At 40.9% G+C, this 288,358-nt stretch overlaps 3 protein-coding genes and 1 non-coding gene across 6 annotated transcripts; 3 read left to right on the forward strand and 1 right to left on the reverse strand.

The window, feature by feature from the left end:
* Window positions 1–7,113: 7,113 nt before the first annotated feature.
* On the forward strand, window positions 7,114–11,521 carry LOC134332912 (unconventional myosin-XVIIIa-like). The gene is made up of 2 exons (XM_063014744.1): window positions 7,114–7,127; window positions 10,418–11,521. Exon 2 carries the CDS (start codon window positions 10,457–10,459, stop codon window positions 11,519–11,521), a length of 1,065 nt encoding a protein of 354 aa, XP_062870814.1. The 5' UTR covers window positions 7,114–7,127; window positions 10,418–10,456.
* A 36,312-nt stretch (window positions 11,522–47,833) lies between these two features.
* On the forward strand, window positions 47,834–72,151 carry LOC134332913 (unconventional myosin-XVIIIa-like). Its single transcript, XM_063014745.1, has 8 exons — window positions 47,834–47,901; window positions 50,304–50,436; window positions 54,549–54,587; window positions 58,064–58,885; window positions 60,489–60,560; window positions 60,720–60,788; window positions 70,081–70,168; window positions 72,003–72,151. The coding sequence occupies exons 1-8, from the start codon at window positions 47,834–47,836 to the stop codon at window positions 72,149–72,151; spliced, it is 1,440 nt and encodes a 479-aa protein (XP_062870815.1).
* Window positions 64,799–179,947, forward strand: LOC134332138 (unconventional myosin-XVIIIa-like). 3 transcript variants are annotated; one of them, XM_063013625.1, is made up of 42 exons: window positions 64,799–64,809; window positions 66,133–66,198; window positions 70,081–70,168; window positions 72,003–72,109; window positions 73,290–73,466; window positions 75,013–75,223; window positions 79,887–80,029; window positions 80,105–80,205; window positions 80,291–80,354; window positions 81,908–82,052; window positions 87,034–87,201; window positions 91,230–91,320; window positions 92,520–92,712; window positions 95,621–95,707; window positions 99,994–100,135; window positions 107,227–107,386; window positions 108,099–108,285; window positions 111,756–111,957; window positions 113,925–114,034; window positions 115,717–115,782; window positions 118,587–118,715; window positions 127,771–127,914; window positions 129,322–129,411; window positions 130,712–130,831; window positions 130,991–131,105; window positions 132,065–132,192; window positions 134,130–134,284; window positions 137,539–137,662; window positions 140,007–140,207; window positions 141,619–141,729; window positions 141,885–141,989; window positions 144,517–144,663; window positions 145,573–145,686; window positions 150,910–151,026; window positions 152,380–152,463; window positions 153,745–153,882; window positions 155,870–156,055; window positions 156,128–156,267; window positions 160,314–160,358; window positions 170,624–170,746; window positions 175,480–176,959; window positions 179,519–179,600. In XM_063013625.1, exons 5-41 carry the CDS (start codon window positions 73,359–73,361, stop codon window positions 176,945–176,947), a joined length of 6,162 nt encoding a protein of 2,053 aa, XP_062869695.1. In that variant the 5' UTR covers window positions 64,799–64,809; window positions 66,133–66,198; window positions 70,081–70,168; window positions 72,003–72,109; window positions 73,290–73,358; the 3' UTR covers window positions 176,948–176,959; window positions 179,519–179,600. The 3 variants fall into 3 exon arrangements, with proteins under 3 accessions (XP_062869695.1, XP_062869696.1, XP_062869694.1); XM_063013626.1 differs by lacking the exons at window positions 64,799–64,809; window positions 66,133–66,198; window positions 70,081–70,168; window positions 175,480–176,959 and having other exon boundaries at window positions 72,025–72,109; window positions 179,519–179,947; XM_063013624.1 differs by lacking the exons at window positions 64,799–64,809; window positions 66,133–66,198; window positions 70,081–70,168; window positions 160,314–160,358 and having other exon boundaries at window positions 72,025–72,109.
* A 39,136-nt stretch (window positions 179,948–219,083) lies between these two features.
* trnae-uuc (transfer RNA glutamic acid (anticodon UUC)) lies at window positions 219,084–219,155 on the reverse strand. The gene has a single exon. It is a non-coding gene; the product is annotated as a tRNA-Glu (tRNA).
* Window positions 219,156–288,358: the final 69,203 nt, after the last annotated feature.

The raw sequence follows: 288,358 nt of genomic DNA on the forward strand, positions 1-288,358 counted from the left end.
TGAGCAAGCTGTAAATAAGATTTGATCATGTAGTTTTTACTACAGTATAACTGTAGATTATTTCTGGTTTGTACCCAGTAGGGGGCGCTGTGCACCCACTATTTACTAAGTCATCAGTTTTCTCCATACTCCTGCCTGATCATGTTATTACACACTACTGGGTTTCAATTCTCAATTAGTGTGAAAGTAATTAAACAACTAAAACAAAGTGTTGTACATTTTATTTGTAGGGCGGGCTCAGTGGGTAGCACTGTCGCCTCACAGCAAGAAGGTCCTGGGTTCGATTCCCAGGTTGAGTGATCTGGGTCATTTCTGTGTGGAGTTTGCATATTCTCCCATTTCTTCCAACTTTTTTTTTGGGATGTGTTGCAGAACTGAAATGCAATTGATGTATATTAACTAATGAAATTAGATTGACCAAACAAAACTATCTTGGGTTAACTCTATCTATATTGGGGTTGTGTAATGGTGAAAAGAAAAATGCAAAGTCCTTAGTACACCTGTTTTTGCATCAAAAAATGGCTAAATGAGAATTTTCGTCTTCAATCCTAAATCAGAAAAAGTTGGGACAGCATGGAAAAGGCAAATAATAATAAAAACATTCTTACATTTACTTTGACTTTTATTTGATTGCAGACAGGATGAACTTGAGATGTTTCATGTTTTATCTGCTCAAATTCATTTCATTTATTATTAAACATCCATTCCTGCATTTCAGACCTGCAACACATTCCAAAAAAAGTTGGGACAGTAAAGCATTTACCACTTTGTAATGTTTCTATTCCTTTTCACCACACTTAAAAGACGTTTTGGCACCGAGGAGACCAAGTGATTTAGTGTTTCAGGTTTTATTTTGTCCCATTCTTCCTGCAAACATGTCTTAAGATGTGCAACAGTAGATAGATAGACAAACAGACAGACCGATAGATAGACAGACAGACAGACAGATAGACAGATAGACAGACAGATAGTTAGATAGATAGCTAGACAGATAGATGGATATACAGTGTATCACAAAAGTGAGTACACCCCTCACATTTCTGCAAATATTTCATTATATCTTTTCATGGGACAACACTATAGACATGAAACTTGGATATATCTTCGAGTAGTCAGTGTACAACTTGTATAGCAGTGTAGATTTACTGTCTTCTGAAAATAACTCAACACACAGCCATTAATGTCTAAATGGCTGGCAACATAAGTGAATACACCCCACAGTGAACATGTCCAAATTGTGCCCAAAGTGTCAATATTTTGTGTGACCACCATTATTATCCAGCACTGCCTTAACCCTCCTGGGCATGGAATTCACCAGAGCTGCACAGGTTGCTACTGGAATCCTCTTCCACTCCTCCATGATGACATCACGGAGCTGGTGGATGTTAGACACCTTGAACTCCTCCACCTTCCACTTGAGGATGCGCCACAGGTGCTCAATTGGGTTTAGTCCATCACCTTTACCTTCAGCTTCCTCAGCAAGGCAGTTGTCATCTTGGAGGTTGTGTTTGGGGTCGTTATCCTGTTGGAAAACTGCCATGAGGCCCAGTTTTCGAAGGGAGGGGATCATGCTCTGTTTCAGAATGTCACAGTACATGTTGGAATTCATGTTTCCCTCAATGAACTGCAGCTCCCCAGTGCCAGCAACACTCATGCAGCCCAAGACCATGATGCTACCACCACCATGCTTGACTGTAGGCAAGATACAGTTGTCTTGGTACTTCTCACCAGGGCGCCGCCACACATGCTGGACACCATCTGAGCCAAACAAGTTTATCTTGGTCTCGTCAGACCACAGGGCGTTCCAGTAATCCATGTTCTTGGACTGCTTGTCTTGTTTGCGGGCTTTCTTGTGCGTCAGCTTCCTTCTGGGATGACGACCATGCAGACCGAGTTGATGCAGTGTGCGGCGTATGGTCTGAGCACTGACAGGCTGACCTCCCACGTCTTCAACTTCTGCAGCAATGCTGGCAGCACTCATGTGTCTATTTTTTAAAGCCAACCTCTGGATATGACACCGAACACGTGGACTCAACTTCTTTGGTCGACCCTGGCGAAGCCTGTTCCGAGTGGAACCTGTCCTGGAAAACCGCTGTATGACCTTGGCCACCATGCTGTAGCTCAGTTTCAGGGTGTTAGCAATCTTCTTATAGCCCAGGCCATCTTTGTGGAGAGCAACAATTCTATTTCTCACATCCTCAGAGAGTTCTTTGCCATGAGGTGCCATGTTGAATATCCAGTGGCCAGTATGAGAGAATTGTACCCAAAACACCAAATTTAACAGCCCTGCTCCCCATTTACACCTGGGACCTTGACACATGACACCAGGGAGGGACAACGACACATTTGGGCACAATTTGGACATATTCACTGTGGGGTGTACTCACTTATGTTGCCAGCTATTTAGACATTAATGGCTGTGTGTTGAGTTATTTTCAGAAGACAGTAAATCTACACTGCTATACAAGCTGTACACTGACTACTCTAAGTTATATCCAAGTTTCATGTCTATAATGTTGTCCCATGAAAAGATATAATGAAATATTTGCAGAAATGTGAGGGGTGTACTCACTTTTGTGATACACTGTATATATATACATATACAGTGTATCACAAAAGTGAGTACACCCCTCACAATTCTGCAGATATTTAAGTATATCTTTTCATGGGACAACACTGACAAAATGACACTTTGACACAATGAAAAGTAGTCTGTGTGCAGCTTATATAACAGTGTAAATTTATTCTTCCCTCAAAATAACTCAATATACAGCCATTAATGTCTAAACCACCGGCAACAAAAGTGAGTACACCCCTAAGAGACTACACCCCTAAATGTCCAAATTGAGCACTGCTTGTCATTTTCCCTCCAAAATGTCATGTGATTTGTTAGTGTTACTAGGTCTCAGGTGTGCATAGGGAGCAGGTGTGTTCAATTTAGTAGTACAGCTCTCACACTCTCTCATACTGGTCACTGAAAGTTCCAACATGGCACCTCATGGCAAAGAACTCTCTGAGGATCTTAAAAGACGAATTGTTGCGCTACATGAAGATGGCCAAGGCTACAAGAAGATTGTCAACACCCTGAAACTGAGCTGCAGCACAGTGGCCAAGATCATCCAGCGTTTTAAAAGAGCAGGGTCCACTCAGAACAGACCTCGCGTTGGTCGTCCAAAGAAGCTGAGTGCACGTGCTCAGCGTCACATCCAACTGCTGTCTTTGAAAGATAGGCGCAGGAGTGCTGTCAGCATTGCTGCAGAGATTGAAAAGGTGGGGGGTCAGCCTGTCAGTGCTCAGACCATACGCCGCACACTACATCAAATTGGTCTGCATGGCTGTCACCCCAGAAGGAAGCCTCTTCTGAAGTCTCTACACAAGAAAGCCCACAAACAGTTTGCTGAAGACATGTCAACAAAGGACATGGATTACTGGAACCATGTCCTATGGTCTGATGAGACCAAGATTAATTTGTTTGGTTCAGATGGTCTCGAGCATGTGTGGCGGCAATCAGGTGAGGAGTACAAAGATAAGTGTGTCATGCCTACAGTCAAGCATGGTGGTGGGAATGCCATGGTCTGGGGCTGCATGAGTGCAGCAGGTGTTGGGGAGTTACATTTCATTGAGGGACACATGAACTCCAATATGTACTGTGAAATACTGAAGCAGAGCATGATCCCCTCCCTCCGGAAACTGGGTCGCAGGGCAGTGTTCCAGCATGATAATGACCCCAAACACACCTCTAAGACGACCACTGCTTTATTGAAGAGGCTGAGGGTAAAGGTGATGGACTGGCCAAGCATGTCTCCAGACCTAAACCCAATAGAACATCTTTGGGGCATCCTCAAGCGGAAGGTGGAGGAGCGCAAAGTCTCGAATATCCGCCAGCTCCGTGATGTCGTCATGGAGGAGTGGAAAAGCATTCCAGTGGCAACCTGTGAAGCTCTGGTAAACTCCATGCCCAGGAGAGTTAAGGCAGTTCTGGGAAATAATGGTGGCCACACAAAATATTGACACTTCAGGAACTTTCACTAAGGGGTGTACTCACTTTTGTTGCCGGTGGTTTAGACATTAATGGCTGTATATTGAGTTATTTTGAGGAAAGAATAAATTTACACTGTTATATAAGCTGCACACAGACTACTTTTCATTGTGTCAAAGTGTCATTTTGTCAGTGTTGTCCCATGAAAAGATATACTTAAATATCTGCAGAAATGTGAGGGGTGTACTCACTTTCGTGATACACTGTATATATATAGATAGATAGATAGATAGATAGATAGATAGATAGATAGATAGATAGATAGATAGATAGATAGATAGATAGACAGACGAACAGACAGTTAGACGGACAGACAGACAGACAGGTAGACAGACAAACAGACAGATAGATAGGTAGACAGACAGACAGAAAGACAGGTAGGTAGACAGACAGACAGACAGATAGATGGACGGACAAACAGATAGTTAGACAGACAGACAGATAGGTAGACAGACAGACAGGTAGGTAGACAGACAGACAGAAAGACAGGTAGGTAGACAGACAGACAGATAGGTAGACAGACAGATACAGTGTATCACAAAAGTGAGTACACCCCTCACATTTCTGCAAATATTTCATTATATCTTTTCATGGGACAACACTATAGACATGAAACTTGGATATAACTTAGAGTAGTCAGTGTACAGCTTGTATAGCAGTGTAGATTTACTGTCTTCTGAAAATAACTCAACACACAGCCATTAATGTCTAAATAGCTGGCAACATAAGTGAGTACACCCCACAGTGAACATGTCCAAATTGTGCCCAAATGTGTCGTTGTCCCTCTCTGGTGTCATGTGTCAAGGTCCCAGGTGTAAATGGGGAGCAGGGCTGTTAAATTTGGTGTTTTGGGTACAATTCTCTCATACTGGCCACTGGATATTCAACATGGCACCTCATGGCAAAGAACTCTCTGAGGATGTGAGAAATAGAATTGTTGCTCTCCACAAAGATGGCCTGGGCTATAAGAAGATTGCTAACACCCTGAAACTGAGCTACAGCATGGTGGCCAAGGTCATACAGCGGTTTTCCAGGACAGGTTCCACTCGGAACAGGCTTCGCCAGGGTCGACCAAAGAAGTTGAGTCCACGTGTTCGGCGTCATATCCAGAGGTTGGCTTTAAAAAATAGACACATGAGTGCTGCCAGCATTGCTGCAGAGGTTGAAGACGTGGGAGGTCAGCCTGTCAGTGCTCAGACCATACGCCGCACACTGCATCAACTCGGTCTGCATGGTCGTCATCCCAGAAGGAAGCTGACGCACAAGAAAGCCAGCAAACAGTTTGCTGAAGACAAGCAGTCCAAGAACATGGATTACTGGAATGTCCTGTGGTCTGACGAGACCAAGATAAACTTGTTTGGCTCAGATGGTGTCCAGCATGTGTGGCGGCGCCCTGGTGAGAAGTACCAAGACAACTGTATCTTGCCTACAGTCAAGCATGGTGGTGGTAGCATCATGGTCTTGGGCTGCATGAGTGTTGCTGGCACTGGGGAGCTGCAGTTCATTGAGGGAAACATGAATTCCAACATGTACTGTGACATTCTGAAACAGAGCATGATCCCCTCCCTTCGAAAACTGGGCCTCATGGCAGTTTTCCAACAGGATAACGACCCCAAACACAACCTCCAAGATGACAACTGCCTTGCTGAGGAAGCTGAAGGTAAAGGTGATGGACTAAACCCAATTGAGCACCTGTGGCGCATCCTCAAGTGGAAGGTGGAGGAGTTCAAGGTGTCTAACATCCACCAGCTCCGTGATGTCATCATGGAGGAGTGGAAGAGGATTCCAGTAGCAACCTGTGCAGCTCTGGTGAATTCCATGCCCAGGAGGGTTAAGGCAGTGCTGGATAATAATGGTGGTCACACAAAATATTGACACTTTGGGCACAATTTGGACATGTTCACTGTGGGGTGTACTCACTTATGTTGCAGCTATTTAGACATTAATGGCTGTGTGTTGAGTTATTTTCAGAAGACAGTAAATCTACACTGCTATACAAGCTGTACACTGACTACTCTAAGTTATATCCAAGTTTTATTTCTATAGTGTTGTCCCATGAAAAGATATAATAAAATATTTGCAGAAATGTGAGGGGTGTACTCACTTTTGTGATACACTGTAAATATATAGATAGATAGATGGACGGACGAACAGACAGTTAGACAGACAGGCAGATAGGTAGACAGACAGACAGACAAACAGACAGATAGATAGATAGGTAGACAGACAGACAGATAGGTAGACAGACAGACAAACAGATAGATAGATAGATAGATAGATAGATAGATAGATAGATAGATAGATAGATAGATAGATAGATAGACAGGTAGGCAGACAGACAGGCAGGTAGACAGACAGATAGACAGACAGACAGGTAGACAGACAGATAGACGGATAGACAAACAGATAGATAGATAGATAGATAGACAGATAGATAGATAGATAGATAGATAGACAGACAGGTAGGCAGACAGACAGACAGGTAGACAGACAGATAGACAGACAGACAGGTAGACAGACAGATAGACGGATAGACAAACAGATAGATAGATAGATAGACAGATAGATAGATAGATAGATAGATAGATAGATAGATAGATAGATAGATAGATAGATAGACAGACAGGTAGGCAGACAGACAGACAGGTAGACAGACAGATAGACAGACAGACAGGTAGACAGACAGATAGACGGATAGACAAACAGATAGATAGATAGATAGATAGATAGATAGATAGATAGATAGATAGATAGATAGGCAGACAGACAGACAGACAGGTAGACAGACAGACTGACAAACATATAGGTAGACAGACAGATAGATAGATAATTAACCACAAAGACATTTTATAACCTTTAACATTTTTTATCAACAATTCTAACTGGAATAACCAGTTAACTTACCACAAAAGTGACTGACAGGGGTCGCTGTGCTCCAGCATTCTTATTCTTACTCACCTGCTTTTAAACCTGATACCGTAGACACACACACACACACACACACACACACACACACACACACACACTCGCGCTCGCGCAAACACGCACGCGCGCACTGTCCCATTTACCGGCGCGCGCAGGACAAGCGGTGAGTGCATTTTCTGTCATGTTTTCATTCCTTTATATGCTGTTTATTCAAGTGACATAATTTAAACTCTCCTTATTTGTCTGAGACTTATTAAACATCTTTAAATTCATGTTAGCAATGTAGTGTCAACAGTAAGCAAGCAAAGTAATTACATTCTCATTCTTTTTAAACTACTGCAAGAACTAAGTGCTGCACATCTTGAAGCACTTAAAACATTAAATATAACTTATAATATATTTTTGCGTCAAATATTATGTTAGTTTAGATTCATTAAATGGTCCGAAAATTCGACGTTTTACTTTACTTAATTTGCAGTGAACTTTACCTCACCCGACTGGCTGTCAACATATACAGGAAGTAACCATGAGTGTAAAGAGCTGAGAGTTGTTTATAGTCAACAATATAGGACGCGGTTTTTATTTATTTTTAATTGCATTTTAAATATAACCGAGATAGTGGAATTTATTTTCCAAGCGTTAAAATAATAACAAAAATATAGTAAGTAAATATAAAAATATAAGCTCGTCTTCGGCCGGTGTGTGTACCTGTTATTAGGTAAGTGGCAGCCAATGGAAGCGCACTACGTCACATAGTGGGTGGTCCATTTTACCAGTAACAATTTACTTCATGACATCTAGGCATTGATTGTTTATTTATTTGTTTGTTTATTTATTTATTAGGATTTTAACATCATGTTTTACACACTTTTGTTACATTCATGACAGACGGTAGTTACTTATTACACAAGATTCATCAGTTCTCAAGTTTAATGTCATTTTGTATCTCCAGTTCACCTCACTTGCACGTCTTTGGACTGTAGGAGGAAACCGGAGCTCCCAGAGGAAACCCACACAGACACGGGAAGAACATGCAAACTCCACACAGGAAGGACCCAGACCGCCCAAACAGGACCTTCTTACTGTGACGTGACAGTGCTACTCACTGAGCCACCGTGCCGCCCGGCATTGATTGTAGATCAAGCATAATGCACATAAAATATTCATGTCTGAGGCATTACATTTGAGATAACAAAATTTATTATACTGTATATGGATCACCTCTTTCATCTCAATTTCAGAAGGTGGATTGGCAGCACTCAATTGTACCTTGGCGTGAGTTAATGTGCATGTCATGCCCTGTGATGAATTGCCTCAAAAAGCTAATTATGTCTTACTGCAGATGGGGTGGCACGGTGGCTCAGTGGGTAGCACTGTCGCCTTACAGCAAGAAGTCCGGGTCCTTTCTGTGTCGAGTTTGCATGTTGTCCTTGTGTCCACGTGGGTTTCCTCCAGGAGCTCCGGTTTCCTCCCACAGTCCAAAGACATGCAAGTGAGGTGAATTGAAGATACTAAATTGTCCATGACTGTGTTTGCCATTAAACTTGTGTAACGAGTAACTACCACTTCTGTCATGAATATAACCAAAGAGTGTAAAACATGACGTTAAAATCCCAATAAATAAATACTTAAATAAATTACTGCATTTAAATCAAAACTGTAATTGTTAAAACAGCTTTGCAACATGATGAAAACAGACTTTGCCATATGGGTAAAGTGGGTAGCCTCACAGCAAGAAGGTCCTGGGTTTGATTTCCAGGTAGAGCGGTCTGGGTCTTTTCTGTGTTTAGTTTACATGTTATCCCTGTGTCCACAGTCCAAAGACATGCAGTCAGGTTAATTAGAGGAGCAAAATTTGCCCTAATTGTGAATGTCTGTGTGTGTGTGTGTTTACTCTGTAATGTACTGTTTGTGGTGTTTCCTACCTGTTGCCCAGTGAATTGTACCCAATGCAACCCTGAATACGATAAAACAGTGGTAAAACAGACATGAATAAATAAATGAATCTCACTCACTCACTCACTCTTATTCATTTTCTTAAACGCTTATCCAATTAAGGTCGCAGGGGGGTTGGGTGCTTGAGCCGATCCCAGCTTTTCAATAAGCGCAAGGCACACAGTCACACCCTAGATGGGGCGCCAGTCCATCGCAGGGCACAGACACCCATACACACATTCATTCACCTATAGGACAATTCAGTGTCTCCAATTAACCTGACTGCATGTTTTTGGACTGTGGGAGGAAACTCACGCAGGCACGGGGAGAACATGCAAACTCCACACAGTAAGTACCCGAACTGCCCCGCCTGGGGATCGAACCCAGGACCTTCTTGCTGTGAGGCGACAGTGCTACCCACCGAGCCACCGTGCCGCCCATTTGTTAATTATCTTAAATCTTTATTTAACCTACAAGAGTAGAAAATAAAACTTTGTAATCTGTAAACATTAACACATTAAGAATTTTATGCCTTTAAATCACTAAAAAAAGTTTAGGCTGTGAAGAGGTTGTATAATATTAAAGTTACAGTGTTTTTAAACATTCCACAGTGAGCAGTTACATTGGTAACAGGTGAGGGAATGAAGATTGAATATAAAAGAAGGAATGTGTGACTCTCTGGAATGGATTGGCGCTGTGTCTAGATACACTTCCATTTTGGCCCTCAAATAATTTTTTTTACCATGAAATATTATCTGCAGTTAACAGATTATTTTAAGGTTTTTTGCTTGTGTATAAAAAATGGCCCAAACAGCAACATGTACATCGATCAGGCATAACATTATGACCACCTCCTTGTTTCTACACGCACTGTCCATGTTATCAGCTCCACTTACCATATAGGAGCACTTTGTAGTTCTACAATTACTGACTGTAGTCCATCTATTTCTCTACATACTTTTTTTTAGCCTTGTTCTTTAATGGTCAGGACCCCCACAGGGGGTTGCTGTAGTTTTTAAACACCTCACTGTCACTGCTGGACTAGAATAGTCCACCAACCAAAAATATCCAACCAACAGCACCCCGTGGGCAGAGTTCTTTGACCACTGATGAAGGTCTAGAAGATGACCAACTCAAACAGCACCAATAGATGAGCGATCGTCTCTGACTTTACATCTACAAGGTGGACCAACTAGGTAGGAGTGTCTAATAGAGTGGACAGTGAGTGGACACGGTATTTGAAAACTCCAGCAGCTCTGCTGTGTCTGACATTGAAGAACAGGGTGAAAGCAGGTTAAAAAAGTATGTAGAGAAACAGATGGACTACAGTCAGAACCACAAAGTGCTTCTATATGGTAAGTGGAGCTGATAAAATGAACAGTGTGTAAAAAACAGGAGGTGTTTTTAATGTTATGGCTGATCAGTGTATAATACTGTCCAGCTCTATTGGATACTTTTTTACAGGATGGACGTTGCATTAGATATGACTAAAATTCAGTTCTGATTTTCTTTAAACAGCACAGTTGGGTGGTTGGAGCTTGACGTGCACAGCGAACAATGTTCAACCTGATCAAAAAAGACAAGGACAAGGAAAAGAAAGATGGGACGAAGAAGGACAAAAAGGAAAAGAAGGACAAGAAGGAGAGGATGTCTGAGGCCGAGCTGAAAAGCTTAGACGAGATGAGCCTCAGACGGGGTTTCTTTAACATCCAACGTAGTAGCTCCAAGAGACAATCTAGGACAAAGCTGGAGATCTCACACCCCATGCCTGTCAAAGTGCTCAGCAACCCGGAGCTCAATCTGACGGATGTGGACGACGAGAGGGTCAATAAAAGAAGCAGCATGTATTTGGACGTGGGGCCTTTAAGCAGCAATAGCTCCACTGACAACATTAATGTTGCATTATTGCAAAACATTCGGAAGGCCTCTATAAAAGAGCAGTCTCCTAAGTTTGGATCCATAAACAAGCAGAACTCCCCTGTGAGCAAGCTCATCAAACGCTTGTCCTTCTCACAGAAGAACAAAGAAGAGAGTCCTTCAGAAGTACCAGCTCAGTTTGCGCCAAACCCTCCTACTCCTTCTCCCCAAGTGGAGACCCAAGTTTTCGCCCCTCCGGCCAGGTACATCACCCACAGACGTGCCCCCATGAAGAAGGTCAGGGTCGAGGTCCCATTACTGGTGGATAAGACATTCCCAGCGAATTTACAATTACCTGCCATGGTGCCTCCTCAGCTTCCAGACCCCAGAGAATTAGAGCTCCAGCGGCGTAAGACAGGTGACTTCGGCTTCTCCTTGAGAAGGGCTACCATGCTCGAACAACGACCCGATGGAAAGGTCTACCGGCGTGTGGTCCACTTCGCTGAGCCTGGTGCTGGCTGCAAGGATGTGACTCTGGGCTTGGTGCCAGGAGACCGTCTGGTGGAGACCAACGGGTTGAACGTGGAGAATAAGAACAGGGACGAGATTGTGGAGATGATCAAGCAATCAGGAGATACGGTGCAGTTAAAGGTGCAGCCGATCGTCGAGCTGAGCGAGTTAAGCCGCTGTTGGCTCAGGAACAGCACAGGATTGCGCAAGGAAGCCTACGAGGTAAGGATGGTTGTTCCTTCTGTGTTGCCCTAAAGGTGAAGTCTTTTGTGTCTTTGATGTTTGCAGTAGAATGGGAACTGGTTGAACTTGGCTCCGCAGCTTGGCTCCTCAACTGGTCAAATTTATACTTCCATAATGTTCATATTTGGCTACTGATACCCCTTTTCCACCGACGCGTTTCCACAAAAAAAGAGGTTCCAGACAGTGAACTAGCGGGCCAATCTGGCACCACAGAATACTTGGTTTTCAGAGCAAACCGTGACGACATCTGTGGGCGTGTCAGAGTGTAGAGGTTTGGGTGCTTTGCTAAACCACTGTGCTGGTGTCTCGTATGGAGCTTGTCGCTGCATTTTTTATATTTTAAAGTTCACCTGATTACATTTTGAGCCAGTTTGCCTCTGATATTTTCAAAGTGTCTTAAAAAAGATGAATTGTGTGATATGACGTGGTAAACATGACCCGGGTAGAACGAACACCGCTTAACGTGAAAAATAAAGCGTAACGTGGTTTGTTGTACTAAAACAACGACCGATGAATTTGGGCAATACAGAGCACTTATAACCTGTAATAACGGAGAGAAATGTAGTGTTTCTGAGTCTTATTTTTAGTACATTCAGCCACGTTATGTTTTATTATTTTATTATTTTTATTTTTATTTTTTTATATTTTTTCCCCTTTTTCTCCCCCTTCAGCGCATCCAATTATTCGTCCAAGCATCGTGCTTCCTCTCTGTCTATGCCGAACCCTGCCCTGACCGAGGAGATCGAAGCTAACCCATATCCCCTCCGAAACATGAGCAGCAGCCGGATGCATTTTTGCCACCCACACATTTATGAGTTTGGCGCCACCTAGCGTTGCATGCGGAGAGACACACCCTGAGGGCACTCTTCCTCATCTCTTGTGCAGGCGCCTCTAATCAGCCGGCAGAGGTCGTAATCGCATTCTGACAGCGAGAGACCCACATCCGGTTCTTTGTCCCGCCCCCCAACTGAGCAACCGGCCAATCGTTGCTCGTACAGCCACTCAGCCTCGAACCGGTAAGGCAGAGCTGGATTCGATACGATGTACGTGTCTTTTTACTGCTGCGCCACCTGAGCGGCTATGTTTTATTTTTTTTTTACGTTGCGCTTTTTCGACTCTCCTGAGAAGATTCAGAACCCCGAGCTGCATAAACACCACACGTGAAGTAAATCCAGCTAACACAGATATATGTATTGTATTTTAGAGTAGATTTGATGGTTATTTCACACAGATGGATGTTCGTGTCGTGGAACTTTAGTGATGTTTTATCGCTCGAGTCGAGCGCTGAGCGAATCGGCTATTGGTGCCGAGAGTCGCGGTGAGAGCGAAGAGCAAAACGCTTCTCACGTCAACGAACTAAAGAAAACACAACTGCGACAAACATGTCTACGTCTTCTTATCACCGACAGCTGATCGATGCTTTTACATAACAACGAACATCTGTAACAGCAGCACAAATGCTCGCACATAACCTACACGTAATGCCCACCGATGATGACGCAGACTTGGTTCTCAAAAACTGGTGGAAACGCGTGTCGGTTCTCTACAGAACACCAAGGTTCTAAGAAACCTGAACAGAACCGGTTCAAGAACCATGGTTCTTTTGGTGGAAAAGCCCTATGAGTGGTTTGTTTGTTTGAAACTTTGCTTGAACCTTACTTCTGAGGCCGGCAGCTAATTACGTGCCTGTCAGTTTGTTTCTTTCCAGTATATAGGTGGGCAGGGTTCCATGTCTTTTTGCTATTGTTGCCACATTGCAGAAAGACGTGCCAATTTGAGAGCAGTGATGAGTGTGGACTTACTGAGCTAACGTGGAATTTAGGTGACTGGTACATTGCATAACGTGTCCAGCGTTCTAAGGGGGCATATACACTGATCAGCCATAACATTAAAACCACCTCCTTGTTTCTACATTCACTGTACAATGACTGACTGTAGTCCATCTGTTTTTCTGCATGCTTTGTTAGCCCCCTTTCATGCTGTTCTTCAATGGTCAGGACTCTCCCAGGACCATTAAAAAGTAGGTCTTATTTAGGTGGTGGGTCATTCTCAGCACTGCAGTGACACTGACATGGTGGCGGTGTGTTAGTGTATGTTGTGCTGGTATGAGTGGATCAGACACAGCAGCGCTGCTGGAGTTTTTAAACACCTCACTGTCACTGCTGGACTGAGAATAGTCCACCAACCAAAAACATCCAACCAACAGCGCCCCGTGGGCAGCGTCCTGTGACCACTGATGAAGGTCTAGAACATGACACACTCAAACAGCAGCAACAGATGAGCGACTGTCTCTGACTTTACATCTACAAGGTGGACCAACTAGGTAGGAGTGTCTAATAGAGTGGACAGTGAGTGGACAGGGTTCTGCTGTGTCTTATCCACTAATACCAGCACAACACACACTAACACACCACCACCATGTCAGTGTCACTGCAGTGCTGAGAATGATCCACCACCTAAATAATACCTGCTCTGTGGTGGTTCTGTGGGGGTCCTGACCATTGAAGAACAGGGGTGAATGCAGGCTAAAAAGTATGCAGAGAAACAGATGGACTACAGTCAGTAATTGTATCTGTATCCGATCAGTGTATATAGCTAAATAGAAGGTGTTTTCACACACTTTTAAGTACGTGGTCTCAAGATCAGACAGGTGGGCTGGCTGTGCACTAAGGAGATAACTTTATTATATTGACTCAATACATACAATACATAATATGTGTCAGGACAACGTGTACACCAAGAGACTCGGTACCAATCAAGTTCCTCAGTACCCATGTTGTTGTGATACGTGCCACGAACACAACTATACATTATCAAAGGACATTGGTTCAATTCCTGAACTCCAGCTACTGTCTATGAGGAGTTACATATGTTTCCTTGTGCTGTGGGTGTACTCTGTGTTTCTCTTACCTATCCAAAACATGCAGAAGGTGGACTGGATAATCTAATTTGGCGTGTGTGTGTGAGTGGTTAAATGTGTAAACACGTGTTATCCTGCAGTGGATCGACACACTCAGACATCCCAAGTCTCCCGGAAGTTCCGGGAGTCTCCCACTTGTACATAGCGGCTCTCTGATGCCCGCAAGTCAGATAAAATCTCCCGGAATCTAGAACGAGCGGCCAAGAGCGACACAAACGCGCACGCGTATTAAATCCGTTATCTGATATACAATCTAGTGCACTATGTAGGGAACATAAATCCGTTATCTGATATACAATTTAGTGCACTATGTAGGGAACATAGTTAATTATATAATACACTTTCTAGTGCACTATGTAGGGAACATAAATCCGTTATCTGATATACAATCTAGTGCACTATGTAGGGAACACAAATCATCATCTAGTTATACTTTCTAGTGCACTATCAAGTGAACATGAATGCGTTATCTAATACACTATCTAGTGCACTATGTAGGGAACATAAATCTGTGATCTGATATACAATCTAGTGCACTGTGTAGGGAACAGAAACCAATTGTCTAATTCACTATCTAGTGCACTACATAGGGAACATAAATTCATATCTAAAATACTATCTAGTGCACTATGTAGGGAACATAAATCCGTTATCTGATATACAATCTAGTGCACTGTGTAGGGAACAGAAACCAATTGTCTAATTCACTATCTAGTGCACTACATAGGGAACATAAATTCATATCTAATACATGATCTAGTGCACTATGTAGGGAACATAAATCTGTGATCTGATATACAATCTAGTGCACTGTGTAGGGAACAGAAACCAATTGTCTAATTCACTATCTAGTGCACTACTTAGGGAACATAAATTCATATCTAAAATACTCTCTAGTGCACTATGTAGTGAACATATATCCGTTATCTGATATACAATTTAGTGCACTGTGTAGGGAACATAAATCAATTGTCTAATATACTGTCTAGAGCACTATGTAGGGAACATAAATCCGTTATCTGATATACAATTTAGTGCACTATGAAAGGAACACAAATCATCATCTAGTTATTATACTTTCTAGTGCACTATGTAGTGAACATGAATGCGTTATCTAATACACTATCTAGTGCACTATGTAGGGAACATAAATCCGTTATCTGATATACAATTTAGTGCACTGCGTAGGGAACATAAACCAATTGTCTAATTCACTATCTAGTGCACTGCATAGGGAACATAAATTCATATCTAAAATACTATCTAGTGCACTATGTAGGGAACGTAAATCCGTTATCTAATATACAATTTAGTGCACTATGTAGGGAACCTAAATCCGTTAACTAATACGCTACCTAAAGCATTATGTAAGAAACATCTAACGTCTATTATCTAGTATACTATCTAGTGCACTAAGTAAGGAACATAAATTCTTTTCTAATATACAATCTAGTGCACTATGTAGGGAACATAAATCTATTATCTTTCACACTATCTAGTGCACTATGTAGTACACGTTAATGTGTTTGTGACGCGAACAGTTAGCTTAGTAGCTCAGTTAGCAGCTCCTAAAAGTTCTGTTATCACCCATATCCTTTGATGTGTGCGAGAGTTTTTTTACCTTTTTTTTTTTTTTGTGGCCTTGGGGTCGAGGTCCGGTTTCGGGGGTACCTCCCTGAAATGAGTTTTTGCAACTTGGGATTTCTGCACACTGCTTAGAGTGTTTTCTGGGTTAGTAAAAATGAATGAATGAATGAATGAACGAGGGAATGAATGAATGAAATAATGCTGAATTAGCTCAACCCTAACATGCCATTCTTTTGCATTAAAATGCATTCCATAAAATAAGTAGGGTTTAAATACATTATATGGCATTTAAATATAAGACATTCCTCCTTTTGCTTCCCCCGTCACTATCACTAGGGAAATCCCCAGTATTGTTGCAGCATTAGCAGAAGCCAGGAGGCAGGGATCAGGTTACCTTATGGGTATCTCTTTCTCTATTGGGTCGTATAAGCCCAGACAAACATGCTTCTGAATAGACGTTGGCTCTCTTTGATGTCAGCAGACGGTGTGTAGATCGAGCAACTTTGCCGTGTTGTGAATCATGAATTGTGAATCATTTATAGACTTCTGGCAGCTCGAGTGATCCAGAAAGATGAGGATACCGTATGTTTTGGCATACAGTGGTACCTTGTAACTCAACGTCCCCTAAACTCAAAATCTTTGAAACTCAACGCCCTTAAACTCAACGTTTCCCTTAAACTCAATGTATTCAGTTTGTTTAAAAAAAATGTATTTATTTGATTTTAAATGAACAATGAACAGTCGCAGTCCGCTCAGGTGGCGCAGCGGTAAAAACACACGCTGCAACCGGAGCTGGATCTCGAGTACGTCGTATCGAATCTCAGCTCTGCCTTACCGACCGAGGCTGAGCGGCTGTATGAACAACAACTGGCATGTTGTTCAGATGGGCGGGACTAGGGTCGGAAATGGGTCTCTCTCTGTCAGAATGGTGCAGTTACGACCTCTGCTGGCTGATTAGAGGCGCCTACACGGAGATGAGGAAGGAGTGCTCTTAGGTTGTGTCTCTCCGCACGCAACGCTAGGTGGCGCAACACTCGTCAGTGTGTGGGTGGCAAGATGCATACGCCTTGCTGCTCATGTGTCGGAGGGGATGTGGGTTAGCTTCGATCTCCTCGGTCGGAGCAGGGATCGGCAATGGCAGAGAGGATGCGTGATGCAAATTGGGCAATTGTTTGCGCTAAAGGGGGAGAAAAAGGGGAGAAAATGCATTAAAAAAACCAACAAAAAAAACCAATGAACAGTCACTTTGTTCAGTGCTCGACTTGAGCGGTGCGGTAATACGTCATCAAAGTGTGCATATAAGACGAATTTGCATTTGTGTGGAATAACAGTCAGATTCACTCTGAAAGCTCCACATGTATCTGTGTTTAGCTGTATTTTCCTCCTGTTTCACTTTTAAACTTGTGTTACAGCTCGGGGTTCTGAGAAAATAAGAATCAGCTTTTTATTTCAGTGTTTTTATATTATATTTATGTTATTTTTAGTGTATAAGTGTCAAAAACAACCACATTAGGTTCCCCATACATCCTTATGGGAAAAAGTACCTTAAAACTCAACGCCTTTTAAACTCAACGAGTTTCAAGGTACCACTGTAGTTGTTATGTGTTAAGTTCAAGAAGCCATCATGTTTGGTTAGATTCTACACTGTATAACCTAAAGTATGTGAACACCTGGACCTAGACTTGTTAAACATGCTATAACAAAAGCATGACTATTAATAATAGAGCTTCCCCTTCCCCCCTTTCCAAGCTAAAACATTGTCACTCTTCTGAATAGGCTTTCCAAAAGATTTTGGAATGTTCCATAATCAAAGGAGCATTTGTGAGCTCAGGCACTGATCATTTAAGAGAAGACCTTGCCTGCAATTGATATTCCAGTTCATCCCAAATGTGTTTTGTGCGATTGAGGTCAGGGCACCAAGATGTTAGCAGCAGATCCTTTAACTCCTGTAAGTTGTGAGGTGGGGCCTCCATGGATCGGACTTGTTCGTCCAGCACATCCCACAGATGCTCGATTGGATTAAGATCTGGGGAATTTGGAGGCCAAGTCAACACCTCAAACTAGTTGTTGTGCTCCTCAAACCATTCCTGAAGCATTTTTGCTTTGTGGCAGGGCGCATCATCCTGCTGAAAGAGGCCACAGCCATCAGGGAATACCGTTTCCATGAAAGGGTGTACATGGTCTGCAACAATGCTTAGGTAGGTGGTACATGTTGAAGTAACATACACATGGATGGCAGGACCCAATGTTTCCCAGCAGAACATTGTCCAAAGCATCACACTGCCTCCGCCGGCCTGCCTTCTTCCCATAGTGCATCCTGGTGCCATGTGTTCCCCAGTTAAGCGACGCACACGCACCCGGCCATCCACGTGATGTAAAAGAAAACGTGATTCATCAGACCAGGCCACCTTCTTCCATTGCTCCGTGGTCCAGTTCTGATGCTCACGTGCCCATTGTTGGTGCTTTCAGGGGTTGACAGGGTTCAACATGGGCACCCTGACTGGTCTGCGGCTATGCAGCCCCATACGTAACAAACTGTGATGCACTGTGTATTCTGACATCTTTGTATCAGAACCAGCAGTAACGTCTTCAGCAATTTGAGCTACAGGAGCTCGTCTGTTGGATCGGGCCACACGGGCCAGTCTTTGTTTCCCACTTGCATCAATGAACCTTGGCCGCCCATGACCCTGTCGCCGGTTTACCACTGTTCCTTCCTTGAACAACTTTTGATAGATACTGACCACTGCAGACTGGCAACACCCCACAAGAGTGGTGGTAATGTTATGTCTGGTCGGTGTATGTCTTTATAGACATTGCTTAGTGGGCAGTCATGCTGGAACATGAATATGTCCTTCTCTTACAAAGTTAACGTACTAAACATACTTTGGCCTTATAGTGTGGTTGCACGTAGGTCCCATGAAACTGTGCTAAACATCATTGAACATCATTTTTCAGAAAGTGATGGTGGAGAACGCTGGCAAACACGTCCCCCTAAAATATATAATGGAGTTAAGATCTGGTAACAGTGAAGGACACAGCCAATGATTTTTTTTATATTGTCATGCCCATTAAAGCATTTAGTGACCAGTATTAGGATACCTCATTAGGATAATAGTGCCATGTCAGTTCCTCTCTGACAGTCATTTTTGTCTCGTTAAGTGTTAATTCGCTCCAGGTGGAAGTATTTCTATTTATCACGGTTTCTTCCTCACAGATTTGCCAGCTCTTCTGTTAGGAAACCTGCTTTTCCCTTTGAAACCATAATTCCAGGCTTGGTCCAGTCTGATTTGTGTCTTGTGGGAACTCTGGATGAGCAGGCTGACCCAGAGGGGGCGTGAAGGCCCTTTTCCACAGCCTGTTTCCTTTCTTTTATCAGGTACCATATTGATCAGGTAAACAGTAACCATTTTTGGGATTGATTTAAAGTGACTCTGCGCACAAGTAGATTTTAACCATCTCAGAAAAAAGTTCGCCAATAATAATGTAGAGTCTGTATAATGTCGAGGTCAAGTATTGGGCTTGGTGTATGTGATACAAGCCCATTGAGACATTTATAACAATCCGAACGACAAAAATTGGTAGTGCTTTTCTTTTTGCATCATAAACCAAAATCTAGGGTCCACTGGACCAGTTTAGCATTTTATACAAGGCACAGAGCATGCTAGGATGTTAAATGCTTAATTGTTTGAACAGCACACCAGTCACTTTGCACTTGTCTTCAGGGTCGTGGTGGGTCCAGCAAAATCCAAACTCCAAAAACCCAGAATAGGGCACTACAGCATCACTGTCTTATTGTGTTTCTCCTCTTATTTATTCATGATGTGAATGGTGGCATAGTAGGTACCAGCACATGTCCAGGGACCCAAGCTTAGTATTTGATTCCCAATGTGTTGGCATCCTGTCCAGGTTGTTTGGCCACCAGAATAGGCATCTCCAGGCTCACTGTAACCAGCCTAAAGATAAATAAATAAGTGGACAGTTACCATATAACTTTTAAAATGTATATAGCACTCAGAGCTGTGTTGACTGACTCAAGCCTTTGCATTACACTTGGTCTTTTGGTCCTTTTCTCACTTCACTTCTCCCCTGCTACTTTGTGACACAGTTTCTTGTTAACCCATTTTAAATTTAGGTGACCCTGTTGGCTTGCATGTGTGATACATTACATGTACACATAAGACTAGATGTTCTTAGCTCTTGCACCCATTTTCACAGAAGAGCACAGTCTTGGAGCGCTTGAACTCGCTTGAAGTATCCTAACAAGCCTGGCCTGCCGCTTAACAGACACACCTGTGTCTGTGTGCGGAATAGTCTGCTGTGGTTAACTCTAATTGCCATGCAAACGTGGGGAGTGTACATACTGGACATCGTTTGACTCCGTGTACATGGTACACCTCTTTGTGAGAATCCACTGCTGGCTGTTGTAAAGAAGTGGTGGGCCACTGCACACATGTCAGAAGGAATGGGTGCAAGTCTGTGTCCCTTCTTAGTTAGTGCTAAGCATAACAATGTGCTTAAAGGCATTTGTGCCTTTTTTTTGCACAGAAGCATTCCACCTGACCATTCAGTCACAAAGGTGACATTTTTTTCTGTGACCTCGCCAAGAGATTACAGTTTGTTTTACTATTTTATTTATGCATGTTCTCCCTTTTCTCCCAATTTAGCACAGCCAATTAGTCTTCCACTGCTGGGGACCCCAATTGCATCTAAAGGGGGTGTATTTGCCTGACACACTCTCCATCCAATGTGTGCAAAGAGTCACACACTGATCTCCACGTTCCTACGCTTTTGTACTGGCACATTGGTCTACTAACCCTACAAAGTCCCTACATAGACCCCACCCCACCAAGGGGTGCCCACCCAACCGGTAGCAGAGCTGAGAATTGAACTCTAAGAGTTCAGACTCCCAGCGCTGATGTGCTAGCGGAATATTCCGCAGCACCACCTGGGCACCCAAGGCTACTGTTGCATTTACTTGCTATCAGTCTGTCCCTATTTTGATGGACACCATTAAGAGGCCATGTTACAAGTTATAATGACCTTATAAAACTTTCAACACTACTAAGTAAATCATCTACGTTTCTGTATGAGCGTATAGACCCACAATGAGCGTACAAAGACCTCAATTTTTAATCATTTGGTCAGAACAAAAAATAGTTGCAGAAATTATTGACTTGACTGCCCAAAATGTATGTTCCTTACAAGTTTGTTTGTTTATTAGGATTTTAACGTCATGTTTTACACTTTGGTTACATTCATGACAGGATACGGTAGTTACTCATTACACAAGATTCATCAGTTCACAAGGTTATATCAGACACAATCATGGACATTTTTTATTATTATTTATATTTTCTTCCCCTCTTTTTTGCCCCAATTTTTATCCCCCAGTCTAGTCGTGTCCAGTTACCCTGAATGCGTCCTCTATACTGATTCGACCCTTCACCACTGACTGAGGTACCCTCCGGTACGCACAGTCAGTACAGACTGCATTTTTCACCCGCACGAGTCGAGTTCATATACTTGACAGGCACTGTGCATGGAGGGCCACACCCCCATCTGCATTATTCCTCAGCCCTGTGCAGGCGCCATCAGTCAGCCAGCAGGGGCGACAGTCGCACCAGTTATGAGGACCTATGAGCCGACTTTCTTACCCCTAACCCTGAACAACAGCCAATTGTTGTTCATACTGCTGCCCAGCCCAGTCGGAAAGGCAGAGCTGAGGTTTGATACGATGTATTGGAAACCCAACTCTGGTGAGCTGGCATACTTTTCCTGCTGTGCCACCTCATGGACAATTTAGTGTCTCCAATTCACCTCACTTCCATGTCTTTGGACTGTGGGAGGAAACTGGAGCACCCAGAGTAAACTCATGCAGACACGGGGAGAACACGCAAACTCCACACAGAAGTGACCCGGACTGCCCCACCTGGGGATCGAACCCAGGACCTTCTTGCTGTGAGGCGACAGTGCTACCCACTGAGCCACCGTGCCGCCCCTACAAGCGTATGTGAACTTTAAACATGACCTGTATGTCATATGAATCTGGTGCAAAGTGACAAACTTTCTATAGTTATATTATACATGATTATTTTGGGGAAACCAGACTCACTGCATTACTGACCAGGATAAAGTGGTGGTTAACATACAATTCTTGTATGAAGATGAAAGTTGAGCCCTTGGTGAAGAGCTGGATCGGAGAACACCTTTGGTTTATAGACGAGGTCTGTTATGTGATTTATGTCAGCTCTTTAGTCACCATTGTGTCTGAATACAAAACCTCAACAACATGATACTCTGTTTTTGATTAGTATTGGATATTCTATTGTGGAGAAGAATAACAGTGAGGCGTTGTCAATTATGTATTTTTCATTGCTTGAGTTCACTGTGAGGTTAAACCGAGCCATGCCCAGATGTTTATTCATGATTCATATCTTTAACGGGCACACCAATGGCCTATATGTAACTGTTCCAGACGTGTTGTCAAAATCTTCACAGATCTTCAGAGGGTTTCTCCTTACTATTATCTCTTGTAAGGTTAAATGGTTGGGTCCAAGTAGGATATGTGCACTGTAGATGGACACTTAGCAGGAATAAGGAACACTAGTTTAAAAAAAGAAAGTTCTCCAGAGAAAAACTTCCCATAAACACCTAATTATTACCCAAATTTGGGTAAAGGATCTGTGTATATGTCCAAAATATGTGGACACCTGACCATGAGCTTGTTATACATCCCGTTTTCCATCCCCTGTCCCATTTTTTAAATATACTGTATATTGTTCATGGATTTTCTCCCCTTTTTCTCCCTTTTAGCACTTCCAATTGCCCGATTGCGTCATGCTTCCTCTCCACCAATGCCGATCCCAACTTTGATTGAGGAGAAGCTAACCCACGCCCCCTCCGACACGTGGGCAGCATGCCGTATGCATTTTGTCACTTACACTTTGACGAGTGCAGTGCGGATCAGCACTGTGTACGGAGAGACACACCCTGACAGCACTCTTTACCTGTCTCTTTGCAGGTGCCATCGATCAGCCAGCAGAGGTCTCAATTGCATTAGTTATGAGAGAGTTCCCATCCAGCTTTATTGTCCCACCCCTATCTGAACAACAGGCCAAAGTATTCGAGATCCCAGCTGTGGTGTCAGCGTGTGTTGTTACCGCTGCGACACCTGTTCTGGGGACACTTACAAAATTTGTGCTTATTTATTTGTCAGAGCATTTGTGAGTTCCGGCAGTGAAGTTGGATGAGAATGCCTGGTTTGCAATCAGCGTTCCAGTTCTTTCGTTAGGGCGCATTCGCATGAGAAGTGGCAAAACCGTGTGCCTTGGTGCAAATCGCTGCTTTGCTCGGCGATGGGTTTAAACGTAAAAAAGTCATCAAAGTGCGCATATGAGACGAATATACATTCGTGTGACTCTAAAAGCATTCACATGTATCTATGTTTAGCTGTATTTTCCTCTTTGTTTACTTTTAAACTTGTGTTATAGCTCGAGGTGCTGAGAAATTGTACGAATCAGCTTTTCTAAGAGAGGCTAAAACACTTAAAGTTAAAAAAAGCTGTTTAATGTGGTTTAATGTACTAAAAGAATGAAACAGGAAGACTAAACCTCTATTTAATTAATTCTGGTCATAAGTTCTCTCCACTAATTGAATGCCTGCGCAATAGCGATTTTGCTGCTTCTCATGTGAATGCACCCTTATGTGTTGGGTGGTATTGATGTAAAGGCTCTCCACACCAAACCTGCCAAACTATTTCTTCATGGTTCATGGTCCATGCTTTGTGCACCAAGGCACGGTCATGATGGCTGCTTATTTGGAGAGTCCGGATGCTAAACCGGCCTGTCTGCAGTCTAGATCTGTTTTACATTTAAAACCTCTGGATCATACATGTGCGCAGCTGAGGATCTGCATTAAAACTTCTAAACTGGGATCAGTCTGTGTCCTCAATTCCTGTTGTTTATTATTTGTTGTAAAAAAGAAAAGACAGGGCTAAACATGTTCCTGTCCCAACTGTTTTGGAACGTGTTGCATGCATCAGTGTTGATAAGCGATAAAATGTACTGGTTTAAATATGTGTAGAGACTTTTGTGAAAAGGATAAATATTTGCCAAGAGCTTTAAACTGTAAATATTAGAGGTTAAATCAAAGCTCAAGCCTCATTGGAGTGAAGAAGACTGATCACTGTGCTGAATTGAGTTTAGCGGAATGGAATGCATTGAAGAATGAGAGCACTCCAGTGCAGCGAGTGGTTTGTGTGTTGGTATGTGTATTCAGAAGGTGTGATTGTGTAAAGAGTGGGCTTGGTTACATATGTTCTGTAAAAGATATAAGAAATCTTAGTCTCAAAGTCCATTGTCACTTTTTCGAAAAGGGGGTTATTCATATTACATAACAGACTAATGAACCAAAACTCCAAAATATAATCACCCCCCCCTCAATATGCGGTCATATACACAAAAGACATGGACTCTATGACACTTCTGAATAAGTCCTGTTGTATCTGGTACCGGAACCAGCATATCCTTCTGTACTTCTGTAGGTAAACGATGCACACATGTCCAGTTGTGTTAGATTTTGACCAGTTGGCCTTCTTCTATTGCTCTGTTGTACAAGTTCTAATGCCTGTGTGCTCATTATAGAGGCTTTGATGGTGGATAGCTGTTAGCATGGGCAGTCTGATGCACTGTGTGTTGTGACACATTCACCTTGTCACCAGTATTAAAAGGTTCTGCTATCTGAACCACAGAAGCTCTTCTGTTGGTCTACACCAGACACCATGGGTCTGTTCGAAAACCTAGTGAGCTGCCTTGCTGTCTTACTGCCTATATAGGCAGCTGCCTAAGTAGAGAGGATTCTAATAAGTCTCTAGCTGCGTCCGGAATCGCATACTTACAGAGTACGTACTAGATTGGAGGAAGTATGCACTACTCGGCCGGTAAAGAAGTACATACTTTCAGTACAGAAGTATGCAGTGTGCACACAACACCGCTACGTTCTACATCCGCCATCTTACCAACGTCAAGTGATGACGTGGGGACGTGATGACGTAATATCACCATAGTTACAGACTCATTACAAACCCCGCTCGCCAAAATTTTGGATATTTATCGTCTTTTTGTTATTTATTCGTCTTTAAAAAATTGTATTTTATTTATCTTACTTACACTTATGAACTGAGGACTCTCCGTTTTCCGCTATCTTTCTTGTTTCTTATTCCGCTTCGAACGCCTATGCAGCTCCAGTTGCATTATGGGATACATTAGCGGACCGCAAGTGTGCATCGCTTGCATACTCAAACATGGCTGCCCAATAAGTAGGTCATCCGGGTACTTCTCGCGTACCTCTTTGTGTATACTATGTATTCGGACATACTAACCGCTCTCGCGTACTATTGAGTATGGAAGTGTGCGATGATAATTTCGAAAAAAAAAAAACTAGTCCATTGCTCCGCATTGCAGCCATATTTTAATGTTTTTTTTTTTTTTTTGTGAGAGAAGTTGTGCCGCACTGAATGCTGGGATTGCCTTCACCATTAAGGCAGCATTGGATGCTCCCTCGTTATTCTGTCAAAATACCATTCAGATTTAAGTTGCCTTGGTAGGCAGCATTTTAAGGCATCTAAGAATTCGAACAGCCTCCTTCTCGGGAGTGCACGTAGGATGACGTAAAATGCTGTCTATGTAGAGAGCTCACTAGGTTTTCGAACACACCCCATAACCCTTATGTCCTCTGCCCTTAATAAGCCTTGGCTGCCTAATAACCTGTTGGTGGTTCATGGCTTGTTCCATCTCAGAGCACTGTCTGTGGGTACTCACCACAATAGCCTGTGAGTGTCCCATGTTGTGTTGGAGATATTTTTAAGATACTTTAACCTAGTCACCTGGCAATAATGATTTATCCCTTATCAAAATCAATCGGGTCTTTATAATGATCATATCTGCTGCCTTCAACATGTGTACTACGAGTTACTACCATCAGCCCAACATTTAACATGTCCCTGACTGTGATATGTACAATTCTTACAGGACACATTTTTTTTCTATGTATTTATGCATTTTCTCCCCGTAGTTGGTCTGTCTTACTGCTGCTGGGGATCCCTGATTGTATTCGAGGAGGGTATATATATATTTTTTTTGCTCACGCCTTCTCCGACTCTTAGCGGACCCCTTATTTTTCGCCCATGCTTTCTTCACAGGCGCCTCTATCTGCTAACCAGGGTCCTTACACAGCGTTTGAAGACCCCACCCACTTATAGTCCAGTCATCCCACCCAGCAGACACGATGGCCAATTATTGTCTGCTGCAGCCACTGCCAATTGTGCGTGCTAGATGGCAGAGCCAAGATTCCAACCGAGGTGTTCATAATCTCGGCGCTGATGTGCTAGTGGAATATCCCGCTGGTCTAATGCATAAGAGTTTTGTTTTCTTTTTCTACAAACCAGCTGTTGCACCCGTCACACATAAAACACAAGGAATTTGTATTCACAACATTGCTCCTCATGTAGGATGGAAAATATTTTCCATTTATACACAGGAGCATTGATGAGGTCAGGTATGGGTGTTTAGTGATAAAGCCTGTCTTACAGTTTCTGCAATGGAAACTTCCATTCCATTGTAGTGGTTCTTTGCTTTGTGCAAGGAACCACTGGTATTGTAAATCAGGAAAGAGTATTCCCCAAACTCTTGCTGCAAAATTGAAAGTGCACACTTGTTTTTAATTGTATAGTGTTATAGTTAGGGCCCGACTAAATTCACGGGAAAATGTGCTTAATTTCATGGACGTTGTGTTTCAAAAATCACAGATTCCACGGATGTGCCACATTTCATGGCAGTCATTAAATGACACTCATAAATTGAATGATATATGGAATAATAAATGGAAGCTACAATACACAGCACAGCCTACCTTAACGGTTGACTGTAAACTTGACACCCCCCACCCCCCTCTGCGTCCACAGAATTGGTTGGGAGTTTTCCAAACTCAGTAACCTGAGTAGTGTTTTTAGCTGCTTTACAGTTTGACGTCTTGGACATTTTGACTAAGCGATTACTAACTGAATTGCCGTAGGATTGCATATTACACGGGAACGGCTCATTTTACCGTTTGTGACGCGATTTTCACGGCCGTGAATTAGGCAGGGCCTTAGTTATAGTGTTACATTTTCTGCACTACAGCCAAGGAACTCAAACCAGAACAAAACTTCAGACTATTTTTGTTACCTAACCAACCCAGATTTGTCTGTCAGATTGCCAGATGGTTGGTGATCCATGGCTTCAGAGAGTGTACGTCCACTGCTTCAGAGTCAGCTGGTGTTGTGCGTGGTGATCTTAAGCTTGTTTCAGCCATCATTTACATTTACATTAACATTTAGCAGACGCTTTTATCTAAAGCGACTTACAGTTATAACTGAACAGGATTTTGTGCAATTGAGGGTTAAGGGCCTTGCTCAGGGGCCCAACAGTGGCAACTTGACAGTGGTGGGGCTTGAACCGGCAACCTTCTGATTACTAGTCCAGTACCTTAACCACTAAGCTACAACTGCCCCATCGCAATGGAAACCTGTTTAAGATGTGTTCTCTTGGCAAAACAAATATTAGTGGTGCACAAAAATATACTGCATTAATAATTCTTAACCTTCCCAACAACCTCTGTCAGACATTTGTTTATAGTAAGATTTAACAAAGAGGTTTATATTCTGATCAGTACATTAAAAAAATAGCATTTTTTAGCAGTAGATAAATAAGGTGTAGTAAAGGGTGTGGTAAGAATGCAGGGTAAATAGACAGGAAGTTTGAGATCTGATAGTGGGTGTCTTTCACTAGGTTTTACAATCTTATGGTTATGTGCGTCATCACTGCTGAAACCTGTAATGGCTTTTCTGTGAACAGCTGGAACTGGAACATACCTTCTTCAAAAATGCTCATGTTTCCTCCTAAAATAGTAGTCAGGTTGGTGAAATAGGTCATCAGGGCTCTTAGTGGTAATTAGTGCTATCAGATATGTAAAAGAGGTGAAACTGGGTTCATTTTTAAGATCCTCCATGAGATAAAATACTTGAGAGTGTGTGTCTATGGAGATCTGGTAATAACAATGTTATCAGTTATATTGCTGTTAGATGCAGACGTGGGTTTCTGGCTGTTCTGCACGTGACTGGATCTTATGTGTAACAGCTTTAGTCTCCAGCAGAGATGTTCACGAGTCACAAAATACGAGTCCGAGTCAAGTCACGAGTCTTTAGGCTAGAGTCTGAGTCAAGTCACGAGTCAATATAATAAACACAAAACATATATTGGAAATATAGCGTAGAAATAAACAAATAATATATAAGTTCAGATAAAAAAACAACAACAGATTAGCAACTGTATTTTACCGTTTTACTTAGTGCCTTTATTTTCCTAGTCATTGTGCAAATGAATGTAATTTCCGTAACAAGAAGGTACCAGTTAAAAGCTTAAACTGATATGTTCTGTTTTCATTGCAAAACAAAAGTGCGCGATAAATCACGGCACAGCGGCCAAAATCCAAAACACAGCAAAAAAAACATAACCACTGCTTACCTTAGCTTATGTTCTTCCAGATGCTATTAAATTTATAGCCGTGTGTCCCATTAGGAATATAATCCGTTATTTTGTAAATGTGCTTATAATTAAAAACCTCCAAACTTTTCCCGGTTGTGAAGTAAAACACGAACTCGTTAGAAAGCCAATCAAGCGTTTCATTGACACATCATCTGTGTGACACAAACTGAATAAATGCAAATAAAAATCAGAAGGTCTGATTGGTTCAGAAAGCGGTCTTTCAACCATTAGCACCAGTTCAGTAGGAGCGTTCTATTCACCCCAGTTGTTCCTGTGAAGTGCACTACGTAGGGTATTTCACCATGTTAAGTGAGATTCCAATCCAAAGGTAACGAAAATGTTCAAATCAAGTGAACTTCAAACTGTGTAGGGAGTAGGGAGCGACGCTTCATCACTACGCCGGAAGCTGGCTGTAACATTTACCCATTGTGTGCGTTGCGTGTTATGATGACCGGAGCGTTATTACAGAGCAGAATATTTATAATAATAAGAATAATTATATATATATATATATATATATATATATAATTGTCACGTAACTAATGTTAACACATGCAGACGCATGTCTTTTTTTGCGAGTCATGAGTCGAGTCCGAGTCATTTGAAACGAGTCCGAGTCTAATATAGTCTATATTTAAATAATTATATTATATTTTAATATATAATTTATATGTAATAATATGAATTATATATAATATATTATTATAGAATACAAATCATAATAAAGATTATTATTAGTAGTATAATAATATCAGATATACAGTATAAACCAGTAGCAAGATACAGTGTATCACAAAAGTGAGTACACCCCTCACATTTCTGCAGATATTTAAGTATATCTTTTCATGGGACAACACTGACAAAATGACACTTTGACACAATGAAAAGTAGTCTGTGTGCAGCTTATATAACAGTGTAAATTTATTCTTCCCTCAAAATAACTCAATATACAGCCATTAATGTCTAAACCACCGGCAACAAAAGTGAGTACACCCCTAAGAGACTACACCCCTAAATGTCCAAACTGAGCACTGCTTGTCATTTTCCCTCCAAAATGTCATGTGACTCGTTAGTGTTACTAGGTCTCAGGTGTGCATAGGGAGCAGGTGTGTTCAATTTAGTAGTACAGCTCTCACACTCTCTCATACTGGTCACTGAAAGTTCCAACATGGCACCTCATGGCAAAGAACTCTCTGAGGATCTTAAAAGACGAATTGTTGCGCTACATGAAGATGGCCAAGGCTAAAAGAAGATTGCCAACACCCTGAAACTGAGCTGCAGCACAGTGGCCAAGATCATCCAGCGTTTTAAAAGAGCAGGGTCCACTCAGAACAGACCTCGCGTTGGTCGTCCAAAGAAGCTGAGTGCACGTGCTCAGCGTCACATCCAACTGCTGTCTTTGAAAGATAGGCGCAGGAGTGCTGTCAGCATTGCTGCAGAGATTGAAAAGGTGGGTGGTCAGCCTGTCAGTGCTCAGACCATACGCCGCACACTACATCAAATTGGTCTGCATGGCTGTCACCCCAGAAGGAAGCCTCTTCTGAAGTCTCTACACAAGAAAGCCCGCAAACAGTTTGCTGAAGACATGTCAACAAAGGACATGTATTACTGGAACCATGTCCTATGGTCTGATGAGACCAAGATTAATTTGTTTGGTTCAGATGGTCTCAAGCATGTGTGGCGGCAATCAGGTGAGGAGTACAAAGATAAGTGTGTCATGCCTACAGTCAAGCATGGTGGTGGGAATGCCATGTTCTGGGGCTGCATGAGTGCAGCAGGTGTTGGGGAGTTACATTTCATTGAGGGACACATGAACTCCAATATGTACTGTGAAATACTGAAGCAGAGCATGATCCCCTCCCTCCGGAAACTGGGTCGCAGGGCAGTGTTCCAGCATGATAATGACCCCAAACACACCTCTAAGACGACCACTGCTTTATTGAAGAGGCTGAAGGTAAAGGTGATGGACTGGCCAAGCATGTCTCCAGACCTAAACCCAATAGAACATCTTTGGGGCATCCTCAAGCGGAAGGTGGAGGAGCGCAAAGTCTCGAATATCCGCCAGCTCCGTGATGTCGTCATGGAGGAGTGGAAAAGCATTCCAGTGGCAACCTGTGAAGCTCTGGTAAACTCCATGCCCAGGAGAGTTAAGGCAGTTCTGGGAAATAATGGTGGCCACACAAAATATTGACACTTCAGGAACTTTCACTAAGGGGTGTACTCACTTTTGTTGCCGGTGGTTTAGACATTAATGGCTGTATATTGAGTTATTTTGAGGGAAGAATAAATTTACACTGTTATATAAGCTGCACACAGACTACTTTTCATTGTGTCAAAGTGTCCTTTTGTCAGTGTTGTCCCATGAAAAGATATACTTAAATATCTGCAGAAATGTGAGGGGTGTACTCACTTTTGTGATACACTGTATGCTTTACTGTCCAAGAGCTACCAACCTGGAAAGGTGAGGGCTAGCACGAGCTTCTTTTAGATACCTATAAATGGTTAGTGAATCTCCAAGAGTTTCATACCTTAAATTGAGTCAGTTTAGCAAACTTGATCTAATCTACAACCCCAAATCAGAAAAAGTTGGGACAGTATGTACTCTGGCTTTTATTTGATTGCAGACAGGATGAACCTGAGATATTTCATGTTTTGTCTGCTCAACTTCATTTAATGTATTAATATACCTCCATTCCTGCATTTCAGGCATGCAAAACATTCCAAAACAGTTGGGACAGGGGCAATTTGGGGCTAGTAAAGAGGTGAAAAAACTAAATAATGATGTAATTCCAAACAGGAGATGTCAATGTGTGATTAAAGTCTTTGATGAGCAAAGATGATCAGAGGATCTCCAGTTTGTCAACAAATGCGTGAGAAAATGATTGAAATGTTTGAAAACAATGTACCTCAAAGAAAGATTGGAAGGGATTTGCATATTTCTCCCTCTACAGTGCATAATATCATTAAACCATTCAAGGAATCGGGAGGAATTTCAGTGCGTAAAGGCTAAGGGCACAAGCTCAGACAGCACTGCATCAAGAACCGCCACTCAACAACAGCTGATATAACCACATGGGTGAGGGATTACATTGGCAAACCTTTGTCAAGCACTACAATACAGAGTTACATGCACAAATGCCACTTAAAACTTTCCTGTGCAAAAAAGAAGCCTTATGTTAACCATGTCCCAACTTTTTTGGAATGTGTTGCAGGCCTGAAATGCAGGAATGGATGTTTATTAATAAATGAAATTAAGTTGAGCAGACAAAACATGAAATTAAATATCTCAGGTTCATCCTGTCTGCAATTAAATAAAAGTCAAAGTAAATGTAAGAAACTATGTGTGAGTTTTTATTAATTGCATTTTCTGTGCTGTCCCAACTTTTTCTGATTTGGGGTTGTAAAATGTGTTTAGGTATTATTAGCTATACTGACTTTACAATCCTTCTCAAAGCTCTCTGTAGGAAATCACCTCATTTGCCTTATAAGTGTCCCAGATTCTGGATTACCTTTGTTTCTCAGAGTTAGAGACGGAAAGCATTTGGGATTGACCTAGAAGCAGCAGGACTATAAAAAGATCTGGTGATTTATAAATCTAGATCATGCATCACAGAAGCTGTGCTCTATTTTATAAAATAAGAGAGGCTAATGAATGCATTGAGGTTTCCATATGTTGTTAGTTTTAAAGCAATGTCCCAGCACTGTTCACTGTATCTGTTGCATGAGTTATTATCATGAATATTAAAGACTTTTTCCCTTCAATGAGACAAAAATATACAATTAAAATGTACTAATAATTAGATCACTGGGTTATTCTAATAAATTGCTTTCTAAATCAGAAAACTGAGGACACTCTGTACCACTTCTGTACTGGTACTGGATTGTTCTGGTGATATCTGTGATAAAGAAGAGAACAGAATGCCTTTATTTGTAATATATACACCGATCAGCCATAACATTTAAACCACCTCCTTGTCTCTACACTCACTGTCCATTTTATCAGCTCCACTTACCATATAGAAGCACTTTGTAGTTCTACAAGTACTGCCTGTAGTCCATCTGTTTCTCTGCATGCTTTGTTAGCCCCCTTTCATGCTGTTCTTCAATGGTCAGGACCCCCACAGGACCACTACAGAGCAGGTATTATTTAGGTGGTGGATGTTTCTCAGCACTGCAGTGACACTGATATGGTGGTGGTGTGTTAGTGTGTGTTGTGCTGGTATGAGTGGATCAGACACAGCAGCACTGCTGGAGTTTTTAAGTACCGTGTCCACTCACTGTCCACTCTATTAGACACTCCTACCTAGTTGGTCCACCTCGTAGATGTAAAGTCAGAGACAGTCGCTCATCTATTGCTGCTGTTTGAGTGTGTCATGTTCTAGACCCTCATCAGTGGTCACAGGACGTTGCCCACGGGGTGCTGTTGGCTGGATATTTTTGGTTGGTGGACTATTCTCAGTCCAGCAGTTACAGTGAGGTGTTTAAAAACTTCATCAGCATTGCTGTGTCTTATCCACTCATACCAGCACAACACACACTAACACACCACCACCATGTCAGTGTCACTGCAGTGCTGAGAATGATCCACCACCTAAATAATACCTGCTCTGTAGTGGTCCTGGGAGAGTCCTGACCATTGAAGAACAGCATGAAAGGGGGCTAACAAAGCATGCAGAGTAGCAGGCATAATTGGCAGTGCCTGCAGCAGACTCTAATAGGCTACCGTGTCTGCTAGGGCGGGACGACCGGACTATGTGTGTGGGGTCTTCAAACACTGTGCAGAAGCAAGGGTGAAAAAGAAAGGGTCCGCTAAGGACTGTGCACGGGTCGGAGGAGGCGTGAGCAGGAAATATATCCTCCTCGAATGCATTCAGGGATCACCAGCAGCGGAAGACAAATTGACTACGCTAAATCGGGAGAAAAATGGGAGATAATGCATAAATAAATAGAAAAAATAAATAAAACAATAAAAGGAATCCAGCACTTTAAGGTCCACCTTCTGTTTTTGGAGATGGCAGTGACCAAAGACAAGGTTTGAACCAGGGTCCCCAGCTCTACCAGCTGCACCAACAATTTCGTACACATACGCTACAAATGCGAAGTATAAATATCATGGTAAAATGCTAAAGTATTCCAATAATGCCTCAACACCCACTTATCTTCATCTTCTCTGTTTTATTTCTGAGACACGCACAAGACTGCTGAACAGGAAACGGGCATGTTCACTAAGTGCGTATTATGTTGATGTCAAAAGTGTCTGAAATGTGTCAGCTTGTAATTTCTTTGTCTGTGTTAAGCATACCCTTCATCACTGCTAAACTGGACCTACAGGTTTTCAGGTCTGCACCTCTGTGTGTATGTGTGTGTAACCAGAACGATGGCACATTTCAGCTTCCATGCATGCTTTGTGTTTGGGTCAGATTCAACTCTGTCAGTGTCACACCCAGTTTAGACGTCTGTCATTTTTTTACGCTCATGTTGATCACAAAAGTGCTGCTGCGATGATAAACTGTTTCAGCTTAATATACTTTCGAATTTTTTATAACTCCAAATCAGAAGAAGTTGGGACAGTGTGGAAAATGCAAATAAAATAAAATGTGTATTGTTTGTTTGTTTGTTTATTAGGATTTTAACGTCATGTTTTACACTTTGGTTACATTCATGACAGGAACGGTAGTTACTCATTACACAAGGTTCATCAGTTCACAAGGTTACATCCAACTCAGTCATGGACAATCTCAAATTCACCTCACTTGCATGTCTTTGGACTGTGGGAGGAAACCGGAGCACCCGGAGGAAACCCGCACAGACACGGGGAGAACATGCTGTGAGGCGACAGTGCTACCCACTTAGCCACCGTGCCGCCCAAACGTGTATTGTAGTCAGATGAATCAGCGTTCCAGGTCTTTTTTGGAAAAAAATAAACACAGTGTGCTCTGGACCAAAGACGAAAAGGACCATCCAGACTGTTATCAGCAACAAGTCCATAATTCAGGGTCTGTCATGGTATGGTGCTGTGTCAGTGCCCTTGGTAAAGGTCATTTACACTTCTGTGATGGCAGCATTAATGCAGAAAAGTACATCGAGATCTTAGAGCAACATGTGCTGCCCTCAAGACGTCATCTTTTCCAGGGACGTCCATACATTTTTCAACAAGAATAAGAGGGTACGGGTGCTGGACTGGCCCGCCTGCAGTCCTGACCTGTCCCCAATACAGAATGTGTGGAGAATTTTGAAACCAAAAATGTGACAACGACGACCCCGTACTGTTGCACATCTTAAGACGTGTTTGCAGGAAGAATGGAACAAAGTAAAAGCTGAAACACTAAATCACTCGGTATCCTCGGTGCCAAAACGTCTTTTAAGTGTGGTGAAAAGGAATGGCAACATTACAAAGTGGTAAATGATTTACTGTCCCAACTTATTTTGGAATGTGTTGGAGGACTGAAATGAACTTTCTTTTATAGTAAGCATTGCTATTAACACACTTAGCACCCCACGTTAACATAGTTGAATATTGACACCAGATAGTAAGCCCTTAACACTAATAGAAGCTGATTTAGAATTGCAGTTAAACCCTTTTAAAAAATATGTTTGTTAATTCAGGAAACTTTCAAATTACGTTCATTACATTACAGCACCCAGTCGTCAGTGCAGAAACGTGATGTTTATCTTCCTCATCATTTTTTGTAGTGTGTGTATGCAGGGTGTGCACTTAGAAATGATGCTGAGCAACTACCCACGTCAAGATTGATTCAAAGGAAAGCTGGCATGTAGATGTGTTTTTTTCTCTGCATATACCTAAATGAATAAATAAGTGTAGAAACAAGTGTAGAGTACCGGTGCTGTTGCATTTTTCTTGCATGGTTTAGTTCTATTTTTACTCTATTTACTCAACATAAACTGATTCAGGTTATACAGATTACCTGATAAATTTGATTGGACATTTCTACCCTTATGGGAGTGGTATCCTCTAGTATGACAATGCCTCCATATGCAGCACACAAAGGGTAGACCTGTTTTTGAACTGTGTACCAGTTTTATCCTGTCAAATCTGAACAGACAGAACAGCATGTCCTGCTGCTGAAAAGCATCTTCCTAAAACTATGCAGCCACCACCATATTTCACAGTGGTGATAAGGTTAGACAATTTTCTGGTAAGCTTTACACTACTTATCCGGATGAGGATTCAAGCTGAAATATTTTACTTAAGAGAACGTGTCACTTCAGTACAAAGACCCTTTTTTAAAAATATATTTTCTTTATGCATTTTCTCCCCCTTTTCTCCCTTTTAGCTCGTCCAATTGCCCCATTGCGTCATGCTTCCTCTCCACCAATGCCGATCTCTGCTCTGATTGAGGAGAACTAAGCTAACCCACTCCCCCTCCGACACGTTGGCAGCATGCCGTATGCATCTTATCACCAACACTTTGACGAGTGCAGTGCAGCCTAGCTGCGTGTACGGAGGGACACACCCTAAGAGCACTCTTTTCTCATCTCTGTGCAGGCGCCATCAATCAGCCAGCAGAGGTCGTAATTGCACCGTCATGAGAGAGAGACCCTATCCGGCTTAGTCCCGCCCATATGAACAACAGGCCAGTCGTTGTTCATGTGGCCGCTCAGCCTCAGCCGGCAAGGCAGAGCTGAGATTCGATACGATGTATTCGAGATCCCAGCTCTGGTTCCAGCGTGTGTTTTTACCGCTGCGCCACCTGAGCGGCCTGTACAAAGACCCTTTTAGTGTAATGTTGTTTTCTAGTTTAGGTTTAGAGGGGTGGCCTGACCTAGCCATTGTGGCTGTAGTTTTACAGAGTGCCCATATTTTACATGATCTCTAATCTAACAATTTGCATGTTGTGCATTATACTGAATGTTTTCAGCTTTTTTAACCTACACTGACTGACTTTAATTGCCACCAGGGGGCGGCACGGTGGCTCGGTGGGTAGCACTGTCTCCTCACAGCAAGAAGGTCCTGGGTTCGATCCCCAGGTGGGGCGGTCCAGGTCCTTTCTGTGTGGATTTTGCATGTTCTCCCCGTGTCTGCATGGGTTTACTCCGGGAGCTCCGGTTTCCTCCCACAGTCCAAAAACATGCAAGTGAGGTGAATTGAAGATACTATTCAGTTCCTGTCATGAATGTAACCAAAGTGTAAAACATGACGTTAAAATTCAAATAACCAAACAAACAAATTGCCACCAGCAAGCTTCTGGCACAAATCTGCTGGGTTTTTGATCACTTCACTTGGCAACATTGGAACAGTTCAACCAAATTTGTTGGTTTTTGGCAGCAGAACAGCACCAAAGCATAATGCTACCACCACCATGCTTTACACTAGGTTCAATTTAGTTGGGTTTTTATACCTAATCTTTTTTCAACTAAATCTATGTTTCATCCAGCCACAGACCTTACCTTCAGTAGACATTTTTTCCAAAGGCTGTTTGTTTTAATTATTCAGTGACAGAAAACATGAAATCATTGAAATCCTATGACTGTCCTGTTATTGTAGGTTCACTTTCCCATATACACTACCGCTCAAAAGTTTGGGATCACTGTGAAATGTTCTTGTTTTCAATGGAAACACACATGAGATTAGGAAATATAGCAAATAAACAGGAAATGCAGACATTGTCAGAGTAAGAAATTTTTATTTTAATGGAAATGATGACTGTGTACTTCAGGTTTGTCTTCATCAAAAAAGCCACCTTTTGCAGCAATTACAGCCTGGCAGACCCTAGGCATTCTAGCTGTCAATATTTCGAGGTAGTTTTCACCCCATGCTTCCTGGAGCATCTCCCACAACATGGATTGGCTTGATGAAGTCTTCCTCCGTACCATACGGTCCAGCTGCTCCCACAACAGCTCAAAAGAGTTCAGATTCGGAGACTTTGCTGGCCACTCCATTACAGTCAGGATTCTGGCTGACTCCTTATTTCTTAAATCTTGCTGACACATTTTGGAGGTGTGTTTGGGGTCATTATCCTGTTGTAGGATGAAATTGGCCCCAATCAAGCGCTGTCCACAGGGTAGGGCATGGCATTGCAAAATCTTGTGGTAGCCTTCCTTCTTCAAGGTCCCTTCCACTCTATATAAATCTCCTATTTTACCACCTCCAAAGCATCCCCAGACCATCACGCTGCCTCCACCATGCTTGACAGATGGCATTAATCATTGGTTTTGTATGTTTTCATTGTTCCTGCGCCTCACAAATGTTCTTCTGTTTGATCCAAAGACCTCAAACTTGGACTCATCTGTCCACAACACCTTCTTCCAATCTTCAAGTGTCCAATGTCTTTTCTCTTTGGCCCATCACAGTCTTTTCTTTTTATTGGCCTGTGTGAGGTATGGCTTTTTCTTGGCAATTCTGCCATGAAGTCCAGCATCCTGAGATTGCCTCTTCACCGTTGATGCTGACACTGGTGTTTGACGGGTTCCATTTAGTGCAGCTGTCAGTTGACAACCTGTGAGGCGTCTTTGTCTCAAACTGCACAGTCTAAGATATTTATTTTCTTGCACAGTTGTGCATTGGGGCCTCCCATTCCTTTTTCTGTCCTTGTTAGAGCCAGTTTGTGCTACTCTCTGAAGGGAGTAGTTAACAGCATGGTAAGATATTTTCAGTTTCTTTGCAATATCTTGCATTGAGTAGCCTTCCTTTCTTAACACAACAATAGACTGACGAGTCTCTAAAGAAAGTTGTTTCTTTCTGGCCATTTTGAGCCTGTAAGCAAGCCAACAACTGCTGATGCTTCAGATACTAAACTAACCTAGAATGTCGTGCCCCCTTTTATGCTCCTTTATTAGTATCATGTTTTATTAGCTGTGCAACAAAATTGAAAAAGGGTTTCCTAACAATCAATTAGCCTAATAACATTCTTAACTTGGATTGGCAGCCATACCAGGAGATTGAGGCAGAGGACTGAGAATTGCTGATAATAGGACTATATGCAAAATAGGCCTCTATACAAAAATAGGCTTTAATGCAAACATTTTCATTCTTTAAAAATCATCTGATACATTTAAATTAATTGTGTAATGGACACAATTGTTTGTGAATTGCATGAAAATGTGTTTTTCTTTGGAAAAGAGAGAAATTTGCAAATGATCCCAAACTTTTGAGCGGTAGTGTATATATATATAAAACACCTGGATATGTTACTTCACACCATCTGGCAGCCCTGCTGGAATTAGTTTGTCAGTGCCTCTAATAATTACATGTCAGATCAGATTTGATTATATAACCGAAAATGCTGAATGAAATGTCCTGACTGGAACAGAACCATCTACTCTTCTCAAGTCTAAGTTTTCCTTTTCTTGTTTTATACTGTTATACTTATTCCTAATACCACATTAAAATGTCTATTACGGTGCCACTGATGGATGTCAGGGAAACTGGCTGATTTTCTACTCGTCACAGGATCAGGAAGGGACCAAAACCTTAGATGAACAATTTGATGGTGTAGAAAAGTCTATAATGTTATTTAACTTTGTGACACGTTCTCTATTGGGGACAGGTCAGGACTGCAGGCAGGCCAGTTTAGTTCCCGTACCCTTTTCTGCAGCCATGCCTTTGTAATGTGTGCAGCATGTGGTTTTGCATTATCTTGTGGAAAAATGCATGGACGTCCCTGGAAAATATGACGTCTTGAAGGCAGCACATGTTGCTCTAAGATCTCAATTTACTTTTCTGCATTAATGCTACCATCACAGAAGTGTAAATGACCTTTGCCAAGGGCACTGACACAGCACCATACCATGACAGACCCTGGCTTTTGGACTTGTTGCTGATAACAGTCTGGATGGTCCTTTTCGTCTTTGGTCTGGAGCACAGGGTGTCCATTTTTTCCAAAAAAGACCTGGAACGCTGATTCATCTGACCACAATACACGTTTCTGCTGTGTGATGGTCCATCCTAGAAGCCTCAGAGCCCAGAGAAGTCAACGCCACTTCTGGATATGGTTAACATAAGGCTTCTTTTTTGCACAGTAAAGTTTTAAGTGGCATTTGTGCATGTAACTCTGTATTGTAGTGCTTGAAAAAGGTTTGCCAAAGTAATCCCTCACCCATGTGGTTATATCAGCTATTGTTGAGTGGCGGTTCTTGATGCAGTGCCGTCTGAGGGATTGAAGATTACGGGCGTTTAACCTAAGCATGTGTCCTTGGCCTTTATGCTCTAAAATTCCTCCTGATTCCTTGAATGGTTTAATAATATTATGCACTGTAGAGGGAGAAATATGCAAATCCCTTCCAATCTTTCTTTGAGGTACATTGTTTTTAAACATTTCAATCATTTATTTTCTCACGCATTTGTTGACAAACTGGAGATCCTCTGATCATCTTTGCTCATCAAATACTCAGCCTTTCCTGGATGCTGCTTTTGTACCAAACCATGATTACAATCACCTGTTAACATCACCTGTTTGGAATCACATCATTATTTAGTTTTTTCACCTCATTACTAGCCCTAAATTGCCCCCGTTTCAACTATTTTTGGACTGTGTTGCAGGCTTGAAATGCAGGAATGGATGTTCATTAATAAATGAAATAAAGTTGAGCAGATCAAACATGAAATATCTCAGGTTCATCCTGTCTGCAATCAAATAAAGGTCAAAGTAAATGTAAGGAACACTGTGTTTATTTTATTTTATTTGCGAATCGAGGTTTTCTTTCGCTTTTCTGTTGCAAAAAAGTCTTAAACTGACATAAACTGAAGTAAAAGCAAGTGAGCAGCTCGGGCATGATCCACTAACGTTGTCAGAAAAGGCAATGTGGATTTCCAGCCTGTTTTGCTTGTACACCTTAAAGTTTTGCATCATTCAGTTTTATTTGTGTTTGCCCCCCTACACTGTATTCTGAAAGTAAATAAGTTACTTTTCATGTTATTGTGCTGATTCCAGCTGTTTATGGTATCCATGGTGCTCATGTCATATAGGTTTTACGTAATTTGTCAATCAAACCGGATTACAATGATCCAGACAGTCAATGCTTTCAAGCCTGTTTTTATAGGATTACAAAAACTCTGGAAGTGCAAGAATGCAGCCTGCCAGCAGGCCTGGACTTGTGTGAATTATCTGGCGGAGGCATGTACAGTGGCATCCAGAGGCTGTTTGTGAATCAGCATGCTTCAGAGGAACAGAACCTGTTCAGTATTATGTGCAAGCATGCATGCTTGTAGAGGACGTATGGACTATGTCTATACACCGATCAGCCATAACATTAAAACCACCTCCTTGTTTCTACACTCACTGTCCATTTTATCAGCTCCACTTACCATATAAATGCACTTTGTAGTTCTACAATTACTGACTGTTGTCCATCTGTTTCTCTGCATGTTTTGTTAGCCCCCTTTCATGCTGTTCTTCAATGGTCAGGACCCCCACAGGACCACTACAGAGCAGGTATTATTTAGGTGGTGGATCATTCTCAGCACTGCAGTGACAATGACATGGTGGTGGTGTGTTAGTGTCTGTTGTGCTGGTATGAATTTATCAGACACAGCAGCGCTGCTGGAGTTTTTAAATACCGTGTCCACTTACTGTCCACTCTCCTACCTAGATGGCCTACCTTGTAGATTTGGTACTCCATTGCCGTTTGAGTTGGTCATCTTCTAGACCTTCATCAGTGGTCACAGGATGCTTCCCACGGGGGGCGCTGTTGGCTGGATAGCAGCAGTGACAGTGAGGTATTTAAAAACTCCATCAGCAGTGCTCTGTCTTATCCACTCATACCAGCACAACACACACTAACACACCACCACCATGTCAGTGTCACTGCAGTGCTAAGAATGATCCACCACCCAAATAATACCTGCTCTGTGGGGGTCCTTTGCGGGTCCTGATCATTGAAGAACAGCATGAAAGGGGGCTAACAAAGCATGCAGAGAAACAGATGGACTACAGTCAGTAATTGTAAAACTACACAGTGCTCCTATATGGTAAGTGGAGCTGATCAAATGGACAGTGTGTGTAGAAACAAGGAGGTGGTTTTAATGTTACGGCTGATAGGTGTGTAGACGGCATCCTGTGTGCTCCAGAGAAGAAGGCTGTCCGAATTCTTAGATGCCTTAAAATGCTGCCTTATGAGGTGCCTTATTTCGAAGTGATAGTCTGACTGAATAACGAGGGAGCATCGGATGCTTCCTTAGCGGTGAAGGCAATCCCAGCATTCAGTGAGGCACAACTTTTCTCAGCAAAAATTACAAATATAGATGTAATATGTAAATAAATTTGCATTGATTGAGCGCCATAATTGCTGTCTAAGTAGTGTGTCTAAACAATCTGCCTTATAAGTTTGATGTCTTATTAGAATCCTCTCTACTTAGGCAGCTGCCAAGGTAGGCAGTAGACAGCAAGGCAGCTCACTAGGTTTACAAACAGACCCTATATGACCAAAAATGTGAGGACACTAGGCCTTGAGCTTGTTGGACGTTATTTCCAAAACCATCAGTATTATTATGAATTTGCTCCTATTTGCAGTTGTCTTGGTGTACACTCTTCCAGGAAAGCTTGGCTCAAGATTTTGAAGGGTGTCTTTCAGTTAAAAGATGATTTATAAGTGGCGGTTGATGCCTTGGGGCCCTGCAGATGTAGGGCTTTAACCGACCTTCTTTTATCACTGCCCCAAATGTTGCGCCCCACCTAATGCATTTGGAAAACAATTATAGTTAGCCTACAGTTAACATATTGGAACACATCATGTGATGTGAGTTTGGACATGAAAATGGGTAAACATGGTGAACAATATATTTGCCTACCACCTTTTTCTTATTTACAACATTTTATCCACAGAGAATTACAATCGTGACTGAATACAGTTCAAGTAGGTAAGGCTTAAGAGCCTTGCTCAGTGGCCCAAGTGGTCTAACCATTCACCCAGTGGCCTAGCCGAGTAATTTTTTTATTTCTCCTCCATCCTTTACGTAGAAATATTTTCATCACCTATTAATAACCCATAAATCCAAGCCTACATATTCCTCTTTAATATTCGTCATTCTTATATTTATACCCATCTGTATATATCAGTTACAATCTATATTATTATTATTATCTGTATATTACCATTATACTCATTAATAAAAATACAACTGATTTTATATTGTTTATATAAATACTATCCCTATATATACCTACTGTATATACAGTATACCAATGTATACCTATATATATAAAACAATGTATTTTATATTCTTATACTATTCTTATTCTGTCTCTCCGTCCGTCCGTCCGTATGTCTGTCTATCTATCTATCTATCTATCTATCTATCTATCTATCTATCTATCTATCTATCTATCTATCTATCTATCTATCTATCTATCTATCTATCTATCTATCTATCTATCTATCTATCTATCTGTGTGTATGCCTGACTGTCTGCCTGCCTGTCTGTCTGTCTGTCTGCCTGCCTGCCTGCCTGCCTGCCTGCCTGCCTGCCTATCTGTCTGTCTGTCTGTCTGTCTGTCTGTCTTTCTGTCTATTTTAGTTTTACAACTTAGGTTTCATACTCATACCTAACATACTTAACTTTCACATTTAATAAAGTTATATATTGGATTTTTCTCCAGCTGGTGCACCAACAACTTAGACACTATCTGCACTCACTGACTGTCACTATCACCAGCCTTAGTAAGCACTGGATTACCTGAACTGCTATAAAAAGAACCTGGCTTTACAAAGAATGATGGCTCATGCTGGATTACAGATAGGTGGGTCTAAATGCATGAATGAGGGCTTTGGACTTTGTGCCACTGACCATACAGTCCTGGAATGGACAGACCAGATCAGAGTTCAGACCTCTGACTAACAGAGTGGTAGAGTCCCTACCACTATAGTCACTGTTTACATGAGAAGAGAGTATAAATGAGCATTTGAAGCACAATGGTGTGATGACAGATTTTTTGTGCCATGGTCATTATCATTGCATTACGATGTAAATCTCCTCGCTCGGATGATTGTACTCAATTGCAAATGCAAATAGTGCAAGTAACACCTTTTGGTCCTAAACTGAGTTGCCGGTGGCTCTGTAGAGAGCATTTTACTATGGTTTGAATCAATTTGTCCCCATAGAGGCCTGGTTCTTTGTAAATCAATGCAAAGTTATTCTGTTGATTAGATAAGCCATAACATTAAAACCACCTCCTTGTTTCTACACTCACTGTCCATTTTATCAGCTCTACTTACCATATAGAAGCACTTTGTAATTCTACAATTACTGACTGTAGTCCATCTGTTTCTCTAAATACCTTTTTAGCCTGGTGTCACCCTGTTCTTCAATGGTCAGGACCCCCACGGGACCACTGCAGCGCAGGTATTATTTAAGTGGTGGATCATTCTCAGCACTGCAGTGACACTGACACGGTGGTGTTGTGTTAGTGTGTGTTGTGCTGGTATGATGGAGTTTTTAAATATCGTGTCCACTCACTGTCCACTCTATTAGACACTCCTACCTAGTTGGTCCACCTTGTAGATGTAAAGTCAGAGACGATCGCTCATCTATTGCTGCTGTTTGAGTTGGTCATCTTCTAGTCTTTCATCAGTGGTCACAGGACGCTGCCCATGGGGCGCTGTTGGCTGGATATTTTTGATTGGTGGACTATTCTCAGTCCAGCAGTGACAGTGAGGTGTTTAAAAACTCCATCAGCGCTGCTGTGTCTGATCCACTCATACCAGCACAACACACACTAACACACCACCACCATGTCAGTGTTACTGCAGTGCTGAGAATGATCCACCACCCAAATAATACCTGTGGTCCTGGGAGAGTCCTGACCATTGAAGAACAGCATGAAAGGGGGCTAACAAAGCATGCAGAGAAACAGATGGACTACAGTCAGTAATTGTAGAATTACAAAGTGCTTCTATATGGTAAGTGGAGCTGATAACATGGACAGTGAGTGTAGAAACAAGGAGGCTTTGGATAAAATGCCATTTAAATATGACAGAACATTTCTATTCTGATAGAACTGGTCTCTTTCAGGATGAATTGTAATTTCTGACACTTTCCTTTAGACTCTCTATTATATAATGTGCTTGACTGAGGAATCAATGATCTACAACAGCATTTAGAAACTATATTGGCATTCAGTCTAAGTCACAGTAGGCTATATCCTGTCATGTTTGCATGATGGCCAGGCAGCTCTTTAGTCACAGTTTTGAGTGGCTCCATATTGTCCGTACTGTTGCCTCATCATGTGCGTGTCATTCAGCAGGCCTTGGCACAAGCAGCGTGCCATCTGCCAGTGTGGCACTCACTCTCGCAGAGCATGTGCTGTGTTAACAGTGCCAGTCTGCTTCCGGGGCTGGATCAATGCCGAGGGAGTGGAAGGGAACGGATGTCTCAGGTCCAAAAAAAACGTGATGAATTAAAATAAACTGAAGTTAATGTGGGTTACTCTTCTGTGGCTGGATTGGTGATTAGAGGGGATTATTATACCTGCCCCACCTTTAAATGACTCAGATGGAAGTGAACAAGCAGATTTTGATCTTTGCCGCTAATATTATATCGTGTAAAGTAAAGAAAAAGCATAAACACATTGACAGTGCTGTAAAAAAGTAGTTACCTATTATTAAAATATTACACTAACGATGAAATCAGAACATTTACATTTTCGGCATTTAGCAGATGCTTTTATTCAAAGTGACTTACAGTACTGTAGCAATTGAGTGTTAAGGGCCTTGCTCAAGGGCCCAACAGTGACAACCTGTCAGTGGTAAAGCTTGAACCAGCGACCTTTAAATTACTAGCCCAGTACCGTAACCACTAGGCTACAACTGCCTAGTTTTACACCTTTTTTAAAAATGTTATTAGTATGCATGTATATAGCATATATACAGGGGCAGCACCGTGGGTAGCACTGTCGCCTCACAGCAAGAAGGTCCTGGGTTTGATTCCCAGGTGGAGCTGGTCTGGATCCTCTCTGTGTGGGTTTCCTCCCGGAGCTCCGGTTTTCTCCCACAGTCAGGTATGGAGATACTAAACTGCCCTAAGATGTGTATGTGTCAAGGTGTGAATCTGGACTGGCGCCCTGTCCAGGGTGTTTCTGTGTGCCTTGCGCCCACTGAGAGCTGGGATAGGCTCCAGCACTCCTCACGGCCCTGATTAGGATAAGTGGCTTAGAAAGTGAGTGAGTGAACATGTATATAGACCGATCAGCCATAACATTAAAACCACCTCCTTGTTTCTACACTCACTGTCCATTTTATCAGCTCCACTTACCATATAGAAGCACTTTGTAGTTCTACAATTACTGCCTGTAGTCCATCTGTTTCTCTACATACTTTGTTTAGCCTGCATTCACCCTGTTCTTCAGTGGTCAGGACCCCCGCAGGACCACTGCACACAGAGCAGGTATTATTTGGGTGGTGGATCATTCTCAGCACTGCAGTGACACTGACATGGTGGTGTTGTGTTAGTGTGTGTTGTGCCGGTACGACGATAAGACAGCAGCGCTGATGGATTTTTTTAAACACCTCACTGTCACTGCTGGACTGAGAATAGTCCACCAACCAAAAATATCCAGCAAACAGCACCCTGTGGGCAGCGTCCTGTGACCGCTGATGAAGGTCTAGAAGATGACCAACTCAAACAGCAGCAATAGATGAGCGATCGTCTCTGACTTTACATCTACAAGGTGGACCAACTAGGTGGGAGTGTCTAATAGAGTGAACAGTGGGTGGACACGGTATTTAAAAACTACCATGTCATTGTCACTGCAGTGCTGAGAATGATCCACCACCCAAATAAGACCTGCTCTGTGGTGGTCCTGTGGGGGTCCTGACCATTGAAGAACAGGGTGAAAGCAGGCTAAAAAAGTATGTAGAGAAACAGATGGACTACAGTCAGTAATTGTAGAACTACAAAGTGCTCCTATATGGTAAGTGGAGCTGATAAAATGGACAGTAAGTGTAGAAACAAGGAGGTGGTTTTAATGTTATGGCTGATCAGTGTATGTTGCCAAACACTTTCACATTGCTGTGAAACATAAACTGCATGTTTCAGTTCTCACCACAGCATTCTGTTTGGGTTTAGGCTACTCCAAAACCTTAATCCTGTTATTTTCAGCCATTTATATGACTCATGTACTCATGTGAACTGGCTTTTGTATTTCACAACTCAATTACACGTCATATGAACTCAAATATGGCAAGACATCGAGTTCCTGACACAGCAAAACACCTTAGGGGCATTACCACCACTAATTAGCTAAATCAGCTTTATAATTACATGTGGTTAACCGGTCTACTGAGTAGCCTTTCTCAACACACACACACACACACACACACACACACACACTCAAACTCAAACTCAAAAGAAGCTTTATTGGCATGACAAATAAAGACATTTGTATTGCCAAAGCTCAGTTACACAGATAATATCTGAACACAAGGGCTGAACACATGCATGTATAGCGTGGTCAAAGCTCCTAGACTGATTGTGTGTGTTTGTGTGTGTGTGTGTGTGTGTGTGTGTCACAGCCACTCCCATAATGCACTGATCATTAGGTTGAACGTTTTATGCGTTGTGATTTCTTTTATTATTCCACTGAATTATATAATTAGTAAGCTAATCTTTTGACTGTGAGAGTTACTGAAGTACTGTTTTTGGACATGGTCCTCTGTGTATAAATGTCTCCATCTATTGGTGATTAGAGAAAACAACACTAAGCTGCAGCCCTCTTGTGGTGTGCATTAGTACTAAGACTGATTGCCCTGTGGTCTCAATAAATACTGTTTTTCCTTCATAGGAGGATTTTTAAATCTAGGTATCTGACCACATAAATAAAGATCTGGTGTTTATCAGGTAACTAGCTAGACAATTAGTCACAACTGGGATAATCTGAGAATTATGTTATTTTGGTAGGGTGACCATCAGTGGCGGCTCCTGCCAAATCTCTCAGGGAAGGGGGGGGGGGGGTAATTGTTGCGATGATGGCCAAGGTGACCCGTTCAATGGGTAAATTAAAGCTTAAATAATTAACATCTTAAGTCATCTGTCAGTTTGCCCTCACAAATAACTTTGAACATGGAGACAGACCAGCTTTACCATTAATCATAAAATTAAGTAAAGCCTTCACACTAACAATTTAATTCAGTCTTCATCAGATAGCATCCAGAATAAAGATTGGCATCGGGGCTGATGTGCAATGAATAAAGAAGTAAGATTTTCCCCCCTTTGTAGATACTTGATGTTTAAATTTAGTCCGGGTGGCCCTAATTCTTAAGTTGCTAATTTATCCTGATTACACGATGGACTTGCTCCCAACTGAGGTCATGGTGAAGAGATCGCGACACCAGGTCACGTGTGACACAAGCACGTAAGTGCGTGCCCTCCCGGAAGCCATTCAGAATGTATTGCAGCGCCTACAGTTCGAAAAAAAGTGCCTTAACATGAGAGTCTATGAGAGCGATCCGGGGCGATTTTCAGTCAGACTGAAGTCGGTACTGTACGGAACACAACTCGACGCTGATTGGACTACGATATTCAGAGTCGAGACAGACTCCAGAACAGTCACAGCTGTGATAGAAAAATTTCTTCCCTTTCGCCCTTTGGTGGTGCGTCGCCCGATCGCCCTAAGGAACGAGCCGCCCCTGGTGACCATACGTCCTCTTTTTCCTGGACATCTGCTCTTTTTTTGTGCCTAAAAAACGGTCAGAATTTCTAAATCACCAAAAATTTCCGGGATTCAGCTTCTGTAGTCTGCGTGCGCCATTCTTTGAAGTTCCATAACATAGTTGCATGTGTATTGATGCATTTGTCAAATATTTAAACCCCAACTTTATCCATATTGCCAAGGTACCACCAATTACATCAATTACTTTGCCAATCCAACACCCACCACCCCATCCCTGGCCAACTGTCCTTTTTTTTTTTTTAAACAAAATATGGTCACCCTAATTTTGGGCCTATTTACATTAAAAAGAGCAGCAAGAATTTAACTGATGTAGCTTCTGTTACATAATTCCAGTTAACATAACCCTATAAAATTTACACTCACTGTCCCCTGACTTGCATGCACTTATAACCTCTAGATCTGACCAATATGCTGACCAAGTTGCTGGCTGGCTGTCCTTCAGCTTCCTAATAAACGCAGCTCACATTCCTGCCATCAAAAGAACATCCGATTGTATTTTACTTAGTATTTTTGGTTCAGTAATAACACTAGGAATAGTTAATAACATTAATACTTTGCTGAGACGTCTACAGTAAGAATTGGCAGCACGGTGGCTCAGTGGGTAGCACTGTAGCCTCACAGATCCCCAGGTGGGGTGGTCTGAGTCCTGTGTGGAGTTTGCATGTTCTCCCCATGTCTGTGTGGGTTTCCTTCGGGATCTCCGGTTTCCTCCTACAGTCCAAAGACATGCAAGTGAGGTGAATTGGAGCTGCAAAATTGTCCATGACTGTGTTTAACATTAAAACGTGTGAACTGATGAATCTTGTGTAACCGGATCAGTGTAACTACCTGTCCTGTCATGAATGTAACCAAAATGTAAAACATGACGTTAAAATCTTAATAAATAAACAGTAAGACCACTGCCAGGTTGCCAGTACTGGGCTCTCAGACCTCCATTGTTTGAAGTCAGAACTCCATAGCATCTTCTAAATGCCAAAAATATAGAAAGTAAAATTTTGCATTTTGCACTATTTTCATTTGCAGATTATACAGTAGAACTAGTTGTAGTGACATTAAAGACTAAAGTTTTTTTTTTTTTTTGCTCAAATTGCACCTGATTTCATTGTAACGTGTAATTGAATCCTCATTCCTCCACTTCAGTACAGGCGCCTCTGGCTACTACCCAGGGTCTATACACAACGTCGAAGACCCCACTCCTATTTAGTCCGGTCTTTTCTCACCCAGCAGACTAGTGGCCAGTTTTGTCTGCTGCAGGCACTGCCAATTGTGTCTGCAAGGGGGTGCCCAGCCGACCGGAGAGTTCAGAATCCCAGCGCTGGTGTGCTAGCAGAATATCCCACTGCACTACCTGGGTGCCTAAGAACACTAGGTAATAATGGCGCTTAGGGTGTATCATGCTAACCCCTTACTAATGAAATCCAGGCTCAAGTCTTAGCAATGCTATCGGCCAGCCAGGCATTACACAGACACAGTTAGACATTCTGACCTATACAGGACTGAGATCTCCATATACAATGATATGGAAAACTATCTTAATGAGCTTCACTGTCCTGGATACTTGAGTTTGATCCAAGATTTCTAATTAGATTAAATGTAATATAAAACTAAATGTTATATAGAATAGAACGCCTTTATTTGTCATATATACAAATACAGTACAACTAAATTCTTTCTTCATGTATCCCAGCTTGTTTGGAAGCTGGGGTCAGAGTGCAGGGTCTGCCATTGTACTGCACCCCTGGAGCAGAGTGGGTTAAGAGCTTTGCTCAAGGGCCCAGCAGTGGCAACATGACGAAGCTGGGATTCGAATTCTCAACCTTTCGATCGATAGCCCAAAGCTCTACCCACTAGGCTACCAGTCTTGTTCAAAACAAACAAGTGTAACAAATCAACCAGATTTTGTTTCTGCACCCCAACACAATACAAATAGAGATAAGAACGTGGGTGGGTGGTTTCATTTGAATTCGACAGAGGTGGGGGAAACCCTGCGTGTTGCTGTTTGGGTGTTATTTTTAGCCCCCTCAATATGTAGTGGCAGCTGTTCCCCCTTCCCACCCTTTTCCCCTCCCTCTCTTTGGCATCAGGCATTACTTTACTTTACCCCACTGCTCACTTTACTCCACACCTCACTTCACGGACTCGGACACCGATTTTCAGCGACACACCGGGACCCAGGTCTTATCCATGAGAAGGCAGAGACATAACAAGCTTCGAACTGTAAGTGATGTAGAGTATCCGGTTGGATTTTGAGTGTGTTTGTGTATGTGTGAGTGTGTATGTGTATGTGGAGATAAGATTGTCATGGCTCTGGTTGTTTCATGAGGCCTTTTTAGCGCCGTCTCTATTTATAGTGAGGTGCAGGCGGCTCATGAAGATTTCAGGCCTGTTCTGTGTAGGCTTAATGGGATTTGGGGGACTTGGCGGAAGGGACTTGTTTTAGAGAGTTGTTTAGGTTTATAGGGAATTGGAAGAGTTTTTGATTCTATACTGCAGTTATTAGTGCTGGTGTCAGGACTAGTGTTGTGATTATTGTTGGGTAATGTATTTTTTCTTTTGATTTTTCCTTAAAAATGTATATATTTTGCATATTTGCTTTACTAATTGTATTTTAATAGACCAGACAGTAGTCTTGCATTTACGTTGATAATTCTTTCTATTATTCCTGTAGTCTTATTGCATTGTAAGTAAAATAAAACAAAGCTTGATGGGGGAATTTAATTTGGAGTAAAAAAACAGTTAATCCAAATAGAAACAGTTTTATTTTTACTCCTATTAAATTGCACGTTACAGCAACATAATATTTTAAGACTTACGTTATAATTGTATATAAATACTGTACAGTCATTTCAAGTTTTATGTCTGCAAGAGCATGTTTTTCCACTGTGTTTTAACAACACTGAATAATTGTTTGGGGACGAAAGATGTTAATCGATACAGTTTTAAAAGCTTTTTTATGTAACCATTCTGAGCTTTCATTACATATAGGGCTTTGTAATGCATCACATATTTTTAATAAGAGCCGTGTCTGGATGACAGGCGGGCCAAACTAGCACCTGTGTTGTTTAGTTATGCAGCCATGCTGTTGTAGCCGGACCACACATGCATCAGTGAACCTTGGCCGCCCATAAGTTACAAGTAAATTACAAGTAAGTAATGTCATTTTTAAATTGTGAATTGTGATTGCACTTATTGTATCTCCCCAATTGTTTAATTGTGCTTCTTTACTCATTGCATATCAGCCCCGATGCCGATCTTTATTCTGGATCTGCTGCACCTAAAATAAAATGCTATCTAATGAGGACTGAATTAAACTGTTAGTGTGAAGGCTTTACTTAATTTTATGATTAATGGTAAAGCTGGTCTGTCTCCATGTTCAAAGTTATTTGTGAGGGCAAACTGACAGATGACTTAAGATGTTAATTACCTTGGCCATCATCGCAATAATTGCCCCCCCCCCCCCCCCCCCCTGAGAAATTTGGCAGGAGCCGCCACTGAGTCATGCTGCAAATCTCATAACTCAAAACAAGTCAAGATTACAAGTGTTGTGACTTTCACTAAATGACCCAAAGAAAACCTTCAAGATGTAACACAAAACTTTGCCATTCTTTGACATCAGACTATGTTGTCAAATAACGAAACATCAAACTCCAAACATGTTAAACTTTTAAAATCACCCTTCCCTACTCTATACCTAGATTACAGCTCCTTTATTTTAGCACCAGTTTATTTTTCATCGCAGAATTCACTGCAGCAGTTTCCCAGACACGATTTTTTTACTCCGTAACGGATGTTATTTAAAATGTAGCGAATTACAATTCTTAATACGAAACATACATAAAATTACTGGTTGTAAAATCTACTTTAAAAAGTACACGCCGCTCAGGTGGCGCAGCGGTAAAAATACACGCTGCGACCAGAGCTGGATTCTGAGTACATCGTATCGAATCCAGCTCTGCCTTACCGGTTCGAGGCTGAGTGGCTGTATGAGCAACGATTGGCCGGTTGCTCAGTTGGGGGGCGGGACAAAGAACCGGATGTGGGTCTCTCTCTGTCAGAATGCGATTACGACCTCTGCCGGCTGATTAGAGGCGCCTGCACAGAGATGAGGAAGAGTGCCCTTAGGGTGTGTCTCTCCGCATGCAACGCTAGGTGGCACCACACTCGTCAATGTGTGGGTGGCAAAAATGCATCCGGCTGCTGCCCATGTTTCGGAGGGGATATGGGTTAGCTTCGATCTCCTCGGTCAGGGCAGGGTTCGGCATAGACAGAGAGGAAGCACGATGCAAATTGAACAATTGGATGCGCTAAAGGGGGAGAAATTAAAAAAAGTACAAGTACACAAAAAAACTACTCAATTACAGTAACGCGAGTAAATGTAATTCGTTACTGTCCACCTCTGTATATCACTTTGTTTTAACAACATTGATTTGTGTCCTGAGTCCCCAAACTATTATTCAATCACGTTTTGAAAGCAAAATGTTTTGCCGTTCTTCTATTATACAGGTTCTTAATTGCGTAACCAAGCTGAGCATATTTATGACATATGGTGCTTCATGATGCATCGTACATTTTCAATATACAACTCTTAAACACACTTAGCTTTGAGCAAAACAACGCTTCATAAATGCTGACCTTTTACTGACAGATGGAAGAAGGGCAGCCAAAGAACATTAGACTTTCCATAGCAATCTTTTGTCTAGCTTCAAATTATATGTGAATAATTTACCAATGGCAGTGATTCATTTAACTTTCCCCTATTTCCCTTCTTTTTTTGCCTTCCTAGCTGATCATTTCATCCCATCCTTCTTAGTCCATCTGCCCAGCCAAGATTCACCAGCTGAGATCTCCCTCCATCTCTCATCCTCCCAGCTTTCTTCTTTCTACTCTGTCTTCTCTTATCATTTCTTTTGTTTCTTGCCATCCTCACCTGTCCTGTCCCATTCCTGCTTTTTTGTCCCGCTTGGCCCAGGACAGTGTCTCCTCCATGGCTTTCTCGTCACGCTTTTCATTCTGGGAAAAAAAGGGAAGTGGTGTTTCATTTCCATGCTCCTGTTTTTCTGCATGCTTTTATACACCGATCAGGCATAACATCGTGACCACCTCCGTAACTGACTGGTCTGCGGCTATGCAGCCCCATACGCCACAAACTGCAATGCACCGTGTATTCTGACGTCTTTCTATCAGAACCAGCATTAACTGGCGCAGCGGTAAAAACACGCGCTGCAACCGGAGCTGGATCTCGAGTACGTCGTATCGAATCCAGCTCTGCCTTACCGACCGAGGCTGAGCGGCTGTATGAACAACGATTGGCCTGTTCTTCAGATGCGCGGGACTAAGGTCGGAAGTGGGTCTCTCTCTGTCAGAATGGTGCAGTTACGACCTCTGCTGGCTGATTAGAGGCGCCTACACGGAGATGAGGAAGGCGTGCTCTTAGGGTGTGTCTCTCCGCACGCAACGCTAGGTGGCGCCACACTCGTCAATGTGCGGGTGGCAAGATGCATACGGCTTGCTGCTCACGTGTCGGAGGGGATGTGGGTTAGCTTCGATCTCCTCGGTCGGAGCAGGGATCGGCAGAGGCAGAGAGGATGCGTGATGCAAATTGGGCAATTGTTTGCGCTAAAGGGGGAGAAAAAGGGGAGAAAATGCATTAAAAAAAAGAACCAGCATTCACTTCTTCAGCAATTTGAGCTACAGTAGCTCGTCTGTTTGATCGGACCACACGTGCATCAATAAGCCTTGGCCGCCCATGACCCTGTCGCCGGTTTACCACTGTTCCTTCCTTGGAACACTTTTGATTGATACTGACCACTGCACACCGGGAACACCCCACAAGAGCTGCAGTTCTGGAGATGCTCTGACCCAGTTGTCTAGCCATCACAATTTAGCCCTTGTCAAACTCGCTCAAATCCTTACGCTCACTAATAGGTGCCACTAACAGGTGCCGTGATGAAGAGATAATCAGTGTTATTCACTTCACCTGTCAGTGGTCATAATGTTATGCCTGATTGGTTTTACTGGTGCAATATTAATGTTACGTTTTAATTATGACTTTTACTTTTAACTTGTGTTGTCTTGACAATAGAACTAGGTTCAGTTTGAATTTTAGTTTACAGAAAGAGAAGAAAAAAAAAGGTACAAGATCAGGTCACTGTTTTCATTTTAGACTTAGATCTAGCTTCTAATGTGTGCATGTTACTAATACAAAGGAAGGATTTTAGTCAGCTCTACTCATATTGGCTCTGGATATGCACATGTGTGACATCAGGAACATGCTGTCATGCTCCACTTATATATATTTGTGATCAGTTTCTTTACTCACCTTCTTATAGGTGAAAGATGAAAACCCACCAGGCTCCAAAAGCCCAAATGTAAGTGATGAACCAGGATTCCTGTTGACCCCGTTATTATTGGTTTATAGGTTGTGTTAGTATGCATATGTGATGTTATAATGAGAATGCACATCTGGAAAAGTCTGTACTGGACACTTTTAATATCCAAAGGAGTACAGTTTATAATGCAAGGAAATCTCAAAACCGAGCATTTAATTAAGTCTGTACTGTTGTGTGATTGACCACTCTTAGCATCCTTTCTTGTGGGTGACCGCTTGCCACACAAGTCTTTGAATTGATGTATGAATTTAAAACTAAGTTTCATTCTTTAATTATTTCTACATTGTACATTATGAGATCACTGCTGGCCATGAGAAAATTCTTAAATTCTTTAATCCTGTCTGTGTATGTAGGTGCCAGTAACTTTGAATGTTTAACTGACCATTTGTGAATGACCATTTTCATCACGTCAAGCAATTTCTTCTAAGGTTACAATGTGGTCTGATTTAAACAAACACTCACTCACTCACTTTCTTAACTGCTTATCCAATCAGGGTCGCTTTTCAATGGGCGCAAGGCACACAGTAACACCCTGGACGGGGCGCCAGTCCATCGCAGGGCATACACACACCCATTCACCTATAGGGCAATTCAGTGTCTCCAATTAGCCTGTCTGCATGTTTTTGGACTGTGGGAGAAAAACCGGAGCTCCCGGAGGAAACCCACACAGACACAGGGAGAACATGCAAACTGCACACAGAAAGGACCCGGGCCGCCCCGCCTGGGGATCGGATCCAGGACCCTCTTGCTGTGAGGCGACAGTGCTACCCACCGAGCCACCGTGCCGCCCATTTAAACAAACAGTTCTTGCCTTTTAAAAATCATGTATTATTCAATACCTGTTCATCCTGGTCAGGATTGTGGCTCTAGTGTCACACAGAAACACAAGGAGTGAGGAAGACAAACACCCTTGCCATTTGATAATTTTACTTACACCTGGGGACCATTTAGAAAAGCCAACGTACCAAAAAGAAAACCTTGAGGACAGATAAAACATGCAAAACTCCTCACAGACCTGGACCAACGGCAAAGATCAAACCAATGGAACCTTATTAATATTTGGCACCATTTCATATTTAGCTGCTACATGCTTTACCAACTTTTGCTATTACCTAAACAGCAAATTCTTAGCCACTCTTGCCTTTATTTAAGCATATTTGGGCTGTGTCCCAAACCTCATACTACATACTAAATACTATAGCTGCGTCCGAAATCGCACACTTCCATACTCAATAGTACGCGAAATGAGGACGCGAGAGCGGTTAGTATGTCCGAATACATAGTATACACAAAGAGGTACGCGAGAAGTACCCGGATGACCTACTTAATGGGCAACCATGTTTGAGTATGCAATCGATGCACACTTGTGGTCCGCTAATGTATCCCATAATGCAACTGGAGCTGCGTAGGCGTTCGAAGCGGAATAAGAAACAAGAAAGATAGCGGAAAACGGAGTCCTCAGTTCACAAGTGTAAGTAAGATAAATAAAATACAAATTTAAAAGATGAATAAATAACAAAAAGACGATAAATATCCAAAATTTTGGTGAGCGGGGTTTGTAATGAGTCTGTAACTATGGTGATATTACGTCATCACGTCCCCACGTCATCACTTGACGTTGGTAAGATGGTGGATGTAGAACGTAGCGGTGTTGTGTGCATACTGCATACTTCTGTACTGAAAGTATGTACTTCTTTACCGGCAGAGTAGTGCATACTCCCTCCAATCTAGTACGTACTCTGTAAGTATGCGATTCCGGACGCAGCTCAGGTGAAAATATAATTGGTAGTTTTCTAATTTGACTGTTTTGTAAATTAGTATGTGATTTGGAATGCAATCTACATTTATTCTCAACCTAATAAGTCTTTTTCTCATTCCTACCTATAGGACACATTCCCTCACCTGCTTTTTTCAGATGTGTATTTTCATTACAAAATCACATCTGGGTCACAAGATTAGTTAATTAGTTAGAGGTGGAAAGTAACGAATTACATTTACTCGCGTTACTGTAATTGAGTAGTTTTTTTGGTGTACTTGTTCTTTTTAAAGTAGATTTTACAACCAGTAATTTTACTTTTACTTAAGTTTTGTATTAAGAATTGTAATTCGCTACATTTTAAACAACATCCGTTACTGAGTAAAATAAACGCTAAAAAAAATCGCGTCTGGGAAACTGCTGCAGTAAATTCTGCGATGGGGAGTCGGATCTTTTGGCTCGGTTTCTTTTAAAGAGCCGTTCAAAAAAATGGCTCTTCATTCTTTTGTTCATGCAGCGAGGCAACGACTCCCAAAGGCACGACTCGGTTCCTTTCGTTCATTTTAAAGAGCCGTTTCATAGAATCGGATCGTTCACAAACAACCCATCACTAGTGGTTACACAGTTTGAAAAAGTTTTATGGGATGGTCTGTACTAAAATGACACATTACACATCCCTAAATGTTTTAAATGTTCTATCAACATGTTTTTTCTATTATATTTTAATAAAAAACAACTACTGATTTATATCCACTTGTCACCCTCTCCTGTTAAAAAAAGTAACTAAGTAACGTTTACTCTGAGTACATTTTAAATTAGTTACTTTTTACTTGAGTCGATTTTTAGACTAGTAACTTTACTCGTACTTAAGTGAAAATTCATTAAAGTAATAGTACTTTTACTTGAGTACAATATTTTAGTACTCTTTCCACCTCTGATAATGGCTTAGCATATGACATGACTATGAGATCACAGATATCAGGTCGTCATTGGTTTCGTCTTGGTGAATTATTCTGATTTAGTAACCTATATGTTAGACATTGGGCCTATGAATGTCTTATAGAAAAAGTCAAGATTGCGAGTAAATAATTTGTAAAATATTTGAGTTATGCCGCTCAGGTGGCGCAGCGGTAAAACACACTAGCACACCAGAGCTGACATTTCGAACTCGTCGGTTCGAAACTCAGCTCTGCCATCCAGCTGGGCTGGGCGGCTAAATGAACAACGATTGGCTTGTTGTTCATACAGGGAGGGAAAAGCCGGATAGGGACCTCATAACTGATGCAATTACGATCCCTGCTGGCTGATTGATGCCGTCTGCACAGAGTCGAGGGGTAATGCGTTGATCAGGGTGTGGCTCTCTGTACACAAAGCTGATCCACATCTCGCCTTGTACAGGTGAAAAGATGCAATCAGCTACTGCTCACGTGTCGGAGGGGGCGTGTGTCAGTTCGTTCTCCTCAATCGGGGCGGGGGTCAGCACCAGTAGAGAGGACGCATAGCAGCACCTACACAACCTATCAATGGCCACCTAAAATCTGTGATCTTTAATCTAACTCAAGATAAAACCTATTGTAAATACCTTGGTCGACTAGGAATTACCTTACTAGTTAACTTACTCGACTTTAAGATAGAATTACTTTCTTCTTAAGTTCTTATATTTTCCTACTTGTGTACGTATGTCTGGGTGTGTGTACAGTCGGATGGTGAGAGCATCATGAGTGCACAACCTCAGTCGGTGGACAAAGGGGGTGGTGGAGCTGGTCGTGCCCCCCTCGCTTCTTCCAAGGTTTCGGATCCTCCCTCAGAGCCGAGAAGCAATGCCTCCATTTGTGGCCCAAGCCAAGTACGAAGGGTTGTAAGGAAGGTCAAAGAAGAGCCCCCACCTGCCCCTGTACCTGCCCCTGCACATGCTCCTGCCCCCGCCCCCGCACCAACCAAACTTGCCTCCACTGCTACCTCAGTGCCCAAAACCAGTAAACAATCTACTTCAACCTTGCATGATGACGATATCTCCGTGGGTCTTACCAGCCTTATGGGCCGTGGTAGGACCAAAGATCACCGTTCCCGCTCTCGAGCTGGCAGGGAGGCCAGAGAGGACATTGAGGAGCCCTTAAAACCAGTAGAGGAGACAAAACAGGAGACCCAACCACCTGAAACCAAATCACCTTCTCTTCCTACCCTGGATGCACCTAAATCTGAACCCCTTGATTCTCCTGCACCTAAACCAAACAACCCTACTATATCAACAGGCTCTGTTTTAGTCACCAAACCAGACCCTTTATCCCCACCTCCTGGCTTCATCCCAGCTCCTAAACCCATCCCAGTCAGCCCGCCTGCTGTTTCTGTTCCGGCTCCGAAGCCAGATCCTCTTGCACCACCCGCTGGGTTTGTGCCCACACCAAAGCGAGACCCTTTTGCCCCAGTGACAGGGTTCATCCCTAGGCCTAAAGCGGATCCTCTAGCACCCCCGGTAGGATTTGTTCCTGCTCCACGGTCTACAGCGGTCCGAAAACCTGAGGTATATGTAGCATGAGGCTTTATGGAGCACCTAACAACTTACCTGACTGATGTGGAATTAACCCTGTGGCATGGATTCTAACCTTTACATTGTTGGCATTTCTTGGGTGAACTAAAGTTAGAGTAATAGCTCAGTGGTTACGGTACTGGACTAGTGAACTCCACTATTAGCATGTTTCCACTGTTGGGCGCCTGAGCAAGGCTCTTATTCCTTGCATGGTTTTAAGTCTCAGTTGTAAGTCGCTTGGAATAAAAGTGTCTGTTGGATGGCAAAAATGTAAAAAAGCACTTTTATTTTATAGACATTGACAATAACCCAGCAAGTAATTATTATATTACTGTTACTGTCCTTTAACTATTGATGCATGGTTATTTTTTTAAACCTTTGAACTTGAAATTGTAATGTACATGGATTTTTGTTCCATTCTGCTTTAGGCCAGTCTCTATGTATTCTTGCTACCCTCAAAATTTGATTATCCTGAGACCACTGTTGGTTATTTTACAGTAGATACGCTTAGTTGCCAAGTAATTAAGAAGAGCTTACTTGTACCAAGATTTATTATTATTGTAGGTGCTTTTGGTAGGCATCCAACAACTGGCCTTTGTCATTCACCATGTATCCTCCTCCTTTCCCACTAAACTGTCCTAATTTATCAGTGGCCACCAAAGGACGACACTGGCCAGATTACTGGATTGTGGATCATTCTCACAATACCAGAGACAGATAGCAGAGTGTTACTGGGGGGTTTTAAAGAATCTCAGTGTTGGAGAGCAACCCATGAACGAAACAAATGCTGATGAAAAACTAATGGAGGAATTTGAAATAAAACGATGACATTTAGTCTCACTGTACTATGGTATGTTGTAAGACATCCCAACAACATTAATGTGCCTGTACTGGAAATGGTCAGCATTTTGAAAAGCATCTGTTGATTTTTACTGAATTATAAGCTGGTGGCTAAAAAATTGTCAATAGCAACACATAGGCTACAACCAGTAATTGTACATTTATATTTACATTTTCAACATTTAGCAGACGCTTTTATCCAAAGCGACTTACAGTACTGTGACAGTATACAGTCTAAGCAATTAAGGGTTAAGGGCCTTGCTCAAGGGCTCAACAGCTTGAACCAGCGACCTTCTGATTACTAGTCCAGCACCTTAACCGCTAGGCTACAACTTTTACATTTCATTTACAGACACTTTTATCCAAAGCGACGATATACAATGCAAACAATTAAGGGTTAAGGGCCTTGCACCAGGGCCTAACAGTGGTAGTCTCGCAATGGTGGGGCTTAAACCAGCAACTTTCCAATGACTAGTCTAGTACCTCAATGCTGAGTTATCACTGCGCCTCAGAAAGTGCACTTATGTGGTACAGAAGATTACGCCAGTAAAATGGACAAGTTAGTTGCATCTAATCCTTTGTTGTTGCGGTATAATTAGTGTTTGACTATTAAAAATCAGCTGTGATCTGTACTGTATCCGCATGCTGTGGTTGGATTATTTACACTTATTTAAACTTCTTGTTGTGTGTGCTGGTGCATTTGGTCGATCGTTCACCCTTCCTTACATATTTGGGTGTGTTGATTGTCACTCTCAAGGTAAAGGGAGTGTCTCGGTCAGCTGCTCCTGCTGGGAAGACAAACTCTGGGGGGCCTGCTGTTATCCAACAGGTGTGTTCTCAGATGTGCCTGTTGTGTGTATGAGAGAGAGAGTAAAAGAAGTTTATTGAGAAAAACATGGTCTAAACAAAAGATGTCTTATTTATAATGAAATAAGACATTTCTTGTACGGCACAATGCATCAACATGTCCTGACTGCTTTATCTGCAGAGAACTCTGCTTGTTCCAACTGAGGAGAATCACAAGCGTCTACATGAGATCCTCACTGTGGAAAAACTTGTAACATTATTTTTCCTCCTTAGCTTTGCTCTCCGTTTGCCAGGCTCTTGTTTTTTATGCTTTTATACCAAAGTAAATGTAAAGCGTGCTTGTCTGTTAACAGTGAGCATTCAGTAACATTGACTCTCATCATAAGGTGACATATATAGCATTAAATTAGTTTGCCGTATGTAGTTTTCTGACCCAGACCCATTACAGGTTCAGCAATTGGAGCTACTGGTCATCTTTTATATGTCTTTACAAGCTTTGCACATCTGGATTTGGGCAGTTTATCCCAATCTTTAATACAGATGTTTAATGGGGTTTAGGTCTGGGCTTTGGCTGGGCCACTCAGCCACTCCAGGCTTGTTTTGTCTGTATGCATTGGGTCATTGTCATGTTGAATGGTGAAATTTTGCATGTGCTTTGGATTAGATTTTCTTTAATTATGTCCCTGTATTTGGCTGCATTTATCTGTCTGTCAATTCTGATCAGTCTCAGTGTTTCTGGTACTTGAAAACACAGCATAGAACGATGCTACCTCCACCATATTCCACTGTAGGAATGGTAGGCAGTGATTTGGTGATTTGACAGCCTGCTTTTCGCCAGACATAGAGCTTGTAATGTAAGGTAATATTAGTGTAAAGTAAGCAGTCAACACATGTCAATAGTAACTAATACAGCAGCTTAAAATATTTAGATTGGGCTTACACCCTGACCCTGATCATAACTAAACTAAGAATAACTAAACCCAGACTCTTTAGCTTAACCAAAACCTTTATAATGGCCTCGTAGTTCACCATGCTGGCTGTAGAACCCACCGAATCTCAGCTCTGCCTGCCGTCTGGGCTGAGCAGCCACATGAACAACGATTGACTTGTTGTTCAGATAGGGGTGGGATATTAAAAGCTGGATAGGGTCTTTCTCATAACTAATGCAATTATGACCTATGCTGGCTGATCGATGGTGACTGCACAGAGACGGGAAAAAGAGTGCTGTCAGGGTGTGTCTCTCCATACACAGTGCTGATCCGCATTGCACTCGTCAAAGTGTAGGTGACAAAATGCATACGGATGCTGCCCACGTGTCGGAGGGGGCGTGGGTTAGCTTCGTTCTCCTCTATCAGAGCGGGGATCGGCATTGGTGGAGAGGAAGCATGACACAATCGGGCAATTGGATGCGCTAAAAGGGAGAAAAAGGAGAGAAAATGCATAAACTCTATATACAGTGTATCACAAAAGTGAGTACACCTCTCACATTTCTGCAGATATTTAAGTATATCTTTTCATGGGACAACACTGACAAAATGACACTTTGACACAATGAAAAGTAGTCTGTGTGCAGCTTATATAACAGTGTACATTTATTCTTCCCTCAAAATAACTCAATATACAGCCATTAATGTCTAAACCACCGGCAACAAAAGTGAGTACACCCCTAAGAGACTACACCCCTAAATGTCCAAATTGAGCACTGCCTGTCATTTTCCCTCCAAAATGTCATGTGACTCGTTAGTGTTACTAGGTCTCAGGTGTGCATAGGGAGCAGGTGTGTTCAATTTAGTAGTACAGCTCTCACACTCTCTCATACTGGTCACTGAAAGTTCCAACATGGCACCTCATGGCAAAGAACTCTCTGAGGATCTTAAAAGACGAATTGTTGCGCTACATGAAGATGGCCAAGGCTACAAGAAGATTGCCAACACCCTGAAACTGATCTGCAGCACAGTGGCCAAGATCATCCAGTGTTTTAAAAGAGCAGGGTCCACTCAGAACAGACCTCGCGTCGGTCGTCCAAAGAAGCTGAGTGCACGTGCTCAGCGTCACATCCAACTGCTGTCTTTGAAAGATAGGCGCAGGAGTGCTGTCAGCATTGCTGCAGAGATTGAAAAGGTGGGGGGTCAGCCTGTCAGTGCTCAGACCATACGCCGCACACTACATCAAATTGGTCTGCATGGCTGTCACCCCAGAAGGAAGCCTCTTCTGAAGTCTCTACACAAGAAAGCCCGCAAACAGTTTGCTGAAGACATGTCAACAAAGGACATGGATTACTGGAACCATGTCCTATGGTCTGATGAGACCAAGATTAATTTGTTTGGTTCAGATGGTCTCAAGCATGTGTGGCGGCAATCAGGTGAGGAGTACAAAGATAAGTGTGTCATGCCTACAGTCAAGCATGGTGGTGGGAATGCCATGGTCTGGGGCTGCATGAGTGCAGCAGGTGTTGGGGAGTTACATTTCATTGAGGGACACATGAACTCCAATATGTACTGTGAAATACTGAAGCAGAGCATGATCCCCTCCCTCCGGAAACTGGGTCGCAGGGCAGTGTTCCAGCATGATAATGACCCCAAACACACCTCTAAGACGACCACTGCTTTATTGAAGAGGCTGAGGGTAAAAGTGATGGACTGGCCAAGCATGTCTCCAGACCTAAACCCAATAGAACATCTTTGGGGCATCCTCAAGCGGAAGGTGGAGGAGCGCAAAGTCTCGAAAATCCGCCAGCTCCGTGATGTCGTCATGGAGGAGTGGAAAAGCATTCCAGTGGCAACCTGTGAAGCTCTGGTAAACTCCATGCCCAGGAGAGTTAAGGCAGTTCTGGGAAATAATGATGGCCACACAAAATATTGACACTTCAGGAACTTTCACTAAGGGGTGTACTCACTTTTGTTGCCGGTGGTTTAGACATTAATGGCTGTATATTGAGTTATTTTGAGGGAAGAATAAATTTACACTGTTATATAAGCTGCACACAGACTACTTTTCATTGTGTCAAAGTGTCATTTTGTCAGTGTTGTCCCATGAAAAGATATACTTAAATATCTGCAGAAATGTGAGGGGTGTACTCACTTTTGTGATACACTGTATATATATACACTATATTGCCAAAAGTATTCGCTCGTCTGCCTTCACACGCATATGAACTTGAGTGACATCCCATTCTTAATTCCATATGTGTTGGATTTAATATGATGTCGGCCCACCCTTTGCAGCTATAACAGCTTCAACTTTTCTGGGAAGGTTTTACACAAGGTTTAGGAGTGTGTTTATGGGAATTTTTGACCTATCGGGTTGAGGTCAGGACTCTGTGCAGGCCAGTCAAGTTCTAGAACTCGCTCATCCACCTCTTTATGGAGCTTGCTTTGTGCACTGGTGCGCAGTCATGTTGAAACAGGAAGGGGCCATCCCCAAACTGTTCCCACAAAGTTGGGAGCATGAAATTGTCCAAAATCTCTTGGTATGCTGAAGCATTAAGAGTTCCTTTCACTGGAACTAAGGGGCCGAGCCCAACTCCTGAAAAACGACCCCACACCATAATCCCCCCCTCTACCAAACTTTACACTCGGCACAATTCAGTCAGACAAGTACCGTTCTCCTGGCAACCGCCAAACCCAGACTCATCCATCGGATTGCCAGACGGAGAACACGTCTCCACTGCTCTAGAGTCCAGTGGCGGCGTGCCTTACACCACTGCATCCGACGCTTTGCATTGCGCTTGGTGATGTAAGGCTTGGATGCAGCTGCTCGGCCATGGAAACCCATTACATGAAGCTCTCTACACACTGTTCTTGAGCTAATCTGAAAGCCACATGAAGTTTGGAGGTCTGTAGCGATTGACTCTGCAGAAAGTTGCATATGTATGGCTGGGCACTGATGGTGTTGGTGGTGGCTGTTTAGTCTTTTGAACATGTTTGTGCAGGGCTGTTTTGGGTAGTTTTTACTAGCATTTGCTGCAAACAGCAATAAAAAGCTTGCATAAGTTCAGTAATTGGCAGCAGATACCAGCCTAAAGCTAAAAGCTGATGCACTGTGCTGTTTTCCAGCTGAGCCTTGTGTGTTATTTTTAAGTCACTAGTAATAAAAAAGGAACATTTTTTTAAATGAGACATTTATGTTGTATTTCTATGCTTATTGCTTATCACCTCCATTTCTGTGTGTGTGTGTGTGTGTGTGTATTTATGTACTGTTGTGACCTGCTTGTCCTGCTGTTTTTGTGTATGTAGCTGTTTCCTCAGCCTGGCAGTCGAGCCTTCGTTCAGGTACATTTTGTTCCTGGTGGACGTGTGGTGTGAATACAGTGTGAACTGTTGCATGTTGGAGTGTAAAATGTCTCACTTTGGTCTTTCTTTAGGCATGTTTCCATTAAAGTCTCACTAACAATAAATTAACCATTAAAATACAGAATCAGTCATACCAGAATATCACATGACTGTCTTTAATCATGTGACACTGGCCTATTCTGTATTGTGGATCTTATACATTAAAACCACCCATTTGTTTCCACACTCACTGTCCATTTTATCAGCTCCACTTACCATATAGAAGCACTTTGTAGTTCTACAATTACTGACTGTAGTCCATCTGTTTCTCTGCATGCTTTGTTAGTCTCCTTTCATGCTGTTCTTCAATGGTCAGAACCCCACAGGACCGCAGGTATTACTTAGGTAGTGGATCATTATCAGCACTGCAGTGACACTGACATGGTGGTGGTGTGTTAGTGTGTGTTGTGCTGGTATGAGTGGATCAGACACAGCAGTGCTGCTGGAGTTTTTAAATACCGTGTCCACTCACTGTCCACTCTATAAGACACTCCTACCTAGTCGGTCCACCTCGTAGGTGTAAAGTCAGAGACGATCGCTCATCTATTGCTGCTGTTTGAGTTGGTCATCTTCTAGACCTTCATCAGTGGTCACAGGATGCTGCCCATGAAGCGCTGTTGGCTGGATCTTTTTGGTTGGTGGACTATTCTCAGTCCAGCAGTGACAGTGAGGTGTTTAAAAAGCCCAGCAGCACTGCTGTGTCTGATCCGCTCATACCAGCACAACACACACTAACACACCACCACCATGTCAGTGTCACTGCAGTGCTGAAATAATACCTGCTCTGTGGTGGTCCTGTAGGGGTCCTGACCATTAAAGAACAGGGTAAAAGGGGGCTAACAAAGCATGCAGAGAAACAGATGGACTACAGTCAGTAATTGTACAACTACAGAGTGCTTCTATATAGTAAGTGGAGCTGATAAAATGAACAGTGAGTGTAGAAACAAGGAGGCTGATATATATGTGGAAAAAGAGGCCTGATCTGACGTACAGCAGATCCCTCCCACTCATTGAACAAGTGAAAACGAACACAAAGGTCTCTACGTACAATACACGTTTTTCATACCGTCCCAACTTTTTCTGATTTGTGCTTGTATGTCAGTTTATGTACTATACTCCGTATACAAATAAAAATAATCATTTCCAAACCCATTACCAAAAACTGCTTATTGTTTGTATTTCTCTAGCATGCATGTGTTTGCATGTTTTCTACTTTGCTGGACATGACCAGTGACTTTACTCATGAACCTCATCTCATCCCAGGTTAAAGCAGAGGAAGACCCTGTTGCTCTCCTGCAGGCGGCCCATGCTGCTGCCCTGCCTCCCAAGGTTTGGTTCTAGCTGTGCATGAGTTAAATGCAGTCTACTTTCCTGTAGTGAATTTGCACAGTAATTTAGTATTGTTTTCCCACCTGTTGTAGTTCATTAATAATGTAGATAAATGAACATGATCTTCTTGGTGCTCTGCTCTATGTAGTGTGTACTCGGCCTGCTGCCATTTGTTTGGTCTTGAGTTGGTAGAGTTACAGTACGTAGATTGCTGTTAAATGCTAATGCCGGTCATAAAACAACTTACCAAAATGTACTCTGTAGCTTATAGAGAGTGTTTGGTGTGGTGGTGTGCTCTTAAATTACAGTGAGGTCTAGACAGTCCAGTCCACACCAAGGACTGGTTCATTTCATTGTAAAATAGTATACCTGGGCCGCTCAGGTGGCGCAGCGGTAAAAACACGTTGGAACACCAGAGCTGGGATCTCGAATACATCGGGCTGAGTGGCCACATGAACAATGATTGGCCTGTTGTTCAGACAGGGGTGGGATATTTAAGTCGGATAGGGACTCTCTCATGACTAATGCAGTTGCGACCTCATTTGGCTGACTGATGGCGCCTGCACAGAGTCGGGAAAAGAGTGCTGTCAGGGTGTGTGTCTCCGTACACAGTGCTGATCCGCATTGCAGTCATCAAAGTGTAGGTGACAAAATGCATACGGCTGCTGCCCACGTGTTGCAGGGGGCTTTGTTCTCCTCAATCAGAGCGGGGATTGGCATTGGTGGAGAGGAAGCATGACGCAATCGCGCTAAAAGGGAGAAAATGCATAAACAATGTATGTATATATATATATATATATATATATATATATACAGTGTATCACAAAAGTGAGTACACCCCTCACATTTCTGCAAATATTTTATTATATCTTTTCATGGGACAACACTATAGACATGAAACTTGGATATAACTTAGAGTAGTCAGTGTACAACTTGTATAGCAGTGTAGATTTACTGTCTTCTGAAAATAACTCAACACACAGCCATTAATGTCTAAATGGCTGGCAACATAAGTGAGTACACCCCACAGTGAACATGTCCAAATTGTGCCCAAAGTGTCAATATTTTGTGTGACCACCATTATTATCCAGCACTGCCTTAACCCTCCTGGGCATGGAATTCACCAGAGCTGCACAGGTTGCTACTGGAATCCTCTTCCACTCCTCTATGATGACATCACGGAGCTGGTGGATGTTAGACACCTTGAACTCCTCCACCTTCCACTTGGGAATGCGCCACAGGTGCTCAATTGGGTTTAGTCCATCACCTTTACCTTCAGCTTCCTCAGCAAGGCAGTTGTCATCTTGGAGGTTGTGTTTGGGGTCGTTATCCTGTTGGAAAACTGCCATGAGGCCCAGTTTTCGAAGGGAGGGGATCATGCTCTGTTTCAGAATGTCACAGTACATGTTGGAATTCATGTTTCCCTCAATGAACTGCAGCTCCCCAGTGCCAGCAACACTCATGCAGCCCAAGACCATGATGCTACCACCACCATGCTTGACTGTAGGCAAGATACAGTTGTCTTGGTACTTCTCACCAGGGCGCCGCCACACATGCTGGACACCATCTGAGCCAAACAAGTTTATCTTGGTCTCGTCAGACCACAGGGCATTCCAGTAATCCATGTTCTTGGACTGCTTGTCTTCAGCAAACTGTTTGCTGGCTTTCTTGTGCGTCAGCTTCCTTCTGGGATGACGACCATGCAGACCGAGTTGATGCAGTGTGCGGCGTATGGTCTGAGCACTGACAGGCTGTCCTCCCACGTCTTCAACCTCTGCAGCAATGCTGGCAGCACTCATGTGTCTATTTTTTAAAGCCAACCTCTGGATATGACGCCGAACACGTGGACTCAACTTCTTTGGTCGACCCTGGCGAAGCCTGTTCCGAGTGGAACCTGTCCTGGAAAACCGCTGTATGACCTTGGCCACCATGCTGTAGCTCAGTTTCAGGGTGTTAGCAATCTTCTTATAGCCCAGGCCATCTTTGTGGAGAGCAACAATTCTATTTCTCACATCCTCAGGAGAGTTCTTTGCCATGAGGTGCCATGTTGAATATCCAGTGGCCAGTATGAGAGAATTGTACCCAAAACACCAAATTTAACAGCCCTGCTTCCCATTTACACCTGGGACCTTGACACATGACACCAGGGAGGGACAACGACACATTTGGGCACAATTTGGACATGTTCACTGTGGGGTGTACTCACTTATGTTGCCAGCTATTTAGATATTAATGGCTGTGTGTTGAGTTATTTTCAGAAGACAGTAAATCTACACTGCTATACAAGCTGTACACTGACTACTCTAAGTTATATCCAAGTTTCATGTCTATAGTGTTGTCCCATGAAAAGATATAATGAAATATTTGCAGAAATGTGAGGGGTGTACTCACTTTTGTGATACACTGTATATAGTATACCTGCATCAAAATGGGATTAAACCCTTTCTTTAGAAGAAAACATTTGCAATAATTGTGTCTGTTAGCTTGAGCACCTTGTGCTACCATTCGGAACCTTTTGATTGAAAATGCTATAAGCTATGGGTGTACAAAAGTGGCTCTAATTCTTACCATTTCTAGGATGCTGGACCTAAAGAAGAACCCTCTTTAATATACAGTATAATATATAATAGATAATGTTTATCTTCAGACAAACCTGGTGCAGATATGCAGCAATGTCAAGGCTGTGAATGAGTTCTCATTGTGGTTTACACATTGTTCTGTAATGTGGTGGAAGCTGTCCTTGACGTGCTCCATATTAGGAGTCGTCTCCTTCTGCACAGCCTAGTTTGGCCAGCAGCTGGGGACCGGAGGTGCAGAAGCATAATGATCTGTTAACCTCTCTCAGTGGACAATTAGACTTGTGTGTCTTGTATCCATCTGCGCTGCCTAGTTTGGCTTCCAGGGGGTGTACGGAGGCTCAGATGCATGTGATCTGTCAATCTCTCTTGAGCTGTGGTCCTGGACTGCTCAGTACAGTCTGTTTTTATGCTGATGAGGGTTGTCAGTAGTCTTTTGAATTCTGGGAATTTATCCCAGTGTTGTGGCAGGTTCAAGATAAATCAGCATTCCAGGTCTTTTTTTGGGATCTTTGATCCCTCAGACGGCACTGCATCAAGAACCGCCACTCAACAATAGCTTATATAACCACATGGGTGAGGGATTACTTTGGCAAACCTTTGTCAAGCACTACAATACAGAGTTACATGCGCCAATGATACTTAAAACTTTACTGGGCAATAAAGAAGCCTTATGTTAACCATGTCCAGAAGTGGTGTCGACTTCTCTGGGCTCTGAGGCATCTAGGATGGACCATCACACAGTGGAAACGTGTATTGTGGTCAGATGAATCAGCATTCCAGGTCTTTTTTGGAAAAAAAATGGATGCTGTGTGGGACCATCCAGACTGTTATCAGTAACAAGTCCAACTTTTCATTTTCCCAACTTTTTATAATTTGGGGGTTGTAATAAATAAGTGATTTACCTTGCAGTAGCACTACTCATGAAGTAATCTACATCATCATAACATCTTGGTTGGTGGTTAAGGCTTTGTGGTCTTGAAATAAGAGCACCATTTTTCAGTCTAATTTGTTAAAAGCTTAAAAATAGCAAAAGAGGAACAAAGACTGTGTGTGAAACTGCAACAGTTGACTGTAGGTTTCACTTCGCTTGCTCAATCAGACATCCGGCAAGTTTTTGCATACAGAATGAAAGTGCTAACCGTTGTCCAAAAGGCTCTGATGGTGGTTGGTACACCAAACTGATGATACGGTGCTGTGTTGAGGTACAGCTGAATGTTGCAATGATCATGGTAAGTCTGTGTTTTCGCTTATCAGCGCAGCAGTTGTTGTTTTATCTGAACCGTATTCTTTCTCTTTATGGCAGGTGAAGACTGAGGAACAGATAGCTGCAGAACAAGCTTGGTATGGTACAGAAAAAGTGTGGCTGGTTCACAAAGACGGCTTTTCTTTAGGTATGTTTTATAAATCTTTAATACATGAGGGTTTTTCAAAAAAGTTTCCGCACTTTTTTAAACTCTATTTATTAAGAATTTTAAAAACAAATGACATCACTTTTCTACATAGTCACCTTCCGATGCATTTTTCCCACAATCGTACCAACTTTTAATGCTATCAGCAAAAAATGTTTTTGGTTAGGTGCGTAGCCACTGATGCACCACTGCTTTCATATCATCATCACATGAAAATCTTCTTCCCCCTAAAGCTTCTTTGAGCGGTCCAAAATGGTGGAAATCAGATGGTGCTAAATCCGGACTATAAGCTCTTTCTCAGTCTCTCAGACACGACCAATTGCTACTCGTCCTGCCCTCAACATTTTCAACGAAAAGATAAAAGTGTGGAAACTTTTTGAAGATCCCTCGTACATCTCTCATCCTTAATACATATTCATATAAACTTTTATGGATTGCTAGACTTACAGATGTTGCCAAAATCTGTGGACAGACTATATCTTGCAATCCTAAGATTACCATGTTCAATACCAAGTGTCTCTTAGCACTTTTCCACCAAAAGAACTCTGGTTCTTGAACCGGTTCTGTTTGGGTCTCTTCGAACCTTGGTGTTTTTTTAGAGAACCGACGCGCGTTTCCACCAGTTTTTGAGAACCAAGCATGCGTCATTAACGATGGGCGTTAAACAATGAAAGTAAAGAGTAGTAACATGATGGCGGAGCGTGTAGATTACCTGCGAGCATTTGTGCTGTTGTTACAGATGTTCGATTTAATGTAAAAAGCATCGCTCAACTATTGGTGATAAGAAGACGTAGACGTGTTTATCGCCATTGTTGCTTTCTTTAGTGCATTCACGTGAGAAGCGTGTTGCACTTCCAATAAAATATGCCATATTAACAAATTGTTAGCTTAGTTTGACATGGAAAATTTTGATTGGCTCACACAAAGCCTTTACCTCATGTGGGATAAATAAAACATAGACTGCTAGCTTTTACCCAACATTGGCCAATTTTACAAACGTTCTTATGGCTAAATGTTCCATAATCGAGGAGAAAGACTTTCCAAAACACTGAAGGCTGTTATAGTAACAAAGAGAGGCTAAGAGTTTATTACTGCCCCTGGTTATTGTAATTAAATGTTTATTAAGCACATATAGATGTGATGTCCAGGTGTCCACAACTTTTTGTCGCCCATATAGCCTACTTTTATAGAAAATCTTAGTTGCAATGCCCATCCACCCAAACTGACCTACACTGTGTTTCAGCTTGTAGATATAATATTTAAAAATATATTGTCTTCATTAAGTGATATGTTAGTCTATACCATGCAGCTGTGAATAACCAGGGGTACCCAAGACGTCGATCACAATCGACCGGTCGATTGCACAGTGCACACTGGTAGATCGCGCCCTAATTCAAACAGTCCAACGTGATTGAAATGTTTCTTAAATTTCTTTAATTTGCTGTTTGCTACGCCTCAGCCCTCCTAAAGCACTGCTAATCTAGAAAGTTTTCATTCATCAGTAGCCAGTTTGCACCATTTTTGCATTTTTCCTTTTGGAACCTGCACTGTTTGTGAAAATGAGTGCACAACCAAGCACAAAGAAACCAAAAAAGGTTCGATTCGGGCAAGAACACTGCAAAGACGCTGTTTTGTTTATATGAGGGATAAGCTGACGAAGAAATTTTAACCTTAAGATCTGACATTCATATGAAGTCAAGGACCTCTGCTGGACAAAGTAGATTTCGATAACTTGTCGACTGAAAATAGTAGATCTCAAGCCACGAAAGTATGGGCACCCCTGGAACAGACCATTGTTTCTCTTCTCTTCCTGTAGCAACTCAGCTGAAGACAGAGGAGGGAACAGTTCCAGAGGGAAAAGTGAAGATCCGTCTGGAGCATGATGGGGAGTTACTGGAAGTGGATGAGGATGATGTGGAGAAGGTGAGTTCTAGACTTGGTGATTTCCATAACTTGGCCTTGTAACACTTGTATGTGAATTACCACACAAAAACAGAAGTTCAAGATGTTCAACATTGGTGTTCACATTCTTTTGGCCACATATTGCACTAAATTATGATCTGGTTAGTTGTTGGTAGTTTATATTTGTTAAGGCATCTAGACAAAAGTAGGTGGACACCTGACGTTGAACTTGTCGGACATCTGGGACTTGTTTTGGAGTGTGTTTGTGAAAATGTGTGTCCATTCCACCAAAATAAAGGTGTTTAATTGGGTTGAGGTCAGGTCTGACCGAGTGCTAACATTTATAGATTATTATTTATTTATAGACTATTTACATCCATTAAATGGATAGCACATTTTTTTAAGCATTTTTTCCCTTTTTCTCCCGATTTTTAGCGCGTCCAATTTTTACCCAATTGCGTTATGCTTCCTCTCTACTGGTGCTGACCCCTGCTCCTGATTGAGGAGAGCGAACTGACACACGTCCCCTCCGATACATGTGCAGTAGCCGACTGCATTTTTTCACCTGCACCAGCCGAGTTCATATGCGAATCAGCCCCTTGCACGGAGAGCCACACCCTGATCAGCATTATTCCTCGACTCTGTGCAGACGCCATCAACCAGCCAGCAGAGGTCATAATTGCAACAGTTATGAGGTCCCTATCCGGCTTCCTAACCCTGTACGAACAACAGCCAAACGGATGGCAGAGCTGAGATTCAATGCGATGTATTCGAAATCCTAGCTCTGGTGTGCTAGCGTATGTTACCGCTGCGCCACCTGAGCGGCTGGATAGCACATTTAAGCTTCATTCAGAGGGACTGTTTTACTTCAGCAAAACAATATCTGAAAGGTTATTACTTGAAAACAGGACAGTAGCTTTCAGGAATCAATAATGAGACTGAGGATTAAGGTTTGATATGTTTATATTTTATTAACAATCAAGCAATAGCAAGCAAAATACTGTAAATGACCATTCAGCAGACAAATGACCATAACAAAACTTCAAAGGAACAAGAACAACCTCAGTGATCGGCTCTTTAAAATCATCATCTAGATGGGAAGCCCGTGAGGTCTCAGTGGGTCAGGATGAGGTGACAGGCAATACAATCATATACCACTAATATTAGGGACTAATATTGGTTATCATCCTTTGTCTTTTAGGCAAACCCTCCTTCATATGACAGCGTGGAGGACCTATCAGCCCTTCTTTATCTTAATGAATCCAGCGTCATGCACTCTCTGCGTCAGCGTTATGGTGGTAATCTCTTTCACACGTATGCTGGGTCCAACCTGGTGGTCATCAACCCTCTTAGCACTCCGTCCATGTACTCCGAGAAGGTAAGAGGACTTGTACCTGTCACTGAACCTATAAAGTGCTAAGAGTGAACACTGCTTAATAAGCGCTGTATAAGATCATGTAAACCTTGTATGGATATATTTTGAAATACTTTTTATTATTAAGGTTTTACATCCAGCTGAAAACCATTTCATTTCTGATAAGGCCGATCCAGAGGCTGCGTCCTAAACCACATGCTACCATTTTGCAATATACACTGATCACCCATAACATTAATACCACTTCCTTGTTTCTACACGCACTGTCCATTTTATCAGCTCCACTTACCATATAGAAGCACTTTGTAGTTCTACAATTACTGACTGTAGTCCATCTGTTTCTCTGCATGCTTTGTTAGCCCCCTTTTCATGCTGTTCTTCAATGGTCAGGACCCCCACAGGACCACTACAGAGCAGGTATTATTTGGGTGGTGGATCATTCTCATGACTGCAGTGACACTGACATGGTGGTGGTGTGTTAGTGTGTGTTGTGCTGGTACGAGTTTTAAAACACCTCACTGTCACTGCTGGACTAAGAATAGTCCACCAACCAAAAATATATCCAGCCAACAGCGCCCCATGGGCAGCGTCCTGTGACCATTGATGAAGGTCTAGAAGATGACCAACTCAAACAGCAGCAATAGATGAGCGATCGTCTCTGACTTTACATCTACAAGGTGGACCAACTAGGTAGGAGTGTCTAATAGAGTGGACAGTGAGTGGACACAGTATTTAAAAACTCCAGCAGCGCTGTTGTGTCTGATCCACTCATACCAGCACAACACACACTAACACACCACCACCATGTCAGCGTCACTGTAGTGATGAGAATCATCCACCACCCAAATAATACCTGCTCTGTGGTGGTCCTGTGGGGGTCCTGACCATTGAAGAACAGGGTGAAAGCAGGTTAAAAAGTATGTAGAGAAACAGATGGACTACAGTCAGTAATTGTAGAACTACAAAGTGCTTCTATATGGTAAGTGGAGCTGATAAAATGGACAGTGAGTGTAGAAACAAGGAGGTGGTTTTAATGTTATGGCTGATTGGTGTATGTCAAAGTAGTAATGACCCCATTGGTGTACTAACTGACATACTGTTTAATAGTACATGATTTTGGACAGAGCCAGATTTCTATTTTTTGGATGGATTACGAGGTGGAAGGTTTTGGTTTTATGAAACAGCACCATCCACTAGGTTTGTGTGTTAAATGTTTTGGAGCTGGTTAAAAAAAGAAGCTATAGCTATTTAGTGTGTATAGTTATAAACTGTTTATAAACCAGTAGTCTAGCCAAAGTAAATTACTATGTAACATTGTCTACTGTTTTAATAATGCTAGTATTCCCATGCTTAGGGCTAAATGTTACTCAGTTGTGCATAAGACATCTTGTAATTTTGCACTATAACAGGAAAGATAGTATTAAACTAGTATTAAATTACAGTATATATGGGTCTGAATTTATATTGAAAATAAAATAAACATTCATTATACTGTATATGTTTAATTTATACATTCAGTTCATTTGTTGTGTGTGCGATCTGTCTTGAGGTGATGCACATGTTTAAAGGCTGCCGGAAAGAAGACACAGCACCTCACATCTACGGTGTGGCCCAGGCTGCATACCGTAAGCTCCTGACCACCCGTCAGGATCAGTCTGTTGTACTGCTGGGTAAGAGCGGAAGTGGAAAGACCACCAACTGCCAGCAACTTGTGCAGTACCTAGTGACCATTGCAGGCAGCAACAGCAAAGTGTACTCAGGTGAGACAAACACTGGCAACACTGGCAACATACACCGATCAGCCATAACATTAAAACCACCTCCTTGTTTCTACACTCACTGTCCATTTTATCAGCTCCACTTACCATATAGGAGCACATTGTAGTTCTACAATTACTGACTGTAGTCCATCTGTTTCTCTGCATGCTTTGTTACCCCCCTTTCACCCTGTTCTTCAATAGTCAGGACCCCCACAGGACCACTACAGAGCAGGTATTATTTGGGTGGTTGATCATTCTCAGCATTTCACTGACATGGTGGTGGTGTGGTGGTGTGTTAGTGTGTGTTGTGCTGGTATGAATGGATAAGACACAGCAATGCTGATGGACTTTTTAAACACCTCACTGTCACTGCTGGACTGAGAATAGTCAGTCGCCAAAAACATCCAGCCAACAGCGCCCCGTGGGCAGCGTTCTGTGACCACTGATGAAGGTCTAGAAGATGACCAACTCAAACAGCAGCAATAGATGAGTGATCGTCTCTGACTTTACATCTACAAGGTGGACCAACTAGGTAGGAGTGTCTAATAGAGTGGACAGTGAGTGGACACTGTGTTTAAAAACTCCAGCAGCACTGCTGTGTCTGATCCACTCATACCAGCACAACACACACTAACACACCACCACCATGTCAGTGTCACTGCAGTGCTGAGAATCATCCACCACCTAAATAATACCTGCTCCGTGGTGGTCCTGGGAGGGTTCTGACCATTAAAGAACAGGGTGAAAGCAGGCTAAAGTATGTAGAGATACAGATGGACTACAGTCAGTAATTGTAGAACTTTAAGGTGCTCCTATATGGTAAGTGGAGCTGATAAAATGGACAGTTAGTGTAAAAACAAGGATGTCAATTAAAATGATTTTTTAGACGAATTGGTTCTTCAGAATAAATGGGGTGGTGGCTAATGAAGCTACACCACTAATTAATATCCTGTCATGCTCTGTGGGATGTTTCAAAGTGCCAAGCATTGGCCTTCATTTTGAATAAAGATGGCAAAGATCTGGGACGTGGATGGCAGAAACTTCATTCATCAGGACTGCTCAATGGGGCGCTTAGGTGGCGAAGCGGTAAAACACACTAGCACACCAGAGCTGACATCTCGAACTCGTCGGTTTGAATCTCAGCTCTGCTCCCGGCAGACTGAGCGCCTACACGAACAACGGGCATGTTGTACAACGGTGGGTGCCAGAGGGGATTCCTCATAACTGATGCAGTTATGACCTCTGCTGGCTGATTGATGACGTCTGCACAGAGATGGGGGATAATTAGGAGGAGTGTAGCTCTCCATACACAAAGATGATCCACATATGAACTCGCCTCGTGCAGGTGAAAAGATGCAGTTGGCTACTGCACACGTGTCGGAGGGGGCGTGTGTTAGTCACGGCTCTCCTCAATCAGGGTGGAAGTCAACATCAGTAGAGAGGAAGTGTAATGCAATCGGCTAATTGGATACAACTAGATTGGGGAGAATACTGCTTGGATAGAACACTATCCAGTACTTAACATGTGCAGCATACACCAAGAGAACGTTACAGGTTTGAATGCTTTAACCATAAAGTGTTGACTCTGTTTTGCTCTGTGGGACAATTTACAGACATGATTTTGATCTGCTTATTCCTTTACAGGCAAATGTCATCATAATTAAATAGTTGTAACTGATCTACTGATCTATATGGTGATCTATATGCTGGATCTACAGTATATGCTGATCTATATGCTTGATCTATATGCTGGATCTATATGCTTGATCTATATGCTGGATCTATATGCTGATCTATATGCTGATCTATATGCTGATCTATATGCTGGATCTATATGCTGGATCTATATGCTGGATCTATATGCTGATCTATATGCTGATCTATATGCTTGATTTATATGCTGAATCTACAGTATATGCTGATCTATATTCTGATCTATATGCTGAATCTATATGGTGATCTATATGCTGGATCTACTGTACAGTATATTCTGATCTATATGCTGAATCTATTTGGTGATCTATATGCTGGATCTACAGTATATGCTGATCTATATGCTGGATCTATATGCTGATCTATATGCTGGATCTACAGTATATGCTGATCTAATATGCTGGATCTATATGCTGATCTACAGTATATGCTTGATCTATATGCTGATCTATATGCTGGATCTATATGCTGATCTATATGCTTGATCTATATGCTGGATCTATATGCTGATCTATATGCTTGATCTATATGCTGGATCTATATGCTGATCTATATGCTTGATCTATATGCTGGATCTATATGCTGATCTATATGCTGATCTATATGCTTGATCTATATGCTGATCTATATGCTTGATCTATATGCTGGATCTATATGCTGATCTATATGCTGATCTATATGCTTGATCTATATGCTGGATCTATATGCTGATCTATATGCTTGATCTATATGCTGGATCTATATGCTGATCTATATGCTGATCTATATGCTTGATCTATATGCTGGATCTATATGCTTGATCTATATGCTGGATCTATATGCTGATCTATATGCTTGATCTATATGCTGGATCTATATGCTGATCTATATGCTGGATCTATATGCTGATCTATATGCTGGATCTATATGCTGGATCTACGTATATGCTGGATCTATATGCTGGATCTATATGCTGGATCTATATGCTGATCTATATGCTGATCTATATTCTGATCTATATTCTGATCTATATGCTGATCTATATTCTGATCTATATGCTGGATCTATATGCTGATCTATATGCTGGATCTACAGTGCCTTGCAAAAGTATTCAGCCCCCTTGAACTTTTCAACCTTTTGCCACATTTCAGGCTTCAAACATAACGATATGAAATTGTAATTTTTTGTGAAGAATCAACAACAAGTGGGACACAATCGTGAAGTGGAACGAAATTTATTGGATATTTTAAACTTTTTTTAGAAATAAAAAACTAAAAAGTGGGGCGTGCAATATTATTCAGCCCCTTTACTTTCAGTGCAGCAAACTCACTCCAGAAGTTCAGTGAGGATCTCTGAATGATCCAATGTTGACCTAAATGACTGATGGTGATAAATAGAATCCACCTGTGTGTAATCAAGTCTCCGTATAAATGCACCTGCTCTGTGACAGTCTCAGAGTTCTGTTTAAAGCGCAGAGAGCATCATGAAGACCAAGGAACACACCAGGCAGGTCCGAGATACTGTTGTGGAGAAGTTTAAAGCCGGATTTGGATACAAAAAGATTTCCCAAGCTTTAAACATCTCAAGGAGCACTGTGCAAGCGATCATATTGAAATGGAAGGAGTATCAGACCACTGCAAATCTACCAAGACCCGGCCGTCCCTCTAAACTTTCAGCTCAAACAAGGAGAAGACTGATCAGAGATGCAGCCAAGAGGCCCATGATCACTCTGAATGAACTGCAGAGATCTACAGCTGAGGTGGGAGACTCTGTCCATAGGACACAATCAGTCGTACACTGCACAAATTTGGCCTTTATGGAAGAGTGGCAAGAAGAAAGCCATTTCTCAAAGATATCCATAAAAAGTCACCTGGGAGACACACCAAACATGTGGAAGAAGGTGCTCTGGTCAGATGAAACCAAATTCGAACTTTTTGGCCACAATGCAAAACGTTATGTTTGGCGTAAAAGCAACACAGCTCATCACCCTGAACACACCATCCCCACTGTCAAACATGGTGGTGGCAGCATCATGGTTTGGGCCTGCTTTTCTTCAGCAGGGACAGGGAAGATGGTTAAAATTGATGGGAAGATGGATGGAGCCAAATACAGGACCATTCTGGAAGAAAACCTGTTGCAGTCTGCAAAAGACCTGAGACTGGGACGGAGATTTATCTTCCAACAAGACAATGATCCAAAACATAAAGCAAAATCTACAATGGAATGGTTCACAAATAAACGTATCCAGGTGTTAGAATGGCCAAGTCAAAGTCCAGACCTGAATCCCATCGAGAATCTGTGGAAAGAGCTGAAAACTGCTGTTCACAAACGCTCTCCATCCAACCTCACTGAGCTCGAGCTGTTTTGCAAGGAAGAATGGGTAAAAATTTCTGTCTCTCGATGTGCAAAACTGATAGAGACATACCCCAAGCGACTTGCAGCTGTAATCGCAGCAAAAGGTGGCGCTACAAAGTATTAACGCAAGGGGGCTGAATAATATTGCACGCCCCACTTTTCAGTTTTTTTATTTCTAAAAAAAGTTTAAAATATCCAATAAATTTCGTTCCACTTCACGATTGTGTCCCACTTGTTGTTGATTCTTCACAAAAAATTACAATTTCATATCGTTATGTTTGAAGCCTGAAATGTGGCAAAAGGTTGAAAAGTTTAAGGGGGCTGAATACTTTTGCAAGGCACTGTATATGCTGAATCTATATGCTGATCTATATGCTGATCTACAGTATATTCTGATCTATATGCTGATCTATATGCTGGATCTATGTGCTGATCTATATGCTGGATCTATATGCTGAATCTATATGCTGATCTATTTGCTGATCTATATTTTGATCTATATGCTGGATCTATATGCTGATCTATATACAGGGCATGCCAGGCTTCATGGCTATGCTATATGCTATATCCTATATTATATAACTAATCTGTTCTTCATTTTGTGTTCTGACCCCAGCTGAGAAGTGGCAGGCTGTTTACACCATCCTGGAAGCCTTCGGGAACTGCAGTACGCCCATGAACGCCAACGCCAGTCGCTTCTCCCATATCGTCTCTCTGGACTTTGACCAAGCCGGTCAGGTGGCATCAGCTTCAATCCAGGTAGGAACCGGAGGAGAACAACATACAATACAGTTGCTTCTGAAACATGTTATTTCATAGATGCTGTTCCTGTAGACCATGCTGCTGGAGAAGATGAGAGTGGCACGGCGCCCAGAGGCTGAATCTACGTTCAATGTTTTTTATTACCTAATGGCAGGAGCTGAGGGGTCTCTCAAGTAAGATGTTCCAGACTTAAAGATTATTTAAATTGAAATGATAGTGCTTTTTCTGTTTTTAATGCTGATTTGATATACCTTACAGGACCGAGCTGCACTTCAACCACTTTGCAGAGAACAGTGCATTCGGGATCCTGCCTCAGTTGAAGGTAAATATTCCTACATTATTAAACCAAGAAACGCGCTGCAACCAGGGCTGGATTCTGAGAAGCGTCGTATCGAATCCAGCCTTGCTTTACCGGTTCGAAGCTGAGTGGCTGTATGAGCAACGATTGGCCGGTTGCTCATGTGGGGGGTGGGACAAAGAACCGGATGTGGGTCTCTCTCTGTCAGAATGCGATTGCGTTCTCTGCCGGCTGATTGGAGGCGCTTGCACAGAGATAGGAGGAGGTGCCCTTAGGGTGTGTCTCTCCGCATGCAACGCTAGGTGGCGCCAAACTCGTCAATGTGTGGGTGGCAAAGATGCATCTGGCTGCTGCTCGTGTTTCGGAGGGGATACGGGTTGGCTTCAATCACCTCCGTCAGGGCGGGGTTCGGCATAGACAGAGAAGAAGCACGATGCTAATTGAACAATTGGATGCGCTAAAAAGGGGAGAAAAAGGGGTTAAAAAAAACAAAAACAAAAAAAAAACATGGGTGTGTCTGAAAACCTAGTGAGCTGCCTTGCTGCCTACTGCCTACCTAGGCAGCTGCCTTGCTGCCTACTGCCTACCTAGGCAGCTGCCTAAGTAGAGAGGATTCTAATAAGACATCGAACTTATAAGGAACTTATTTAGACACACTACTTTGAAAGCGTCTTCCTAACGTCTCCCTCCACGTACTAAAACGGTTAAATTGTTAATTTGTCAGTTTGTTGCTCCGCATTCGTCCATATTTGTATTTTTGCATTTTTCCTAATTTTCCTCCCAGTCTATTCGTATCCAATCGCCTGATTGCATTACGCTTCCTCTCTACTAATGTCGATCCTGATTAAGGAGAGCGAGACTGACACGCACCCTACGACACGTGTACAGTACGCGACTGCATCTTTTCACCTGCACGAGGCGAGTTCATATGCAGATCAGCTTTGTGTACGGAGATCCACACCCTGATTAACGCATTATTCCCCGACCCCGAGCAGGCCCCATCAATCAGCCAGCAGAGGTCGTAATTGCATTAGTTATGAGGTCCTTATCTGGCTCCCCACCCTGTATGAACAACAAGCCAATCGTTGTTCATGTAGCCAGCTGGGATTGCCTTCACCGCTAGGGAAGCATTGGATGCTCCTTCTTCATTCAGTCAGATTACAGCTTCGAAATAAGGCACCATAGTAGGCAACATTTTAGGGCATCTAAGAATAGGATAACGCCAAATGCTGCCTATGTATACAGTCTAAGCAATTGAGGGTTAAGGGCCTTGCTCAAGGGCCCAACAGTGGCAACCTGGCAGTGGTAAGAGCTTGAACCAGCAACCTACTATTGATTACTAGTCCAGTATCTTAACCACTAGGCTACAACTTAAAAATAAGGCACCTTACTAGGCAGCATTTTAAAGCATCTAAAAATGTAGACAGGCTTCGTCTCTGGAGTGTGCATAGGATGACATAAAATGCTGCCTATCTAGCAAGCTCACTAGGTTTTCAGACAGACCCCATGAATCAATTCAACTTTCAAATCAACCCTCTTTTTTTCTTTAAATCAACTCTGGCTTTATTGCTGTGCAGCCTGAGGAGAAGCAGAAGGTCTCTCAGCAGTTCACTAAACTCCAGGCTGCTATGAAAGTGCTAAGCATTTCTACAGAGGAGCAAAGGGCATTCTGGCTGGTGTTGGGCGCCATCTACCATCTGGGAGCTGCAGGAGCAACTAAAGGTATGAGAACCTCCAGACACAACAACCTCATAGAATAACATTCACATTCAAAAACGGGTTGGTTTAGCCACCAATCTTACATTTTCTGTTCATTAGGTAACATCTATTAATATAATGTTCACTAATTTCTCAGCATCATTTCATTATGCAGTAATGATTATTGACTGTGCGCTAATGGTCATAGATGTGTGTATTCTCATTAGCTCATTTCATGTTCATTTTGTCTAATGTCGCCCCCCATGCAGTGTCAGTTATTGATGAAAGTGGTAATGAACGTCTGTGTGACTGACTGAGTGCTGTTAATTCTGAGCTTCATCACTTTTCTGTCTGTCAGACCTTTCAGTTCCATATCTTTCTGTTATTGTGCACATTATATCATTCTATTGATTCCTTCTTTGTAGTCTGGATTGCTGATTTGACTGTGTTTAGTATAATTATTAGTAAAATGCTCTTCGTATGTCCTGGAACAACCCATCACGACAATCTGATACAGATTAAGTTTACATACATTCGATTTTAATAATTTTGCAACATTCATTATGTTATTGTAAGTTCTGGGCAATGGAAGCTTAGCGCTTCAGGTAATTAGTAGGTTGCTGGTTTAAGCCCCATCACCACCAAATTGCCAATGTTGGGCCCCTGAACAAGGCTCTTAAAAGCATGCTCTGTAATTGACTAAAATTGTAAGTCACTTTAAATAAAGGTGTCTGCTAAATGCCATAAATGTAAATGTAAATTTGGCAATGTATAAGGGCCGTTCTGCCGAATCTGTGCCACTTCTGTCCTCAGAACATTAAATGAATAAATGTATGTGAAAATTAACTTTAAAATGCATTTTTTTTAATAAGCAAAGTGTCCTGCACATTGATCTAATTGCAAATTTAAGATATATAATTTAAAACACTGAAAAAATAATATTTGTATATTTATTATATTATATTATTTATAAATATTTTTTATTTTAATTGTTTAATTTTTTTGTTTTAATAATAATAATAATAATTACTTAATGGACCTTGAGCTGCTGTAATACTATCTATCTATCTATCTATCTATCTATCTATCTATCTATCTATCTATCTATCTATCTATCTATCTATCTATCTTTCTATCTATCTATCCATCCTACCATCTATCTATCTATCTATCTATCTATCTATCTATCTATCTATCTATCTATCTATCTATCTATCTATCTATCTATCTATCTATCTATCTATCTATCTATCTATCTATCTATCTATCTATCTATCTATCTATCTATCTATCTATCTATCTATCTATCTACCCACCCACCCACCCACCCACCCACCCACCCATCCATCCATCCATCCATCCATCCATCCATCTATTTTTTCCCGTAAGGATGTATGGGAAACCTGTTAATGCGTTCCATGGTCCTGTGGAACTGCATATATTTTAGGCTAATGTAAAATAATGGGGTTGTTTTTGACACTTATACACTGAAAATAACACAAATATAACATAAAAACACTGAAATACAATTAAAAACAAACAAAAAAAATCAATACAAAATACAATAAGACCTGCACTTTACCTTTACTTCTTTATTGTTTTCTTATGCTTCTTAATTAGTGGAGAGAACTTATAAGCAGTAATCATTAAGAAAGGTTTAGTGTTTCTATGTTGTTCTTTTAATACATTAAGTTACATTCTTTTTTTTATCGATAAGCGTTTTAGACTCTTTCGGAAAAGCTGATTTTTACAATTTCTCAGAACCTCGAGCTATAACACAAGTTTAAATGTGAAACAGTGAAGAAAATCCAGATAAACACAGATACATGTGGAGCTTGCAGAGTGGATTTGATGGTTATGCCACACAAATGCAGATTCGTCTCATGTTCGCATGACGTTTTCCCACACCGCTCCAGCCAAGCGCTGAACAAAGCAGCAGTCACACACACGTTAAGTTTAAGGAAAACGTTGAGTTTAAGGGTGCAAATTTCTCAACGAAGGAGGTTGAGTTTGAACGATTTTGAGTTTAGGGGATGTTGAGTTACAAGGTACCACTGTACTTTAAACAGTGCTGTCTTGTCTTGACCAATTTTAACCTTAAGCAGAGAGGGAATGGTCCGGATGGTCAAACGTATTGCAAGAACCACTAAATACAGGTCTGCTATGAATTAGAAGCTGCGGGTTTATGGGTGACACTGTCCAGAACCGTGCAATACTGTACATTAATTATAATAACACAATTGCGTTCATAATCATAATCCAATTAAAGAATTAATCGTGAAGTACACTTCATTGTTATTAGATTATTAAGAATGATATGCATTGATAAACACACACATGCACACATTACTTACACTGTTATTTCTATATCAGCTCTTAATAAAAATTATTTTCCCGCATCTTGACATTCCTCTACACATCCACTCAGTGGCAGCAGAGTAATCCGAAAGGATTTTTGGCTCAGTCTCAATCCCAGTTTTGCTCACGTCTGGTCTAATCTGCATTTCTTTCATGAAGTGAGCCATGAGGTTAATGTGTGTGGGCACTAATGCTAATAATGACATTAAGCGGGCATGCCCATCACTCAGCTCTTTACTGAGATTTGTATAATGAGACCACTAATGGCTCTCCTGCTTTTATAATGAATCCCATGCTGTTCCATATGCATGCATGCATGTGTGTGTGTGTGTCTGTGTTAATTTTGTGTGTGCATGCTAATATGAATAAACATTAACTTCTCCAGTACAACTAATTCATGTTTTATTAGTGTTTGTCTAACCTGTGTGTTTTATTCACATGCTGATGTTGCATGCCATCCTGCTTTATAACCCAGAGTCAGATGAAGGTAAATGCACTCTTTTGCATATTTACACTTATGTGTATGTGTGGATTTTTTTTTTTATCACTGATAGCAGGCAGTTTATTAGCATTTAAATGGCGTTTTGTGTCTGCATCTTCCTCTCTTTTATCCTTCCTCCGTGAGATTGTCTTGGGCAGAGCAGTGGGTTTGTTCAGCTGATAAAGTGCCTATCTGCTCTGTTTGATGTTCCTCTATTCTTCTGTTAAAATCAGGCCAGAGGAATGTAAGAAAAACAGAATACAGCAAATGGGACTTTGCAACGTACAAACTTTGATCGTCAGTCTGAAAGATTAAAATTGTACTCCACAGTTAACAGAGTGCTCTGTGGAAAAATTACATTGAAATTTTTTCCCTTTGGCTGTTGGGGCTTTTTGTATATCAGGGATACACAATTACTATTCAGCCACTTTTGTTTTTGTTATTTAATATAGTTTACATACGTATAGTTACCTTAAATAACATACATAATGTATTTTTTAAATGTTTTAAAAATTGAAATCTCACACACACACACACACACACACACATATATATATACCGACTACGCATAACATTATGACCACTGACAGCTGAAGTGAATAACACTGATCATCTCTTCATCACGGCACCTGTTAGTGGGTGGGATATATTAGGCAGCAAGTGAACATTTTATTCTCAAAGTTGATGTATTAGAAGCAGGAAAAATGGGTAAGCGTAAGGATTTGAGCGAGTTTGAAAAGGGCCAAATTGTGATGGCTAGACGACTGGGTCAGAGCATCTCCAAAACTGCAGCTCTTGTGGCGTGTTCCCAGTCTGCAGTGGTCAGTATCTATCAAAAGTGGTCCAAGGAAGGAACAGTGGTAAACCGGCGACAGGGTCATAGGCGGCCACAGGGAGCAAAGGCTGGCCCGTGTGGTCCGATTCAACAGATGAACTATTGTAGCTCATGTTGCTGAAGAGGTTAATGCTGGTTCTGATAGAAAGGTGTCAGAATACACAGTGCATCACCGTTACAGGACTGTTTTGGCAGCAAAAGGGGGACCAACACAAAATTAGGAAGGTGGTCATATTGTTATGCCTGATTAGTGTATATTTACAATATGTATATATGTTTTTCTAAATATTTCTATCAATTTAATAACTAGATTAATATTAATAATTAAAAAATAATAATTGATAATAATTATATTAAGATTTAATTATTTCAAAGTTACCTTATCAAGATTTAATTTCTTAAACCTAAGATCAAATGAAATGAAATGCAATAAAAATATAACACTGTTATAGTACCTACAGATTATGTTAATAATGTATTTACACTTGTAAGTATGTCATAACAGCCTCATGTCAAAACATGTTACACATATCAGTTCTTTATCCTTTTTTTATTTTGGGCTTTTTGATTATATATTTTGTCTTTTCATTCAGCTTGTAGCATGGCATCCCTTCCATTCCTTGTTATTTGATTAGAATTACAGCTGCTGACTTTTCTGTTCCAATATAAACAGTCTGACTGCATCCAGCCACAAGCATTACAGTGGTTAAGTCTAGGAATCTTTGTAGTTTCAGGAAATCAGATTAAAGATTTTTACTGGTCTGGAAAGTCACTTGAAGCCTATTTTCTATCAGCCTAATATGTTCTAAACTAACAATTATCTATAGGTACAGACAACCATTAATTTTGCCATTAATTTAAAGCTTCTGGAACAGAGGTCAGGTAAGCTTTACATTGTCATGGACTTAGGAACACCAGCAAAATGATGATTTAATTAATTGCAGACCTGTTTTAGTGTTTTGGGTACATATGTAAGACCCTTCAGTTCATCTAAGCATTAGGTAAACGTTCTGGTTTATTTTTTCCTTGACCTTGACCTGTTTTCCATGTAAATTTAATTAGCAGTAGTCAAATTAGCGCCTGTTATATGAACACAAAGAAATTGGCAGCTGTAGTCAAGCATATTCAATAACAAGGAATGATGAGGCCATGACACAAGGTGACATTACAGTGTAACAATGTAAGTTTCTTGTTAAACCAGTATATTGTCATAACACTTAAAAGAAACTAGAATGGAAATACATTTTTGGACAAAGAAGCATGTCTTCCAATTATTTAGTCACAAAAATCGTTCACAGCACACAATAACTCAGTGTTTTGGTGTATTTTAGCAGGCCGTAAGCAGTTTGCCAGGCATGAATGGGCCCAGAAGGCAGCTTATCTTCTGGGTTGCACCCTAGAAGAGCTCTCATCCTCAATCTTCAAACCCCATGCCAAGGGAACCCTGCCACGAACCTCCAGTGCCCGCCAAGGGGTAGAAGACTCCCTAGACACTGCAGGTGTGTATCCAGAATTTTGATGAATTCCGATGATGCAATGAATTCCTGCTAAGTAAAACTAGACATTATATCTGAGCTCATATATTTGGGCAATAGGGAAACTTTGGCTGATTGGGAATACCACAGTATAAAATCTTTCACTGTATTGCCAGAAAGATGGTTACCCATATACTTTAATTTTACCCTCTTAAGACCCAAGCTTTGTCTTTTTATGCATTTGTTAACTTGTATTTACCTTATTTATTGTGCTACCACTAGATGACAGACAAAAGTGTCTACAAATGGGGACAACAGGTCTAAGTTAAGCAGAATGAGGTATAAAGCGTAACAAAGCCAAAATGTAATGTCCTCAGGTGTGACCGCAGGGTCTCAAGAGGTTAAATTACTCACTGTCCATATTATCAGCCCCACTTACCATAAAGAAGCACTTTGTAGTTCTACAATTACAGACTGTAGTCCATCTGTTTTTCTACATGCTTTGTTAGCCTCCTTTCATGCTGTTCTTTAATGGTCAGGACTCTCCCCGGACCACCACAGAGCAGGTATTATTTAGATGATGGATCATTCTCAGCACTGCAGTGACACTGACATGGTGGTGGTGTGTTAGTGTGTGTTGTGCTGGTATGAGTGGATCAGACACAGCAATGCTGGACTGAGAATAGTCCACCAACCAAACATATACAGCCAACAGCGCCCCGTGGGCAGCGTCCTGTGACCACTGATGAAGGTCTAGAAGATGACCAACTCAAACAGCAGCAACAGACAAGCGATCGTTTCTGACTTTACATCTCCAAGGTGGACCAACTAGGTGGGAGTGTCTAATAGAGTGGACAGTGAGTGGACACGGTATTTAAAAACTCCAGCAGCGCTGCTGTGTCTGATCCACTCATACCAGCACAACACACACTAACACACCACCACCATATCAGTGTCACTGCAGTGCTGCTCTGTAGTGGTCCTGTGGGGGTCCTGACCACTGAAGAACAGGGTGAAAGCAGTCTAAAAGTAACAGATGGACTACATTTAGTAATTGTAGAACTACAAAGTGCTTCTATATGGTAAGTGGAGCTGATATAATGGACAGTGAGTGGTTTTAATGTTATGGCTGATCAGTGTATATTTACTCTATAGCTCGATATCATCGGTCAGTCAATATGTCGACTGACTGGTTTAAATTATGTTTCCAAAATGTAAAGAATATGTTAACAAAATATAATCAGAAGCTAAGACCTGTACTTTTTGGTCTACTTGCGCCATCAAGCAGACCTCATTGAAGCCAATATGGGCCAGTGTTAACAACCATCTACCGTTCTTATCATCATAATCTGAATAGTCTTTCCAGTTGGCTGGATTACTAATGTCTTTGTACTCCCTACAGTCAGCTATAGATTTATATCTGAAGCCGACTGTAGGGAGTACAAAGACATTAGTAATCCAGCCAACTGGAAAGACTTTTTAGATTATGATGATGGTGTCCTTGGTATATTTGATATACAAAGATTATTAAAAATCCTGAAAATGTAAAAAGAATTGAATCTATTTGAGTAAATGTGTTTCAAGAGTATTTAAGTACGTAAAATAATCAGGAATATATTCTTTAAACACAGCTACATGGGTCATTAATTGACAACCCTTTATTTAACTCAGTGTGTAACATTTTGCCAGCATAATATACAGCATATATATATATATACCTGTATATACACTGCCTGGCCAAAAAAAGAGGTCATCACCTGGATTTAACTAAGCAAATAGGTAAGCCTCCCATTGGATAATTACTGCATGGTTGATTATGTTTCAGCTGGCAACAAGTTATTTAACCCTAACTGATGCAGTGAGTAGCTTCTCATTTGTTAAACAACCATGTGGAAAGACACATCCTGTGGTCGTGGAAAAGATGTTCATCTGTTTCAGAAGGGTCAAATTATTGGCATGCATCAAGCAGAGAAAACATCTAAGGAGAAGCTGAAACTACTAAAATCAGGTTAAGAACTGTCCAACGCATTATTAAAAAGTGGAAGGACAGTGAAGAAATATCATCTTCGAGGAAGGAATGTGGTTGGAAAAAAATCTTGAATGATCGTGATCGGCGATCACTTAAACGTTTGGTGAAATCAAATAGTAGAAAAACTCCAGTAGAACTCAGGGATATGTTTAATAGTGAAAGTAAGAGCATTTCCACACACAATGCGAAGGGAACTCAAGGGATTGGGACTAAACAGCTGTGTAGCCTTAAGAAAACCACTTGTCAGTGAGGCTAACCGACAAAAACGGCTTCGATTTGCTAGGGAGCATAAAGATTGGACTCTGGAGCAATGGAAGAAGGTCATGTGGTCTGATGAGTCCAGATTTACCCTGTTCCAGAGTGATGGGCGCATCAGGGTAAGAAGAGAGGCGGCTGAAGTGATGCACCCATCATGCCTAGTGCCTACCGTACAAGCCTGTGCGGGCAGTGCTATGATCTGGGGTTGCTGCAGTTGGTCAGGTCTAGGTTCAGCAACGTTATGTGCCCAAAGAATGAGGTCAGCTGACTACCTGAATATACTGAACGACCTGGTTATTCCATCAATGGATTTTTTCTTCCCTGATGGCACCGACATATTCCAAGATGACAATGCCAGGATTCATCTGGCTCAAATTGTGAAAGAGTGGTTCAGGGAGCATGAGACATCATTTTCACACATGGATTGGCCACCACAGAGTCCAGACCTGAACCCCATTGAGAATCTTTGGGATGTGCTGGAGAAGACTTTGCGCAGTGGTCCAAATCTCCCATCATCAATACAAGATCTTGGGGGAAAATTAATGCAACTCTGGACAGAAATAAATGTTGTGACATTGCAGAAGCTTGTGGAAACGATGCCACAGCGAATGTGTGGTGTAATCAAGGCTAAAGGCGGTCCAACCAAATATTAGAGTGTGTGACCTTTTTTTTGGCCAGGCAGTGTATATAGCAATGCTAATACAGCATTTAATACAATTGGGGAATCTGAGATCCCAACCCAGTCCAGATTTTCTCCAGATATTCCTCTGCTCTTCAGCTACCACTACATACCACTACAGCTTTTCAGTTGGGTTTAAGTTTAGACTGGGAAATCCATTGCAAATGTTAACTTCTTTGCATCTTCAAACCATGTTTGTGCATTTTTGGACTTATTTTGTATCTTTGCCCCACTGATAACGAATCAAGCATTTCACATCCTGGCAGTGAGGTTTTCCCAGCATTCAGTACATTCTTTCTTGCCTTTCCTTAGCCTGTCATTCACATTCTGTAGCACATACGCAACCTGCTATGTTTAGTTTGCTGTGTTTATAAGGATTATCAGATAGGTTTCTGAGGTTTCTAAGGTTTTGTGTTTTTCACACTAAGCACTGATGTGTTTATTTATCACGGCTTTTTTTCTAATTCTGTCTGATGTGGTTGTCGCCTCACCTAAGCATCCTGAGACGGCGTCCCGAGGGTGTGTCTGAAAAAGGCACCGCGTCTTCGGTGCAGGTGTGAGATTTATTTGGTGTCAGAAGTGTTTAGCGGGTGCACGGTGCCAAGAGGCGAGAGTGTTGGTGCTCTCAGTCCAATTTCATTTTTCTCAACAAGCCTGAGTCATTCTATTCCCATCTCCGTGATTCAGATTTAATGTGAGTGCTGAATGCATAGTAATGATGGAGGTTTCTTTAGTGCATCTTCATTACACTGAGCATGCTCAGTACTTCATGCTCATCAGTTGAAGTTTTTTGTAGAGTTGCTCATTCATGTTTGTAAAGGTAAGGGATGTCATTGCATTCAAGAAATGTCAATGATATGGTGCTCAGTTGGCACAGAGCTAGCCTACTATAGACCGATCTAGCACCTACACAGACACGGTTGGCTGTATATCTGTAAGGCAGGGGACAAGGTAGAAAATGAATTGTCGCAGCATGACTCTGCTCTGTTCAAGACGCCCGCACTAGCAGTGGATGATCCAGAGAGCTTAACGTTAGTTGTATTAGTTATGTATAAAATACTGTTTGGGTGTGTGTGCTGATTGCAGGATTGAAGGCCACAGCGATGGAGTGTTTGGAAGCCATGGCTACTAGTTTATACTCTGAGCTTTTCACACTCCTCATCTCCCTCATCAACAGGTCAGTAGTTTTCCTTCAAGTCACCTCCTGAGGTCTGTTTTTATACTTTTTGAATAAAAAAAGCCTGGGGTGACACTGGGGTGTTTCATTTGTTGTGGAATATTTATTTTAATTATGTCATTAAAAATATTACCAAGGCTGCTCAGGTGGCGCAGCGGTAAAATACGCTAGCACACCAGAGCTGGGATTTCGAATACATTGTATTGAATCTCAACTCTGCCATCTGGCTGGGCTGGGCGGCCACATGAAGAACGATTGGCTGTTGTTCACAGGGTGGAATGAGCCGGACCAGGGTTGATTGAAGGGTTGGGGAATAATGCTGATCAGGGTGTGGCTCTCCGTGCACAAGGCTGATCCGCATATGAACTCGCCTCGTGCAGGTGAAAAGATGCAGTCGGTACTGTACACGTGTCGGAGGGGGCGTGTGTCAGTTGTGAAGCTCCTCAGTCAGCAGTGGAGGGTTGTATCGGTAGAGGTGAATTAGGGTAATTGGATACGACTAAATTAGGGGGAAAATTGGAGAAAAAGAAGAAAAAAGATACCAAAAATGTATAAAAATGTTGGTTTTTGGATGTTCAGGTATCATCTCCTATTCTTTTTATTGGGTGTGGTAAAACTATGCGTTTTAATATGGACACAGAGAAGTCAACAGCTATAGTCAATCTAAAGTCAGCTAATTGACATTACAGAACCCCACATTTATCCAAATATATGCCAACCATATTTCTTTCAACCAATAACCAATCTTTACCTTCTTGATGGTTAAATGATTAATCACATCTGGACTGCACATATGGATTTAGTTCATCACATTCTTCATGGCAGATTATCTTCCATGAGTTCCATCATATTGCAAGCCTCTATGAACTGCCATTGTCAAGTCTCTCTGCAGATGTTCAATTGGTTCAGGTCTGGGCTTTGTTTGGGCCACTCAGAAACATCCAGAGACTTGCCTTAAAGTCCTTCCAGTGTTGTTTTGGATGTATGCTTTGGGTCAAAGTTCAATTTAATTAATTAAAGATGAACTCCGTTTTGGGAAAGCCGACTCGGCTGGGTCAGTTATTGGGTAAATGAGGTAATTATTTTCATTTAAAATCAAATTCACAACACAAAGTGTACAAACATCAAGAGGTCTAAAACCTTCTGATTCCTTATATTAATATGCAGTCTTATGTTTTTTCTTTTACCTCGTCTTCTAGAGCCCTTAAGTCCAGCCAGCACTCTCTGTGTTCGTTTCTTATCGTGGACACTCCAGGCTTTCAAAATCCTCGACAGATGAAGAGTGAGAGAGGTGCCACCTTTGAGGAGCTCTGTCACAATTATGCTCAAGAGCGTCTACAGGCTCTTTTCCACGAGCGCACTTTTGTACAAGAACTGGAACGCTACAAGGAGGTATGACAATCAATTTTTTCTATGACACTATAACCTTATACAGAAGCTAGATGCAGCCCAACAATGACTATAAACATCTGCTTAAAGAAATATCTGCAAGGTTCTAACATGTTGTCTCTTACTGTTAATGTAGACTTTGACTGACTGCCATTAACAACAACATAAACATGAATATTTAACATAAAGACTAAACATATTGACTGCTACAGTGTTCCTGCTACATGGCCAGACATCAATAAAAGTTTTAGCAATAGAATAAGTAGAATAGAATAGCCTTTATTTTTCATATATACTGTATATACACAGATCAGCCATAACATTAAAACCACCTCCTTGTTTCTACACTCACTGTACATTTTATCAGCTCCACTTACCATATAGAAGCACTTTGTAGTTCTACAATTACTGATTGTAGTCCATCTGTTTCTCTGCATACCTTTTTAACCTGCTTTCACCCCACAGGACCACCACAGAGCAGGTATTATTTGGGTGGTGGATCATTCTCAGCACTGCAGTGACACTGACATGGTGGTGGTGTGTTAGTGTGTGTTGTGCTGGTATGAGTAGATCAGACACAGCAGCGCTGATGGAGTTCATTCACTGTTCACTCTATTAGACACTCCTACCTAGTTGGTCCACCTTGTAGATGTAAAGTCGGAGACGATCGCTCATCTATTGCTGATTTTTGATTTGGTCATCTTCTAGACCTTCATCAGTGGTCACAGGACGCTGCCCACGGGGTGCTGTTGGCTTGATATTTGAGGTGTTTAAAAACTCCATCAGCGCTGCTGTGTTTTATCCACTCATACCAGCACAACACACACTAACACACCACCACCATGTCATTGTCACTGCAGTGCTGAGAATGACCCACCACCTAAATAATACCTGCTCTGTAGTGGTCATGTGGGGGTCCTGACCATTGAAGAACAGCATGAAAGGGGGCTAACAAAGCATGCAGAGAAACTACAGATGGACTACAGTCAGTAATTGTAGAACTACAAAGTGCTTCTATATGGTAAGTGGAGCTGATAAAATGGACAGTGAGTGTAGAAACAAGGAGGTGGTTTATGGCTGATCAGTGTATAATGTCTACAGCACGTGTCAAACTCAAGGCCCGCGAGAGCTTAAAAGACACATGATTTTCTTAAAATACACTGTAAAACTGTACATAAACTGCATCTCCCACAATGCATTTCGATTTTTTGACCCACAAAGTCCCGCCACATCAGCGTTTTACTGAGGCGGTTTTCTAACAAGTGATGTTCAGAAATATTTACAAATAATCCCAAAATGTACAAGAAGAGAAAATTTAAGCAGAAGGAAGAGAATGTAATGAAAGATGGAAAAGTGAAAACAAGTTTGTGCTTCAAGAAGGAAAACCGGTACGTCTCTTGTGTTATGAGGCCGTGCCTGTGGTAAAGGAGAACAATATAAATGTAGATATACATTATAAATATACAGTATAAATTTGGAGTTTTGACACCAAACAAAATTTAGCCTCCAAGAAAAACAACAAATTGTTCAAGAATTAAAAGACACTGCAATCACAGCAGGATACGTTACAATCGGCCCTTTGAGGGCCACCATAATGCATGTTTGACACCCCTGGTCTACAGTAGCTGTATTGTATGGTCTGGGGAAATCCACAATTTTCCTCTAAGCCAGAATGACTGTTGAATAAGCCAATTAACACATATGACACTAGACAATACACACATTTCTGATTATTCTTGAACACAAAGTCATCTGTTGTTTCTAAATAGCAAGAATAGCAGACAGAGAAATATCTGAACTTGCCAAATAATACGAATGTGGATTCCAATAGGCATAACTGTGCACTGAAAGACAGATTCATTTCTGTTAATAATGCAGCTTATTTATTTTAATATGAAAACATTGTAGCCCCCATGTTCTGTTCTTTGTTATTATACGTAGAATAAAAAGGTTTACTAATGAAGTAAATCCACAAACTGTACCTGTATAGTTTAGACTAGTGCGATAACGACCTCTGCTGGCTGGTTGGTGGCGCCTGCACAGAGACGGGAAAGGAGTGTGGTAGAGGGTGAGGCTCTTCGTACACAGCACTGTACTGCACTGCACTGCACTCGTCAAGTGTAGGTGATAAGATGTTCGATTGCTGTGCACGTGTCGCCTCATCCTCCCCAATCAGGAGCAGGGACCAGCATTAGTGAGAGGATGATTGAGGGGTAGAAATTGGATGCGCTAAAGTGGGAGAAAAAGGGGGGGGGGGACGACAAGCTGCTCAGGTGGCGCAGCGGTAAAATACGCTAGCACACCACAGCTGGGATTTTGAATACATTGTATTGGCTGTTGTTCACAGGGTGGGTTAAGCCGGACCAGTTGATTGATTGAATTGGGGAATAATGTTGATCAGGGTGTGGCTGTCCATGCACAAGGCTGATCCGCACATGAATGCGCTTTGTGCAGGTGAAAAGATGCAGTCGGTACTGCACACGTGTCGGAGGGGTGAAGCGTAACGCAATCAGGGTGATTGGATATGACTAGATTAGGGGAGAAAATTGGGAAAAATTGGAGAAGAAGAGAGAGAAAAAAGAAACAATTTAAGCCCTGAAAAGCATCAGGAACAAAATTGTAATAATGAATATTTGTCTAACGTCCTTAACATTTAAATAATTCTTTTCAGAAAATTATTCTATGGTAAGTATCTGGTTTCAAAAAGTAAGAGGATCACTGGTCTAGACGGCCTAAATATTCTTCTATAGGTGTCTAGCCATTCAATTATATCTCTGCATATCTTTTTTCCTGTGTTTTGTCTCATACGGGGTTTATTTTTATCTTTTTCTTCGGTCGCACACAGAAAATCAGTCTTTAACCTTGAGGTAAATATTAAGAATTATGTTTTTTGTTTTTTTCTTTTATTTAGGAAAACATTGAGCTTGCACTGGATGATGTGGAACCGAGTCCTTCACTGTCTATTTCTGCTGTAGATCAGGCATCCAGCCAAGCACTGGTAAGTTCATGCTTCACATTTAGCAGACGCTATTATCCAAAGCGACTTACAGTACTGTGACAGTATACAGTCTAAGCAATTGAGGTTTAGAGGCCTTGCTCAGAAGCCCAACAGTGGCAGCGGTGAGACTTGAACCAGCGACCTTCTGATTACTAGTCCAGTACCTTAACCACTAGGCTACACCTGCAGCTAGTGATGTCGAAACTCGTATTCGAAACTGAATCGATTCATTTGAAGCTCAGTGTTTCGAAACGTTGCTTCGAAGTCCGTATCAAAAGAAAAAAGTCACGTGACTGTCCCGGAAAAGGTTTCATTACATCACGCTGTTTCGAGACGTTTCAATTGTTGTTGATCAATTGTATGTGTCAGTGTGTAATAAATATTGCATAGCCTGGTTGCACAAGCACTTCCCATTTTGATTTTATAATAAATAATGGTCAATGTCAAGAACACTAATGATTTCGAATCTGCTCTTGGACAGAATCATTTGTTTCATTTGCTTGGGTGGCACGGTGGCTTAGTGGGTAGCACTGTCGCCTCACAGCAAGAAGGTCCTGGGTTCGATCCCCAGGTGGGGCTGTTTGGGTCCTTTCTGTGCGGAGTTTGCATGTTCCCCCCGTGTCCGCGTGGGTTTCCTCCGGGTGCTCCGGTTTCCTCCCACAGTCCAAAAACATGCCACCAGGCTAATTGGAAACACTGAATTGTCCTATAGATACCTAGCCGCTAGATGCACAAACCAGCGCATTGTAGTGCCGGGAGCCGACCCCGTAACCGAACGGGACAAAGGCCGAGGAAGAAGAGAAAAATCTCGCAAAAGCCCCACTTATGCCATTACTACCTACAGCTATTCTAATATTGGTTTATACCAGGGGTGTCCAAACTTTTTTTGATGGAGGCCAGATGGAGTTAAAAAATTTGCGTCACGAATAAAAATATTATAGACCAATTTAGCGGGCCATTTTCAATTTTATTGCTTGCCAGCAGAGCCAAACATTGTTCATACAATCGCCCAGCCCAGCCAGATGGCAGAGCTGAGATTCGATACGATGTATTCGAAATCCCAGCTCTGGTGTGCTAGAGTATTTTACTGCTGCGCCACCTGAGCGGCTGGACACCCCTGTTTTATACCATCAAACTGCAATTTACCTGTGGTGTTTCGTCAATCATCCTCTCACTAATGCTGGTCCCTGCTCCTGATTGGGGAGGACGATGCTGCTCCACGCCCCCTCCGAAACGTGCACAGCAATCGAACATCTCATCACCTACACTTGACGAGCGCAGTGCGGTACAGCGCCGTGCACGGAGGGCCACACCCCCTACCGCACTCCTTCCCCATCTCCGTGCAGGCGCCACCGACCAGCCAGCAGAGGTCGTAATCGCACTAGTCTGAGAGACAGTCCCCATCCGGCTTTAGTCCCGCCCCTTATCTGAACAACAGGCCAATCGTCGTTCATGTAGCCACTCGGCCTCGGCCGGCAAGGCAGAGCCGAGATTCGATACGATGTATTCGAGATCTCAGCTCTGGTGAACAGCGCGTGTTTTACCGCTGCGCCACCTGAGCGGCACCATACGCATTTCTAATCAATTCTTTAAAATAGTTTTCATGCTTTTTCTGTGCTCAAGTCACATTTGAGTAAATGAGTAAACACAGCTTTTGAAATCAGTAGGCATGGGGGGGGGGTAATTATTCCCATGCTATTTTTTCTGTTTCATGGTTTCCAGATATGTCTACGTTATAAAACGTTTGCATGTGCTCTTTTAAAAACACATTAAAGCATGAGTTATATCTAAAACAGATTATTTGAATGGATTGGGATTGAAATTACACTTTTTGGAGAACATTAATGCTCAAATTGGGAATTTGAGTTATTACATCCTCTCAGGTATTAGCTCCTGTTTTTGTAGCTGTAGTTAAGCAAGACAAAAGAACAATGCTGGAAAAATTATGGCGGCTATTCGGAGATAATTGCTAGAGTGCCCTGTCTGTATATATCCCGCTTGCTGGTGTCGTTTTTAAGTTACAATGAGAACATCGCAGCTAATAGCTCGCCTCATTTATGTCTTTTAAAAGGCTTGACAGCAGGATAATTGCCTGGACAGAAGTGTTGTTGTTTAACGGTGGGTATAGTACAATAAAGCATGAAATTAAAAGCTCAGCTGGGTTAAACAGAATTTGGCTTGCTGTTGTTTTCTATAGCTGCAGTAGTAAAATGGACTTTGTGTTTGAAAGACCTTTGTTTTTGTATAAAACAACTCTTGCTGGAGGGTGGTTGAGCGGGCACTGATGTGGGAGAGGGTACAACTGGGAAAAGTTTTTCTATTCGTGTGCGTTGGTGTGTAATATCAGCCTGTGGGCTTTCTAAGGCTTTACCAGCGATTATGTCACGCTGGCTGTAGGCTGGTAACAAGCTAGGTAAATTCTTTGTTGGAGGGTCATTCATTATTCCTTTTTTTTTTTTACTTGCCTCTTTATTCTGGTCAGGTTTGGGATGTGTAGCAGTACCCAGACTGGAATACACAGAATATTTACTCTGCCAGTTCATCACACACTTGCTTATTCAGTTATTACACCAAGGGGCAATTTAAAGCGTAAAATCCACCTTATGCATGTTTTTGAGAGGTGGGAGGAAACCAGAGTTCCTCGAGGTGAACCATGTGGGCACAGAAACGAGGCTAAATTCCTTATATGTGTTGGTCAAAGGCAAGAATTAACCCCGGTCACCAGATGTCATGTTGCTGTGCAGCTAATGCTACCCCTGTTAACATCATCTGATTACTGTTTGGTGTGTATGTGGGTTCAATCAATCCTCTCATTACATTACCTTTTATCTGAGTTTTATTAGTATTACTATGATTTGGTAAATAACACACCAGTCACCAGTATTGAACACTTATGCCAAGTTCACACTACACGACTTTCCATGTCGTCAGGTCGCTGTACAGTTCACACTACACGACTGGATCTCTTGTAATCGGGAGTCTTTCAAGTAGGTGTGGCTTTCACACTACACGACTGATCGGCGGTAGGGGGTTTCACACTACACCATCTATCACCAACTGGAATCGCTGGTCTCCCAAACTATGTTTTGTCACGAAAACAAACGCGAGAAATGACGAGGAATTTAATGACACCACGTCCAAAAATGCACGTCAACAATAAGCGAGCGATCAAAGTTTATGTGCTGATGTGCAGCGTAAAATCAAGGAGAAAAAATAAATGAATCTGAGTGGATTTGGCTACGTGAACAGCAGGGATTGTTCTATAGTGAGTTGGAGGTTAATAAATATTTTTGCAATGCAGCGTTGGTGTTATGTTTTGTAGAGAACGATAAGTTCAGAAATACTGTAAAACTTGTGTGTGTGTTGATGTATTCTGATATAAACTATATTATTCCCCGGTCCCACCTTTTTACAACTCCTCCCCTGCGTTTCCCCTCACACCGTATCTTGCGTTCTCATTGGCTGTTCGACATAGCACTCATTGCCAGTCGGGCGACTCAGATCCAGATATTGGACAAGCTAGATACTGTATCTCTCTTTGTTTGCCGAGCGCTCGGATCGAGTTGTTGAGTAGTTTACACATAGCGATTGAGAGACAAGTTTCGATCGCCGAAGAGGAGTTGCTCCTGAGTCTGCAAATCTAGCGCCGACCAGTCAGGGCAAAAATCGTGTAGTGTGAACTAGGCATTAGTTTGTTTAGGCCACATAGGAAGCAGGCCATACTAGAATAGATCATTGGGCCAGTTTTGGTGATATAGCCTGGATTGTTATTGAGCCTACTAGGGTTGTTTTTTCTTATTTAAAGTAATTCATAAAAAAACATTTTTTTTCTGTCCATTTTCTTTTCTCTTTAAATATTTTAAATTATTTGCACCTTTCAAAAAGAAAACAATCAAATAAATGCTGCTGCTTGAAAATTTGTCTGAGTTAACTTTCTGGTATTGCCATGGTCAACCTGCTAACAAGCCGTTTCTGTTTGATTGTTAATTCAGTTGTTTAATTCTAATATCAGTTGATATCAGTTACCCGATATATTGTTTTGGTGTGAGTGGATTTTGGGGTAGGGGTATACATGAATAGAATTTAAAGATTTTAAATTTAAAGGCTAAGTCTACTGTTAAAATGTCTTCATATATTGGATGGTAATATTTGTGTCAGGATCCACAACTACAAAAAAACAACAGATGCATACCCCCACTATGTGGACAAAATGAAATGTATAGTAAAATGCAGTCTTTTTAAATCTGAAATGGTCCTGGAGTGTGTCTAATTTGTTTGGGTATTAGGTACGGACGCTGGCTAGGACTGATGAGGCGAGAGGTTTGCTCTGGTTGATGGAAGAGGAGGCGCTGCAGCCGGCAGGATCAGATGAAACTCTGCTGGAGAGACTTTTTGGCTACTATGGTCCTGCAGAGGGAGAGAGCAAAGGTCACAGACTCACACACACACACACACACACACTTATACACAAATACTACCATTTACATTCATATATACACACACTGTACACATGCACAAATACTTACACATTTACATACATATATACACATTTACAAACATATACATATACACACATACATTCACATACATATCTACACATGCACACACTTAAATATATACACACTACACATGCACACACTTAAATATATACACACTACACATGCACACATACATATACAGTACATACACACTTACCTACATTTACATACATATATACACAATACACAGTCACACATACATATACAGTGTATCACAAAAGTGAGTACACCCCTCACATTTCTGCAGATATTTAAGTATATCTTTTCAAGGGACAACACTGACAAAATGACACTTTGACACAATGAAAAGTAGTCTGTGTGCAGCTTATATAACAGTGTAAATTTATTCTTCCCTCAAAATAACTCAATATACAGCCATTAATGTCTAAACCACCGGCAACAAAAGTGAGTACACCCCTAAGAGACTACACCCCTAAATGTCCAAATTGAGCACTGCTTGTCATTTTCCCTCCAAAATGTCATGTGATTTGTTAGTGTTACTAGGTCTCAGGTGTGCATAGGGAGCAGGTGTGTTCAATTTAGTAGTACAGCTCTCACACTCTCTCATACTGGTCACTGAAAGTTCCAACATGGCACCTCATGGCAAAGAACTCTCTGAGGATCTTAAAAGACGAATTGTTGCGCTACATGAAGATGGCCAAGGCTACAAGAAGATTGCCAACACCCTGAAACTGAGCTGCAGCACAGTGGCCAAGATCATCCAGCGTTTTAAAAGAGCAGGGTCCACTCAGAACAGACCTCGCGTTGGTCGTCCAAAGAAGCTGAGTGCACGTGCTCAGCGTCACATCCAACTGCTGTCTTTGAAAGATAGGCGCAGGAGTGCTGTCAGCATTGCTGCAGAGATTGAAAAGGTGGGGGGTCAGCCTGTCAGTGCTCAGACCATACGCCGCACACTACATCAAATTGGTCTGCATGGCTGTCACCCCAGAAGGAAGCTTCTTCTGAAGTCTCTACACAAGAAAGCCCGCAAACAGTTTGCTGAAGACATGTCAACAAAGGACATGGATTACTGGAACCATGTCCTATGGTCTGATGAGACCAAGATTAATTTGTTTGGTTCAGATGGTCTCAAGCATGTGTGGCGGCAATCAGGTGAGGAGTACAAAGATAAGTGTGTCATGCCTACAGTCAAGCATGGTGGTGGGAATGCCATGGTCTGGGGCTGCATGAGTGCAGCAGGTGTTGGGGAGTTACATTTCATTGAGGGACACATGAACTCCAATATGTACTGTGAAATACTGAAGCAGAGCATGATCCCCTCCCTCCGGAAACTGGGTCGCAGGGCAGTGTTCCAGCATGATAATGACCCCAAACACACCTCTAAGACGACCACTGCTTTATTGAAGAGGCTGAGGGTAAAGGTGATGGACTGGCCAAGCATGTCTCCAGACCTAAACCCAATGGAACATCTTTGGGGCATCCTCAAGCGGAAGGTGGAGGAGCGCAAAGTCTCGAATATCCGCCAGCTCCGTGATGTCGTCATAGAGTAGTGGAAAAGCATTCCAGTGGCAACCTGTGAAGCTCTGGTAAACTCCATGCCCAGGAGAGTTAAGGCAGTTCTGGGAAATAATGGTGGCCACACAAAATATTGACACTTCAGGAACTTTCACTAAGGGGTGTACTCACTTTTGTTGCCGGTGGTTTAGACATTAATGGCTGTATATTGAGTTATTTTGAGGGAAGAATAAATTTACACTGTTATATAAGCTGCACACAGACTACTTTTCATTGTGTCAAAGTGTCATTTTGTCAGTGTTGTCCCATGAAAAGATATACTTAAATATCTGCAGAAATGTGAGGGGTGTACTCACTTTTGTGATACACTGTATACACACTACACATACATACATACATACACACACGTTTACATATATACACAATACACATGCATGCATACATATATACACACTTACCTACATTTACATACATATATACACAATACACAGTCACACATACATATATACACACTACACATACATACATACATACACACACGTTTACATATATACACAATACACATGCATGCATACATATATACACACTTACCTACATTTACATACATATATACACAATACACAGTCACACATACATATATACACACTACACATACATACATACATACATACACACACGTTTACATATATACACAATACACATGCATGCATACATATATACACACTACAAATACTTACACATTTACATACATATATACACATTTACAAACATATACATATACACATACATTTACATACGTATCTACACATGCACACACTTAAATATGTACACACTACACATGCACACAAACATATACAGTACATACACACTTACCTACATTTACATACATACAGTGTATCACAAAAGTGAGTACACCCCTCACATTTCTGCAGATATTTAAGTATATCTTTTCATGGGACAACACTGACAAAATGACACTTTGACACAATGAAAAGTACTCTGTGTGCAGCTTATATAACAGTGTAAATTTATTCTTCCCTCAAAATAACTCAATATACAGCCATTAATGTCTAAACCACCGGCAACAAAAGTGAGTACACCCCTAAGAGACTACACCCCTAAATGTCCAAATTGAGCACTGCTTGTCATTTTCCCTCCAAAATGTCATGTGATTTGTTAGTGTTACTAGGTCTCAGGTGTGCATAGGGAGCAGGTGTGTTCAATTTAGTAGTACAGCTCTCACACTCTCTCCTACTGGTCACTGAAAGTTCCAACATGGCACCTCATGGCAAAGAACTCTCTGAGGATCTTAAAAGACGAATTGTTGCGCTACATGAAGATGGCCAAGGCTACAAGAAGATTGCCAACACCCTGAAACTGAGCTGCAGCACAGTGGCCAAGATCATCCAGCGTTTTAAAAGAGCAGGGTCCACTCAGAACAGACCTCGCGTTGGTCGTCCAAAGAAGCTGAGTGCACGTGCTCAGCGTCACATCCAACTGCTGTCTTTGAAAGATAGGCGCAGGAGTGCTGTCAGCATTGCTGCAGAGATTGAAAAGGTGGGGGGTCAGCCTGTCAGTGCTCAGACCATACGCCGCACATTACATCAAATTGGTCTGCATGCACCCCAGAAGGAAGCCTCTTCTGAAGTCTCTACACAAGAAAGCCCGCAAACAGTTTGCTGAAGACATGTCAACAAAGGACATGGATTACTGGAACCATGTCTTATGGTCTGATGAGACCAAGATTAATTTGTTTGGTTCAGATGGTCTCAAGCATGTGTGGCAGCAATCAGGTGAGGAGTACAAAGATAAGTGTGTCATGCCTACAGTCAAGCATGGTGGTGGGAATGCCATGGTCTGGGGCTGCATGAGTGCAGCAGGTGTTGGGGAGTTACATTTCATTGAGGGACACATGAACTCCAATATGTACTGTGAAATACTGAAGCAGAGCATGATCCCCTCCCTCCGGAAACTGGGTCGCAGGGCAGTGTTCCAGCATGATAATGACCCCAAACACACCTCTAAGACGACCACTGCTTTATTGAAGAGGCTGAGGGTAAAGGTGATGGACTGACCAAGCATGTCTCCAGACCTAAACCCAATAGAACATCTTTGGGGCATCCTCAAGCGGAAGGTGGAGGAGCGCAAAGTCTCGAATATCCGCCAGCTCCGTGATGTCGTCATGGAGGAGTGGAAAAGCATTCCAGTGGCAACCTGTGAAGCTCTGGTAAACTCCATGCCCAGGAGAGTTAAGGCAGTTCTGGGAAATAATGGTGGCCACACAAAATATTGACACTTCAGGAACTTTCACTAAGGGGTGTACTCACTTTTGTTGCCGGTGGTTTAGACATTAATGGCTGTATATTGAGTTATTTTGAGGGAAGAATAAATTTACACTGTTATATAAGCTGCACACAGACTACTTTTCATTGTGTCAAAGTGTCATTTTGTCAGTGTTGTCCCATGAAAAGATATACTTAAATATCTGCAGAAATGTGAGGGGTGTACTCACTTTTGTGATACACTGTATATACACAATACACATGCACGCATACATACACATGCACACACTTAAATATATACACACTACACATACATATACTGTACATACATATGTACATACGTATGCATACACACTTACCTGCATTTACATACATATATACACACTACACATGCACGCACACATACAGTGTATCACAAAAGTGAGTACACCCCTCACATTTCTGCAAATATTTCATTATATCTTTTCATGGGACAACACTATAGACATGAAACTTGGATATAACTTAGAGTAGTCAGTATACAGCTTGTATAGCAGTGTAGATTTACTGTCTTCTGAAAATAACTCAACACACAGCCATTAATGTCTAAATAGCTGGCAACATAAGTGAGTACACCCCACAGTGAACATGTCCAAATTGTGCCCAAATGTGTCGTTGTCCCTCCCTGGTGTCATGTGTCAAGGTCCCAGGTGTAAATGGGGAGCAGGGCTGTTAAATTTGGTGTTTTGGGTACAATTCTCTCATACTGGCCACTGGATATTCAACATGGCACCTCATGGCAAAGAACTCTCTGAGGATGTGAGAAATAGAATTGTTGCTCTCCACAAAGATGGCCTGGGCTATAAGAAGATTGCTAACACCCTGAAACTGAGCTACAGCATGGTGGCCAAGGTCATACAGCGGTTTTCCAGGACAGGTTCCACTCGGAACAGGCTTCGCCAGGGTTGACCAAAGAAGTTGAGTCCACGTGTTCGGCGTCATATCCAGAGGTTGGCTTTAAAAAATAGACACATGAGTGCTGCCAGCATTGCTGCAGAGGTTGAAGACGTGGGAGGTCAGCCTGTCAGTGCTCAGACCATACGCCGCACACTGCATCAACTCGGCCTGCATTGTCGTCATCCCAGAAGGAAGCTGACGCACAAGAAAGCCCGCAAACAGTTTGCTGAAGACAAGCAGTCCAAGAACATGGATTACTGGAATGCCCTGTGGTCTGACGAGACCAAGATAAACTTGTTTGGCTCAGATGGTGTCCAGCATGTGTGGCGGCGCCCTGGTGAGAAGTACCAAGACAACTGTATCTTGCCTACAGTCAAGCATGGTGGTGGTAGCATCATGGTCTTGGGCTGCATGAGTGTTGCTGGCACTGGGGAGCTGCAGTTAATTGAGGGAAACATGAATTCCAACATGTACTGTGACATTCTGAAACAGAGCATGATCCCCTCCCTTCGAAAACTGGGCCTCATGGCAGTTTTCCAACAGGATAACGACCCCAAACACAACCTCCAAGATGACAACTGCCTTGCTGAGGAAGCTGAAGGTAAAGGTGATGGACTAAACCCAATTGAGCACCTGTGGCGCATCCTCAAGTGGAAGGTGAAGGAGTTCAAGGTGTCTAACATCCACCAGCTCCGTGATGTCATCATGGAGGAGTGGAAGAGGATTCCAGTAGCAACCTGTGCAGCTCTGGTGAATTCCATGCCCAGGACGGTTAAGGCAGTGCTGGATAATAATGGTGGTCACACAAAATATTGACACTTTGGGCACAATTTGGACATGTTCACTGTGGGGTGTACTCACTTATGTTGCCAGCCATTTACACATTAATGGCTGTGTGTTGAGTTATTTTCAGAAGACAGTAAATCTACACTGCTATACAAGTTGTACACTGACTACTCTAAGTTATATCCAAGTTTCATGTCTATAGTGTTTTCCCATGAAAAGATATAATAAAATATTTGCAGAAATGTGAGGGGTGTACTCACTTTTGTGATACACTGTATATATATATACACACACTACACATGCACACATACATACACATTTATGTACATACATATACATACACACTTACCTACTTTTACATACATATATACACACTACACATGCACACATACATATACATTTACGTACATATATACATATACACACATACATTTACATACATATATACACATGCACAGACCTAAATATATACACACTACACATGCACACATACATATACATACACACTTACCTACTTTTACATACATATATACACACTACACATGCACGCACACATATACTGTATATATACACATTACACATGCACACATACATACACATTTACGTACATATATACATATACACACATACATTTACATACATATATACACATGCATACTTAAATATATACACACTACACATGCACACATACATATACATACACATGTACATACATATACATACACACTTACCTACTTTTACATACATATATACACACTACACATGCACGCACACATATATATATACACACTACACATGCACACATACATACACATTTACGTACATATATACATATACACACATACATTTACATACATATATACACATGCACAGACTTAAATATATACACACTACACATGCACACATACATATACATACACATGTACATACATATACATACACACTTACCTACTTTTACATACATATATACACACTACACATGCACACATACATGTACATTTACGTACATATATACATATACACACATACATACAGTATATACACATGCACAGACCTAAATATATACACACTACACATGCACACATACAGTATATATACACACTACACATGCACACATACATATACACACTACACATACACACATACATACACGTTTACATACATATATACACATTTACAAACATATACATGCACACACTACACATGCACACACACATATACATACACACTTACCTACATTTACATACATATCTACACAATACACATGCACGCATACATACACACACTCACATTTGCACAAACACTAGAAACACTCAGATGCATACATATACTGTACATACACACCCACATCCAAAAACATACATACATCCTTACTGTTTATACACACATACATACACACACATACACTCACACCAACACATACACACATTCACAGATTCACATATATTTAGACACCCTGACAAACCCAGATTGGTACTCACGAATACCTGTCTCATTACAGGCCACACGTTGCTGCTGAAGAGTGAGAGGCCGCAACATTTCTTACTCGCCCACAGCCATGGCACAGACTGGGTGGAGTACGATGCACGTGGTTGGTTAAACCATGCCAGGCAAAACCCCGCCTCACAAAATGCAGCCAGTTTGCTGCAAAATTCACAGAAGTAAGAGAAATAACAATAATAACTAAACCTTTACACATGCTAATCAAATGTGTATTATGGTTGTAAAACGAGGTCTGCACTTTTAATTCTGATCTGCTGTATGTTCTTAAACTAACCAATCTTACGTTTAGTCATAGCATCTGCAGTGTAAGTCTGGTAACCACTGTAGTATAAAGTACCCAGTACTCATACTTTAGCTAAAGTACTTTAATCATCTCCCCTGTCTCCGGGCACTCCAACTCTGTACACACCCCATTATTAAGGCATTTTATTCTATTTTATACAACTGCCAGCAATGGGTGCAGTTAAATGACCTGAACTCAATAATTAGAAGAGTGTCCACATGCCATATAGTTAATTTCCACAAACCCATTTAGAACATGCATGCATAATAGACTGAGGCTAAGCAATGGAGACAAACAGTGCAATAATCACAGTGCTAAAATATAACACGAGAAGATGAAACAAGCAACAGTGGAAACAAACAAACAGAATAATGAATTCAATCATCTGTCTGGCCTCTTCTATTTATGTTGTTACATTGGGATCATTTTCAATTTTGTCCAAATCACTGTGATCACCATGAAAATCCACATGATTACCAGCATCCCCATTTCTCCACAGCTTATAAAAAGTTGATTATAAAATAATCTGAATTTAGTGAGCCTCTATAAGTGCTCAGTGTTCCTTATTTCTGATTCTGCTTTCACAGAAAGAACATCAGCTTGTTGTTCCTGAATCGTTCCAGCAGTGCCACAGTGCTGTCAGGCTCCATCGCTGGGTTGGAGGGCAGCTCTCAGCTTGCCCTGCGCCGCGCTACCAGCATGAGGAAGACCTTCACCACTGGTGTAGCTGCTGTGAAAAAGAAATCCCTTTGCATACAGATCAAGCTCCAAGTGGTGAGTGTTTAGCTGCTGGGTTATGCAATAAAATATAGTAAATGTTGTTATTAATTATATAACTTTGTTTATTTTATCAGCTCCACTTACCATATAGAAGCACTTTGTAGTTCTACAATTACTGACTGTTGTCCATCTGTTTCTCTGCATGCTTTTTTAGCCTGCTTTCACCCTTTCAATGGCCAGGACTCTCCCAGGACCACTACAGAGCAGGTATTATTTAGGCGGTGGAGCGTTCTCAGCACTGCAGTAACACTGACATGGTGGTGGTGTGTTAGTGTGCTTGTGTAAGTGGATAAGACACAGCAATGCTGATGGAGTTTTTAAACACCTCACTGTCCCTGCTGGACTGAGAATAGTCCACCAACCAAAAATATCCAGCGAACAGTGCCCCGTGGGCAGCGTCCTGTGACCACTGTTGAAGGTCCAGAAGATGACCAACTCAAACAGCACCAATAGATGAGCGATCGTCTCTGACTTTACATCTACAAGGTGGACCAACTAGGTAGGAGTGTCTAATAGAATGGACAGTGAGTGGACACGGTATTTAAAAACTCCAGTAGCGCTGCTGTGTCTGATCCACTCATACCAGCACAACACACACTAACACACCACCACCATGTCAGTGTCACTGCAGTGCTGAGAATGATCCACCACCTAAATAATACCTGCTCTGTGGTGGTCCTGTGGGGTCCTGACCATTAAATAACAGGATAAATGTAGGTTAAAAAGGTATGTAGAGAAATAGATGAACTACAGTCAGTAATTGTAGAACTACAAAGTGCTTCTATATGATAAGTGGAGCTGATAAAATGGACATTGTGTGTAGAAACAAGGAGGTGGTTTTAATGTTATGGCTGATCAGTGTACCATGTTTAAACAGGGTAATTCAGTGAACTGTGAGGACCATTCCAAAAGCTTCAGCTTGTTATTTTCAAGCATTTCATTATGCATTCCAAACCATTATTAATTTTATGCTAGGTTTAGTTTCTTAACTGACTGTGTCATGTTTGTTTTGAACACAGCTCGTAAACCATGTTTTCTGGGCCACTGCCTGCCAAGAACCCAAAGCACCAGACATTTTTTTTCTTTGAACGTACCGTTGGTAATTGTGACTTAATAACTCCATCTTTATCAGTTCACAGCAGTTTCCAAAATGCCTCTGGCTTTTCCAGATACTGTTTTTAATGATCTAATCTTGACTTATTGTGATAAGGTTGCAAGTTAGATTTCCTTTTGATGACTTTTCCATGCAGATCATGTTTCTGCATGCTACACTGCATAGTAGAACATCTTACCATTACTTCTAAGTCTTTGTTCTTATGTGAAGATTTTGCTTTGTCTTTATGTTCAGCATACAAGCATCCTTTATTGCTTTGTAGATAAATTAGTTAGATTTTTTTATTTTCAGTCAGCTGCTATCTCAGGACACTGTGGCCTTGAAGGAAATGAACAAGCAGACTTGACAGCAAAGCAAGCCGTAACATCTCCGATCCAACAATGCCCCTACCCGCTTATTAAAGCATACACCAGAGCAGTTTGGCAAAAAGAATGGGAAACTCATACCACTAACAAACTTTACAAGATCCACTCTACCATAAAATCGGATGGAGCTCAATACCCCACAAAACGATAGGAATGATGTATATGCACAAGATGCACAAGTTTGTAGTAGAGATCCGTTTCATCACTCATCCAAGTGACTTCTTCAGTCTGCGCAGGTGGTGAATACACCAACCTTATAAGCAGGCCCATCGCATAACAATGGAACCTGTGATCAGGTCCATATGCAAATCACAATGACCATCAATTACAATGGCCATGTGTGCTTTTCACAAATTATTGGGGTATAGCTCCTATCACGGCTTTGTAAGAGAGAACGACCATCCCTGAACCGAGGGGGGCATGGGAGTACATCTCTCACCATCTTACAATGCCGTGATAGGAGCAATGGGCCGGCTTCGGTTGTTATGCAAATCGCCTGCATGTAAGGTTGGGGTATTCACCACCAGCGCAGACTGAAGAGGTCACTTGGATGAGTGACGAAACGTATCTCTACAACAAACTTGTGTCCAGATGAACTGATTCAACTTCAACTTCATGCATCAAGAGATATACACAAGATGCGGCATAGGACACACCAAATTGACCCATACCTACTTGCTAAAAGGAGACCAGGAACCCCCTTACCCCCTCTGTGGATCAAATACTTCTATTAAACACATCCTCTATTCATGGCAACAGATGAACACAATCAGAACAAAATTCTACAATACAAACAGCTACAAGGAAATCCTCACCTCAGTACCTCCTCAAAAACTACTTACATACTTGGAAGCACTTAAAAATGCGATGTAAGTTAGGATTTAAAAGCAATTAAAACTCTACATCCTTATAGCTACACAAACACTCTAATCACCATAAGCATAAGTAAAGAAAGTGAATCTATCCACCACTTTGACATTTAAAGACAATCTATTAGCTAGACGTGGCCTTAAGAATTAAACAAACGAACAAACAAACAGTCGGCTGCTTAGTAAAGCTTATGGATGTTGAGTGTTACCATATGATTTAAAAATGTACAACATTCTGGCATTGTCATCACCTGACAATCCTTAATGAGAGTTCTTTTTATATATATATTTTCTTTATGCATTTTCTCCCCTTTTTCTCCCTTTTAGCTCGTCCAATTGTCCCATTGCATCATGCTTCCTCTCCACCAATGCCGATCTCTGCTCTGATTGAGGAGAACGAAGCTAATCCACGCCCCCTCCGACACGTGGGCAGCATGTCGTATGCATCTTATCACCTACCATTTGACGAGTGCAGTGCAGCTTAGCTGCGCGTACGGACGGACACACCCTAAGAGCACTCTTTTCTCATCTCTGTGCAGGCGCCATCAATCATCCAGCAGAGGTCGTAAATGCATTAGTCATGAGAGAGAGAGACCCTATCCGGCTTAGTCCCGCCCATATGAACAACAGGCCAATCGTTGTTCATGTAGCTCAGCCGGCAAGGCAGAGCTGAGATTCGATACGATGTATTCGAGATCCCAGCTCTGGTTAAAGCGTGTGTTTTTACCGCTGCGCCACCTGAGCGGCCTTAATGAGAGTTCTTGAGAACATTTTGCAAATGCTACAGCTGATATTTTCTCTGTTTCTTAAGTGTATTAAATGTAACACCTGTGAACTGACATTCCCAAAAATGTATTTGTTAAATTCATATTTTTGTGACATAAATATTAAGGAAAATAGGAAAATTATGTAGACAATAAGCCATGTAAAAATGCTAACAAATAAACAGTGAAGCATTAACTAAAGGCATAATTTAATTGTTAATTCTAAATTAGCAAAACAACATCAACCACAGAAAATGTCCATAATTGGTGTCATGTCAACACGCAATTAGGTGCTATTACGTTATATCCTCTAATGTACGCATGTCTCACCCACACTATGATCTTTTTACAGGATGCTCTGCTTGACACAGTTCGGCGGTCACGGGTTCACTTTGTGCACTGCCTGGTACCCAGGGTAGATGCTTTACAAAGTTCCAGCTCTGAACTGCAGAACGAGAGCTGTGATCCGGGACTCATGCAGCTGGACGTGCCATTACTGAGAGCTCAGATCCGTGGATTAAAACTGCTCGATGCTCTACGCATCTACAGACAAGGTAAACATAGGCTGTGTGGTGGTCTCTAATCGAGTGGTGTCTTGCCAAGGTCAGAAAGAAAACTTAAAGCTGTAAGGTAGTAGATTTGTTGCTGATCACATGGTAAAAACATGGTGTATTGATTCACTGGAGGTACAATAAACTATACACTGATCAGGTATAACATTATGACCACCTTCCTAAAATTGTATTGGCCCCCCTTTGCTGCCAAAACAGCCCTGACCTGTCGAGGTATGGACTCCACTAGTTACATGGAGGTGGGGCCTCCATGGATCAGACTTGTTTGTCCAGCACATCCCACAGATGCTCGATTGGATTGAGACCAGCATTAACTTCTTCAGCAATTTGAGCTACAGTAGCTCGTTTGTTGGATCGGACCACACGGGCCAACCTTCGCTCCCCACGTGCATCAATGAGCGTTGGCCGCCCATGACCATGTCGCCGGTTTACCACTGTTCCTTCCTTGGACCACTTACATTTTTAGCGCGACCAATTTTTACCCAATTGCGTTATGCTTCCTCTCTACTGGTGCCGCCCCTGATTGAGGTAAGCGAACTGACACACGTCGCCTCCATTTTTTCACCTGCACCAGCCGAGTTCATATGCGAATCAGCCCTGTGCACGGAGAGCCACACCCTGATCAGCATCATTCCTCTACTCTGTGCAGACTCCATCAGCCAGCCAGCAGAGGTCGTAATTGCATCAGTTATGAGGTCCCTATTTGGCCCCCTAACCCTGAATAAACAACGGCCAAATGTTGTTCATATAGCCGACCAGCCCAGCCGCATGGCAGAGCTGAGATTCGATACTATGTATTCGAAGTCCCAGCTCTGGTGTGCCAGCGTATTTTACCTCTGCGCCACCTGAGCGGCCTTGGACAACTTTTGATGGATACTGACCACTGCAGACTGGGAACACCCCACAAGAGCTGCAGTTTTGGAGATGCTCTCACCCAGTCGTCTAGCCATCACAATTTGGCCCTAGTCAAACACGTTTAAATCCTTACGCTCGCCCATTTTTCCTTCTAGCTTCTAACACATCAACTTTGAGGATAAAATTTTCACTTGCTGCCTAATATATCCCACCTACTAACAGGTGCCGTGATGAAGAGATAATCAGCGTTATTCACTTCACCTGTCAGTGGTCATAATGTTATGCCTGGTCAGTGTGTAAATAACATAAATAAATAACAAGTACACCTTATGCCTATATGTATTTTAGAATGAACGGTTTGTTAGTGTAAGTTTCTGCTTATGATTTAGGACCCATATAATGCAAAAATGTGTGTGGGCGTGTGTTTGGTTGGAAATGAGGGTTGTTGCTTGCCTAGTTGAACCTTTCTGAACAAGTCCAGGGCAAAATGTCGGTTTAAGAAATTTTACCCCAATGAACCCCAAGAATTCATTGTGGTAAAAGATTCTTTTTTTTTAAATTTTGTATTTTCCCCCAATTTTTCTGCCCTAATCTAGTCGTGTCCAATTACCCTGACTGCGTCCTCTATACTGATTCGACCCTTCACCACTGACTGAGGACACCTCTCAACTGACATACGCCCCCCTCCGGCACATACAGTCAGTACAGACTGCATTTTTCACCTGTACGAGTCGAGTTCATACACTGACGGGCACTGTGTACGGAGGGCCACACCCCCATCAGCATGATTCCTCAGCCCTTTGCAGGCGCCATCAGTCAGCCAGCAGGGGCCGCAGTTGCACCAGTTATGAGGACCTATGATCCGACTCTTTTTACCCTCTAACCCTGAACAACAGTCAATCGTTGTTCATGCTGCCGCCTAGCCCAGTCAGAAAGGCAGAGCTGAGATTCGATACGATGTATTCGAAACCCCAACTCTGGTGCACTAGCGTACTTTACCGCTGTGCCACCTGAGCGGCGTGGTAAAAGATTCTTAAAGGTTATTTAGTTGTACTTCCTTTACTAAGAATGTGTGTATGTTTTTTTTCTCTCAGGTTACCCAGACCACATGGTGTTCTCTGAATTCCGGCGACGTTTCGACGTCCTTGCTCCACACCTGTCTAAAAAACTTGGACGTAACTACATTGTGAAGGATGAGAAGAGGGTAAGCTGCAAAGTCGAGGTCTTATGAAATAGCTGTGATCAGGAGATGCCAGGAAAAGACCTCTATTGTGGTGCAGTTAAAAATTTAGCCTTGACAAAGCATTTTAGCTCTGATTAGTCTTTGGTTTTGCCTGCATTTCAAATGCACTTTTACTAGCCTGATTAATTAATATGGTACTTAATCAAGTACTGGGGCGGCACAGTGGGTAGCACTGTCGCCTCACAGCAAGAAAGTCCTGGGTTCAATTCTCAGGTGGAGCGGTCAAGGTTTTTTGAATTGGAGTTAATTGCAGATAATTAGCATAAGACACTAATAGGAGGCGTGAGCAGCAATACATACCCTCCTCAAATGCAATCATACAATCAGGGATATTTTCCTGCAGTGTTTAAATCTCACTCACTCACTTTCTTAACCGCTTGTCCAATCAGGGTCGCGCGGGGGGGGGGGGGGGGGGGGGGCGTGCTGGAGCCTATCCCAGCTTTTCAATGGGCACAAGGCACACAGTAACACCCTGGACGGGGCGCCAGTCCATCGCAGGGCAGACACACATACACACAACCATTCATCCATAGGGCAATTCAGTGTCTCCAATTACACTGACTGCATGTTTTTGGACTGTGGGAGGAAACCGGAGCCCAGGAGGAAACCCACACGGACACGGAGAACATGCAAACTCCACAGAAAGGACCCGAACCGCCCCACCTGGGGATTGCTGTGAGGCGACAGTGCTACCCACTTAGTTTAAATACATTGAAAAAGAGTTTCCTCATATTTTTAACCATATATTTATTGTGTTGATAAATACATACAGATTTTATTGAAAAACTCACTGTGACCACAGATATAGAAAGTTATAAATTGCTCTGTGGTTTGGGGTAATGAGACAAGGCCTCCAGCTCATCTTTACCTTCGTGGCTGCATAAAAGAAATAAAGCCCTCTTAATCTGGACCATTGTGATGGCTTAATCTAGCTTTCCCAGCTGTGTTTTCCTTCTTGAATCAATAACGGGCACAGACAGGAGAAATATATTAATTGCTCAGGGGCTTAGCGCTTGGGAAAAGGCCCCAAAACTTATTGCAATTATCAACTGAAAAATGTGCCTGCCATCACAGTCCTAATGAATCTGAGAGGAAAGTGGGACCGTGGTGCTGAACTCTAGGTCTATTGGAAATCTCCTCAGGACCGTGACTGTGGGTTTGTGTGGCAGGGTGGAAAGTTTCTTGTTTCGTGGAGAATTGTGGGAGAAAGGAAGGTCAATTGTGTTTGAATTCCCCGCGGAAGAAGCGTCGCCGAGCTCAGGCGCTGGGAAAAAAAGAAAGTGAACAAAGCTGGTTTTAGGAGAGAAAAAGTGCAAGAAGCAGATTTCCCCTGTGCCAGAAATCCACTGATGGGTTTCTGTGGAAACGGACTGGAACAATGAAGTTTTAGAGCTGTGGGCTGCCACCACCTTTTATACTGTAATCTAAACGGGCCATTCAGTGAGATCTCAGTCCGGTTCCTACTGAAGGAGGGGAAAAATTGTTGATAGACGTTAGTAGATCAAGCGTCAGGTCCTGATGTAGCTTCGGATTTGCCTCCTGGTTAGTTTTGATCTACTGTATTTATCACCTTATTTATAGTACTGTACTAATCGCTTGTGTTTTTTTTATAGCCATATATAATTGTCTGTGTTTGACTGCAGGCGGTTGAAGAACTGCTGGAGTCTCTGGATTTGGAGAAGAGCAGTTATCACATGGGTCTGAGCAGGGTAAGTACATCTCATTTCATTATCATCAATGAACTGCTCCAGAATTCTAGCACAGCAAGAAGGTCCTGGGTTCGATTCCCAGGTGGAGCCGTTCTGTGTGGAGTTTGCATGTTCTCCCCATGTCTGTGGGTTTCTGTGTGAGCTCCGGTTTCCTCCCACAGTCCAAAGACGTGCAAGTGAGATGAATTGAAGATACAAAATTGTTCATCTTGTGTAACCAGTAACTACCTGTCCTGTCATGAATGTAACCAAAGTGGGTAAAACATGATGTTAAAATCCTAATAAATATCCTGCTCAGGGTTGTGGCAGGAGTGGTTCCATTAGGAATCCACTGGACAGAGTGCCAATTCATCTGCGAAGTTCAGCCACCCTCCTGCCAAGATTCATGCATCATTACCTGGGTTGGAGGGTTCATTGGTGGCCCACACCATCCTCATCCCACACATTTGGAACATAATTATCTTGCTTTTGTGTTCCTATTGTTGTTGCCATTGTTGGCAGGTGTCAAGTGTCATTGTCACATCGTTCCCTGTCATTCAGCGTTTATTCAAAGATTTAACCAATGCCACCCTGCACTGATCTAATCCCCTGCACTGGTACAGAGTCAGGAAGCATTGTGACAAAATGCTCAGCCCAGTGCATGTCTATTTCCAGACAATCGCAGACTTATTGTACTGCATTACATTTTTTGTATGGATGATAATTGTTTGGCAGGCAGAGAGAAAAACTGAACTGCTTGCAGGTGTAGATAAACCATGCTGCATATTACTAATGTCACTTTTGGGTGCCACCAGATGGGGAGGTCCAGGTCCTTTCTGTGTGGAGTTTGCATGTTCTCCCCGTGTCTGTGGGTTTCCTCCCACAGTCCAAAGACATGCAAGTGAGGTGAATTGGATATACAAAATTGTCCATGACTGTGTTTGACATTAAACTTGTGAGCTGATGAATCTTGTGTGGTGAGTGGCTACCTGTCCTGTCATGAATGGAACCAACCCATGTACGTTAAAATCCTAATAAATAACAATACTAACTAGGGATGTAACGAAACACTCAACCCACAATGGGGTTGGCACGGTGGCTAAGTGGGTAGCACTGTCGCCTCACAGCAAGAAGGTCCTGGGTTCGATCCCCAGGTGGGGCGGTCTGGGTCCTTTCTGTGTGGAGTTAGCATGTTCTCTAACCTAGTGAACTAATGAATCTTGTGTAATGAATAACTACCGTTCCTGTCATGAATGTAACCAAAGTGTAAAACATGACGTTAAAATCCTGATAAACAAACAAACAAACAACCCTCGATGCGATGCGATTCACAATACTGGGTTCACAAAACGATTTCTAAACAAAATTAAATTGAAGACAAGTTATGACAAACTTTCCTTTTATTATTTCTATTAAAATACTGTATTTGTGCTTATCTTTTATTTATCTAAATAATGAATGCCCTTTTATTTCTGAGGTAGGTACAAACTATGCAAAACAATGCTGCACATTTCCCTTTTTGTGTAAAACTTCCCACAATAAGTAAATAAATGAATAATACAAATAAAGAAAGTATCCTCACATAAATAAATTTGGCTGGAAAATTCCGCACCTGGCAACCCTGTAGTGACGTAAACTAGGCGAGGTGAATAGCGCCAGTGCCCTCTGCTGTTTAAAGTGAATATCGATTCATTATACATGTAAACCGATTTGAATCGTTACACATGTGCATAAATTTTTTACTGTCTTGTAGTGCATCGTTACAGCCCTATAAATAAAAACTAACGTCACTTTTAGTACATCTTAGTGTGTTTGCACTTTTGTTTTGTACCTTAATCTGTTTGGACCATGGGTGTAAAAGAGCTAGACTGAATTTACCCCGATTAAACCCAGCAAATAAACCTAAAATAGAGGATAAAAGACATTATATAATTACTCACTCACTCACTGTCTTAACTGCTTATTTAATTATGGTTGCGGGGTGGGGGTGGGGGTGGGGGTTGCGTGCTGGAGCCTATCCCAGCTTTTCAATGGACGCAAGGCACACAGTAACACCCTGGACGGGGCACCAGTCCATTGCAGGGCATTGCACACACACACATACACATACACACAGCCATTCTCCTATAGGGCAATTCAGTGTCTCCACCTAACCTGACTGCATGTTTTTGGACTGTGGGAGGAAACCGGAGCACCCGGAGGAAACCCACGCAGACACGGGGAGAACATGCAAAGAGAAAGGACCCGGACCGCCCCACCTGGGGATCAAAGCCAGGACCTTCTTGCTGTGAGGCGACAGTGCTACCCACTTAGCCATCGTGCTGCCATTATATAATTACAATACTTTAAGTTTTATTTTAAGTTGTTTAAAATTGTAATGAAATTTAGTAAAATATATTTTATTTTGTTATAAAAAGTTAAACTACATTTACTGTAATTTGTTTAAATGCAGTTTTACCTGGAAATTCTGTAAATATTAAATCATTTGATACACTACGACTACTATTACTACTACTACTACTACTACTAATAATAATAATCATTTATTACTAAAAGTTAGTTTTACATAGTTAATAAAGTAATTTTTCCCCCTATTCCTACTAAATGACTCTTGCTGATATTATGATATTACAAAATGCTCAGGCTCAGAGGAAGATCTATTTTAAACACATGGCATATCTCAAGCACCACCTTAATAATCACAAAGAAATATAACAGTGATATAATGTATAGCTACAGTACTTCATATTATCCTTTCAATGCTGATTATGTGGAGTAGAATTCTCATGTAGTAATGCATGTGTGTGTGTATGTGTGTGTGTTAGGTGTTCTTTAGAGCAGGCACCTTGGCTAAATTAGAGGAACAGAGAGATGAACAGACCAAGCGCAACATCACGCTGTTCCAGGCTGCCTGCAGAGGGTACCTGTCCCGCCAGGCCTTCAAGAAGAGGAAGGTACGGACTTCAATTCCAGCTCACTGAAATCTGTCAGAGAGCCAGACTGAGCTAACATTTATTTAAAGAGCTAAGTGTGTACACCGACGAGGCATAACATTATGACTACTGACAGGTGAAGTGAATAACACTGATTATCTCTTCATCACGGCACCTGTTAGTAGGTGGGATATATTAGGCAGCAAGTGAACATTTTATCCTCAAAGTTGATATATTAGAAGCAGGAAAAATGGGCGAGCGTAAGGAAATTGTGATGGCTAGACGACTGGGTCAGAGCATCTCCAAAACTGCAGCTCTTGTGGGGTGTTCCCAGTCTGCAGTGGTCAGTATCTATCAAAGGTGGTCCAAGGAAGGAACAGTGGTAAACCGACGACAGGGTCATGGGCGGCCAAGGCTCATTGATGCACGGCAAGAATGTCCGATCCAACAGACGAGCTACTGTAGCTCAAACTGCTGAAGAAGTTAATGCTGGTTCTGACAGAAAGGTGTCAGAATACACAGTGCATCACAGTTGCAGGGCTGTTTTGGCAGCAAAAGGGGGGGGGACCAACACAATATTAGGAAGGTGGTCATAATGTTATGCCTAATCAGTGTATATTAGCTTTAAGGTGGGTGGGACCATACTAAATATGCTAGTTTTAACATGCCAATTAGGTGCAAAGTCCTGTCCTGTGAGTGTTGAGAGTATTTGCAAGGCATAAACTGTTTAGTTGAGGTAGCATTAATGATAACAGTGATTGACTCTGTGTCAGAATAAATATGATGGTAAAGAAATGACAGCGAAGGTAAAGAAAGAAAGAAAGAAAAACAAAACACTAGTACAGTGGTACCTTGTAACTCAACATCCCCTAAACTCAAAATCTTTGAAACTCGACTCCCTTTGTCGAGAAAATTGTACTCTTAAACTCAACGTTTCCCTTAAACTCAATGTGACTCAAAATTTTATTTATTTAATTTCAAATTAACAATGAACAGTTGCTTTGTTCAGCGCTTGTCTTGAGCGGTGCAGTAATACGTCATCAAAGTGCGCATATGAGGCGATACATGTATCTGTGTTTATCTAGATTTTCCTCTCTGTTTCACTTTTAAACTTGTGTTACAGCTCAAGGTTCTGAGAAATTGTAAGAATCAGCTTTTTATTTCAGTGTTTTATATTATATTTGTGTTGTTTTCAGTGTATAAGTGTCAAAAACAACCCCATTATTTTACATATGCCTAAAATATATGCAAGTCCAGGGGACCATGGAATGCATTAACAGGTTTCCTGTACGTCCTTATGGAAAAAATACCTTGAAACTCAACGCCTTTTAAACTCAACGCCACTCCCAGAACTAGTTGAGGTCGTGTTTGTTTCAAGGTACCACTAGTATTTGTATTAGATCTAAGCGCTCTGCTGTTACTCATGAAATCGAAGGAAAAAACAACACCAGTGCATTGAAGTCTCAAAAAGAATGTAGTCTAAAGTTGTATTTAGGTTATGCAGCAAGATGATCCAAAATATACACACACATACACAAATCAAATCTGAATAATTTGAAAGTTTTTGAGTGGCCAGGTCAGAGTCCTGAGTTTAACCTAATATAGATGCTGTGGCAAGACCTGAAATGAGCATCAAATCAACCACTGCTTCTACACCGATCAGCCATAACATTAAAACCACCTCCTTGTTTCTACACTCACTGTCTATTTTATCAGCTCCACTTACCATATAGCAGCACTTTGTGGTTTTACAATTACTGAATGTAGTATCTGTTTCTCTGCATACTTTCACCCTGTTCTTCAATGGTCAGGACCCCTACTGGACCACCACAGAGCAGCTATTATTCAAGTGGTGGATCATTCTCAGCACTGCAGTGACAATGACATGGTGGTGGTGTGCTAGTGTGTGTTGTGCTGGTATGAGTGGATCAGACACAGCAGCGCTGCTGGAGTTTTTAAATACCGTGTCCACTCACTGTCCACTCTATTAGACACTCCTACCTAGTTCGTCCACCTTGTAGATTTAAAGTCAGAGACGATCGCTCATTTATTTCTGCTGTTTGAGTTGGTCATCATCTAGACCTTCATCAGTGGTCACAGGACGCTGCCCACGGTGCGCTGTTGGCTGGATATTTTTGGTTGGTGGACTATTCTCAGTCCAGCAGGGACAGTGAGGTGTTTAAAATCTCCATCAGCATTGCTGTGTCTTATCCACTCATACCAGCACAACACACACTAACACACCACCACCATGTCAGTGTCACTGCAGTGCTGAGAATCATCCACCACCCAAATAATACCTGCTCTGTAGTGGTCCTGGGAGAGTCCTGACCATTGAAGAACAGCATGAAAGGGGGCTAACAAAGCATGCAGAGAAACAGATGGACTACAGTCAGTAATTGTAGAACTACAAAGTGCTTCTATATGGTAAGTGGAGCTGATAAAATGAACAGTGAGTGTAGAAACAAGGAGGTAGTTTTAATGTTATGGCTGATCGGTGTATATGTAATATTAATAATACATGTATAAGACATTTGTACTTGCAAATATGTACTAATGGATAAAAGCACAAATGAACCCAGTTGTCTATAGTCTATAGGTAAAACGTTTGCTGTACCTACCTAAGTGCCAGTCTATACAATTAATATAAAATGTCTTATTTCTATTTCTTATTTCTCATAAAGACTTTAATCCAGCCCACTCAATAAAAAAGTGTTTCTTAATAGTTTGGACTCATAAAGGTCGGGTGCAGGTTGGAATCCTATCTATTTTAAATCCTGGGTCAGAGGTGGATTTTAATTTTCGAATTTCATGTTTTGTCCCTCCATATAACTTTATTCCAAGCCAAACATCCTTCACATTATTTACGTTACTGTGGAAAATACATGATTTATCCTGACATGATTTGAGTTTCACAGGTTCCTTGAGGTTTAGAGTAACACAGGTTTTCTTCAGACCTGTGGAAAGTGGTTATTTTGAAAATCCAGATGGAATCCATTAGAGACAGGAGATGCTGGTAATTTTCCAAATCAAGCAGCATCACATCAGTCTCACACCTCTGTCTACTCATTTTGGCCAGAATTCTTTTAAATTGTATCCTCTACTCTAAAGGAAAATAACTTTTTTTTTACTATAGAATTCTTAATAAATAAACTGAATGTCATTTATACTGTATGTAATAATTATAAGCCAAATAATATGTAAAATGATTAACATAAAAGCAAATCTAATAGGAGAGTACAAGTTTTTCTGTCACAAACGAGCCCACTTGCCCTGTGACATCAAGATTATTGTGTCTATAGTCTATGGGTAAAGCATTTGCTCCTCCTACAAGCCCAAATCAGAAAAAGTTGGGACAGTATGGAAAATAATAATTAAGAATAATAATAAAAAAACACTTTCTTATATTTACTTTGACTTTTATTTGATTGCAGACAGGATGAACCTGAGATATTTCATGTTTTGTCTGCTCAACTTTATTTCATTTATTAATAAACATCCATTCCTGCATTTCAGGCCTCCAACACATTTCAAAAAAGTCGGGACAGTAAAGCATTTACCACTTTGTAATGTTGCTGTTCCTTTTCACCACACTTAAAAGATGTTTTGGCACCGAGGATACCAAGTGATTTAGTGTTTTAGGTTTTATTATGTCCCATTCTTCCTGCAAACACGTTTTAAGATGTGCAACAGTACGGGGTCGTCGTTGTCACATTTTCCGTTTCAAGATTTTCCACACGTTCTCTATTGGGGACAGGTCAGGACTGCAGGCAGGCAAGTCCAGTACCCGTACCCTCTTCTTCCGCAGCCATGCCTTTGTAATGTGTGCAGCATGTGGTTTTGCATCGTCTTGTTAAAAAATTTATGGACGTCCCTGGAAAAGATGACGTCTTGAAGGCAGCACATGTTGCTCTAAGATCTCAATGTACTTTTCTGCATTAATGCTGCCATCACAGAAGTGTAAATGATTTTTGCCGAGGGCACTGACACAGTCCCATACCATGACAGACCCTGGCTTTTGGACTTGTTGCTGATAACAGTCTGGATGGTCCTTTTTGTCTTTGGTCCGGAGCACACGGCTTCTAAAGACCCGGAATGCTGATTCATCTGACCACAATACATAGATGCCTAGATGGCCCCTGTTCCAACTTTTTTTTGGAATGTGTTGCAGGCCTGAAATGCAGGAATGGAGGTATATTAACAAATGAAATGAAGTTGAGCAGATAAAACATGACATATCTTGGGTTCAAACTGTCTGCAATCAAATAAAGTCAAAGTAAATGTAAGGAACACTGTGTTTTTGTTTTATTAGTATTTTCCATACTGTCCCAACTTCTAATTTGGGGTTGTATAAGATTACTATAAAATGTCTTTTTTTTTTAGAATGTCCATAAGGACTTTAATCAAGTAGTGAATGACTGAGTTACTGGAAGGTCTGTATTTACACGCCATGGTGTATTCAACTCTCCACGTAGTGTTATCAGTTTGATAGGATTAAGTGCAGCCTGGGAGAATGTCTAAACATATCTAATGTACTTTGTATGTCAGGATAATTTTCTCACTGTAAGTCATTTTCCTGCTATTGATATTTCTATTATGCATTTGTACACTTTCACCCTCATGTCTGTGTGTAAGTAGATAGTAAATAATAGTAAAAAAGCTGGAATAGTGCAGCAGGTAGAAGCAAGGCTATTCTTTATGGTTATAAGTTATTCTGTGCCTGAAGCTGGCAGTGTAGGAGTAAAGAAGTAAAGAAGTCACTTCCATTATGGTGATGGATGCCACATTTAAGCAAATTGTTTATTGTTCTAGATATATAGCACAGGCATGACCTTTACTTAAGGCTACTGCTTTTTTGGCTAGAGATGGGAAGGTCTAAGTAAAAAAGCCATGAATCTAATCTAATATTATTATAATGTGGTATTAGGAGTGAAACACGGGTTAAAGCTGATTTATGCTTCTGCTGAAGTGAAGTGCAGAAAGGGCTGGAGAGGTGCACCTCTCTAAAATTTTAATTAAGTGTTGCGAGGGTCTGCGAAGACTGTGCCAAGTTAACCCTAACTGGTTGAGCTGGGAATCATATTCCAGTATGTTTTAAACGTTTGATAATTGGATGGATTACAATGCAATAAGCAACCAGTATACTTCAAAAGTCAAAAGGCAAAATAAGTTATAAATTGTACTGGGCAATAAAAGGGCTTTGCCCCTGTTTTTTCCCCTTTTCCTACAACTTTTCCCCCCAATTTCCCCTAATCTAGTCATATCCAATTACCCCGATTGCATTACGCTTCACCTCTATCGATACAACCCTTGACTGCTGACTGAGCAACTTCGCAACTGACACACGCCCCCTCCGACACGTGTGCAGTACCGACTGCATCTTTTTACCTGCATGAGACGAGATCATATGCGGATCAGCCTTGTGCACAAGGAGCCACACCCTGATCAGCATTATCCCTCGACTCTGTGCAGGCGCCATCAATCAGCCAGCCAGGTCGTAAGGGCAGTTGTAGCCTAGCGGTTAAGGTGCTGGACTAGTAATTGAAAGGTCGCTGGTTCAAGCCCCACTACTGCCAGGTTGCCACTGTTGGGCCCTTGAGCAAAGCCCTTAACCCTCAATTGCTTAGATAGTGTGCTGTCACAGTACTGTAAGTCGCTTTGGATAAAAGCGTTTGCTAAATGCCGATAATGTAAATGTAAAATGTAATTGCACCAGTTATGAGGAACCCTGGTCCAGCTCATCCCAACCAACCTGAACAACAACCAATCGTTGTTCATGTAGCCGCCCATCCCAGCCAGATGGCAGAGCTTAGATTCGATACGATGTATTCGAAATCCCAGCTCTGGTGCGCTAGTGTATTTTACCACTGTTTAACACCAGCTCATCCCACCCTGAACAACAGCCGATCGTTGTTCATGTAGCCGCCTAGCCCACCCGGATGGCAGATTTGATACGATTTATTTGAAATCTCAGCTCTGGTGCGCTAGTGTATTTTACCGCTGTTTAACACCAGCAAAGGTTTATTCATAACACAAGCAGAACAACATTCCTAACTTTAGTAAATGATTTAAATATTCTAAAGGAAAGTTTAGAAATAGGCTTATCTTTTAATTTAGTTCTCAGTAGTGTTTAGTGTCTACTTGTTGCATCATTTCTCATGAGTATTGCACACCATCAAGCTCCATTACAAGTTCCTGGGGTCTGGAGTTCTACACCATTATCCACTTTAACTATGTACAGATATTTCTGTGTATGCTAGGACAACTAGTGCTTAAGATACCAGCCTTAAACAATTTCCTATGTGCTACACATTGAATAATTATACTGCTGGTATTGTACTAATCAGACGTACTATTGAGTATACACCGATGAGGCATAACATTATGACCACCTTCCTAATACTGTGTTGGTCCCCCTTTTGCTGCCCCATACACAACAAACTGTGATGCACTGTGTATTCTGACACCTTTCTATCAGAACCAGCATTAACGTCTTCAGCAATCTGAGCTACAGTAGCTCGTCTGTTCCAGCTTCTCTCCCCATGACCCTGTTGCCGGTTTACCACTGTTCCTTCCCTGGACCACTTTTGATATATAATGACCTCTGCAGACTGGGAACACCCCACAAGAGCTGCAGTTTTGGAGATGCTCTGACCCAGTCGTCTAGCCATCACGATATGGCCCTTGTGAAACTCGCTCAAATCCTTACGCTCGCCCATTTTTCCTGCTTCTAACACATCAACTTTGAGGATAAAATGTTCACTTGCTGCTTAATATATCCCACTCACTAACAGGTGCCGTGATGAAGAGATAATCAGTGTTATTCACTTCACCTGTCAGTGGTCATAATGTTATGCCTTGTCGGTGTATTAGGGTGCAGGTTGGAATGCTACCTATTTTTACCTATATAACTTTATTCCCAGCCAAAACTCCTTCACATTATAGATGTGGATTGATGATTTATCCTGGCATGATTTTAGATTCACCGGTTCCTTGAGGTTTAGAGTAACACAGGTTTTCTTCAGACCTGTGGAAAGTGGTTATTTTGAAAATCCAGATGGAATCCATTAGAGACAAGTTCATGTTGCTGCTTGATTTGGGAAATTACCAGCATCTCCTATCAGTCTCACACCTCCGTCTACCACTTTTAGCCACAATTCCCTCAAATTGTATCCTCTACTCTAAAGGAAGGATGTTTTGGTCTGATTAGAGCCGTAGTCTGTTCCGGATTGCTTTTGATTATGGTGACGACTCGGACTGTCCGGCAATCTGTTTAGGCTGCTGTCAGCTTTGTTTATTATTTACCAGACATCACCAACATGGCCTGCTATTGACGCTTTTGAGCCATTAAGCTACACTGTTCAAATACGTCTGTGTGTGCGCGGGCGCGTGTGTGTTCAAGTGTGATTTTAGCATTGCGTGCTGTGACAGATTGAAATTGGCCGAACAGGTTGCCCGCAGGGTGAAAAGCACTTGATGCTTAGCAGTGTGCTGCTTTAATTGGGTTTTCACCAATTTAGCTGCTACCGGAGATGCATGTAAATCCTATAAAATCCTTAGCTGTCTGCCAAGATTTTTGATTTAATTAATCAAAACAGCGCAGCCTTCATTCTTTGTGTGTTTGTCTTTCCTGCTTAAAAGCTGATGGATTCTGCTTGCCAGTTGTTGTAATGCAAATTAAAAATACACAATTACACACAAACAGATGAGAACGTAGACACAACACTTACTTTATTATGTCTATTATGTGGATAATATTTTGGTTATAATGTGCTTTCATGGTTATTAAATACACCTTATAAACTGACATGTCATTGAATTTATGCTCTTAATTTACACACATACACCGATCAACCATAACATTAAAACCACCTCCTTGTTTCTACACACATTGTCCATTTCATCAGCTCCACTTACCATATAGAAGCACTTTGTAGTTCTACAATTACTGACTGTAGTCCATCTGTTTCTCTGCATGCTTTGTCAGCCCCCTGTCATGCTGTTCTTCAATGGTCAGGACCCCAACAGGACCACTACAGATAAGAGCAGGTTTTATTTGGGTTGTAGATCATTCAGAGCACCGCAGTAGCACTGACATGGTGGTGGTGTGTTAGTGTGTCTTGTGCTGGTATGAGTGGATGAGACACAGCAATGCTGATGGAGTTTTTAAACACCTCACTGTCACTGCTGGACTGAGAATAGTCCACCAACCAAAAGTATCCAGCCAGCAGCGCCCGTGGGCAGCATCCTGTGACCACTGATGAAGGTCTAGAAGATGACCAACTCAAACAGCAGCAATAGATGAGCGATCGTCTCTGACTTTACATCTACAAGGTGGACCAACTAGGTAGGAGTGTCTAATAGAGTGGACAGTGAGTGGACAGCGCTGCTGTGTCTGATCCACTCATACCAGCACAACACACACAGCACAACACACACTAACACACCACCTGTCAGTGTCACTGCAGTGCTGAGAATGATCCACCACTCAAATAATACCTGTGGGTCCTGACCATTAAAGAACAGCATGATAGGGGGCTAAAAAAAGCATGCAGAGAAACAGATGGACTACAGTCAGTAATTGTAGAACTACAAAGTGCTTCTATATAGTAAGTGGAGCTGATAAAATGGACAGTGAGTGTAGAAACAAGGAAGTAGTTTTAATGTTATGGCTGATTATTGGATTTTTCCCAGCGTCGTACCAACTGTTTAATAACATCAGCAAAAAATGTAGCCACTGATGCATCGCTGCTTTCACATCATCACATGAAAATTTTCTTCCCCTGAAAGCTTCTGTGAGCGTCCAAATAGGTGGAAATCAGATGGTAAATCCGGACTATAAGCTCTCTCTCTGTCTTTCAGACACGACCAATTACCACTCCTCCCACCCTCACTGCTTCCAACCAAAATATGAAAGTGCGGAAACTTTTTGACGATCACTTGTACTTTGATTCAAACCATAGTCTTACTCCAAACAGGATCAGCTACCATTCTAATTTCATCTGAGCAAAGTAAATTGTTTTAAAACTGTTCTAATCTGTCCATGTGTTCTTGTCCAAATTTGAAATCCGTTCAGGTTCAGGATCTGGCCATCCGCTGCATCCAGAAGAACATCAAGAAAAACCGCGGTGTGAAGGACTGGCCCTGGTGGAAGGTCTTTACCAACGTGCAGCCCCTCATTGAAGTGCAGCTCACCGAGGAGCAGATCCGAGGCAAAGATGTGAGTCCTCCTGTCTACCTGCCTGTCTGCCTTTTTATTTTTAGTGTTTTTCTGTTAGCATTATTTCTACACTATAGCAGCTATAAAAACCCTGGGCTGTCCGTCAGAAAAATAGAAGGTTTTAACTGTCCATCACATCCCGTGTAGTAGTAAACAAGCAACGGTAACAGGAAGCACATCTGCACACTTCCAGTCAGGCTGGTTCAGTTTTATGTGTGAAATAAAAGCTCACCATCACTTCAGTGTAGCACAATAATTCCTTACTTCCTTACTGCATATAACAACTACACTGCATTAAGCTGTTAATAAAATATTTCTACTGATTAAAAGCATGCAGGCGCCATCAGTCACACCAGTTATGAGGACCTATGATCCGAATTTTTAACCCTCTAACCCTGAACAACAGCCAATCGTTGTTCATGCTGCCATCCAGCATAGTCGGAAAGGCAGAGCTGAGATTCGATACGATGTATTCGAAACCCCAACTCTGGTGCGCTAGCGTACTTTACCGCTGCGCCACCTGAGCGGGTCACACCCTAGGTGTTAATTTATTTAATGAATCCATTTAATGTTTAAATGAAGTTTCAGTTACATCAGATTTGTTTTGGTCATTTTTGGTAAGGACCGTGTATGTCATGGTAGGCTTGATATTTGAGACTTAACCACTTAATCCTAACAGATAGCAGCCAAAATGTGGAACTTAACTAATTCTGCCAAGTAGAGTGATCAAAGCTATAACCCGTGTCGTGCCAAAAGCTTGTCAATTGCTATGAAAAGCAGCCAATTCAGAGAAAAAGACCTAGGGGACTATAACCAACTGTTAAATGTGCTCTTTAACCTCAATATTTGAAAAGTTAAAAGATAAAAAAGTGTGTTTCAGTTTAGACAGAAAAAAAAGTCTCAGAGCTGCCATGACAAGCTCGTCCTTAAAAGATGTATGTAAACTTTTAACATCCACTGTATATTATTCATGTCCAATATGAAATTAGAACACCCATCTGACACTTAATATTGAAAGTACAAAGTAATAATAATAATAACAATAATTAATAAGAATGAAAATAGGTAGTGTTAAAAATATACATGAATCGGACTTAAATATTAAAATTTTATATAAAATATTATATAAAAAAATATTAAATATTAAAAGAACACGGCATTATTAACTTTAATAGAAAGTTGCTAAATGGTGTCAAAAATATACCTGAATTATTCTGTATATGTTACACTATAATTATAACATAGGTTAAACATGGCAGTAATTTTAGATGTCACTAACATCATCTGTTAAAGTGCTTTTGATTAAGTCAGGCTTATCTACCAGTGTTTATTAAGACTCAGGTCCTCTGTCTCTTCTGTACAGATTATATGCTTGAGCGTGTTAATTATGTGTTCCTAAAAATGCAGGAGGAACTCCAGCTACTGAAAGCGAAGCTGGAGAAGGTGGAGAAGGAGAGGAACGAGCTCAGACTAAACACAGATCGGCTGGAAAGTAGGGTAAGAAAAAACTCCAGTGATGAGATTCATTTTGGTATTATTTATAACAGCATTAATGATAAAATTGAAATATAAACAAACTAAAATCAAAATTGACCTGATGTTCATGTCCATGGTCAAATTGTGGATTATATTCAAGAATCACTTAGAGTCTTAGACTTTGGCCATGAAAATACTAATTTTCTATATCTTGGAACCTCCATATTAATCCAATCCCTGTGACAGTAATTAAAAATAACAGCCTTTGTAAACCAATAATTATAAAAATGATATAAAAAAACATAACTAAACATTTATATATATATATAGCACACCAGCACTGAGATTCTGAACTCCTCGGTTTGAAACTCAACGTTGCCACCGGTTGGCCTGCAGCAGATACCAATTGGCCATCATATCTGCAGGGTAGGGACCGGACTATGTGTGGGTGGGATCTTCATACGCTGTGTAAGGACCCTGATTGGCAGAAGAGACGCCTGGGCAGAATGCAGGGGCGAGAAGAGGAGGGCTGTACACGTGTCGGAAGAGGCGTGTACAGCGACGTGCTCTCCTTGGATGCAATCGGGTATCCCTCAGCAGCGGAAGACAAATCATGTTGATTGGTTGACGGTTGCTCACTACATATACAGTATTTATAATTTGTGTCCAATGGGTATTTGATCATATAAAGTATAGAATATCAGAAACATGAAATAATACAAATTAGACTCAAGTGGGCGCTCAGGTGGAGCAGCGGTAAAACACGCTAGCACACCAGAGCTGACATTTCGAACTTGTCGGTTCAATTACGACCTCTGCACAGAGTCGACGGATAATACGTTGATCAGGGTGTGTCTCTCCGCACACAAAGCTGATCCGCATATGAACTTGCCTTATGCAGGTGAAAGATGCAGTCGGCTACTGCACATGTGTCGTAGGGGCGTGTGTCAGTCTCGGCTCTCCTCAATCAGGGCGGGGATCAGCTTCAGTAGAGAGGAAGCATAATGTAATTGGGTAACTGCATATGCTAAAGTGTGAGGAAAAGGGGAGAAAATATACAACTCAAATAACTACTTTATAGTCTGCACTCCAGAACTTTCTAAAAGATGTGTTGATGTTTAAATCCTTCAAATCACTCTTTAAAATTGTAATGTATATAGTAATAGATATGGACATTCCATTACGATTCTATTATTTTGTCTACCTCCTCTATTTTTAATGTTTGAGTTGATCCTTATGTAGCATTTCACTGCTGTGGTCCAAGTGTCAGAAATGACAGAAGAGTAAATAAGAGTGATGGGTAATGTGTTATTGATCTCAGATCACAGAGATATCGACAGAGCTGGCAGATGAGAGGAATACCAGTGAGTCAGCATCTCAGCTGCTGGAGACTGAGACAGCCGAGAGACTTCGCGTGGAGAAGGACATGAAGGACCTGCAGGTAATGATCAAGATGTAGTTCTGCGTGGTGGCTGTGAGTTTATTAGGCTTATTATTAAAACAAAAAAATGATAAAGGGTTACAGGCTGGTGTGACTAAATAAAAGGATGCAGCACAATCATTATGCACTAATGACTTGTTTTTTTGTTTTTAAATCCAGACAAAATATGATGAATCGAAAAAGCAAATGGCTTCAATGGAAATGGAGGTGATGGAAGCACGGCTTTTTAGAACATCAGAATTAAACGGCGAGATTGACGACGATGACGACACTGGTAAAAATAACATTAAAACCACCTAAACCACCTCCTTGTTTCTACACTCACTGTCCATTTTATCAGCTCCACTTACCATATAGAAGCACTTTGTAGTTCTACAATTACTGACTGTAGTCCATCTGTTACTCCGCATGCTTTGTTAGCCCCCTTTCATGCTGTTCTTCAATGGTCAGGACCCCCACTGGGCCACCACAGAGCAGGTATTATTTAGGTGGTGGATCATTCTCAGCACTGCAGTGACGCTGACATGGTGGTGGTGTGTTAGTGTGTGTTGTGCTGGTATGAGCGGATCAGACACAGCAGCGTGCCCGCTCCCTGTCCACTCCTACCTAGTTGGTCCACCTTGTAGATGTAAAGTCAGAGACGATCGCTCATCTATTGCTGCTGTTTGAGTTGGTCATCTTCTAGACCTTCATCAGTGTTCACAGGACGCTGCCCACAGGGCGCTGTTGGCTGGATGTTTTTGGTTGGTGGACTATTCTCAGTCCAGCAGGGACAGTGAGGTGTTTAAAAACTCCATCAGCGCTGCTGTGTCTGATCCACTCATACCAGCACAACACACACTAACACACCACCACCATGTCATTGTCAGTGCAGAGCTGAGAATCATCCACCACCTAAATAATACCTGTTCTGTAGTGGTCCTGGGAGAGTCCTGACCATTGAAGAACAGCATGCAAGGGGGCTAACAAAGCATGCAGAGAAACAGATGGACTACAGTCAGTAATTGTAGAACTATATGGTAAGTGGAGCTGATAACATGGACAGTGAGTGTAGAAACAAGGAGGTGGTTTTAATGTTATGGCTGATCAGTGTACAGTATATATTGCCATTATTGCATGTGCCAGCCTTAAATCTCTGTATAGTATCTCCCTACAGCATTCGTTTTTAACCTGTGTGGTTAATTCCCTAATTCCCACCAGTTAATTCCCACTGAATTGTGCTTTGTGTTTTAGGTGGTGAATGGAAGCTGAGGCATGACCGAGCTGTTAGAGAAATAGCGTTCACTAAGAAGAGATTACAACAGGAGTTTGATGACAAGTTGGAGACGGAGCAGCAGAACAAGAGAACTCTAGAAAGAAAAGTACATTCTTTTTTTGCAAGCCTCTTCATACTGAATATCATGTTCAACACAACACAATATAGACACATTAACAAATCACAGACTTCCCCGTCCATCATAACAACCATATTCCCATAATGTTTCACTGAAATCTCACTAACATAGCAGAATTACATGTTATTGATTGATTGATTGATTGATTACTTTATTCATCCCCAAAGATAAATTGCAGTGTTACAGCAGCAATTCTCAATTATCACAAGCATCACACAACGACACGTCAATGTAGTGCAAGGAAATTAAATAGAATTTAGAAATGTAATGCAAAAATGGGATATAAAAATAAGAATATAAGAACATTTAACAAAGGAAAAGAAACCAAAGGGGTAAGCCTAAAAGGTGCAGTTTATAAACATTATGTTTACGCTGTGCAAATACAACCCCAAATCAGAAAAAGTTGGGACAGTATGGAAAATGCAAATAAAATAAAAATGCAGTGTTCCTTACATTTACTTTGACTTTTATTTGATTGCAGACAGTCTGAACCTGAGATATTTCATGTTTTATCTGCTCAACTTCATTTCATTTGTTAATATACAGTGGTACCTCGGTTTTCGTCGATTATCCGTTCGAGAAGGCCGTTCGAAAGTCGAAACATACGATTTTAATGCGTTCCTGAAAGGCAAAAATATTAACAAAAAATACATTTTATAGAGATAAATGTAGTTTTAAATACAGAAAACAATGAGAAATGATTATAAATAAGTAATGAAATGGATAAACGAACATTTAACATCACATTTACCTTTATTGAGGAGTCCTGCTGTCGTATTGAAGGCGGCGAGGAAGGCAGAGGGATACCCCGATTGGCTGCGCGAGTCTTTGTTCACGTTGGCCTGTACCGAGTCATGTGGGAAATAGCTGAACGTGATCGGTACGGTTCAACGACAACCGAGTCAACGTTCGAAACTCGAGGTAGAAAAAAAACGACGAAAGTCGACGAAAACCGAATCATACGAAAATAGGGGCATACGAAAACCGAGGTTTGACTGTACCTCCATTCCTGCATTTCAGGCCTGCAACACACACAAAAAAAATTTTTGGGACGGGGCAGTTTAGGGCTAGGAATGAGGTGGAAAAACTAAATAATGATGTGATTCCAAACAGGTGATTGTAATCATGGTTTGGTACAAAAGCAGCATCCAGGAAAGGCTGAGTCTTTGATGAGCAAAGATGATCCGAGGATCTCCAGTTTGTCAACAAATGCGTGAGAAAATGATTGAAATGTTTAAAAACAATAAACCTCAAAGAAAGACTGGGTGGGATTTGCATATTTCTCCCTCTACAGTGCATAATATCATTAAACGATGCAAGCAATTAGAAAGAATTTCAGTTCGTAAAGGCCAAGGATGCAAGCTTAAGCTGAACGCCCGTTATATTCGATCTGTCAGACGGCACTGCATCAAGAACCGCCACTCAACAATAGCTGATATAACCACATGGGTGAGGGATTACTTCAGCAAACCTTTGTCAAGCACTACAATACAGAGTTACATGCACAAACAGCACTAACACATACAGAGGAGAAGCTGTGCTCTCTGTATTCCTCTGCCACTAGTATGCCAGAGGAGAAGCTTTGCAATACATTGGTCCGAAACAAAGTTGGCTGAAGAGCATTAACTGTTTAGAATGAACTATATTAATACTGATACTGATAATACTGGTATTAATACTATAATGAGTTTGATAAGTACAAGCTACCAGTAGATTACTAAAGCTGATAGGGCAGTAACTGTTACTTAGCAACCAGTGGTTGGCGTAATACAGAAATAGTGAAATACATGATATTTCTTGAAGATAATTTGTTCCCAGTTAGATTGCACTGTTAAAACTATCAGTTATATAATTTTATCTCAGCTCCTCTCGCTCATGCATGTATCCACTTTCTCTTTATGCAGCTCGCTGACCTGCAGGCAGATCATGATGAGACCCAGCGCTCTGTGCAGCAGGCAAAGAAGAAATGCCAGAGACTTATGGCTGAACTGCAGGACACCAAACTGCACATGGAGAACCAGCAGAGCCGCAACCACGAGCTGGAAAAAAAGCAGAGAAAGTAAGAATACAGCATTTATTTTTTGATTAAATGCATTGAACAGGCACAGTCAGAAACTAGTGGGGAATACCCCCCAACTATGGACCTATGGAATATGGAATGTGCACTAATCCCATCGTCATGTCTGTAAAACCTGATTAATTTGACTTGTAGTTTGTAACATGCTGCATTATCATGCTGGAAGTAGCCGTTGTAAGTTAGGACCATAAATGGACCATAAATTAATGCACATGATCAAACAATGCTTTGTAAAGGCGCCCAGGTGGCGCAGCGGGATGTTCTGCTAGCACACCAGCACCGAGATTCTGAACACCCCGGTTCGGATCTCGGCTCTGCTACCAGAATTGGCCACCGTGTCTGCTGGGTGGGGAAATGACTGGACCTAAGTGGGTGGGGTCTTCAAATGCTGTGCAAGGACCCTGGTTAGCAGATCAAGGCACCTGTGCAGAAGCACAGGCCCAAAGAAGGGGTCCACTAGGACTGCGCACGCGACGGACGGCATGTGAGCAGCAATATATCATTCTCAAACACAATCAGGGATCCACAGCAGCGGAAGACAAATTGACTATGCTAAATCAGGAGACAAAGGGAGAACATGCCTCAAATCCATACCTGTGGGTGGCTTGTTAATATCTGCAGGCCTCCTGTGGCTCCCGGGCAAGACATTGGTCCTGAATGTATCATTTGATGGCCAGTTGCAAAGGCCTTGGCACACACACAAACACACACTGTCATACTTTTCCTGTAATACATCTAGGGAACTTTATAAGAGCGCACTTCCTGTAGACCCACTCAAGACCTCTCATGTAGCAAATCGACCGTAGTGAGATCAGACATGAGCCCCTCTTCACTGTTCATATTCAGCAGCGCCAACGATACTCAACCGGACAGTTGATTAGACCATGATTGTCATGCAATTTTTTAAATTAAGAGCCCACCATTAATAGCAGAACTAGGCTCAGAAAATGAGGTGGACATGGCAAGAAATGCTGAGTGATTTTTCAGGAGAAGAGACATTTTAACCATTGCAGTAATACTGAAGAGTGTAAAATTATTATACAAGGGATCTTCAAAAAGTTTCCACACTTTTTTATTTTGGTTGGAAACGGTGAGGGAGGGAGGAGGAGTAATTGGTCGTGTCTGAGAGACTGAGAGAGAGCTTATAGGTGGATTTAGTGCCATCTGATTTCCACCTTTTTGGACGCTCAAAGAAGCTTTAAGGGGAAGAAGGTTTTCATGTGATGATGTGAAAGCAGCGGTGCATCAGTGGCTACACGCTCAAACAAAAACATTTATTGCTGATGGCATAACGCTGGGAAAAAATGCTACAGTCATTTGTTTTTGAAATGATTAATAAATAGAGTTAAAACAAGTGCGGAAACTTTTTGAAGAACCCTCATAATACAGGTTAATACAAAATACATACAGTATAAGACCACTTTGGATGGCTGATATTAATACGATTCAGCTACAAAACAGTTTGCACTGACACAGTGCATACAGGTACCATGTTATAACCAGAGGAACTGGTATTAATATTCATGATTCTGCTAGATCAGTCATTAGATGCCATGGTGTACTGTGACCAAACTGATTATCGGGCAGTTGTAGCCTAGTGGTTAAAGTACTGGATTAGTAATTGAAAGGTCACTGGTTCAAGCTTAACCACTGCCAGGTTGTCACTGCTGGGCCTGTTATTTACTCTGACCAGCCATTACATTAAAACCACCTCCTTGTTTCTACACTCACTGTGCATTTTATCAGCTCCACTTACCATATAGAAGCACTTTGTAGTTCTACAATTACTGACTGTAGTCCATCTGTTAGTCTGCATGCTTTGTTAGCCCCTTTCGTGCTGTTCTTCAATGGTCAGGACTCTCTCAGGACCACTACAGAGTAGGTATTATTTAGGTGGTGGATCATTCTCAGCACTGCAGTGACACTGACATGGTGGTGGTGTGTTAGTGTGTGTTGTGCTGGTATGAGTGGATAAGACACAGCAGCGCTGATGGAGTTTTTAAACACCTCACTGTCACTGCTGGACTGAGAATAGTCCACCAACCAAAAATATATCCAGCCAACAGCGCCCCGTGGGCAGCGTCCTGTGACCACTGATGAAGGTCTAGAAGATGACCAACTCAAACAGCAGCAATAGATGTGCGATCGTCTCTGACTTTACCAGGACCAACTAGGTAGGAGTGTGTAATAGAGTGGACAGTGAGTGGACACGGTATTTAAAAACTCCAGCAGCGCTGCTGTGTCTGATCCACTCATACCAGCACGACACAAACTAACACACCACCACCATGTCAGTGTAACTGCAGTGCCGAGAATGACCACCTAAATAATACCTGCTCTTTAGTGGTCCTGAGAGAGTTCTGACCATTGAAGAACATCATGAAAGGGGGCTAACAAAGCATGCAGAGAAACAGATGGACTACAGTCAGTAATTGTAGAACTACAAAGTGCTTCTATATGGTAAGTGGAGCTGATAAACTGGACAGTGTGTGTAGAAACAAGGAGGTTTTAATGTTATGGCTGATCAGTGTATATCCTTGAATAAGTCATTGTAAAGTAGTTTTTTACTAATTAATTTAAGAATTGATTCAGTCTTTACAAACTACTTTATTCTGGTTTCTGCGCCAACTAAAAATACTGGACAAAGGGCGTGTGTCTGTGTGGGTTTCTTTTATGTGTACCTTTGCATTGGATTAACACCCTATCCAGGGGGCATTCATGCATTGCGCCCAGTGTGATCCTGACAAATATACCTGCTATTTTTAACAAATGATTGAATTATAATAGTTATAAAGAGGCATAATACTGTATGAAGACCATTGAAATGCTGTGAATCATTAGTGACATGTAGTGGGCAGTTGTACCCTAGTGGTTAAGGTACTGGACTAGTAATCAGTAGTTGCTGGTTCAAGCCCCAACACTGCCAGGTTGTCACTGTTGGACCCTTTAGCAAGGCCTTAACCCTCGATTGCTTAGACAATATACTGTCATAGTACTGTGAGTCGCTTTGAATAAAAGCGTCTGCTACAGGGGCACCATGACCCTAAATTGTTTAGGAACCATGGGGTTTTAAATAGACTTTAAATAATTAAAGTATTGTGCTGAAGGTTTGGCACTGCTGTATGTGTCTGTGGGAGTGCATGAATTCTAAATAGCATTTAGCCCAGGTTTGTAGCCGTGGAGTGTGTATAAACGGCAGGCTGTGAAGACTTTGGTGTGTGTTTGATGTGTGCTAGGTTTGATTTGGAGCAGAACCAGGCTCAGGATGAAGTACAGAGAGAGAGGACTCAGCGGGAGAAACTGGCCAGAGAAAAAGATGTGCTGACTGGAGAGGTGTTTACACTCAGGCAACAACTACAGGTGAGTGTGTTTGTGCGTGTCCTGATACGCTGTGTTCACACAGGCAGCTTCAATCAGCTTTTACTGTCTGAACAGATAGAAAATTAAATAAAAAAATATATAGCTTTTGTATTTTAATTATTTGGGTCTTCAGTCCCTGAATAATTAGTCTTGTTAAAAGGCTTTTTAGGCAATTAATGGAAAACAGCATGTGAACAAAATAAAATGCATTATTTTAATGAATGCACCAAATTCATTTGGAATAAAGCCAACTTAAAGAGCAACACAGTGCTAAAACACGCTAGCTCACCTGTGCTTTAAGATCTAGGGCTAAAGACTCGATTGGTTATCGTTTGCTGCAGACACGACTGGCTAACGTCTGCGGCAGACACGACTGACTAATGTCTGGTGTAGGCACTATTGGCTAACGTCTGCGGCAGACACGACTGACTAATGTCTGGTGGAGGCACTATTGGCTAAAGTCTGTGGCAGACTTGATGGCTAACGTCTGTTTACGACATGATTGGCTAACGTCTGCGGTGGACATGACTGGCTAATGTCTGGGGCAGACACGACTGGCTAAGGTCTGGGGCAGACACGACTGGCTAACATCCGCTGCAGATTCGATTGGCTAAAGTCTGCAGCAGACTAACGTCTGCAGACACGACTGGATAACGTCTGCTGCAGACACAATTGGCTACAGACTCAATTGGCTAGCGTCTGTGGCAGACACGATTGGCTAACGTCTGCTGCAGACTTGACTGCTCACATCTGCTGCAGACACGACTGGCCAACGTCTGCTGCAGACATGGTTGGCTAATGTCTGTGGCAAACTCGATTGGCTAATGTCTGCGGCAGACATGACTGGCTAATTTCTGCTGCAGACTTGATTGGCTGCAGACTCAATTGGCTCACGTCTGCGGCGGACACAACTGGATAATGTCTGCTGCAGACACGATTGGCTAACGTCTGCTGCAGACACGACTGGCAAACGTCTGCTGCAGGCTATACTGGATAACGTCTGCTGCAGACACGACTGGCTAACGTTTGCTGCAGACTCAACTGGCTAACATCTGCTGCAGACACGACTGGCTAACATCTATGGCAGACACGACTGGCTAACGTCCGCTGCAGACACGATTGGCTAACGTCTGGGGCAGACATAACTGGCTAATTTCTTCTGCAGACTCGATTGGCTAACGTTTGTTGCAGACACGATAACGTCTGCAGCAGACATGACGGATAACGTCTGCCGCAGACACGACTGGATAACGTCTGCCGCAGACACGTCTGCTGGGGACATGATTGGCTAATGTCTGCTGCAGATTCGATTGGCTAATTTGATTATGTCTGCCACAGACACAATTTGATAACGCCTGCCACAGACACAACTGAATAACGTCTGCCACAGACACAATTGAATAACGTCTGCCACAGACACAACTGGATAACGTCTGCCACAGACACAACTGGATAACGTCTGCCACAGACACAACTGGATAACGTCTGCCACAGACACAATTGGATAACGTCTGCCACAGACACAATTGAATAACGTCTGCCACAGACACAATTGAATAACGTCTGCCACAGACACAACTGGATAACGTCTGCCACAGACACAACTGTATAACGTCTGCCACAGACACAATTGGGTAACGTCTGCCACAGACACAATTGGATAACGTCTGCCACAGACACAATTGAATAACGTCTGCCACAGACACAACTGGATAACGTCTGCCACAGACACAACTGGATAACGTCTGCCACAGACACAATTGAATAACGTCTGCCACAGACACAATTGAATAACGTCTGCTACAGACACAATTGAATAACGTCTGCCACAGACACAACTGGATAACGTCTGCTACAGACACAATTGAATAACGTCTGCCACAGACACAACTGGATAACGTCTGCTACAGACACAATTGAATAACGTCTGCCACAGACACAACTGGATAACGTCTGTCACAGACACGATTGGATAACGTCTGCTGCAGAGACAGGGAACAATGGAGAGCAGTGTGTGACTCTCCATATGTGATACTGATCCCTGTGTGCAGGTGAAAAGAAACGGTTGGAAACTGCACACATGATGGAAATGTGTTAGGTACCGCCCTTCTTTGCCAGATTAGGGGTCTGCAGCAGGAGAGATATAACAATGGGAATTGGATATGACTAGATAGGGAGAAAATATAAATAGCATAAATAGAATAAAGCAATAAAAAGAATCTACAGATTGCAGTGATTTAGGAATGAAAGAAACATACATAAATAAAAGCCCAGCTTTGAATTGGGTTAGAATGTGTGTTTTTATTGTAAGCGTTTTTTAACAGTAAGATTCTTGTATGTGCAGGATAAGGAGCTGGATCTGTGTGGGCTAAATGTGAAGCTGGAGCAGCTGGAGGCTGAGCTGCAGGATCTCTCCTCTCAGGAGTCAAAGGACGAAGCATCACTGGCCAAGCTGAAAAAGCAGCTTCGAGACCTGGAGGCAAAGGTCAAAGATCAAGAGGAGGAACTGGATGAACAGGCTGGAACCATTCAGATGCTCGAACAGGTGAAAACCATAAAGATGAACCTCTGCCAAGAAATTGCAGAGAGCTGACTTTAAAAAAAAAAAATTGAAATGGACAAGAGTCAAAGAGATTCAGGTCTTAGGGGCAAGATTTAAAGAGGATTTACAAATGTGAGGAGAGGATTTAATACTAATGCTGCACGTATTGGAATTCAGACTACCCACTCTGTCTGTATAAAATTAACACTCAGACTAATATTTATTAATCTAGGTGTATCTTTATTATTCACTGTGTTTCTATACTTTACTGCTTGTATTTCCATTGTAGACAAATAGAGTAGATAAAAATATTAATAAATAAAAATAATAATAATAAGCATAAGAATGGGCATAGCTAGCTATGAATAATGATAATGACAATAATAATAGTAACAATAAGCATGACAATTGGAATAGTTGGGTATGTATAATAATAATAATAATAATAATAATAATAATAATATAATAATACGCATGAAAATAGGAATACTGGGTATGTATAATAATAATAATATAAATAATAATAATAGTAACAATAAGCATGAAAATGGAAAGAGCTGAGTATGTATAATAATAATAATAATAATAATAATAATAGTAATAATAGTAAAAATAAAAATAATAAGCATGAAAATAGGAATAGCTGGGTATGTATAACAATAAAAATAATAATAATAATAGTAACAATAAGCATTAAAATAGGAATAGCTGGGTATGTATAACAATAAAAAAAATAATAATAATAGTAATAATAATAATAATAGTAACAATAAGCATTAAAATGGGAAGAGCTGGGTATGTATAATAATAATAATAATAATAGTAATTATAAAAATAATAAGCATGAAAATAGGAATAGCTGGGTATGTATAACAATAATAACAACAATAATAATAATAGTAATAATAATAATAATAATAGTAACGATAAGCATGGAAATAGGAATGGCGGGGTATGTATAATAATAATAATAATAATAATAATAATAATAAAATTACCAATAAGCACGAAAATGGGAAAATATGGGTATGTATATAATATACATATGGGTTGCAATGCGCTAAACTCAAACTCATCACAAAGATGTCTAGTAGGTTTAGGTCAGGGCTCTAGAGCTAAAAGCAGGCGAGTAGATGTTCCTCCATGTCCATGTGAAATTATGTCTTTAGGGATACACTGTGCACAGGGGCACAGTCGTTCTGGAGGAGAAAGGGTCTTCTTAAAACTGTTGCCCCGACGTTAGAAGAATATGTTATTTTATAGAGCTGATTTAATATACCTATTAGCAGTAAGTGTGGCTGATAAATAGAAGGGGTGACCACATACTTTTGGTGGTATAGTGTAACACTCTAAGCGTATCCTGTCCATGTCAGTGTGTGACTGATGGCTTGAACGCGCTGTGTGTGCGGGACAGGCTAAGCTACGTCTGGAGATGGAGATGGAGAGGCTGAGACAGACACATTCTAAAGAGATTGAGAGTAAAGATGAAGAGGTGGAGGAGATCAGACAGTCCTGTAGTAAGAAGGTAAGACAGCTTAAATCACTGTCTCTAACCTTTCACTTTGATGCCTCCTCAACCGTGTGGGTTTTTTAGTGGATTCTGGAAGACTCCAGCTGAGAGCTCTGTGTGTGTGTGTGTGTGTGTGTGTGTTTGTGTGTGTGTGTGTGTGTGTCCTACAGCTGAAGCAGATGGAGGTGCAGCTGGAAGAGGAATACACTGATAAGCAAAAGGTTCTTAGGGAGCGAAGGGAGTTGGAGAGCAAACTGCTGAGCGCTAACGACCAGGTATAGCCCAAAACTATAACATTATAAAAACTAACCATGCCATTATATACACTAATTACATACAAGAAACACAACTTCATAGATACTAATCACAGACACACACTACTCATATCATACAACTTACATTACTTAGCTTTACAAACTAACCACAACATTATATACACTAATCACTTCACATAAAGCAACCACAACTTTAAGTGTACTAAGCAAAACTTTACAGATACTAATCACAGTCACACACACACACACACACACACACTTACCATATCATACAACTTACATCACTTAGCATTACAAACCACAGCATCATATACTTATCACATAAAAGAACTACAACTTTATAGATACTAATCACAGTCACACAGATGCACACTAACCGTATCAGACAACTTGCATCACACTCATGCCAACCACAACATTGTACTAACTAACCTAGGCATAATATACACTAATCACATCACATAAAGTAACCACAACTTAACTTCATACAAACTAATCACATTCAAACACACACACACCAATCATATCAGACAATTTACATCATACTCCAACCATGTTTTACAAACTAAACATGACATTATATATACTAATCACATCACATAAAGGACCCATTTCAAGTGTACTAACCACAACTTCAAGTTTACTAGCCACTACTTTATAGATACTAATCACATTCACACACACACACACACACACACGTACCATATAATACAATTAACCACAACGTCATATACACTAATCACATCACATAATTAATCACGTCATATACACTAATCACATCACATAATTAATCACGTCATATACACTAATCACAGCACATAATTAACCACGTCATATACACTAATCACAGCACATAATCAATCACAATGTCATATACACTAATCACAGCACATAATTTATCACAGTCATATACACTAATCACAGCACATAATCAATCACGTCATATACACTAATCACATCACATAACAATCACATTGTCATATACACTAATCACATCACATAATTAATCATGTCATATACACTAATCACGTCATATACTCTAATCACATCACATAATCAATCACAATATCATATACACTAATCACATCACATAATTAATCACATCATATACACTAATCACATCACATCAATCACAACGTCATATACACTAATCACTGCACATAATCAATTACAATGTCATATACACTAATCACATCACATAATCAATCAGTGTCCTATACACTAATCACAGCACATAATCAATCACAGTGTCATATACACTAACCAGAGCACATAATCAATCACAGTGTCATATACACTAATCACATCACATAATCAATTAGTGTCATATACACTAATCACATCACATAATTAATCTCAACATCATATACACTAATCACATCATGTAAAGAAACCACAACTTCAAGTGTACTAACCACAACTTTACAGATACTAATCACATTCACACACACAGACACACACACTAACCACATCACACACACCCCACACACACCATTTGCAACGTTATACAAATTTACCACATTATATACACTAATCACAACCACAACCTTGCACACACTAATCTCGTGAGCCCACAGACATGCTACCCCTAATCTTGTACACACTTATATCATCACACAAGCCAACCAGCATGACACACACTGATCATAAAACATGCATACTAATCCCAGCATCACACACTTACACTTTACAAACACACTAATCACAGCATTAAACACACTGATCACAACACACATGTACTAATCCCAGCATCACACTCACACTTCACATTACAAACGCACTCATCGTGGCATTACACACATGTATCATGTCTCTCTCTCGCACACACACACACACACACACACACTAACCTCAGCATCTCACACTGACCACACCACACACATACATGACGCACAGCATCTTATCACACACTTATAATGTTGGACACGTATAGAAACCCCAGCATCACACACCCTCTAATTACACCACAAACACACTAATCACAGCATAACACACAATGCACACCTCACTCACACCACATCACATTCTATTTTGATACTGAATGGGTAAAAATATACATCCTTTAAAAGGGTATATAAATGAGTATAAAATATATATCAGCTAAAATATGTCCTATAGTTCTCACAGTCAGATCTTAAACACCTATGGGAGATATTAAACAGCAACTCCTACCACATCATTAAAGCACAGAGTGGGATTTTTTGGATGAATTGTGCTTCATCTCTCTAATCCAGTTCCAAATATTTGCAAATATTTATAGAATAGCAAGCTCTACATAAGATGTTTCAGTGGGTCCAGATGGCCAAACATTACCAGTTAGATAATAAATGTTGTATTTCACTAATGTACTCTAGGAAAACAGCATAATGTTATGAAGCACTTTTTTAAGACTTTGACCCAGAAAAGCACAAATCATAGCATGACTATAAACATCAATAACATAAACTTAGCAACCACAACACGATGCCTACTAATAAAATATAAATATAATTAAATTGCCCTGATGAAGTACTGTTTGTTTTCTCAGGTCGGTCAAAGAGACGTGGAGGCGGAGAGGCGTCTGAAGAAAGATCTGAAGCGAACCAAGGCTTTGCTGGCTGATGCTCAGATGATGCTTGATCATATGAAAAGCAATGCGCCAAGCAAGAGGGAAATCTCACAGCTTAAGAACCAGGTACAATAAAACAATAATGAGGGATTGCAAATGATGGTCATGTCCCACAATGCTTCATTTCTAAATATTATCAAACCCAGGTTACAAATCACTTTTATCATGGCTTAATCATTGTTGTGAATACAGACCTTTAAATGATGTCTGGTTTGCAAATATAACAGCATTTTTACAAGATTTTGGAGTGTAATTGTGGGAATTTGTATCTATTTTAGGAAACATTTATGAGGTCAGTCTACTTTTGGATGTGACCTTCTAATTCAACACAAACGTGTTTAATGGGCGTTCAGTGCTCTGTGTAGGCCACTGGTGTTCCTTTACTCCAGACGTGTAAAACCAAGTCTGTATGGACCTCCCGTTGTGTACATGGGCAAGGTCATGCTGGAACAGGAAAATGGACAGTTGTAGCCTAGCGGTTAAGGTACTGGACTAGTAATCAAAGGGTGACTGGTTCAAGCCCCATTACTGTCAGGTTGCCACTGTTGGGCCCTTGAGAAAAACCCTTACCTTTGATTTTTTAGATTGTTTACTGTCACAGTACTCTAATGTTGCCACAGAGTTAAAAGTAGGCAGTGGTAAATTATGCTAGCAAGCTACCACTGGGATCCAAGGTTCGAAATCGGCTGGTTGGGCGATGGATTGGACTGGCGACCTGTCGGGGGTATTTTGGCCAATACATCGGACCCACTGTGACATTGACTATGATAAAGCTGTGGTAAAACAGACAATGAATACATTAATAATTACATGAATCAATGAATGAAAGTAGTATTGCAAAAATTAGAATAGAATATAACACAATCAGAGTTATTTGTATTACAGGTGATTATCTTCTGAGGTTTTATTAATGTAGCCTGCATTTCTTAGGCCTAAAATTCTGTGTGTGTGTGTGTGTGTGTGTGTGTCTGACAGCTGGAAGAGTCACAGTTTACCTGTGCAGCTGCTGTAAAAGCTCGCAAGTCCATGGAGCTGGAGATTGAGGACCTGCACATACAGATGGATGACATTTCCAAGGCCAAAATGTCTGTAAGTAAAACTAATGTGTACTATTTAAAAAATGATGGAAAACTTTAATGATACATTTATAACACTATTAATATCAAAATCTAGAATAAGTTGTACTGTAGCTGTACCTAGGTAGGATGCAAACAATTTGCTAGGTGGGCCTTGTGGTATATCAATTAAAAAAGGTATTTTAAAAATGTCTTGAGAGGTCAGAATAATTGTCGCTTTGCTAATCGTTATTTTATTTATTTATTTTAATTTATTTTATATATATATTTATTTATGTAGTTATTTTATTCATTTTTTTAATTAAAAAATATTATTTTAAATATTATTAAAAATATTATATTATATTATATTATTAAATACATATTATTTATTTATTATTGTTTTTTATTTATTAATCGTTATTTAGTTCATTGCATTTAAAGAGGGACCTCAGTACATTTGCCCATAACTTTGGCGGCACGGTGGCTCGGTGGGTAGCACTGCTGCCTCACAGCAAGAAGGTCCTGGGTTTGATTCCCAGGTGGAGTGGTTCAGGTCCTTTCTGTGTGGAGTTTGCATGTTCTCCCTGTGTCTGTGTGGTTTTCCTCCGGGAGCTCCGGTTTTCTCACACAGTCCAAAGACATGCAAGTGAGGTGAGGCAAATTGTCCATGACTGTGTTTGACATTAAAGACTTGAGCTGATGAATCTTCTACAGTGGCGTTGAGTTTCAAGGTATTTTTTCCCAAAAGGATGTTCGGGAAACCTGTTAATGCGTTCCATCGTCCCAAGGAATTGCATATATTTTAGTCTAATGTAAAATATTGGGGTTGTTTTTGTTGACACTTCTACTCTAAGAATACCACAAATATAATATATAAACACTGAAATACAATTGAAAATTTGTCTCATATTCGCACTTTAATGATGTTTTACCGCACCGCTCAAGCCGAGCGCTGAACAAATCGACTGTTTATTGTTAATTTGAAATTAAATAAATAAATTACAAAACAAAACAAAAATGAACACGTTGACTTTAAGGTAAACGTTGAGTTTAAAGGTAGAAATTGAGTGTTGAGTGTCAAAGACACGGAGTTTGGGGGATGTTGAGTTACAAGGTACAGTAGACCCTTGACTTACGAATTTAGTTGGTTCCAAAGGGCTGTTCTTAAGTCAAAGTGTTCGTTAGTTAAACCTATTATTCCCGTAAGAAATAATGTAACCGTTCTAATGTCTTAAATGGTTTTTTTTGTTATAAATACAAGTATATTTTCCCTTAAATCTTAAATTATAGAATAGACATTCCTGTAATAAACAATAATAAACAACAATACACAGTAGTACTGTACATAAAACACACACATTTCAGTACAGTACGTGTACTGTACCATACATAATACATTTCCGTCTTTTATTATAAAATGTATCTACCAGAAACAACAATAACTCTCATATTTCTCTATTATTTCCTTCTTTATTTCAACAGTATTGTATTTTGTAGCGATTTCCTTCTTCTCTCTCACTCACTGTCCCCTCCGTCTGATACACAGTGACAGCTACTGGCAGGAGTAATTATACAACACAACAAATGTAATAGATTTTTATATTTTTTCACCACTACGCTTCCTTTGCACATTCTTTGGGGACATTTTAATATTGAATTTTACAAAATATAAAGAAAACACCAGAAAAACACCGTTCGCTGTCCGAATGTTCGCTCACTGTATATATATATATATATAGAGAGAAATGGTTGTAGTGAACTTGTTCGTGACGTCACGTGTTTCGTGAATTTCTGTTCGTAATCCAAAATTTGTTCGTACGTTAAGGTAAAAAAGATCGTTCGTAACCCGAAATGTTTGTATGGTAAACCGTTTGTAACTCAAGGGTCCACTGTACCACTACAACAAGTAATTACCTGTCCTGTCATGAATGTAACCAAAGTGTGTAAAACATGACGTTAAAATCCTAATAAATAAATAAATGATGTATTTAATGTTCTACCCGGTTCAGACTGAGGTTGTATAGACGGTTTGAATTTGTTTGGTTCTGGCTCTGCTATTGTGTGCTAGTGTTATTTTTTTTCTTTTCTCATTTTTTTTAGTTTAGCTGGTTACTATAGCTCCAGGCTTTTTTCCTCTTGTATTATAATGAGCTGTGTGCTGGTTATTGTGTGTTATTGTGTGTTATCGTGTGCAGTAATGGTGGGGAGGAATGAGGTTAAAGCATGTAATCTCTTCGTCTTTTTCACAGCCAACAACATACAATTATGGCGTGTAATCACTGTGTTCAGTCCTGCTCTGTTTCTTACTACAAAATGCCAGAAACACGGTCATTAAAACAGTGCTGGGGATTTTAAATGTAAAGCAGGACAATTTTAACTTTCTCTGGTGTACGTCACGGATTACTGGCATCTGCTGCTATCACTGGTCATTACAAGGGAACCCAGCGTTGTTCTAGTCAGGATTTTTTTCCCTTAACCTAAAGAACCATGGTTAACCTTCTTAAATTAATGTGCATCATGCTGTAGCTATGCTGTAATTTATTGTTTTTATTTGAGCAGGTTTACAGTAACACGTTTCCAGACATTTTGGAGATATTTAAATTGCTCTAAGAGGGCCATGGTGGCTCAGTGGGTAGTGCTGTCGCCTCACAGCAAGAAGGTCCTGGGTTCAGTTCCCAGGTGGAGTGGTCCGGGTCCTTTCTGTGTGGAGTTTACATGTTCTCCCTGTGTCTGCGTGGGTTTCCTCCAGGAGCTCTGGTTTCCTCCCAAAGTCAAAAGACATGCAGTCAGGTTAATTGGAGAGAATAAAATTGCCCTAAGAGGGGCAGCATGGTGTCTCAATGGGTAGCACTATCACATTACAGCAAGAAGGTCCTGGGTTCAATTCCCAGGTAAAGCAATCCGGGTCGTTTCTTTGTGGAGTTTGCATGTTCTCCCCGTGTCTGTGCGGGTTTCCCCCCACAGACCAAAGACATGCAGTCAGGTTAATTGGAGATATTAAGAGGGGCGCCTCGGTGGCTCAGTGGGTACTAGTGCTGTTTCCTCACAGCAGAAAGGTCCTGGGTTCGATTCCCAGGTTCTGTGTGGAGTTTGCATGTTCTTATTGTGTCCGTGTGGGTTTCCTTCAGGAGCTCCGGTCTCCTCCCACAGTCCAAAGACATGCAGTGAGGTTAATTGGAGATATTTAAATTGCCGTAAGAGGGGCGGCATGGTGGCTCAGTGGGTAGCACTGTCGCCTCACATCAAGAAGGTCCTGGGTTCGATTTCCAGGTTCTGTGTGGAGTTTGCATGTTCTCCCCATGTCTGTGTGGGTTTCCTCCAGGATCTCCGGTTTCCTCCCACAGTCCAAAGACATGCAGTCAGGTTAATTGGATATATTTAAATTGCCATAAGAGGGGCGACATGGTGGCTCAGTGGGTAGCAAGAAGGTCCTGGGTTCGATTCCCAGGTTCTGTGTGGAGTTTGCATGTTCTCCCTGTGTCCGTGTGGGTTTCCTCCGGGAGCTCCTGTTTTCTCCCACAGTCCAAAGACATGCAGTTGGGTTAACTGGAGATTTAAATTGCTGTAAGAGGGGTAGCAGGGTGGCTCAGTGGGTAGTGCTTTCACCTCACAGCAAGAGGGTCCTGGGTTCGATTCCCAGGTTCTGTGTGGAGTTTGCATGTTCTTCCCATGTCTGTTTGGGTTTCCTCCGGGAGCTCCGGTTTACCACAGTTCAAAAAATTGAAGAGACTAAAATTGCCCTTATATGTGTGTGGGTGTTGGGTGTGAATGTTTTGTATGTCCAGTGATGGACTGGCGCCCTGTCCAGGGTGTTTCTGTGTGCCTTACACCCATTGGGAGCTGGGATAGCCTCCCCCCCCCACTTTTCCTGCAACCCTGATTAGGATAAGCAGCTTAGAAAGTGAGTGTGTGAATACTTTTGCATAAGACTGTACTTCTATCTGTGTTCTATTTGGTAAAATATGCACAGTATGATTTTAATACTGGGATTGCAATATTAGAAGTGCTCTCATATTCTTCAATTTTGCCGTGTAGCAGCTCTGCAGCAGAGATTGTAATAATGGCACTTAAATGACAGTTGTGTTCCTGTGGGAGGCCGGGACGGTCTGCTTAGAGCTGCTAATTGGTCTACTTAATTACACCTCCTTTCTTTTGGTCTTTAGGGAAGGTCTATTTAATAATTTAATATGAAAGATGTGCAGGTGTGTGTGTGTGTGTGTGTGTGTGTGTTTTCCATCTTGCATACCACGGATATAACTGTCAATAATGTATCTTAAACATGTCAGCTTGCTTTTTTAGCTCTGGTACAGTGGTCGCAGTGGGAGGTCTAATTTCCTAGTTTGAATATGAACAAAACCCCTTAAGACTGTGGTTTATTGAGTTAAAAGCATCTTTTTGAGAATACAGTTCTTTAGATTTAAGACCCTTGTGTTCTATCTGGATCTATCTAAATACTTTTTTAGCCCCCTTTTACCCTGTTCTTTAATGGTCAGGACCACCACAGAGCAGGTATTATTTGGGTGGTGGATCATTCACAGCACTGCAGTGACTCTGACATGGTGGTGGTGTGTTAGTGTGTGTTGTGCTGGTATGAGTGGATAAGACACAGCAATGCTGCTGGAGTTTTTAAACACCTCACTGTCACTGCTGGACTGAGAATAGTCCACCAACCAAAAACATCCAGCCAACAGCGCCCTGTAGGCAGCGTCCTGTGACCACTGATGAAGGTCTAGAAGATGACCAACTCAAACAGCAGCAATAGATGAGCGATCATCTCTGACTTTACATCTACAAGGTGGACCAACTAGGTAGGAGTGTCTAATAGAGTGGACAGTGAGTGGACACGGTATTTAAATACTCCAGCAGCGCTGCTGTGTCTGATCCACTCATACCAGCACAACACCCACTAACACACCACCACCATGTCATTGTCACTGTAGTGATGAGAATCATCCACCACCCAAATAGTACCTGCTTTGTGGTGGTCCTGTGGGGGTCCTGGCCATTAAAGAACAGGGTGAAAGCAGGCTAAAAAAGTATATAGAGAAACAGATGGACTACAGTCAGTAATTGTAGAACTTTTTTTATCCAAAGCAACTTACAGTACTGTGACAGTATACTGAGGGTTAAGGGCCTTGCTCAAAGGGCCCAACAGTGACAATCTTGCAGTGGTGGGGCTTGAACCAGCAACCTTTCAGTTACTAGTCCAGTAACCACTAGACTACAACTGACTCGTTGACTTTGTGTTTCTCAGTTGGAGGAGCAGATCAGCCGTCTGCAGAGGGAAAAGAACGATCTGCAGTCTCGTCTGGAGGAGGATCAGGAGGACATGAACGAGCTGATGAAAAAACACAAAGCAGCTGTGGCTCAGGTTCATCATTATCTTCTCATTCACCAATTCATGTTGGGTGGGATTCAGAATTGAGTTACAGATGTGCAGTGAGGATGTAGTACTGCTGTGTACATCAGTATTCAGAGTACAGGCTGAATATTTTCTTCTTGAACAGGCCAGAGGTTTTAGGTATTTTCAATTCACAGGTTAAACTTTTTTAAGTGTGCCATGCCACGAATCCTAGATAGATAGATAGATAGATAGATAGATAGATAGATAGATAGATAGATAGATAGATAGATAGATAGATAGATAGATAGATAGATAGATAGATAGATAGATAGATAGATAGATAGATAGATAGATAGACAGACAGACAGATGATTGGATGGATGGATGGATGGATGGATGGATAGACATACAGATAGATGGATGGATGGATGGACAGATAGATAGATGATAGATAGATAGATAGATAGATAGATAGATAGATAGATAGATAGATAGATAGATAGATAGATAGATAGATAGACAGACAGACAGATGATTGGATGGATGGATGGATGGATGGATGGATAGACATACAGATAGATGGATGGATGGATGGACAGATAGATAGATGATAGATAGATAGATAGATAGATAGATAGATAGATAGATAGATAGATAGATAGATAGATGATAGATAGATAGATAGATAGATAGATAGATAGATAGATAGATAGATAGATAGATAGATAGATAGATAGATGATTGGATGGATGGATGGATGGATGGATAGACATACAGATAGATGGATGGATGGATGGATAGGTAGACATACAGATAGACGGACGGACGGACGGACAGACAGACAGACAGACGGATGATTGGATGATTGGATGGATGGATGGATGGATGGATGGATGGATGGATGGATGGATGGATGGATGGATAGATAGATAGATGATTGGATGGATGGATGGATGGATGGACATACAGATGGATGGATAGATAGATAGATAGATGGATGGATGGATGGATGGATGAATGGATGGATGGATAGTACATGTGTTATAGTACATTGCTATGTAGTTAGATAAATAAAAATATTTAATGTAATATAATGTAATATGATAAACTATTACAAAGTGTCATTTGAATTAAATATTAACAGTAAGTAAGATATGTAATATGATCAACTGTTAATAAGTGTCTTTTGCATAAGGATTACCAGGCGTGCCATATAAACTCCATTAACAGATATTGGCTCAGTGTACTATGCCGTCCCAACACAGTGAGGTCTTATAGGTCTTACAGTGTGATCGCTGCTGGTACAAACCATCTCCTGTTCCATTTCCCATTTCATAGACTTTCTCTTAATATTGATTATCTGTGTGTGTTTGATTTTAGTCTACGAGGGATCTGGCTCAGATCAGTGACCTGCAGGCTCAGATAGAGGAAGTCGGAAAGGAGAAGCAAGAGATTCAAGACAAGGTACTGCAACACATTCAGTAAAATCACAGCGAATACGATACAGGGATCACTCCTCCGTAAACCAGGTTGTTCTTGTCTGGATCAAACTGCAGGCTCACGCACAAAGCCACTGGCTCTCAGTGCACAAAGGCATTGAGATAACTCTAAAGAGCTCATATCTCTTCAGATCTTTATCTAAATCTACTAGGCATGCAGTGATTATCTGCTTCATGGAAGAACGAGTTCTGCCTCCACATCCTCTTTTCTCCATGCTTTTTTCAAGCCCCTTATAAGAACATACATGCACTGGATGCACTGCACCAGCATTCACATTATAATGTCCAAATGAGAATCTGAAAGCACCAAGGTCACATGATGGAAGATTTTTCTTAAGGCTGCTTTCATATTCAGAGGTCGCAATTCTTATAGTTATCTGGGCTTGGGACTGGCATTGAGAGCGCATTGACAAGTGCATTTTCCAAAGGCTTGACCAATCATGTCTGTGTAGGTGCCACAGCATTGCTGAGATTTAAAACCCAGGATCTCAGCAGTACTGGGCCCCCTCATTTTACCACTTTGCCACCCGAGTGCCCACATGAGAGAGAAGATATGCTTAAGTCATTTGAAAGTCTGGCCTTAATTAAAAAATAATGTGGGAAATTAGGTAGTATTTTATCATGTCATTTCTGATTGGGTGGTAGGTGTACATACGTGCTTATATCATGACCTGTAACGATCTAGTTGAAGAAGACAACAGTCCGTGGCGCAGTGGTACTCGTCGTTTCGAATCTCAGCTCTGCTATCTGGCAGGCTGGGCGCCTACACGAACAACGATTGGCTTGTTGTTCATACAGGGTGGGAGCCAGACGGGGATTCCTCATAACTGATGCAATTACGACCTCTGCTGGCTGACTGATGGCACCTGCACAGAGATGAGGGATAATGCATTGATCAGGGTGTGATTTTTGTTCTTGGCTGACAGAAGTGGAACCAGGTATGGTACCAGTGCAGCCATTCTTTTATCAACAGCCGCTCACTAGATGCTTTAGCTTTTTGGCTCTGATATACTTAAATCAGCTTGTCTGGCCCTAAAATAATGCCATATTTCCCCCCTTTGTATATCATTAAGAAATTAATTAAAGCTCATGACCCTTAGTATTACCCTCAGTATTTTCATACATGACTTGCTAATTGGATAACTGCATAAATGAGCATAAATAAAATGTGTAAGTAAACAAAGATACTATATGTAAGGTTAATAAAACTTAATCCTATTAAACATCATTGTGGCGTTCCTTGCAGCTGCAGTCTCTGCAGAGCCAGCTAGAGTTTCAGGAACAGTCTATGGTTGAAAAGTCACTGGTCAGCAGACAGGAGGCCAAGATCCGTGAGCTGGAGACCAAGCTGGAGTTCGAGCGGACCCAGATTAAACGCCTGGAGGTGAGTCAGATGGAGTGAACATGTGTGGGTGGCCGGGTTGGAAAGCAGTCCAGGCATCATACAGCAAGCATTTTGGAGAGGTTTTACAGAATAAAACACTTGAACCAAACACTTTATTTAGTATCAAGGTGGTGTTTTTTTATGGTGAATCTTATTTAGATTATTGGTACGCAATTTTTACAGTGGTGGATCTGCTTAAACAAATATCTGGTTAGAGCTAATAAAATATAAACATACTCATTCAACAAGCTGAGAAATGCACGGGAGGTTTTTAAAATTTATTTCAGTAAATTAAAAATACATTATTTTTAATTATTAATAATAATTGAGGTTATAATGGATCTGGAATCCATTCCACTGATTCTGGGTGCTGGACAGAACACTACTTAGGCATTAAGCATTCACCCTAGACAGTGTTCCAGTTAATCACTGTAACATGAGTGTATTATAGATTTCACTATATTATGATTTTAATTTATTTGTATGTGTTTTACTAGTTAAAATTATATTAAAAAGTAGCATCAATAACAAGTCAGTGTATCTTTTTGGCAGCCTTATCAAATAATCAATAAATGTACTACCACAGCAGTACCACCATGTTCCCCAGGTTGAAAACTACAGCCCTAAAATAATACTCATAACATTAATAAAGCAGCACTGAGTTTACGTTTCTCAATTCAAAACACAAAACACTAATGGGTTGCTAAATTGCTGAATGGATTGTTACTAATACCATACTATTTTAAAAATTTGCAAATCAGTCATTCTCTTACTATCATTCCTTACTATAAAAACATGGATTGTTGAGTAAACCGAGCTTTTTGGAATTTGTTAGCAATGTTAATACTGTACAGCTGATTTATTTAATCCAAAATACACTGCCTGGCCAAAAAAAAGGTCACCACCCGGTGCTGTTGGTTAGGTCTAGGTTCAGCAACGTTATGTGCCCAAAGAATGAGGTCAGCTGACTACCTGAATATACTGAACGACCAGGTTATTCCATCAATGGATTTTTTCTTCCCTGATGACACGGGCATATTCCAAGATGACAATGCCAGGATTCATCGGGCTTAAATTGTGAAAGAGTGGTTCAGGGAGCATGAGACATCATTTTCACACATGGATTGGCCACCACAGAGTCCAGACCTGAACCCCATTGAGAATCTTTGGGATGTGCTGGAGAAGACTTTGCGCCGTGGTCCAAATCTCCCATCATCAATACAAGATCTTGGGGAAAAAATTCATGCAACTCTGGACAGAAATTAATGTTGTGACATTGCAGAAGCTTGTGGAAACGATGCCACAGCGAACGCGTGCTGTAATCAACGCTAAAGGCGGTCCAACTAAATATTAGAGTGTGTGACCTTTTTTTTGGCCAGGCAGTGTATATATTAGATTGTCAATGTGGTGGCACCTTATTAATACAAGTAATTCATTATAGTTAATAACCTGTTTTCTACAATAAGAAATACTTTTAGCAATGGTTTGCAGATCTTAGTTTTTCTAATCACAGCTGACTTTGGTAGTCACAGGCTAAGCACTGGCTAACATCTCTGTTGGTTGCATTATAGTCACTGAACAGTAGGATGAGATTTTGAGATGATGCGTAGCATAGGTAGCATAACTCTAGAATGATTTCTGCGCCCCTTTTCTGCCTTTCTTCCCCTTTTCTTCCTGCGTCCCTTTTCTTCTGTGTGGCTCTGGGTCCCCATTTATTGATATTTACTGAGAGTCTGTGTGGCTCTGGGTCTGTGTGGCCCTCATTTTACTATATTTTCTTTTAGTTTTTTTCATGTTCTTAATTTTTTATCTCTCTGTTTTAATTTCATGTTCTCTTAATTGTAACTAAATGTTTGCAAGAAGTCTCTCTGAGGTTCTAGATCTCAGGAATGTTTTAATGCTTTTAATTTTTCCTGTGTATGAAAGGTGCTATACAAATAAACTTGCCTTGCCTTGCCTCACTGTCTTTCTCCATCTCAATCTCCAGACTCTAGTAGCGAGGCTGAAAGAGAACCTGGAAAAAATTACCGAGGAAAAGGACCAGCGAGTAACCGGTGAGAACCGCGAGAAAGAGCAGAACAAGCGCATGCAGAGGCAGATTCTCAACATCAAGGAGGAGATGACGGAGCTGGCCAAGAAAGAGGCGGAGGCCAGCCGCAAGAAACACGAACTGGTAAGCTGAGTCAAAGAAGTTCAGGTCCACTACATCAGAAAATAGGACTAACTGATGTTCTTGTTTAAATAGGAAATGGACATTGAAAGCCTAGAAGCAGCCAATCAGAGTCTTCAGGCAGACCTCAAGCTAGCCTTTAAGAGGATTGGTGATCTGCAGGCGGCCATCGAGGATGAGATGGAGAGTGACGATAACGATGATCTCATTAACAGGTGAGATGGATTTTATGGATTTTAGTCCAGCAACTGTAGCCTTTAAAAAAACACTGCTAGTTTTCAAAACCTGGATCAGACAGTAGACATTACTGTTGCAGCTTGCTTTTCTTATTGAGCCTGCCCTCCCTCAGACACATCAGGCTGGTTCCACTGCAAAGACTCGAACTGGGGTCTACATGGTGGTGGGCTGGCAGATAAAACCTGATTGCTTCATTGTGAGACTTTCAATACTCTTACAACGCTTACAATACTTTTAACAGGAGAATTCTAATACTGATATATAAAAACATGTTTTATACGATTCTATTTAGAATTTATTCTATCTAGAATTCTATTTATTAGGAATTTTAAAAACAAATTTTTACATAGTCACTTTCCGATGCGTTTTCCTCAGCGTCTTACCATTTTAATGCCATCAGCAAAAAATGCTTTTGGTTGAGCATGTAGCCACTGATGCACCGCTGCTTTCACATCATCATCACATGAAAATCTTCTTCCCTTTAAAGCTTCTTTGCGCGGTCTGAAAAGGTGGAAATCAGATGGCGCTAAATCCAGACTATAAGCTCTGTCATGACCAATTACTACTCCTCCCGTCCTCATCGTTTCCAACCAAAATATAAAAGTGTGGAAACTTTTTGTAGATCCATGTGCATATATATACTGTATATATATATATATATATATATATATATATATATATATATACAATGACCAGGCATAACATTATGACCACTGACAGGTGAAGTGAATAACACTGATTATCTCTTCATAACGGTACCTGTTAGTGGGTGGGATATATTAGGCAGCAAGTGAACATTTTATCCTCAAAGTTGATGTGTTAGAAGCAGGAAAAATGGGCGAACGTAAGGATTTCAGCGAGTTTGACAAGGGCCAAATTGTGTTGGCTAGACGACTGGGTCAGAGCATCTCCAAAACTGCAGCTCTTGTGGGGTGTTCCCGGTCTGCAGTTGTCAGTATTTATCAAAAGCGGTCCAAGGAAGGAACAGTGGTAAACCGGCGTCAGGGTCATGGGCGGCCAAGGCTCATTGATGCACGTGGGAAGCGAAAGGCTGGCCTGTGTGGTCCAATCCAACAGACTAGCTACTGTGGATCAAAGCTGGTCCTGCAATCCATGTGGATGTTACTTTGACACGTACCACCTACCTAAGCATTGCTGCAGACCATGTACACCCTTTCATGGAAACAGTATTCCCTGATGGCTGTGGCCTCTTTCAGCAGGATAATGCGCCCTGCCACAAAGCAGAAATGGTTCAGGAATGGTTTGAGGAGCACAACAACGAGTTTAAGGTGTTGACTTGGCCTCCGATTTCCCCAGATCTCAATCCAATCGAGCATCTGTGGGATGTGCTGGACAAACAAGTCCGATCCATGGAGGCCCCACCTCGCAACTTAGAGGAGTTAAAGGATCTGCTGCTAACATCTTGGTGCCAGATACCACAGCATGCCTTCAGGGGTCCAGTGAAGTCCATGCCTTGACGGATCAGGGTTGTTTTGGCAGCAAAAGGGGGACCAACACAATATTAGGAAGGTCATGATGTTATGCCTGATCGGTGTATACGTATATAATAAACATGTATAGCCTACTAAAAACTACCCAAAAGTAGCTTTTATTTGTGCGACTACTATGTAATGCTAACTAAGTCAGGATGGCTATGTACTTTCCACTTTTTGTTAAATGCATATCACTGCTCAAGAAGCTATTGAGTTTTCAGAATTACGTTGGCATCAAGTAATGTATTTTTATTAATATCTTCCTGTTATTACTGGAGCGGCATGTCTACCATTAATCAGTATCATATTTGGTTTGTGAGGCTAATGCAAATGTGTAACCTTTGATTGATGTAGTGCCTGTTATAGAGGAAAATGCACTGTACAGTCCAGATAATATAGTATTCATGTATAAAATCTAAATCTATACACGATTAGATAAGATTGTGTTTGTGTTTGTGCTTTCTGTTGAGTTTATGGAAATTTAAAGCCTCTGCATGAGACAACATGAATTTACAAATATACACTCCGCAAAACATTGGGTTGCCTTTTCCTTCAGTTCCTGTTCTCTTAAGCTATGATCTATGTTTTTTTCTGTTTGTGTTAGCAGCTGGTGTAATGGTGTCCCTAGAGCTGTTTTTTCTGTGTGTGTGTGTGTGTGTGTGTTTTCCTAGCTCTTGATTAGCGTTGTTCTAAGGAGCCGTGTTTCATTGATCTAGAGGTGCTTTACTCTAAGGTTGTGTGTTTCAAATGTAAACAGTGTACGGAATAAAAGCCTAGCTCTTTCAGTGAGATTATTTTTCCCCAAACAGTAGGTCATAAAGAATCAGTGCACAAAGAGACATGACGCACGCTTACACATTTCTGTATTCGTCCTTCCTCTACAGTCATTTTTTCACTGATACATTTCCTGTATTAGTATTTCCTACAGGACTGTTGCCTTATCTCCAATGAGGCAATTAAATACAAGGCTAGTCTTTATAGTTTAATGACCTTTATATAATTGCCATAGAGAATCCTTGTATCTAATTGGTTGGCAGGTGTGTTTTTGTTATGATTAGCCGGATTTGAAGTAGATGCAGTGAAAAATTCGATTATTGCACTTGAAAAAATCTAACCATGTTGGAGTGTAATTATTATAATTAGCATTAATAACAGTGATATTAGACTCACACAGCTCGCTATCACATCACTGGGAACTGGTCTCGTGGATATATAATGGGGTTGTATATATAAAATTTTTTAAAACAATTAAAAAGCAGTTAAAAATCAATAAAAAAGCAATACCGTATTCCTTAGCGAGTTCAGTAAAGGTGCATTCACATGAGAAGCGGCAAAACTGCTTTTGAGCTGACTGTATCATTGTTTCAAAAAGTGTAAAACATGACGTTAAAATCCTAATAAACAAGCAAGCAAGCAAACAAACAGCACCACGGTTGGGGACACTGGGATTCGAAACTCACCTCTAGTCATGGCCTGTAAGGGTGTCTTTCCAAAAACAAAATCTAACTTGAGCGTATTCGTTGTTTTCGAATCTCAGCTCTGCTAACTGGCAGGCTGGGCGCCTGCATGGGTGGTAGCCAGATGGGGATTCCTCATAACTGATGCGGTTACGACCTCTGCTGGCTGATTGATGGCACCTGCACAGAGACGAGGGATAATGCGTTGATCAGGGTGTGGCTCTCCGTACACAACGCTGATCCGCATATGAACTCGCCTCGTGCAGGTGAAAAGATGCAGTCGGCTACTGCACACGTGTCGAGGGGGCGTGTGTCAGTCTCGGCTCTCCTCAGTCAGGGTGGAGGTCAGCATCAGTATCCAATTGGGTAATTGGATATGCTAAAGTCGGGAGAAAAAAGAGGAGAAAAATGCATAAACAAAGAATAAATAAATAAATAAAATAACTGGAGCGTATGGAGGTTTGGCTACACAGCATTAAGAGGAAGCCACCCTGAACTTCCATTCCTCTCCCTTATAGTCTTATATAGGTTATTACTTTTTATATCCTTTGGGGCTGTATCCTATATGACTGCTTATTAACAGGCTGTTTCAATGGGTTTTATTTCCCATAGTGTTAATTATTACATGGCTTATACAAATAGGCCTTTTACTTACAGTGCCATATATTTTCTGAGGTATTTGTTATAGTGCAATTTCTTTAGGCTATTTGTTATAGTACTATTTCTTATAAGGGTATTTTATGTATCTGTTTTTCACAAGGTTATTTATGTATGGCTTTTTCTATTGGGTATTTTCTGTAGCACTATTGAACTAGTTCTTATAGTTATTTCTTGTCTTCTATGAGGCTATTTGCTGTATCTATATTTGCTATAGAAGCAAATAGCTATATGTTATTTTCTATATCACTTTTATGGGATCTAATATTGGTTGAAATTTATTCTGTTGTACTGTTTCACCACATAACTTTTATTATTGCACTATTTCACCCCTGACTTTCCTTTTTTTATATTTGCAGCTCATATCCTTACTTCCTATCTCTCTTTTTTCCCTTTCCTCGTGTATGTGTGTGACAGTTTGCAGGACATGGTGACTAAGTATCAGAAAAGGAAGAACAAAAAGTGAGGACCTGAATTTCCTTCTTTTTTCGTTTGTTGTGGAGATGATGTGGAGCTGACCGGATGATGAGCATGCACTACTAATTCATATATCAGATGCATGTTGAGTGGTACTAATGAAACCGTTGAAACGTACATACAGCGCCGGTTTCTGGCTCCATTTCTCATACGTTTCATGTCTGAACAGCGTCATCCATTATCCATTCTAACTCATGCGCACGGGCTTGACAACTCATCACGTCCGCCTTGTGTGTCTTTTCATGGTGTTCAAGCCTCATTGCATTTGATTTCTGAATGCTGAGTTTTTTTAGTGTAAATAACTGAAAGATGGCTGTGAAGGCTTGGTTTGTGTTGTTTCTAGTGACTGCGCCTGAATTGGGAATATCTTTATCTATACGCTATAACCATAAAAATCCATGACAATGGGGTAATTGATTTCCAGATAAATCATGAGTCAGAATGTAAAGGCCACATCAGATGCTATTTGTGCTCAAAACACCAGAAACATTAAGCATTTTCAATAGTTGTGTTTATTGACTGTAGCTCATGACATCTTTGCATCCAAATACAGTGGGCTAGTTTGACTTCACCCATTAGACAAACCACAAAAAGGAAAAAGGGAAGCCTAACCACCTCCTTGTTTCTACACTCACTGTACATTTTATCAGCTCCACTTACCATATAGAAGCACTTTGTAGTTCTACAATTACTGACTGTAGTCCATATGTTTCTCTGTATGCTTTGTTAGCCTCCTTTCATGCTGTTCTGTAATGGTCAGGACTCTCCCAGGACCACCACGGAGCAGGTATTACTTAGGTGGTGGATCATTCTCAGCACTGATGTGACAATGACATAGTGCTGGTGTGTTAGTGTGTGTTGTGCTGGTATGAGTGGATCAGACACAGCAGCGCTCCTGGAGTTTTTAAATACCGTGTCCACTCACTGTCCACTCTGTTAGACACTCCTACCTAGTTGGTCCACCTTGTAGATGTAAAGTCAGAGACGATCGCTCATCTGTTGCTGCTGTTTGAGTTGGTCCGTGGTCACAGGACCCTACCCACGGGGCGCTGTTGGCTGAATATATTTTTGGTTGGTGGACTATTCTCAGTCTAGCAGTGACACTGCGGTGTTTAAAAACAACATCAGCATTGCTGTTTCTAATCCACTCAAACCAGCACAACACGCACTAACACACCACCACTCTGTCAGTGTCACTGCAGTGCTGAGAATGATCCACCACCCAAATAATATCTACTCTATAGTGGTCCTGGGAGAGTCCTGACCATTGAAGAACAGCATGAAAGGGGGCTAACAAAAGGATGTAGAGAAACATATGGACTACAGTCAGTAATTGTAGAACTACAAAGTGCTTCTATATGGTAAGTGGAGCTGATAAAATGGACAGTGAGTGTAGAAACAAGGAGGTGGTTTTAATGTTATGGCTGATCGGTGTAAGTATAAAGTACACGTAACACTGTTTTATGATCAAAGTCAGTAATAAAACTCAAACTTTACCGGTTCATGGTCAGATGTAATGCAGTAATCAACAAAAACAGATCTGCCAAGAATTTAAAGCTGAGTGTAAGGTATGGTGGTGGGAGCATCATGACCAGGGCATTACACAGTATTAAAAGAAACATGAATAAATTGATTGTACTGGGATTTATAAAGGGAGAATTTAATCTTACCAAGAAAGTAAATCAGGGCATTTTTAAAAGGCAACAACTTCAAATATAATGCATAAATAGCTCAAGACTGTTCTTGGAATAAAAAAGGAAATGTAAATGTATATATGAGATTTCAATCATCTCCTGACTTATATGTATGAAGAATTTTACCCATCAGATGAACCCTCATAACCTTATAAACATCAGTTATATGAAATAGTTTCTCACAGTTTGCCCAGATTGAGTAAGGCCCTTTCTTGTTTTCAGCATAACTGAGCCTGTGTGCACAAAGTAAGGTCCAAGATTTGGGCATAGGAACTTCAGTGGCGTGTACAGAGCCCTGACTTCAACCCCTGACTTCAAATGTTGATTAATAAATGAGGCTGTTATAGCTGCAAGGGGGTTTCAACTCCAAATGAATGATCATAGTTTGAGATTTTATGTGTTATATTTATAGGTGAAAAGTCCAGTTTGAGGAATTACGTGTGCACATTTGAAGTGGAAGTATATTAAGTAACAGGAGGCAAAGTGTGCAGAGCACAATTTATTTTCAGTCATTAAATGGTGATGTTATTATGAGGCTGTAATGCATATTAGAGCTGCGTGGTTTGATTAATGTTGTGCATGCTAGAGGATAATGTAGCGTGGGACTTGGGTGTGGATGACTGAGCAGCACAAATAAAGGGGTGTGGGGGGGAGTGAGGGTTACATACAGAAGCTTTAATGATAAATGTAATTGAGTGAAACAGAAATTTGTAACCAGTAGAACTACAGTGTCAAAGCTGATTAATGTCCAGATCTGAGCTGGTCATGTGTGTTTGATGTAGCCAAGGAGCTCTAAACCAGTATAATGTTTTTATGTGGTCTATTTAGTAATAGAACAAATGCTTTTTTGTGATGTAACTAGCAACACAGTGCACATTTAACAAGCCAAATTCTTTAAATAACACTAATGACCCAGAATATAATGAAACCTGATCGTCAGCTTCTTAGACGGGCGGCACGGTGGCTCGGTGGGTAGCACTGTCGCCTTACAGCAAGAAGGTCCTGGGTTTGATCCCCAGACGGGGCGGTCCGGGTCCTTTCTGTGCGGAGTTTGCATGTTCTTCCCGTATCTGCGTGGGTTTCCTCCGGGAGCTCCGGTTTCCTCCCACAGTCCAAAAACATGCAGTCAGGTTAATTGGAGACACTGAATTGCCCTATAGGTGAATAGGTGAATGGGTGTGTGAGTGTGTGTGTGTTTGTGCCCTGCATTGGACTGGCGCCCCGTCTAGGGTGTTACTGTGTGCCTTGCGCCCATTGAAAAGCTGGGATAGGCTCCAGCAATATCAGGATCAGCCATAACATTAAAACCGCCTCCTTGTTTCTACACACACTGTCCATTTTATCGGCTCCACTTACCATATAGAAGCACTTTGTAGTTCTACAATTACTGACTGTAGTCCATCTGTTTCTCTGCATGCTTTGTTAGCCCCCTTTCACCCTGTTCTTCAATGGTCAGGACCCCCGCAGGACCACCACAGAGCAGGTATTATTTAGGTGGTGGATCATTCTCAGCACTGCAGTAACACTGACATGGTGGTGGTGTGTTAGTGTGTGTTGTGCTGGTATGAGTGGATAAGACACAGCAGCGCTGATGGAGTTTTTAAAGACCTCACTGTCACTGCTGGACTAAGAATAGTCCACCAACCAAAAATATCCAGGCAACAGCGCCCCGTGGGCAGCGTCCTGTGAACACTGATGAAGGTCTAGAAGATGACCAACTCAAACAGCAGCAATAGATGAGCGATCGTCTCTGACTTTACATCTACAAGGTGGACCAACTAGGTAGGAGTGTCTAATAGAGTGGACAGTGGTAGGACACGGTATTTAAAAACTCCAGGAGCACTGCTGTATCTGATCCACTCATACCAGCACAACACACACTAACACACCACCACCATGTCAGTGTCACTGCAGTGCTGAGAATCATCCACTACCTAAATAATACCTGCTCTGTGGTGGTCCTGTGGGGGTCCTGACCATTGAAGAACAGGGTGAAAGCAGGCTAAAAAAGTATGTAGAGAAACAGATGGACTACAGTCAGTAATTGTAGAACTACAAAGTGCTAATAAGTGGAGCTGATAAAATAGACAGTGAGTGTAGAAACAAGAAGGTGGCTGATCGGTGTACATGTCCTTTATGAATAGATAAAGTATTGTTATAAATTATAGTGCCACCTTTAAATTCTTGTTATATAGACAGTATTATGGGAATGCTTACGCTTCATTCATTCAAATCAATCATACTGCAGCACAGAGAGGAAGCATCAGTATGGTGATATTATTTGTATCAGCTTTCTGAATGTTATAATAGGAGATTACAATTTTTTCTGATATCCTCAGTCAAAGTTATTCAATTCTGCTTCTTTGATCCCGGCAGGAAAGTAATATCTTCTGTCGCACTGGAGCTTTATTAGATCATTTTACTATTTGTCTTGCAAATATTTAAGCTCTGTGTTCTACGCTGTTAAACTGAGATGTCAACCCTGTACAGACCTGTATTCTAACTGTTCTGTAGTCATGTTAAATACCCACTGCTTAAGTTACCTAGTAAAGTGGATTTAAACAGACACAGCTGAAATACGCATAGGTCCTCGCAGTCATCCCTAAATCAGACATGATAACTGATTTTAGAATGTCTAAAATCTGGGCTTTTGTTGTAATGAGATTCTATGAGATTCTAGACAGGAGAGATGGTTGGCAGGTGGGAGAAAACATGATGATTCCCCCTGCAGAATCTGAATGTGTTTGGCCAGAGGGTGGGTAATGGTGTATAGAGACACAATGGCTCGGTGTCAGATCTCGCTCCAGGCACCAACATATCAGAAATCTCAACAAACATGGCAGTATTTCACCCTCTTCTCTGTTGGAGGAACAGGAGAAAAGTGATTCCTGCCCTTATTCCGATAATGCCTTATAAAACAGCTGGATGACACCAATATCGCATGACTTTTTTTAACATTGTGGAATTGTCTCATCTTTACAGTTTATAGGATTTAACCAGAGAGGTTCAGGCTCCTAAACATCATCCTTTAAACTAAAGCATCCAAACCACCAGTGATTCTCACACATAAATAAATAAGAGTGTAAATAAATTAATTAAGTAGAGTCATTTATAATTAAAGCAGTTTTTGATGCTTAGGCTCTGTGATGAAACAGTTAACAGCTTTGAAGTTCACACTCATATAGCTTCAGTGAAGCTTCTCTGTACAGAAATTAAAAAATAAACGTTTATTACATTTTCTACAGGTAAACAGGTGCATAGGAAACAGCTGGTGCTATAATGATAACATTTAAAAGATGGATTACCAATAGGATCAGTTGTTTATGAGCAAGAGGCATCAAGGTTTGCTACTTTGAGGGGAAAAAAGCAAACAGACTCTTAGTTTTTGGGAAATTTAGGGATTTTTACCATCTACCATCTACAGTCCTATAAGTTATTGAAAGATTCAGAGAGTATGGAGAAACCTCAGTGTGTAGAACACAAGTCTGAAATTTTTTTATTAAATGTTGCTTCTTCAGACGGCAGATGTTAAAATCCAGAATGTTGGTGTTAAATATATCACATGGGCTTGGGAATACTTTACTTCTCAATAAACGTAGTTCATGACTGCATCAACAAAAGGTGATCAAATTTTACTATGCAAAGCAGAAGCCATACACTAACAACCTAAGAAACAAATAAAGAAATGCCACCAACTTCTCCAAGCTCCAGCTCATCTATGATTGATTGATGCGTGGAGTTATGCACTGTGTTCAAAATACAGCTTTTTATAGGTAACAGGCACATCTGTGAAGGCATCATAATGCTGCAGGATACATTTAAGGTGGAGCAACATATGCTGCCATCTAGATTATGTTTTTTCATATACTTGCAGGTGAACTGGTAACAGGAGTGTGGGAATCATGTTTGCGTATAAAGGGTCTTTACAAGCAGTGGTGACCATGGACTGAGCTGAGGTCTAGTATCAAGCACAATGGTGACCATGGACTGAGCTGAGGTCTAGTATCAAGCACAATGGTGACTATGGACTGACTATGGACTGAGGTCCAGTATCGAGCACAGGTCTAGAGCTGAGGTCTAGTATCAAGACTGAGCTGAGATCCAGTATCAAGCACAGTTGTGACCATGGACTGAGCTGAGGTCTAGTATCAAGCACAATGGTGACCATGGACTGAGCTGAGGTCTAGTATCAAGCACAATGGTGACTATAGACTGACTATGGACTGAGGTCCAGTATCGAGCACAGGTCTAGAGCTGAGGTCTAGTATCAAGACTGAGCTGAGATCTAGTATCAAGCACAATGGTGACTGTGGAATGAGGTCTAGTATCGAGCACAGGTCTAGAGCTGAGGTCTAGTATCAAGACTGAGCTGAGATCTAGTATCAAGCACAGTTGTGACCATGGACTGAGCTGAGGTCTAGTATCAAGCACAATGGTGACCATGGACTGACTATGGACTGAGGTCCAGTATCGAGCACAGGTCTAGAGCTGAGGTCTAGTATCAAGACTGAGCTGAGATCTAGTATCAAGCACAATGGTGACTATGGACTGAGGTCCAGTATCGAGCACAGGTCTAGAGCTGAGGTCTAGTATCAAGACTGAGCTGAGATCTAGTATCAAGCACAATGGTGACCATGGACTGAGCTGAGGTCTAGTATCAAGCACAATGGTGACCATGGACTGAGCTGAGGTCTAGTATCAAGCACAATGGTGACTATAGACTGACTATGGACTGAGGTCCAGTATCGAGCACAGGTCTAGAGCTGAGGTCTAGTATCAAGACTGAGCTGAGATCTAGTATCAAGCACAATGGTGACTATGGACTGAGGTCTAGTATCGAGCACAGGTCTAGAGCTGAGGTCTAGTATCAAGACTGAGCTGAGATCTAGTATCAAGCACAGTTGTGACCATGGACTGAGCTGAGGTCTAGTATCAAGCACAATGGTGACTATGGACTGAGGTCTAGTATCGAGCACAATGGTGACTATAGACTGACTATGGACTGAGGTCCAGTATCGAGCACAGGTCTAGAGCTGAGGTCTAGTATCAGGACTGAGCTGAGATCTAGTATCAAGCACAATGGTGACCATGGACTGAGCTGAGGTCTAGTATCAAGCACAATGGTGACCATGGACTGAGCTGAGATCTAGTATCAAGCACAATGGTGACCATGGAATGAGCTGAGGTCTAGTATCAAGCACAATGGTGACTATGGACTAAGCTTAGATTTAGTATTATCAGATTCTCAAACCGTGTGCATATTTTAGTTTGCTGGAGCAGTGGTGGCTCAGTGCTTGAGGTACTGGACTAGTAATCAGTGGGGAGATCTAGTATCAAGCACAATGGTGACTATGGACTGAGGTCTAGTATCGAGCACAGGTCTAGAGCTGAGGTCTAGTATCAAGACTGAGCTGAGATCTAGTATCAAGCACAGTTGTGACCATGGACTGAGCTGAGGTCTAGTATCAAGCACAATGGTGACCATGGACTGAGCTGAGGTCTAGTATCAAGCACAATGGTGACTATAGACTGACTATGGACTGAGGTCCAGTATCGAGCACAGGTCTAGAGCTGAGGTCTAGTATCAAGACTGAGCTGAGATCTAGTATCAAGCACAATGGTGACCATGGACTGAGCTGAGGTCTAGTATCAAGCACAATGGTGACTATGGACTGAGCTGAGGTCTAGTATCATGCACAATGGTGACCATGGACTGAGCTGAGATCTAGTATCAAGCACAATGGTGACCATGGACTGAGCTGAGATCTAGTATCAAGCACAATGGTGACCATGGAATGAGCTGAGGTCTAGTATCAAGCACAATGGTGACTATGGACTAAGCTTAGATTTAGTATTATCAGATTCTCAAACCGTGTACATATTTTAGTTTTCTGGAGCAGTGGTGGCTCAGTGCTTGAGGTACTGGACTAGTAATCAGTGGGGAGATCTAGTATCAAGCACAATGGTGACTATGGACTGAGGTCTAGTATCGAGCACAGGTCTAGAGCTGAGGTCTAGTATCAAGACTGAGCTGAGATCTAGTATCAAGCACAGTTGTGACCATGGACTGAGCTGAGGTCTAGTATCAAGCACAATGGTGACCATGGACTGAGCTGAGGTCTAGTATCAAGCACAATGGTGACTATAGACTGACTATGGACTGAGGTCCAGTATCGAGCACAGGTCTAGAGCTGAGGTCTAGTATCAAGACTGAGCTGAGATCTAGTATCAAGCACAATGGTGACCATGGACTGAGCTGAGGTCTAGTATCAAGCACAATGGTGACTATGGACTGAGCTGAGGTCTAGTATCAAGCACAATGGTGACCATGGACTGAGCTGAGATCTAGTATCAAGCACAATGGTGACCATGGACTGAGCTGAGATCTAGTATCAAGCACAATGGTGACCATGGAATGAGCTGAGGTCTAGTATCAAGCACAATGGTGACTATGGACTAAGCTTAGATTTAGTATTATCAGATTCTCAAACCGTGTACATATTTTAGTTTTCTGGAGCAGTGGTGGCTCAGTGCTTGAGGTACTGGACTAGTAATCAGTGGGGAGATCTAGTATCAAGCACAATGGTGACTATGGACTGAGGTCTAGTATCGAGCACAGGTCTAGAGCTGAGGTCTAGTATCAAGACTGAGCTGAGATCTAGTATCAAGCACAGTTGTGACCATGGACTGAGCTGAGGTCTAGTATCAAGCACAATGGTGACCATGGACTGAGCTGAGGTCTAGTATCAAGCACAATGGTGACTATAGACTGACTATGGACTGAGGTCCAGTATCGAGCACAGGTCTAGAGCTGAGGTCTAGTATCAAGACTGAGCTGAGATCTAGTATCAAGCACAATGGTGACCATGGACTGAGCTGAGGTCTAGTATCAAGCACAATGGTGACTATGGACTGAGCTGAGGTCTAGTATCAAGCACAATGGTGACCATGGACTGAGCTGAGATCTAGTATCAAGCACAATGGTGACCATGGACTGAGCTGAGATCTAGTATCAAGCACAATGGTGACCATGGAATGAGCTGAGGTCTAGTATCAAGCACAATGGTGACTATGGACTAAGCTTAGATTTAGTATTATCAGATTCTCAAACCGTGTACAGATTTTAGTTTACTGGAGCAGTGGTGGCTCAGTGCTTGAGGTACTGGACTAGTAATCAGTGGGTTGTCAGTTCATGTCGCAGCACCGCCAAGTTGCCACTGTTGGACCCCTGACCCCTGATTCCATCATAATTCCAAGTCACTTTAGATAAAAGCGTCTGCTAAATGCTGCAAATGTATTTTTACTTTTCCTTTAATGCTTGTCAATAAGTCAGTGGTGCATAAAATCTAAAGAATTGCCAGTACGTGTTTTTCCTTTAGTCATCATCCTGCAGTGTCTTTTATGCGAGTTATTGCCTTGTCTGAGGTGCATGACATTACACAAGCCTCAGTGACTATTATTAGAAAGACACGGCGACAGACAACCATTAGCACTGGTAATTGGTGCCTTCAAGGGTCAATTTTCTTTCTGTTCTGTTTCACTCTACATCTCAACTTATTATATATTTAAAACATGAAAAGGAAATATGCAGGTACATTCATATTTATAGACAGGACTATTTAGTGAATCTTATTCATCTATGAGCTGCTTTAGATATTTAAAATATGCAAAGCCCTGTAGCACTGGTGTCTGTCGTTTTATGCATTGCAATTATGAGGAGACTTTTTTCATGCAAATGCTTTCAGTTAGGCAGCTGATTTAAAAAAAAAAAGCAGTTTTAATACAGTTAAAGTCCTTAACTGTATTAAGTAGGTAAATAAATTAAGCTTAAATTTTCAAGGTGTTCTTCATATTCTACAACAATTGTAATCTTTCTTTCATTTTCATTTCACTTTCATCAGCTACTTCATCCTGGTCAGGGTCGTAGAGTGTCCAGTTTCCCCCCATGTGGACACCTGGCCGGCCAATAGCACCTCTGAGAACCGGGTTTAAACCTTGATCTCAGCTGTGGTGGGCTAGTTGCTAGTGTAACAGACCGCCATGCCAACCAAGTGTCTGTGATCTTTATGTATCTCCTTATATTTTGTGATTCTCAGGTACTACTTCACAAATAACACAAATTATTAGCACACAATGAAATGTATTTCTCAAATAACAACATGCACATTGTTGAAACAGTATTTTGAATAATCCAGACCAGGTAAAGGCAGGGCTAAATTGGTACAATGAATTATTTTTTGTTTTTAATAAAAGGTTGCATTATATAATCACATTTATTGTAAGTGTAAAACCTATTAATTGCAAATATTTGCTGTAAGGCATGATCTGGAGTTGTTTACATCTGTAAAAAATAAACACAAAACACTAAATGTATATAAAATTAGATGTTTTTTCCTAAGAAAACCAATAAAATAATTAACTAACAGAATTGCATGCATGAGTTTAACAATGTTACAAGGAATGAATCCAATCGTTTGTTTAACCAAACACTATAATGATTCATCTCGTCGATACTGTCTCTCATACTGCATCTCACATCCTGCTTTTTCTCCACAGTGATGATGACTCGGACATGGACTCAGAGGTTGAGGACCGAGTGGACGGGGTGAAGTCATGGCTCTCAAAGAATAAGGGCTCCACCAAGAACCTATCAGATGAGGGCAGCATGAAGGCCCCCAGGTCTGTATGAAGCACCTCTCACTGGTTATTACAGCACCTGAGCTGGAAATGATAGAGTCAGTGTCCTTATCTTCCCCTTCATAAAGTACAGTGGAGGAGATGAGGAAAAGTTGGGCCTTGTGCTACCTGAAGCTGTATGAAATAGCAGGGGGCTATTTCACATGATTATTGTCTCCCTGAAGCATATTACAGCTAAGGTGGATAGAGAGCAAAGGCATCTGCTACAGTAAATAGATGTCTCTATGTCTATGCTATTACTTATGACTCTTAAACTATCTTTTCCCATTTTTTGTTTATTTAAACACCTATTATAAGTGTGCACTGTTTGGGTATAGCATCATTATATCATTATAGGAACACCAGTGACTAGATATTATTCATGTGATTAATCATTCTCAGCACAGCAGCAGCACTGATAATATAATAGTTTCTTAATTAAGTGTGGAATTGGAAGGTTTGTATTAGGCAGGTGTTGATTTTGAAGATGCTAATTGCTAATTGAGAGCTAAAGGTTTAACACATGTATTGTGAATAAATAAAATCAAAAAGCAAACAAACAAAACAAAACTAGTACAGTGGTACCTTGAAACTCAACGTCAATTGGTTCTGGGAGTGGTTGAGTTTCAAGGTATTCTTCCCATAAAGATGTGTGTATATGCGTATATGTATAAGTATATGCGTTCCATGGTCCCGTGGACTTGCATGTATTTTAGGCTTATGTAAAATGTTGGGGTTGTTTTTGACACTTACACACTGAAAACAACACAAATATAATATAAAAAAGCATACAATTTCTCAGAACCCCGAGCTGTAACACAAGTTTAAAAGTGAAACAGGAGGAAAATCCAGCTAAACACAGATACACGTGGACGCTTTCAGAGTGAATCTGACGGTTATTCCACACTTTGATGATGTATTACCGCACCGCTCAAGCAAAGCGCTGAACAAAGCAACTGTTCATTGTTAACTTGAAATTAAATAAATACATTTTTAAAAAACAAACTGAACATGTCGAAGAGTGTTGAGTTTTAAAGATTTAGAGTTTAGGGGATGTTGAGTTACAAGGTATTACTATATTTAATTGCACATTTTTAAGCTAGATTAGTAATATAGGTAATTTATGAGTGCCATCTGAGAACCTATGATCTGCTTAATAAGTGTTAGATTATTCACTTAAAGCTAATTTACTGTTAAATCTAGTTTAATATTTTATGTAATAATTAGGGCTGTCGAAGTTAACGCGATAATAACGCATTAACGCGATTTCAATTTAACGCGATTAAAAATAATAGTGCCGTTAACGCAAATTCTAGTTAATGTTGAGACTTGACTGGTAGAACTACAACGCTCGGTTACATTATGTTAACATTATGTTAAAACAAACATTTTAATGTCGGACTTGCCACCGTTTTTCATTTGCGGTTTGTTAGCATAATGTAACCGAGCGTTGTAGTGATGCACTTATAAAGAAATAAATACACGCTATATTCACAAGTTGTCGGGAGCAGAACACTTTTATTAACTTATTCTGTTAAGGTACCAAATACCGGAAAGCTGAGTCAAGCACGTTAGTCCATGAACTATGGAAGCCCCAAAGGGTCAAAACACACTCACTTCATGTAGAAACGGCCATCAAACCATTGTCACAATACAACCACAGAAAAGTCTGTTACAATAACTACGCCTTATCCCACCTAAAGCACCGCTGATCTACAATGTTTGCTGATGGAGAAATTCTAAACTACAATCTGACATTTACTGCCTAGTACAGTGTATCACAAAAGTGAGTACACCCCTCACATTTCTGCAGATATTTAAGTATATCTTTTCATGGGACAACACTGACAAAATGACACTTTGACACAATGAAAAGTAGTCTGTGTGCAGCTTATATAACAGTGTAAATTTATTCTTCCCTCAAAATAACTCAATATACAGCCAATAATGTCCAAACCACCGGCAACAAAAGTGAGTACACCCCTAAGAGACTACACCCCTAAATGTCCAAATTGAACACTGCTTGTCATTTTCCCTCCAAAATGTCATGTGATTTGTTAGTGTTACTAGGTCTCAGGTGTGCATAGGGAGCAGGTGTGTTCAATTTAGTAGTACAGCTCTCACACTCTCTCATACTGGCCACTGAAAGTTCCAACATGGCACCTCATGGCAAAGAACTCTCTGAGGATCTTAAAAGACGAATTGTTGCACTACATGAAGATGGCCAAGGCTACAAGAAGATTGCCAACACCCTGAAACTGAGCTGCAGCACAGTGGCCAAGATCATCCAGCGTTTTAAAAGAGCAGGGTCCACTCAGAACAGACCTCGCGTTGGTCGTCCAAAGAAGCTGAGTGCACGAGCTCAGCGTCACATCCAACTGCTGTCTTTGAAAGATAGGCGCAGGAGTGCTGTCAGCATTGCTGCAGATATTGAAAAGGTGGGGGGTCAGCCTGTCAGTGCTCAGACCATACGCCGCACACTACATCAAATTGGTCTGCATGGCTGTCACCCCAGAAGGAAGCCTCTTCTGAAGTCTCTACACAAGAAAGCCCGCAAACAGTTTGCTGAAGACATGTCAACAAAGGACATGGATTACTGGAACCATGTCCTATGGTCTGATGAGACCAAGATTAATTTGTTTGGTTCAGATGGTCTCAAGCATGTGTGGTGGCAATCAGGTGAGGAGTACAAAGAAAAGTGTGTCATGCCTACAGTCAAGCATGGTGGTGGGAATGCCATGGTCTGGGGCTGCATGAGTGCAGCAGGTGTTGGGGAGTTACATTTCATTGAGGGACACATGAACTCCAATATGTACTGTGAAATACTGAAGCAGAGCATGATCCCCTCCCTCCGGAAACTGGGTCGCAGGGCAGTGTTCCAGCATGATAATGACCCCAAACACACCTCTAAGACGACCACTGCTTTATTGAAGAGGCTGAGGGTAAAGGTGATGGACTGGCCAAGCATGTCTCCAGACCTAAACCCAATAGAACATCTTTGGGGCATCCTCAAGCGGAAGGTGGGGGAGCGCAAAGTCTCGAATATCCGCCAGCTCCGTGATGTCGTCATGGAGGAGTGGAAAAGCATTCCAGTGGCAACCTGTGAAGCTCTGGTAAACTCCATGCCCAGGAGAGTTAAGGCAGTTCTGGGAAATAATGGTGGCCACACAAAATATTGACACTTCGGGAACTTTCACTAAGGGGTGTACTCACTTTTGTTGCCGGTGGTTTAGAGATTAATGGCTGTATATTGAGTTATTTTGAGGGAAGAATAAATTTACACTGTTATATAAGCTGCACACAGACTACTTTTCATTGTGTCAAAGTGTCATTTTGTCAGTGTTGTCCCATGAAAAGATATACTTAAATATCTGCAGAAATGTGAGGGGTGTACTCACTTTTGTGATACACTGTATGTGAGTGAATAAAACTCCCTTACAGTTTTCTCTTGTCCCAGCAGTTTTTAACATCAGTACATTTAGCATAAAATGTGTTCACCATTTTAATTGTAACATTTCACATAAAAATCCTTGTTTTCTATAACATTTACACAGATTTTTTTTAATGCGATTAATCGCGATTAACTATATGAAATTCTGAGATTAATCGCGATTAAAAATTTTAATCGTTTGACAGCCCTAGTAATAATATTTCTGTAAATTTTTAACTTGTCCGTGTAGATAATCATGGAACTTTTTTCTAAATGTTTCTAAATAAAAATAGTTAACATTTACATTTACAATTAATCATTTACAGCCCTTAGATATTTCTCTGTTCACAATATACAAAGCCAATTTAATCTAAAAGGTTAAAATTTTAAGATTTTTTCATGTTTACGAATATTTGCTTTTCACTTAATAACGCTCATTTATTTGCTGCATAAAATTAATGCATTTTAACATTTAATAGTTGTTTTTGATAATTATTGGTGAAGTATTATCCAGCTAGTTCAGGCGAAAGTGGTGCATAGAAGGCACATAAAAGCAAAAAATGTCCTTGTCTGGGCACAGGCAGAACTAAACTGGCATGTGTGGTATATATATATATATATATATATATATATATATATATATATTGTAAGTGGAGAAACAAAACTATTACTTGTATTATCTACACTGCTTGATTTAGGTTTGATTTAGGTATTGGACTAGTAATCACAAGGTTGCCAGTTCAAGCCACTCCACTGCTAGGTTGCCAACGTTGGGCCCTTAAGCAAGACCCTTACCACACATGCCAGTTTAGTCCTGCCTGTGGCCTGACAAGGTTTTACAGAAACATAAATTCTGTACAGTATTTAAAATGTTGTTTGATAATAAAAGTAGTAACAGGTTTATCTTGATCAGGATCAGGATTACAGGGTTAATATATATATATTGCATTTTATTGTTGTGAAAATATCAGATTTGGCATAGTGGCCATAAAAAAAGCATCTTATTGAAGAAATGGCTCAGTTGGCACTGCTATGCTGGGAATGATGCACTAGCTAAATAACACCGTTTCAGTGACGGTCCTGAGCTGGGCTATTTCTGTTGCTGAGTGAAGTAAAGGGGGGCTGACATCAATGTAAGGGATATTAAGGTAAGGTTTACCTAAACAAATTGCATTCATATAGTGGGTCTTGCTGAAATAGCTGTGCAAGGTAGGTGTACCTTATAAAATGGCAACTCATTGTGATCAGTGCATACTTTTATTTGTAGTTTCTCATTATGTTTATTTCCATTTTCTCATTTCTAAAGCTTGAAATACCCTAATGCAGCAAATGCTGATGTCAAAGACATAAAAGAAGGGAAAGAGGGTAAAGAAGGGCAGGAAGCAAAAGATGGCTATAGAGATGGCAAAGACACAGTACAAAGTAGGTCAGTCTCTGTGATGAGTTCACTTAGCTACAGAAAACGTTCCAACCTAAAGGACTCCATTGGAGGAACCGGGGATGAGAGTTCCCTCTTTAGTGCGCTAAAGGAGCAACCAGACTCCCTGGATCGCTCATCGCTCCGCAAAGCCAAGAACAAGTCCAATGATAAAGCTGGAGAAGATTTTGATGACCGGAGTTCTGTTATATCACAAGCTTACTCTGAGGCTACCAGCAGAGCCAGGAAAGGTCTGGAAAGGCGTTGGACCAAGAGTAGCCCAGAATTCGACAAGGAGTCTGTTATTTCCAGCAGAAGTTCTGTTTGTCGTGGACTGGACCAGGACGATGTTAAGTCCACAATGAGTGGCTACAGCCTTCGCCGGAGCACTTCATGGATGGATGATGGTCGAAGCGACTGTGGGTCAGTGGTCAGTCCCAGCTTAAGTCGCCGGTCTAGAGGACAGAGTCCTGGAAGCGCAAGCCTCAGCTCTCGGACCTCACTGGCTCGCAGCAGCCGGCTTAGCGAGTTTGATCTCAACTTGGGAGATGATGATGATGCTAAAAGTGTGGCCTTTAGCGAGGGTGGTATCTCGACCTACAGTCCTCGCTCTCTGGCACGTAGCCTTTCTAGTCCCACTCGGAGTCACTCTGCTGAAGGAGAAGCTCTGGACAGTCCTGATGTGAAACCAGTCGGCCATCGCAACTATCTGGACCCTGATCTGGAAAAAGCAATCAATGAAGTTCTCAGCTTTAAACCGATCAAGTTCAAGCGGCGCAGTCTGGAAGACTCGGATGAAGATCAGGAAAAGGATGGACCAGGTGAGGATGACAGGAAAAGCGTATGCAGCGTGAGAAGTTCCCTGCGAGACGACGACGATGATACCGGTAAAAGCTGGAGATCATCCAGTCTTCAGCGCTCTGCATCTGGATCTGCAATAGACTACGGACGATCCTCAAGCAGTTTAAGTTCTCGCAGCAGGAGTAGCAGTCAGAAATCCAGGAAAAAGAAAAGCCGAGATTCAGAATCAGAGAGCTCTTCGGGTAAGGAACACAGGAGGAGCTCAAAGAAGAAAAGCAAGAAGAGATCTAAGAAAGGAAGGAAGAAGGAGAGTGAATCAGAATCGTCCGAATCAGAATCTTCCGACTCATCCTCCAGTTCCAGCTCGACTGTCTCCTACCGAAGTTCAAGCAGTGTCAAGAAAAGCCCAGGACGAGGAGCACTGGGATCAGACGAGGAAAGAGATCCAGATGGTCTGGCAGAGGAGAGACCTCTGAACAAGAAGGAGGAGAAGAAGAAGAAAAAGAAAACGGACAGTGTTATGATGAAGTATCTCTACAGGCCTGATAGTGATTAAAACAGGCAGCAGGTGACTGGACGAGCAGCATGGTGTCTTACTAACACACTACCCAGCAACTGTGTGCCTACTGACAGACCACAGGATAGTTTTCACCAAGGCATTATGACTAATCATAACACGGCATGCCTGTAGACCGTTTTCTCTTCCACCTAGCAAAACTCTTTAACATTATAGTCTGATCTTGAGTGAAAAAGCATCGTATGCTTGGCAAGCTTGTTTTTTCTCCCCTCAAGAAGGCGGGGCCCATTGCCTAATTTGCTTCTTTTTTAGAGCACATTTTGTTGTGGGAGCTCCGTGGGTGCAAACACACATGCTAATTCACACTGAAAGGCCAGTGTGATAAATGACTCAGCTATAGCAAAACACTGGTGCTGTAGAAGTTAATTTACCAAGACCTTCTTGGCAGTTGCTGTGCTTCCTGAAGATATTCCGCTAGTCCTATTTATAACTTTCATATCTAGTTTCTACTTAGATTAATACCGGGTATTAAGGATGACTGTGAGGATGTGAAACCCATAAGGGAAAAATCATATTTGTTTCCCTTTTTACTATATATTGGGACACAATATATGGTGGCATTGTGACAAAGCAGGCACTGTTAATGATGCAGAGGGCCTGGGTTTGATTTTCACCTCTGACCTCTGACTACTGGCATACCATGTTGATGTATCTAGGTGTGATTTTAAACAGTACTACATTTTCCTTCCACCTTTCCAACAACAGGCTGTGAATTGGCTACTCTTAACCGACACTAGCTGTAAATGAATAAGTGACTGATGCTGAACTGGCTTTCTGTGCATGGTGTGGTCCGAAATTGCATACTTAAACAGTACATACTAGATTGGAGGCAGTACACACTGCTCGGCTGGTAAAGCAGTAAGCTCCTTTAGTATGCAAGTGTGCAGTATGCAGTATGCCTCGTACGTACTACGTCAGCCATCTTACCAACGTCACGTGATGCATGTCACATCGCCACAGTTATAACAATTTTACAATCAGACCAAATTAATTCGTTCTCCACAGAGCTACTCATAACGTTATTCAGGGTTGTACTTAATCATAACATTTTTATTGTTTGTCTTACTTTGCTTTCCGCCATCTTTCTTCTTCGCTATGAACGCCGTTGCAGCTCCAGTTAAATTATGGGATAGATTATCAGACCACAAGTGTGTTTGCACCACTGTGTTTTCATACTCAAAAATGACTGCCCAGGCAGTAGGTCATCCGGGTACTTTTTGCATACTGTTTAATGAATACTACGTATTCGGACACACTACCCGCTCTCGCGTACTGCTTTCGCGTACTGTTCAGTACGAAAGTATGCGATTTCGGACATGGCCAATGTTTTGGACATACTGTGAATTACAGAATTACTATTCTAGTAGAGTTTGGAATTACTATAGCCACTTTATTGAATTAAACTTGCGTACTAGTATACCTCTAGCTTATACTCTATAGCTCTTAGCTTTAATGTGGTGATATACCCAGTCAGCTATTATTACTTGATATGAAAGTAGATAATTGATAGTTGATTTGCTAGTAATCAACTTGTTAAATAGCATGTTATGGGATTGTACCATTATTCCATCCACGTAAATGGCAAATGTCTGAACATCACTCTTGTTATCACGCTACGGTTATTGCATTGACCTACTTTGACACATAAGCCTTCTGGATAGTGTAGTACTGTAGTACATTTACATTTTCAGCATTTAAATCCAAACGACTTACAATCAAGACTGTATACATTGCAAGCTATTGAGGGTTAAGGGCCTTGCTCAATGGCCCAACTGTGGCAACCTGGCAGTTGTGGGTCTAGAACCAGGGACCTTCGAGCTACTAGTCCTATACCTTAACCGATGAGCTATCACTGCAGTAGTGGATGTTTATGGCCTGTGAACATTTCTAGTCCATTCTCACTTTCTATTTTTTCTTGAATACCACCTAGTCAGGGTTGCCAGATGGTGGACCAGAGGTGTCTTGGATACTTTAGCATCTATATAGCCCTAACCCTACAGCAATTGGACTTACTTATTAAATAACTCTGCTTATTAGCGTAACAATCAGGCTTAAACCAGACAACAAACACCTGACAAACCCCAAAAAACTATTATATTTTTTCTTCACTCAGTATGAATGTTACTCACCAGTTCCATTTTTACTATATGTAACCGAATTTGAATTTGTTTAATTCAAAGAGTCTCTCCTAGCACATGACGGTCACCATTCTGGGAGCCAGTCACCCCCTTTTCATGAGCTGGGGCAAATGTCATATTATCAGTGTACCTTGAGAAGGCACTTGTCAGTACACATGAGCTTCAGAGTGACCCAGCATGATCGATGGGGAGACAGAAATTGCATATTAATTAACCTGAGACCAAGTCCACTCAGCACCCAGCACGCAGGCATGGTCCTGTCAGGGCTCATACTAACAAGTGAAAGTGTTCTTTGGAAGTCAGCTCCCAGCTACGTTACGTGTTCTCAACATTTAACTAACAGGTTTAACCTTTGTGACCCATTTTGCATTAAGCTAATCTAATAATACCTATTTTCTGTTTCCTTTTTCAGCCCCCCTGTCTACAGGAGACACCTGATTAATAAGGTTGAGGAAGAGAAAGATCTTCAGCAGACCATTGTTGCTGATGGTCAAACCAGACTTTCAGAGACCACAGCGTAGATCTGAACTGCTGCTCGTATCAACACAGGCACTGGATCTGTTGAGCTTGAACAAGCCCAGTTTTCCCCACATTGTGACCTAAACCTTAATATGTCTGTTGTGCTCTTGGATTTTAGTCAAATCATAGTGTATATGATTTCTGTTATTTCATTTGCAGTCTAAATTATAATGCAAGGACAACAAAGAAAGTTTGAAGTGTGCAGTAAAACCACTGCCTCTAAGTGTCCTCATTTCTACTCTGAAGTCCTAAATCACCTTCATCAGCCTGATCTTTTTATATCAGGGTTATTATCTAGCTATGCTAATGCTCAGGCTAAACATCTGGGAGTATAAAATTATCCTAATAATACATTATATCATGCTTTTTAGCAGCCATTTCTTAACTTTTTTTTTAATAGTTAAGGCTTTGATTCCCATGTGTCATCCTCATAACACCTGCAACATCTACAATTGCATCTATTGCATCATTTAATTGTGTGATTTGCCATTAAAGATTTTGTTTGAATGATTGTGTAACCTATGGTAGTTCTAATAAGACTAATATACACGCTGCTCAGGTGGTGCAGCGGTAAAACACCTGCTAGATCACCAGAGCTGGGATCTTGAATACATCGTATCGAGTCTCAGCTCTGCCTGCCGGCTGGGCTGAGCAGTTACATGAACAACGATCGGCCCGTTGTTCATATAGGGGTGGGATATTAAGCCGGACAGGGTCTCTCTCATGACTGATGCAACTACGACCTCTGCTGGCTGATTGATGGTGCCTGCACAGAGACGAGGAAAGAGTGCGCTGATCAGGGTGTGTGTCTCCGTACACAGTGCTGATCCGCTTATGCACTTGTGAAGTGTAGGTGACGAGATACATACTGCTGCTGCCCACGTGTCGGAGGGGGCGTGGGTTAGCTTTGTTCTCCTCAATCAGAGCCGGGGTCGGCATCAGTGGAGAGGAAGCATGACGCAAGACTAATATACACATTGCCCTGGTAATGCTAAAGATTCATTTAGCAATCTTAAAATCAATTGATGCTGGTGAGCATTTTGCACTATAGTTGCATTAACTGGGGCAAGAAAGGAAAACTCATAGACCTCAACAATAGATTATTCTAAACCATCAAGGTCAAGTTTTATATTTGCCTGTTGTTGATGCCTTGCCATAACATATTTTACCATAAAAACAAACTAGTGCAATTGATTGTATGCAGTGCTATAAAGACACATTACACAAACACATGAAGCAAGCCGGGTTAGTCCCTCCTGCACACTGACTGTTTAATTGTGGGAGAAATCTACAATTTAACATTATCTATCATTAAAACAACTTGTAAGACTAAGGCTAAGAGTAATCCGGTTTTTGGAACTGTATTTAGGTTAGGTATTCGTGCATGATTAGTCAGCAGTAATGATGTGCCATTAGTACCGAGGCTAACTGCGTAAAGGCCTTAAATATTGTGTATTTTCATTTGCTTATTATTGCCCTTAAGTCAAAAGGTTCCTCAGACTTGTAGAGCAGTGGTCCACAACCTTTATTGCACCACGGACCGGTTTCATGTAAGATATAATTTCACGGACCGGCGGGGGCGGGAGGATTTAAAATAGAATAACTATAGAATGGAAAATCAGTGTTAATCCTGAGCTTTTTTCGATGCAATGAGACGCTGCTCCCACCTAGTGGTGATTGGAGACAATAACACCCCGAAGAGTTTTGGAAATTGAATTGCTCTTGTAGCGTTCGCTAATTATTTATTCTTTCTGCATAAAAGCCTTAACAGAAACCTAATTTAAATATTGTGTGTTTTCATTTGCTTATTATTGCCCTTAAGTCAAAAGGTTCCTCAGACTTGTAGAGCAGTGGTCCACAACCTTTTTTGCACCACGGACCGGTTTCATACAAGATATAATTTCACGGACCGGCGGAGGCGGGAGGATTTAATATAGAATAACTATAGAATGGAAAATCAGTGTTAATCCTGAGCTTTTTTTGATTCAATGAGATGCTGCTCCAACCTAGTGGTGATTGGAGGCAATAACACCCGCTCTTGTATCTCTAATTATTTATTCTTTCTGCGTGGCCCGGCAGTAAATGACCCACGGACCGGTACTGGTCCGCGGCCTGGTGGTTGGGGACCACTGTTGTATAGGACATAGAGGTCATGGTTTGAAACGATACACCTGCAACTGTTCTTTTCTGTAAATGAATGATTGGAATATTTGCCACATAAAAAAGTGCATCAAAACTCTTCACGACTGTAATATACTAATTATTTTTTTAAAGATCTTGTACAAAGTGCGTCCGAGCCTCTGGGTTTTTAAACATGGGTTACTGGGTTTTATTGATCTTACTGCAGATATACTGGATGTTGCAAAAGCTAACTTTACCCACTACTTACACTTCACCATCTTTCGCCACTAGAATCTAATTTTTTACCATGGCTTTGTCTGTAGGAAGGGATTGCCAGCATATTTCTTCAAGGGAAATTGTTGTGAGAAAAATCTATGCTTTTTTTTTTTTTTTTTTACATTAGCTCTTCCTCAGCCTGCAGCTACTGTGTGGAGGTGGGTGTGAATTTTGCCTTGAATTTTGGATTTCTTACATATCAGCCTTGTTGCTTTTACACAGTTTAATATGTTGTATATTGTTGAGTTGTGTTGTATCTCTTCTGGATGAACGTTGTTTTTTATTTTCTTTATTTCTAACTTTTGCAAAAGAGATTTTCTGCCATTAGTTGAAGATTTATGACCCTTAATATTTTTTTTTTTCTGATGCCAGTGGAGTATACCTTGATGAATAACTTAGTGTGAAGCTACTGTATGTAATGCCTAGAAATGTACACTGATCAGCTATAACATTAAAACCACCTCCTTGTTTCTACACTCACTGTCCATTTTATCAGCTCCACTTACCATATAGGAGCACTTTGTAGTTCTACAATTACTGACTGTAGTCCATCTGTTTTTCTGCATGCTTTTTTAACTTGCTTTCATGATGTTCTTCAATGGTCAGAACCCGCCCAGGACCACTACAGAGCAGGTATTATTTGGGTGGTGGGTCATTCTCTGCACTGCAGTGACACTGACATGGTGGTGGTGTGTTAGTGTGTGTTGTGCTGGTATGAGTGGATCAGACACAGCAGCACTGCTGGAGTTTTAAATATTGTGTCCACTCACTGTACACTCTATTAGACACTCCTACCTAGTTGGTCCACCTTGTACAGTAGATGTGAGTCAGAGACGATCGCCCATCTATTGCTGCTGTTTGAGTTGGTCATCTTCTAGACCTTCATCAGTGGTCACAGGACGCTGCCCACAGGGTGCTGTTGGCTGGATATTTTTGGTTGGTGGACTATTCTCAGTCTAGCAGTGACAGTAAGGTGTTTAAAAACTCATACCAGCACAACACACACTAACACACCACCACCATGTCAGTGTGAAAGGGGGCTAACAAAGTATGCAGAGAAACAGATGGACCACAGTCAGTAATTGTAGAACTACAAAGTGCTTCTATATGATAAGTGGAGCTGATTAAATGGACAGTGAGTGTATAAACACGGACGTGGTTTTAATGTTATGGCTGATACCTTAAAATGTAAAATGCTCCAAGATTTATGAAAATTCACTTTGACGTGTGATTCATCTTTATTTTTGGCTTAATAGTAACAACTTAAATTTATTAGAGAAGCGGCATGCAAATCAAATGTACAAACAGGCCTGGTGTTGGAAATGTACAAAAAGAAAAGGGTGCATAGACGCGTACGCACACTATGCGGATGCACACAAATTACCTGCTGATTTTGTGTGATCAAGCGTGAAATGGGGAAAGATGTAATGTGTTTACTGGACAAGCTGTTAGCATAACTTTTCACTCTTGCTTAGCTTCCCCTTACTTCATTTCCTATGCATCAATAGTTTTTTTATTAAGAAAATGTGTAAAAGTTGCACTCTGTAAGTGCTACAAAAGTGCTGTATATGTAGCAATAAATAAGAATGGATACAGAATCTATTTATTATGAGTCTTTAAGAAAAGTATATGCAGTACATTTTAATATTTGGGTTACATTTATTGTAAATAAATGATTAATATGTGATTTAATAGCCTGGTTTCATTTCATTTATGTAAGATGAAGAATTGAGGGTAAAAGAGGAAGAGGGCGACCAGCATGACAAGATGTTAGGACAAGATGTTCTGGAGTAACACTATCCATACGTTTGCCAGAAGTTGGAATTGACTCTATGGCTCTTGTTGATATACTACTACTACTACTACTACTACTACTTCTACTACTACTACTACTACTACTACTACTAATAATAATAATAATAATAATAATAATAATAATAATAATAATAATAAATGTTGCAGTAAACACAATTCAGAAATTATTAAAACCAAGACTTAAAGAGTTATGACTTTCAGCATGTAGATTTTGAACTCTTTCATTTGTTTATGCATTTCCTCCCCTTTCTCTTCCGAATTTAGCGTATCCAATTACCCAATTGCATTATGGCGCCTGCACAGAATCGAGGAATAACGCGTTGATCAGGGTGTAGCTCTCCGTACACAAAGCTGACCAGCATATGAACTCGCCTCGTGCAGGTGAAAAGATGCAGTCAGCTACTGCACACGTCTCTCTACTGATGCCGATCCTCACCCTGATTGAGGAGATAGAGACTGACACGCCCCCTCCGACACGTGTGCAGTAGCCGACTGCATCTTTTCACCTGCGCGAGGCGAGTTCATATGCAGATCAGCTTTGTGTATGGAGAGCTACACCCTGATCAACGTGTTATTCCTCGATTCTGTGCAGGCGCCATCAATCAGCCAGCAGAGGTTGTTTGTTTTATTGGGATTTTAACGTCATGTTTTACACTTTGGTTACATTCATGACAGGAACGGTAGTCACTCATTACACAAGGTTCTTCACTTCACACAGTCCTGGACAATTTTGTATCTCCAATTCACGTCACTTGCATGTCTTTGGACTGTGGGAGGAAACCAGAGCTCCTGGAGGAAACCCACGCAGACACGGGGAGAACATGCAAACTCCACACAGAAAGGACCCTGACCGCGACAGTGCTACCCACCGAACCACCGTGAGCAGAGGTTGTAATTGCGTCGGTTATGAGGTCCCTATCCGGCTCCCATCCTGTATGAACAACTGCCAACCGTTGTTCATGTTGGTGCCCAACCCAGCCGGATGGCAGAGCTGAGTTTTGAACCGATGAGTGTGCTAGCGTGTTTTACCGCTGCGCCACCTGAGCGCCTAGATTTGGAACTCTAACTGTATTTGAATAGGTGACCTTGGTCAGATAAAGCAGCACCATGGTAATGAATAAGCAGGTGTGTTCCCATGCAGGCTTATTTCAGTATTACCTTGAGAATTGTGGACGCACATAAAGGTTAATGCTATATATCTATGTTTAGGTAAACTGACCTTTTCAACTTTCCTCTATGAACTACGCACATCCCTCCAGAGGATTCCACCTCCTATTTAAAACTGGGTTATCTAAAAAAGGAAAGAAAGGATAGCAAGTAGGAAATAATCTATTAACTAATGTCACTTCCTTCTTCTTCCCGCTGCCACCACCAGTGCAGTAATGAGCCCATGGTGGGTGGCGGTGCCCTTTTAGTTCAAATACATGACTATTAATAAAACAAATGCAGCGTTTAAAATAGCTGCTCACAAGTAGGGATGTTTATGTACTCCATACTGTAATGAAATATTTAAAGAAGTCTGTATTCAGCTTCCATTCCCCCTAATGACATTCAGCAGACACTTTTATTCAAAGCAATTTAAAACTGACCAACACAATGCAAGGAATTACGGATAAGAGCCCAACAGAGGCAGTTTAGCAATGGTGGGGATTAAACCAGCAAGCCATTGATTACTAGTCCAGTACCTTAGCCACTGAGCTACCACTGCTTTAAATGACTTATATTATTATTACTTCAATTCTTGCTTTATATGGCTTTCATATGATAAACACATAGCTGACAAAGTTAAGAACCTGTTGGGCTTAAATGTACCTTTGCATTAAGGGGCGGATTAATCCACAGACTAACTAGGCTGCAGCCTTGGGGCCCATGCAGGGATTAGGGCCGATTTACAGATTTTGTATTTCATTTTTTAGGGTGTCTCATGGCTTGGTGGGTACCACTGTAGCCTCACAGTGAGAAGGTCCTGGGTTTGATTCTCAGGTGGAGTGGTCCGGGTCCTTTCTGTGTGGAGTTTGCATGTTCTCCACTTGTCTGCATGGGTTTCCAATGGAAGCTCCGGTTTCCTCCCACAGTCAGAAAACATGCAGTACGGTTAATTGGAGACATTGAGTTGCCCCATAGGTGAATGGGTGAGTGTATGTGTGTATTAGCAGGTATTATTTAGGTGTTGGATCATTCTCAGCACTACAGTGACAATGACATGGTGGTGGTGTGTTAGTGTGTGTTGTGCTGGTATGAGTGGATCAGACACAGCAGCGCTGCTGAAGTTTTTAAATACTGTGTCCACTTACTGTCCACTCTATTAGACACTGCTACCTAGTTGGTCCACCTTGTAGATGTAAAGTCAGAGACGATCGCTCATCTATTGCTGCTGTTTGAGTTGGTCATCTTCAAGCCCCACGGGGCGCTGCTGGCTGGATATTTTTGGTTGGTGGACTATTCTCAGTCCAGCAGTGACAGTGAGGTATTTAAAAACTCCATCAGTGCTGCTGTGTCTTATCCACTCATACCAGCACAACACACACTAACACACCACCACGATGTCAGTGTCACTGCAGTGCTGAGAATGATCCACCTCCTAAACAATACCTACTCTGTGGTGGTCCTGGGAGAGTCCTGACCATTGAAGAACAGCATGAAAGGGGGGTAACAAAGCATGCAGAGAAACAGATGGACTACAGTCAGTAACTGTAGAATGACAAAGTGCTTCTATATGGTAAGTGGAGCTGATAAAATAGACTGTGTGTAGAAACAAGGAGGTGGTTTTAATGTTATGGCTGATCAGAGTATTTCATTACATTAGTGAATAAATTATCCAACGGTTTTTGTTAGTTAGGTGAACAAACTTAGCTGGATATGGATTTATAAATTCTGGATATATTCTAGAAATAATCAGGAAACTTACAAGATGGCCACCAAGAAAAAAAACAAGTGGATTATATCCCTAATGGGACAACACACAGATATAGTTTTGGTCTTAATTTGAAGAAGAAAAGCTCAGGTAAGCAGCGGTTATGATTTTCTGCTGCTGTGTGGTTTACTGTGCGCTTTCATTTTGCAAATATCAATTTTTGGAGTTATGCTCCCTTATAAAAAATGGGTGAAACAGAGAGCATAAATGTGATTGTGAGATTTTGCTGGTTTGTTTGATATATTATCATTATTAATACTTTGACACATGTCGAGTTTAAGGGACACGTCAAGTTTAAGGGTACAAATTTATCAATGATGTGCGTCGAGTTTAGAGGATGTTTAGAGGGCGCTTAAAACCACTTCAAATTGTGTTCATTCCTGTCACAGACCGACTCATGCAGAAACAGACTGGAGGAATCACTGTAGCAGCCATTTGGGATTTTGAACAAAATTCCCACCTTATCGAGACAATTTGCGGCTCTAAGAGGCCAATGCCCAAAAGAAATATGCAGGGGACTTGGTGGATGACTTTTTGGATGAAATTGGACAAATGTGTTTAAACAAAAGTGCATACATCAGCAAGAGCACTTCTCCTCAAGAGAAGAAAGCTACGGTCAATATTTCCCAATGTCGATATGTGCTGATTTGGCCTGTGACCAGAGTAAGTGGTGAACGCTCTTTTAAAACTGGCTCTGGTGAGAAATAAACCGAAGTCAACAACGATCAGAACCGGCTGAATCACTAAGCCCTGATGTCAATAAAGAACTGAAGTCAATTCTCCAGGAACTGGACTTCACCAGCCTAGAAAATTACTGCTAGAAAGATAAAAAGAAATTCCAAAGGTAGGACATTTGTTCCATTTTGTGTATTAAGAGTTTTTTTTTGTGTGTTTCTGTCATTACTGACATAGGTGGACTGTTTAAGTTAAACACAGGTACAGTATGTATTGAGCATGTTCTCTGCTAAGTAGGTGAACCTCAACAGGTTTAATAACTGTACAGATCTGCACCTTGTTACACTGCAGGCCTTAGTATACACTGATCAGCCCTAACATTAAAACTTGTTTCTACACTCACTGTCCATTTTATCAGCTCCACTTACCATATAGAAGCACTTTGTAGTTCTGCAATTACTGACTGTAGTCCATCTGCTTCTTTGCATGCTTTTTAAGCCTGCTTTCAACCTGTTCTTCAATGGTCAGAACCCCCACAGGACCATCACAGAGCAGGTATTATTTAGGTGGTGGATCATTCTCAGCACTGGAGTTAAATACCGTGTCCACTCACTGTCCACTCTATTAGACACTCCTACCTAGTTGGTCCACCTTGAAGATGTAAAGTCAGAGACGATCGCTCATCTATTGCTGCTGTTTGAGTTCAGTGGTCACAGGAGGCTGCCCACGGTGCGCTGTTGGCTGAATATATTTTTGGTCGGTGGACTATTCTCAGTCCGGCAGTGACAGTGAGGTGTTTAAAAACTCCAGCAGCACTGCTGTGTCTTATCCATTCATACCAGCAAAACACACATTAACACACCACCACCATGTCAGTGTCACTGCAGTGCTGAGAATGATCCACCACCTAAATAATACCTGCTCTGTAGTGGTCCTGTGGGGGTCCTGACCATTGAAGAACAGCATGAAAGGGGGCTAACAAAGCATGCAGAGAAACAGATGGACTACAGTCAGTAATTGTAGAACTGCTAAGTGCTTCTATATGGTAAATTGAGCTGATAAAATGGACAGTGAGTGTAGAAACAAGGAGGTATACTAATAAAAAAATGTAGAGGCATGAGAATGTATAAATGTGTTTAAGCTGGACACAGGTGGCAATCACAGAACAATTGACATTTCTGAAAATCTATAGCATTCACAGGTACAACTGGAAATGTATGAACACAAATACATTCACCAGCAGCAGTGCTTTTGTAAGTACACATCCCACAAACCCATTCTACATAAGCCATGGTTATTTAAGAGCTTATTTATATTTGGTTGTCCTGGAACTGACTGGAGTCCAAATTGCTTGTTGATTGAACATGCATAGTGGTCCATGTGTGTTGATCAGGGAAGGGGGTCTCAGTGGGTTTGATTGGAACCTCTGATGGCGGGCTGCAGCTGCCTGTCAATGCATCGTGATTGGACGTGCTGCTAGACCCCCCGCAGGGACCAGGTGAGTCAGCAGTGCTTATTTGCAATTCTGAGAGCACTCTCTTTTGCTTTGAGCCCCGCTTTGTTTGCACATATTGTTTCCACCCTAATGAGCAATGAGCTCTGGTGGAAGAAACAGAGTAACTTCTGAATTCTAATGCTGTGAATGAAGAATTGATTTCAGATGAGAAAGTACGTAGTCTTTAGAGGTGAGTGGTAAAATCACATTTACTCCATCACATTTACTTATAGTATATTTCTTGTTATACATTCCATAGGTGGTTTAATCAGGGCTGTTTAATTAAGAAAGTATTCAGACCCCTTGAATTTTTTGCACATTTTGTGTGCTGAACTTATGTGCACCTGCCACGCCCACCTCTCCGGGAGCTCACAGTCTGAAGCTGCAGAAGCACTTTGTAGTTCTACAATTACTGACTGTAGTCCATCTGTTTCTCTGCATGCTTTGTTAGCCCCCTTTCATGCTGTTCTTCAATGGTCAGGACCCCCACAGGACCACCACAGAGCAGGTATTATTTGGGTGGTGGATCATTCTCAGCACTGCAATGACAATGACATGGTGGTGTGTGTTAGTGTGTGTTGTGCTGGTATGAGTGGATAAGACACAGCAGCACTGATGGAGTGTTTAAAAACCTCACTGTCACTGCCGGACTGAGAATAGTCCACCAACCAAAAATATTCAGCCAACAGCACCCAAGGGCAGCATATTGTGACCACTGATGGAGGTCTAGAAGATGACCAACTCAAACAGCAGCAATAGATGAGCGATCGTCTCTGACTTTACATCTACAAGGTGGACCTGCTAGGTAGGAGTGTCTAATAGAGTGGACAGTGAGTGGACACAGTATTTAAAAACTCCAGCAGCGCTGCTGTGTCTGATCCACTCATACCAGCACAACACACACTAACACCAGGCTAAAAAAAGCATGCAGAGAAACAGATGGACTACAGTCAGTAAGTGTAGAACTACAAATTGCTTCTATATGGTAAGTGGAGCTGATAAAATGGACACTGAGTGAAGAAACAAGGAGGTGGTTTTAATGTTATGGCTAATCAGTGTATAAACGCATTTAGAATTGGATACCTGCAACACACTACAAAAAAGTTGGGACAGGGCAAAATAGGAGTAAAAAGTCTAGAGATTATTCAAGTTACATGGTTTCACATTAAGCAAGTGAATTTGTAACAGGTGAGGGAGTCATGATTGGGTATAAAAGGAGGATCCACCAAGCAATGATGGGTCATGGCACCATTTAGTGCCTTCAGGAGAGAATTGCCAGTCAGGTTAAAAAAGAACATGCCTCAATGCAAGTCTTTTACCATCTACTACTCATAATACTGTGAATAGATTCAGGGAATCTGTAGAGATTTCAGACTCTTGAATGTATGTTACCTGTGAACAATCTACATGTAAAGCTTTTAAGTTCTAGTCTTAGTACTGCTATCGACCTGGTAGAGCCTTGAACAAACACAATAAGCCACATCTGAGGTAGGGAAGAATACATAGCGTTTTTTCTCATTGCCACTGCAACACCAATTTCTGCTGTCTGGTAGAAGTGCTGGCATGAAGAGATATGCATAATGTGATTCTTCATAAATGGTTCAGCTCTCTGTAAGAAGGGGCCAGCGACTTTACATTTAACACAGGGGGGTGGGTTTTTTATGTTCATGCAGGGTTTATGACTTTGGCTCCTTAAAATCATTTAATACATTTTAAAATAATTAACCTTATCATATGACAAATAAAATAGTTGTTCCCTCAAGTCTGCATGTGTTAAAATGAGGACAAACTGTGTTATTAAAATAGCTTTTTTGAATGACATTTAATAGAGTTAAAGCCAGGGATTTAAAATTAAAATAGTTTTATTAATAACATTTGGTCACGCGCTCAGGTGGCGCAGCGGTAAAAACACACGCTGGAACCAGACCTTGGATCTCGAATACATCGTATCGAGTCTAAGCTCTGCCTGCCGTCTGGGCTGAGCAACCACATGAACAATGATTGGTCTGTTGTTCAGATAGGGGTGGGATATTAAAGCTAAATAGGGTCTCTCTCATAACTAATGCAATTACGACCTCTGCTGGATGATTGATGGCGCCTACACAGTGACGGGAAAAGAGTGCCGTCAGGGTGTGTCTCTCCATACACAGTGCTGATCCGCATTGCACTTGTCAAAGTGTAGGTGACAAAATGCATACGGCTGCTGCCCACGTGTCGGAGGGGGCGTGGGTTAGCTTCGTTCTCCTCAATCAGAGCAGGGATCGGCATTGGTGGAGAGGAAGCATGACGCAATCGGGCAATTGGACGCGCTTAAAGGGAGAAAAAGGGGAGAAAATGCATAAACAAAATAAAAAAAAACAGGTTATATCCTTGTTAAGCGACCGTATTCCAGCGGTGCTTCTGAACTGTGCTTGATGTAACTCTACACTAAATATTTAAAGTAAAATAAGTCTGCTTAACATAAAATAATAAATAAAAGACGAACAGTAACTGTTACAGTGACAGATTATGGTGATGTATTCCGTTTTCATATTGTATTTCTTTCGTATTTTAAGATTTATATTCAGACAGGTGATCCGTTGTATGCAACGGGCTGTTGGTGACAGTTTTTTGGAGCATTAGCAGCCAAATAACAACCTTCTCTCTCTCTCTCTCTCTCTCTCTCTCTCTCTCTCTCTCTCTCTCTCTCTCTCTCTCTCTCTCTCTCTCTCTCTCTCTCACACACACTCTCTCTCTTTCTCTTAAGAGAGAGTGTTTATGTGCAGTTGCCATGTCATTTCTGAAGATAAAGCCTTCTTGGTGCAGGTATGTGGGGGTGGGTGTTTAGATTTTAGTGGCTAGTGGCTATATTCATAGCAGAATTAAAATAAATGAATAAATTACATAAGTAGATAAATTAATACATAGAGCAGCAAGACATGCATATCAAAAATAAATGAACCGAGGAGCTAATTAATAAATACAAAAAAACCCATAATACATTTTAATATAATAAAACGATTTGCTGATGTAAAATATTCTACAACCCCAAATCAAAAAAAGTTGGGACAGAATGGAAAATGCAAATAATAAAAGAACACAGAGTTTCTTACATTTACTTTGACCTTTATTTCATTGCAGACATTATTCATTTCATTTATTAATAAACATCCATTCCTGCATTTCAGGCCTGCAACACATTCCAAACAAATTGGGACAGTAAAGCATTTACCACTTTGTAATGTTGCCATTCCTTTTCACCACACTTAAAAGATGTTTTATTTTGTCCCATTCTTCCTGCAAACACATCTTAAGATGTGCAACAGTACGGGGTCGTTGTTGTCGCATTTTTCATTTTAAAATTCTCCACACAGTCTCTATAGTGGACGGGTCAGGACTGCAGGCAAGCCAGTCCAGTACCCGTACCCTCTTCTTCCACAGCCATGTCTTTGTAATGTGTGCAGCATGTGGTTTTGCATTGTCTTGTTGAAAAATGCATGGACGTCCCTGGAAAAGATGACGTCTTGAAGGCAGCATATGTTGCTCTAAGATCACAATGTACTTTTCTGCATTAATGCTGCCATCACAGAAGTGTAAATTACCTTTACCAAGGGCACTGACACAGTCCCATACCATGACAGACCCTGGCTTTTGGACTTGTTGCTGATAACAGTCTGGATGGTCCTTTTCGTCTTTGGTCCGGTGCACACGGCGTCCATTTTTTCTAAAACAGACCTGGAATGCTGATTCAACTGACCACAATACACGTTTCCACAGTGTGATGGTCCATCCTAGATGCCTCCGAGCCCAGAGAAGTCGATGCTGCTTCCGGACATGGTTAACATAAGGCTTCTTTTTTGCACAGTAAAGTTTTAAGTGGCATTTGTGCATGTAACTGTATTGTAGAGCTTGACAAAGGATTGCCAAAGTAATCCCTCACCCATGTGGTTATATCAGCTATTGAAATGCAATATCTTGGGTTCAAACTGTCTGCAATCAAATGAAAGTCAAAGTAAATGTAAGGAACACTGCATTTTTATTTTATTTGCATTTTCCATACTGTCCCAACTTTTTCTTATTTGGGGTTGTACGATAGGCTCACAATTTAATCTCAGGGAACTTGTACCCTCTGTAGATCTGTTCTTGGCTGAACATCATGTGGTCTTTAGTTTATTGTAGCCCATACACAAGGTTTACAAAATAAAACCCGTCTGATTGTCCGCAATTTCATTGTGCATTAATATAACATATATAAATATATTTATGTATATAACATATATAAATATATTTATATTTATATGGATGTTATGTCTTTCACATCCATATTAATAAAATATATGTATAAGTCCTGAGTGACCTACACGACTTTGTATGTATATAGTCTGATCACAGTGCTTTTAACAGAAAAGCAATTTCTTCTGCCAACGGTGGGATGGATTTGATAAAGTTTGCACATTCAGCTCATTTCTCTTGCCATTTATTTAGCATATAGGTATTCAGAAATGGTCTGATGGTGGCATAATGCACTTTTTGGGTCTCAGTCCAAGGGCTTTTTAGCTGTTATCTCTGCCTGTTCATTTCCAAAGAGCCCGTGATGGCCTGGTACCCAACAAAAAGGGTACTGTTGTTCTCTCTCTCTCTCTCTCTCTCTCTCTCTCTCTCTCTCTCTCTCTCTCTCTCTCTCTCTCTCTCTCTCTCTTCTCTAAAAATACACTTTGGATAAAATGCAGGCCATTATGGGGTGTTCTGCTTTCAAGATTTCCAGGGCTTGTAGGCAAAGTGTGCCCTGAGAACACTCAAAGCCTTAGATGTTGTTTTATGTCCTTGCCCTGATCTACGCCTTGCCAGAGTTTGATTGCAGTGATCCACTGACAGTTCCCTTGTCTTTATGGCTTAGTATTTGTCCTGTCAATGCAGTTTAAATCGTAAGGCCTTATAGACCCAGGTGTGCTTTTCCAATCTGTGGCCAATTATTTTAAATTGACACTAGTTGTCTTATAATTATTCAATTATTTAATAATCTCAGGGATAATTAAAGCAAGCAGGATGCGTCTGATCACAACTTGGAGTGCCACAGTTAAGGGTCCTTGTCATTATAGTAGTTTTAGTTCATATGAGATTAGATTAAGTGTGGATTGATGTGTAAAAAGGTCAGTTATAGCCATACAAAATTAAATTCACAACACAATAAAGTGTAAGAGTACGGTGGCATCTGGTACCAGTTGGTACCCTCAACTTCTGATCACTGCAAGATCTTTTCTGCAGGTAAACAATGCACATGTGGCTACATAATCTCAGAGAAAGCAGGATTTGTTGGACTAGTTAACCTTCTTCCTTTGCTCCGATGTCTAGTACCAATACCTGAGTAGGTGCTTTCGAGCAGGGGCACTTCAGTTAGTCTGTGACAATGCAACACCAACAACAAAAGCTTTCAATGCACTGGTAGTACTTCTGTTGGTCAGTACCAAATGTCATAGCCTTCATGTTCTTTGGCATCAATGAGTCTTGGCTGCCCAACAACCTGTCAGCAGTCCATGGCTTGTCCCTCGTCCCATCTGTGAGCATCCTTCGCCGTTTCTTGGGAACTTCAACCCATTTGTCCGGGCCATAACGATTTAGTCTTTATCAAAGTCATTCCGGTTTGGATATCTGATAGCCCATAATGCTCATATCTATGATCTATGAGTAACTACCATCAGCCCCACATTTTTTTAAATTTTATTTATGCATTTTCTCCCATTTTCTCCTGATTAATGTAGTCAATTTGTCTTCCGCTGCTGGGGGATCCCCGATTGCAGTCAAAGCGGGTATATTGCTGCTCATGCCTCCTCCGACCTGCACGCAACCCTCAGTGGAACCCTTTTTCACCTATGCACTCTGCACAGGTGCCTCTCGGCCAATCAGGGTCCTTACGCAGCGTTTGAAGACCCCACCCACATAGTCCGGTCATCCCGCCCTGGCAGAACCGTGTCTGCTGCAGGCTGCCTGTTAGATAGCGCCCAGCCGACCTGTGGCAACTCAGAGTTTCGAACCAAGGAGTTTAAAATCTCGGTGCCGGTGTGCTAGCGGAATATCCCCCCAACCCCACATTTAAATATATCCTGATCATTACATGCTCAATTGTTACTGAATTTCAGCTTAATGTTTTGCCACACACACACACACACACACACACACACACACACACACACACACACAGTGTGGCCCAAAGTCTAAGACTACTACTGAAAATGATTATATATTGAATTTTCTTTTCTAAAATTGCATCCAATATTTTCAATATACCAGTTTTTAATTAAAATGCTGAATCTTTTAAAATTACTGTACCTTTATACAACTTCTTAGTATTTGTCATGCTCCCCCTTCTGTTGTATTGACAGCATGCACTCAAGCTGTCATCGATTCTCCAAGTTTGTGCAAAATCTGCTAATTAATATTATCCCAGCATTATTTAGGTGGTGGATCATTCTCAGCATTGCAGACAAAGACATGGTGGTGGTGTGTTAGTGTGTGTTGTGCTGGTATGAGTGGATCAGACACAGCAGCGCTGCTGGAGTTTTTAAATACTGTGTCCAATCACTGTCCACTCTATTAGACACTCCTACCTAGTTGGTCCACCTTATAGATGTAAAGTCAGAGACGATCGCTCATCTATTGCTGCTGTTTGAGTTGGTCATCTTCTAGACCTTCATCAGTGGTCACAGGACGCTGCCTACAGGGTGCTATTGGCTGGATATATTTTTATATATATGGCTGGTTGGTGGACTATTCTCAGTCCAGCAGTGACAGTGAGGTGTTTAAAAACTCCTTAGGTGGTCTTATCCACTCATACCAGCACAACACGCACTAACACACCACCACCATGTCAGTGTCACTGCAGTGCTGAGAATGACCCACCACCTAAATAATACCTGCTCTGTAGTGGTCCAGGGAGAGACCATTAAAGAACAGCATGAAAGGGGGCCAACAAAGCATGCAGAGAAACAGATGGACTACAGTCAGTAATTGTAGAACTACAAAGTGCTTCTATATGGTAAGTGGAGCTGATAAAATGTTATGGCTGATTAGTGTATAACTCTATATATAGAGGGAGTTTAAGGGTAATATACATTTAACAGTGGTTTTCCGCTTTTGCCCCACACAGGTGACCATCACGAAGTCCATGACCATCAGAACTACTTGATCTGCAGGTAGCTGTTGCACTGTGCTGGAGCATTTATGTTCTTTTAAAATAAAGAATATGGGCAAAATAAACAGCAGAAAGAAAGAACAAGACGTCCGTTCGGCTGTTTTTGTTACCCTTAAAATGAATGCTGATAGAGAATCGTCACATATGCATTGTGGTGATAAATAAATGGGTCTTGACACATAAACAGTTGAGAATGTCTGGTCTATACAGACTGTAGACTCAGTAAATCATATTTGAAACAATTCTGTATATGCATAAGTTAAGCAAAAATGAAAATCTATTTCCCCGGATTTTGAAGCCATTTCCCTGCAGACACTTTGATGTCTGGCTGGGTTGGGACTCTGAGCCTATTTTGACTTCACTTTTGTCACTTTGTTTCTTCTTTGTTTGACTGCCAGGCCTGAATTTATGAAATTACTCATTAATTCTCTTCTCTGTATGAGAGATGAAAGAAGGAAGCTGATGAATTTTTCAGGTCCCTGAAGCACAAGTCTCAGTGACTCTTCAGTCTGGATGTTTCCTCCCCCAGATTCCTGCTACTTCACTTTTATTCTTTCTAAATGAAAATACAAGAGATAATTCACTGTTAAACAGTAATTATGTGCATTTGTTTAATCCCAAACATGACCAAAACAGAAAACAGGTTGTTGTGAGGAAACACGATCCATATGGCGTCCAGGAGTTAGAATCGACTTGATAACTTTCAATAATAATAATAATTACAACTGCTTTATCATATTGGCAGGTGGCACGGTGACTAAGTAGCACTGTCACCTCACAGCAAGAAGGTCCTGGGTTCGATCCCCAGGTGGGGAGGTCTGAGTCCTTTCTGTGTGGAGTTTGCATGTTCTTCCCGTGTCTGCGTGGGTTTACTCCAAGTGCTCCGGTTTCCTCCCACAGTCCAAAGACATGCCAGTGAGGTAACTTGGAGATAACTAAATTGTGCTGTGTTCGATATAGCCATGTGTGAACTGATGAACCTTGTGTAATGAATAACCACCGTTCCTGTCATGAATGTAACCAAAGTGTAAAACATGACATTAAAATCCCAATAAACAAACAAACTTTATCATAATGTGAAGCATTACAGGCCTGGGTCAAATTTAATGCTGCACATCAATGCAAGTCATTATTGATTATGACTGACTACAACTTGTGACTGCTTTGTGACTATAAATAAATTGGACAGTTGTCCGGATGTTCATATGTAATCCTAGAACCACGGAATAGTCTGTCATCAATAAGAAAGGTGCTGAAACATGGGGGTCACTGTCCAAAGTCAAGAGTGCTTTACATTAGAATAGACTTGAAGGCTGGTGTGCATTAAAGAAAGCTCTTGCTGTGCTCTGGCTTTTTCTTGGAATATAAACTGCAACAAACTTTAGTCAAGTTAAAGGCAAAGTGAAGTCCACCTGACAGTGGACACTAATACTTGTGTTCCAGTGATCAGATGAAATGAAATGGAGTTTATTTAAAAACATTAGGCATTAACATTCCTTTACATTTTGCTATTGATAAGAACTAGTGAACATTATATTTACTTATAGAATTATATACTTAGAGAATCTTTTGCTCTACACATATTGAATGGGGGTCTTTAGTTTGGGATACCTTGGTGTAGAAACATTGTAGTACCCAGTAAATTCTATGTCTATATCTATATCAAGGTTGTAGCCGAGAAATTAACATGAGGGGGAGGTGGTGCTTCTAACATATAGAAGCACTTGTAGTTCTGCAATTACTGAATGTAGTCCATCTGTTTCTCTGCATGCTTTGTTATCCCACTTTCATGCTGTTCTTTAATGGTCAGGACCCCCACAGGACCACCAGGTATTATTTGGATAGTGGGTCATTCTCAGCACTGCAGTGACACTGACATGGTGGTGGTGTGTTAGTGTGTGTTGTGCTCGTATGAGTGGATAAGACACAGCAATGCTAATGGAGTTTTTAAACATCTCACTGTCACCGCTGGACTGAGAATAGTCCACCAACCAAAAGCATCCAGCCAACAGCTCCCCGTGGGCAGCGCCCTGTGACCATTGATAAAGGTCTAGAAGATGACCAACTCAAAAAGCAGCAATAGATGAGCGATCGTCTCTGACTTTACATCTACAAGGTGGCCTCTCACTGTCCACTCTATTAGACACTCCTACCTAGTTGGTCCACCTTGTAGATGTAAAGTCAGAGACGATCGCTCATCTATTGCTGCTGTTTGAGTTGGTCATCTTCTAGACAGGGCGCTGTTGTTTGGATATTTTTGGTTGGTGGATTTTCAGTCCAGCAGTGACAGTGAGGTGTTTAAAAAATTCCAGCAGTGCTGCTGTAACCCTCAAGTATAAATGCCAGTATAATGATATAAAAATTAAAATAAATTAAACATATTACACGTACTAGGTTTGTTTATGTTTGATAATGTTTTAGATTGGCAGGGCACACCTGGCTGAAAGGAACCCCTCCCCCCCCCATTCATTTCTTGGCTAGAGCCTTGACATATAAACAAAAATACTGCATTAGACATATCCAATGCTGTATTGCTGCCTGAGCTTTGCTGTACTGAATGTGCTTTCATATTGTACAGCATCTAAGTCATAAACAAACCCGGCTGTTAAAAAGCCATCAGCTTTTCCGTCCAGTGATTTACAAATGCACAAGTTCGCCAGGATGTTGCGTATCTCTTCTTCAGCGCTAAGTATTTAATCACTTATCAGGTGGACCATAACGACAGGCATTGAGCATACTCCAATGAGCCTCACAAGGAAATAATACAAGCAGAATATGAGCGAGATATTTATTAGTGAGCTGGTAAGTGAATTTGTATTGACTAAGCCAGACAATGAGTGCATTAAAAAGCCATTAGATACGCAGGGTAAAATCCATCTTGAAAATAGAGAGGCGAGTCTGGAGAGTAGGGGGAGATGAGCTAATTAGCCGCAGGGAATAGAGCCCCATCCAGGAGATAAGCAGGCCGACAGGTATTACATTAGAGGATTCGGAAAAAAGGTTGATGAAGGCTCCTCGGAATTCATATTCTACCTGTATAAATACAATTCATTAAACATTGGAGGTGTTCTGGAGTGTTGCACAGGAAAAAATATCGCCTCAAGCTTGAATTCATTTCAGCTTCTCATGCTTGCAGCTGAACTGTGTCAAAGCAGTTCACTCATTACAAACAGTTCTCTCATTTTAACCAAATCCCATTTGCAGTTTTAACTGCTGAACTGAATACTGACTTACAGGTAAATTCAAAAGTTCAAAATTCAAAATGTACTTTTTTGATTATTTATTTATTTAATTAGGATTTTAACGTCATGTTTTACACTCTTTGGTTACATTCATGACAGAACAGGTAGCCACTGGTTATACAAGATTTTCATATAATCGTCTGGATAAATAAACTCTCAGCATAAGATCTTAAATTAAACAGGCTTTAGTATATGTTGTACAGTGTATGTATTAAATCAGAAAGAGTAAATGATAGTAGTATTTAAAGGCAGACCTGATTTCCAGGGGTTGGCTGTTCCATAGTCTTGATGCCCCAACTGCAAAGCCTTGGTCACCTATGAGCTTAAGCCGAGCCAGGGTTAACTGATCAGATGACCTGAAAGACCTGGAAGAAGGATAGGGTTGAAGGAAAGTCCCTTAAGTAAGACAGTGCAGATATATTTAAGGACTGAGGTCATGTGGTCTCTCTTTTTTTGGGCCTGTAAGCAGGCTTAAGCAGACTAACTGTAAATGAACCAATGAGGACTTACTGTATATCCATGTACAGCAGTCAAAGTAGTCTAAGTAAGATTAAATTAGAGGGTATGTAACCTTTTCCAAGTCTTGAGGTGACAATTTATTTAATTTTGCCAATTGACCTAAGTTAGTTAAGGCTACTTCTGACAATTGAGTTAATCTGATTATAAAATCTTAGGTCAGAATCGAAAATCACTCTGAGATTCTGTGATACATGAGGTTCCACCTCGCCAAGTCCAAAGATGTACAACCTGTACAACGTTTACAAGGTTTATGTAAGCAACATGCAGCCATAACATAATCACACCATAGGTTTAGTGTTACTGACACTCCACTATATTTCAGGTGCATTTTTTTTTTACAAATGATTTTAAAAGTAGCACAGCAGAGGATTTGTAGGCCACATTGCAGCCATATATTATATACAGCTCTTCTAAAGTGAGTGTAGATCAGGTCAGCAGCAACCTGAGGGGATTTAGTTCTATTTGTGAAGACCGTTCACTGTCAGTGCAGGCAGGCAGGCAGGCAGACAGGGAGAAATGTGAAAGAATAACATTCTTCATTTTAATTTTGCCCCCGAAATATCCACTGAGGGAGCATCTTGTAATGCCGCACAGTCAGAGTGCTATTTCATTGCATTGCTTTCCACTTTATTATAAGATTAAATATTAATCATATATAAAGAATAATGCAATAACACTGCGTTTGTATTTCTCAGAAGACTGTGAATGCGATGCATTATAAGAGAAAAAATAAAAAAGGCACATCTCTGTTAAAGAAAGAGGTTGGTTACACTACAGTTGTACAAATCGGCACATATATTTTTTTAGGGCAGAAATTAATTGTTCGGTAAATTGCTAAATGCATTAGCACAACCACAGAGCATATGGAAGTCATTAGGGATGCAATACATTGAATGGACTGGAGCAGTGTTTGTACGGGTTGACTGCACCGGTGCATAAGCTCGGCGCTGAGCCTAAATTCTGTTCAACAAACTTTTTATACTGGCTATGAATGGCAAACAAGTCTAAAGTGGCATTAGTGGTGATCAGTAACACTGTAATCTATGATGTCAGGGTCTGTTGTGTTACAGACTCTTAAAACTTGTTTCAGTCTGGATAATATCATGCTAAACCCGGGTACAGCCAAGGCTGCTAGTCACAACTAGGTCTGCAATCCCTGTATGAAAGCGAGTAATATAAAAGTGGCTCACTTGGTAATCTACGTCAGAATGTTAAAACTCTAGTGTTATATCTGACAAACTGGCAGGTGGCACGGTGACTCAGTGGGTAGCATCGTCGCCTCACAGCAAGAAGGTCCTGGGTTTGATCCCCAGGTGGGGCGGTCCAGGTCCTTTCTTTGTGGTGTTTGCATGTTCTCCCTGTGTCTGTGTGGGTTTCCTCCCACAGTCCAAAAACATGCAAGTGAGGTGAATTGGAGATACAAAATTGTCCATGACTGTGTTTGACAACTACTGATCCTGTCATGGATGTGGCCAAGGTGTGAAACATGATGTTAAAATCCTAATAAATTTAAAAGAAATAAATAAATATGTCATCCAAACTGGTCAACAAAATCTTTGCAAGGGTGTTAAGTGTTCTATTAAATTTCAGACACCCTAAAAACCATGAGACTGGTATCCGTCTGAGGACCAATGTAATAAAGTAAAATAAAATTGACATGCTTCCTCTTTTATTTAATTATTTAATAATATTTTCTCCCAAACTTGTGGTTTCCAATTTTCAATTGCAGCTCCTCTGCAGCCTTGACCATCCCTCCCTGACATCGGAGAGCAAGAGACTCCAGCAAGCATGCAATCACCTGCACCCACCACTCATTGAAACAGTGGTACCCTAGTGGGTAGAGCTTTGGGCTATCAACTGAAAGGTTGAGAGTTCGAATCCCAGCTCTGCCATGCAGCCACTGTTGGGCCCTTGAGCAAGGCCCTTAACCCTCTCTGCTTCAAGGGTGGCATACCCCAGCTCTGACCTTAGACAAGCTGGGTAACATGAAGAAAGAATTTTGTTGTACTGTATATGTATATATGACAAATAAATGCATTCTATTTGATTCTAAGTCTCTTGACCAACATATAGAGGTTGGCTATGCAGCAGCAATGAAAAAACCCATTCAACCCCCACCCTCATGCACAGCCAGTTGTGCCTGTTAGACGCCTGGCCAGGTACGTCTAGCAAAGCTGAGATTCAAAGCGAGGGTGGTAGAGTGCATTAGATAGCTGCACCACCTGATGAACAGTAAAACAGCTGCATATTAATATCAGGCATTTGAAAAAACATTCCATACAGTAGTCTGTCCTTGCAGACAGCTAAGGTTATTTAGAGTTTTCTGGAATCTTTCGTGACTTCTTGGATGTCAGGTTGGCCACTACTGGGTAGACTTTTTTTTCTTGCAATTGAAGATAATGGCTCATGCTCTCCTTCTGAAGAACCCCTTGACAGCTTGAAATGTCTTTGAAACCTTTTATGTCCTCTGGAATCTCAACAAGACCTTGGTATGGTGTTCCTGTAGAACCTTTAATGTGACTTCTGCTTATTAATGGCTCATTTATTGTTTCTCTAATTGTATCCATCAATCTTGTTGCTGGCTGTCTTCTTCCTGTTTTACTTTCAACTCTTCCAGCTTGCTAAGAGAAGGATTGACACCATCCCCAAGGTGTATTTTTTTCACTATTCATTTATGCATTTTCTCCCTTTTTCTCCCGACATTAACATAGTCAATTTGTCCTCCACTGCTGGGGATTACGATTGCGTTTGAGGAGGGTATATTGGTGCCCCTACTTTTTTTTTGCACATGATTTGCACATGAGACTCATCCACTTTCTGACAGGCGCCTTGTTCTGCTAACCAGGGTTCTTGCACAGGGTTTGAAGACCCCACCCAATTAGTCTGGTCATTTTCCCACCCAGTAGACACGGTGGCTAATTTTTGTCTGCTGCAGGCACTGCCAATTGTGTCCGCTAGATTTCTGGGTAATCCTGGGCTCACTTATTGTAGAGATGTTAGATTACTCTGTTGAGCTGAGAGATAGAAAAACATCAATAAACGGTGCAATGATCATTTAGTTTTAGAAATGCAATACAATGCAGTTTAGTGCTGTAAAAATCTACAGCGATGAACTGTTATTATAATGATATTATACAATTACTTTGGGAAAAAGACTTTTGAGTAAAATCCAGTAATTATTTAAGCTTCAGACTTTCTCCAGTCTAATATTAAAATAACATTAGCATTTTAATGAATAAATTTGACAATTAAACGGTTTATCCAGCTTGTTTTTGGTGAAACTCAGCATTAGTAACAACGCCCTTAAAGATTTACTCCTTTATTAGTATGTTAAATAAATCTAACACTGTTAAAAGAATAAAAGAATCAAAGTTAAACAAGAATGGTTTTACTCTGACCTGTCTGTATATCAGTTCCTCTCATCATTATCTTTCCTAACCCCGACTGGCCACGTGTCAGCAGATCTGATGAGTACAAGACAAGTTTAATGAACAAAGCTTTGCACTCGCTGCACCTGCCTGCATAATGTGCCGCTGATCAGTATTACTGAATCAGGGAAAAATGTCTGAAGCTATTGTTCAGGTTATTACAGAAGGGCTGAGCGGAATGTTCAGACATGGTTCATGATTAGAATATTACATAAACCCTGTCTGAACGAATGATGAATGGCGACTGCATGGGTAAAAATACAAGAACAGACTCCCTTTTCTGGAGCAACCTACAAAAGTGCTTTATTCTCTGTTTGGAGAACTGGTAAGTGCACACCAGACAGTTACATAAATAGCTTGTCTCAAACCATGAAAGCTCTTACATTGGAAAAAAGTGTATATATGCCGCTGAGTTCTCTGGGCCCCAGCTTATCTCAGATATACCTACAAACGTTTCAGCTTGTTTTATGGAAAATGGAAATCAAGCTCTCTGTGCCAAAGACTCCAGGCTTTTGTAGGCAAAAGGTACAAAAGCCGACATCTTTAATGGTATGGGCTGCATCAACGCCCACAGCTCCATTAACATGGAGGTATATATTAGGATTTTAGAGAGACGCATGCTGCCATCAGGGTGACGTCTTTTCTCAGTAAGTTCATGGTTATTTCATCAAGATAATGTCAGGTCTTATTCTGCATGTGTTACAGCAGTGTGGATTTGTAGACACAGGGTGTGTTCAAAAACCTAGTGAGATGTCTACATAGACAGCATTTTACGTCATCCTATGCACGCTCCAGAGAAGAAGGCTGTTCAAAATATGCCACTGAGTTCACTGGGCCCCAGATTATCTCAGATATACCTACAAACAGTGGTGTGTGATGTGGTTAGATGAGTTCATGTTTCAGCTTGTTTTGAGGAAAATGAAAATCAACTTCTCTGAGCCAAAGATTCCAGGCTTTTATAGGCAAAAGGTACAAAAGCTGACATCCTTAATGGTATGGGTGTGCATCAACGCTCACTGCGGATCTGTGAGCTCTCTACATAGACAGCATTTTACGCACGCTCCCTAGAAGAAGGCTGTTCGAATTTTTAGATACCTTAAATCTGAACTGTATTTTAACAGAAAAACGAGGGAGCATTCGATGCTGCCTTAGTGGTGAAGGCAATCCCAGCATTCAGTGCTGCACGACTTTTCTCACAAATTTTTTTAGTTATTTTCAGGAGTTATTTTCAAATGTAAATAAATTATCATTGATATTTAATTTGTGTAAATGTGCCATTTGTATAAAAATGTAATTTATTTGCAAAGTTGGGCTTGTCAGCGAATTTAACTGTTTTACACGGAGGGAGGTGTTAGTTGACATGCTAGCACGTTGTGCCACCTCATCCCATTGGTTTGAATGGCATGAGGATAAGTGTGTTAGCTTAGTAAGCAAAAAAACTGATGGAATCACTGTCTAAGTAGTGCGTTCGAATAACGATGACTTATTAGAATCCCTCTCTACTTAGGCAAGACCGCAAGGCAGCTTACTAGGTTATTGAACACATCCACAGAGTGCGTGTGCTTGACTGGCCTGCCTGCAGTCCGGATGTGTATTCTATTAAAAATGTATGATGCAGCATGAATAGTAGAAACAGACATACATAGTAAATATGAGGGTTCTTCAAAAAGTTTCCACACTTTTTAAAACTATTTATTAAGAAATTCAAAAACAAATGACATCACTTTTCTATGGTCACCTTCCTTTGCAATGCATTTTCCCATCGTCATACTATTTTAATGCCATCAGCAAAATGTTTTTGGTTGAGTGCGTAGTAGGGATGCAACGATGCACCACAAGACAGTTAAAAATCGATTCACATGTGTAACGATTCAAATCGGTTTACATGCATAATAAATTGATATTCACTTTATACAGCAGAGGGCACTGGCGTTATTCACCTCGCAATTTACAATACAAGCAATTCACCTTGCCTGGTTGATGTCACTACAGGGTTGCCAGGTTTGGAATTTTCCAGCCAAATTTATTTATATGAGGATATTTTTTTTATTTGTATTATTCATTTATATATAAAATGTGGGATTTGTTTAAAAATTTCATTTCAGTTTTTTTTTACACAAAAGGGAAATGTGCAGCATTGTTTTGCATAGTTTGTACCTACTACGACATTCATTATTTAGATAAATAAAAGATAAGTACAAATACAGTATTTTATTTTGTTTTTTAAAGATAAATATTAAAAGGAAACTTAGTCATAATTTGTCTTTAATTTCATTTTGTTTAAAAAATCGGTTATATAATTTATCGTGAACCCAGTATCGTCAATGACATCGCATTGTGGGTAGAGTGTATCGTTACATCCCTAGTGCATAGCCACTGATGCACTGCTACTTTCACATCATCATCATCACATGAAAATCTTCTTCCCCTTAATGCCTCCTTAAGCGGTCCAAAAATGTGGAAATTAGATGGTGCTAAATCCGGACTATAAGCTCTCTGTCTCTCAGACATGACCAATTACCACTCCTCCCGCCTTCACCGTTTCCAACCAAAATATAAAAGTGCGGAAACTTTTTAAAGATCTCTCGTATATAGTCAATACATAAATACTGTACATGAATTTCAGTTTAGTGGGAAGTTTTCTTGTTTTTAACTAGCACTTAAGCACTTAAATGGAATCAAACCCTGCATCCTTGCATCTTTCAAAAGTAGAAACCTTTTGTTCTAACAGAGGTGCAGCTTTTTATTCATTGTTCTTGGACTGACTGAAAGAAAATGCTCACTTAAGAAGCACTTCTGTATGTTGCTCTGGATAAGAGCGTCTGCTATATGCTGTAAATGTGAATGCAAATATCAAATCAGTAAGGCTTTACACAGCAATTTAATGTGGGCAGGAATTATGGAAGGTATCAGGCATTAAGAACTAAAAAAGTAGACCTGGATTATACTGGTGTCTGTTTTATTCGTCCAGATGCCAACTAGCTTAGTATCAAGTTTAGTGTCTGCACAGTGAGGGTGCTGAAATATACACTGATCAGCAATAACATTTAAACCACCTCCTTGTTTCTACACTCATATAGAAGCACTTTGTAGTTCTACAATTACTGACTGTAGTCCATCTATTTCTATTACATACTTTTTTTTTGCCTGCTTTCATGCTGTTCTTCAATGGTCAGGACCCCCACAGGACCATCACAGAGCAGATATTATTTAGGTGGTGGATCATTCTCAGCACTGCAGTGACACTGACATGGTGGTGGTGTGTTAGTGTGTGTTGTGCTGGTATGAGTGGATCAGACACAGCAGCGCTGCTGGAGTTTTTAAATACCGTGTCCACTCACTGTCCACTCTATCAGACACACCTACTTAGTTGATCCACCTTGTAGATGTAAAGTCAGAGATGATCGCTCATCTATTGCTGCTGTTTGAGTTGGTCATCTTCTAGACCTTCATCAGTGGTGCTTTTGGCTGGATATATTTTGAGTTGGTGGACTATTCTCAGTCCAGCAGTGACAGTGAGGTGTTTTAAAACTCCATCAGCGCTGCTGTGTCTTATCCACTCGTACCAGCACAACACACACTAACACACCACCACCATGTCAGTGTCACTGCAGTGCTGAGAATGACCCACCACCCACATAATACCTGCTCTGTAGTGGTCCTGGGAGAGTCCTGACCATTGAAGAACAGCATGAAAGGGGAGTAACAAAGCATCCAGAGAAACAGATGGACTACAGTTCATAATTGTAGAACTACAAAGTGCTTCTATATGGTAAGTGGAGCTGATAAAATGGACAGTGAGTGTAGAAACAAGGGGCTGGTTTTAATGTTGATCAGTGTATATTTTAATAATAATTCTAACTTGCAATGTTTCTGGTTGCTGCCAGACCCACTACTGGTGTTAACCCAGTATAGAAATCAAATAATAATACCATGCATTTGTCTTTCTCAACACAAAGTAATGAGTAATCAATCATTGTAATAGATTACCTTTCAAGTAACTTCCCCAAAGCTTTCTGGGTAATGGCCTGACTGGAGGCTCTGGATGGTGGTACTTGTCTGAACTGGTCTGCAAACTTAAATCCATGATGCAAGCTATCGGAACAATTTCCTTCCAGATACACATTCATCTTAATCACATGCATGCAGTCCTAGAAGCAACCAGTCAGATCCAGCAAAGCTCTATCAAGGTTACTATATCCCCACCCCCACCCACATACACCCCCACCCCAAACAATCTGCCTTCACCACCTCACCTCCCTCCACTAACCCGCTTCAGGTGATCCGATGATGAATACTGTAAGTGTTTCAGCCATCGTACCTTTCGTTCACTCAAGGGTGAACGATTTTTCCATTTCTTAGCAAAGCCCCGCATTTCCCCTCCTCATCATTTCTCTAGCCCGAGGTATTGATGGATTGTGTTTGTTTACCGCAGCGTTGCCATTTTCCTTTTTTAAAACCTGACATTTAGCAGCTGCGCTCGCTCGACAAACAGAACATGTTTGATTTGCGCAATATGCCTCCATTATGTGATTTATGAGAAATTGACTCATTTAGCACACCCAACTTTTGACCCCCTTCAGTCTGCAGCGAATTGCGTAAATGCAGCGTGCCGGATGCGTGTGAGCCGACGGCTATGATCGAGACTGTGAGCGTGGGGAATTGAAAATGTGAGACGAACTTGAATGTGTTGCATATGATTCAGCTCCAGCATTAATGGTTTCCTTGTAAACAATGAGTAAAAAACTTTATGATATAAAGTTTTGACTGGAGTATACACTGATCAGCCATAACATTAAAACCACCTCGTTGTTTCTACGCTGACTGTCCATTTTATCAGCTCCACTTACCATATAGGAGCACTTTGTAGTTCTACAATTATTGACTGTAGTCCATCTGTTTCTCTGCATACTTTTTTAGCCTGCTTTAGGATTTCTTTTGTGTAATCACAAAGCCTATAGATTTTGCTACATTCTGCTGTAATCAGGTTATGTTCTTATATGAGAACAATAAGCAAGCTTTTAGGAAGCAAAAGCTCAGGCTGGGTATGACAAATACTGTATGGTGAAGGTATCACACCTGTGATGTTTTGAGATGTTTTTAAAAGGTCCCCTTAGTAGGATACATGACATAATGGACTCCATTAAGAGCATGTTATGTTGAAAGAAAACCTGGCTACCTCTGCTAAAAAATAACCAAATAATAAAAAAAGAATGAAACTGGGTCTTAGTTGAGTCCAACAGTTGGATGATGATCAAAATCCAAATCCACTCATAACTCTTAAACTTAAATAAGACAACAGAAGAACAGTTTTAACTTAGGGTACTGACACAGCCCCATACCATGACAGACCCTGGCTTTTGGACTTGTTGCTGATAACAGTCTGAATGGACCTGTGTGATGGTCCATCCTAGATTCCTACAAGCCCAGATAAGTCGACGCCACTTCTGGACATGGTTAACATAAGGCTTCTTTTTTGCACAGTAAAGTTTGTGCATTTGTGCATGTAACTCTGTATTGTAGTGCTTGACAAAGGTTTACCAAAGTAATCCCTCACCCATGTGGTTATATCAGCTATTGTTGTGTGGTGGTTCTTGATGCAGTGCCGTCTGAGGGATCGAATATCATGGGCGTTCATCTTCAGCTTGCTCTTTTAGCCTTTACGCACTGAAATTCCTCCTGATTCCTTGAATGGTTTAATAATATTATGCACTGTAGAGGGAGAAATATGCGAATCCCTTCCAATCTTTCTTTGAGGTACATTGTTTTTAAACATTTCAATCATTTTCTCACGCATTTGTTGACAAACTGGAGATCCTCTGATCATCTTTGCTCATCAAAAACTCAGCCTTTCCTGGATGCTGCTTTTGTACCAAACCATGATTACAATCACCTGTTGACATCACCTGTTTGGAATCACATCATTTAGTACCATTACTAGCCCTAAATTGCCCTCTTCCCAACTTTTTTGGACTGTGTTGCAGGCCTGAAATGCAGGAATGGAGGTATATTAATAAATGAAATAAAGTTCAGCAGATAAAACATGAAATATCTCAGGTTCAAACTGTCTGCAATCAAATAAAAGTTAAAGTAAATGTAAGAAGCACTGAATTTTTATTTTATTTGCATTTTCCATACTGCCCCAACTTTTTTTGATTTGGGGTTGTTTTAAAAAGCTACGATGTGTGCCAAAGAGGAGAGTCTACTTAGGAGCCTATAGGATCTACAAAAAAGATTTTGGGTTGAGAAATACACTCAAATGCACTCTTGCCATGAATATATATTCATATATCGAATGTAGACTCATAGCCCTCCTCTCAATATTCTTGTATGTGTTTCAGTAGCTCGAGATGCTTTTGGCACAGCAAATAGTGCCGGTCTGAATGTTCACTACCTACTCACCATTCATTCAAACCTCCAGAGATGCTAAAAAACTTTTTCTGCCAAACTGAACAAACACATCAGAAAGAGAAATAAAAGTGTCCCGATTCTTCTTCACAATGTTTCACCCACGCCTCTATAGAAGACACAACGTGGGCTTGGTAGCTCAGCAGGTTTTGTTTTAGTGATCAGATGGAACGATCTGAATCAAGATCTTGCTATCAGTGCTAATATATATATTAAAATATATATATATATATATATATATATATATATATATATATATTAGGGCTGTCGAAGTTAACGCGATAATAACGCATTAACGCAATCTCAATTTAACGCGATTAAGATAAATAGTGCCATTAACGCAAATTCTAGTTCATGTTGAGACTTGACTGGTAGAACAAACGTTTTAATGTCGGACATGTCACCGTTTTTCATTTGCGGTTTGTTAACATAATGTAAAAGAGCGTCGTAGCATCTGCACTTGCATAATAAAGAAATAAATACACGCTATATTCACAAGTTGTCGGGAGCAGAACACTTTATTAACTTATTCTGTTACGGTAAAGAATACCGGACAGCTGAGTCAAGCACGTTGTCCATGAACTATAAATCCGTATTCTTACAACTGGTACACATCTGTTCTGCTTGAGTAAAACAAATATCTATCAGTGCTATTACTTATCTGAATAAGGGACAGAAGCTTGCAGGAATCAATAATGAGACTGAGGATTATGGGTTGATATGTACAGTATATATTTTATGAACATTTACATTACATTTACATCTTCTGCATTTAGCAGACGCTTTTATTCAAAGCGACTTACAGTACTGTGACAGTATACAGACCAAGCAATTGTGGGTTAAGGGCCTTGCTCAAGGGCAACCTTCTGCTCAGTAGCCCAGTACCTTAACCTCTAGGCTACAACTGCCCTATAAACAAGCAATAGCAAGCAAAATACTGTAAAAGACCATTCAGCACTTAAATGACCATAATAATACTGAACAATGCAACATATAGCAAAAAAAGTATAATAAAAAGAACAACCTCACCAATTAGCTCTTTAAATCATCATCCCGCCACTTCACAACAACTGGTAGGCCCGTGCAGTCTCGGCAGGAGCTTAGGTGATCAGGAAAAATCCTGGGAAGTGGGTCCACTCCAAAGGTGAGCCTCTTCCAAGCCAACAGGGACCCCTTTACTTTTATACCAAACTTGGGTGTGTGTGCTCACCCTTTTTGTGTAGAGGGAAATGACTGTGCTGGCCGGGCGCCCACCCCTTCCCCCCAACACAAGTACTCCTTGATTTATTAGGTTGTGATATGTGGCCATTTGAGCTTGCTTGACCACGCAAATATGCGAAAACAAGCTATAAAAGTGGGTCAGGATGAGATGACAGACAATACAATTATATTCCAATACAATGTCTTATTTAAAAATCATGTGTATTTATATGGTGGTGCCCCCTTTTGCAGCGATAACAGCCTACAATCTTCTGGGAGTCTTTTTCACAAAATTGAGTGTGTCCATTGGCAATGTGTGCACACTTAGTTAAAAGTGCATTTGTGAACCCAGGTGCTAATTTAGGAACTCCTAGCTTGCTGTCAACATTCCAGGTTCCTTTCCGGTTTGCGAATTTCATATTGAACCGGTTCAGTACATTTTAACAAAAAAGCTTCCGAACTGTGAAAGTTCGTTTGCAGCTGGTACCAAACAATTCTAGGAATTTTAAAGCGACCCGTGGCATTATCCGTGGACAAGTCGTAAAAATAGAGAAAGCAACAATGGCTGTAAAGTTTACATTTTAAAATATATAAATCCAGTGTAAAAATATAAATGTAAATTTGTACAACCCCAAATCAGAAAAAGTTGGGACAGTATGGAAAATGCAAATAAAATAAAAATGCAGTGTTCCTCACATTTACTTTGAGTTTTATTTGATTGCAGACAGTTTGAACCCGAGATATTTCATGTTTTCTCTGCTCAACTTCATTTCATTTATTAATATACCTCCATTCCTGCATTTCAGGCCTGCAACACATTCCAAAAAAAGTTGGGACGAGGGCAATTACGAGGGCTAGTAATGAGGTGAAAAAACTAAATAATGATGTGATTCCAAACAGGTGATGTCAACAGATGATTGTAATCATGGTTTGGCACAAAAGCAGCATCCAGAAAAGGCTGAGTCTCTGATTAGCAAAGATGATCAGAGGATCTCCAGTTTGTCAACAAATGCATAAGAAAATTATTGAAATGTTTAAAAACAATGTACCTCAGAGAAAGATTGGAAGGGATTATACCTTGAATACAGTGGACCTTTGACTTACGAATTTAATTGGTTCCAAAGGGCTGTTCTTAAGTCAAAATGTTCATTAGTTAAACTTATTTTTCCCATTAGAAATAATGTAAATAGAATTAATCCGTGCCAGACCTCCCAAACCCCCCTTTACATAACCTTTCTAATGTCTTAAATGGTCTTTTTTGTTATAAATACAAGTATATTTTCCCTTAAATTATAGAATAGACATTACTGTAATAAACAATAATAAACAACAATACAAAGTACTGTACTGTACATAAAACACACATCACATTTCAGTACAGTACGTGTGCTGTACCATACACCATAATAAATTTCCATATTTTTTTATGAAATGTATCTAACAGAAACAACAACTCTCATATTTCTATATTATCTCCTTCTTTATTTCAATAGTGTTGTATTTTGTAGGTGTAATTGAACGAAAGAAAGAATACTTTACTCAGCGACTTCCTTCTTCTCTCTCACTCACTGTCCCCTCTGTCTAATACACAGTGACAGCTACTGGCAGGAGTAATTATACAACAACAAATAGATAGATTTTCTCAGCACTACACTTTTTCTGCGCATTGTTTTGGGACATTTTAGTATAGAATTTTACAAAATATAAAGGAAACCGGAAAAAACGCCGTCCGCTGTCCGAATGTTTGCTCACTGTATATATATATACATAGAGAGAGACGGCCGGAGTCAACTTGTTCGTGACGTCACGTGTTTCGCGAATTTCGGTTCGTAATCCGAAATTTGTTCGTACGTTAAGTTGAAAAAGATTGTTCGTAACCCAAAATGTTCGTATGGTAAACCGTACATAACTCAAGGGACTACTGAATATGCAAATTTTGTGTAATCTTGGTGGACTAGCTGCTGGCTGAATTCAACGTGTAGTGTTACTCTGAGTGCCATGTATTAGTCTGAATAACTGAAAATCCTTTTCTTCAGCTCATTTATCCACCATAATACCTGTGTATCTTCAAGCAGTGGGAGATTTTTCCTACTCCTGTGAGTAGTAGAACTCCTGCTTCTCCTTCCTACAGGTGCTGCTTGTAGAAAACCCAGTTTTGTTATAGTGCTAATGCTGCAGCCTCTCCTGAGACCATGTTAGCCCAGGGCTTCGCTCTGTCTGATTTAAACTGAACCCTCAGGGTGATGGATGCTCTCTGTAGATGTGTACCCCTGGCTTTAATGCATGCGCATTGCCCCGATGGGACGACGGCTTGATATATCTCAGACCCTCAGACCCCCTGCGTATAAATACGACCCTGTGTTGAGAAGGCACGGTGAGTAATTGCTGCTGTGTCCAGAGTCTACTGCTGTCCTGGAGAGTAGCTGTCTCAATCTATCCACCCCATTCACAAAAGCTTCAGTCAATATATGAGTTTAGTAGCCTATTGATGTTTGCCCAGATTAACACAATTGCTTTCTTTATCTATGATATATAGAAGGACTTCCTGACAAAAGACACCATGGAGTTCTGTGCAAGCTTGTTTATGTGAGTAAAAACGTAAAGAGATATGTGGCCACCCCATCTAATTATTAAGTTTAAGTATTCTAGCCACACCCATTGCTAACTGGTGTGTAAAATCAAGTGCTATCAAGTCAATTCCAATAGTGTTTCTCCAGAACATTCTGACTTCTCTTTGGGTCTTCAGGCTTTTTAATGGCTTGTTTATTGTTCCTCTAATCGTATCCATTCATCTTCTTGCTGGCTGTCCTCTTCCTCTTATCTTTAACTCTACCATACATAACTGTCTTTCCCAATGGCTTGGTTCTTCTTATGCAGTCATAGTCCATAAAGACATGGTTTAACAGTTTGGTGAGAAGGATCTCCTCCACTTTTGGTATGAATTGGAACATTTCATACAGACAGGCCTTCTTAAAATTAATCCCTGACCTTACAAATGCTTTGTTGACTGAATGAATCCAAATAAAACCACCTCCTTGTTTCTACACTCACTGTTAATTTTATCAGCTCCATTTACCATATGGAAGCACTTTGTAGTTCTACAATTATTGACTGTAGTCCATCTCTTTCTCTGCATGCTTTGTTAGCCCTCTTTCACCCTGTTCTTCAATGGCCAGGACCCCCACAGGACCACTACAGAGCAGGTATTATTTGGGTGGTGGATCATTCTCAGCACTACAGTGACACTGACATGGTGGTGGTGTGTTAGTGTGTGTTGTGCTGGTATAAGTGGATCAGACACAGCAATGCTGATTGAGTTTTTAAACACCTTGCTGTCCCTGCCAGATTGAGAATAGTCCACCAACCAAAAATATCCAGCCAACGGCGCCCGATTGGCAGCGTCCTGTGAACACTGATGAAGGTATAGAAGATGACCAACTCAAACAGGAGCAATAGTTGAGCGATCGTCTCTGACTTTACATCTACAAGGTGGACCAACTAGGTAGGAGTGTCTAATAGAGTGGACACAGTATTTTAAAACTCCAGCAGCGCTGCTGTTTCGCTCATACCAGCACAACACACACTAACACACCACCACCATGTCAGTGTCACTGCAGTGCTGAGAATGATCCACCACCTAAATAATACCTGCTCTGTGGTGGTCCTGTGGGGGTCCTGACCATTGAAGAACAGGGTAACAGCAGGCTAAAAAAAGTATGTAGAGAAACAGATGGACTACAGTCAGTAATTGTAGAACTACAGAGTGCTCCTATATGGTAAGTGGAGCTGATTAAATGGACAGTGGGTGTAGAAACAAGGAGGTGGTTTTAATGTTATGGCTGATCAGTGTATGTTTACATTACAACTGTAGTTGTTCCTCAAGTGTGGAAAGTATATTGATAGTTGAGAATTGTACAGTCTGATGACTACAGGGAAAAATTACCTGCAGAATAATAATGAAATCCCACAAGCTCATGGTCAGGTGTCTACAAGCGTTTGGCCACAAAAAAGCTAAACATAACTTGTAGATCAGCTGATTTGAAATAGAAGAAAACCTTTATTTGTCATATATACATGTACACGTGTACAGTACGATAAAATTTTTCTTTTTGCATATCCCAGCTTGTCTGGAAGCTGGGGTCAGAGCGCAGGATCAGCCATTGTACGGCACCCCTGGAGCAGATAAGGTTAGGGGCCTCAAGGATCCAATAGTGGCTGCATAGCAGAGCCTGGATTTGAACCAACAATCTTCCAGTTGATAGCCCAAAGCTTTACCCACTATGCTACCATTGTCCAGTATGTTTAAAATGTATTTAAAAATCCCAACCACACTGCATTAGGTGCAGCAGTGTTGTTGGAATTGTTAAATAATGTTTAAGCATACTGACCTCCTTATTAGGAACACGCACCCTGTTAACACTAGTTGTAGGTGCACAATATGTGTTTATCCTCCTCTAGTCTTTTATCAGTGCACACTTTCTGACCACATGACACTGTTGGCTTTATTTTTGGTTGGAACAGAATTCTTCTCCCAGCGTTAACTCTAAGGTGTTTAAAAATCCCAGCAACACTTTTACTGCTACGCCACATAAGTCTATTTCCAACAACTGACTCCTCTATACATTACTGATCTATTTTTAAAATTCACAGCATGTCTTCGCTTGTAAAAAAAAATCGTTATAACATATACTCACACGTCTTCTTACACTTGCTTTTCATCAGTCATCAGTCACATTTTACACATTTCTTTAGAAGCTTTGTGCTAATTATTTGTGCGAATTCTAGACTGAAACTGAAGAACATGTGTGGAATTGTTGGGAATCACACCTAGGATACCATCTGCATTTGGTATGCACTAATAAACGTTTTCATGCTATGTTGAAACCCTCAGGTGATGACTGCCGTCATTGCTACACTAATATAAGTAAAATTTTTGTAATTATTAGTGATATAAACAGTATAAACATGGGGTCAGTATTAAGAGTTAAATTAACACTAAATAATAAACACAAATTCACTGCTTAAACTATAAAAAAAATATATATATATCCTTTTGGATGAGTAGCAAGTTTATTATGTGGTCCAGTGTGTCTGTAAAGAATAACTGTAAATAAATAATAAAAATACATGTTGCCGAAATATTTAAACTAACCAAAAATAAGATCCAAATACTTTTGGTTTGACACCTTTTAATTGCTGATTTTAAGGAGTTTCAGTTGCACCTAACAGCTGTAGAAAATCAATGTAATAAAATTCACTCACTCACTTTCTTAACCGCTTATCCAATTAGGGTCGTTGTGCTGGAGCCTATCCCAGCTTTTCAATGTGCGCAAGGCACACAGTAACACCCTGGACGGGGCACCAGTCCATCGCAGGGCAGACACACACACACACACACACACATTCACTTATAGGGCAATTCAGTGTCTCCAGTTAACCTGACTGCATGATTTTTGGACTGTGGGAGGAAACCGGAGCTCCCGGAGGGGACCTACACAGACACGGGGAGAACATACAAACCCTGACCCGGACTGCCCCGCCTGGGGATCGAACCAAGGACCTTCTTGCTGTGAGGTGACAGTGCTACCCAGCGAGCCACCGTGCCACCCTGTAATAAAACTATGCTGTTAAATTTGTGGCAACAGTTTAAGGAACTTCAGTGGTCTGCACAGAGCCCATAACCTTAACCCTATTAAACACCATTAGGAGCTTAAAACAAGCAACAAACATGCTTGTATATGTATTGACTTATCTTAATTCCATCTAGATGTGAGTGAGTGTGAATTTTTTCTGCGTGGGTTTTCTTTCGGGAGCTCTGGTTTCCTCCTACAGTCCAAAGACATGCAAATGAGGTGAATTGAAGATACAAAATTGTCTGTGACTGTGTTTGACATTAAAGACTTGAACTGATAAATCAAGAAAACTCCAGTTAAAACCAGTAACTATCTGTCCTGTCATGAATGTAATGTAATACATGCCTTCATGCTCAGGCCAAGTGTTCCTGGCATAGTCTAAAGATCCAGTACCAACCTGACCAGAATAAAGTATACTATACCATACTATATCAATACCATATCAGAAATAGTGATTGGATTTTCTAATTGAAGTTCCAAGCCTCTAATTTAGGTGGTGGTGTCATTTTTAACCAGGTGGCAGGCAGCAAAGTAGTCCAACACTAACAGCCATATAAAGATGCAGCGCTGGTCCTGTGGGGAGATCCTAGTCTCAGCTCAAGTTAGCCCCGTTGCTCTCTGATTCCCCGTGGAGTCGACCAAGAGTGCTCACTTCTTTGTTGTTGCTCTTAAGCTAGCTTTTTCTTAATGCTGCAGGCACTCTAGTGTTAAGGGTCTTACCTATTTATGTAGAAGCAGCGGTTCATTAGCATTGATGTGTATTCATTTATTCATTTAATCTATAGTGACCCACAAGCCAGGCAGAATCCAGTGCTCGCTGACAGCGACACCCTGATATTTTCATATGCATTCCTTAAAAAAGCTGGCCGTACCCTTATAACCCTGGAAATTGAAGACTTGTAGAGGAATTGTAGAAATAAAACCTCAATTCTGCCTTAACCTAAACTGCAATAACAATGGCTTTATTATATCCTGCCAGATATGACGGGAACCTGTCGTGTTTGCATCAAAAATGTCCAGAACTCACTATTATTACAGACTGGACTGAGTGATGAAGAACTCCAATTGCTTGTTTATTCTTTTTGCTAGTTATAACTTTTAGTTTAATTTAATTTTGTGTATGTATGATTTGTGTAAATACTATTCATTCAAATTATTCTCCAGGCCACCCAAGGGGGGTGGGTCTCTCCTGAGTTTGTTTCCTCTCAAGGTTTCTTCCTGTAATTTTAAGGGAGTTTTTCCTTGTCTCTGTCATGCTTAGCTTGCTTAACAGGGGTTTTTGGTCTGTCGGTCCTGAATTTTGTAAAGTTGCTTTGAGACAATGTATATCATACAAAGCACCATACAAATACATTTGACATGACTTGCCTTTGCAATCAAGTACTTAATTATTATTAATTTGTGGTGTCTGAATGATTTTTGCATAGAAAATTTACATATATACAACCCCTAATCATAAAAAGTTGGGACAATATGGAAAATGCAAATAAAATTGCAGTGTTCCTTACATTTACTTTGACTTTTATTTGACTGCAGACAGTTTGAACTCAATATAATTCATGTTTTGTCTGATCAACTTCATTTCATTTGTTAATATACCTTGGTACATTTGTTAATATACCAATATAAAAAGTTGGGATGGGGCAATTTAAGGCTATTCAGCAAAAGCAGCATCCAGGAAAGGCTGAGCCTTTGCACTGCATCAAGAACTGCCACTCAACAATGGCTGATATAACCACATGGGCAAGGGATTACTTTGGCAAACCTTTGTCAATTTTCCAATCTGTCTTAACTTTTACTGGGGTTGTAGTATATATCCTTTTTAATAAACAGAAAGTCAAAATACATAAGCCTTTATTCACTAAGACCAGTTTGAACCTCCAGAATCATATTTGCACTAATCAGAGTCTGATTCACTAGACGTGTACACTTGAGCATACTTGTTAAATCAGCACAAATTGTGTCCAATTTTTACAAACATATTTACATCAGTACAGCATTGCAGAAGTTAAAATTAGTGGTTAGTGGAACAAGTCTTGGAATAACTGATTGGTTCTATGCACATGTAAACAATGTGTGTGTCTAAAATGACTGATTACAGGTTTAGATAGATAGATGGATAGATAGATAGATAGATAGATAGATAGATAGATAGATAGATAGATAGATAGACAGACGGACGGACGGACGGACGGACGGACGGACGGACGGACAGACGGACGGATGGATAAATGGATGGATAGATGGATGGATGGATGGATGGATGGATGGACGGACGGACAGACAGACAGACAGATAGATATAATGCCTTTATTTGTCATATATACATATACACATGTACAGTACAAATAAATTATTTCTTCGCATATACCAGCTTGTTTGAAAGCTGGGGTCAGAGCACAGGGTCAGCCATTGTACGCCGCCCCTGGAGCAGAGAGGATTAAGGGCCTTGCTCAAGGGCCCAACAGTGGCTGCATGGCAGAGCTAGGATTCAAATTTCAACCTTTCAGTTGATTGCCCAAAGACCTACCCACTAGGCTACCACTGTCCCTAAAAAAGATGAATTCCCATACCGGGAGTCGAACCCGGGCCACCTGGGTGAAAACCAGGAATCCTGACCGCTAGACCATATGGGATTAAAGATGTAGATTCAGGAGACAATGTATTATCAATGTTTATGACTTCACAATATGCAAAGACATGGCAACAAGGTGATGCATTGCTGAGTAACAAAGAGAAAAGCTGACCAAACAACAGTGCTTGTCAATCTTTCCCAAAAAAAAAGGACATGGTTTGATGTTATTACATTTCTCAAACAACAAACACAATTTTTATATTAAAGATGTTATTCCAGCAGTCAGACATGTCAGTGCATCATGGTGTGAGGATGCTTTGCTACATCTGAAATGAAAAATGAATTCTATCTATTCTTTCTATCTTGAAGAATAGAAGGTCATCTGTCTGCGAGCTAAAGTTGAGGTGTATTTGGGCTATGCAAAAAAACAAGGAGCTAAAACTCATGCCTACAAACCAGCAGTTTCACAAAAGTTATTTTGAAATTGGTTTTACTGGAGTTTCCTTTCCTGGCAGTGGGTAGCGCTGTCACTTCACAGCAAGTAGGGCTTAGGGTTAATTCCCCATCCAGCTATCCAGGGTCATTACTGTGTGGAGTTTGCATGTTCTCCCTATATCCACTTGAGGTTCCTTTAGGGATCCAGTTGACCCCCACAGGTCCAAAGACTTGCAGTCAGGCCAATTGGAGCTACTCTCAATTGGCCTAAGTGTGAGTGTTTGTCTGCATTGTGATGGACTGGTCACCTGTCCTGGCGGTTTCCTACCTTTTACCCAATAAATCAGACAATGTCCTTACCCACCATCTGATCTCAGACCAGCAATTAAAGCATACACTGCAGAAGCTTGGCAAAATGTATGGCAAACATGTACCACCAATAAACTCTTTGAGATCCATCCTACTATAAAAACAGACAGAATTCAATACCTCAATAAATGATGGGATCAAATTATTTACTGTACACAAGATGCCGTATAGGACACACCAAACACCTTCATAACTACCTGCTAAAAGAAGACCAGGTCCCCACTTGCCCCCACTGTGGAGCAAGAACAACTTTTAAACACATTCTCTGCTTAAATTCTTAGAATAGGACTTGCAGGGTCGTCGTTGTCGCATTTTTAATTTAAAAATTCTCCACACATTCTATATTGGGGACAGATCAGGACTGCAGGCAGGCCAGTCCAGTACCCGTACCCTCTTCTTCCGCAAACATGCCTTTGTAATGTGTGCAGCATGTGGGTTTGCATAGTCTTGTTGAAAAATGCATGGACGTCCCTGGAAAAGATGACGTCTTGAAGGCAGCACATGTTGCTCTAAGATCTCAGTGTACTTTTCTGCATTAATGCTGCCATCACAGAAGTGTAAATGACCTTTGCCAAGGGCACTGACACAGCCCCATACCATGACCCTGGCTTTTGGACTTGTTGCTGATAACAGTGCACACAGAGCACACAGTGTCCTTTAGTTCCAAAAAAGACCTGGAATGCTGATTCATCTGACCACAATACAGGTTTCCACTGTGTGGTGGTCTATCCTAGATGTCTCAGAGCCCAGAGAAGTCGACGTCGCTTCTGGACATGGTTAACATAAGGCACGAACGCAATATAAGAAATGACTTTTCAATATAAACCTTGACTTTTTAAACAAGGAACCTTTCATTTATCCATGATAATAGCAATAGTAGCTGACATGGCGTTAAGAATCAAACAAAGAAACAAAGAAATCCCAATGAATCAGACCCACTGTGACCCTGACCAGGATAAAGCAGTGGTAAAATAAACAGTGAATGAATGATGTTTTTGTGTAATGACGTTTATACTGTATAGCGAGGTATCTTTTTAACAGCGCTATAAAATTTTGTAAAGGTTTGATTTTGTATAACTTAATTTAAAAGAGGCCGAGATGAATCTCACAATCTTTTGGACAGCAAACAACTAGTAGTAATAGAATCAGCAGTGTGTGAAAGATCTGAATAGGATCTATTATGCTGTCATGATGTTTTCTTTGTTGAGCCTCTTGTTTTGTTCTAACACGCCAGGCGTATCACAGGATTAGATTACTGTTATTTTCTCACCCGTTTTATGTGCTTACCAGGAAGCGGCATCCTCGACCCACACAGACAGATGGAGATTAGAAAAAAAGAATATACTGTACATATATAGCTAAGGCAGGCTTCAACGTTCCCCTGAGAGATTGTGTCCAGATCTTATGAATATTCTGTTTTTCAGAAACACAGTAAGTTCGAATTAAGTGAGAAGGTTGATTTGCATTTTGTATCATTTTTTTTCATTGACGGCGAGTATTTCGATGTTTTTCTGTTGTTGTTTGTGATGTTTATTGAAATCTCACATTGTTTAGAGCACACCTGGGCATTGTACGGCCAGCGGGCCACATACGGCCCTTTGGCTGACCCCAGCCGGCCCGCATGAGGTCAATGACGTAAATAAATTTACAACACACATGCAATGCAATAGGATTGTTTTGTTTTGAAGGGAGCGCTATTTCTTTAAATTTACATACATTTTAATGTACGTGTATGCGAGTGTATCCAGCTTTATTGTAATAGGTGGTGAACACACCGAGTGCAACAGATAGAGACTATTTATTTACTGAAGTCAGATGTAAAGCTGTTTAAGAATCACAATTTAGATCTAGGGTTTAAACCGCCATTACGGTCCTAAATGCAAAGACTGAAAAACAGCAAACGAGGTCATTATACTCCAAACAAAATAGCAATAGCACTTTGTATAAAGTTAATTTGAAAACCTGCACATTTTGTTCACACCTATTTTTAAAAAAGTTGATTTTATGTGAAATAATGGTGATGTTTTAACTCTGCCTGCTTCTCATTTCCGTTGCCTGATTGCAACATCTACTCTTACCAGGAACAGCTTATTAGAACTGTACAATTTACTGCTTTAATATAAAAAGATACAACTAATATTGAACAGAATTAGATTCACCCTATTGGTCCGGCCCCCCAACAACAGTCCCATTTTCTTACGTGGCCCCTTGGAATATTTTATTGTCCACCTCTGGTTTAGAGCATTGGTTCAGGTCATTCAGGTAAAAACTCAAGCTCAGCCAGGCTAAAACCATAAAAATGGTGTGTTTGAAAACCTAGTGAGCTCTCTACATAGACAGCATTTTACGTCATCCTCGGCATGCTCCAGAGAAGAAAGCTGTTTGAATTCTTAGATGCCTTAAAATGCTGCCTAGTGTCTTAAATCTGAATGGTATTTTGACAGAATAACGAGGGAGCATCCGATGCTGCCTTAGCGGTGAAGGCAATCCCAGCATACAGTGCGGCACAAGTTTTCTCACAAAAAATTACAAATATGGCGGACAGATGCGGAGCATTTTTAAACCTAAATAAATGTATTTTTATTTTATATTTATTATTTTATTTATTTGCAAATTCGTTCTTGTCAGCGAATTTAACAGTTTTCGGTACACGGAGGGAGATGTTAGTTGACATGCCAGCATGTTGTGCCACCTCATCCCATTGGTTTGAATGCCATGAGGCTAACTGTTTTAGCTTAATAAGCGAAAACTGATGGAATCGCTAAGTAGTGCATTCGAATAACCTGACTTATAAGTCGATGACTTATTAGAATTCTCTCTACTTAGGCAGCTGCCTATGTAGGCAGTAAGACAGCAAGGCAGCTCACTAGGTTTTTGAACAGACCCAATATGTCTATTTGCTGCTAAAACAGCCTCAGCTCTTCTGAGAAGGTTTGTTAAATAGATTTTGGAACAATTCTAGAATTTGAAATTAAGCTACTCTACTGTGTTGGGATGCAGATGTTGGATGTTGCTGTAAACTGCTGTTCCAGCTCATACCTGAATGTTGGATGAGGCTGAGGTCAAAGCTCTGTGCAGATCAGACTAGTTTTTTCATACCAATTTGGCCAGTTTTTTCTTTGTGGACGTCACCTTTGCTACCACATTGCCACACTTAGACTTAATTAGCTCTTTATCATTTTGTCTTTTTGTACACTAGTTAAACCGTGATACATACTCTTGGCTGTGTAGTGTCATTCCCCCTTCTATTTATTGAAGGTGTATGAAATCAATTATGTAAAATTAATTATGCTGTTCCAACTAAGGCAACACTTTGAGTAAGGCTCCTCTGGGGTCCAGCATGACTGTACCCTTGTGCACAAAGTGAGGTCTATTTACGTTTGATGAGTTTTGTGAGCAGGCTGACCCCTCCTGGGTCCATTCACCACTGATTAATAGTGTAGAGCTTTAGCCACTGATACTTATGGATAATTAAATGTTGAGGGGAGGGTGTTGGACAGAGGCTGATAGTCAAAGTGAACCTCTGTCAAGCAATATGGAGAGATAATGAGGGCTATAAGGCATTTAGAAGAAGTGTCTTTATATAGGTAGCATGTAGTATTTCTATTCAAGTGACAAAACCCAGAAAGAAGAAGTGTGTGTGTGTGTGTGTGATAAAAAACGAACAGTGGCTTTTTGTAAACCAGTTTGAGATTGTAACAAGTGCTGTGGATAAATATAAAATCAGACACTTTTGTTTGCCAGTCGTAGGAGGACCGAAGATCTGAAACGGCTCCAGTATACACATATATGTGTGTGTGTGTGTGTGTGTGTAGCTCAGTATGATTCTTTCCTTCTGTTAAAACTCTTGAATCACCATCTGTCAGCTATGAACGATCTAACAGAACTCACAGCAACATGTTACAGTGCAACAGACAAAACAATCTTTCGTGTTGCTCATGGTTTGCTTCTGTTTAAACAGACATATTTAGGGTCGGTGACTTATTTTTGCATATTTATCATACAAAATATAGGACAGGAAGACTACAAGAAGCTGATCTTTATATTTATTAAAATAATAGGGTTATGCAAGATTCATTGTCCCCCAAACCTGATAACTGATTGTGCCAACAAACTCAGCACAACCAATTAATTTGAATAATTTATCGATTAACCAATAACATACAAGTCATTTTTTATTTATTTTAGTAAAAAATATTATTTCAATTCATTTTCAACAGCAGAAGATGATCACTTTTACAAAAACTAGCAATACAGAGTGAGAATGCAGAGTGAGCAGTGCCAAATTGTGATTCACCCTCACCCACTCTTAGTGTGCATGTGCCAGGTCTGTTTACCAATATTTCCTGTCTCAGGACCACATGCCTCCAATTTTTGGAGATTACTCGTTAACATTTCAGTAGATACATTTTAGCCCACTTTGTCTTTTTGAAATTTGTTTATTTAGCTACATTGGAGGTCTTTCACTTTTAAACAAACTTCTTTAAGGTCCATCTCAAAGTCAGACTAGGTCACTCCGAAACCTCATTTTTAAAAATCATTTATTTTTGGCATTTAGTAGAAGCTTTTATTAAAAGCGATCACAATTGCGTCATAACTATGAATACAGTGCAAGCAACTAAGGTTAAAGGGCCTTACCTAACAATGCAACGTGTTGATGGTGGGCTTAGATCTTACAACAAGACCATTATTCAAAGGTGGACTTGCGGCGCCCAGGGATATTCCGCTAGCACACCAGCGCAGAGATTCTCCTCAGTTCGAAACTTGGCGTTGCCGCTGATCGGGTGGGCGTCATCTAGCAGGCATAATTGGCAGTGCCTGCAGGGAGGGATGTCTGGAATATGTGGGTGGGGTCTTCAAACGCTGTGTAAGAACCCTGATTGGCAGAGTGCATGGGTGGAAAAGGGTTCTGTTATGGGTTGCGCGCAGGTCAGAGGAGTCGTGAGCAGAAATATATCTACCTCAACTGCAAAAAGTCGGGGATCCCCAGCTGACTACACTCAATTGGGAGAAGATGGGAGAAAACCGCATAATATATACTATATATACAGTATATATATACAGACCAGGCATAACATTATGACCACTGACAGGTGAAGTGAATATCACTGATTATCTCTTCATCACGGCACCTGTTAGTGGGATATATTAGGCAGCAGTTGAACATTTTATCCTCAAAGTTGATGTGTTAGAAGCAGGAAAAATGAGCAAGCGTAAAAATTTTTACGAGTTTGACAAGGGCCAAATTGTGATGGCTAGATGACTTTGTCAGAGCATCTCTAAAACTGCAGCTCTTGTGGGGTGTTCCCAGTCTGCAGTGGTCAGTATCTATCAAGAGTGGTCCAAGGAGAGAACAGTGATAAACCAGCGACAGGGTCATGTGCGGCCAGGGCTCATTGATGCACGTGGGAAACAAAGGCTGGCCCGTGTGGTCTCATCCAACAGACGAGCTACTGTAGCTCAAATTGCAGAAGAAGTTAATGCTGGTTCTGTTAGAAAGGGGTCAGAATACACAGTGCATCGCACATGGGGCTGCATATCCGTAGACCAGTCAGGGTGTCCATGCTGACCCCTGTCTGCCGCCAAAAGCGCCAACAATGGGCACGTGAGCATCGGAACTGGACCACGGAGCAATAGAAGAAGGTGGCCTGGTCTGATGAATCACGTTTTCTTTTACATCACATGGATGGCCAGGTGCATGTGCATCGCTTACCTTTTAAAAAAACAAGCAAATAGGGAGATATAACCCCCACAAACTAACACAGCCATAACTCACATCATGAACATCTCACATTATTCCATTTTTTTTCCCAAAAGAACAATTCTAACTGACCGACATCAGGTCAGACCAGAACTTTTTATGATGAATGGAGGCAATACAGAGTGGTAATCAAGGTAAAAATGAACCACATTGAGATTCATTCTTTTATATTTTTTTCCAAAGATGATGTACATTTTATGCCAACCACAAATGTTTGTAAGTTTTGAGCAGTGTTGCTGTTTTCCCCCACTAAATCCATAGTGCAGGAAGACCCAGCTATGTGGCTATTACTGAGTAACTGCATGACTGAGATACCAGCAGGATTTATTTGAGCATGAATCATGTTCACCATGGTTCAGAGGTAATGCATACAGGACTAATTGCCTTTAAGAGCTTCCAGTCCTGTTGCTGTGGTAAGCATCAAAGAATATGATTCAGAATCAGAAATGTTCAGACCGTCTAATTATCGGTCCAGACAATGAGTCAATGTCATTAAAAGGCTTTACATTTCTCAGACGCTATAAAGGGTCAAATAATTGTGTCATCCACTCAATAACATTAGCATTTAACATATAAGCAGTATTTAATTAGTGTCTAGGGAATGTGAAGTCAATATGATAAACAAATCCAGCCTAACAGCTCGAACTTTGATTAATTTTGCACAGTTTTAGGTGACCTTTTATATCGCCAGGACTTAATGTCTCAAAGTCATAAAGCAGCATTGTTACTATTCAACATAAGGCGTCTGTCTAAAGGGCGGCACGGTGGCTTAGTGGGTAGCACTGTCGCCTCACAACAAGAAGGTCCTGGGTTCTATCCCCAGGTGGGGCGGTCCGGGTCCTTTCTGTGCGGAGTTTGCATGTTCTCCCCGTGTCCGTGTGGGTTTCCTCTGGGTACTCCGGTTTCCTCTCACAGTCCAAAAACATGCCACCAGGCTAATTGGAAACACTGAATTGTCCTATAGATACCTAGCCGCTAGATGCACAAACCAGTGCATCGTAGTGCCGGTCCCAAGCCCGGATAAAATAGGGAGGGTTGTGTCAGGAAGGGCATCCGGCGTAAAAATTGTGCCAAATCGATGTGCGGATCATGATCCGCCGAAGAGCCGACCCCGCAACCGAACGGGACAAAGGCCAAGGAAGAAGAAGAAGGCGTCTGTCTAAAAACCTAGTGAGCTCTCTACATTTTACGTCATCCTACACATGCTTCAGGAAAAAGATCTGTCTTAGATGCCTTAAAATGATGCCTACTGAGATGCCTTATTCTGAGTGATATTCTGATTGAGGGTGTGTTTGAAAACCTAGGGAGCTCTCTACATAGACGGCATTTTACGTCATCCTACGCGCACTACAGAGAAGTAGGCTGTTTGAAATCCTAGATGCCTTAATATGCTCACTAGTAAGGTATCTTAAAATTTCAATGGTATTTTGACTCAAGAACGAGTAAGCATCCGATGCTGCCTTAGCGGTGAAGGCAATCCCAGCAGTTATTTTTAAACATAAATAAATTATTATTGATTTTTAATTTGTATAAACTTGCACAAGTGTATTTATTTGCAAATTCGGGCTTGTCAGTGAATTTAACCATTTTCGGTACACGGAGGGAGATGTTAGTTGACATGCTAGTGTGTTTTGCCACCCCATCCCATTGGTTTGAATGGCATGAGGCAAACTGTGTTAGCTTAGTTAGCAAAAACTGATGGAATCACTGTCTAAGTAGCGCGTTCAAATATCCTGCCTTATAAGTCAATGACTTATTAGAATCCTCTCTACTATGTAGGCAGTAAGACAGCAAGGCAGCTCACTAGGTTTTCGAACACACCCAGAATAATGAGGGAGCTTTGTGTGCTTCCTCAGCTGCGAAGGCAATCCCAGCATTCAGTGCAGCACAACTTTTCTCACAAAAAATTCTAACATGGCAGATGGAAATAAAGCAGCGAGCTTTCAAATGCAAGTAATTCTCATTTATTCTTTCATTTTTAATAAAAGAAATGTGTAATTTATTTGTCTAAATAATCTGCCTTCTAAAGCTTGATGTCAGTTAGAATCCTCTCTACTTGGGCAGCTGCCTAGGTAGGCAGTGGGTAGTAAGGCGGCTTGGGTATTAATGTTTTAAAGTTGTCATTATACTGGTGCCAATATTATATAATATGAAGTTATTTTCAACATTGCATGGTACATTTCAGTTGGTAACAATGATCTTGTGTATCTGGTGGGTTAGTGCCAGCATAATCAACACATTACATACGTTGACTAGTAGCTTTATAGCTATTGTGAATAAAGGTGGGTAATGATACACTGTGTTTTCTGTTTATAATTGTTTAATTAACTTAAAAAAACAAAGCTATGTACTTGTAAAAGTGGATTCATGGGCGAAATTGACGACTGACAAATAATAAATAAAATGTTGTACACGTCACAAAACCAATAATTAGTTTTTTTTTAGTTTTAACAATGTGCTAAAAAAAAGCTTTGCAGATGTTGCAAAACAGTTTTTGAACTCTTACCATAAAATTTTGCAGAACATTGTTGTAGCAATGCTCTGACCATGTGGTTGTGTTTTTTGGGTTTTTATAATGTAAATAATAGGGATGTAATGATACACTCTACCCACGATGCAATACTATTCACGATACTGGGTTCATGATACGATTTTGAATGAAATTGAAGACAAATTATGACAAAGTTTCCTTTTATTATTTCTCTTTAAAAAAATTATAAAATACTGTATTTGTGCTTATCTTTTATTTATCTAAAGAATGAATGCCCTTTTATTTCTGAGTTAGGTACAAACTATGTCAAATAATGCTTATTGTGTAAAAAACTGAAATGAAATTTTAAAACAAATACAACATTATATAAATAAATGAATAATACAAAGAAAGTAGGGATGCATCAATACCATTTTTTCCCAACCAAGTACGAGTACGAGTACATGTATTTTTGTACTTGCCGATACCGATACCGATACCAATACCTATTTAGAATACAGTTTTTTTTTAAAACAAAAACACACGTGAGAAGTGACGAGAAGTTTAATGATACCACGTCCAAAAATGCACGTCAACAAGTAGCGAGTGATCAAAGTGTTTGTGCGCTGATGTGATGAAATCAAGGAGGAAAAATAAATGAATCTGAGTGGATTTGGCAACACGAATAGCATGGATTGTTCTATAGTGAGTTGGAGGTTAATAAATATTTTTGCAATGTTGGTGTTTTGTTGTTATGTTTTGTAGAGAACGATCAGGTCAGAAATACTGTAAAACGTGTGTGTGTGTCGGTGTATTCTGATATAAACTATATTATCCCCCTGTCCCACCTGTTTACACTCCTCTCCTGCGTTTCCCCTCACACCGTATCCTGCGTTCTCATTGGCTGTTCGACATGTCACTCATTCCCAGTCGCACATCTCAGATCAGATATCTGACACAGAGCCGTAGATTCTCTCTACCGCTCTGATCTGACATGCTAGAAAACTCGGCGAGCCGGTCGGATCGAGTTGTTGGATAGTTCACACTTGGCGATCGAGAGCCGAGTTTTGATCGCCGAGCGAACGCCGAGTTGCTCCCGAGCCCCAACCAGTCACCGAGCGAAAATCAGGGCAAAAATCATGTAGTGTGAACTAGGCATAACGCAGCAACGTGCACTAGGCACACGGTATCGGATGTTTAGTATCAGAGCCTCGTTTGCGAGTACGAGTACAAGTTAATGAGCGCGGTATCGGGTAAATACCCGATACCAGTAACAGTACTCATGCATCTCTAAAAGAAAGTATCCTCACATAAATAAATTTGGGTGGAAAATCGCCTACCTGGCAACTTTGTGAAGTGGCGTCAACCAGGCGAGGTGAATAGCGCCGTGCCTTCTGCTGTTTAAAGTGAAAATAGATTCATCTTAAATGAATAACCGATTCAAATCGTGGCACATGTGCACCAATTTTTAACTGTCTTGTGGTGCATCCTTACATCCCTAGTAAATAACATTGATTAAAATAAATGAACTACAATTAAAATTTGTAAACTGTATATAAAACCTGACACACCCATCAGCTAACTAACATAATTAAGGAAAACTTATCAAAACCTGATCATTTATAGTGCATATTAATAACACTGTAAAAATCAAGCCTAATAAACATGCATAATAGATTAATTTTGGCATTATGCATAAAAAAGTCTTGCGTCTTGGGTTCGATCCCCAGGTGGGTTAGTCCTTTCTGTGTGGAGTCTGCATGTTCCCCCTGTGTCTGTATGGGTTTTCTGCAGAAGTTTCAGCTTCCTCCAACAGTCCAAAAACGTGCAAGTGAGGTGAATTGGAGATACAAAATTGTCCATGACTGTGTTTGACATTAAAACCTGGACTGATAACCAGTAACTACCTGTTCTGTCATGAAGTGTGTAAAACATGATGTTAAAATCCTAATAAATAAATAATGGGCATAAATTATATAGCTGAAGAACTTGCTGTTCCAGATGGTAATGTGACATATTTTTGGTTGAACTTTAAACAATAGTTGACAGAACAAACTTGATGTGCTTATTAAAGGTAAAAAAAAAAACCACCTTAACATATGCCTTGTAGTACATCATTAATTAATTCAGTTTTGTCTCTAGTCATGATTAACTTCTGTTTGGCCATTTGACCACTGGCAGGCTGGCAGATCTATGTGAATGGTAAAGCAGAGACAGCTGGCAGGTCTGCATGGATGGTAAACCAGAGACAGCTGGCAGGGTTAAAGGTTTCTGTTTCTGGCTCCATGAGGACAGTCGACACTGAGGAATGGGGTAAAGATGGCGGTATACATCACGTCAGCACAGTGTTTTACCTGCGGCTACAGGAGACATCATCAGCAGAGGACAGCCTGACAGCCGTGGTGCAGTCACAGCACAGTCAAGGTCAGTGGGACTGTAGGACGCCTCTGTACAGGAAAGGTTGGATGGAGGTAAATGTGAAACATGAGAGGGAGAAGAAGGTTACAAGGACAGTTACATCAGTTACAGTCAGTACTGAGAGTACATATGGGCAATATGTCCCATAAAACAAGGTGGATTTTAATATTGTAAATAATTAGCATAAATACTAATTTTATTTGTTCAATATACACTGATCAGCCATAACATTAAGACCACCTCCTTGTTTCTACACTCACTGTCCATTTTATCAGCTCCACTTACCATATAGAAGCACTTTGTAGTTCTACAATTACTGACTGTAGTCCATCTATTACTCTGCATACTTTGTTAGCCCCCTTTTATGCTGTTCTTCAATGGTCAGGACCCCCCACAGGACCACTACAGAGAAGGTATTATTTGGGTGGTGGATCATTCTCAGCACTGCAGTGACACTGACATGGTGGTGGTATGAGTGTATCAGAAACAACGGTGCTGATGGAGTTTTTACACACCTCACCATCACTGCTGGACTGAGAATAGTCCATCAATCAAAAGTATCCAGCCAACAGCACCCTGTGGGCAGCGCCCTGTGCCAACTGATGAAGGTCTAAAAGATGACCAATTCAAACAGCAGCAATAGATGAGCGATCGTCTCTGACTTTACATCTACAAGGTGGACCAACTAGGTAGGCGTGTCTAACAGAGTGGACAGTGAGTGGACTCGGTATTTAAAAACTTCACTCATACCAGCACAACACACACTAACACACCACCACCATGTCAGTGTCACTGCCAGTTTCCTCCCACAGTCCAAAGACATTCAAGTGGGGTAAATTGTGTAAAACATGATGTTAAAATCCTAATAAATACATAGTTTTGGTGTATTATTATAAACCTCACCTTTGTGCAAAGGGTAGCCATGGTGCCAAACACTAGAAGTATGTATTTAATTTTTATATAATCGATTTAATACCATAAAATTCACATGGTTGTACTCTTAGTATCCATGCAGGAGTGTATGACCTAACTGAATTACTCCCTGCAGAACAGATTCAGTTGTCTTCTGCCAGCTTCCCTCTGTTAATGTTCATTTATCATGTTCAGTGTCAGTGTGGGTACAGATCTGCCCTCAGCAGTCTGCTTCCAGATCTCGACCTCCCTCGGATAGCAACACCTGTGCATTGCATGCTCCATATCTCACATCCTCAATACTCCAATATAAATACTTCCGGTTCTACTTTAAAAGCCGTTAATTTTCTGCTAATTTTGCCAAATTAAAGTCTGAATCTAATGTACTGGGTGGGTCTGCTTTGTAGACTGGTGTCTTTGTGGTTCTGTTTGTGCCCTTAGTCATAACTAACAGTCGAGTACCACACAGTAGGCAACACTGAGCATATGGCACTGTGAAGCAAGGCCAGCACTCGCATATGCTTCAAACTAGAGATGGAACAGTAGGATTAATATCAGTATGGTAACCATTTAATCCAAAATTATTATCTGTACCTCATGTAGTTTGGCAGGTAGTGTGGTTGCTGCATAAATAAGCCCCATACACTGATCAGCCATAACATTAAAACCACCTCCTTGTTTCTACACTCAGTGTCTTTTTTATCAGCTCCGCTTCCCATATAGAAGCACCTTGTAGTTCTACAACTACTGACTGTAGTACATTTGTTTCTGTACTTACTTTTTTTAGCCTGCTTTTACCCTGTTCTTCAATGGTCAGGACCACCACAGGACCACAAAGCAGGTATTATTTAGGTGGTGGATCATTCTCAGCACTGCACTGACACTGACATGGTGGTGGTGTGTTAGTGTGTGTTGTGCTGGTATGAGTGGATCAGACACACATTTTAAATACCATGTCCACTCACTGCCAACTCTATTAGACACTTCTATCTTGTTGGTTCACTTTGTAGATGTAAAGTCAGAGACGATCGCTCATCTATTGCTGCTGTTTGTGTTTTAGACCTTCATCAGTGGTCAGGATGCTGCCTACAGTTCTGGATATTTTTGGTTGGTAGACTATTCTCAGTCCAGCAGGAACAGTGAAGTGTTTAAAAACTCCAGCAGCACTGCTGTGTCTTATCCACTCATACCAGCATCATGTCATTGTCACTGCAGTGCTGAAAATGACCCACCACCCAAATAATATCTACTCTGTAGTGGTCCTGGGAGAGTCCTGACCATTGAAGAACAGCATGAAAGGGGGGTAACAAAGCATGCAGAGAAACAGATGGACTACAGTTAGTAATCGTAGAACTACAAAGTGCGTCTATATGGTGAGTGAAGCTGATAAAATGGACAATGTGTGTAGAAACAAGGAGGTGGTTTTAATGTTATGGCTGATCAGTGTATGGGGCTTATTTATGCAGCAACCACACTACCTGCCAAACTACATGAGGTACAGATAATAATTTTGGATTAAATGGTTACCATACTGATATTAATCCTACTGTTCCATCTCTAATGTTATGGCTGATCGGTGTAAATAAATATATACATATAAATAAATAACACATATCAACATGCCTATATTTCAGTTATGATATTTTCAGTGCTCATCATAATAAAAAAAAAAGTCAATTTGTGCCATTGTGCAAGTGCGTTGTTAAATGTGGGCACTGCTCAGGTTGGAAGCAGGTATTTGGAGGTATATGAGGGTCATTGCTGCACTGAACCCAATACAAGTAAAACTATCTAGTAAATCCACTGATATTATATCTGCTCCTCTTCATTACTGACTGAGGAAACTCTATGACAGAAAAGTTTTCATTTCTGCCTCTAATAGCTTTTGGTGGTGTGATAAGCTTCACCTTTAACCTTCATTGTCAGCACAAGCTCAGCAGCAAATCTTATAAAATCACAATGACTAAACAGGGGTGCAAAGAGTCACTGGTAGGAGACACCAGTGCAACTGGTCCTCAAGTAAAAACTACTATAGTGAAAGTGGGATGCTTTGTACACTTGATAATGAGGTCCAACTAGCACTGGCATGTATGATTGTCATATAATGTTCTTAATATTTACTATTGAATTTGTTGTCCATATTTTTTATATACACCGACAAGGCATAACATTATGACAACTGACAGGTGAAGTGACTTACACTGATTATCTCTTCATCACGGTACCTGTTATGACCCGGTATGGCTAGACGACTGGGTCAGAGCATCTCCAAAACTGCAGCTCTTGTGGGGTGTTTCAGATCTGCAGTGGTCAGTATCTATCAAGAGTGGTCCAAGGAAGGAAGAGTGGTAAACAGGCGACAGGGTCATGGGTGACCAAGACTCACTGATGCACGTGGGGAGCGAAGGCTGGCCCGTGTGGTCTGATCCAACAGCCGAGCTACTGTAGCTTCAATTGCTGAAGAAGTTAATGCTGGTTCTGATAGAAAGGTGTCAGAATACGAAGTTTGTTGCATATGGGGCAGCAAAAGAGGGACCAACACAGTATAAGGAAGGTGGTCATAATGTTATGCCTGATCTGTGTATATATCTTGTTTATGCATTTTCGGCTCTTTTTCTCCCGACTTTTAGTGTATCCAGTTACCCAACTGCATTGTGCTTTCTCTCTACTGATGCCAATCCCAGCCCTGATTGAGGAGAGCGGGACTGACTAACAACAAGCGTGCAGTAGCCGACTGCATCTTTTCACCTGCATGAGGCAAGTTCATATGCGACTCAGCTTTGTGTAGGGAAACCACACCCTGATCAACGCATTATTCCTCGACTCTGTGCAGGCTACATCAATCAGCCAGCAAGAGTCCTTATCCGGCTCCCACCCTGTATGAACAACAGTCATTTGTTGTTCATGCAGGCACCCAGCTGGATGGTAGAGCTGAGTTTCGAACCAACGAGTTTGAAATGTCAGCTCTGGTGTGCTAGCATGTTTTACTACTGTGCCACCTGAGCACCCAGTTGTCCAAAAAATTGATGAGCATGGATTGGTGAGCATAAATGTGCTTTTTTGGAAATGTCATACAAGCTGTAATGTTTCATTTGGTTAGCAGTGGTTTCATTGTTGCAGCCATTTCAGAAGTTATCAACACTAAAGTTCATCAACAATCATTTCCGTAATCAAAGCTAAAGGTATCTTTAGGTTTTTTAATGTTTTTTCAAGCATCGTTTGTAAGGTGGGAGCCCTCAGGAGACGTTTATGCAGTCCAACCACTTCTAGATAGATTCGGCGAGTTTCTTTTCTTATTTCTTTTTAAAAATAATTGTTTTTATTGTAACTTTTTCTAAACTGAAATATTTTAACATTTTACTAAGCTCCTTGGAATGTTAATAGATCCTGACAGTCATATCTCTCAAGGCTGGTGCTTTGTGACTATCTTTTGGTCTTCCACTAAAATTTTTTAGAAATATGCATTTAATGACAGCTTTGCTTTGTTATTTGGTGTCTGGCAGCTAGCTCCTTTGAGCATTTCTGTAAAATGTAAAGGCTTTAGCATAGGAATAAAGTGCTTACCATACACCTCTTATACACTGATCAGCCATAACATTAAAACAACCTCCTTGTTTCTACGTACACTCTTTTATTTTATCATTTTATCAGCTCCACTTACCATATAGAAGCACTTTGTAGTTCTACAATTACGGACTGTAGTCCATCTGTTTCTCTGCATGCTTTGCTAGCCCCCTTTCATGCTGTTCTTTAATGGTCAGGACCCTCCCAGGACCACTACAGAGCAGGTATTTATATATTTGGGTGGTGGGTCATTCTCAGCACTGCTGTGACACTGACATGGTGGTGGTGTGTTAGTGTGTGTTGTGCTGGTATGAGTGGATAAGACACAGCAATGCTGCTGGAGTTTCACACCTCACTGTCAATGCTGGACTGAGAATAGTCCACCAACCAAAAATATATCCAGCCAACAGTGCCCCATGGGCAGCGTCCTGTGACCACTGATGAAAGTCTAGGAGATGACCAACTCAAACAGCAGCAATAGATGAGCGATCGTCTCTGACTTTACATCTACAAGGTGGACCAACTAGGTAGGAGTGTCTAGTAGAGTTGACAGTGAGTGGACATAATATTTAAAAACTCCAGCAGCGCTGCTGTGTCTCCACTCATACCAGCACAACACACACTAACACACCACCACCAGTGTCACTGCAGTGCTGAGAATGATCCACCACCCAAATAATACCTGCTCTGTGGGGGTCCTGACCATTGAAGAACAGGGTGAAAGCAGGTTAAAAAGGTATGTAGAGAAACAGATGGACTACAGTCAGTAATTGTAGAACTACAAAGTGCTCCTATATGGTAAGTGGAGCTGATAAAATGGACAGTGAGTGTAGAAACATGGAGGTGGTTTTAATGTTATGGCTGATCAGTGTATACTTAACATTTACCAGGTATGTAAACAGGGGTTATAGTCCAAATCTACTTAACAGAGGCTTCTTTGACCCCAGCTTTGTCAAACAAAGCTGTTATTAAATGTAACCCACTCAGGTAAAGTTAATTCCTTTATTTACTATAGTCACAGCAACATGCCAAATAAAATCAAAACATAGCTAGTTTTCCTAAAAAAACCTTCTATATAAGTGCTTGACTTTGGTGTTAAGGTTCAAGATAAGTACATTTATTCCACAGCGCTGCTTTAAATTAATTGTTCAATTAACTACATTGGCTTTCTAATAAAATGTGATTAACTGGTTGATTACGTGACAAAGAGGGCACTACATCAGATTCCACTGGTGTTAATCAAGAACAGGAATCTGATGATACAGGGAGCATAGTCAATGTATGCCTCGACTGTCAATGTTGCCTCGTCTGATGAATCTTGATTTCTGTTGCAACATGCAGATTGTAATTCTAGCTGTTTTCTAGGCACACATTGGGCCCCCTAATACAAATTGAACATTGTGTAAATGCTACAGCCAATATGAGTATTGTTGCTTACCATGAGCATATCTCATGGTCACATTAACCATCTTCTAATGTCTACTTGATAATACATCATAAAATCACAAATCACAAGCCATCTCTAATTGGTTTCAAGAAATTGGCAGTGAGGTCAGTGGACTCAACTAGCCTCTCCAGTCACCAGATTTGAATCCAGTGAAGTATCTTTGCATGTGGTAGATGTCAGCAAGGAGTGAACTCTTAAAGAAATGTTCTAGGTTTGTATAAAATCTATGCCAAAAATGCTGATGCTGTTGATGCTGTTCTGGAAGCAAATGGGATTTTACAGAGTATTAGTGTAGTCAGTATGGATAAATGTATGAATGTAGCAGACAATTCAGTGATGTTTCTAGCAAAGTGCTACAAATGTTTAATTTAGATTTTTTTTTACCTATTTATGCCAGGATGCTTAATAGAACTTAGCTTATAGAGATAGAGTTGTGCATGCATGGAGATTGAATTTTGTATGCATTTACTATAATATTGCTTTAATATAGTAATTGGGAATCAGTTTATACCCCAAAAGAGTCCAAAAACAAGCCTAATGCATGATCAGTCCATCAGCAATGCATTGAAAACTGAGGTGCAGATTTTGGTTGAGAGTAAGAACATTCAATTCTCTTGTTCTGCCAGATGGTGCAAGCAGCCAAAATGACTTCATCAGGACAAGCCGAGCAAATCCATTCAGCACAGCAAATGGAAATGCATTGAGAGAGAAAAGGGGGAGGGGAAAAAGTAAGATAAAATGATTTAGTAGAGCTCAATAAGGACATGATGTAAGCTGATTGTGACAAATAAGCCTGACAGCCCGGGAAGGACATGGACCGAGATCACAATTTCAGTTTGGGTAACGAGAAGTGTTCACACTGACAGAATATGTATGCCTTCATACAGACAAATGCAAATAGAGAATTGGCCAAAATGCATAAAGAAAATCTGTGCTAAATACCAACGACTCTTTTCCTAAATGTATTTAGTAACACGTTTCATTACAATACTTATGTACTAGAGTGACCCATTGGCATGTTTTTTTTGGAATACAGTAACTAGAGGCAGGATTTTGGTGCTGTGGCACTATTGTCTCATCATTAACATGTTCATCTAATTCTTTGTAACAAATCCACCCAGAGCTCATGGAAGACAAGCATCAAGGCTCTTCTCTGTACTTGCACCCAAGTGATGGAACAAGCTTCTCTAGCTGTCTTCAAAAGACACTTAAGCTGACATGTACCTAGTAATGCTCTTATTTATTTCTTGCAATAAAAAACTTTGGTTATAACAGGGTTTCAGCAGATTTGTATTCTTAAACTGTTGTCTACTTAAACTGTAAGGTAAGCTAAGGTAATGTTCGCTATGGAAGCACTTCTGTAAGTCGCTCTGGATAAGAGCGTCTGCTAAATGCCGAAAAAATAAACAAATACAAATATTATGCTACATGGTTATTTTGTTCTCAAGATGCGTTTTTTAGTTAAGGGAATTTGAAGCTGCCATTACATTGGTGACCTTGTCCACAGTCATACCAGCTTTATGTTGGCATATAGAGCTAGAGACTGCCATGGAAGAATGAAGTCCTTCATTTAGTCAAGTCAAGTCTTGTTAATTTATAAACTGCCTTTAAAGACATAGATTGTCCTCCAAGGTGCTGTACAATAAAATCAGGAACAATGATAAAATAGATCAATGACATAGTGATAAAAGACATATAGCAGCATAAATATATTAATGTAAATAAAACAGTTTGTACAGAAGAATATAATTTACAAACAGAGTAATCAGATAAGTAGCTTTGGAACTTCCAATTTCTACATATTTTGAACAGTACTCCCCATGTTGAACAAATTCAACACAATATTTCCTCAATACAGAGAAACAGATTGGCAATTCAACAGATAAATAACCTTAAAGAAGATCACTTACCTGGTTGATGCCCGCATTCTCCACCATTTGTTAAGTTTTTTCTCAAAGTCACTCAAAGTCCTATCCCATGAGCTAATAGAAAGACTTCATTTGTCATTTGTTGAATCTTGTATGAGGAAAGCACCCAGACAAGACACCAAGTCAAAGTCTGAATGCCTTAAAAAGTTTTTATAAACACAAGAAAAGTCTGTGTGTGTGTGAGAAAGAGAGATAGTGTGTCTGAATGTGTGTGTGTCTTTTGAGTTTTGATAAACAAGAACAAAACTAGCCAAAACACTGTTTAGAATTGCATGCTCAGCTCTCAAGCTGTGCAAAGTGTAGAAATACTAGGCCTAATACCATAAGTATATGGACATGAATCCATGGAATTATCTAATCCGCAGTAAACTGAAAATATGTATATGTAAATATGTCCCATATAAAGTACAGCTGCAGAAATAATTAAAGACATAGTGACATTTATGTCTAAAAGTGTATGTAAATATGTGAGTTATAAATAACAGGGTGCTTTGGTGGCACAGGTATAATTTATGCTAGCCCATTTCTGCTGGGATACAGGGTTTGAATCATTAGTGGTGCTGTCCGCCAGTCAGGACTGAATAGAATAGAATGCCTTTATTTGTCATATTAACAAATACAGTACAATGAAATTCTTTTTCATATATCCCAGCTTGTTTGGAAGCTAGAGTCAAAGTGTAGGCTCGGCCATTGTACGGTGCCCTTGGAGCAGACAGGGTTAAGGGCCTCGCTCATTGACCCAACAGTGGCTGAATGGCAAAGCTGGGACTCGAATGTCTTAAACTTCGAATTGATAGCCCAAAGCTCTACCCTCTAGGCTACCACTGTCCCTGAGTGTCCTCTCAGATTTAATTGGTTATGTCTTGGGATGACCTAGGCCCTACAAAGGATTGGCTTCCTGTGCAGGGTGTGTCATTGCATCAATTCTGGGGAAACCACAAACATACCACAAACATAAATATAGATTCTATAGATAAACACATACACACACACATACACACACCCATTCACCTATAGGGCAATTCATTAACCTGACTGCATGTTTTTGCAGTCTCCCAGAGGAAACCCATGCAGACACGGGGAGAACATGCAAACTGCGCACAGAAAGGACCCGGACCGCCCCGCATGGGATCGAACCCAGGACCTTTTTGCTGTGAGGCGACAGTGCTTCCCACCGCACTGCCCTCAAACTTTTAGCTGTATAGTTTAAACAACACATGCTGTTGGCAGATGTAAACTGCAGACGTGACATTTACAAAGCCAGAAAAAAAGTTCTGAATGATATAATTGAATTCTAGAGGCTTTAATAGACTTCTTTATGCAGTCCATAAAATTTTCATCTGTGTAAAAGCAGTAGATTTTTGTTAACCTGCCGTATGGAAACTCATGAACTTTAATTGTGCACTAAATGAATTTTCCGTCTGTCTCTTAAAACAATATGATCTCGTGGCCACAGTGCAGATGATAACTTCATTACTCTACCCTGAACCATTGGTCATTCCATTTCACGCCAGTGATTTTCATTAGCTGAACAGATTTCCTATTAGCGACAGTAGACCCAGCAGAGGTGATGGTTGTTAACAGGTTATGTTTGTAGAGAGTAATCAGGGAAAAGATAATGAAAGCTAAAGGAAATGGAGCAGAAAGTCTTAATGCTGTGTGAGTGGGTGCAAAACAATTCTCAGCATTTCCTTAACATCCTCTTGTAGATGTTAAATGAACAGACAGAACATTTCTGAGCACCTTTAGCTTTAAGTACAAAAATTCTCCTGTGTTATCATACCGCTGTAATATGGTCAAGCGAGCGTCACATTTTGAGAGATTTAGATCAGGTGAATAGAAAGGCCTTTAAAGGACACTGAACTTGTGCTTTGTGGCTTTGTGTCATCTTCTCATGCTTAAATAATGCTTAATGTGTCTAGAAGTCCACTTGTTGCAATATGAATTGTTTGGGCATAGTTCGGAATGGCACACCTGGCACCTTGGCCCACAATTTACATTGCATTGTCAAGACCATAAAGTCCAAAGAACCTTAGTCTGTAGATCTGAAGGATAAAAACAAGATTAAAGGCTTCAGTATCTTGGGACAGCCTTGAACCCAACCTAGAGTTGGCATATTGGCCAAATTTAGCATTCAGACAGGAAGGTCCATGGTCAGGGAGGTAAGTCACTCTAAAAAAGCTCCAACAGTCCAGTGCAGAGTCTGGAGAACCTGTTGGATAGATAACCACCCATATTGGGTACATGTTTTTGTTTTGTCAGTATGTGTGAATTATTGTAGATTGATAGACAGGAATGAACATCGATTGCACGCCAGACCTTTTTGTCCAACGTCAGTGCCTGGGCTGGGCGCCATCTAGCGGGCACAGGCCATCTGCCTGCAGCAGGCACAAATTGCCCCCCGTGTCTGCTGGGTGGGGAAATGATCGGACCAAGAGGATGGGGCTTCAAACGCTGTGTAAGGACCCTGATTAGCAGACTGATGCGCCTGTGCAGAAGCGCGGGCGTAAAGAAGGGGTCCCGCTAGGACTGAGCACACATCAGAGGGCACATGAGCAGCAATACACCCTCCTCAAACGCGATCAGGGATCCGCAGCAGTGGAAGACAAACTGACTACACTAAACCATGAAAAAAATGGAGAAAATGCGTAAATAAGATGTCGACTCCATATTTTTTAAAATAAGATGTGCAACAAGCTCATGGTCTGGTTTTCACTTCCTGTAGCCATATAATTCACCTCTGTGTTTTCACGTGTTTTACCATAAATTCTGAACAATCCTTGTCCCAGATCTAAATCTGTGGATCTCCTTTGGCTAGTAATGTGGTCATTTCAAAATTTCTTAATTAAAAAAAAAATTTAATACTTTTTTTTTTAAATTAAAATTAAACTCTGTATATGAGAGTATCAGAAAATGCTTATACCTGGAGTGGGAAGTTTTTTAGATATAATTGTGGTTAACCTGAAAACTTGTTATTTTAGAGAAAAGGGGGGTGATTACCTCATCCCTTCAGTGACTGTATAATTATGAGAATTAAAGACACTGTATTTGCATTTGATCCGTATCTGTGTCCAGGTTTGACGCTTTTTGAGCAGAACGTGAAATAAAATATGGATCCTTTTTCTCTATTAACTGAAACCAGTCTATAGAGTTTTTGTATTAGTTTTGTGTTAGTTTAATAATCTGGTGTAAGAGATTGAAGTTTTTGCAATACGACACTAGTCAGGCTCATATTGAAACAGTTATTATATAAACCTGGGATGTTTATCACTAAGCTCCCGTCCACATATTTCACTCCTGTTACTTCTTCATAATGTTGCATTTTTCCAGATGTTCTGGCATTTTTTCTTAGCTGAAGTCGTGATGTGTGTGGAGATTCAGATAATAGCTTTGTTATTGTGCTGTAGATGAACCCGGACCGAAAATTACAGCAGCGATTCTGGTTCAGGATGTTTTATGCATCACAGCTGGGTTCTTTACATACTGAGCAGCTCTGAGAGTCCTCATGGGTTCCTGTGCTGTGCTGAGATTAATGTTGATGGTATTTGTATCTACTCTCAGATTGGTATTTTGTTAAATACTGGTATATAAGTATTTGAACTCTTGTAATATTCTTGTGTATTCAGCTGGACTGATATAAACATCAATGTCATTAAAGGTAAAAAAAGGAATGATTAGGGATTAACGCTGCAACCACGGCTGACTTGTGCCGATCTGTGCCCTGGGAAAATTCGTTCGAAATGTCCCTTAGTTAATTCCCAAAACAGAGAAAACCCTATTTTTATCAGCCACACTACCTGGCATTCTACACAGCACCACAACTTCTGAACTGTTCTACACGACCTGCATTTGAAATTATAATGCTTATGCAAATAAAAACATCACATACAAGCTAAGGTGCAGCCGAGATCATCAAGTAAATAAGTCACTTACTCTGGCAGTTATTTTTTTTTGCTTGCTTGGGCAAAATCTAATCCTGGATTAATCCTATTTCAATAGATAATAATAAAATGAAATAAAGCTGTTCTTTGTGGCAATTTGTCTTAGATCAATCAAATGTCGATTTGATTCAGTGATACTTTTAGGTTATAATGTTGTGGCAAATGCCTGGTCCGCCGTTGTAGTAAGGCTGGGGGGGGAAGGGGGCAGGGTTGAAGTATTTTTAGGAATTTTAAAGTGGGTTCTGTTATTTTGTTATGATGTGACTATTGGTGTATTTTGTGTTCAGGTTTATGAGAAAAGTAAAGTCACAGTCCACATTAAATGTGTTACGTTTAGTGACCTTGCTGTTCTGTTAGCTTGTTAAAGCATATTGAGAGTGGTATGTGTATTGCAGATTTAGCCTCATCTTTGTGCTTTTGTATTTGGCTCAGAAGCAACGAAATGAAGAGTGCTGCCTTCAGTTTAAAGAGCAGAATTTTTTTACTCTTTTGTTTCATTTGTTTTAAAATGCTGCTGGGGGATCCCTGATTGCAGTAGAGGTGTTTATATTGCTGCTCACGCCTCCTCTGACCCGTGCACAGCTTATAGCGGAACCCTTTTTCCACTTATGCCCTCTGCACAGGCGCTTCTCTATCTGCCAATCAGGGTCCTTACACAGCGTGAAGACCCCACCCACATAGTCCGGTCATCCCGCCCTAGCAGAACCGTGTTATGCCCGTGTTATGCCTGCTAGATGGCGCTCAGCCGACCGGTGGCAACGCCGAGTTTCGAACCGAGGAATTCAGAATCTCGGCGCTGGTGTGCTAGCGGAATATCCCACTGCGCCACCTGGGCACGCATGTTTCTTTTTCATATACACCACAATATGTCATATGTCAATATTCATACGGCAATGCTGAAATTTAAATCTGAATAAAGAACCAGTTTTTTTCTCAACATGTTGTAAAATGATGTCACAGAGTGCTTCGTTAAACTGGGAGAAATCCAGACCATTGTTTTATATGACTTGCTCTAGCTAAACATTAGCATTGTGTAGAACCGGGCAGCACAGTGGCTCAGTGGGTAACACTGTTGCCTCACAGCAAGAAGGTCCTGGGTTCAATCCATAGGGGGGGCAGTCTGGGTCCTTTCTGTGTGGAGTTTGCATGTTCTGCTCCAGTTTCCGGTTTCCTCCCACAGTCCAAAACATGCAAGTGTGGTAAATGTGTTTGACATTGTGTAACCAGTAACTACCTGTCCTGTCATGAATGTACACATTGTGTAGAATCTTGGCGAATCCTCTCTGTATTAGTTTCAACAACCTTTAATATGTCTGAAGGTCTTTATCCTCAGTAAAAACAAACTATATTCCACTCATTCTTCTGATTCGGAAACTGGCAGAATACCACCCCTAGTGGTCTGGTGCAAAGGGCAACTGCCCAGTCTACCCTGCCCATGATCTGACCCAGGCTGCACTTATAGTATTATACTGTATTATCCTTGCCATTTAGCAAGGAGGTCTGCCATGTTTTCATTTGTAAATCAGAATTTTTGAGGGGCGTGTCTATCACATCACATCACCTTAGCCACATTGTTTCAACCATTAATTTCCTTTCATATGTGCAGAAGTTAAACAGTTCACTATTGACCCGCACATCTCTTTTATGCTGTTCACCATCAGTAAACTCCAACAGTGCTATTCCTTGTCAGTACAGAAAAGAAAGTCGCGCCCTCACGCGCTCGCTTTCCACACGCACGAGGCGACGCCGAGCTCAGCGCGTGCATGCGGCTCCTCGCGCTCCATAAATATCTATTCCGCTCGTGCGTTGGAAAGTTGCTGAAGTGGCCGGGACTGGAAGCTGGGAGCTGTTCGTGGTGCTGAAATACAGATGCGCTCTCAGCAGCGGCTGTCTGTAGTGCTGAATCCACACTACTGTCGCTGTCCGTGCTGAAGCTCACGCGCTGCTCTCGCGACTGCACGAGCGATCGGCTTACCGGAGCTGTACGGTGTAAGCTCTTTATTCTCGCGCACGGGCACAAAGAATACGAGGCATTTCCAGTACTCATCTCTGCAATTAAGGGACCGGTTTTTATTTGGTGTTTACGAATTTTCCTGGACATTATTAGGAGATAAACGACGGGTCCGCTCGCGCAGTCATGCCTTTGAGAAGTACCGACCAGATCCGCGCGCTCAGTCTGCTGCTCGTTTTCGGGCTTTTTCTCGCCACGTCCGTGCCTGGCACGCGAGGACAAGAAAGAGGTAAGAAAAGCAATGCATTTCAAATGAATTCTATGTTATTGTTTTGACCACCGTTTGATGTGCGCGTTACAATTCGCTCAGGGTGCTCACGTGCGGGTTAAGAAGCACCTTGTTTAACTTTTGTAGCTTGGAATGAAGGGCACATTGCGTTGCTTTAGTGTTTGGTGTAATAAAAGTTTAAGTCCTAGTTTAAGTCTTGAACTTGACTTAGTTTAAGACCTAGTTTAACTCTTAGTTTATGAAGTGATGCATGTTATATTTAGGCAAACCTAAAAATGTTCAGGTTGCATACTTTTCATTTAATGCATAATACACAAACACTGCAAAGAGTGGCCAGTTGCAATGCACACAAAATATACATTAAATCTACTTCATCGGGCGGCACGGTGGCCCCCTCACAGGTCCTGGGTTCGATCCCCAGGTGGGGCGGTCCGGGTCCTTTCTGTGTAGAGTTTGCATGTTCTCCTCATGTCTGCGTGGATTTCCTTCAGAAGCTCTGGTTTTCTCCAACAGTCCAAAAACATGCAGTTAGGTTAATTGGAGATACAAAATTGTCCATGACTGTGTTTGACATTAAACTTGTGAACTGATGAATCTTGTGTAATGATTAACTACAATTTCTGTCTTGAATGTAACCAAAGAGTGATTAACATGTTAAAATCCTAATAAATAAATAAACATAACAATCACAACATGTACATGTAGTTTACAAAGCTGCTTATTCAGCTTATGCACCCACTGTGTATTGACATTTAAGCAAACCAATTTCCTGTAATTATAGTTAGAGTTGCACTTACAAACCTCTCAGGAAGCAAAATAGTATTTAAAAGCATGTTTTAAGGATACATTTTGTCAGCATTTAAGCAAACCTAAAATTGCATTGTGTCCAGGTTGCATATTTTTCATGCAATGCATTGTTGTAGTATTATTGTAGTAAAATTCAGTAAGCATTATTGCAATGATTTTCCATTTGCAGTGCACATTGAAAAACCTTCCTATATATTTGGCAACACAGTTCATAATGTCAGAGTTGTTCCCTTGTTTTTGATGCTTATGCTGTTGATTTTGCATACTTTTCCTGGTAAAGTATTGTTTAAATTGCACATGATGGGCTATATTTAACCCGTGAAGCTTAAAATGAATGGCATCTTGTTTTTTGCTTGTTGCTTTTAGCTACAAATTGTGCATGCACCTAAATAAAGCAAAATTAGGTATTATATAAATATACAATAATTAACAATGATAAAAAATGTTGTATGTTGGACTTTGTAAAAAAAAAAAAAAAAAAAAAAGCAACAACCATTTAAAATACGTTTTTTAGTTTGTTTAAGAAAAACGCAATGATCTGGATAGGTTCAATTTGCATGATTTCTTTTGCAATATATTATAAATACAATAGATAAATTTTAAAATAAAGGATGCATCATTTATTTAGTGGCATGTTGCACTAAAGGTAAAAGGAGCACACTAAAGTTACATTTGCATTACGCATAAGCAAACCTAAAAATTGCAGTGTTCTGGTCAGGTGTGATCTGCTTGCTTTTCTAATGTAATATTACAGTCATCCAATAATAATACACAGCATGCATAATTGCAGTGAGATGCTCTACGCACTAGACATTATGAAAATGATCTGTTGAATTGACTTCATCTGTAATTCCTGTAATCATAGTGTGGGTGGGTATGCATGGTTTAAAAGCCCTGTGTTTATCTTATCTAGCTTGAAATGTATGTGATATGGTGTTTTGGTTGTTGCATGTAGACGTGTTAAGGAAGCATGCATGCAAAATGATTAGACTTGGTTTTAAAGATGAGTATTATTTTATTTTGTTAGGTAAAAGTTTACTATTGCATTTTAACATCCAACAAATATAGTGCATACTTTTATGCAATACAGTTCACAGAGAATAAAAGCATGCTTGTTAGTACCATGTCATAATGTGTTTAAATGCACAGTGTGCATTACAAAACCTTAACGATGACACTTTCAAATGTACATGTAAATCTCTTATTAAATACACAATTAAAATATTAAACACCCTGAAATATTTATTTACAAGTTATTACCTGAATATTTAATATATTATTTTTGTGAAGAGGAAATAACCAGATTAATAGGATTTATACGTCAACGTTATTATAGTGTATCATATAGTGTGTTGATACACAGACAGCAAAACGTTTAAAAGTTATTTGTCTTTAATTAAATCTGTATCAAGCCATTAATAAATAAGTACATTAAGGAAAAATGGCAAACTGAGTGGGGCACACAGACAACAAATAAACTACATGAGGTACAATCAAATATTAGCAATAAGCCAAGAATGCATCAGGAAAGACGAATGGACCAAGTTATACACAAAAGATGTAGAATTAATAGGTCATACAAAAATCCAGTACGTACTCACCAGTAATTAAAGGGGACAACCCCACAGCTCACAATAAAGCATATTCTGATCGAATGCCCCAAATACACCAGAGAGACACAACAGCTACTTACCTGAAACTGTTAAAGAAACCCTCAACCAAGTAAACACAAGAGCAATCCTAAACTTCCTAGTAGGAACAAAAATTAAAACAAAAATATAAATGGACTAATAGAAACAAGGAAAAAACTGACAACGTAACACCAGTCATGCCATAAATAACACAATCATGTGTGTAAAGTGGTGTAAAACTGTACTTAAAGATGTACAGTTGATGTAAGATGTAAATAATTTTTTCATATACAAGAGTACCTTATAACTCAACGTCCCCTAAACTCAAAATCTTTAAAACTTAACGCCTTTCTTCGAGGAATTTGTACCCTTAAACTCAACGTTTCCCCTAAACTCAACATGTTCAGTTTATTTTTTCAAACTGTAATTATTGAATTTCAAATTAACACTGAACAGTCAGTCGTGCCCGCTCAGGTGGTGCAGCAGTAAAACACACGCTGGAACCAGAGCTGGGATCTTGAATACATTGTATCCTGCCGGCTGGGCTGAGCGGCCACATAAACAACGATTAGCCTGTTGTTCAGATAGGGGTGGGATATTAAAGCCGGATAGGGTCTCTCTCATAACTAATGCAATTACGACCTCTGCTGGCTGATTGATGGCGCCTGCACAGAGAAGAGTGCTGTCAGGTTGTGTCTCTCCATACACAGTGCTGATCCGCATTGCACTCGTCAAAGTGTAGGTGATAAGATGCATACGGCTGCTGCCCACGTGTCGGAGGGGCGTGGGTTAGCTTCGTTCTCCTCAATCAGAGCGGGGATCGGCATTGGTGGAGAGGAAGCATGACACAATCGGGCAATTGGACGCGGTAAAAAAAAGGGAGAAAAAGGGGAGAAAAATGCATTAACATTGATGCTTGAGCGGTGCGGTAATACGTCATCAAAGTGTGCATATGAGACGAATCTGCATTTGTGTGGAATAACCATCAGATTCACTCTGAAAGCTCCACGTGTATCTGTGTTTAGCTGGATTTTCCTTACTGTTTCACTTTTAAACTTGTGTTACAGCTCGGGGTGCTGAGAAATTATAAGAGTCAGCTTTTTATTTCAGTGTTTTTATATTATATTTGTGTTATTTTTAGTGTATAGGTGTCAAAAACATCCCCATTATTTTACATTAGCCTGAAATATATGCAAGTCCATGGGACCATGGAACGCATTAACAGGTTTCCCATACATCCTTATGGGAAAAATACCTTAAAACTTAACGCCTTTTAAACTCAATGCCAGTCCCAGAACCAATTGACTTTGAGTTTTAAGGTACCAGTGTATTGGAAAAAACAAACACACATACAAAATTTATTTCTTAGTATGAACGTTTTCATAACAGGTCAGACACTGTAGATGTGTGCTGATGCTGAGGTGTTTGCTACATCAGGACTGACCTGGTCAACTTGAGGAAAGGGTACATTTCGCTTTTTATTAGAAAAATCTTGTGAATTATGTAAGGTCATCTGTCAGCGAGCTAAAACTGAAATGTAATTGGGTTATGCAGCAGGAGAACTCAGCAACGAAACAAAAGCATGTTCACTGCCATCTGAATGGCAAAGAAGCAAGATTTCATTTTTGAGTGGATTAGTCCAAGTCCTGACTGGCACTTAAAAAGATGAAGTTAATAACCCATTCATTAAAAATAGCAGTGTGTCCAATTTAAAAGTGGCTAAAATTGCCTCACAGAAAGTACAATGGTCGTGTTTCAAGTTGCCACAACCTATACGGTCAGTCTTATAATACACAGTAACATCCAATATTAAAGAAGAAATTGCTGGTTTGTGTTGGTTAGGTGTATTAAACATAAAGCACTTAAATGCGAACCATTTTGAAGTGTGACTTCTGAAGTCAGATTATAAAAAAGCTCATGACAGCAGGAATGGCATGTGTAGCCTAGCAACCCTTTTATATCAATTAAACATGTGAACTCATGTAAGCCCCTGCTGTGTTCATGTGGGTGTTCTACACTTCCAACAAGAAAACAAACGGGGTATTTTTAGACACAATAACTAATTACATACATACAGAATTCATTGCTCTTACTACATGGTACATATCACGCATTTACAGGCAGGGAAACGTGTTCAACCATTTCTGAATATACACTGTGTGTGTGTGTGTGTCCATGAGCTGGTAAATTCCAAAACCATAGCCATTAACACAGAGTTGCCCTCCGCCCTCTTTTGCGGTTCAAACCGCCTCCACTCTTCTGGAAAGGCTACACCACCAGTGCTGAGATTTCAAGTTGGAATCTCAGCTCTGATATCGGCCTGCCAGGCGCCTACGCTTAGACTCGATTGGCTAACGTCTGCCGGGTGGGAGATCTGAAGGAATCCTGCTGGCTGGTCGATGCCGCCTGCACAGAGACGGGGGATAATGTATATCATTGCATGACTTACTGTGCGCAATCCTGATGTCTGGGTGAACCCGCCATGTGCATGTTTCAAGTTTATTGTCATTTGTACAAATGTTAGCAGCAATTGTACATTGAAATGTGTGTTGGGAGGCTCGGGAACTCTACAAGTATGCTAGCATAAGAGAAAAAAAGAGGGAACAGAGAAAGGGGGTAGGGTAATAAGAATAGGAGAAAGTACAGTATAATAAAAAATATATATAAAAAATAACAATATAATACAATATATTAAACAGGCTTATATATGTATATAAAAATATAAATTATAGAATAATATATGTAAGAAATTGCAGTTAAAGTGCAGATATGCATTGTGAACATAGTGAACATTGCAGGAATTGTAAACATTGAACCATAGTAAACATTGCAGGTATTGTAAACATTGAACCATAGTAAACATTGCAGGCATTGTAAACATTGAACCATAGTAAACATTGCAGGCATTGTAAACATTGAACCATATAGTGAACATTGCAGGCATTGTAAACATTGAACCATAGTGAACATTGCAGGCATTGTAAACTTCGTAAACTTTGTAAACATTGCAGGCATTGTAAACATTGAAACACAGGGAACATATGTAAACATGTGAAAAGATGCTACTGCACACGTGTCGGAGGAGGTGAGTGTTAGGTCCTCTCCTACAACCGGGTAACTGGATCTGAATTGGGAGGGAAAATGCCTAAACATATTTAAAAAAAGACAGATCAGTCGATCTTATAATCTGTATTTCTGTAACAGGTACTTGTTCAAATATTTCATGCAGTATCATACATTTTCTCTCTACCTTGCTTTCAGTAGCTGCCCTGCTTCTACCTGCATACCTAATTTACCCATAATTGCAAATTTGTGTAAATTATAGCCATTTACAGAAGGCAGGATTCATCAGATTTGTTCTTATTTTTTTCATTTTTTTATTTATTTTTTTGCCAGCAGTGATCATGGCTTGCCTAAGTGAGAAGAATATAAAATGTAGGAATTCTGTTAGAGTGATCAGAGCTTTCTGCCAATCGTTAGACAAGTCAATTTTGCTAATAAAATAACATTTACCAAAAAAATTTAGAGGTTATAATATTCATAACTCCCTTTAGTCTAATTTTATTTTACTTTAAGGTGTTAAAGAATGTCACTCATGGACGTTTTCTACACTTCTACACATATTTTGCTACAGAACCTATATTTTTGTGTCTTGCTTTTACTATCACCCTAACATTAAAAACTAAATTGACTGGCAGAGACAGTTTACGTACGTTTGTGAGGAAGCTGTATGTCATGGCAGTCTTTGATTTCAATCATTTCTGCAAGTGTTTCTTTTTTGTGAGTCAGTGATTGGATATAAAAAAATATAAATGTCACAAGTATTATACATTGTGGGTTTTTTTTTATTAATATTACAACATTCGCTTGGGACCTTCTAATATTTGGTCATACTGTATGTCCTCCCAGCTCTATTTACCATGATCAGCTGCTTTTAGTAGCCATCTACAATATTCTGGCACAATAGTGGTCAGATCTTTGAGTATTATACATAGTAGAATTACTAGTTTTACCAAATTTGTTGTCTTTCCTTTTACAGATTCGACTTTTCTGCCCAGCCGATATTTTAATAATGTAAGGAAACGTAATGCTCTTTTACTGTAGGAGGGGGCAGCGTGGTGGCTAAGTGGGTAGCACTGTCGCCTCACAGCAAGAAGGTCCTGGGTTCGATCCCCAGGTGGGGCAGTCCGGGTCCTTTCTGTGTGAAGTTTGCACGTTCTCCCTGTGTCTGTGTGGGTTTACTCTGGGTGCTCCGGTTTCTTCCCACAGTCCAAAGACATGCAAGTGAGGTAAATTGGATATACAAAATTGTCCATGACTGTGTTCGATATAACCTTGGGAAATGATGAATCTTGTGTAATGGGTAACTACTGTTTTTGTTGTGGATGTAACCAAAGGGTGTAAAACATGATGTTAAATCCTAATAAACAAACAAACAAACTGGGATGAAGCCCTTTTATTTAGGAATTGCTCTTGTGTAAATCACAACGACATGGAAAAGAGGCCAGATCTGACAGACAGCAGATCCCTCCCACTTGCTTGAACAAGTGAACAGAACAGACAGGTCACCAAACTCAACACACTTAACAAAAATGGTGAATCACAAATTCAACATGAACACAAAATGCGCTGTGCACATTTTAAACCTGTTTTAACCCTTATTAATGCTTTGGCGAGGCGTCCCAGAGGAACCCTGAGCTGGCTGCTCGCCTTCTTCTCTATGATGGCAAGCCAGCCGCTCGCCACAATAATAAGAGTCAACCAGAATATTTATAGCTAGCTAATGTATTATTATACTTATACTTATTATACTGTACGTTTACCAGTAATATAATAAAACAGTACATATTCAAGTCACATTATTATCACCACTTCCTACTTTCGACGGCAGCAGCGCGTAGCTCATGGAGGCAAGCCGTAGCCTAGCGGTTAAGGTACTGGACTAGTAATCAGAAGGTTGCTGGTTAAAGCCCCACCACTGCCAGGTTGCTGCTGTTGCGCCTTTAAGCAAGGCCCTTAACCATTTGGATAAAGACGTCTGCTAAATGCTGAAAATGTAAACGTAAAATGAAGGAACTCACGTTTCGTGAGCTGGCTTGGTGGGTATATAAGGTGTGCGATAACCCGTCTGCGTGTATATCCCTCATTGCAGTCATGGGTAAAAGTTCCCTGGTGCGAATCGGATCTTACAGCAAGACGATGCGACCGACATTAGTTGGACGAGCATGCCCAAGACTTCCAAGTACTACCCTGGCCCCCTAATTCCCCAGACTCGAACTCAATTGAGCATCTGTGGGACCACTTTGATCGTCGTGTTGCTCTATAAATCCCCCCACACACCCTCCAGCAGCTGTGGGATGCACTGCAGTCAGCATGGCTTCAGATACCTGTGACAACCTACCAGGACCTTACTGAGTAACTCAGCCTGTCTAGCTGCTGTCTGTGCTGCACACGGCGGTTACTCTGGATATTAGCTGGTCATAACAATGTGACTCGACTGTAATATGGTAGAACAAAAATGTTCCTTACAAGTGTATGTAACATTTTTGACCTCATATGATCCATATGGTTTAATTCCTTTATAGCCGAAAAATAATGCTGTCTGATAATAAAGCCTGTTCTGTGAATGGAACAGGATCATTTAGCTTTGTGAGAGCTACATCGTCTATGCATACATGGAACATTACCATCGCGACCTATTAACAGATTGTTGTAATTGCTCCACGTATCATTATCTCCATGACATCCATGCTCCGGGGGGTAAAGGCATGTAGTGGTTTGGCGCATATATAGCAAACAGAATAGCAAACCGCACTCAGCGGCCTCCCATCTATCTGTGAATATCTCATTTAGGAGGAGGGCTCGGCAAAGTGGTGCGACACCTGTTTTTTGGATTACCAGTGATTAACATCATCAAGGGCTATTCAGCAGCTGAGCACCGTCATAATTAGCCTTGCTTTCGTTCAGCTTGTTGATTGTAAATGAGAGCAATCATGGCAGAATGGCCTTATTCGTGCCGGTCGTGGTGTCAGGAGGAAGCTTTCCAGTTGGAGTAGACAGGCCAGCTGAGAGCTTTCTCACTTTGCTTTTACACTGGTGATTCTGCCTTTCCATTTTCTCTATGTGTACAGTAATTCAGCTGCTTTTGGCTTTGTGTGTGTTGGTGACTGAGTAAGCATTACAGAGCTCTGGTCTTTATATTCAGTGCACTTATTCCTAATGTCACCTGTAGTACCATGTTAATTTTCGGATTATTAATAGTCCAGAGAAAGCATGTGTTTGCTCAAACCTTTCCAAGATCGAAGCCATAGAATTCGGTGGCAACCGTCAAGGGTGAAATTAGGACAGAATGGGTTAAACAATGATGGACCAGAAGTATGTGAATTAAAAGTTTGTGCACATTTCTAACTGTAAAAACAAACTATATACAGTGGTACCTTGTAACTCAACGTCCCCTAAACTCAAAATCTTTAAAACTCAACACCCTTTGTTGAGAAATTTGTACCCTTAAACTCAATGTTTCCCCTAAACTCAATGTGTTCAGTTTCTTTTTTTAAAATTAATTATTTAATTTCAAATTACCAATGAACAGTCTTGGCTTAACCGGTGCGGTAATACATCATCGAAGTGTGCATATGACACAAATATACATTTGTGTGAAATAACAGTCAGATTTACTCTGAAAGTGTCCACATGTATCTGTGTTTAGCTGGATTTTCCTCACTGTTTCACTTTTAAACTTGTGTTACAGCTTGGGGTGTAAGAATCAGCTTTTTATTTCAGTGTTTTTATATGATATTTTTGTTGTTTTCAGTGTATAAGTGTCAAAAACAACAAAATATATGCAAGTCCACGGGACCATGGAACAAATTAACAGGTTTCCCATACATCCTTATGGGAAAAAATACCTTGAAACTCAACGCCTTTTACACTCAACGCCTTTTAAACTCAACGCCAGTCCCAGAACCATTTGATGTTGAGTTTCAAGGTACCACTGTACTTCAAACTTGGCTGGGCCCCAGTGAAATCCTAGTGAGCTCTTTACATAGACAGAATTTAAGTCATCCTACGCTCATAAGAAGAAGGCTGTCTAAATTCTTAGATGCCTTAAAATGCTGCTTACTGAGATGCCTTATTTTGAGTGATAATCTGACTGAATAATGACAGAGCTCAGTGTGTTTCCTCACTAATGAACTACTTTAAGAAATGTAATTAATTTGCAATTCTGGGTTTGCCATTGACAGTTTCACAGTAGGTACCGACAGGACAGTAGGTACACAGAGTAAGATGTTAGCTACCATTTTTGCAGGTTGTGTCCATTGGCTTGAGTGGCCTAAGGCTAGCTATGTTAGCTTAGTAAGCTAACACTGTAGTGGTAAGTGGGGGCAGCCAATGGTGTAATCACTGTCTAAGTAGTGTGTCTAAATAATCTGCCTTCTAGTTGGTGTCAGTTAAAATGCTTTCTACTTACGCAGCTGCCTAGGTAGGCAGTGGGCAGCAAGGTTTTCAGGCACACCCAGGGTTTGACTAGTCTGGTGTGGTGTGAAATTATAGTGGCAGCACCTTTGGGGTACACTAAAAGTTTGGCTGCAAATTTTGACAATTTCATTTAGACAAAGGCTGTCAATCAGTGGCTAACAGTTAACTGACAAGCTCAATGCCCCAACCAAATATAATAATATCAAGACATACAGGCTGTATTAATTGTAATATAGCACACATGACAGTGATGTAGAACAGATGAATCTTGTGTAACGAGTAACTACCGTCTCTGTCATGAATGTAACCAAAGTGAGTAAAACATGATGTTAAAATTCTAGTAAATAAATAATTTGACAGGTCAGATTGGCATGAGACCCACTTTACTACACTTTACCATTTATACTTACCACATGTAGTCGGACAGTACCGACTGTGAAAGATGTGAGGAGTCTGAATCGCTGGTGTATAGACACAGCTCCCAAACCTGCTCCTCACATAAACACTCTAATATGTACCAGCTTGTCTACAGAGTATAGATTGGACTTGGTCTGCACCAGCCATCCCTTAGCGCCTGTTGCTTTATTGATCTGCATACTTCAAGGGAGAAGAAGGAAGAAAGAAAAACAGCAGGTTCTTTCTTTGAGGTCTGCCGAGCTGTGCTCGCACCTTGCTAATCGAGCCTGGCGTCTGCTTTCGTTGTAGCTCCACGCCGATTATGTGTCCAGACAGCTCTGGTTCTGCTTCTTCGCAAGCAACGCCATATCCGATCAAAGAGGCCCTTCATCTGTCTGAGCACCTGGTGCTAAGGGCTGCAGGTAAACAGGTCGATTAATGGCTTCGGAGGATTTCTGCTTTGGCATTCTCAGGCGGAGCTTGACCTATGAGCGAGCGCTGACGTCCCATTAGCGATTTCCCCAGCAAAAAAAGAGACACAATGGAATTCATCAGGCAGGGTAAACATATGTAAAGTGAGATAATGATGTTGTAGGGGGATCTGCTGTTTCTTATGTGTAATTGTGAATAGCAGGGAGGAAAACAGTGAACAAAAGCAGACTAATGACATTAAACAGCATGTCGGTCATCCTCCGAGTTTTCAACCCAGCGCCAGACGTGCTCAGAGTCCTATTGGTGCAATTCTGTATACAAGGACAGATCAAAGCTGCATTACTGACCTGCACTTGATACATCAAACGCACTGAACAGACAGTCATCAAGAGCACCTTACAATATGAAAGCAAAGATAAAAGGCAAGGACACATCCGAATAACAGCTATTCACAGTGCCCGAGGCGCATTAATTTAGAGAAAAATAAATGAAACCAAACTGTTATTTGATTATTGACCTAATGTCAATTTCATTCAATTTCTAAATAGCTGTGTGCAGTAATGCTAAGTGCTAGTTTCATAGTGTAGGTTAGCTTAGACCCTTGCTTTTTTTCTTGTTTTTAAAGCAGTGGTATTTATACTGTTTTCCCACAGCTCACCTGCCCCCAATATATCTGGTAACATTTTCACATGCGGGACATTCTGCTAGCACACCAGTGCTGTGTAACGATGTGGGCTAGGACGAGACAAGGGGGGTGGCCACACATGCAGAGATGGTTCAAACAAAAGTATTTAATAATGACAAAAGACAGGGGTACAAAACACAAGACACAAACATACGACCTAAGCTAATTCCTAATCTAAATGCTAATGCTAACCTAAAGAAACATGAAGAAGGCTACGCTAACTGCTAATGCTAAACTAAATACACATGAACCCTGGCTGAACTAAACTAAACCCTAAGCTAACACAAGACATGAACAAGACAGGAACAAGACTAAACGAGACTAAACAAGAGCATGGACGGACGGACGGACTAACTAACAAGAGCATAGCATAACAAACCAAACCAAATTAAATCAAATGATACCAAACAAAGTTGAGCAAGTTTACAAAGAAAGTCATCAAAATAGTCTCCAATGTGGAGGCCCAAGCTCCCTTCTTAAATACTTAAACAACATGAGCTTGTTAGCTCAGACAAGGTGCAGCTGGGACTAATTATAAGGGGACCAATCATAAAAGGGGCATTGGCTCGAGACGAGTGCTCCCGGAGAGAGGGGCGTGGCACTTAAGCACACTCCAAGAGCCTAGACAGGCTGGATATGTGAATATGTGACATGCAGGGATTCTGGACTCCCCCATGTTGAATCTCAGCTCTGCTAACAGTCAGCTGGCCACCTCTAGCAGACAAAATTGGCCAGTGTTCTAAACAAAGGGGGACCATGAATAGTAGCCTGTACAAAAGTATAGGAATGTGATCATTGTGTGACTCTCCGTGCGCAAGACTGGCCTCACACACGAATCCACTGAAGTATGGGTGAATAAGAGGGGTTGGTGGACTGCATGCACGCCGGAGGGGCAAATATACCCTTCTTGGATGTGATTGGGGTCTCCAGCAGTGAATAACTGGCTATGTTAAATTGGGAAAAAAGGGAGAAAATACATAAATAAAATAGTTTTAACTGCATTAGTATCACAATAAACCTTGATTTAGATCTCAGAAAGTAATGCATTGGTCCTGGTCTTGGTCTCAAGGAATGTACATTTCTGGTATGATTATGGCCTACCTTTAAAGGTGACCGTGGCTGTAAGCTTGATATCATGGGGGGTAGTATTCTCTACGTCTCAACCACATTGTCTTCTTCGGTGTTGTCCTATTCAGAATCCCAGCTGAACTGATTCTGATCGGGTTCTTATTCTTACTAGACATTATCTTTACCTTGATCTTAAAAGACATGTTCCTGGTTTAGATTATATGTCTTGTAAAGAGGACCAAAGAGTATAAAGAGGAACTGGGTAAGTCTGTAAGTCTGTCTTCCTTTTCGGAGACTTTATCTAGATTTGATGGCATGTGGTCTGGTTCTAAAATGTGGCATGAGGTAACAAAGTATCATAGAATAGAATGCCTAATATATACAGTGTATCACGAAAGTGAGTACACCCCTCACATTTCTGCAAATATTTCATTATATCTTTTCATGGCACAACACTATAGACATGAAACTTGGATATAACTAAGAGTAGTCAGTGTACAACTTGTATAGCAGTGTAGATTTACTGTCTTCTGAAAATAACTCAACACACAGCCATTAATGTCTAAATAGCTGGCAACATAAGTGAGTACACCCCACAGTGAACATGTCCAAATTGTGCCCAAAGTGTCAATATTTTGTGTGACCACCATTATTATCACTGCCTTAACCCTCCTGGGCATGGAATTCACCAGAGCTGCACAGGTTGCTACTGGAATCCTCTTCCACTCCTCCATGATGACATCACGGAGCTGGTGGATGTTAGACACCTTAAACTCCTCCACCTTCCACTTGAGGATGCGCCACAGGTGCTCAATTGGGTTTAGTCCATCACCTTTACCTTCAGCTTCCTCAGCAAGGCAGTTGTCATCTTGGAGGTTGTGTTTGGGGTCGTTATCCTGTTGGAAAACTGCCATGAGGCCCTGTTTTCGAAGGAAGGGGATCATGCTCTGTTTCAGAATGTCACAGTACATGTTGGAATTAATGTTTCCCTCAATGAACTTCAGCTCCCCAGTGCCAGCAACACTCATGCAGCCCAAGACCATGATGCTACCACCACCATGCTTGACTGTAGGCAAGATACAGTTGTCTTGGTACTTCTCACCAGGGCGCCGCCACACATGCTGGACACCATCTGAGCCAAACAAGTTTATCTTGGTCTCGTCAGACCACAGGGCATTCCAGTAATCCATGTTCTTGGACTGCTTGTCTTCAGCAAACTGTTTGCTGGCTTTCTTGTGCGTCAGCTTCCTTCTGGGATGACGACCATGCAGACCGAGTTGATGCAGTGTGCGGTGTATGGTCTGAGCACTGACAGGCTGACCTCCCACCTCTTCAACCTCTGCAGCAATGCTGGCAGCACTCATGTGTCTATTTTTTAAAGCCAACCTCTGGATATGACGCCGAACACGTGGACTCAACTTCTTTGGTCGACCCTGGCGAAGCCTGTTCCGAGTGGAACCTGTCCTGGAAAACCGCTGTATGACCTTGGCCACCATGCTGTAGCTCAGTTTCAGGGTGTTAGCAATCTTCTTATAGCCCAGGCCATCTTTGTGGAGAGCAACAATTCTATTTCTCACATCCTCAGAGAGTTCTTTGCCATGAGGTGCCATGTTGAATATCCAGTGGCCAGTATGAGAGAATTGTACCCAAAACACCAAATTTAACAGCCCTGCTCCCCATTTACACCTGGGACCTTGACACATGACACCAGGGAGGGACAACGACACATTTGGGCACAATTTGGACATGTTCACTGTGGGGTGTACTCACTTATGTTGCCAGCTATTTAGACATTAATGGCTGTGTGTTGAGTTATTTTCAGAAGACAGTAAATCTACACTGCTATACAAGCTGTACACTGACTACTCTAAGTTATATCCAAGTTTCATGTCTATAGTGTTGTCCCATGAAAAGATATAATGAAATATTTGCAGAAATGTGAGGGGTGTACTCACTTTCGTGATACACTGTATATATACAGTATATATATATATATATATATATATATATATATATATATATACAGTATATGCACTGTGTATTCTGACACCTTTCTATCAGAACCAGCATTAACTTTTAACAATTTGAGCTACAGTAGCTCGTCTGTTGGATCGGACCACACGGACCAGCTTTCGCTCCCCACTTGCATCAATGCGTCTTGGCCGCCCATGACCCTGTTGCCGGTTTACCACTGTTTCTTCCTCGGACCACTTTTGATAGATACTGACCACCCCACAAGAGCTGCAGTTTTGGTGATGCTCTGACCCAGTCATCTAGCCATCACAATTTGGCTCTTGTCAAACTTGCTCAAATCCTTACGCTCGCCCATTTTTCCTGATTCTAACACATCAACTTTGAGGATAAAATGTTCACTTGTTGCCTAATATATCCCACCCACTAACAGGTGCCGTGATGAAGAGATAATCAGTGTTATTCACTTCACTGGTCAGTGGTCATAATCTTATGCCTGATCGGTGTATACGTATACACATGTACAGTACAATGAAATTCTTTTTCACATATCCCAGCTTGTTGGGAAGCTGGGGTCAGAGAGCAGGGTCAGTCGTTGTAAAACCCCCTGGAGCCGAGAGGTTAAGTGCCTTGCTTCAGGGACTATCATTGGCTGCATGGCAGAGCTGGATTTGAACCTGTAACCTTTTAATTAATAGCCCAAAGCTCTACCCACTAGGCTATCACTTACCCTTATGTGTGGTCATGGTCGTAATGAATAGAAATGGTATTGACTGATGAGTTGTTTGCTGCATGTGATACAAATGAAGACAAATACTACACCTACTTCTGCTCAGTAAACGTCTATGTATTCAAAAAGGCCTTCAGGCTTCAGTTACTTTGTTGGAACTATCATGTATCAATGCCAGCTTTTAAAAACTCAGTGATTTTATTGGAGTTTGCCTCCGTTATGATGAATATACAAATAAGATCATTATAATGTGATATATCACAAATCTGGCCACCAGACAAATAGCTTGCCAAGCTCTGTACTACAAATCTAAAACTCAATTCTGGATCAGCTCACACACATAAAGCATCAATTTAAATCTCAAATTGCATACAGTTTAAGTCATATAAGTGGAAACACATTTCTTATAACTTCTTATCACGTGCACCATGTACACATCCAGTAGCATTCTATTGTAGCAGTATTCTGGAATATTGGAATGTATATGACTACTGGATCTACATTTTCTAGTAATTAATAATAATAATAATAATACATTTAATTTGTAACGCACTTTACATTTGGTACAAATCTCAAAGTGCCATAAGATAAAAGACATCACTACAAAAAAAAATAAATAAATAAAAATAATAAATAAATAAAAATAAATAAATACATTAAAGAAATAAATAAAAAATAATTATAATAAAAAATAGCTGCAAAAAGTATTCGTAATTGATCATGTATTAATACTAGTGTAAATTAAAAAAAAATTCTCACATTTCTCCCTTTTTTGTAATTTTATGACAAATAAACTAAACTAATGAGGCCAATTAAAGAGAAACATATAAACCCGAGTTGTGTAAGAAGTGGGTTTTTTTTCATTTTCCCCCAGTTTTTCCCCCAATCTAGTTGCATTTCATTTCCTTTCTATTGCTGCTGACCTCCACTCCTGACCGACGAGAGCCGTGACTCACACCCCCTCCGACACGTGTGCAGTAGCCGACTGCATCTTTTCACCAGCACGAGGCGAGTTCATATGGGGCTCAGACTCACATATGGAGTATGAAGAGTCACACACTGATCTCCATCATCCCCAGTTTCTATGCAGGCGCCATTGATCAGCCAGCAGAGGTCTTAATTGCATCAGTTATGAGGAATCCTCTTCTGACATCCAACCCGACGGACATGCCAATCATTGTGCATATAGGCGCCCAGCCTGCCTGTAGCAGAGCTGCGATTCAAACTCACGAGACATTTGTATTTTTAAAAATATGATGAGCCAAAAATATACAGATTATAAATGATGCTGTGGAAATGTCTAAAATATCATCATATATATCATGTTTGGGTACAATTGCTCTGTGCCCATTTATATAGGGCTAGTTTGACTGCACCCATTAACAGTGGTCTGAAAAGAAAACCCAAATACCCAGAGACATGTTGGCTATGTCTGAGGGGGCTGGCCGTGTGATGGATCGGTGCTCAGTCCAGTATTCTTACCGGACGCCCAGTGTTTCTGGGTGGGGCCGGACCTTGTAAGACCCTGTCTGGGATAAAGTGGTTGATAGAAATGTGATCATGTTTGGTTACAACTTCTCTGTGCCCATTTATATAGGGCTAGTTTGACTGCACTCATTAACTGTGTATTTTGCCAAGGTCAGAAAAGAAAACCCAAATACCCAGAGACATGTTGTCTGAGGGCACTGGCAGTGCAATGGATCGGTGCTCAGTCCAGTATTGTTGCCATGCGCTCAGTGTTTCTGGGTGGGACTGGACCTGCTGAGACCCTGTCTGTGATAAAGCGGTTGATAGAAATTAGAGATGCCGATGGTAACATCCGCTCTGGGTTTTACAGGGCAGCTGTAGCCTAGTGGTTAGAGGAACTGGACTAGTAATCCAAAGGTCGCTGGTTCAAGCCCCGCCACTGCCAGGTTGCCACTGCTGAGCCCTTGAGCAAGGCCCCTAACCCTCAATTGCTTAGACTGTATACTGTCACAGTACTGTAAGTCGCTTTGGATAAAAGCGTCTGCTAAATGCCGAAAATGTAAATGTACTAGAGGATTTTTTTCAGATGTTGTTGGTGGTCTCTCCTAAACGCTGCTACCAAACAAGTCGTACCACATTACCAGCCCACACCCACACACTCAACAGCTGTAACAAAGATGAATAGATCAGAGAAACTCTTGGTTCCCTTGTGCTTTAAGTAGTCAAGCCTCTGTAATTGGTCAGCTTGATGTTGACAGAGTGGGTTTTTAAAAGCAGTGCAGTTAATATCTCTTATCGTTGCTTTTCCGAGTGGAGAGCTATTCATCAATGTAAAAGAAAAAAAAAACTTCTAAAAGACCAAAGTATGCTAAATTCAAACTATTCTCTAAACCTAATAATGCCTGTTAGGAAGATTTATTAGCAGACAGGTCACTTCTTAAACATTGTGTCTGGAATTTTTTACATTAATAGTTCTTGGACCCAACTTGCAACTTCCTTACTCACTCACTTTTAACACTGTAGTACATGGAATCTTCAAGAAGTTTCTGCACTTTTATATTTTGGTTGGAAACAAGAGGTGAGGACAAGAGGAGTAGTAATTGGTCGTGTCTGAGAGACTGAGAGAGCTTATAGGCCGGATTTAGCGGAATCTGATTTCCACCTTTTTGGACGCTCAAAGAAACTTTAAGGGGAAGAAGATTTTCATGTGATGATGATGTTTTTGGTTGAGCACGTAGCCATTGATGCACTGCTGCTTGGTACGGTGGTACGATGCTGGGAAAAATGCATCGGAAGGTGACTATGTAGAAATGTGATGTCATTTGTTTTTAAAATTCTTAGTAAATAGAGTTTAAAAAGTGCTGAAACTTTTTGAAGAACCCTCGTATATGTTGTGTGTTAGGACCAGTCATAATGGAGCTTCGGAATAATAACACTGGGTGTGACATTGGGCTGCCTTGCTGCAAACTGCCTACCTTGGCAGCTGCCTAAGTAGAGAATGTTCTAATAAGACATCGAACTCATAAGGCAGGTTATTTAGACGCACCACTTAGACTGTGATTATGGCAATTATGTCACCACAGTCTTCGCTTACTAAGCTAACACAGTTAGCCTCAGGCTTTTCAAACCAATGGGCTGAGGCGACACAACACAATCTACCTCTGTGTACCGCAAACTGTTAAATTGTCACTTGCAAATAAATGACACTTGTACACCTTCATACAAATAAAAATTAGTCAAATGTTTTGTGAGAAAAGTTGTGCTGCACCGAATGCTGTGATTGCCTTCACCGCTAGAAAAGCACTGGATGCTCCCTTGTTATTCAGTCAGATTATCACTCAGAATTAAGACAAGTCCAATGATCTACCCATAATTCAACTGGAGCTGCGAAGGCGTTCGTAGCGAAGAAGATAGATGGTGGAAAGCAAAGTAAGACTAGCATTAAACATTTTATGATTAAGTACAACCATGAATAACGTCATGAGTAGCTTTGTGGAGAAAGACTTAATTATGTCCATTATTAAAATTGTAATAACTGTGACGATGAGACGTCATGCATCACGCAACATTGGTAAGATGGCTGACGTAGTACGTATGAGGCTGTGTGCATACTTCACATACAGTACATACTGTTTAAGTATGAGATTTCGGACGCAGCCCTTGTTTACTAATGCCACGTTCACAATACACGACTTTCCAAGTCGTCAGGTCGCTGTACAGTACACACTGCACAACCGGATCTCTTGTAATCGGGAATCTTTCAAGTTGGTGTGGCTTTAACACTACACGGCTGATCGGCAATAGCGGGTTTCACACTACACCATCTGTCACCAACTGGAATCACAGGTGAGCTTCTCTGGTCTCCCAAACTATGTTTTGTCACGAAAACAAACGTGAGAAGTGACGAGGGGTTAAATGATACCATGTCCTAGAATGCATGTCAACAAGTAGCGAGCGATCAAAGTTTGTGCAGCGTAAAACAAGGAGAAAAAATTAATGAATCTGAGTGGATTTGGCAACGTGGCCAGCATGGATTGTTCTATAGTGAGTTGGAGGTTAATAAATATTTTTTGCAATGCAACATTGGTGTTACGTTTTGTAGAGAACGATAAGGTCAGAAATACTGTAAAACTTGTGTGTGTGCCGATGTATTCTGATAGAAACTAAATTATTTTTACAACTCCTCCCCTGCGTTTCCCTCACCCCGTATCTTGCGTTCTCATTGGCTGTTAGACATAACACTCATTGCCAGTTGGGCAACTCAGATTCAGATATCTGACATGCTAGAAATCTCGCTCCCAAGCCGGCAAATCTAGCGCCGACCAGTCGCAAGCGAAAATCAGGGCAAAAGTCGTGTAGTGTGAACTAGGCATAACAGCCCAATATTGTATGTATTTTCTCCAAATGCTTTATCTTTAGGGTTGGGTTGGGTTGGGTTGGGTTTGGTGCCACCAGAAAGCACTGAGGGCTCAGCAGGGTACCATCCTGGACAGGCTGACAATACATCACAAAGCAACGCTCGCACAATCACTCACTAACTTCACCAACAGAAGGTCGGAGGAAGCTTGCACAGACATGGAAATGGTGTAAACAGTAAGTGGGGATAAAATTAAACATTATATTAGCCAAAAGTGAATTCGTAGCATGTGTGCAATTAACCGTTGTTAAGGATGATTTATTTTGCACCTCTGCCCCGCGTAACAAAAATATTTAACGGTTTTGATTAAACCCAGTGGGGTGGTGCCGCATGCTTTTTGAAACACGGTCCCTCATTATCTGTAAACAAGTTCAAAGCACACAAGCTGAACCATTCTACATACCGTGACGAGCACCATGCAACTGGGTATTTGGGAAGGAGATTAAGGGCTGACATTTTGACTTTTAAAATTGCAACATTTAAGCCCATCGACCTACTAATCCTCCCTGACCGTGTGACATTTCATTATGTTGTTTCTGTGCGTGTCCTTCTTCTCTCAGATACAAACTTGCCAGCAAAATTAAAAAAGTTTTGTACTTTTTTTTTACCTTAACCTGTGCATAATACTAAATAATAATCTTAAGTATACAAGCATTGATCACTTGTCTAATATTCCTTTGTTTAAAATATATTACGTATATTATATTACTAGTAGAATTGGCTATTTCAGCCAGACTTACTGGTGATGTGTAAATACAGTGTAAGCATCTAATAATAGCTTACTCATAACAGTGTATGTACGGCAGGATTTTTAAAAATTGGTTCTTGAAAGTTTGACCAAAAAAATTCTTCTTTGGATAAAGCAATTGATAAAGTAAAAAATATAGTTGATTTAGAAGTTGTGATTTCTTTCTTTCTTTCTTTCTTTCTTTCTTTCTTTCTTTCTATCTTTTCTTTCTTTCTTTCTTTCTTTCTTTCTTTCTTTCTTTCTTTCTTTCTTTCTTTCTTTCTTTCTATCTTTTCTTTCTTTCTTTCTTTCTTTCTTTCTTTCTTTCTTTCTTTCTTTCTTTCTTTCTTTCTTTCTTTCTTTCTTTCCTTTTTCTTTCTTTCTTTCTTTCCCTTTTTTCTTTATTTCTTTTACTTTATTTATTTATTTATTTATTTATTTATTTATTTATTTATTTATTTATTTATTTATTTATTTTTCTTTCCTTTTTTCTTTCTTTTTTCTTTTTCTTTTTTATTTATTTCCTATTTTTTTTTTATTTATTTATTTTTCTTTATTTCTTTCTTTTTCTTTCCTTTTTTCTTTTTCTTTCCTTTTTTCTTTTTCTTTTTCTTTCTTTTTTCTTTATTTCCTATTCTTTATTTATTTATCTTTCTTTCTTTCTTTCTTTTTTTTTTCTTTCTTTCTGTCTTTCTTTCTTTCTTTTTCTTGCTGTCTGTCTATCTTGTGGAAGGAAACTTCCAAAGAAAACATACACAGACATGGACAGAACATGCAGACTACTCCACCTGGGAACTGAACCCAGAACCCTCTTGCTGTAATGCTACAAAGTGTACCCTATCACCCTTTCTTAATAGTTGTGGTCAAACTAGCCTTATTTATGTTGGCACAGACAAGTCATTACCTATCATTAATCATCTCAATCATAGTCACTGACAAGAAATCATGTAACAGAACAAAGTTAGATGACTCAAGTTAGAGAACCAAATAAACAACTTAAGTGGGTATATGTTTATTTAGTTTGAACATATTTTCTAAAAACCCACCATAAACTATGTGTTTCAATAATTCAGTCACAGAGTATAAACAGTTGCAGAAATCATTAAATAATGGTGTTTTACAAGTGTATGCAAACTGGGTCAAGTCAGATAAGTTAGTTTCAACCCTACCAAGCAGTCTGTCCAACGTAGGCAGTGAGTACTCAATGCACCATGAATGAAAGATGTTGGACATTATTCTCTGGGTCAAGGGTAGATCACTTGTGTTTACACTAAACCATACAGAAATATAAATTCATATCTATAACGCTGGATCTCTTTGAGATGTCTCTAGGGAAGCACTGTGCTCAGATAAAGGGAATGTAAATAACACTGCATGGATGTTTATTTCAATACGTTCTATGACCTTGACTCAGTGTGCTGTCAAATGCTTGAAAATCCTTTTAGAGATGTGAAACGAGGCATGTAAAGCAATGTCCAACAAGAAAAAACTGGCTCACTTGTTGATAACATGTCAGTATTGCCACACTGGTGTACAAAAATAGCTGTTTAGCTGCACCTCAGTAGGAATTGCTCACTGGGCCATCTTCAGTTTATTGGGGATTTAGTGGCTGGACACATAACCCAGGCCACTAGTTTAGTTATAGATGTTATTAGCAACACTAATCTATTTAAATTCTGCCCCAGTTTACACCTTGAATAACATGATGATCTGGATAGGAATACAGTGCTCTCTTTGTTGTTGGACACTTGTTGTGCTATATGATTTTAGACCATTAAATAAAACATATAAAGGCAAATGTAAAACAACACAAGGTGCTTGGGTGGTGCAGCATTTTAATGCGTTAGCCCACTGCTATTAAGATTTCATGCTCCTCATTGCAAATACAACTGTAGCATCGTCTGGCTGGTGAAGTAGGCAACACAGCAGATAGAGTAGTGCATGACTCTCCATACACGATACTGCTCACTGTGAGACAGACCCCTGTGAGGAAAGTTTCAGAAGGTACAAGGAATAAAAAAATGAAGAAATTAATAAAACCATCAATTTCCTTAGGCATTATTTATGTAAGCAACAAAGTTGCACCCTTGGCTATTTAAACAAGCAGTTAGTAGGTCGACCTTCTACCAAAGCTTCTACCAGAATACTACATCGATCAACCATAACATTAAAACCACCTCCTTGTTTCTACACACACTGTCCATTTTATCAGCTCCACTTACCATATAGTTTGTTTATTAGGATTTTAACGTCATGTTTTACACACTTGGTTACATTCATGACAGGACCAGTAGTTACTTACTACACAAGGTTAATTAATTCACAAGGTTATATCAAACACAGTCATGGCTTATCATATAGAAGCACTTTGTAGTTCTTCAATTATTGACTGTAGTCCATCTGTTTCTCTGCATGCTTTGTTAGCCCCCTTTCATAGGACCACTACAGAGTAGGTATTATTTAGGTGGTGGGTCATTCTCAGCACTGCAGTGACACTGACATGGTGGTGGTGTGTTAGTGTGTGTTGTGCTGGTATGGTACACCATTACCGTGTCAGTGTCACTGCAGTGCTGAGAATCATCCACCACTTAAATAATACCTGCTCTGTGGTGGTCCTGGGAGAGTCAAAAACAGCATGGAAGGGGGCTAACAAAGCATGCAGAGAAACCGATGGACTACAGTCAGTAATTGTAGAACTACAAAGTGCTTCTATATGGTAAGTGGAGCTGATACTGAGCAAATTTATTATAAATGAAGGCTTCTTGGAATCATGGACCTTTTCCAGAAAGTTACAACAGATCCAAGAAATTATGCTCAGTTAAGTTTATGAATCAACAATACAAAAAAAACAGACAAAAAGATTTATGGTAGGGCAACAAGACAACCACCGTTAACCAGCAGAGGAGACTGAAATAATTCAGTCTGACAGTTATTCAATAACAGAGGTGATCAAAAAGCAGCAATTACTTTTCTCCAGCGCCATCCGAACATCATTATTTTTAGACTTATTTATATGCAGCTTTGATTGTCTTTGTTCTGCTGTTGATCAGCCGTGTTCTTCTGAGCATTATAGGAGCCTGATTAACTCAATCGAATACAAACACATTTTAAATAAAATTAGATAATAAACCTTTATAAATAATCAAACCTCTGACATTCGAGACTGTTACACTAAAAATGAAAGTGCTGTATCAGTTTGGTAAAACACAAACACTGTACTTATTATTTTAGGGCTGCAACTATCGATTCATTTTGTAATCGAGTATTCTATCGATTATTCCAGCGATTAATCGAGTAATCGGATAAGAAATACTTTTGCTTTAATAAAGAGCAAAAATAAATACGTATAAGATTAAATAAGACATGTCTCTCAAAACAAACTGTACATTTTTATTCTTTGTGTACAGGAAAGTTTAAAGAGAACATTTTGATATGCAAAAACAAATACATCAAAAATAAATCAAATACTTTTAAAATCTATACAGGCAACCTGAAACTAAAGCATTAAATAATAATAAACAATAATACATAAACATAAGCCTCTAATTTGTGCAACTTTTAGAACTAAAGGTTTCAGCTACAGTTCACGCAGAACATAAAGCTTTAATATTTTTTAATAAATTTTTTACAGCTGAAAATGATCTAAAACTTTCTGTTGTTTTCTCTGTCCAGTCTCGTCTGTTCACCCCTCGTGAACGCTTTGTGCAAAAGTGCGAAACACCGTGAGCTGTATATAAATGTATGGATTAAACGATGCCTCGATGCGAAAAATTTGAATAGATGATTTTTAGTAATGGAATTACTCGAGTTTCTCGAGGAATCGTTTCAGCCCTATATTATTTAGTGTTTTTTTATTGAGATGTACGATCATGGTGTTTTGGAGGTCATGTTGTACATTCATGCGTTTTAGACACGGTTCATCTGCAGATACTTTAGAGCTTAATAAAGGAACGAACATTGAGAGAAAAGGTTAATTATTTTCATTCTAAGTATTTGTGTGTATGTTTTTTGTGTCACTGTGCATATTATGAAACCAAAAAACAAAGTTGAACAATTGAATTAATTAATCTTCTAAGGTTTAATGAATCAAATTTGAATGATTTGAATCTATCATGTTTGTTTGTTTGTTTATTAGGATTTTAACATCATGTTTTACACTTTTGGCCACATTCATGACAGGATATGGTAGTTACTCATTACACAAGGTTTATAAGTTCACAAGGTTATATCAAACACAGTCATGGACAATCTAGTGTCTCCAATTCACCTCACTTGCATGTTTTTGGACTGTGGGAGGAAACCGGAGCACCCGGATTAAACCTACGCAGACACAGGGAGAACATGCAAACTCCACACAGAAAGGACCCGGACCGGCCCACCTGAGGATCGAACCCAGGACCTTCTTGCTGTGAGGCGACAGTGCTACCCACTTAGCCACCGTGCCACCCGAATCTATCATGTAATTACAAAATAACATTCAACATTAATATGCATGTATTTTTATTTATAAAACTTCTGTTGTACATCACCACTATGTATCTACAGTCAAGCCAGAGAGCCTGCACACACCTTTTGCCTTCTCCACCTTTTATTACATTACAGACTCATTCTATAATAGATTGAGTTCATTTTTTGTCTCAAACATCTACACACAATCTCCAATAATTACAAAGTAAAAACAGGGTTTAGAAAATATGCAAGTTTATTTTACTGACAAAAATGGTTTATTTAGGGGTTACACATCTGTACACACCCTTAGCCTAATACTCGGTTGATGCACTTTTGGCAGCAATTACAGCTTCAAGTCGTCTTGGGAAAGAAGCTACGAGCTTGGCACACTTGTTTCTGGACATTCCTCTTGGCATATCCTTGCAAGCTCCGTCAGGTTGGATGGGCAGCATCGGTACACAGCCATTTTCAGCTCCTTCCACAGATGTTTGATTGGATTCAGGTCTGGGCTCTGGCTGGGCGACTCAAGGACATTGACAGACTTCCTCTGAAGCCACTCCTTTGTTCTCTGGGCTGTGTGCTTTGGGTCGTTGTCATGTTGGAAGGTAAACCTTCGCCCCAGTCTGAGGTCCAGAGCGCTCTGGAGCAGGTTTTCTTCAAGGATCTCGGTGTACATAGCTGCATTCATCTTTCCCTCTATCAGGACTAGTCGCTCCGGTCCCGCTGCTGAAAAACATCCCCACACCATGATGCTGCCACCGCCATGCTTCACAGTAATTTGACATACCATAGTTTTCCTGTAAGCTTAAATCAGTCTGGCTTTTTTTTTTTGCTTGTAGAACTGCCACTCACTGGATGTTTTTTTGTTTTGCATCAAAATCCCTAATTTTTTAAAATACTAAAAGCAGCATGTCTGACACCAGTATCTACGCCACAGTCAGCTTCTTGTACAATATACAGTACATATTGTATATATTACATATTAGCTTGGCTCATGTCTATTTGACTTTATGCATTTCGCTGTAGCCTCATGACTGGCTGTTTTGATAGCTGTACAGCTGTTCCTAAAAACTGCCCAGTAATTGTATAATGACTTTGTTTTAGATAATCAGATTCTACATTCATTGTCTTATCTTCTTTTGTAAGCTTCTTCTGAGCTGAATGACAGGAACACACCGAACGCTGCCGCTCTTCAGGCGTTTATCTGTCAAATTGTACAGAGAAATGTCTGGAAAATAAATTCCTTCCGTCACTTAGCAAACCGGAGCTGGACAGCAAAGGACACAGTGACCTCAGCCTGCTGTCACACTACCTCTTTAACAAACCCAAACTTCACTCAAAGCTGCCTCGGTTCCATCTGCAATTTTTAGTCAATGTTTTATTCTTCTGGGTGAATCTTTTCCTCTCTGTTAGGAGAATGGAAGATAGTGTTCAATATCCTTTCATTGTGCTCAGTGGAGGTCATTAAGAAGCAGCAGATCACTCTGTGTGTGTGTGTGTTTGTGATCTATGAGCTCCAGCTGTCCAAGGGACTCTGGATTATACCTGAATTAGGGACACAAAGTAAAGGAAGAGAACGATCGGAGAATTGCACGATCCATTCAAGACCTTGACAGCATAAAGAAAAGACAACTTATCCTTGAAGCCCACATGGTCTGCTTTGTGGTATAAAAATGTGCCTAGCAAAGGTTTCTTGGCTTTTATATGATGTGTGTAATTACAGAAAGCAGAAGCACAGCTTCGATAAGCTCCTTGGACAAGATATGCTCACAGCCACCAGAAGCAGTGCCTTTATTTTGTATATACATTTTGTATATACAGTTGAAGTCAAGATTCTATACTCTTGTGATGTACGTACATATACACTCACCGACCACTTTATTAGGTACACCTGTCTTGGCTGTGCATTCACAGTGGACAGTGGTAGCCTAGTGGGTAGAGCTTTGGGCTATCAATTGGAAGATTGTTGGTTTGAATTCACTATGCAGCCACTATTGGGCCCTTAAGTAAGGCCCTTAACCCTGTTTGCTCCTGTCCGCCAGCTTCCAAACAAACTATACTCGTGTATACTGTATGTATATATGACAAGTGAAGATATTCTTCTGCATTCTTCATTTGCCATTTTATAAGCTACACCTACCATATAGATGCAGTTTTTATTTTGGTATACATTTACTGACTGTACACCACTGTACAGCTTTGTACACTACCACCACTGTCTACCCCAACCATTAATGAAGAGGTATTTAGGTGGTGAACCATTCTCAAGACTCCAATGACACTAACATACGTAGGAGTTACATGGTAGTTTGTTGTACTGGTATTAAAGTAACCAAAAAAACTGCAACTCAGTATTTAGATGAGGTGTCCTTATATTTTTGCCACATGATATAAAATCATAAATAAAAGAAACTAACAATGTAGCCACACCCAATGAAAACAGGTGCATACAATCAATTATATGAAATAAATAATGTGCTTAGTGCTTAAGTATGGCTGTGCTCTATGCACAAAGCAAAGTTTGAAAGAAGTCCAGGGGCCTTCCTTGGCATGAATTGGAACTTCAACTGCGAGCCATACCTTCTTGCCCAATATTACCACCTGACCTCATAAATGCTCTTGTTAATAAATGGGAAAAACTCCAAGCGCATTCCAAGGCAGTTGTTGTAGCTGCAAGAGAGGGGACGGGGGCAACTTCATCTTTAATGCACATGGTTTTGGATTAACATTCAACAAGCTCATGGTCGGGTGTCTACATACGTTTGACGATATACACCGACCAGGCATAACATTATGACCACTGACAGGTGAAGTGAATAACATTTTGATGTGTTAGAAGCAGGGAAAATGGGCAAGCGTAAAGATCTGAGTAAGTTGACAAGGGCCAAATTGTGATGGCTAGATGACTGGGTCAGAGCATCTCCAAAACTGCAGCTCTTGTGGGGTGTTTCCGGTCTGCAGTGGTCAGTATCTATCAAAAGTGATCCAAGGAAGGAACAGTGGTAAACCGGCGACAGGGTCATGGGCGGCCAAGGCTCATTGATGCACGTGGGGAGCGAAGGCTGGAGAAGTTAATGCTGGTTCTGATAGAAAGGTGTCAGAATACACAGTGCATCACAGTTGCGGGGCTGTTTTGGCAGCAAAAAGGGGACCAACACAGTATTAGGAAAGTGGTCATAATGTTATGTCTGATCGGTGTAGTGTACAGTGGTACCTTGAAACTCAACGTCAGTTGGTTATGGGAGTAGCGTTAAGTTCAAAAGACATGGAGTTTCAAGGTATTTTTTCCCATAAGGATGTATGGGAAAGCTGTTAATGCGTTCCATGGTCCCGTAAAACTGCATATATTTTAGACTAAAATAATGGGGTAGTTTATGACACTTATAGACTGAAAATAACACAAATATAATATAAAAACACTAAAATACAATAAACATGCACTTTTCTTTTATTTCTTTATTGTTTCCTTATGCTTCTTAATCGTGGAGATGCTTGATCTTGGAATACCATATTCCTTAGCGAGTTCAGTAAGAGCGCATTCACGTGAGAGTGTGGCGGTGCACAAAGCTTAACCTGACTTATTGTGCTAAAACAACGAGCAAGGAATTTCATTAGTGGAGAGAACTTATGAGCAGTAATAATTAAGAGAGGTTTAGTGTTCCTATGTCGTTCTTTTAATTCATTAAATCATGGCAAGTATTTTTTTTAACAATAAGCATTTTAGACTCTCTCGGTAAAGCTGATTCTCATAATTTCTCAGCACCCCGAGCTGTAACACAAGTTTAAAAGTGAAAGAGTAAGAAAAATCCAGCCAAACACAGATACATGTGGACGGTTATTCCACACAAATGCAGATTCGTCTCATATTCGCACTTTGATGACTTTTTACCACACCGCTCAAGCCAAGCGCTGAACAAAGTGACAGTTAAGGGTACAAATTTCTCCAGGAAGGGTGTCGAATTTCTATGATTTCGAGTTTAGGGGAGGTCGAGTTACAAGGTACCACTGTACTTCTGTATGTACGCAAGTTCTATCATCAAACCAGAACAATCCCTAAGCTAAATCGCTGAAGCTCTTCTGGCTAGCCAGGCTTGTTTTGAACCTATTGTTATAAAAAACCTGAGATGTTTATCTCTTCTGAAGCAATTTTACGTCTGAACAGTCTCTTTGAGGAGCAGATGCTTCACTGTCCCGTCTGCATATCTCGCTCCTGTTACTTATCCATACTGCTGCATTTCTGCAGATTTCTCTGACATTTGATCTCGGCCGAAGCCGGCCAGCGGTGATGTGTGTGATGTGTATGGAGACTCAGATAATAGCAGCGTTGTTGTGCTGTAGATGAACCCGGACTGAGAATTACAGCAGCCGTTCTGATTCAGGATGTTTTATGCGTCGCAGTCGGGTTCTTTGCATACTAAGCAGGTCGGCATTTTTCTAAGGACCCTCCGGGGACGGGAACAAAAAAACAAGCGTGACAGTAACGGCAGAGGAATATACAATATTTACTGTCATTATACTGTGATATATAGCTGAAAATATTCTCTGGGTTTGTGAGTGTAAGCAGATTTTAATTCACAGGCAGGAACATAAAAACGTGCCTAAAATAAAAAAGTACCTACAATGGCAATAGAGTTTTAAAAGTATTCATTCCCCAAACACTTTATACACATAAATCAGCACAGCCTGGTTTTTGTATCAGTTTAATGTATTTTAATCACATTTTTAGGTTTGAATTTAAGCTTCATTTGCTATTACAGTCAGTATTTGGGGATCAGTTAGTGATGTACAGCAGTTTTAAGGTCTCATAGGGTTAGGATTTGAGCCACTCAAGGCTATTATTTTGCTGTCTATTGCTTCCTTTTTCCTTCCCAGTTTAAGCTTTTGGGCAGAGGATAGCAGGTTTCACCCTACTTCTCTGTATTGTGTATCAGATTGCCAGTCTATCCAACTGAAAAAGGACCACCACCACCTGAAAAGCACCACCACCTGCAAAGCACCATATTTTACAGTGGGGATGGTGTTAAGTTGCCTTTTTTAATCTACACCACACAAACTGCCTAAAAAGTTGCTCTTGGATGACCTTTTGACCCACATTTTGATTTTGATTTGGACCTCGACCCAGACAACACAAAACAAATACACTTAATTAATAAAAATTATGGCAATCTGGTCCTACTGTGGTTTACAAGATGTAACATAAAGCCTCCACAAGGGGGCACTGTGTACAAGTTCATTTTGTGTTTATGTGCCTGTTAAAATTCACTCACTCAATTTCTTAACCGCTGGAGCCTATCCCAGCTGTTTTTTAAATGGGCGCAAGGCACACAGTAACACCCTGGACGAGGTGCCAGTCCATTGCAGGGCACACACACACACATACACACACCCATTTACCTATAGGGCAATTCAGTGTCTCCAATTCACCTGACTGCATGTTTTTGGACTGTGGGAGGAAACCAGAGCTCCCGGAGGAAACCCACGCAGACATGGGGAGAACATGCAAACTCCGAACAGAAAAGAGTTTCTGTAGTTCTACAGAAAGGACCTGAACCCAGGACCTTCTTGCTGTGAGGTGACAGTGCTACCCACCGAGCCACTGTGCCGCCCCCTGTTTAAATTTGCTTATTTAATTATTATTATTATTATTTTCTGCAACCCACTCAAGGTTAGTGATCCAGGATTTTAGCTTTGGGATGTCAATTGAAAGGTTGAGAGTTTAAATCCCAGCTCTGCCATGCAGCCACTGTCTGCTCCAGGAATGCCGTGCAATGGCTCAACCTGCGCTCTGACCCCAGCTTCCAAACAAGCTGTGACATGTACACCTGTATATGTACAGTGTATCACAAAAGTGAGTACACCCCTCACATTTCTGCAGATATTTAAGTATATCTTTTCATGGGACAACACTGACAAAATGACACTTTGACACAATGAAAAGTAGTCTGTGTGCAGCTTATATAACAGTGTAAATTTATTCTTCCCTCAAAATAACTCAATATACAGCCATTAATGTCTAAACCACCGGCAACAAAAGTGAGTACACCCCTTAGTGAAAGTTCCTGAAGTGTCAATATTTTGTGTGGCCACCATTATTTCCCAGAACTGCCTTAACTCTCCTGGGCATGGAGTTTACCAGAGCTTCACAGGTTGCCACTGGAATGCTTTTCCACTCCTCCATGACGACATCACGGAGCTGGCGGATATTCGAGACTTTGCGCTCCTCCACCTTCCGCTTGAGGATGCCCCAAAGATGTTCTATTGGGTTTAGGTCTGGAGACATGCTTGGCCAGTCCATCACCTTTACCCTCAGCCTCTTCAATAAAGCAGTGGTCGTCTTAGAGGTGTGTTTGGGGTCATTATCATGCTGGAACACTGCCCTGCGACCCAGTTTCCGGAGGGAGGGGATCATGCTCTGCTTCAGTATTTCACAGTACATATCGGAGTTCATGTGTCCCTCAATGAAATGTAACTCCCCAACACCTGCTGCACTCATGCAGCCCCAGACCATGGCATTCCCACCACCATGCTTGACTGTAGGCATGACACACTTATTTTTGTACTCCTCACCTGATTGCCGCCACACATGCTTGAGACCATCTGAACCAAACAAATTAATCTTGGTCTCATCAGACCATAGGACATGGTTCCAGTAATCCATGTCCTTTGTTGACATGTCTTCAGCAAACTGTTTGCGGGCTTTTTTGTGTAGAGACTTCAGAAGAGGCTTCCTTCTGGGGTGACAGCCATGCAGACCAATTTGATGTAGTGTGCGGCGTATGGTCTGAGCACTGACAGGCTGACCCCCCACCTTTTCAATCTCTGCAGCAATGCTGACAGCACTCCTGCGCCTATCTTTCAAAGACAGCAGTTGGATGTGACGCTGAGCACGTGCACTCAGCTTCTTTGGACAACCAACGCGAGGTCTGTTTTGAGTGGACCCTGCTCTTTTAAAACGCTGGATGATCTTGGCCACTGTGCTGCAGCTCAGTTTCAGGGTGTTGGCAATCTTCTTGTAGCCTTGGCCATCTTCATGTAGCACAACAATTCGTCTTTTAAGATCCTCAGAGAGTTTTTTGCCATGAGGTGCCATGTTGGAACTTTCAGTGACCAGTATGAGAGAGTTTGAGAGCTGTACTACTAAATTGAACACACCTGCTCAATAAGCACACCTGAGACCTAGTAACACTAACAAATCACATGACATTTTGGAGGGAAAATGACAAGCAGTGCTCACTTTGGACATTTAGGGGTGTAGTCTCTTAGGGGTGTACTCACTTTTGTTGCCGGCTGTTTAGACATTAATGGCTGTATATTGAGTTATTTTGAGGGAAGAATAAATTTACACTGTTATATAAGCTGCACACAGACTACTTTTCATTGTGTCAAAGTGTCATTTTGTCAGTGTTGTCCCATGAAAAGATATACTTAAATATCTGCAGAAATGTGAGGGGTGTACTCACTTTTGTGATACACTGTATATATGAAAAACAAAGGCATTTTATTTCATTCTATTCTACCAACCCTAAAACTAACCCTAACCCTAGGGCTTCTTTAATGCAATTTTCTCATAATAGCCTTAAGAAGACCCTGGATCTATGATCATTGCCTTTAGTTGCAGAACTCTTATCACACCTGACACCTTTCAGGCTGTGACCCATTTAAGATGAACAGAGATCTTTCCACAGTCCTCTCAACTCAAGTGAGCCATGAAGCTCCAATGCAATTAAATTCGGTTAATGAAGAGAGACCTCTCTGCTCTGTCTGATCTGTCCGGCTCTGTACATCACGCTTCAGTCTGAGCCCTCTGTTTGCCACATTGTTTACTTTTGCTCCACTGTGGATTACTTCAGTGACTGAATCGTAAAGCAAAGCTCTTTTGTTGTTGTGGGAGAAGTTCATCCTGCTGCCTTGGTGGCGGCTAACTGAGTTTGACAGGGTTGTTTTTTTTGCTGTCTGGGCAGCAGGAATTAGTCTTGGCCTGCCACCAGCCGGCTCTAGTTTCCCTGCTGGATGTGAGGATGTGGCTTTCATGGTGATTATAACAGGTTGTAATGCTAAGCATGTCTCATCTCACCTTTGGATGTGTATTTTTCCTCCTAAGACAATATGACGCTAATCTTGGTACATAAGCAGATGTGTGACAGGGACAGTTCCAGCAATTTAATTCTACAACCTGGATAATAGAATGAGATACAATGTGATTATAATGTATTGTGCAAAGATCAAGGAAATGTCTGTTTACTCAGACTGACAGACGTCATGTCTTCTTCACATGGAATGACAGGTACGGAGGCTATAACCCTTTTAATGTTAATGCCATGTATAGTGACCACAACTCCTTTATTGAAACTGACAGGTATGGGGGCCATGACTCCTTCAAATCAAATGAGAGGTGCAAAGGGTACCATTCCTTAACTGGAGCCGCCGGGTATGGACCCCTTAAACCCTTTACATAGAATGACAGGACCAAAAGCTATGATTCCTGTACCCCTGTGCTGGGACTTACATGTATGGAGACCTTAAACCCTTTAAATAGAATGACAGGACCAGGGGCTATGACTCCTGTTCTGGGACTTACAGGTATGGAGACCTTAAACCCTTTAAATAGAATGACAGGACCAGGGGCTATGACTCCTGTACTGGGTTTTACAGGTATAGAGACCTTAAACCCTTTACATAGAATGACAGGACCAGGTGCTACGACTCCTGCACTGGGACTTACAGTTATGGAGACCTTAATCCCTTTACATAGAATGACAGGACCAAAAGCTATGACTCCTGTACCCCTGTACTGGGACTTACATGTATAGAGACCAAGACTCCTCCACATACAATGAGGTGCAGAGGCCAGAACTCATTTACTAGAACTGACAGGTACAAAGGCCATGATTCCTTCACATGGAATGACAAGTACTGAGGGCACTATTCTATACTGGGATTGACTGGTACAGAGGTCATCATTCCTTCACATGGAATGACAAGTACTTAGGCCACAACCCTGTATTGGTATTGACAAGTGCAGAGGCCAGAACTGTTCAACTTGGACTAGGGCTGTCACGGTGAAAGAATTTCCCCTTGCAATATTCAGCCTGTCTCAATATCGCGGTATGCGGTAATATCGCCATTTTTTTTTTTTTTTTGAAAATTATTTAATTGATCTGGATTTTAGAGCTATATAAACAAGCTATATTGTTAGGTTATGATTCGGTATATTATTGCTTTATAATGACAAAGATGAGACAGCTTTAAGACCAATGAAATGCGTGTTTATTGTTAAATACAGAACAGAGCAGGGATGCGCGTCTTTTCTCTAAATATTTTAAATGCACATCTAATCAAAATATGGTAAAAAAAATAGAATAAAGAATAGTCTGTAAGAGTTTAAACCTGCGTTATCATGCGCGCTAGAAGAACCAACACGTTCACCTGATGTTGTTTAGAGAGGATCTGAGTGGGGTAGTGATGTTCCCCTCGGTACTAAAACTCTCTCTGATGGGGCTTGTTACACTAATACACGTGTACTGTACCTGCATGCGACTTTACAATGCGACAAACTATCTATTTAGTAGGTATAATTAACATAACAATATATAATACATTTCAAGTTATTATTCGTTTCTATGTATTTTTATTCAACGAAAAAATACATTTAAATCATCCCAGCAAGCCAGCAAGAGAATATTTGCAGGCTGCAATGCCATATTAACCGTCATTAAGTGTTTTAGTTCACCAAGGCTGTTTGAATATAGTCTAAATTACAAGTATTTATTGAGTGTGAACTCAATTTAATCATTAATAAACTTGCCTATAATTCCTGTTGCGATTGTTTACATTTTAAAACACAAAGCCTGACACTCAGCAGCAACGCATGCTAACAGGTTGCAGGAAAATGTTGCTCTTAGCTCATTTTCATTATGAATTTATTTAACATTTATTACGCCCGAATGTAAGCGTTTAAAACAAGATGGACCCTGCAACAATAAAAAAAAAAGAGAAGAAAGAAAGAAAAAACGTGAATATCGCGGTGATGCGGTTGCTTGGCATGCCCTGTGATTGGCTGGTCTATACCGCGATATTTCAAAATTGTGGTTAGCGCGACAGCCCTAACTTGGACCAACAGTTATATTGACCATGACCCCTTTACATTACAGGTACAGAGGCTGTGACCTCCTTACTGGAGTTGGCAATTTTAAAGGTCATGACTCCTTTACATTGAATGACAAGTGCAGACGCCAGAACCCCTTGACTGGGACAGACAGGTATGGAGGCCATGACTTTTTCACATGAATTGACAGGTGCAAGGCCTCCTAAGAAGTCCACCTTTACTTGGACTGACTGGGGTTAATACTTCTGGAAATATTACTTGGGTGACCCTTTGTTTCATTTGGTCCTCTTGGGACAACTGTCTATTCAGTGTCATCATCATGACCTCCTTCTTGCTTTCCAGAGTGGTCTTGCACCTCCTGTCTACTCATGGCCCTTAAATTGCCTCCATCCAGGGGCGTAACTACCGACATGAATTCAACCCCTGACCACACTGCCCCTCCATTGGCTGCACTCGCCAGGTCGTTATTATTATATTGCAATATTGTAGCAGCAATATGTGAGCGACATTCAGCTCAGCTTCACGTGCATTCGGACGTTAGTTAGTTTTGTATATGAGACTCTCCTTATGGCCCCAGCCAGTGGTGTATAGTAACGAAGTAATAATACTTCGTTACAGTACTTAAGTAGTTTTTTGAAGTACTTGTACTTTACTGGAGTATAAAAATTTTCGGCAACTTTCACTTTTACTCCACTACATTTTCTAAAGAAATTGTGTACTTTTACTCCGTTACATTCGCTGTATGTAAATTCGTTACTCGTTACTACAGAATGAAAGTTAAATGATGTGAGATGTGTGACGGACTGCACCTGCGCTTGTGAGTTACACGGTGGTTAAACACATTATTGCGCATGTGCAAACGTTCTCTAAAAGCTATCGGAGTTTTCTAAAAGTGCGTCGTTCACCCAAAGACACGCAAATATGGAGATTTCAGAAGCTCCCCGTCCAACACACTGATGTAAGTTAACAATGATTAACAAAGTAAAGCTGCAGCATCAGCGGTTTTTTAATATTATTAGCATTAACATTGTTCAGATATCTACCTACCATTTTTACCCATTACATTCCAACCACAAATAAAACGTTTCACTAAATTTGTTTGGAATTCATTGACTGCAAAAATCATGAAGACACGTCCATTATTTTTAAAAACTCACCTACGGACAAATATTTCCTCAGATAACTTCTGTATTAGACCGGCAGAGGAGAGATTCATGGTGCTGAAGAACATGGTCTTTAACCCTTTAATCATCTCAACAAGAACTCAACTTATACTACTTATTATTAATGATTTTTCAGCTGTTGGCTTCAAGTTAGAAATGGTGTTTTCTTAAAGTAAGAATACCAATATTTTTTTAGTTTAACACATGCCATTCAGTGAGTAGATACAGCCCAAAAAAGATTATTTAAATACAGCTTATTTTACTCAAATATTTTGATTTAAATTAATGGTTGAACAGATCATTAAAGGGATAAAAGTGCCACACGTTTTGTTAAACTCTCTTGAGTTTTGCTTTAAATTAATTATGCCAAAATTATTTTTTGTTTTTGAAATATACTACCCAAATAAAAAAATGGGACAGTATAGAAAATGCAAATAAAATAGATGCAGTGTTTCTTACATTTACATCGACTCACATTCTAAAAACGTTGGAACAGGAACATTTAGGGCTAGTAATAAGTAAAAAAAACAAAACAAATAATGTCATGATTTCAAACAGGTGATGTCAACAGTTGATTATGATCATGAATTGACACAAATCATGTTCAGATGAAAGGAACAGGTTAAACAGGTTAATTGTTAAGGTGGTTTACAGGCTTAAAAAAACAATCTTTATATTTAAAATGACCGCTTCCATTTATACTAGCATTTACTTTTACTTCTACTTTTAATACTTAAGTACATTTAATATCAAATTACTTTTGATACTTAAGTACATTATACATCAGATACTTTTAGACTTTTACTCAAGTAATATTCTAAAAGGTGACTTTTACTTCTATCAAAGTAAATTTCTGGTAAGATACTTGTACTTTTACTCAAGTATGGCCTTCCGGTACTTTATACACCACTGGCCCCAGCATTGAACCCAATAGGTAGTTCGGGTGCTGGAGCTAGGCAGTCTAAAGTGTTGTATGGCTCATTGAAGTCCTAACTAAACAGTTAAAGTGAACTGTACCTTGTCGTGTGCCTTTATTCCCACACCTCCACCACTGCACGGAGCAAAAGACCCATGGCATCCCCACCGGACAAGCAGCACTCGCAGCGGCTACGTGAGCCGACCCTCTACAGTAGCAAGTGGCTGATATATATATATATACACACATATAATGTATATATATACTGTATATACACCAATCAGCATAACATTAAATCCACCTCCTTGTTTCTACACTCACTGTCCATTTTATCAGCTCCACTTACCATATAGAAGCACTCTGTAGTTCTACAATTACTGACTGTAGTCCATCTGTTTTTCTACATACCTTTTTAACCTGCTTTCACCCTGTTCTTCAATGGTCAGGACCCCCACAGAGCAGGTATTATTTGGGTGGTGGATCATTCTCAGCACTGCAGTTACAATGACATGGTGGTGGTGTGTTAGTAGACTGGATGTTTTTGGTTGGTGGACTATTCTCAGTCCAGCAGTGACAGTGAGGTGTTTAAAACTCCAGCAGCGCTGCTGTGTCTGATCCACTCATCCCAGCACAACACACACTAACACACCAGCACCATGTCAGTGTCACTGCAGTGCTGAGAATGATCCAACACCAAATAATACCTGCTCTGTAGTGGTCCTGTGGGGGTCCTGACCATTGAGAACAGAATGAAAGGGGGCTACAAAGTGCTTCTATATGGTAAGTGGAGCTGATAAAATGGACAGTGAGTGTAGAAACAAGGAGGTGGTTTTAATGTTATGGCTGATTGGTGTATATAGGTCTGTATATTGGTCTATATATATAGCCCCCATATATATTTTTTGCACTGGGGCCCATGAGCTCCTAGTTACGCCACTGCCTACATTTATCTCTAGTTTATCATAAGTAAGTAAGCAATTATGCAATCCTGCCCTTATTTTGCATTTCTCTTTTATAATCTGATAATCCCAGCTGTGTTTTGGGAGTGGGGGTTTAGACACCAGGAAGAGCTTCTGTTTCTTGGAAACAGCGGATTGGGCCTCATACATGATCTCGTCTGCCATGCAAAGTGGATTAGCCACCCGCTGTTATTACGGGTGGACGTTTATCCCGTCTCCAAACTGGTCACAGCTGGTCTCAGTGCTGCCTGGCTCTTTATCTCCCTGAGTGGATACAGTGTCAGTGTGCTTTCCAAAACCCAAGTGTTTAGGAGTAGTGCTCAGATATACAGTGCCTCTGAAAAAGTATTAATTACCCAAACCTTTTCACACATACATGATGGTCATAACCTCGGCTTTGTGAAGTGAAGGCAAAAAGAAAACCTATCAAAATTCATTCAGTTGTAAAATGTCATGCAATGAAGTGGTCTCAATTCATTTTGCACAATTAAGCAAAAGTGGCCCATTACTGTTTGCAAAATTCCACCAGATTTGTTGAGGAGCTGTGTGGTGTAAAATGATTTATTCTCATCAAATCGAATCATCTCACCATAAACAATATTCTTTATTTTAAACAAGGTGTTGTTTTGGCAGTGTGCTTTGGTTTCTGGTCCCACTGAAAGACAAACTTCCTTCTCAACTGAAGCTCTCTGTACTTTGCACCATTATCCCATCACTTCTGACCAGACTGTCAGTACCTGCTGCTAAAAATCATCTCCATAACATGATGCTATTTTGTACCACTTCTGTATGATGGACTGAACTACGCTATGTTTACAGTAAGTACAAAAAGTCTACACATGAGTTAAAATGCCGCAGCGGTAAAAACATACGGTGAACACCAGAGCTGGGTTCTCGAATACATCATATCGAGTCTCAGCTCTGTCTGCCGGCTGGGCTGAGCAGCCACATGAACAACGATTAGCCTGTTGTTCAGATAGGGGTGGAGTATTAAAGCCGGATAGGGACTCTCTCCTAACTAATGCAATTACGACCTCTGCCGGCTGATTGAAGGCGCCTGCACAGAGACGGGAAAAGAGTGCTGTCAGGGTGTGTCTCTCCGAACACAGTGCTGATCCGCATTATTCAGATTACAGAGTACATCTCCATATCAACAAAAGGGGGTTCACTAAAAGAAGATCAAAGTTTTTGGAATGGCCCAGACTTGAATCCAATTGAAAATCTGTAGTGTGAAGAGAGCTGTGCACTGGAGATGGATTGGACTCCCGATTTGGAGTGGGCAAAGAGTGCCATGCTGATAGAATCCTACCAAGAAAGAATGAATGCAGTCATAAAATCAAAACAGTATTAGTTTAATCACATTATTTATTTTTATTCATTCTATTTAGGGTTTTTGCATAATGTTTAAATGATAAAAACTACTGATCTCTCTATTATTTTCACATACCCTGTCGGCCTATTGGGGGTATCTTTTCACTGATGGATGTGTTAGAGGGGGTGACAGATAGGCAGCATTCAGTGAAAGTATAACCACAAAGTGCTGCACATAATATGGCCAGCGAATGTACATACGAGACATACAGTAGTTGGATCTGAGTATACTGTACATCAAATGTACATTCTAAGTGAAAAAAATGTAAACATAGTATGAGGGGGGAATTTCTAGTTAATGCCAATGTAAATGCCCTCTTCAGGTTTGGTTTCAGAGTGCAGTTGCACTGTAACAAATGACACAGAACTGAGAGGCGGTGGTTAGTAGGACATGTGGATGTCATCGCTCCGATGAGTCAGTTTCTAATCTGTTACTTTAATGCCAGTTCTGGGTGACGTTCTGTAGCCAATTTCAGTGTCTACTGGTTAATCTCACGCCTGTGTGAAAGGAGCAGAATACCAGTTGCTCATATGTTACATGGCAATTTACAACCCCAAATCAGAAGTTGGGACAGCATGGAAAATGCAAATACATTTACTTTGACTTTTATTTGATTGCAGATAGGATGAACCTGAGATAGTTCATGTTTTATCTGCTCAACTTCATTTCATTTATTACTAAATATCCATTCCTGCATTTCAGACCTGCAACACATTCCAAAAAAAGTTGGGACAGTAAAGCATTTACCACTTTGTAATGTTGCCGTTCCTTTACACCACACTTAAAAGACGTTTTGGCAAGTGATTTAGTGTTTCAGCTTTTATTTTGTCCCATTCTTCCTGCAAACACGTCTTTAGATGTGCAACAGTACTGGGTCGTCGCTGTCGCATTTTTCATTTCAAACTATCTGGATGGTCCTTTTCATCTTTGGTCCAGAGCACACAGCGTCCATTTTTTCCAGCATTTTGGAATGCTGATTCATCTGACCACATTACACGTTTCCACTGTGTGATGGTCCATCCTAGATGCATCCGAGCCCAGAGAAGTTGATGCCACTTCTGGACATGGTTAACATAAGGCTTCTTTTTTGCACAGTAAAGTTTAAAGTGGCATTTGTGCATGTAACTCTGTATTGTAGTGCTTGACAAAGGTTTGCTAAAGTAATCCCTCACCCATGTGGTTATATCAGCTATTGTTGAGTGGCGGTTCTTGATGCAGTGCCGTCTGAGGGATCAAAGATCACGGGCATTTAGCTTAAGCTTGGACCCTTGGCCTTTATGCTCTAAAATTCCTCCTCATTCCTTAAATCATTTAATGATATTATGCACTGTAGAGGGAGAAATATGCAAATCCCTTCCAATCTTTCTTTTGAGATTCATTGTTTTTATACATTTCAATCATTTTCTCATGCATTTATTGACAAACTGGAGATCCTCTGATCATCTTTGCTCATCAAAGACTCTTGACATCACCTGTTTGGAATCACATTATTATTTAGTTTTTTCACCTAATTACTAGCCCTAAATTGCCCCCGTCTCAACTTTTGATACAGATAAAACATGAAATATCTCGGGTTCAAACTGTCTGCAATCAAATGAAAGTCAAAGTAAATGTAAGGAACACTGTGTTTTTATTTTATTTGCCTTTTTTTTAATACTGTCCCAACTTTTTCTGATTTGGGCTTGTATAATGTTCACAGTTTTTTTCGGGTAATTTAGTGTGTCAACTGAATTTTATAAAATAGTATTTATTTATTTAGCACAATATTACAAACAAATAAATAATTAATATATTCATTTACTTTCACTAACTGTTTCATCAGGGTCAGTGGTACAGTTTGTCTGCACCCCACTAGGTAACCCGTCTGTCTGACTTTCTATGTCTGTCTCTTCTTTCTATCTTTCTATCTACTAATCCATCCATCTATTTGCTTATCCGTCTATCTTTCCAAGCTTTCTATTTTTTTCTGTCTATATGTTTATCTATCTTTTAATCCATTAAATTATCCAATCCCATCCCATCCGTCATTTATTCATCCATCAACTGATGAGAAAGATTAAAAATGAATGGCTCAGTGATCTGATTATATTAAAGTTATTGAACTGACTGATTATTTGCAGTCTTGCATGTAACCCTGATTAGGTCAAAAAGTTGTAAACAGGTGATTATAAAGTTATCCACCAGCTCTACAACATTCAATAATGTATTTCTTTAGACAGAATAAAAGCAACTATATGCAGAATATACACCGATCAGGCATTACATTATGACCACCTTCCTAATGTTGTGTTGGTCCCCCTTTTGCTGCCCTGTGTATTCTGACACCTTTCTATCAGAACCAGCCTTAACTTCTTCAGCAATTTGGGCTACACCAGACTACACGGGCCAGCCTTCGCTCCCCATGTGCATCAATGAGCCTTGGCCGCCCATGACCCTGTCGGTGGTTTACCACTGTTCCTTCCTTGGATCACTTTTGATAGATACTGACCACTGCAGACCAGGAACACCCCATAAGAGCTGCAGTTTTGGAGATGCTCTGACCCAGTTGTCTAGCTATCACAATTTGGCCTTAGTCAAACTCGCTCAAATCCTTACGCTCGCCCATTTTTTCTGCTTCTAACACATCAACTTTGAGGATAAAATGTTCACTTGTTGCCTAATATATCCCACCCACTAACAGGTGCAGTGGTGAAGAGATAAGCAGTGTTTTTCACTTCACCTGTCAGTGGTCATAATGTTATGCCTAGTCGGTTTATACATGGATAGATTCACGGCCCCAGTTTCTGAATGAAGAATAACAGACATCTGTGCCACTTTGTCCAAGGCTGAAGTAAGTTAAAAGTTTTATGAGCTCACTTTAAGGTGTGAGCTGCAGGAGGGCCTTGGCTACTCCAGGCTCATAAAAGCCTTTGGTCAGTCCTGCTGATTACACACACAAGAGAGGCTGATGACTGAGCTGCTGAATGAAGGTGCAACTGGGGCGCGCAATGGTCCTGCCATATTAGGCTACTACTGCCTTGGGTTACAAGTGACTAAAAATATAGTTACATATTTTTCGTGCCCCGTGTAAGAAGAAGGATAGATTTTATTTTCTGAAGAGAATTATTTTTTAACCGAGTTAAAAAATAGCTTTTAAACATTTTAGACCAAGTATTAAACCAAAATCTTTAAGTCCTTAGGAAAACACACCTACACAGTAAGCCTATTTTTTGTACAGTTTAGTGATACTGTTTCTATTCATCTCTTTTTAAGTATTCTTGCATGTTTTTACACCACTTACTATTACCTACCAAATACAGTTGGTGCAACACTGGTGTTCAATGAGTTCAATACTCCACCGCCTGGGTTTGAGCCCTTCATCTGTTTTGCTGTCATCTTTCTATTTTTTTTTTTTATGATTACTTTATTTGTATTCCTGGCTTAGTGGGTAGCACTGTTGCCTCACAGCAAGAAGGTCCTGGATTCGAGCAGTCCGGGTCCTTTCTGTGTGGAGTTCGCATGTTCTCCCTGTGTCTGTGTGGGTTTCCTCCAGGAGCTTCGGTTTCCTCCCACACCCCACATGTCCATGACTGTGTTTGACATTGAACTTAAACTGATAAATATTGTGTAATGAATAACTACCTGTGCTGTCATAAATGTAACCAAAGTGTGTAAAACATGACAAATCCTAATAAATAAATAAATAAATAAATAAAATAAATACATTTGTATTCCTCATTTTGTTCTCTAGTCATGCATTTGCATTTGGGTCCATCTTGTCTTGGAATTAATGGGGTAACATTTGGCACTTTAGGATTGCATGCAAGTCAGTCCAGTACCTGTACTCTGCTCTTCTATAGCCATGCATTTGTAAGCCATGTGCATCATGTGGTTTTGCATTTTCTTGTTGATAAATGCATGGACGTCCCTGGAAGAGATGACGTCTTGAAGGCAGCACATGTTGCTCTAATGTACTTTTCTGCATTAATGCTGCCATCACAGAAGTGTAAATGACCTTTGCCAAGGGCACTGACACAGCCCCATACCATGACAGACCCTGGCTTTTGGACTTGTTGCTGATAACAGTTTGGATGGTCTGTTGTGATAGGTCTTAACATTGGGTGCACCTGTTGTAGTGATTTACAGTTGTAGTGAGGATTGGACTTCATAAAATATATAGTTTTTTTTATTAAAACTCTAGGAACACAAATAAAAAGATTTATTTCTTTAGACTGAAAAAAAGCAACTATTGCTGTAATTTAAATTTTTACTGATATACAGTGCCTTGCAAAAGTATTCGGCCCCCTTGAACTTTTCAACCTTTTGCCACATTTCAGGCTTCAAACATAACGATATGAAATTGTAATTTTTTGTGAAGAATCAACAACAAGTGGGACACAATCGTGAAGTGGAACGAAATTTATTGGATATTTTAAACTTTTTTTAGAAATAAAAAACTGAAAAGTGGGGCGTGCAATATTATTCGGCCCCCTTGCGTTAATACTTTGTAGCGCCACTTTTTGCTG

This window comes from Trichomycterus rosablanca, chromosome 18 (genome assembly GCF_030014385.1).
Source record: "Trichomycterus rosablanca isolate fTriRos1 chromosome 18, fTriRos1.hap1, whole genome shotgun sequence".
In the NCBI taxonomy this organism is placed as follows: domain Eukaryota; kingdom Metazoa; phylum Chordata; class Actinopteri; order Siluriformes; family Trichomycteridae; genus Trichomycterus; species Trichomycterus rosablanca.

Bases quoted from the DNA above. Each gene is read 5' to 3' on its own strand.
- LOC134332138 (XM_063013625.1), top strand. From the start codon at position 73,359: ATGCACTCTCTGCGTCAGCGTTATGGTGGTAATCTCTTTCACACGTAT. The intron at 108,286-111,755 runs GTGAGTGTTTAG...ATCTTTTTACAG, and splicing joins TACAGATCAAGCTCCAAGTG to GATGCTCTGCTTGACACAGT. The intron at 111,958-113,924 runs GTAAACATAGGC...TTTTTCTCTCAG, and splicing joins TCTACGCATCTACAGACAAG to GTTACCCAGACCACATGGTG.
- LOC134332913 (XM_063014745.1), top strand. From the start codon at position 47,834: ATGGACTTGCTCCCAACTGAGGTCATGGTGAAGAGATCGCGACACCAG. The intron at 47,902-50,303 runs GTAAGTGCGTGC...CTTTGGCATCAG, and splicing joins GTCACGTGTGACACAAGCAC to GCATTACTTTACTTTACCCC. The intron at 70,169-72,002 runs GTATGTTTTATA...CTCTTCCTGTAG, and splicing joins CAAAGACGGCTTTTCTTTAG to CAACTCAGCTGAAGACAGAG.
- LOC134332912 (XM_063014744.1), top strand. From the start codon at position 10,457: ATGTTCAACCTGATCAAAAAAGACAAGGACAAGGAAAAGAAAGATGGG.